The sequence below is a fragment of the Barbus barbus genome, assembly GCF_936440315.1.
Source record: "Barbus barbus genome assembly, chromosome: 15".
In the NCBI taxonomy this organism is placed as follows: domain Eukaryota; kingdom Metazoa; phylum Chordata; class Actinopteri; order Cypriniformes; family Cyprinidae; genus Barbus; species Barbus barbus.
In genome coordinates, this window is record NC_136743.1 from 24,292,704 (window position 1) to 24,532,235 (window position 239,532).

General features: G+C 40.8%; 1 protein-coding gene and 1 pseudogene across 4 annotated transcripts; both read right to left on the reverse strand.

Annotated features, from left to right (window-relative positions):
- Positions 1-1,523: 1,523 nt before the first annotated feature.
- On the reverse strand, positions 1,524-126,294 carry LOC306881635 (fibroblast growth factor 12; the record flags this gene model as incomplete). 3 transcript variants are annotated; one of them, XM_079435811.1, is made up of 6 exons in its annotated part: positions 1,524-1,639; positions 44,592-44,790; positions 62,744-62,847; positions 115,489-115,599; positions 117,467-117,514; positions 118,427-118,622. In XM_079435811.1, 6 exons carry the CDS (start codon positions 118,620-118,622, stop codon positions 1,524-1,526), a joined length of 774 nt encoding a protein of 257 aa, XP_079291937.1. The 3 variants fall into 3 exon arrangements, with proteins under 3 accessions (XP_079291937.1, XP_079291939.1, XP_079291938.1); XM_079435813.1 differs by lacking the exons at positions 117,467-117,514; positions 118,427-118,622 and adding an exon at positions 126,204-126,294; XM_079435812.1 differs by lacking the exon at positions 117,467-117,514.
- A 69,462-nt stretch (positions 126,295-195,756) lies between these two features.
- On the reverse strand, positions 195,757-206,929 carry LOC306881589 (nucleotidyltransferase MB21D2-like; annotated as a pseudogene). Its single transcript has 2 exons — positions 206,731-206,929; positions 195,757-197,007 (listed from the first exon to the last, which is right to left on the reverse strand). The product of its transcript is annotated as a nucleotidyltransferase MB21D2-like (transcript).
- Positions 206,930-239,532: the final 32,603 nt, after the last annotated feature.

A 239,532-nucleotide genomic window follows, 5' to 3' on the forward strand; every position in this document is an offset into this window, starting at 1 on the left:
TTTGATTTCTGTGTAAATGGATTTTAAATGATACCTGTGCTGTATTCAATGCAATTACTGTATATAATAGTAAAATTGCTCATGGGAATACTTGGAAAATAAGATATGCACACAGTGATTAAAGCTTTAAGTATCATACTTTTATTCTTAATCCTAATTTCATTCTGTTTATAATATCAATGGATATTTTATATATTTTATTATTCATAATACATTTATGATTGTATTTCTTTAATGTGAAAACATCTGCAAACATGAAAAATAAAGAGTTTTGTCTGTACAGAGCGAAAGGAAACACTCACATTACAGTGTTTTCTTTTCTGGAAACCCAGTTTATCTGGACAGTCTTTGCATTGCGTGCCTGTTTTTACACTCTTTGTACACATGCTATTCATTTGATCATTCCTCAATTAACTACAAACACACTTTCTGATGACCTATGCATTTAAAGTCTCTTTGTTTTGTTGCACCTCATTGCTGCATACTTGGGCACAGCTCACATGGCATTTTTATTTGGAAGACTTATGAATGCCAGTCTCCACCTAGTCCACAATCCACCCACCCTGTGCAGGCCAACTTCCTGGAAACCCTTTACAGGGGCAACAAAACTGGCCTTCTTTGTGCTTTTGACTAGACAGGGTTGGTGTCAGCATCACACTTTTAGGACTAATCCTGAGTTGTTTGTTAGATTTTGTAAGTTTACTTGAGTGCAAGGGAATTTGTGGATAATTCACAGGGAATCATCTACTTATTATCCAAAGTTTAGCTGTTCATTGTAACAAAGAGTGTCACACTCCAGCTGAAACCAAGATGCAGTTTGGAGGTGTTGAGCATACACACATACAGTGTACTTGTGCTGGACATATGTGCATCAAGGCGGGCAAGATTTTTGAAGAAGTGTTAAAATGGATATTACCTCATACCAAAATGAATAAGCAGTGGAATGCTCTAAGATCCAAAAATCTTCTACAATATCTGAGCATACATTCTAGATTCACCCTCCTGATATTTCAATGATTTGGATTCACAAAGTGCACTTACCTTTACCTCTCAGGTAATACCAAAAAATAAATAAAATAAAATAAGCCAAAACACTTGGTCAAATCTGCATAATATTCACAAACATGAGTAATGACATTGAGCGAAAAGAGAAACATTCCCAATTTGACAGTAAAAGCATAAATAGGTGCTAGAGCATTCACATGAAAATTAAAACATAAAAATGTTTTAAAACTCATTTCTCACAACATGAACCCCAAATAATATTAATATTTTTGAAAATCAAATGACTGTCCATTGAACTTTTTTGCATAAAATGTGAGTTCAGCTCCTTATTGGAACGGTGACATTTATTTCTCTTATTTCTCTTTCCCCCCTCTGTGTTCTTCTAAACGTTTTCAGTTTGTTTCAGGAGTTCAGTTTGCTATTTTATTGTAGCATGTTGTACTATTCCCGTGGTTGTTGACATGAGGGCAAGGGGAAGGGGTTACTCTTTCGCAGTAGCCTCCTGCGTTTGGGCCCTGCTATGTGGAGTCCTGGTTGACCACTTTTCCTCCGTTCATTGTTGGGGTTCCTGAGCTTTTCCTGGACCGTTGCTTCTCTTCAATCTCATGCAGTGAAGGCTCTCTGTACATGCAAACTGCAATATACAAACAAATAAATACATTAATATTCATTACTTTTGACTGCATTCAATGGGCCTCATTAATGAAACATTTGTAAATATAGGTGTGTAATCTGCGCGTAAAACGGTCCTTCCCGAAAACTCTCCTCCGGATTCACAAACGCTTCGTAAACATCTGATTTGATAGATAAACATGCGTATGTTAGTGAATTCCAATTATTCATAAATAGGGCGCTCGTGAACGCTCATACATAATTAGCATAATCCCCACCTATGAATTACAGCTACGCAAATTGCATGGAGTGAAATATTCTGGTCTACTTTCTCAGGTTTGGCTCCAGTATATTGCATAAATGCAAAACAGATTAATAGGCCATATGGCTAACAATAAATATGCAATAATGTGTGTCCACCAAAGCGTTTTAAGTCTCCTGAAAAATGTTAGGTCTTTTGAAAACGGCCAGCTGGCGGCGCTTGAGAACACTTTGGTGGCACAGCGTTTTTTCAGCTTTGGTTGCTATGATAAAGAATATCCACGGCAGTAACATATTACTAGTATTTCATTTTGAAGAATATTACTGAATATAACAATGCAGTAACCAGCAATATTAACTTCTCTATTGTTCTTCAGTTATTGTACAAGTAGTATGATTGGTCAGTGTGGTATTTGTCCCGCCCCTCCTCCATTGATTGGACGGCTGGGTAAAAAGTGACAGTGACAAGCGCTGCGTTCTACCCAAAGCTAAACCGGAGCTAAACAGTTTATCAACTCTCAGCTACAAAAAAAAACAAAAAACAGAGCAAACGAACTTGTAAAATATTATAAAGGCAGTGCATCAAAATTCAGTGTCATCAGTTTGCCAAAAATAACAGAGAACGTTTTATGCACCATTTACATGTGGTAGGGAACAGGTGTACATTTATTTCGTACCAACTAACATTTTGAAAATGTTTGTATTTTCATGAATTTTCATGAAAGTTTACATCAGAACGGCTTTACGAATGATTTACACAAAAAATAATTCTGCTCGTGTTTCATGAATGAGGCCCATTAAGAGTTATGATATTTATGGTGGACCTCTTATACTTGAGTTCTGCGTTTTGGATTTTTTTATTTAAAAAATGAAAAATTTAAAAATGTTAAAGTCAACATGAAATTAAATATCGAACATATTTTCTTTATACACACTCTTGATATTGTGTGCGAATTATCAATGATTATTATTATTATTCCAAAGGAAAAATGTTTGACTTCTTGCATAACTTTTTTTTTTCTTTTTGTCTTACATATAAGCCCTCTTATTATAATTTTTTTTTAAAATCATTGCAGACCACCAAGGCAAAGCATGAAAGATTTGAGCATTACATCACATGGCCAGAGCAACTGCTGATACCCAAAATTTCGATGCAGTGGCGCTAAAAGCTCAGAAGGCTGAATTGAGCACAAGCGTACGAGGCTGAATTGAGCACATGCGTACTATTACGGCACAGTACACTTGACCGGAAATGACTGAGCTAGCTTATCTACAACCAGGACGTAACCGTGCATACGGTCAATTGTACCTGTAATTATTTCAGATGTATTCTTGTAAGCATATTATAGTCCAGGTGATTTGTGCAAAATTTGAGGTGTTATGTTCACTTTTTCATAAAAGCATGAAACTTGGTACAATTGTACAGGTTAGTGCCCTAAACATTTTCAGAAACGAAGCCATCACAAAAACACCTTGTGGTTGCCATGGCAACCATTTTACTTTCCGCCATAACCAAATTATGCATTTTGTGTCATATCTCCTGAACCAAACACGATAACACAGAAAATGTTATGATAATAGAGTATAGTTCCTTTAAGGAAGGTTCTTGTTTATGTTATGCTGCCCCTTTAAGGGGCGTATATGCATTGTGAATGACATCCCCATTATGCATTGTGATGCAAGGAAGAAGGTGAAAGTAATGTTTCTCAGTTCAGTTAACCATTGTCTGGCCTCCATTTATTACAGAAAAGGTGATGTCTACCCCTATATTTTGATGGCCAAGGATTACAATGATACCATATACAGTACATATAACTGTTCAGGTGAAGAGTTGTGGTGAAATCAGCAATGTGAAAAGAAAATAACAGTATCTGAGCAATGAGCATCACAGTATCACAGCGTTTACAAAAGTCCATATTATGGCTATACATTTTTTTTTCTTTCTTTGATAATTAACTAATATTTTATTCAATAGTACAATTAGTGATCAAACTCCATCGCACACCTGCAAGTGATAGGTGCGTAGGACAAAGGACCAACCAGGTGGATCGCCTCAACAGACAAGCAATTCCCGCACACTATCGTAACTTGCAAAAAAGTAATATTTATTAATTAACACAACGTTTCGGTCACACGACCTTCATCAGGAGTATACAAATGTTCAAATTCATCTCTTTTAAGATGAACACATGACCACTTAACAAAGCTCCATCTGTAAACAATTAAGCTCATTAGGAGTATAGATGAACATCACATCGTAAACAGTTACAAATTATGATAGTTACAAAAACCAACAAGGATCCCACTACAAATTCACAAGATCATCTAAAATACATAACACGTTGTCTTCAAAAAGCATCAAATTATTACACCAATCAGTCAAAACTCCATAAACACTCAAACTCATTATAAATTCATAATAGAAACGGCACATCATTCAAAACAATTACACCACTATAACATTACATTAAATGGTGCTTCATCGTTCATACCCATAGGTGATAAAGTTTGAAGGGTATAAATCCAAAACAATTCACGTCTCTGTAGAAGTAATTCAATGTCTCCACCCCTAGGTGGCAAAGTTACTTTCTCAATCCCACAAAAACGTAAAGAGGTAACATCGTGATTCAAATTTAAAAAATGTGCCGCAACTGGATAATTCATATCTTTTCTTCTGATCGAACTCTTATGTTCAATAATTCTTTGTTTCAATTGACGTGACGTTTTTCCCACATAGCCTATACCACAAGGACAACGGATCAAGTACACAACATGAGTGGAAACACAAGTAATCACAGATTTGATGTTATATTTTTTACCAGTTCTAGGATGACAAAAAAATGATGTTTTAAAAGTATTATTACACTGAGCACAATTCCCACACCGATAATTGCCCTTCTGTATAGGACTAAGTAAACTCTGAGATGCACAAGAACTGGCGCTCTGAAAACGAGCATGTACCAAGCTATCTTTTAAATTCCTGGCGCGTTTATATACAATCAAAGGAGGATATCTAAAAATATCCTTCAACTCCGAATCAGAAGACAATAAATGCCAGTGTTTTTTAAAAATTGATTTTATCATGTAAGACTTAGGTGAGTATGTTGTAATACAAGCAAAGGAGTACTTTCTTGTTTTCATTACCTTCTTTTTTAGCAATTCAGACCGTGTCTTTTTAAAAGCTGTATTATATCCATCTTCGACCCAGTCCAAAGGATAACCTCTGTTCAAAAAATTATTTTTCATGATTTTCGATTTCTCAATAAAATCGGAATCAGAATGGCAAATCCTCCTCAATCTATAGAACTGACTCATAGGCAGTCCTTTTCTTAAAAAAGTCGGATGAAAACTGGTAGCAAGTAAAAGTGTGTTACGATCAGTCTCTTTTGTAAACAAAGTTGTAGTCAAATTGCCTTCGTTCTTCTGTACCCACATATCAAGGAAATGTACTCTAGACGAATTAATTTCAGAAGTAAATTCTAAGTCGTCAACCAAGTTATTCAAATATATCACAAATTCTCGAGCCTCATTATGATCACCCAAAAAAATACAAAATATATCGTCAATGTATCTGTACCACTTGATAATCTGTGAATAAAAAGGATTATTTTCTATATTCAATACATAACTCTCCTCAAAGAAACCCATAAATAAATTGGCATAGTTAGGGGCAAAATTCGAGCCCATTGCTGTCCCACTTATCTGAAGAAAAAAATCATTATCAAAACTGAAATAATTATATTTCAAAAGATACGAAGCCATCTCGACGATAAAGTCTGATGGTGGATTAGAATCCTCACGTAACAAAAGATAATGTCTAAGTGCAATAAGTCCTTTTTCATGTGAAATATTGGTATATAAGCTTGTTATGTCCAAAGTTAATAATAAAGAAAAATCCGGTAAATCATACACCTCAGAAATCTTATTGATAAAATCAGTAGAGTCTCGAATATAAGATGGTAACGAATAAACAAAAGATTTTATAAAAGAATCAACATACTGAGATAAAGGTGATAAGAGGGAATTAGTCTGTGCCACGATCGGACGACCTGGAGGGTCAATCAGTCTCTTATGAATTTTAGGAAGAGTATAAAAAACAGGTCTAATCGGATGTTGACAATACAAGAATTCAAACTCTATTCAATAGTACAATAAAAGGTTGTTTTAATTAATTAATTATTAATTCATTACATTTGTATAGCGCTTTTCTGGGTACTCAACGCGATTTACATGGAAGGGGGAATCTCCTCAACCACCACCAATGTGCAGCATCCACCTGGATGATGCGACAGCAGCCATATTGTGCCAGAATGCCCACCACACCAGCTTAACTAATATTTTATTCAATAGTACAATAAAAGATTGTTTTCAAGAATACAATTATTTATTTCAGAGATATAAAAAAATATAATCTTTAGTAAGTGTATTATTCCTTACCTCACAGATAGAGTCAGGTAGGAGGTAGTATGTTTCCAATACATTCTTGTTCTCTCTCAATAATGCTCTAACATCACACGCAAACGGCAACGCAATCTTGCTAAACTGTGTCCTATCTGCACCTCTGTCATTTTCTGTGGGTCTCTGGAATTGTTAGTCAGCTTTCAACAAACTTCATTCTGGTCATTGCTTCTTAGTCTACTCTTAGTATCCTGAGACCTGGATTCATACAGAGGACTCCGCAACCCCTGCTGTTCTCTCTAACAACTTCCCTTTCTCTCACATGCCCCATCAGGTTGGAAGGGCACTGGTCTTCTCATTTATAATAACTGGAAATACTCAACCCACTCTTCCCTATGCAATACAAATTATTTAGAGTTTCATGCTATTATGCTAACAGCTCCTGTTAAACTCCATATTGTAATAATTTATCGCCTTCCTGGTCATATGAGGAGCTGTATGGGCTCCTGTCCTCATTCTCTGTGGATGACAGTCCACTTGTAATCTTTGGTGACATCAAAATCCATCTGGAGAATCCTTACACTGCAGACTTCCACTTCCACTCCTAGCTTCATTCGATCTCAAATGGCTTACCACCACAAGCACTAACAAATCAGGCAACCAGCTTGACTTAATTTACACATGCAGTTGTGTCACAGACAACATTTGGTAAAACCTCTAGACATCTCTGCTCATTTCTTTATTACATTTAACCTATATATTACTATCTGTGTGCCATCAATTCCTCTACCAGTTACTTTTAGGCAAAACCTATGCTCCCTTTCACCCTTCCATCTTTCCTCTGTAGTGTCACCCTCTCTTCCCTTAATTTCTCATCTCTGAATGTAAATACAGCAACTGACACGGTAACACTTTATTTCGATAGTCCACTTTAGACATTCTACTAGCAGTAAGTAACTTTGCAACTACATGTCAACTAGCAGTCATTAGAGTATTAGTAGACTGCCTGCTTAATATCTTCTAACACTTTATTTTGATTGGTCCACAACATACAATATACTGACTATTAGAAACTTTGCAAGTATATGTCAACTTACTCTACTAACCCTAAACCTACCCTATTGAGAGTTAGTAGACATGTAGTTGCAAATTAATGAGAATTAGTTGACATGTAGTTAACATGTAGCTACAAAGTTACTTATAGTTAGTAGAATGTCTAAAGTGGACTATCGAAATAAAGTGTAACCACTGACACTTTATGATCCACTTTAACTTCAACAATATCTGTCTAGACAGGCCAGTGCATACTACTCCTTCTAACCTAAAAAGCTGCCCTATGTATCATCATCTTTACTGTATTTTTGCTGAACAGTCTTTTGGGTGGCTCACCAATGTGTTAATGTCAATGTGTAAATTAATTTCTCTAATACAAAAAATTAGAACTTGACGACAATTTTTGTGGGGAGAAGAATTTATTGAAGATGGTAGTGTAGCAGTTCTTCAATAACGATGTTAGCATGTCTTCTTTCAAACAGTATTAAACCTTGTATGAATCCTAGCTTCTCCCAAAGTTCTGACTGTGGGATATAATTTTATACCTGAACACAAAATGGCTAGAAACAATACTGTTAGGACCTTCCCGCTGGCTTCAGCAGCGGCCATTCAACTGAGACTGCTTTGCTGTCGGTCACTGTAGCCCTGCAAATAGTGAAAGCTGATTCCAAATCATCAGTTCTTATTCTGCTGGATCTATCTGCCACTTTTCACTCTGTGAATCATCAGATTATCCTGTCTACCATCACCGGATCTGCACGCCACTGGTTTGAATCTTATCTCACAGGTAGGTCTTTCCTGGAGAGGAGAGGTATCCAAAGAAAATCATCTGGCCACAGGGTTTCCTCAAGGATCAGTTCTTGGACCCTCCTCTTCACCATATAATCTACATCACTGGGACCCATTATACAAGCACATGGTTTCTCCTACCAAATTCTACCATTGATGACACAGCTCTATCAATCATTTCAACCAGACAATCCAGAAGTAGCTGCATGGATCTCAGGCTGCCTGGCAAACATCTCGGCATGGATGAAGGAACATTACCTGCAACTCAACCTGGCAAAGACTGAGCTTCTCATTTTCCCTGCCACTCCGACTCTATAGCATGATTTCATAATCCTGCTAGGTTCATCAAAAATTATTATTTGGTGACCAGCTGACCTTCAAGGACCATATTGTAAAGACAGCTCAATCATGCAGGTATGCACTGCACAACATCAGGAGGATCAGGCCCTTCCAAACAGAGGATGCTGCACAACTACTTGCCCAGACCCTTGTCATTTCTAGACTGGGCTATTGCAAAGCTCTTCTAGCTGGACTTCCAACATGCGCAATCAAACCTCGACAAATGTTTCAGAATGCAGTGGCACGACTGGTCTACAATGAACCCAAAAGGGCCTACTTCACACCTCTCTTTATCTCCCTGCACTGGCTACTAGTTGCAGCTCGCATATGATATTGCATATTGATGTTTGCGTACAGAATAGCCACAGGCTCAGCACTCTCACACTTACGAATTTACATACCCTACAGAAGCATGATATCTGTAAGTAAGTGATGCCTTGTGGTAACATCACAGAGAGGCATTTTCATTCACCTTTCTTAGCTGGTGAAATGATCTTCCCACAATCGCTGTAATTAACAGAACACCCGACACATTATGTGACAGCAACACTAATTTAATCCCATACCTGACCCATTTGACATAAAAAGGGTGACCTGAACTGCACCTGCATTAAATCTCCTACACGAGGTAGAACAAACTCATTTATTAAAACTTTTATTCAAATTGGGAATAAATTAAATACAGAAAACGAGCAAAGAGTGCCCCCTTTAATATAATCACTACAGCTGTCAATCAGTGGCAGTGCGATTGGCTACATTGCTCAGTGTGTACTGGACTGAGTCAAAATAGTCTTGGTTATTAGACCCTCAACCCGCCCGTGCTTGTCACCGTCTGGCCCGCACCCATACCACACCCTACACATAAATATTATTCCACCCGTTACATCAAATTTTAGCGATTGACCTGCGTGTAGCCACCCGCATGCAGGACTTTGGTTTCCCTCTTGTGGACAACATAATAGACAACTCTGGCCCCAGAGAGTGATTGCAAATTAAGTTTACATGAAATATGTTTCATTCTGCATCTTCTGAGATTTAGTTGTAATCCTTCTCATAAAGTCACTAAATTAATCATTAACTGTTCATCCCATTGCATTGCCATCTGCGTGTAATGTTAGAGTGTTATTGAGAGAACACGAATGTATTGGAAATATACTACCACTCAACTGACTCTGCCTGAGTGGTAAGGAAAAATACACTTACCTGAGATAATTAAAAAAAAAATATCTCTGAAATATATGATAGTATTCTTGAAAACAATCTTTTAATGTATTATTGAATAAAATATTAGTTAATTACCAAAGAAAGAAAAAAATAATAGCCACAATATGGACTTCTGTAAATGTTGTGATACTATGATGCTAATACTGTGATTTCCTTCTCACATTATTTCACCATTAACTCTTCACCTGAACAGTTTATGTTGCTGTATATGGTATAATTGTAATCCTTGACCATCAAAACATAGGGGTATATGTCACCTTTTCTGTGTTATGTTTGGTTCAGGAGACATGACACAAAATACATTATTTGGTTATGGCGGAAAGTAAAATGGTTCCCATGGCAACCACAAGTTGTTGTTTTTTTGCGATGGCTCTATTTCTGAAGATGTTTAGGGCCGCAAACTATACAAGTCTACCAAGTTTTTTTCGAACCAGTCTGAAGAATCTTTTCAGTTTCGCAAAGCGATTACACGGGCCATCCAATAAGATTTGAGCTAGGATCACATACCCGGAGCAGCTGCTGTTGCACAAAATGTTGAGAGTGGTGGCGCTATTTCTTAAACCAGAGTAAACAAACACCGAAGAAGAGTATCCCGGATAAGAGAAGAGAGTGTATGCTGAGTTCTTGTTATCGTTGGAATTTGAGAACAGATTTCTCACATGTTGTTTATACAGAATAACATTTCTATTAATTCTCCACTGAATTATGTGATCTGTAGAGCACTGTTTTCTTCCACTTGTGCAAGTGTTATGAATCAGAACGTGATGCATCATGATTATATGGAATTAATTTGTGCATTTTTTTAAATTATATAAGCAGGCTACTTTTAAAAATAATTACAAATTAATAATAAATCAAAACAATTGTTAAGAATTTACCAACTAGATATAGCATTTAACCAACTAGATATAGCTTCAAAACATACAAGCAAATATAAAATAATAAAGGGGGGGGGCAATTACAATTGATAAACAAAAAGTACTTTCAGTATCTGACAGTGCTTTAAGAATCCAAAAGTTTACAGACAACCATAGTTATGGGTTTTTCTTTTTTCCTCAGCATTATTGCTTTTTGATTATTACTGATGACATCATAGACAGTGGCCAGACAGCCCCAGCCGTGTACCAGCTCCTCATACAGGGAGACTCAAAAACAGAGCTTTGCCTCTCGTGCGCCCCACAGCAGGACCGAGGTCAGCGATGCTCTAAGTCGGGGCCTTCTAAGACAAGGCCCGATCTGAGGGTCGTGCTTCAGTCCAGGAAGTCTTTGACGAAGCGGTCCTGACATCATAAGTCTGGGAATGCTGAGGGCAGCCACCTCTGGGGAAGAACAGCGTACACCGCATTACTCGGTGCCCATCTCTCCTCAGTGCCCTCAGGAGATCGTTCTGCCAACCCTGCCAGTGTTCCAGGACGCAGCGGTCTCCAGTGAGTGTCTCTCGCAGTTTTGTCTGCCCGGGATCGTAGCGGAGCTGAGAGCCTCGCCACCCCTTCGGGAGTCTCTCGAGCAGCTAGTTCGGCCGTCTCCTCCCAGTCCTCCAGGGCATTCGCATACTCAATTCAGAGCAGATGGCGGTTCGACATCAAGATGTCGTTCTCGCTCATATGAAAGAATTGGGGTTAAGACTAAACGCCAAGAAAAGTGTGCTTTCTCCATTACAGAGGACCACTTATCTGGGCGTGGTGTGGGATTCAACCACGATGCAGGCATGTATGTCCCCTGCTCGGATTGAGTCGATCCTCACGTCAGTCAAGAGAGTACAAGAAGGCCGATCACTCACTGTCAAGCAGTTTCAAAAACTGCTGGGTCTGACGGCAGCTGCGTCCAACGTGATACTCGTTTGGCTCTGTTCGAAGGCGGTCGCATTTTTCTACCCTCCCTATCCTGAACTTCCCTGCTTGCTCTCTCGTATTGTCTTGTCCTTCTTAAGAGACTCTCGCTGCACTATTTACAAAACCGAAATTATGGATCTGATCAACTGGTCTCTTAACGCAATTGACACCATCTTCTCGACTAGAAGATCCGGATCTGGAGAACCGGAATGTCCTGCTGGGACGTTTGCTGCTGGCTACACGATGGACGCATGGGAGAGATGGCGGGTCGTGTGTCTGGCGGCTCTCTCCGTGGAGGACATTGAAGACAACTTCTTATTCGGAACCATGATAACTGGGTTTCTGCTGTTTGGATTAGGTGTTGCCCTAAACTATCGGAAAATTAAGGAGACGGATTGGCTATCCAAAACCTCTCAAGGCTGCCCGTCATGATTGAGGCTGTTGGCAGAGCGGTCGGCTCTGAAACAGAGACGATTAACCGCAATATGGATTCGATCACGGCTAAGCTCTCGGCTTTGGAAAGGAAAATTGATGGACAAGGAGATCAGAATGGACAAGGAGAATAGCTGTGAAACCAGAAGACAGCTGTTCGCCCAAAGACAAAACAATCTTATCTCTTTCCGGCTTCCCAAAACAGAACGGCTTGGCAAGGCCGCTCTGGTATCAACTCTCCTGTGAATACTGCAGGGAGACGCTCTTTCTTCCCTCCCCCATCAAACACCTTGTTATTGTCGGGCGCTTGGGCTCTGGCCAAGGTCGTTTCCATGGCAATTGCTATGTCGCACCACAACCTGCGAACTGAGACAACTGGTTTGGAGTACTGGAGCAACGGATTTCAAGGCATACGAACTCACACGAACTTACACATACACACACTCATATGCTCATATATACAGATTGTCATCCACCTCCCTACCCCCATCCCACGCCTTGGTCGCTTCATCCCGTCAGTTGATAACGGGTCTGTGTTCGCACTGTAATGGCTGCAGGCCGGATGGCTGTTTCGTCTGAACTGGATTAATATGCAAGTTATGTTCCTGTGTTGACTGTGCTCTATGCTGAGGTTTTTGTCTGTTCTCACACTGCACTCTCGTTCAGGAGCGTAGTGTGAGGACTATTTTTTTCTCCTCTCTTTCCTCATGTTGTGCTGTATTCTTCTTCTTTATTGCATTTCGTTGCCTTGTACCTACATGTGCAATGACAATAAATTGAATCCAATCCAATACCTTTTGGCCTGCTGTACATGAGACCCCTACAGTGGAGGCTCAAGACCAAGGGGTTCTCCCCGAGGGGAAACCCACTTTGCATGATCAAGGTCACGTGGCGATGCCTACATGCCTTAGACGGACGCATCCCCACCTTACTCATGAGTGGCCACCCTGCCCGCGGTCTGTGGAGTGGTCGCAATCTCATGTGGCACATGAAGTGAAGTGAAGTGACATTCAGCCAGGTACACCCGGAGCAGTGGGCAGCCATTTATGCAGCGGCGCCCGGGGAGCAGTTGGGGGTTTGGTGCCTTGCTCAAGGGCACCTCAGTCGTGGTATTGAGGGAGCGCTGGACATTCACTCCGCCCACCTACAATCCCTGCCGGCCCGAGACTCGAACCCGCAACCTTTGGATTGCGAGTCCGACTCTCTAACCATTAGGCCACAACTTCCACCTGAGAGATCGCCATGTGTTGGTGCGCACCGACAACACAGCAGTGTTCTTTTATATCATTCAAACTGGCTGTTATTAAGCCTTTCATTAAAAAAACACAACTTGACCCCAAAGAATTAATTAATACAGACCGATCTCGAATCTCCCTTTTCTGTCAAAGATATTAGAAAAGGTAGTATCATCACACCTATGTTCCTTCTTAGAGAAAAATTATATGTGAGGATTTCCAGTCAGGTTTTAGACCATATTATAGTACTGAGACTGTTCTTATTAGAGTTACAATCGACCTGATTTTATCATCTGATCGTGGTTGTATCTCTCTATTAGTGCTACTGGATCTTAGCACCGCGTTTGACACTATCAACCACAACATTCTTTTGTATAGACTAGAAAAGTATGTTGGCATTAGAGGAAGTGCACTGGCATGGTTCAAATTGTACTTATCTGATCGCCATCAGTTTGTGGCAGTAAATGAAGAGGTATCATACCAAACACAAGTGCAGTATGGAGTACCTCAAGGCTCAGTACTTGGCCCCTTACTTTTCACGCTTTACATGTTACCCTTGGGAGATATCATTAGGAAACATGGTGTTAGCTTTCACTGTTATGCTGATGATACCCAGCTCTATATTTCTTCGCAACCTGATGAAACTTAGCAATTTGCAAAACTAACGGAATGTATAGTTGATATCAAAAACTGGATGACTAGCAATTTCTTACAGCTAAATTCTGAAAAAAACATTGGTGTTAATTATTGGACCAAAATCTTTTGCATGTAATAACCTAGATCATTGTCTAATACTTGATGGCTGCTCTGTAAATTCTTCGTCATCAGTTAGGAACCTAGGAGTACTTTTTGATAGCAATCTTTCCTTCGAAAAACATGAGGTCCAAGAGCGCCATCTATGGCTCAGCCTTGTTGAGAAGAGCGATGTTGACAAAGTGCGTTTTCTCGATGCTCTCGTCTCCCAGGCTGGACTGTTTGGCGACACTGTCGAGGACTGTGCCCAGCAGTTCTCGGCAGTGCGGAAGCAGACCGAGGCCATCCAACACATTTTGCCCCAGCGTGATGCCCCATTGGCCACCGCTCTGCCGCAGGGCAAGCCCCAGTCTGCTGGTTGCCGTGGGTGCCCTCCTGTGTCCCCCTGAGATGCTCCGCCCCGTGCTGGCGCGTCGAGCCTCTCATGGGAGCGCGGCGCCCCCCATGTTCCAGCTGGCCACGATTATCGTCCAAGGAAGCGATAAAGCGACCCTGACACGGGCAAACAGGAGATGTGGGAAGCTGCTCGATCTCAGGAGATGGCGAGGACAGCACCGCTCCTTCCCCCGAAGGAGGGCAGGGGAGAATCATTTTATTCTGTTCCACCGCTGGCTCAAGGGCAATTTCCCTTTCCTCCGGGTTCTCAGGCTCATGGGCTGACAGAGTGCAAGGCACTGCCTCCTCACTCTCGCCTGTGACTCCCCCTCTTGCCAGCATCCAGAGACTGCAGTTGGGAGACGCGATGCCTCTCCACGCATCTCTGGCCAGTCTCCCCGGGGACCTGGGGAGTTCAGTGTGGATGTGTCAGAACGCGACACCTTCTGTACCATCCAGCTCTGCCCCCCTCTGCTGCACCACCACGGGTATGTCGATTGTCCCTTTGGTGCCACTCGCACAGAGTTTGGGGGCATGGCTTGCGCTGCCCAACCCGTCCTGCTGGCTCATTCACACAATCCGACTCGGCTATGCGATTCAGTTCGCCAGGCGACCTCCCAAGGCGGCGCTCTCAAGACTTCAGTGGCAGTCCGAGACACACTTGTCTTGTGAGAGGAGATTGCTGTCCTCCTGGCAAAGGATGCAATCGAGCCGGTCCCTCCAGCCGAGATGAGGCAGGGGTTTTACAGCCCTTACATCATCATACCTAAGAAAAGTGGTGGCCAATCCTGGATCTGCGAATCTCGAATCGGGCCCTTCTCAAGCTCCCATTCAAGATGTTGACGCAGGAGTTCATCATCAGATGCATTCAACCCCAGGATTGGTTTGCAGCGGTTGACCTGAAGGACGCTTACTTTCATGTCTCGATTTGCCCTCGACGCAGGCCGTTCCTACGGGTTGCGTTCGAGAGTCAGGCATGGCAGTACAGCGTCCTCCCCTACGGCTCTCCCTGTGCCCTCGTGTCTTTACTTAAGTCACAGAAGGAGCCCTTGCCCCGTTACAGAAAGTGGGCATCAGGATCCTCAACTGTCTTGAGCATGGCCCCCGCGCGAGAACAGTTGTGCGATCACAGGGACCTGGTGCTCCGGCACCTCAGCCATTGGGGCTTTGGGTCAACAGGGAAAAGAGCAAGCTCTCCCCCGTACAGAGAAACTCTCTTCTCAGTATGGAGTTAGACTGAGTGTGGTGGCGCGTCTCACCAACAAGCGTGCCTAGTCCATGCTGACCTGCCTGAGTTCCTTCAGAGGCAGGATGGTGGTACCACTGAAACACTTTCAGGGGCTCCTGGAGCATATGGCATCCGCAGCCGCAGTCTCGCCGCTCGGATTGCTTCATATGGGACCACTTCAGCACAAGTTACACTCCCGAGTCCCAAGATGAGCTTGTCGCCGTGGTACAGTTCGCGTGACCATCACACCAATGCGTTGCCGCTCATTCAGCCCTGGACGGACCTTGTCTTTCTACGGGTCGAAGTACCCTTAGAACAAGTGTCTCGGCACGTCGTTGTCACGATGGATGCCTCCAGTGCGGGCTGGTGCACTACATACAATGGGCAGGCAGCCTCGGGGTTCTGGACAGGGCCTCGACTGCTTTGGCACATCAACTGCCTTGAGTTGCTGGCAGTGCTACTAGCCTTTCAGCGGTTCGGCCGCTGCTGCTTGGCTAGCACATGTGGTCCACACGGACAACACTGCGGCTGTCTCGTATATCAACTGGCAGGGTTGTCTACGATCACGTCGCATGTCACAACTCATCCGCCATCTCCTCCTCTGGAGTCAGACGCAACGCAAATTGTTGCGTGCCGTTCACATCCTGGGGGAGCTCAATCGTGCAGCCGATGTGCACTCACGACAGCTCACGTTCCCCGGAGAATGGCAACTCCATCTCGAGATGATCTGGCTGTTCTGAAGTCGATTCAGGGAAGCTCAGGTAAACCAAGTTGCCTCCCACCAGTCCTCCCATGGCCAGTTATGCAAGGTCAGTGAGGATGAGGAACAGGTCCTGCTGATTGCACCATTGGCCCACCCGCACCTGGGTTTCGGAACTCATGCTCCTCACGACAGCCCCTCCTGGTGCATCCCTCTGAGGAAGGACCTCCTTTCTCAGGGGCCCGGCACCATGTGGCACCCGCTTCCAGATCTTGGAACCTCCATGTGTGGCTCCTGGATGAGACGTGGCAGACTTGAATGTTTCAGGTTGTGGAGCTTTCCATGGACCCCTAATGTCGTCACAACATAACTCGTAGTGACCGACAGATAGGGAACATCTCGGTTACGTATGTAACCCTCGTTCCCTGATGGAGGGAACGGAGATGTTATGTCCCAATGCCACAATCTTGAACCATCGCTGGGTGCCAGGGACATGTTCTCGGCTCCTCAGCAGAAAACCTGATGAGTGGATGCACCTGTCGCCTATTTATACCCGTATGCACGAGGAGTGTCTCAGGTATGCAAAATCCACTAGCCAATATTCATTGGCGTTTTCCCTTAAAGTCAGAGATGATTGGGGCTCCCAAGTGAATCCACTAATGTCGTCACAACATAACGTCTCCGTTTCCTCCATCAGGGAACGAGGGTTACATAAGTAACCGAGACATTCTGTCAACACTGCACTGGCTCCCTATTAAACATTGTATACATTTTAAGATCTTGCTAATTACCTATAAAGCCCTGAAATGGTTTGGCACCTCAGTATTTGAGTGAGCTCTTATCGCATTATAGTCCTTCACGTCCTCTGTGATCTCAAAACTCTGCCCATTTGATAATACCTAGAAATATCAAAATCAACTGAGGGTGGGAGATTGTTTTCCTATTTAGCACCCAAACTCTGGAACAATCTACCTAACACTGTTCGGGAAGCAGACACACTCTGTCAGTTTAAATCTAGATTAAAGACCCATCTCTTTAACCTGGCTTACACATAATACACTATCACATTTCTATAATTCAAATCCGTTAAAAGATTATTAGGATGCATTAATTAGGTCAACCGGAACAGGTAACACTTCCCAAAACACCTGATGTACTTTTTACATTGTTAGAAGAATGGCATCTACGATAATATTAGTCTGTTTCTTTCTTATTCCGAGGTCACCTTAGCCACCCAGATCCAGACTGTATCCAGATCAGATGATGGATCAGCACCTAGAGATGACCTCTACAGCCAGGACACCTATATGAGCCCCAGAGACTGATCCCCAGTGAAGACCCTGTCTCCAAGACGGCCATCGGGACAAGACCACAGGAACCAGATGAGTCCTTTGCACAATCTGATTCTGCTTTAGCCTAGACTGCTGATTTTGTCTGGCCAGAGGAGAATGACACTATTTCGACAGACTATTTCCCAGTCTAAATACTGTAAAGCTGATATAAAGCCACCCAGCTTTATATCAAGCTGATGTAATGCTGCTTTGACACAATTTGCATTGTTAAAAGCGCTATACAAATAATATTGACTTGACTCCTCTCGCTTAGAGTGTTTTAGAGGCCTCCGCTCGCCGGAGCATGATGTGCTTATGAGCTTATACCTGTGGTGGATGAGGATGCTTTCAATAGCCTAGAGTCCTCTGCTTTCCCCTCTCTTGGGGACCAAGACTCAATTCTCAGAAGTTGGCCTTCGAGACGGGCCTGAGACGTTTTCCATTCTATGGCACCTTTAATATTTTTTGGAACCTGTGATACTTTTTCTTTGATTCTTTGGTGAATAAAAAGTTAAAAAGAACAGCTTTTATTCAAAATAGAAATATTTTCTAACAATATAAGTCTTTACCACCACTTTGTATCCATTTAGCACATCCTTGATAATAAAGGTATTAATTTCTTAAAAAAATGAATTTCTTAATTAAAAAATGAACTGAACCCAAACTTTTGAGCAGTAGTGTATATTGTAACACAAAATTTATATTTTGAATAAACACTGGTCTTTTTATTTATCAAAGAATCCTGAAAAATTATCACAGGTCCCGAAAAATATTAAGCGGCACAACTGTTTCCAACACTGATTATGAATCAGCATATTAGAATGATTTATGAAGGATCATGTGACACTGCTAAAAATTCAGCTTTGCTTCACAGGAACAAAGTACATTAAAATAGAAAACTTTTGTTTTAAATTCCAATAATATTTAAAATAGATACAGCCTTGATGAGCATATACTTTTTTAAACTGATCCCTTTACTGATCCCAAACCTTTGCGCAGCAGTGTATTATACTGTATACTGTTTTTTCAGACAACCTAAAATGTACATCATTTAGTTGCATCAAGGGTAAAATCAAATATACACACGTGGTCAGAATTGTTGGTACCCTTGGTAAATATGATCAAAGAAGGCTGTGGAAATAAATCTGCATTATTAATCCTTTTGTTCCCTATCAGTCGGTCACTCCGAGTCACGTCGGTGACCGACGAATTGGGATCTCGCTTAGAGAGACCAATCCCCTACGAGAGTATCTAAACAAGCCAATGGATATTGGCATGCGATTATTGCATCCAGCTGCCACTAATCACAATGTGAGTATAAGTAGGCAGCGGGTGCAGCGCATATTCAGCTTTTCGCTTCGGAGCCGAGCGTTCTTCGTTCTGCTCCTGACCAACTCTTCAAAGTGTCTGCAAGTCAGTGTGTTGGTGTGACGGCGCGTCAGCGGTGGTGGTCTCCCTTTGTCGAGTGGGTTGCACACATCGGATTGCACTACCCTCTGATCGTGCTGCAAGCGGCCATCTCCCCTGTGCGCTTCAGCACACTAAAAGAGTGCTTTTCTCTAAAAGAGCATTCACGGGTGGAACGTCTTTTTAAAGACGCGTCTTTTTCAAGATGCCTTTCCACCCGTGCGTTTCTGGATGCGGTCGTTACCTGGCGCCGGGTGATGGTCACGATCGTTGCCTCTCATGTCTGGGCTTTGATCACGCTGAGGCAGCTTTCGTGGATGAGTCATGCTCTCACTGCGGGAGTATGAACATCGCGGAGTTGCGGACCAGGCTCCGTTTCCTGCAAAGGGGCGGAGTGCCCGTGCCCCTGCCTAGATCTAGGGCTCCCCCTGGCGGCAGCCGAGGGACCACTACCTCTGACAGTGGCCGGACTGGTCTTACGGTGACAGTGAGGAATTCCCCTCAGGGGGGGTTCTTTTTGCCACCGGCACTTCGCAGCCTGTGGAGCTGCCAAGGGAGCATGCTGGACCCTCTCATGGAGTACCAGCTGTATCCTTTGGTGCTCCCCTCGACGACCAGATGTCAATCGCTGCATCGGAGGGTGAGTCTGACCACTCTGGGGATGATGATTCGGCACCGTTGCCACCCTCTGGGTGGTCAACGGTTCCGGATTCGGATCCAGAGATGGTGGCTATGCTTGCCCGGGCCGCCGAAAGGGTCGGGCTCGAGTGGAATCCTGCACCGCGTCCCGAACCCTCTAGGTTGGACGATTGGTTTCTCGGGGTGGCTCGCGCTGGTTCTCAGGGCCCCACCTTTCTTCCCGGAGGTGCATAATGAGCTCACTAGATCATGGAAGGCACCTTTCACTGCCCGAAACCGGTCTGGTGGTTCGTCCTCCCTCACCACCCTTGATGGTGGGGTAGCGCGGGGGTATGCGGGCATCCCGTCAGTGGAGCGGTCAGTTGCGATGCAACTGTGTCCAACTACTGCTACCACTTGGCGTGGGGTTCCGTTGCTCCCCTCCCAGGCCTGTAGGCACTCGTCGGCCCTGACCAGCAGTGCGTATACGGCTTGTGGTGAAGCTGCTTCCGCCTTACACGCTATGGCGTTGTTGCAGGTCCATCAGGCTAAGGCACTGAGAGACCTGCACGAGGGTGGTCACGACCCAGAAGTTCTCAGAGAACTTCGTACCGCCACGGACCTCGCGCTACGGGCGACGAAGGTTACGGCGCGGTCTCTGGGCCGTGCGATGTCCACTATGGTGGTCCAGGAGCGCCATCTCTGGCTGTGTCTGGCGGACATGAGGGAGGCAGAAAAGAGACAGTTCTTGAATGCCCCTCTGTCCCAGGCCGGCCTTTTCGGTGACACAGTGGAGAACTTTGCCCAGCAGTTCTCCGCTGCACAGAGACAGACTGAGGCCATCAGGCACATCCTGCCCCGGCGTGCAGCTGCTGCCTCCACCCGGCCGCCGGTGGCAGCGCCTCAGCCTGCTCGTCGCCGAGGGCGGCCGCCTGCCGCCGCCCCCGCTCCCGCGCTGCAAACGCAGCAGCGCCGTGGAGCCGGCCGCAGGGCAGCCGCCCCGCCCGTCCAGGCCCCCGCCAAACCTGGTGGTAAGCGTAAGAGCAAGCGGCCCTGAGACGGGCGACCCGGAGATGGGGGGGGATGCTCTTCGGGAGATGGTGAACGCACCACTCCCTCCCCCGGAGGAGGGCCGGGCGGAGAATCTTTTGTTTCTTTTTTCCCCGCCACTGACCTCTCGGTCAGTGGCACCCAAAAACTCGACAAAAGAGCAGTTTCCTCTATCTCTGGGTCCCCCGAGGGGACGGGAAGTTGTGGACGAGTCAGTCTTGATCCACACTATCCCGCCTCTCTCGCCAGTGAGCAGCTGTGGGCGGTTCGGGAGTGCGGTCAACCGTACTACCCACGCACCCTCTGCCAAAACGCAGGTTGGTGTTCCACACACGCTGACCCTGCTTCGGACCGGCAAAGAGACGCCCGAGCACGGTCCCTGCGTTTCTCCTCGCTGCCCCGCCGCGGGTACGTCAGTGGTCCCGCTGGTGCCACTTGTACGGTTTCTGGGGGCCTGGTTAGGGCTTCCCAGTCTGTCTCGTTGGCTCCGCCAGACCATCAGACTCGGCTATGCGATTCAGTTCGCCCGGCGTCCTCCCAAGTTCAGGGGCGTCCACTTCACGTCAGGGAAAGCGTTAGATGCTCCTGTCTTGCGCGCGGAGATCACAGTCCTACTGGCGAAGGATGCGATAGAGCCGGTCCCTCCAGCCAATATGAGGTCGGGGTTTTACAGCCCCTACTTCATTGTACCCAAGAAAGGCGGTGGGTTGAGACCGATTTTGGATCTGCGTCTCTTGAACCGGGCTCTTCACAAGCTTCCGTTCAAGATGCTCACGCAGAAACGCATCTTCAGGGGCGTCCGTCCCCGAGATTGGTTTGCAGCGATCGACCTGAAGGACGCGTACTTCCATGTGTCGATCCTTCCGCGCCACAGGCCATTCCTGCGGTTTGCGTTCGAAGGACGGGCATATCAGTACAAGGTCCTGCCCTTCGGGCTGTCCCTGTCGCCCCGTGTCTTCACGAAAGTTGCGGAGGCAGCCCTAGTTCCCATGAGAGAACAGGGCGTTCGTATTCTCAACTACCTGGACGACTGGCTCATACTGGCTCAGTCTCAGGACCAGTTGTGCGAACACAGGGATTTGGTGCTCTCACACCTCAGCCAGTTGGGCCTTCGGGTCAACTGGGAAAAGAGCAAACTCTCCCCGACGCAGAGGATCTCTTTTCTCGGTATGGAGTTGGATTCGGTCAGTCAGACAGCACGCCTCACGCAGGAACGTGCTCAGTCGGTGTTGAACTGCTTGAATGCGTTCAAGAGCAGGACAGCGGCCCCACTGAAACAATTTCAGAGGCTCCTGGGGCATATGGCAGCTGCAGCGGCAGTCACGCCGCTGGGGCTGCTTCATATGAGGCCGCTTCAACACTGGCTCCATGGCCGAGTCCCGAGGTGGGCGTGGCAGCGCGGCACTCACCGGGTCCAAGTCACACCGGCCTGCCGCCGAACCCTCACCCCGTGGTCAGACCTTTCGTTTCTGCGGGCAGGAGTGCCCCTGGAACAGGTCTCCAGGCATGCTGTGGTTTTCACGGATGCCTCCACCACCGGCTGGGGTGCCACGTTCGACGGGCTTGCAGTGTCGGGGGTTTGGACGGGCCCCCAACTGCACTGGCACATCAATTGCCTAGAGTTGCTAGCGGTACGTCTGGCCTTGATCCGTCTCAGAAGGCGCTTACGAGGCAAACACGTATTGGTCCGCACGGACAACACTGCGACCGTTGCGTACATCAACCGACAAGGTGGTCTGCGCTCCCGTCGCATGTCGCAACTCGCCCGCCACCTCCTCCTCTGGAGTCAGAAGCATCTGAGGTCGCTTCGTGCCATTCATATTCCGGGCTTGCTCAACCGGGCAGCCGATGAGCTGTCACGAGCTGCGCTCCCCGGAGAGTGGAGACTCCATCCCCAGACGGTCCAGCTGATTTGGAGACGTTTCGGACCCGCTCAGGTAGACCTGTTTGCGTCCCTAGAAACCTCTCATTGCCAGTTGTTTTACTCCCTGACCGACGGAACACTCGGCACGGATGCACTGGCACACAGCTGGCCGCGGGGCCTTCGCAAGTATGCGTTTCCCCCAGTGAGCCTTCTCGCACAAACAATATGCAAGATCAGGGAGGACGAGGAGCAGGTCCTGCTCGTGGCGCCGTACTGGCCCACTCGGACTTGGTTCTCAGAGCTAATGCTCCTCGTGACAGCCCCTCCTTGGCAGATTCCTCTGAGGAAGGATCTACTGACTCAGAGACGGGGCACCTTATGGCACCCGCGTCCAGACCTCTGGAAGCTACATGTCTGGTCCCTGGACGGGACGCGGAGGTTCTAGGTGACCTACCCCAAGGGGTAGTTGACACCATCACTTCGGCTAGAGCGCCGTCCACGAGACAGGCCTACGCCTTGAAATGGAACCTGTTCGTCGAGTGGTGTTCTTCTCACCGAGAAAACCCCCGAAAGTGCCCGATCAGAGTCGTGCTTTCCTTTTTGCAGCAGGGGTTGGAGCGAAGGCTGTCTCCCTCCACCCTTAAAGTCTATGTGGCTGCCATTGCTGCCAACCATGACCCCGTGGAAGGGAAGTCGGTGGGTAAGCATGACTTGGTCATCAGGTTCCTTAGGGGGGCAAGAAGGTTAAATCCTCCACGGCCCCCCTCTATACCCTCTTGGGACCTGTCTCTGGTGCTCAAAGCACTACAGCAGGCCCCATTTGAGCCTTTGCAGTCAGTTGAGCTGCAGTTTCTTTCAATGAAGACTCTGCTCCTGCTTGCATTGGCCTCCATCAAGAGGGTAGGGGACCTGCATGCATTTTCGGTCGACGATTCGTGCCTAGAGTTTGGGCCGGCTGACTCCCAGGTAATCCTGAGGCCCCGGCCTGGCTACGTGCCCAAGGTTCCCACTACTCCCTTCAGGGACCAGGTGGTGAGCCTGCGAGCGCTGCCCTCGGAGGAGGCAGACCCAGCCCTTGCTTTGCTTTGTCCCGTCCGAGCGCTAAGATGCTACATTGACAGGACACAAAGCTTCAGGACCTCAGACCAGCTCTTTGTCTGTCACGGAGGTCGGCAGAAGGGGAAGGCCGTCTCCAAGTAGAGGATGGCCCACTGGATAGTGGACGCCATCACCCTGGCTTATCAGGTACAGGGTGTGCCCTGCCCGTTCAGGTTGAGAGCTCACTCTACTAGAGCTGTTGCATCCTCCTGGGCGTTGGCTCGTGGCGCCTCGCTGGCAGATATTTGTAGAGCTGCGGGCTGGGCGACCCCTAACACGTTCGCTAGGTTCTATAGCCTTCGTTTGGAACCGGTTTCCTCCTGTGTTCTCACCTCAAACGGGTAGAAGCACTGAGAGGTTCCGTTTTCGGGTCGGCTTGCTAAAACTGCTCCAGAGAGTCCGTACTGTAGACCCTGTCGAGTTCCTCCGTCCCCTCGGCAGTCAGATGTGGCGGAGCATCTGACGCCAGGCCCTCACTCGCTGAATCCATGAGAACCGGTAGAGGGCTGGGTTCCATATGAAAGGCCTTTTTGGACCCCATATGTGTATAGTCCACGGTATAGCCTGAGAGCCCGTGTTCCCCGGCAGGTCTTCTGCCAATCTCCATGAGGTACAATTTCCTCTAATTCTCCATATGCGCCTAAGGTTGATCATATGCGTAATTGCTCCGAACCTCCTACGGGAAGGGCGAGCTTCCGTAGCGTCCGGTTCCAACTAGAACGGGTACGTTTTCCCAGTGTTATCCAGTCTTACTGAGTGGGTAGTGCCATGGCAGCAGTAGCTGGTCTTCTGCGGTAGCCCTGACCTGCGCCAAAAAATAGGGGCTCAGGAGGCTTCCACAGGACACTGGAAGGGGCAGTACCCGTGGCCTTTTGGTAGGGATCCCAATTCGTCGGTCACCGACGTGACTCGGAGTGACCGACTGATAGGGAACGTCTCGGTTACGTATGTAACCCTCGTTCCCTGAAGAAGGGAACGGAGACGTCACGTCCCGTCGCCACGGCTGCTGTACCACCGCTGAGCGGCCGGGTCACCGGCTCGGCTCCTCAGCGAAAACCTGAATATGCGCTGCACCCGCTGCCTACTTATACTCACATTGTGATTAGCGGCAGCTGGATGCAATAATCGCATGCCAATATCCATTGGCTTGTTTAGATACTCTCGTAGGGGATTGGTCTCTCTAAGCGAGATCCCAATTCGTTGGTCACCGACGTGACGTCTCCGTTCCCTTCTTCAGGGAACGAGGGTTACATACGTAACCGAGACAATCTATTACTTTAAAAAATCACAAAATAAGATTTTGAAATGTTTTTCTGTAATACACATTGAACACATTTAATGTTACCCTTTTATTCAATACTTTTTGAAACCTCCATTTGCCAAAATAGTAGAGGAGTTTTCTCCAATAATGCCTGATGAGGTTAGAGAACACCTGCCAAGAGATCAGAGACCATTCCTTCATCCAGAATCACTCCAGATCCTTCAGATTCCCAGCTTCATGTTGGTGCTTCTTCTCTTCAGGTCATCCCACTCATTTTCTATAGGGTGCAGGTCAGGGAACTGAAATGGCCATAGCAGAAGCTTGGTTTTGTGCCCAGTGACCCATTTTGTTTTGTTGGTTTTGAGGTTAGGGTCACACTTTATATTAGGTGGCCTTAACTACTATGTACTTACTTTTTGATGTAAGTACAATGTACTTATTGTATTGCAAAACACTTTTGCTGCTATTGAGGTGGGATATGGGTAAGGTTAGGCACAGGTTTGGAGGTATGGGTAGGTTTAAGGGTGGGTTAAGGTGTAAGGGGTGGGTCAACAGTGTAATTATAAATGTAATTACAGAAATTAATTACAGATGTAACTACATATAGGTATTTTTAAAAATATAAGTACAATGTAAATACATGTATGTGCACAATAAGTACATTGTATCAAATTATTAATTTAAATGTAAGTACGTAGTAGTTAAGGCCACCTAATATAAAGTGGGACCGAGGTTAGTTTTTAGATTATTGTCCAGTTGGAAGATCCAAACATGGCCCATTATAAGATTTCTAAAAGAATCATTCACTTTTTGATATTTTATCTGTTGGTATTTGATAGAATCAGTGATGCCATGTGTCTAAACAAGATGTTCAGGACCTCAAGCAGAAATATAGGCCCACAACAAAAATACAGCAGCATACTTCATTGTGCATATGGAGTACTTTTTATCCCTGTGTTCACCAAACCCATCTTGAGTGTTTTCTGCTAAAAAGCTATTTTTTTAGTTACATTTGACCATAGAAGCCAGTCCCATTTGAAGTTCCAGTCGTGTCTGACAACTGCATATGCTGGAGATTGTTTTTTTCCTGAAGCCCTCCCAAACAAGATGTGGTGATGTAGGTGCTTTTTGATATATTTTTTAAAGGTTTTCTGGCCCCGAAACTCAGCCTTTTTCTCCAGCTGAGATCCTTGAAGAGTCTTTGGCCACTCAAACTCTCTTTCTCACCATGCATTAGGACGATATAGACATGTCCTCTTCCAGGCAGATTCATAACATTTTCTGTTGATTGGAACTTCTTAATTATTGCCCTGATGGTGGAAATGGGAATTTTATACTGCTCTAGCTCTTTTCTTAAAGCCACTTTCTAATTTGTAAAGCTCAATTATCTTTTGCTGCACATCAAAAATATATAATTAGTTTTTTCTCATTGTGATGGGTGATTAATTTGGAATTTGGCCTTTGTTTTGTTTTCCTTCCCATTTATATTTTTGTGAAACAGAAAGCCATGGCTGGATAATTTCATGGTCATAATCACACTGGTGTGCTCAAAATTGTGAATATGAATGGGAATATGGGAAGACTTTCTAGGGGTACCAGTAATTGTGTCCAACATGTATTTGAGAAAAAAACATTTATTTCATAATGATACCTCCCCCCCCCCCCCCATTTTAAATTCTTATTCCCCAATGAAAACTTAGATTTTTGTGATTTTTAAAAAATAAAAGATCAAAAGTATTTACAATGCACATTTATTTTCACAGCCTTCTTTGATCATATTTACCAAGGGTGCCAACAATTCTGACCACATGTGTAAATAGCACATTAAAGTTAAAAGTTACACATTTTTTTGTGTGCAGGGTATAAAAGAATGTTTTTGCTCAGGTGGCCAAAATGTCCGCACAATAGAGAAGTTTTGTTCAGCAAGAAAAAAAAATTAGAGGGAACATCGGTGACTACTATACAAATCTCATTATTACAGTTAAATAACTCTTCACACTTCTATAGTAAGTTTTGTCTGTGTGTAAATATGCTTCAGGCAAATGCTATCTTGGTCAGTAGTTTAAGCCCTTAAATTTCATTTTATCAGTGTAACCCAATGTATAGGTTGATTAAATTCATATTTTTGGGTTGAATAATAACATCAAATAAATTGTTACCACATAAGAAATTGTATATATTCAATTAAGACAAACACTTAAAATGACTTCAAGGCTTTACTCAAGTGGAAACGCACATTTGAATGTATCATGGATGTATGCTGGTTTTGTCTCATACCTAAAGGCTGCAACACACCAATTTTTGTTCTGTGCTGAGTTATAGGGCCTATTTATACCTGGTCACTTCATGCATTTTCTCTGATCAGATATCTATCTGATTTGTTAAAACGTTTCCATTTACACTAGGCCACATAAATGTATTTTCACAAAACGGATATAAATCTGGCCTTCGATTCCTGCACTATATAAAAATTTAATGGAGTTCACGTTAACGAAAGGAACATTTAAGAACTGCATTTTAGTCATTATCAGCTCATTTCAAGATCAAAGATCGCAACAGGAGAGAGAGCGGCATCAGCACTGGAAAGATAGGTTGGTCCTAAAAGTTTTAATGGAAATGATTGTGTGTTGAGCTTCTGCAACTTACTTTCAGTTTCATTTGTGGTAGTTTGCATGTCGGCTTGCTGAAGAGATACTCAGTTACAACCCCTGGCAAAAATTATGGAATCACCACACTTAGAAGATGTTCACCCAAAGTTTTGACTTTATATCAAATAAACAAATCACAGATATGACACAAAACTATTTTTGCTTGATAATTCAACACTTTGTTTATGTGAAACATACCTCAAACAAATTAAATTAAAACATTATAATTAATGGTAAATAGTTTTCCATATCAAGTAGAGGAAAAAATTATGGAATCATTCAATGTTGAGGAAAAAATATGGAATCAGATTGTAATTTGCATTTCTGAAATAAATACCGGCAGATATCTAAAATGCTAATTAGTCAGCAGTTAAAAGAGAGTGCTTCCAGACCTTAACAAGCTGTTGGACTTGGCTAATTGAAAGGAAACATGGCCCCAACAAGAGAGCTGTCTGTTGAAACAATGAAAAGGATTATAATCCATCACGGAGTGTGGCAAAAGAAGTTGGATGTTCCCAGTCAGCTGTTTCTAAAATTAGGTGTAAGTATAAACAAAATGGAAAAGTTACAAAAAGAAAACATACAGGCAAACCAAGGAAGACCTCAAAGAATAGAAAACTCAAAGCAATTTGCCTTGAAAATAGCACAACAAAACAAATGAAAAGCAAATGGACTGAAACAGGAGTCAATATGTGTGACAGAACTGTAAGAAACCGGCTGAATGAAATGGGATTCAAATATAGAAAAGCCAAACGAAAACCATTAACACCTAAACAGAAGAAAACAAGGTTACAGTGGGCTAAAGAGAAGCAGTCATTGAGTGTGGATGATTGGATCAAAGTGACATTCAGTGGTGAATCATGAATCTGCATTGGACAAGGAGATTATGCTGGAACTTTTGTCTGGTGCTGTTCAAATGAAATGTATAAAGATGATTGCCTGAAGAAAACAACCAAATTTCCCAACTCATTTATGATATGGGGTTGCATGTGAGGTAAATGACCAGGGGAAATGGCAATCCTTACCTCAACAGTCAATGCACAAGTGTACATTGAAATTCTGGACACTTTTCTCATTCCATCAATAGAAAAGAAGTTGGGTGATAATGATGTAATTTTTCAGGATGATAATGCATCTTGCCACAGAGCAAAGAGTGTGAAAGCTTTTCTTCAAGAAAGGCATATCAACTCAATGGCCTGGCGAGCAAACAGTCCAGATCTCAATCCGATTGAAATTTTATGCTCGAAATTGACAATCTGTGATTCGTTTATTTGTTATGAAGTAAATCATTTGGGTAAACAACATCTAAGTGTGGTGATTCCATAATTTTTGCCAGGGTTTGTACTCATCCATAGCGATGCATGTTGCATTAGTGCTGTCGTATCTGACTATGACATGCCATATAGCCTATAAAACGCTCTCACACGTTTATTATTTTAACACTTTGGGAGGGATAAAATTTGCATACAGTTGTGCTCAAAATTATTCATACTCTTGGTAAATATGATCAAAGAAGGCTGTGAAAATAAGTCTGCATTGTTTATGCACTTGCTCTTTCGTTCAAAAAAAAAAAAGAAAAAAAAGTCTAACCTTTAACTGAAGTAGAAAAAAAAAAGTGAAAGTGCGGGGGAAATCACATTAGGATTTTTTTTTCTCTAGCACACAATGGCCACAATTATTGGTACCCCTAGAAATTAAAATATCTCTAAAGTATATTCCCATTCATATTTGCATATTTTTTTTATTTATTTTTTTTCACACAGGGTGACTAGGAACATGCAATTGTCCAGCATTGGCTTCCTGTTTCACAGGATTGTAAATATGAGGAACACAAAGGCCAAATTCACTTAATCATTGATCACAAGGATTAAAACCAAATAATATATTACTGATGTGCAGCAAAAGATTGTTGAACTTCATAAATTTAGAAAGTGGTTGTAAGAAAAGAGCTAAAGCATTAAACATCCCCATTTCCACCATCAGGGCAATAATTAAGAGGTTCCAATCAACTAAAGATATTACAAATCTGTCAGTAAGATGACATTTGTCTATATCGTCCTAATGCATGGTGAGGAGGAGAGTTTGAGTGGCCAAAGACTGGAGAATTGCAGAGATTAGTTGAGTCTTGGGGTCAGAATGCCTCAAAAAACAAAAATCAAACAGCACCTACATCACATCGGGAGGGTTTAAAGAAAAATTATCCTCGCTCATCCAAAAAGAAAATCCGGCTTTTTAGCAGTAACCCCTCAAGATGGATTTGGTGCACACAGGGATAAAAAAAGTACCCCATGTGTACAATGACATATAGTGCTGTATCTTTAATGTTGTAGGCCTGGTTTTCTGCTGGAGATCCTGGACAGGTAGTTTAGACAGATAGTTTAGATACATGACATCATAGATTCAATTAAATACCAACATATAAAAAAAATTAAAACTGACTGTCCACGCTAGCAATCTTATAATGGGCCATGGTTGGATCTTGGAACAGGACAATGATCCACAAACAAACATCAAAATAAAAATAAAAAATGGGTCACTCTGAACAAAACCAAGCCTCTGCCATGGCCGTCCCTGTCCCCTATAGAAAATGAGTGGGGTGAACAGAAGAGAAGAAGCACCGACATGGAGCTGTGAATCTGAAGGGTCTGGAGTGATTCTGGATGAAGGAATGGTATCTGATCTCTTGTCAGATGTTCTCCAAACATATCAGGCATTATAGGTGAAGATTCAGAGCTGTTATCTTGGCAAAAGGAGGTTGTAAAAAGTATTGAATAAAAGGTTATGATTAATTGTGGCTTATTTGTATTAGAGAAAAACATTTATTTCATAATGAGATTTCTCTCCCATTTTAAATTCTTATTCTCCTATGAAAGGTTCGAGTTTTGTAAATTTTTAAAATAAAAGATCAAACGGATTAATGAGACAGATTTATTTTCACAGCCGCCTTTGATCATATTTACCAAGGGTATGAATAATTTTGAGCACAACGGTATGTGGTTTCAACAACCATTTACACTTGTCCAGTTTCATCTGGAATGCAGCCCTGACCACCTCCTGAAGTGGTTTAAGTGATCGGATTTAAAAGCATCTCGAAAGAGTTTCGGAGGGCATTTACACCTGGTCTTTTCATGATCGGATAGCTATCTGATCAGAAAAAACCCATGAGGCGACCAGGTGTAAACAGGCCCTTACAATCGAATACTTTCATTATTACAGAGTGTATACACAATGCTAATAATATATTAACTGTACAGTGTGAGATACATTAGTCATAACAGAACTTTGTGAGATCGTGATGAACAAAGAGTGACAGGTTTTTAGTGGTTATGAAAGGAGCGCTATTTGCGAGCTTATAGACAAAAATCCATTTAAAATGTAGAACTTTGTTTTCCGGCCACACACACATAGCAAAGTTTCGGGAATTTTCGGGGATCGAAAATTCGGAACCAGATTTGCCACCACGTAGACACGCCCCTTTGAAAGTGCACATGAAGTGTGCCATTTGGGACAGGGCCATCGTAAATACGAGTTTCCTAATCGGAAATTAGATGTGATGCCTTTCATATTGTATTTACTACAGGGAAACTCAGAGATAAAGGTGCATTCACACCATATCGTAATTACTGTAATTACGAGATACCAACTTGAAAAAAGCGTGCACCTCCACGTAGAACTCGTAATCACAACTTGTGAACTGGGAGTTTTCTGAGAGCTACTGCTTGAACCATGTGACAGCTTCACCTCACGTGGAAACGTAGAAAAATGGTGGCCCTTCCAGTACTAAAATGTAATTAAGCAGTTATTTCATAATATTTGTTTTAAAATGTGTAATTGACTTTTGCCAGTGCATATGTAGAATGTAGTATTTTGTGATGATAGTAAAGCATCCGAAAGTTACAGTATTTTGGAACATTTTGTTTAGCTCTTGACTCCCTGAAGGCATTTTATAAACTGTTGTTTTCTGAGCGCCATACACAAAAATAATGACTCATAATTTCAAGTAGTTTGATAGAAATATTTTGGTAACACTTTAGATTACAGCCCGCAATGTACCGTGTAATTAAACAGAATTTACAGCGTACCTATTTGTAACTATAGAGTACCTCCACAGTACCTACTCGTAGGTATAAAGGAACCATATGCAATGTTTGGGGAATAAGGGGGTAATAACCTGCGGAATTATAAAGCATTTATACTGTAAGTATTTTATAACTAAAGGGTACCTATTCTGAAATTACATGTAGGTAGAGTCCAAGATTTTCCGCGTCAGCATAATTTAAAGCTAAACGTACATGTAGGTATATGGAAACAATTGGGGAATAAGGGGGTAATGACTTGGAAAATTAAAATATTTATACTGTTAGTATTTCATTGGCAAGGTATAACTACTCTAGGATTACGTGGTATTTATATCCTACTGTTTGACAACAATATTATGATTTAGAACTATTTGCCTTATTGTAATAACACAAAATATATGATGCAACATATTTTTACACTACGTACTGGCTGTTACGAATCCTGGCCATGCACTTCCGTTTACTCACCACCAGAGGTCACCCGCTCACCACATGGACTTTCACACTACACAGCACATTGGACTCCATTTCCCACCATCCATTGCACTCACTAATCACTCACAGCTGTTCACACTGATCACGCCCACACCTGAGTACCATCTCACAATCACAATCACACACACACACACACACACACACACTATTTAAGCTTGGGACTTCCTCTGGCTCATCGCCGAGTATTGTTTAGCCTTGCTACATTACCAAGCGTTCCTTGTATTCCTAGTTAGATTTCCTGTGTTTTGATTCCCGCCCGTGTTCTTGGATTATTCTCTCTGCCTTGCCCTGTTGGGATACTGTTTGCCGATCGTCGACCCACGCTTGCTCTAGGATTGCTCTTGTGTTTTGCCTTGCAACTGGATCCGCACGTCTCACGTCTCGTCAACCCCGTAACAGAATACTCGGCCCACAAAGGATCCAGCGGCTTTTCTTGTGGATATTGGCCAGGTATGGACATTGCATGGATGCTATTAACCCTCGAGCAGGGCTCACAACCTCTCGAGGTTTATGTACAAGAGTACTTAGACCTCGCCTATTTTTCTGATCTGCCGGATCGTGCACTCCTCCATAAAATGGACTTCTATGGCGCCCCCGAATTTGAACTTCGAAAATGCAGTTTAAATGAAGCTTCAAAGGGCTCTAAACAATCCCAGCCGAGGTAGAAGGGTCTTATTTAGCAAAAAGATCAGTTAAACGCAATAGGGTCTGGCTGCAGACATACTGGGCGAGTGGAGCGCCACTTAAGAGCAGAAATACGTCACCTCCACTCGCGACGCGTCCGCCATGTTGGTCCGGGTAAGACTGCCTTAAAAACAAATGCAGGCAAATGGAGTAGCTGTGTTTTTTTTTCTGGATAAAAACACGATAACGTTTACATTTATTAGCCGATTTCAGTGGTGTGTGATCTACATGGAATTAAAAATAATTCTCTCCATTTATTTAGGCTTGGAAAATAATTCATTTTCGTTAGAAATTGTGAAAGCTTACATTTGTCACACTTGTTGATTTGGCTATTTTTTGGCAATTCTAATATTAATTTACAAACCCGATTCCAAAAAGGTTGGGACACTGTACAAATTGTGAATAAAAACAGAATGCAATGATGTGGAAGTTTCAAATTTCAATATTTTATTCAGAATACAACATAGATGACATATCAAATGTTTAAACTGAGAAAATGTATCATTTTAAGGGAAAAATACGTTTATTTAAAATTTCATGGCATCAACACATCTCAAAAAAGTTGGGACAAGGCCATGTTTACCACTGTGTGGCATCCCTTCTTCTTTTTATAACAGTTTGCAAACGTCTGGGGACTGAGGAGACAAGTTGCTCAAGTTTAGGATTAGGAACGTTGTCCCATTCTTGTCTAATACAGGCTTCTAGTTGCTCAACTGTCTTAGGTCTTCTTTGTCGCATCTTTCTCTTTATGATGCGCCAAATGTTTTCTATGGGTGAAAGATCTGGACTGCAGGCTGGCCATTTCAGTACCCGGATCCTCCTTCTACGCAGCCATGATGTTGTAATTGATGCAGTATGTGGTCTGGCATTGTCATGTTGGAAAATGCAAGGTCTTCCCTGAAAGAGACAACATCTGGATGGGAGCATATGTTGTTCTAGAACTTGGATATACCTTTCAGCATCGATGGTGCCTTTGCAGATGTGTAAGCTGCCCATGCCACACGCACTCATGCAACCCCATACCATCAGAGATGCAGGCTTCTGAACTGAGCGCTGATAACAACTTGGGTTGTCCTTGTCCTCTTTAGTCCGGATGACATGGCGTCCCAATTTTCCAAAAAGAACTTCAAATTTTGATTTGTCTGACCACAGAACACTTTTCCACTTTGCCACAGTCCATTTTAAACAAGCCTTGGCCCAGAGAAAACGCCTGCGCTTCTGGATCATGTTTAGATATGGCTTCTTTTTTGACCTATAGAGTTTTAGCCGGCAACGGCGAATGGCACGGTGGATTGTGTTCACCGACAATGTTTTCTGGAAGTATTCCTGAGCCCATGTTGTGATTTCCATTACAGTAGCATTCCTGTATGTGATGCAGTGCCGTCTAAGGGCCCGAAGATCACGGGCATCCAGTATGGTTTTCCGGCACAGAGATTGTTCCAGATTCTCTGAATCTTTGGATGATATTATGCACTGTAGATGATGATAACTTCAAACTCTTTGCAATTTTTCTCTGAGAAACTCCTTTCTGATATTGCTCCACTATTTTTCGCCGCAGCATTGGGGGAATTGGTGATCCTCTTGCCATCTTGACTTCTGAGCGACACTGCCACTCTGAGAGGTTATTTTTATACCCAATCATGTTGCCAATTGACCTAATAAGTTGCAAATTGGTCCTCCAGCTGTTCCTTATATGTACATTTAACTTTTCCAGCCTCTTATTGCTACCTGTCCCAAATTTTGGAATGTGTAGCTCTCATGAAATCTAAAATGAGCCAATATTTGGCATGACATTTCAAAATGTCTCACTTTCAACATTTGATATGTTATCTATATTCTATTGTGAATAAAATATAAGTTTATGAGATTTGTAAATTATTGCATTCCTTTTTATTCGTAATTTGTACAGTGTCCCAACTTTTTTGGAATCGGGTTTGTAGTATAACTGTGATATATACACATGTAATATAATCTAATGTAAATTAAATTATTTTTTTTCTTTGTGGAAATTGCTTTCTCTGTCTTCAACCCCAACATTTTAGAGTTACTTGTCCCAGGTCAGAACACAGCTCATTCCCATTGAAATACTGTAAACAAATCGAAATAATACATCTTTAAGTAGGCTACTAATGATTGACCATCACTGATAAAATTGAATAAAATCAGTAAATACAAATCAAAAATTGACACACTGGTAGTCTGTTTTCAATATTTTCATAGCAGGAGACAGATATAAACTCCACACCAAACAATAAGAAATGTAACAGATAATCCTTCATGGATAAAGTGTGGTAAAACATTATGCACTGACACAGTGCAGTGTAGTAGAGTAAAAATGTAGTAAAATTGATATGTGGTGTATATGTAGTACAAAATGTACTAGAGTGATAATAAAATAGTGAGTACAATAACATGTAAGTGATATAATAATACATTTATAATAGGTTTAGAACAGGTTTTAGTTGCATTCCCTGAGAATAGTGTGTTTTAGTTGTGATGTCAAAACCTGACTAATACTGTAAAGACTAGTTCTCTGTTGGTTCCCTCAAGGTTTTCCTATGGGGTTTATAATCAGAATCCGAATTAGCTTTATTGCCAGGTACGTTTACACATACGAGGAATTTGTTTTGGTGGCAGAAGGACGATTAAGGATGATTTTGAAGTTTGGGGAAATGAGATGGGAGTTTTTCAACATACCTTAACTGTCATGAACCGGGAAAAAACGGAGTTAACGCAGAGCTAAACAAGAGGAGCGTTTGAGATTAAAAAGCATATTGTATCTTTTTTTAAGAAAATAACAGATCGTTTCACGAGATAAGACCCTTCTTCCTCAGCTGGGATCGTGTAGAGCTCTTTGAGGCTTCATTGAAACTGCATTTTTAATCTTCAAACCACTGGGCTGGCCACCATAAAAGGTCACTGTATGAAGAATAATCCTGGAATGTTTTCCTCAAGAAAACTTTGAGACTGAAGAAAGAAAGACATGAACATCTTGCATGACATACGGGTGAGTAACTTGTCAGGAATTTTTTTCATTTGTGTTTGTCATAAAATTATGAACAAATACATTAAAACAACACCATGGTTTAAAATTTAGAGGGTTTTCAGTCCCTCTTTATATTGAGTGGCCTTAACATTTAAATTAATCATTTGGTACTATGCACATATTGTGTACATAATTTTTTTACATTGTACTTATATTTTTAAAATGCCTGCATGTAATTAATTTATGTAATTGCATTTATAATTACACTGTTGAACCATCCCTTACTCCTTAACCCACCCTTAAACCTACCCACACCACTAAACCTGTCCCTAACCTTACCTGTATCCCACCTCAATACTAGAAAAAGTGATTTGCAATACAATATAAATGCAATAAGTACATTGTACTTATTTTTTGATGCAAGTACATGGTAGTTAAGGCCAGTTAATATAAAGTGGGACCGGGTTTTCTGTACATAGAGACTATTTTTTATAAATGTTCTCTAATGTTTGTGGGTAGGGAACTTTTTTTTTTATTAAAAAATGCTAAAATATGCAACAGGGCTGAAGAGGTTTTAACCACAGGTTTTGTATCAGAATCATGGCTGTTTTGTGGTACCCATGGTTTAACTACAGTAACAATGTTTCTTTTTTTAACTATGGTATACACATAGTTAAAAAAAAAAAAATTGTAAGGTACAGGGTATACCCATGGGTTAAGGTGAATTGTAGCCCATCAGAGTGGAGTTCACTGTTACCTACTGACTGTCGCATTTTCTCAATTTTTTTGTACTATTAAGTTCTTATTTTTATTTTCCAGTTACCTGGGTACTTTTGTAGTCCTTTGTTATTTTATTATTTATTGCTTTACCATATCACAGTGTTGGCAACTCTTACAGATTTTCCTTGAAACATTGCTGTGACACAGAGTCCTCACAGAAGTCCTTATTTTATATTATCTAATTGCTATCACAGGTGAAAACTGCATCAGAGGGGGAGAAATTTCTGCTCCCTCGTATACTGCAGGGACAACTTTGCAAGCATATGCAAAAGATCTCCAGAAATTTGTTGACCCCTGCCCACAGCTCAAAGGAAAAATTGCCAATATGCCTATTAAAAATTAATGTAGAACATGATTTTGTGTGTGTGTGTTTTACAGTTCTTTGTATTTTGTATAAGTGGTTGCAAATTAGTTTTTTTCTGCATTCTGTTCTTGGAAAAGATCTGTTAAAATTGTTAAATAATAAACATATTTCTTTGTTACAGCCCGCAGATGTTACACTTGCACAGTAACTACACGTAACAAGAGGGTAACAAGGCATCACTTTAGATTACAGCCCCCAAATGTTACACTTACACAGTAATTACATGTAACAAGGCTTCACTTTAGATTACAGCCCGCGGATGTTACACTTACACAGTAATTACATGTAACAAGAGGGTAACCAGGCTTCACTTTAGATTACAGCCTGCAGATGTTACACTTGCACAGTAACTACACGTAGCAAGAGGGTAACAAGTCTTCACTTTAGATTACAGCCCACGGATGTTACACTTACACAGTAACTACATGTAGCAAGAGGGTAACAAGGCTTCACTTTAGATTACAGCCCGCGGATGTTACACCTACACAGTAACTACACATGACCAGTGTTGTGCAAGTTACTTCCAAACGTTAATACATTTTAGATTACTTGTTACTGTTATTTAAAAGTAATCCCTTAGCTTACAATATTACTGTCTCAGAACTGTAATGCGTTACATGACTCCTGTATTACTATTACTTTTGAGTTACTTTCACCAAAATAACTACAGAAGTAGAACTTAACATTCTAAAATGACAAAATGTACTAGAGCCCTGCGGGCCTCAAATTTAGGCCCTAGCCCGGCCCGTGTCCGACAGCTTATCAGAATTACACCCCCCCCCCCCTTATCCCAAAAACGGCCGTTTTTTTTCAAATAGTTCGGTTTTGTATATAATGGCAAAGTGTTTATATTTTGTTTCAGTTTTTTATTAAATTCATTTAGAAAAACGTTTGGAATATTTTTTGTTTATTAAATAAATTTTACCTTTCTTATGGTTTTTGCGGAGAAGCTAAACCACAGGACATGGGAGGCACCAGCGCAATCAATTGAAATTTTATTTTCAATGGAAACAACTTACGCCATAATGTTTGGTCATAAAGGTAAGAGTAATACATCATTCGGAACTGTAAAAGGTCTACTTTTATTTGTGTGCACTCACAATATCAACAAAATGTCGTGCTTTTATCTTCAACAGGAGCGCTTCACAAAAGTGAACCGAAATACAGCTAATACATGCCTCACATACATGATAAATATATCTATAGAAAGCTTTAAATGACTACTTAATGAAATAAATAAAAACAAAAACAAAAACTCTTTACTATAATCATTATCCGTGAAGATGCACTTCTCTCTAAAGGCACGTCTAAAGAGGAGATGGCGAATGCTTACTATTTCCCCCAGACACATTCATGGTAATTACTTTTGCTGGGGCTTTACGGCAAGCTTGTATTTGAACACAGAACCCTTCAGCTGTGCTGACGGCTTGCTGCTGCTGCGGGACACTAAACAGCGTCGAGCCGCTCTTGACAGTCGCCAGCGCGGCAATTTTTTTATATCAATAATTGATGGATGTCTAAAATATAAAGATAAGGAGAAGCCTAAAACAGGCCCGAGGACCGGCCCGCGTCTGAACTATGATGTGAATATTGGCCCGAAGCCCGGCCCTAAGGATGTAAAAAAAAAATAATTAAATTATTATTTATTTTATTTTTTTTATTTTGGGCTAAAATTGTGTTGTAACACAAGCATTGCTGAACATGTACCAAGTAAAATATTACTGAAAATTTATTAGTAATTTCTTACACTACTGCATTACAGCAAAAAGTAATCCGTTACTGTAATACTGTCACGAATCCTGGCTTGCACTTCCACTCATTCACCACCAGAGGTCACCCGTTCACCACATGGACTTTTCACACCACACAGCACACTGGACTCAATTTCCCACAATCCATTGCACTGACGACTTGCACAGCTGTTCACTATTTCGCCCACACCTGATCACCATTTCACAATCACCATCACTCTATTTAAGCCTGGGACTTGCTCTTGCTCACCGCCGAGTATTGTTAGCCAGTCTACCTTACAAAGCGTTTCCCTGTTTTCATAGTCAGTTTTCCTGTGTTTGATTCCTGCCCGTGTTCCTGGATTATTCTCTCTGCCTTGCCGTGTCTGGATACTGTACGCTGATCGTTGACCCACGCTGCCCTTCGGATTGTTCTGTGTCTTGCCTCTGCCATACCAGTCTGCTGTTATTTGACCCTGCCTGTCTTGACCATGTTTACTAATAAAGCCTTGCGAATGGATCCGCACGTCTCACGTCTTGTCAGCCCCGTAACAGAATACTCGGCCACACAAGGATCCAGCGGCTTTTCAAGAGGACATTGGCCAGGTATGGACTGTGCACGACTGTTATTAACCCTCGAGCAGGGCTCGCGACCGCTCGAGGATTATATTCAGGAGTACTTAGACCTCGCCTATTTTTCAGATCTGCCGGACTATGCACTTATAGATTTTTTTTGCGAGGGCATTAATCAGCCGCTCCGGTCAAGGTTAATCCGCGAGGGTCCCCGCTCATCTCTCAGTCAATTTATGGACTATGCTTTACTGTGTGTGGGCTCCTCTTTTACTGTGGGTGTCGCGAAGGAACGCGACACCTCACTCACTCACAAAATGGCGGCAGCAACAGCACCCCTTCACGTCGTCGCCGCCAAGCCAGAGTCTGCTCACGTCAAGCCAGAGTCTGCTCACGTCAAGCCAGAGTCTGCTCACGTCAAGCCAGAGTCTGCTCACGTCAAGCCAGAGTCTGCTCACGTCAAGCCAGAGTCTGCTCACGTCAAGCCAGAGTCTGCTCACGTCATGCCTGCCAAGCCAGAGTCACGTCACGCCTCAGCTCCTCAGCCAGAGTCTCTTCACGCCTCAGCTCCTCAGCCAGAGTCTCTTCACGCCTCAGCTCCTCAGCCAGAGTCTCTTCACGCCTCAGCTCCTCAGCCAGAGTCTCTTCACGCCTCAGCTCCTCAGCCAGAGTCTCTTCACGCCTCAGCTCCTCAGCCAGAGTCTCTTCACGCCTCAGCTCCTCAGCCAGAGTCTCTTCACGCCTCAGCTCCTCAGCCAGAGTCTCTTCACGCCTCAGCTCCTCAGCCAGAGTCTCTTCACGCCTCAGCTCCTCAGCCAGAGTCTCTTCACGCCTCAGCTCCTCAGCCAGAGTCTCTTCACGCCTCCGCCGAACTGCCAGAGGCTGTTACCACAGATTCAAGGTCAGTCCTTCGAGTTATGATATCCAGTGTGATGGACCCACCACTGATGTCGGTGCGAGTAGCTGGCATTCCCAGGGCCTCAACCTTGGCTGTTACAGAGACTGTTCCCCTGATCTCAGTGCTTCCCGTTATGGCGGTTGCCATTTTGAGTGTGTGGGCTGCACACTGTGCTCCTGAGGCCTCTCCTGTCCACGAGTGTGCTGCTGAGGCCTCTTCTGTCCACGAGTTTGCTCCAGTGCCTCCAGAGGTGGCGGCTTCCGCTGCAGAACCTCCTGAAGTGGTGGCACCTACTCCTGACCTCATGGTCTGCCCTGTCACGGCCATGGAGGTCGTTCCTGAACTCCCTGTCTGCCCTGTCACGGCCACCGTTTCTGTACTCACTGTCTGCCCTGTCACGGCCAGGAGTGCCGTTCCAGAGTGCCCTCAAGTGTCCGCGCTGCAAGAGCGCCCTCAAGTGTCCGCGCTGCAAGAGCGCCCTCAAGTACCCGCTCCTCCAGAGCGCCCTCAAGTGCCCGCTCCTCCAGAGCGCCCCAAAGAGGCCGCCTGTGAACTCACGCCCTGTCCTGTCACGGCCAAAGAGGCCGTCTGTGAACTCACGCCCTGCCCTGTCACGGCCAAGGAGGCCGTCTGTGAATCCTCGTCCTGGCCAATCACGGCCATGGAGGCCGTCTGTGAACCTTCGACCTGCCCGGTCACGGCTCCTGTGACCATGGGGACTCTCTCTGTGTTGTCTGTCTCTGTTCTCCCTGTGGTGTCTGTCTCTGTTCTCCCCAGATCCCTGATCCTGCCATGGCTTCCTGACCAGTCCGCTTTACCGTGGAGATACTATGCCCAGTCTACGCCACACTGGTGGGCTCCGGCTCCGTCTACTCTGCCGTGGTGGTCAGCTGTCTGGCTCTGGGGGTCTCCTGCTCCGCCCAGGTGGAATCTGGTCCCGTCCTGCCCTGCAACAAGGACTCTCTCAGTGTTGTCTGTCCCTGCTCTCTCGGTGTTGTCTGTCCTTATTCTGCCCAGATCCCAGTATCCGTCACGGGTTCCTGCCCTGTCTGCCTCCCTGTGGTGGTCCTCTGCCCTGCCATGGTGGTCTTCTGCTCGGGTCTGGTGGTCATCTGCTCCGCCCTGGTGGGCTCTGGTCCCGTCTGCTCCGCCCTGGTGGGCTCTGGTCCCGTCTGCTCCGCCCTGGTGGGCTCTGGTCCCGTCTACTTTGCCCTGGTGGGCTCCCGTGCCGTCTGCTCCGCCCTGGTGGGTCTCTGCTCTGTCGGTCCTGACCTGTTCTCTGGCTCCGCCCTGGTTTTCTGCTCTGCCGGTTCTGCCTCTATCCCCGGTCTTCCCACGTCCTCAAGGACCTGGCCCTCCGTCCCTCCCCCTGCTCCGCCTCCGCGCCACCGCCCTCCTGGATTGTTTAGGAGCATCTGGAAGCCGCTCCTTGGGGGGGGGCTATGTCACGAATCCTGGCTTGCACTTCCACTCATTCACCACCAGAGGTCACCCGTTCACCACATGGACTTTTCACACCACACAGCACACTGGACTCAATTTCCCACAATCCATTGCACTGACGACTTGCACAGCTGTTCACTATTTCGCCCACACCTGATCACCATTTCACAATCACCATCACTCTATTTAAGCCTGGGACTTGCTCTTGCTCACCGCCGAGTATTGTTAGCCAGTCTACCTTACAAAGCGTTTCCCTGTTTTCATAGTCAGTTTTCCTGTGTTTGATTCCTGCCCGTGTTCCTGGATTATTCTCTCTGCCTTGCCGTGTCTGGATACTGTACGCTGATCGTTGACCCACGCTGCCCTTCGGATTGTTCTGTGTCTTGCCTCTGCCATACCAGTCTGCTGTTATTTGACCCTGCCTGTCTTGACCATGTTTACTAATAAAGCCTTGCGAATGGATCCGCACGTCTCACGTCTCGTCAGCCCCGTAACAAATACATTACTTTTGTAACGCGTTACTCCCAACACTGCATGTAACAAGAGTGTAACTGTCACGAATCTGGTCCATGCTCTCCTGTTTTACCACCACCAGAGGTCACCCGTTCACCACTATGACTTTTTCACTCACAACACATTGGACTCAATTTCCCATAATCCTTTGCACTGACGACACTCACAGCTGTTTACTATTTCGCCCACACCTGATCACCATTTTCCAATCACCACCACACACCATATAAGCCTGGGACTTGCTCTTGCTCAGGGCCGAGTATTGTTAGCATTTATCACTCCCCAAGCGATAGCAACTTTACAGAGCCATAGCCATTGTCTTAGCCTTAGTCTTGCCTTGTTTTCCTGCCGTGTCTGACCCTGCCCGTGTTTACTGGATTTACCCTTAGCCTCTGCCGTTTGGACTCTGTTCGCTCCCCGTTTGCACTTATTGCTCTCGACTCTGGATTATCTCTCTGCCTTGCCCCTTTGGATATTGTTCGCTGATCGTTGACCCACGCTTCCTCCACGGATTGCTCTGTCTTGCCTCCACCATACCTGTTTGCCGATCTCTGACCCTGCCTGTCTTGACCATGTTGTGTAATAAAGCTTTGCAAATGGATCCGCACGTCTCACGTCTCGTCAGCCCCGTAACAGTAACAAGGCTTCACTTTAGATGTCAGCCCGCGGATGTTAGATTTACACAGTAACTACACGTAACAAGGGTGTATGTTTGCATAGTAGTTAAGAAAAATGTTATAGTACATTTTATTCTACTTGCCTCAAACCACATACACAAGCTCAAGTGCACCAACAGCACTACAGCTATCAAAAAAAACATAAATTCGGTACCATCATGTGTATTATGATGTTATATTTATATGCTATATCTTGGGAGCAGCTGGAAACAGGTAATCTAGTTTTCCACTACTGCACCTCAACGGACATGGTTCGCTGCTGAGATGACCATATGCAATTTATCAGGTAAATTTTCATATCAATTTTTAAACCAAATCATAGCAGAAACTCATTACAAAATTTCCCCATACTTTAGTAATCTCGACTATGGTGGTTTTTAACTTTGCTATAATTACAAAATTATACTACAGTATAGGCCTACTATTTGTGTCAATGTCATGTAAGATATATTTTGTAATAATACAATAAGTACCCCGTATGTAGTGTAAAATATATTGCATCATATATTTTATGCTATTACAATAAGGCAACATGTTCTAAATCATAATATTGTTGCCAAACGCAGTACGTCATGCATACCACATAATCTTAGAATAGTTACGCATTACTTATGAAATACTAACAGTATAAATACTTTTAATTTTCCAAGTCATTACCCCCTTATTCCCCAAACTTTGCACATTGTTTCCAGTTACCTACACTTACGTACAGCTGTAAGTTATGGTCACGTGGAAAATTGCACTTTGTGTGTCATACCACGTAATATCAGAATAGGTACCCTTTAGTTATAAAATACTTACAGTATAAATGCTTTATAATTCCACAGGTTATTACCACCTTATTCCCCAAACGTTGCATATTGTTCCCTTATGCCTATGAGTAGGTACTATGGAGGTACTCTATAGTCACAAATAGGTACGCTGTAAATTCTGTTTAATCACGCGGTACATCGCGTGCTGTAATATAAAGTTTTACCAATATTTCTATATTTTTTAGGGGAAAAAAATCTTTGTAAATGTAAGAAATTTGTGTGGTCAAGGGAAATTTTTCATATTCTTATTTGACATTCAATATCTCACAAAAGAAATAAGGTAGGAGAACAAAACAATTGTTGGTGACATTCCCCAACATGTGTGCTGTATGTGTATTAACTTTTGTGGTGATATTTGTGGTGATGAAGTAATTAAAAGTTACAGCATTTGGAACCAAGGTAGCCTTTCTCTCAGGCCTTGAGAGGTTTGAAATTGTTGTTTTGAATTTGAACTAACGCCTCACTCAACTTTAGTCAAAGCCCCAAACAATTATACTTGTTTTATTCTACTCGATGAGACCTTTCAAATTAAATATGACACATGACTATCTGAGCTGTATGATGTTTCTGACATATTAGAGTACATGGCACAAAAAACATATTTAGTAATTTATGAAAACATTTTTTGTCATTTATCAGCAAATAATTCGGCACTACTTTGGAGTTAAAGTGACTACATGCTACATGCAGTGTAAAAGTGGCAACATGCATTGTAAAGCTCACACTCTTAAGCTTTCAAATGATTTCCATTTTTTTGTTGATCAAAGCAGTGGTTTGAAAAATATGATTAGTAATATTTTCGTGGAAGGGGGGCGTACCGCCCCGGGTACACTTCGATTTAGAGGGACTGCTCAGCGCATTCAGTAAAAAGCTGAGATTTTAAGCTTTAAAATGATATCCTATTTTGTGTAATTCCATTCAGGGGTTGCTTAAGAGGGGTGGTTGGGTTGGGGGTTAAAGGGTTAAATGTGATCAAATGTGTCCTGATCTGACACATGAGGAAAACAACTGAAAGCAAATTATATGTAAATAAATAAATACAATTACCTTCAATGGGTCTTGGTACAAAGTGTGAAGAGGGTTTGGTTTTCTTCACACGGTTGCCTTTCATGACCTGACCCTCCTTGGTGAGGCCCAGGAACCAGGCTCGACCCGATTCCTGTTGACGGTACATGGTGGATGAGTAGATAACGTAATAGTTCTCAAACACGGACTCCTTGAATTTACATTCAGGTGTGAACATCTCCTGAGGATTAAAAAAAATAAAATTAATAAATAAATAAACCCACATGTGAATGAACTCATCCCGTGATAGGTGGGAAAAGGAGAAAGAGAGGTCAAATAGTTATATTAGGGAGTCCCCAGGGAGGCTGCCAGGATTTGTATTTATGGCTTGAAGGACTATGGGAAGTGTGACTTTATATATCTGTGTAGGCTACAAAACAGCCACAGTCACCGATCTGTGGAGGTTAGAGAGAGAGAGAGTCAGCAGGAGTTAGCATCTCTTATCTGTGTCTGGTGACATACACAAAGGTAAATGTGGCTTGGAGGACTCTAGCCAAAATTAGACCTGCACCCAGAGATGACCTCTACAGCCCTGAACGTCAGCGGAGACCAGGACACCGAGATGAGCGCCAGACACAGATCCCCAGTGAGGACCCCGCCACTTAGAAAGCCATCGGGAAAGACCACTGGAACCAGTTGAGCCCTTACAATCTGACTTTGCTGCAGTTGGGATTGAACTGCTGGTTCGTTTGGCCAGAGGAGAACTGGCCCCCGACTGAGCCTGGTTTCTCCCAAGGTTTTTTTCTCCATTCTGTCACCGATGGAGTTTTGGTTCCATGCCACTGTCGCCTCTGGCTTGCTTAGTTGGGGACACTTCATTTCCAGCGATATCGTCGGCCTGATTGCAAAGACACTATTTAAACTGAACTGAGCTGCATGATGACATCACTGAATTCACTGGATGAACCTACCACTATCTATTATGGGCAGACTATCAGTAATTAAAATGACTATACTCCCTAAATTAAACTATTTGTTTACAATGACACTAACACAACCCACCCTTTCATGGTTTAAATCACTAGATTAAATCATTACCAAATTATACTGGAAAAACAAGTCCCCAAGAATTAAATTGACTACCCTACAGAAACTAAGAACACAAGGAGGACTGGAAGCATCACATTTTTACCACTACTTTCTGGCCAATCATACAAATGTATTCACCCTAACCCATCAGAAAGCACATGGCTATATATTGAACAAACAATTTGTATGGACATTAATACTTCAGGTTTACCCTTCTACAATTGGACAATCAAAAAGCATCATTGTTTTAAAATGCCAACAATAGCAGCAGCTCTGACAGCCTGGAGGAAATTTCATCTAATCACAACCTCCCCTCTTGCACCATCTAAATACACCCCGATTTGGAATAACCCAAATTTTACAGCTAACAAGAAACCACTCAATTTACGCACATGGGCAGAAAAGGACATCACACAACTTCAGCATATTTTTCATAATAATAAGATGCCACCATTCTCCTACTTGGTCCAGAAATACGACATTGGAAAATAGTTTTTTGGAATACTCACAAATCAAATCATCAATTCAATCAAAGATTGACACTAAGGGTGGGTTGCACCAACAAGGATTAAATTAAGCAAAGTTTAGAGCTAATCAAGGATTTGTTGATCTGGGTTTTATTTTAAATCGAGTTGTGTTGCACCACTTAATTTTAAATTTAGATTAACGAATCAGGGATTAGAATTCTAACCTGCGATTAAAACCTCCATCTACGATTAATTTTTTCCGCCATGATGGATTCGTCATGTAATTAATCAGCAACAATGTTAACATAACTTATCCTCTGTCTCTGACATCAGTTGCTTTTGTCGATAAAGGAAATATAAACTTGTAAAAGGTCCGTCGTCTTTATAAAACACTATGTAGAGAGACCATTGATCAAACGGCTTATCAAGCAAGTAATAAAACTTTGAGGCAGTGAATATGCGGATTTCATAATCTTGGAAAATATATTTATTGTATCAATTAATGGAGTACAGTTTATGACAAAATAACCGAGATAAGAGAAATAACTGGCATGATTCGTGGAATGAGTACCTCCACTCATGACAGTGACGCCCCCTCCATTTGATTGTCGTCCAGCACACGTGTGGAGTGGCCGAGAGAAACGAGAGTTGCGGCTGCGATCCTGTCTTCTTTTCTTTGTCGTATGTCGAGATGCACCGAGAAACGTGACGGATTCACATCACGGACTCAGCAGATGCGAGTTTACTACAGGCTGCCACGACCTTCACAATCTTCGGGCTCAGTGCGCTTTAATTTTAATTTTAATTTATAATAAACACCTCTATGAGACCTGACGACCCACTGTTTCTGTCTTTGCTCAATCAGCCATATACTGTAACTGTAAATGCACTTTATTGTATTTAAACCTCCTCACCTGTAAATATAAAGTTAATCCTTAATTGTGATTTAAATCTGAGTTTAAAATTCAAGTTAATCTATCTTAAATATAAAATAAATCCAGGATCAAACTGATGGTTTAAATGTAAACCTGCTTATTTTTAAACAAGGTTTAAAGTTTGGTGCAACAGAATTATTAAATAAACCTTGATTTAATCTAGATTTAAGATTAATCCGTGATGGTGCAACCCACTCTAGGACAATTAATCTAGAACCCCCCCCCCCCCCCATATCAGTGCTAATTAATACGGCGCCGAATTTTCACGTTTTTTTGCGCCTTTTGTTGCAATTTGCGGGTCGGCCACAGGGTGGCAGACTCCTGAAAACAGACCGCCTACGGGAGGCGCGTCGAATAGGTTGGGGGTGGCCGTCCACGGGCGGCCTAAACCTCCCACGGAGCGCTTACGGTGCCGGCAGCTCCCCATTGGCCCTCTGGCCATCCAAGGTCCGCCCCCGGGCCCTGCCCACTGACCACGGATGGCCTATTTGTCCCCCTGACCGCCTGTATGGCCACGAACAGCCTATTTTTTCCCCCTGCAATCTAAGCGACGCCCCGGGCCCCGCCCTCCGACCACGAACAGCCTATTCGTCCCCCTGACCGCCTATGTGACCACGAAAGGCCTATTCGTCCCCCTGACCGCCTATGTGACCACGAACTGCCTGTTCGTCCCCCTGACCGCCTATGTGACCACGAACTGCCCGTTAGTCCCCCTGACCGCCTATGTGACCATGAAAGGCCTATTCGTCCCCCTGACCGCCTATGTGACCACGAACTGCCCGTTCGTCCCACTGACATCCTATGTGACCACGAAAGGCCCATTTGTCCCCCTGAACGCCTATGTGACCACGAAAGGCCTATTTGTCCCCCTGACTGCCTCTGTGACCATGAGCGGCCTATTTGTCCCCCTGACCAATTCTATGACCGTGAACTGCTCCTTTGTCCCCCTGACAACCTATGTGACCACGAAAGGCCCATCTGTCTCCCTGACTGCCTATGTGACCAAGAACAGCCTAATATCAAGAAAATATCAAGCTGAAACCTGCGCTATTGTGCTAGTCTGGAAATGCCCTACTCATGGTATGATATTCAAGAAGATTGGAGAAACTTGAAAATTCTTCTCCGAAAAAATTACCCTTTGAGTGACCTCACGAGTAGGGCACGTCCAGACTAGCAGAGGAACGCAAGTTTCAGCTTGATATCGTGTGCAAAAGCTGAGATCTGGACGTCCCACCTACAGATTTTACTGAGTAATACCTGCAGTACAGCACTCAGGAAACACCATCCAGTATTTTCATGTATATCCATGTCAAATAAGTTACAGGTGTCACCTGCTGATGTTGGATTTTGGAGTTGGATTTTGGTGAATTTCACCACTATTGGTGCATGCCCACCCGTAACTTATGTGAAGAGGCCTCCACAGGCTTTCCGTGGACAATGCATTATTAGGTCATATTTTATGAATAAGATGATTTTATTGTGTAATACCAACAGTACAGTGCTCAGGAAACACCGTCCAGCAGTTTCATGTACATTGGAGTTATTAAAATGGCTTAATTTTAAAGTGCTGCACTCAGGAAACACAGTCTGACAAGTTCATGTACATTACAACTCATCAATATTCACATTTACCCTGAAAAAGGTCTATCCACGGAAAGCCTCGTTAGAGCGCCCGCCTCCCACACCGGAGACCGCGGTTCGAATCCCGCTCAGAGCGGGTGGAGTAGGACCGTGACATTTGGTGTCGTGACCCGGACGGGAGTGAGGTTTAGGGGGATGAGTGTAACAGACGTAGGCAAGTAAGTGCTGGTGCGTGTAAACCTCACTCCCCTGATCTCAAAAAGAGGCGCTCTGGCAACTGACGCTAGAGGCCATGGCCTTTAGCCTCCTCGTTAGAGCGCCCGCCTCCCACGACGGAGACCGCGGTCGAATCCCGCTCGGAACGGGTGGAGTACAACCGGTTACACCTCCACAGGCTTTCTGTGGACAATGCATTATTAGGTCATATTTTATTAATAAGATGATTTTATTGCGTAATACCTACAGTAGAGTGCTCCGGAAACACTGTGCAGCAGTTTAATGTACATTGGAGCTATTAAAATGACTTAATTTGCATAAAAATGCTCTGTCCACGGAAAGCCTGTGTAGGCCCCGTCAAAAAGTTGCAACTGTCACTTGACCACCCGTAACTTATTTGACGGGACCTACACAGGCTTTCCGTGGACAAGGCATTAATAAGTCTTAATATAATTTATGATAATTTTATTATGCAAAACGTACAGTGCTACACTCAAGAAATACTGTCTGACAAGTTCATGCATATTATAACTAATAAATATTCATATTTACCCTGAAAATGGTCTATCCCCTGACCACTGACATCTTATACTGACTTACAGGCAAAAACGTAAATCTGCTAAACCTGCAGTAAAGATGGAAAAGAGATGGACTAACGAAACAGATTGACTTCACTGATTGGAGTGTTTTTGAAGTTGCCACCAACGATCTGGACGAGCTCACAGAGACTGTAACTTCATGAATCAGTATCTCTGAGGATATATACATCCCTACTAGGACTCATTTAACATTCAACAATGACAAGCCATGGTTCACAGCAAAACTTAGACATCTTCATCAGGCCAAAGAGGATGCCTACAGGAAGGGGGACAGAGTGTTATACAATCAGGCCAGAAACACACTGAATAAGGAGATTAGAGCGACTAAGTGGAACTACGCTAAAAAGACCCCCTGCAGTTTGCTTATCAAGCAAGCAGGTCTGTGGATGATGCAGTCAACATGGGACTGCACTTCATCCTGCAACATCTGGACAGACCCCTGCAAACATGCCCCTGTGGGGCCCATGCTGGCTTTTTGCGGGCACAGAGGGTTAGGGCAAGCCCACACCAAACCTAAACAGGCCCAGTGCGGGCTTGCCCAGGTGAGGCCCACAGCTTTGGGCTCACCGCAGGCTCTCTGTGAGCAGCCCACATTAATCCAATGATGACAGTGCAGGCCAGCCCGTTCGGGCCCAGAACAACTTTTGTACCTTTGGGCCCATGCAGGTTTTGTGTAGGCAGCCCTGCAATGCTACTAGGAGAATATTAACATTGACGGGTCATTCTGAAGTCACTCAATTGAACTGAAATGGCTCAAACCATAAGAGACCTTTTCAGAACCTGTTGTTTCATATTGGCCAGGGATCCTCAAATCTGGCTCACAAGATCCACTTTCCTGCAGAGTTTAGTTCTAACCTTAATCAAACACACCTGAGCATGCTAATTAGTGTCTTCAGGATCATTAGAAAATCACAGGTGGGTGAGTTTGATCAAAGTTGGAACTAAACTCTGCAGGAAAGTGGATCTCACGAGTCATATTTGAGGTTTAACAGACATGAGCCAGTTAATACAAATTTTGTGGCCAGTTTTCTTCCTTACCACTAGGGGTGCTAGGGTGTTTTAGGTTTCCCTAAGTAAAGCCATGTGGGTTAAGCTGGCTGCACACTAGACGATTTTCAATTCTTAACTGATTTTAAAACCATGGGAGACCACAGACATGAAGACAGTTCAACCTATTTTTAGCCTTATAATCCTCTGAACGTGCACACTAGATGATTCGAGCAGACCGCGAGACCGCACACTTAAAGAGTGTAGGAACGATTTCACAGTGACGTGATCTCACGGAGACTCGTGAGATCAAACGTGACTAAAGAAGAAAAACAAATAGAGGACAATCGACGTTGTCAGCTGGCTCTCCTGGCATTATGTTTTACAGTGAAAAACAAAGTATACAAAAGAATATGGATGATGTTCTCTGCTTTCATGACATGTTTGTGGCTGCCAGGTTTCAATTATAGAAGCACGCAGCATCCGGTGAGTGATGCTTGCTCGCTCTCGTTGGCTATCGCGGGTATCACGTCAGAGGCAGCACGATCAAGAGTCATAAATATCAAACATTTGAGTTCCGTATCAATCGGGAGCAGATAAATAATCGTAATGACACCATGCACGAGAGATTTTTGGACAAAAAAAAAAAAACGCTTACGACAAGCCGCAATTCGGGCCACACCCCCCGATCGTTCAGGGGTGCAATTCGGCCTTAAAATCGGGCTTAAAATCCTCTAGTGTGCAGCCAGCCTTAGCAATATTGGCCTATATATATATATATATATATATATATATATATATATATATTAATGTGTGTGTGTGTGTTTTATTAAAGTCTTATTTTTTTTTATCTGTGTGTTGTTGTTTTCTCTGTGTACTGGAAGATGTGACACTAAAACAAATTCATTGAATGTGCAAACATACTTGGCAATAAAGCTCTTTCTGATTCTGATTCTGAAAAAGGGTCATAAACATGAAATCCACAGAACATAGAAATGCCTGGCAGTAAGAACTGGCAATACTTTGTGGTTGGCTTGTAACACTGCATGGAATAATTGTGCTACAAACAGAAAGTGGAGTAAGTCTACTTAGGCAAGGGTTCCCACTGGAGGTTGGATGAATGAGTTTTTTTTTTTTTTTCTTGGTATTCTCATTATGGGGTGTCCCCTTGGTCTGGGTACTGGATAGGTGGGGTATTATTGGTAGAAGTCATGGATCAAAGATGGATCTAGGATATCGTTGGCTGCTACCCATGTTCTCTCCTCCATATTCTTCCCAGTCCACCACATATTGCTTATGGCTTCCTCCTCTCCTAGAGTCCATGACTTCCTTGACTCTGTAAGCAGATAATCTGTCAACCTCCAAGGGCAGTTAGGGTTTCATTTTCAGATTTGGGGTGGACCGGCTTCAGGAGTGATACATATAATGAAGGAGAAATATGGTAATCAGTAGGAAGCTTCTGAGTCCATAGGTCACTGGATTAATACATCTTAAAATTCAAAAAGGACCTATATACCTCAGACTCAGTTTCCTGCAGTGTAGGCACAGATGAAGATCTTGGGTAGACAGCTGTACTTTCTGGCCAGACTGGTAGTTATGTAGGGATGCACCGGTACCACTTTTTCCAGTACTCGCGAGATACCATACTTTTATTTTTGGTACTTGCCGATACAGAGTACCGATAACGATATTTTCATTGCATTTGTAAATTTTTCATATATTGGGTACAGAAAACAAAAGAGTATGTATAATATTAATTGGTTAACTTAATTTATCAAATAGATACAGTCAAACCAAAATTTATTCATACACCTTTAACATTTCTCACATTATCTCAGTTTATTCGCTATAGTTTATGGTAATAAAATATGACAAGAACTGGAGCACCGTGGAAAAACAAGGTCTGGGTCCAAATGCAGGTGAAACTTTGATTTAATAAACAAAAAGGCAGACAAACAGAACCAAAAATAGATCAGAATGAAATTCCAAAACAGGATCAGGAATGGGATACAATATTAGCAACAAACGTGCTTGCATCCACCAGCATTCAACCAACTACAATTAATAAGCCAGGCAGTGTGGTGAGTGAGAGGAGAATATATAGTCTGTGACAATGGGGAACAGCTGAGGATGTAATGAGTGAGAGGTGAGTGGAGTCTGGAGAATTGAGCCCGGGAGGATGGGAGATTGCGACCTCTGGTGGTGAGAGGGAGAACCGCAGGGCCCGGACTCATGACAGGACCCCCTCTCTAAGGACCGGCTTCCAGTCATTCCCAAGCGAGTGACCAGGGGGATGGCAGAGCGGGGGCGAAGCAGGGGGAGGATGGGGGACCAGGTCTGTGTGCTAGAGGGGGACCTGGGGACTGAGGCAGAACTGGCGGGATAGGGACCCAGGGCAGAACCAGCAGCCCCCACAGCGGTGCGAGTGGAGCTGCAGGTGTATCGGGCTCTGCCACCTTGGAACAAACAGTGGCGGGCAGAAGTGCGTGCTCTGTCTCTCTCTCTCTCTCTCCCCCTCTCTACCATTAAGTAACTTGTGCATTGATTTATTTACTTGTTTTTGACATATCCGACTGAACCACAAACTTTCCAGTGATGTCTGTGAGAAAGGGATATTCACTCGACAAGCTCGCACATCTGAGCTGCCGCACGCTCAATCCACTCAGCGAGCTTTGCTTATCAGCTCGCGCACATCAGCTATACAGGCATTAATACTGAATGTTTAATTATTCACTGCATACATCTGCTTCGTAGACATCCTTAAACTCTAATTCCATTCTGCTGCCTGTTGTTCTGTTGTATTTGTTTCTTTGTCGTAATATGGCACTTATCACATGCTGTGTGGTATCGGCGGTTGGTATCTGGGCATTTTAATGAGTACAAGTACGATTACAGGTGCTCAGTATCGGGCCCAATACCAGTGCATCCCTATAGTTAAGGTTATGTCTCTGACAGCCTGTCTAAATTCTGTGAATTCTTATAGCGTTTTGAAGCCCGACATAAGCACTGTCCCACACCAGTTCACTTCTCCTGATCCAATCATTCACCAGACTAAGGAAACATGGGAGGCTGATATTCAAACACTCATTGGAGTCCTGTGGAGTAATGTGGCTACGTGTTATATGGTTGGATTTATTTATTGAATGTAGTCAAATAAGGCGAGCGCATCCATAATAAAACGTGCCTCATACAGCTCCGGTGGGTGAATAAAGGCCTCCTGTAGTGAATTGATGCGTTTTTGTAAGAAAAAATATCCATATTTAAAATGTTATAAACATTTTTATCTCACTTCCGCTGACTGTCATACGTGCAAGCCGTTGTGGCGGATGACATAGGACATATGTGTCACGCACATACCTGTGAGATAGGCTAGTCTCGTGAGTTTTTTTACAGGAGCAAAGAAAGGAAAGTTTCCTTAGTTTCCTACATTTTTCTTGACAAATCCTTGTTTTGTGCTACTAATTCACGACCAGCATTTTGTTTTGCTGTCTCTCTTCCGTGCTTCAGCGTTTGTCACTTCTCATTGGTGCGTGCACGACATATAAATCCTACATCATCCGCCGGAATGGCTTGCACGTTAAGACAGTCAGCAGAAATGAGAAAAAGTGTTTATAAAGTTTTAAATATGGATATTTTTCTTACAAAAATGCATCGATTCGCTGCAGGAGGCCTTTATTTACCCCCCAGAGCCATGTGAGTCGGCAGCAGTGAGAACTACTCACTCTAAAAAAATGCTGGGTTAAATACAACCCAGTGCTAGGTATATATTGGACAGAACACATGCTGGGTTGTTTTCAACCAACAGTTGGGTTAAAGGCAGGGTATGCGATTTCTGGAAGCCAATGTTGATATTTGAAATCACCAAAACAAACACGCCCCTACCCCAAAAGGGTCTCGTCCCTATTTTGATAGATCCGCCCCACATGTAGCCAACGCAACCCAGGCAACGATTTGTTCTGTGAAACTGCATAATTACCTGGAACAATATGTCCCAGAAACTTTTTTTCCCTCAGACCTGTTGCTGTCTGCGTTTCCATCGCTGTCTAAAGTACCGAGAAGATTAGGCAAATAATCTGGTCACGTAACATTAGGTCTGCGCGCAAGAAGAGAGTCTTCTCGTTTGGCTCTCAGTGAAGGCGGTCGCATTTTTTTTCCCTCCCTACCCTTATCTCCCCTGCTTGCTCTCTCGTCTTGTCCTTGTCTAACACTAAAGAGACACTCTCTGCACTATTCTACAAAACCGAAATTATGGATCTGATCAACTGGTCTCTTAACGCAATTGACATCATCTTCTCGACTAGAAGTTTGGGATCGGGAGAACCCAAGTGTCCTGCTGGGACTTTCGCAGCTGGCTACACGATGGACGCATGGGAGAGGTGGCGGGTCGTGTGTCTGGCGGCTCTTTCCGTGGAGGACATTGAAGACATCTACCTATTCGAACCATGATAACTGGGTTTCTGCTGTTTGGATTAGGCGTTGCCCTGAGTTATCGGAGAATTAAGGAGACGGGAACAGCTGTCCAAAACCTCACAAGGCTGCCCGTCATGATTGAAGCAGTTGTCAGAGCGGTCAGCTCTGAGACAGAGACTATTAACCGCAATATGGATTCGATCACGGCTAAGCTCTCGGCTTTGGAAAGGAAAATTGATGGACAAGGAGATCAGAATGGACAATGAGAATAGCTGTGAAATTAGAAGGCAGCTGTTCGCCCAAAGACCAAACAATCTTATTTCTTTTCGGCTTCCCAAAACAACAGAACAGCTTGGCAAGGTTGCTCTAGAATCTAACTCCCCGGATGAATGCTGCAGGGAGACGCTCTTTCTTCCCTCCCCCCTCAACAAACACCTTGCGATTGTCGAGCGTTTGGGTTCCGGCCAAGGTCGTTTCCATGGCAATTGCTGTGTCGCACCACAATCTGCGGACTGAGACAACTTGTTTGGAGTGCCAGCGCGGCGGATCTCTAGGCATACGAACTTACACATACACACAGTCATACATACAGATATTCATTCACCTCCCACTACCCCCATCCAACGCCTTTGCCGCTTCTTCCCGTCAGTCTGAAAACGGGTCTGTGTTAGCGCTGTAATGGCTGCAGACCGGATGGCTGTTCGTCTGAACTGGATTACTCTCTGCAAATTGTGTGTTCCTGTATTGACTGTGCTCTATGCTGAGGTTTTTTTTGTCTGTTCTCACACTGTACTCCCGTTCAGGAGCATAGTGTGAGGATTATTTTATTCTCCTTTCTTTCCTCATGTTGTGCTGTATTCTTCTTCTCATTGCATTTCGTTGCCTTGTACCTACATGTGCAATGACAATAAATTGAATCCAATCCAATCCAATTTCTCAATACCAAGTACGCAAATTTCGGATTTGTATCCTCGGAAGTTCGGACTTCATGAGTTAGACTCTGGAGTGTGAGCTCCCGCGGACGGAACGACGCAAGTCCAGTAATCAGCTTGGGGAAAATTATAGACAAGGCATCCTTCAGGTGTGTCCAGCAGTTTATTAATCTATTTTCATTATTTTTTTTAATCTATCTATCTATCTATCTATCTATCTATCTATCTATCTATCTATCTATCTATCTATCTATCTATCTATCTATCTATCTATCTATCTATCTATCTATCTATTCATTCATCTGAACCTTCCGCCAGCTTCCTGTCTCCAACCATAACCCTTATATGCACATTGGGCTTACGCTTCACGAGATATGCCCAGGTAAGCTTTTGACAATAAGATGCAATATTCTAAGGAGGACGAAACTCAGTTTTAAATATATCTAAGGATGAACAAGAACCACATTAAAACATAGCCCATAGTGGGGGAGCCCTACAAAATTCAAACCTAACTGTTTTGGCCCTATAAGATATACACCTATCTTTCATACCCCTATGAGTCACATAATAACTAGTATACTTCCATCATCATCATCATCACATCTTTGTAGAATTCATAACACACATGTGATTACTAACAATTACAGACTAATCAAGATAGTGGATTGCTTATGGGAACTAGGCCTATTCAAAGCAAGACAGCACTTATATTTATGTAAACATTGAAACAACATACTGATTTTAACCTGTACATATCAAAATATATAAAATGATATGTCAACATACTAAATTTGAATGCCTTTTAAATGACTAAAAATTCTTACAGACAATATAGGATAGTGGCACATTTTAAAAATGTAAAAAGTGCAGCGTACTTAATAACGTCAGTCAGCTCGCCTTGGCTGCTGCAATCTTCCTCACTGTATTTACAGACAAAATATATCAAACACCTCTGCCTCTTTTCGTTTTCATTTAAACATATTAATAGCCGCAGAAATGTAGTTCAGGGAACGTACATACATTTCAATTAAACAAAATATTATATCAAAAATTGCCTGTTTTAATTTTAATTTTAACATATTAATAGAACAGTAGAATAAAGACCAAAGATTACTTATTAGATTTACGCAAAACAAATTATATCTTATGTTTATCCACAACAGAGACATCAGAGCCAGCGGCAAATGTCAGAAGGACTAGCTGAGGTTATACTCCTCTTGTCGGATACATGAGCACTGAGCGCCCGGTGATCGCGTGGAGCTTACGGCTCCGAAATCGGCGAAGCACATTTTCAAATAGGCACTGTTTTTAATAAATAAATCGCAGATTTGAGTTTTAAACAACTACATTCTTGTCTGAAATACACACATACAGTGTAGGCAGACTTTAGCTGTTGCGTCACGGTGTGTCCGGTGTAGACACGGTGTTACTCACCTATCGAAAAGAAACAAAGCAACCTCGGCGTCCGATCGCAGGCCTTCAGCTCCTTGAGTTCTCTCCAGCACTGGAAAGCTGATCCGATATTTACACGGGTCCTACTTCTTGCCTTATTGCTCCACAGACGTTTTCCTCTTTTGTTTTTTATCCTCCATCTATATCTTTCTGTCGCTCAGCTCGGCTGTTCATTGAACGCTCTCTCCTCCATATCATGAGTAGATACGGCCTTACTGCTGATTGGCTACAAGTTTGTTTTGGTACTCGGCCCCGACTCAGTTTTCTAAAATGTTTTTGAAAAATTACATACCCCACCTTTAAATGTTTACCCCAACCTTCTGGGCAGTAACCCAACCGCTAGGTCTAAACAACCCAATAGTTGGGTTCGTCCATAGTTTACCCAGCACTGGGTTGTATTTAACCCAGGATTTTTTAGAGTGTACCTGAAGAGGATGCAAAATATTTGTACTCATTACAACCGGATTGTTGCGACTGTCCTGTCCCAGGAGCTGGGTTACACAAAAACTAACCAAACACTAAATAAAAATGTTTAAATAAATGTTATAAGGATAAAGATAAAATAACCATGAATTTTTAGAGTACATTTGCATAGCCTACTATAAAAGCAACTGATGCAAGCTGGTAATCACTTAAGTTGGTCCACCAATGTGATTGTGCGAATACTTCATTACCGCTTAACACTGGCCGGATCCGTCACCCCGCTTTATTCCTGGACCTCACAATATACAAATTAAGCACTGATTCAGCCTCATATACCAAGTTCAAGGCAGGTCCATAAAGCCAAGTTCAATTATAATATGTCTGCTTTAACGCATGACGGCAGAAAAAACTCGCTGTGAAATGGGCTGAATGGCGTAATACGGCTCTGTGCATTGAGCTTATCACTTTACTTCAGTTAGGGTTTCAATAATTGTTGTTAGTTTTGTTTCATTATCGTTTTTTATTTCTTTGACATTTCTTTGACATTTTTCTTTCTTTCTTTCTTTCTTTGCCTAAATGCTTTTATTTCCGTTAAATACAGTTCCTATTATTTCCTAACATATTTCGCCATTTAAACATGTATACAATATTTCATTTAAAGTGGTTCAACAAGCATTTTAGAAGTAAAATTAAACATTTAATCGTGGCGAAAAGACCAATGCGGATTTCAGGAAAAAAACAACAGCTTGCGATTAATTAGCTATTTTTTTAAGGCTGCGGCTATTTGCACTAAGTGTAAATAGAGACAGATGCTATTTAAACTCAGTGTAAATAGCAATGAAATGCTATTTATACTAAGTGCAAATAGCATATTTTTTAATATGAGAGAACAGAAAAAAGTGATCGGCGAACACACTGGCCGTCTGGATGCCCTCGAGCAGCAGGTGACCGATTTACAAGACCACAGCAGACACAGTAATCTCCGTCTGCTGGGACTACTTGAAGGCCGAGAAGGATGACCCGATCGGTTTTCTGAAATGGTCGCTACCGATTTGGATCCCATCACTTGCGGGCAGAGATATCGAGATCGAATACACGCATTGATTTTATTTCAGAGCTTCAACAGATCACTCCAAATCGCGAGTGTTTCTCTTCAAACTATTACGCTACAACGACAGGAATTTGATTCTGAATGAAGCAAGACGCCGCGGTCCTGTGAAAGCAAATGACGGTGCGATGTTGTGCTTCTTCCCCGACTTCTCTCCCGCGACGGCAAAGAAGCGGAGTTCCTTCAGTGCAATACGGAAGGAATTGAAAGAGGCAAGTCTGCAGACCTTTCTTCAGTATCCAGCTACGCTGAAGATTGTCATGAAACACGGCGAGACCAAACTAATGCACTCACCGGACGAAGCGCGTCAATTCCTGAGCTCCATTCCCACTCCTCATTCTCCTGGGATGGACGTGGCATACCGAGCATGGGCAGCGCTACGGAGGAGCTAGCAGGTCCTTCAGCACCCCCAAGAAAGACCAAAGCACCCCCATAGCACCCCCACAAATAAAGAAGATAAAATAGCCTAAATCAAATATTAAAAAACATTTGACTCATTACGCATGCATAAGTATTAATATACTTGCGTATTATAGCTGATTCCTTGCTCAAGTGCGCGCATAAAGCTTGCTGCAAAGCACCTGCAAAAGTAATTATTATGTATGCATCTTGTCACATGTCGGTTTTCATTTCAGTTCTGTTTTGCCCTCATTTGGTATCTCCTGTCAGTCATTAGTTAATCATCCTTTATCCTGTCCACCTGTGTTTAATCAATTATCTTGTTTGCTCCTTTGTTTCCGTTTGCTTTAAAAGACCTGAGTTCTCCCGTAGTTTTTGTCTGTTCTTAATGTTATTAAATGGTATAAGTGAGTTGAAGCTTATTAAATGGATTCCTGTTTCATTACTCCTCCTGTGCCTGCTCCACGCCAGCGCTTCTCTGTACCCGCTCTGCCAAAGCAATCCCCAGTGCCCGATTCTCCAGAGCCAGTCTCTTCAGTTGCTGATTCTCCAGGGCCAGTCTCTCCAGTGCCCGATTCTCCAGGCCCAGTCCCTATGCTGACAGAGCGCCCCCAGAAAATAACGCTTCCCGAGCATTCCCAGGAATTAGTGCTGCAAGAGCACCCTCCAGTGCCTGCTCCTTGCAAGTGCCCTCCAGTGCCTGCTCCTCGCCATTGCCCTCCAGTGCCTGCTCCTCGCAAGTACTCACCCGTGTCTCAGCTGGTCCTGTCCAGCCCACCTGAGTTCCCGCTGGTCCCGTCCAGCCCACCTGCGTCTCCGCTGGTCCCGTCCAGCTCTCCTTCGTCTCCGCTGGTTCTATCCAGCTTCGCGCCTCCTGTGCGCCCTCAAGAGTCCGCGCTGCAAGAGCGCCCTCAAGTGTCCGCACTACCAGATCACCCTCCTGTGACTCCGCTGGTCCCGTCCAGCTCTCCTTCGTCTTCGCTGGTCCTGTCCAGCTCCGCGCCTCCCGTGCACCCTCGAATGTCCGCTCTGCAAGAGTGCCCTAAGGTGTCCGTGCTACAAGAGCGCCCTCCTGCGTCTACGCTGGTCCCGTCCAGCTCTCCTTCGTCTCCGCTGGTTCTGTCCAGCTCCACGCCTCCCGTGCGCCCCCAAGAGTCCGCTCCTCTAGAGCGCCCTCCAGTGTCCGCTCCTCCAGAGCACCCTCATGTGCCCGTTCCTCCTGAGCGTTCCCATGAACCTGCTCCTCCAGTATGGCCGCCAGAGGGGAACGTTCCCAAATAAATTTTGGGGCGGGGGCCATATAGCCTCAGTCTGTGTGGCCAGGCCAAAGGCCAAGGCCACAAAGCTCCCCGATCCGCCATGGCCTTCCAAACCTCCAGTCCCGCCATGGCCGCCCAAGGACCCCGATCCGCCATCCCGTGTCTTCTGATCCACCATAGCATGCCGAGTCTCCTGATCCACCATGGCATGCCGAGTCTCCTGATCCACCATGGCCTCCCGAGTCTCCAGTCCCGCCATGGCCTCCCGAGTCTCCAGTCCCGCCATGGTCTCCCGAGTCTCCAGTCCCGCCCTGGAGGCTTCCCTTGTCTCCATGTCCTAACCCTGCTCCAGCCTCCAGGGTGCCCGCCCTGCCTCCCCGATGTTACTGTTACGGTGCGGGACGCACCTACCGGGAGGGGGGTGATATCTGTCACATGTCGGTTTTCATTTCAGTTCTGTTTTGCCTTCATTTGGTATCTCCTGTCAGTCATTAGTTAATCATCCTTTATCCTGTCCACCTCTGTTTAATCAATTATCTTGTTTGCTCCTTTGTTTCCGTTTGCTTTAAAAGACCTGAGTTCTCCCCTAGTTTTTGTCTGTTCTTAATGTTATTAAATGGTATAAGTGAGTTGAAGTTTATTAAATGGATTCCTGTTTCATTACTCCTTTTTTCATCCGCTCGTCCTTTTTCTACAACCACACAGACCGTAACACATCTAGGAAGAAGACATTTTTTATTCTTTACTAGGCCTATTTATTACTAAACTAGTGCTTTCTCAGTGTTGGCTGAATTTGCTATGGGGCCCCCTCATAATCAGTGTGTGTGTGTGTGTGTTTGTTTGGGGGGGGGGGGGGGTAGTGTGAGTAAAATGTCAACGTTTGGGGTGATGGGACATAGGGCCTTCAATTCAATTGGAGTAAATGAATAAATAACACAGAACTAGACTTGAATTAACTAATGATCACAAAGGATGAGGACAGGAAACAAACCGAATATGGGCATGGAAACCCAGGGAGCACGTGGAAACACAAGACACACACAACAGAGGTCTGACAGTGATGAGTCAAATAACCATCTAATAAAATGTTACAAAAGTGGCTTAGTATCCCTTTTCCTGAATATATCTGAGCGTGGTGACTCTTGATGCACTGACTTCAGCTTCAGTTCACTCCTTGTGAAGCTCTCCCAAGTGTTTGAATTGGCTTTGCTTGACAGTATTCTCAAGCATTGCGGTCATCTCTGTTGCTTGTGCACATTTTCCTACCCTATTTCTTCCTTCCAGTCAACTTTGCATTTAATGTACTTTGATACAGCACTCATTGAATAGCCAACCCTTTCAGTAATGACCCTCTGTGACTTACCCTCTTCGTGGAGGGTGTCAATGATCATCTTCTGGATCATTGCCAAGCCAGCAGTCTTCCCCATTATTGTGGTTTCAAAGAACAAGAGATACCCAGAATTTATACTGTATGGATGGCCATTTATTGAAACTCAAATGTAAATATTCTAATATTTGGAGAGACTGATTTTTGAGTTTCATTAGCTGTAAGCTCTTTTACTTTACATGTAATGAATCTAAAATATATGAAAGTTTCACTTTTTGAAATAAGTTACAAGAAAAAAATACAAAGAAAAAACTTGTTCACCATATTGAAATTTTCTGGGATGCACCTGTATTAACTAATCGTTAAAAAATATATCATTGTATTTATGGATTTAAAATTAGTTAGTCATACGCCTCAGCAATTAAAGTCATAACAATTATATATTTGCAAATCATTAGCTAATAATAAATTAAAGCCGTTGGAATGTGAAATAAATGGCTTCGACCCATTGTGATAATTAACACATGAATTTACACTATTACTTAATATAATATGTTATTAGGGAATTAATACAATATGACACAACAATTTATTGATTACCTATGAATTATATAGAATGCAAATTAGTTGCTGATGCAGTAATTATTAATAAATTATTTAGTTCTTCAATAGTTATATATTAACTCATGATTATCTGTGCATTAGTTAAGCATTAATTAATGCATATTAGTGCCACCATATTGTAAAGTGTTACCCCTTCAGGGAACACAGCCTTAAACTGTGCTCTTATACTGTAACCCATGCTATAAGATGCCACTTTTCTGGATTTTACACTGCAAAACTTTAACCACTGAATCAAGATGGCAAAGGTAAGATTTTCTGCAGGAATGCAGTACTTTTCACTTTTTAAGCAAATGAGGCTGAGCTCTCAAAATAAATGAGTTCAAAGAAAACAGCATTATGCCACATATACACACACATACATGCAAACTGAGAAAGGAGAATCTTACTGAGCTGTAGAGGAAGCCCTCCGCATTCATGCCGATGTAGAAACCTGCTTTGACTCCCTGAATGGCCACCACCCGTAAGCCGACGGGGATGAGATTGAAAAGAGCTAGGGAAAACAAAGCGTAAACATTACAAAACAATAAGTTTGGCACTACTTGAACCACACTGGGAAACATTATAAACTTTTAACTAACCTAGCAATTCTGATAGAAACTAAGAACTTATCTTCCAGAATCTGGCAGTAAGTTTTGGGAGCTCATTTTAGTTCATCTCCTATCCGGAAAAGTCTGTCTTGCAGGATTGATTAAAAATGAGCTCCTAAAACTTACTTCCAGATTCTGGAAGATAAATTCTTCAAACAGTGGCACAAGAGGATGTGATGCTGGTCCTTCAAGTGTCACTCTCAACTTATCTGTCTATTAAGCCTATAAAAATCAGTCTTCATGTATTTCACAACACTTCAGTATGTTATTCTTATTAAGTGAGGGTCATTTTAAAGAGTTTTTTGCCCAAGTAATGTCTCTGAGAACCTGACACATTGCACTTGTGGAGACTCCAGGAAGGTTGCAGTTCTGAAAAATGATGGTGCTGGAGACTAAATGGTTCCTGATTGTTTCTCACCTAATTCTTCACATTAATTATTTTGCAGTTAACTTGTCTTTTCTTCTCCACCTATTTTTTCTGACCGTGCTGACCCAATGAGCCTTTCGCTGCCCAATGGTCATGCCTTTATTCTATTATTTATTCTTTATTCTATTCTACTATGCCTTTATTCTGCTAATTCTATTATTGTGTTAGTATTGCATCCTTTTCATAAATCTCTTTTTCAGCTAATTTTATATGTAAAAGAAAACCTGCCTAATAATTCTGCACACCTGAAATAAGGAGTTTTTGACTTTCAGACTTCATGGACAATTATATATCACTTATAAATTATTAAATACAAAATCAATAGTAGTTATTAAGATTGATGTGGTTTGGAATTGGAAAAATGTTCTTGGAACAAAAATATGACCAGAATATCAATTTACCTAATCATTCTGCACACACTCTATAGCTTAAAATCTGCACTTCAATTTCATTTTGTTGGTTTTATTTTAATTATATTCTGGTGGCATACAGAGGCAAAATTATGAAGATTGTGTCAGTGTTCAAATAAACATGGACCTATAGCACTGAAATATGACTTCTACAAAAGCGGTCCAACAAGTTTGGCCAACAAGTAATGTCAAGAGGTAAGATGAACGATTTGCAATTCAAACAAACCATAAACTACCTAGGAAAATGTTTAATATTCATAATATTTAAATGCATTAAAACTTTGTTCAACATTTTTTTTTTTTCACTTGATTGAATCTTGATAGGGGAAAAAAGTTAACAAAATCATGCCAGATTGGACTGGACAAACCAAAATATTATCACGCATTCAGTTTGCCTTTGTGATGAAGCGGTACCGTAGCTTCTTCAACACATAACCTTGTGGAAAAAAAAATAATAATTTTGATCATTGATTATTTTCATTGAATTATGAGTTTGTTTTTGTCTGCACTCTCTAAGATTTTTCATAGAAATTTGGCATTTTGGCAGACCACTGTATGTCAGCAGATAGACACAGGACACAGAGGTAAGTGCAATACAATTAACAGGTTTATTGAGTAGTAGCAGATGGGAATGAGATGAGCAGAATGTCCAGGTAAGCAGGCAGGGAATGGGAATGTCTCTAGGGGCTTATCTAAGTGTGAAGGTCCTTTTTCCTTTTCCTTGGGATCCGGAGGTAACAGTGGAGCATGGAGACGGTGGAGAACAGGGATAGGAACACTGGAGCAACTGGTAAGTAGACAAAGGGTAAGTGGGTCAGGTTAGTTAACATGGAAAGTTTGAGACCAGACAGTGAGTGAACGGGAGGAGTGCAGGGATATAGTGCTGCTGATTAGTGCTGACAGCTGGCGGTGATCAGAAATCAGGGGATTGGGATCTGGTGAGTGTCGTTGGTGGAGACTGCGGTGACTGTGGTGACTCTCTGACACTGTAGTAGCATTTCCAACATTTGGATGCACAACTGGTTGAATCACTGGCACAGCTTAGAAGCCAAGAATCATCTTACACAATTCTGCCGTGCAAAGGCAAAAGGCCGTAACTTCTATTTTGGTCGAAAATGAGTTATTGATATTTTTGGGACATTCCAGATTATCCTTTATCATGTGCATAAGTATCTTGAGTCAGTTTCGTTGTTTTTCCAAGAAAATAATGGGTGGTCTCAACCGTAACTTCGAAAAGCCCCGGAGAAACCAAGGCAGAACACCATATAACACCAGTTACTGCTCTTTCACTTTGTTTGGAATGCTCAAATTGAGTTACGGCATTCTGCATTTGTTTATCTGCGCGTCAAAATGAAGTTACGGTTATGGCTTGGAGTTATACGGCGTTCTGCCTTTGTTTTTTTTACTGTCCAGTAAAGTCTGCCGCATTTAAATTACGGTGTAGACAAACTAATTAGATAGATTGCGATCTACCAAACAGCTCTATATAACAAAGCACTGTAAAGACTAGATACCTTGGCCGCAATATGTAATTGTGAATAATCTTTAAAGATTTTTTTTTTTTTTTTCATTTTTATAATGCAGATTATTCACCAGGCTGTCACTTCTACTTGGACGTGCATGGACTCGAATGCCGTAGCATGTAGCATGATCAATCATAAAATCAGTACCCTAACCGTTCGCAGTTAAATCCATATCCTACCTTTTCTTGTAACCCGATAAAATCAATTAATGGTGATGAATGTCGTCAGAGATGTTTAATCCACAAGCATTCTGAGCATTATTCTGCTTGCCGGCATCCACATAAATCCACAAGTCGTTCTTTTAGGTTAGGCTAATTAATTCAAGTCAATATTAAAGCAATTATGCTATGTCTAGCCTTCTTTTACGTTAACGAGCATAGCAAATAAATTGGTTGCAAAACGGTCACATGTTTTACTTATAGTCTGCTTGTTACGTAAAAAAAACAACAAACAAAACATTAATACAATCACATTACTATTTGCAATAGCCTAGAGGAGATAGCCCATGATCAGTAGATTTTATACAGGTGTTACTGTAACGATTTTGTAAATGGTGATTTTTTCAGAAGACGAAGGAGATTGTTGTTGACTTCAGGAGAGTACACACTCAGCATGCCCCTCTGACCATCAACGGTGCGACTGTGGAGAGAGTGAGCAGCACCAAGTTCCTGGGTGTGCACATCACAGAGGACCTCTCCTGAACTAACAACACTGTAGCACTGGCCAAGAAAGCACAGCTGCGTCTCTACTTCCTCCGCAAACTTAGAAGAGCCAGACCCTCGGCCCCCATCATGTGCACCTTCTACAGAGGCACCATCGAGAGCCATTTTTTTCAGAAGACGAAGGAGATTGTTGTTGACTTCAGGAGAGTACACACTCAGCATGCCCCTCTGACCATCAACGGTGCGACTGTGGAGAGAGTGAGCAGCACCAAGTTCCTGGGTGTGCACATCACAGAGGACCTCTCCTGAACTAACAACACTGTAGCACTGGCCAAGAAAGCACAACAGCGTCTCTACTTCCTCCGCAAACTTAGAAGAGCCAGAGCCCCGGCCCCATCATGTGCACCTTCTACAGAGGCACCATCGAGAGCATCCTAACTAGCTGCATCACTGTGTGGTATGGCGCTTGCAACGCATCCTGCCGCAAGTGACTTCAACGCATAGTGAGAGCAGCTGAGAAGATCGTTGGTGTCTCTCTCCCCTCCCTCCAGGACATCTACAGCACCCGTCTCACCCGCAAAGCCCTCCGCATTGCAGGTGATCCCACCCACCCGACACACAGCTTCTTCAGTCTAGGCGAGGACCAGCAGACTGTAGGACAGCTTCATACATCAGGCTGTCAGGAAGCTGAACTCCCTTCCGTACTTGCCCCCCCTTCCCTCCCCTCTTTTACCCCATGCAACACTGAACTCTGATACTACGACCCCCCCCCCCCCCCCCCCCACCCCCAGCTCCCTACATCCCCAGGACCTTCCACCCCCCCACCCACCCACTTAAAAACTGTGACCAGCACCTGTTACTTGTGCAGCAGTGGACTGATCACTACCTCATCCAGCATTGAGTGCAAACTACCTCTTCGGATAGTCTGATAAAAAGACTGTTCTCTTCTCACTTTAACAGACTGATAAGCTCTTCTTGCACTACACATATATTGCACAGTTTTGTTTTATTTAACTGGTTTGCACTCTATCTATTCTGCCATGTGCCTTATGCCACTTTATTTATCTCTTTTTTTTCTACAATGTCCTCAGACTGATAAGCTCCTCTTGCACTATATATGTATATACACTCTATACATATACACATATATCTGCACAGTTTTGTTTTATTTAACTGGTTTGCACTCTTATCTGCCATGTGCCTTATGCCACTTTATCAATCTCTTTCTTTATTTTTCTACAAACATCCTCATTTGTATATCTGTATAGTTGTATGTACATATGTTTAAACTGTATTTATCTGTATTTGAACGTCTACTGTCAGTGTCTTAAATGTTAACTGTATGTTAACATTTAAGGACACGAGTTAAGGTCTTCTGCCTTTGTAGGGCAGAATTCACCTTCAAGCTACCATTTTGGGAAAAATCATGGATAATCCTTAGACTTTGGTTTACATACTGTAGCTGGTATAGGTATACATAGACATAAAACTCAATTTACTGCTCAAGTAATCTAAGACAAGAAATGTGCATTGTCCTAGACAAAAATGGCAACATACTCCTCCTTCCTCTACATAGTTATCAAGTGAAGGAACGAGCCCAGTCTGCTGATGCTTGGTATAGTGGCTTGAAAAGCTGCCAGCATGCCCTTGTCCACTCAGCTGATCTCACTTGATAAATATCAGTGCCTGCTGCTCTGTGGTGTAAATTTGCCTGAAAAGCCATGGATACAACAATGGGAGGAAAGATGTTTGACTGCCAGCTGAATAAGATTTTTTGGTAACACTTTCTATGAAGCCCATATTTATAATACATTAAGGGTATTCTTACGGCATTATAATGAATGCACAATGCATTATAAAAACACAACAACCTTATAATATGTTATATCGTCGTATAAATAATCATAACATCAATTATAATACACTATAATGCTTACACATTTGTGGTTATAACTTTTTAGATTATTTATAACACAATGAATACCATATTAAATCTACTTTTACATTGATAATGGACTATATATCTTGACATTATTTAAGATCTGCATAGTATTTTACTACAGTACATCTTGTAAGTGGTTAGGTGTGGAGTGTTATTTGAGTGTTCCCTGTGAGGCTAATATTAATTTTGATGAGAGCTACTTAATCAATGTTTTAATGTTAGGTTACATTTTATTTTGATGGTACCCTTTTTTTATTGGCATGTAGGTAGAATGTTGACGTACTTGCAAAGTTAATTATAGTCAGTTTGTCTTTTGGGGAACCATCAAAATAAAGTGTTAGCATATATTTAGCAGACATACTACTAATACTCCAATGACTGCTAGTTAACATGTACCTGTAGTTGCAGAGTTATCAACAGCTGTCTAAAGGGTTCCATCAAAATAATCAAACTGATATTAAAATAAAAAATAGTTCAAAGCAAATGTGTCATATTACACATTCATCTGATCTGATATCTGATCTTATGGCTGTTTGAGATCTTTTTTTTTTTTTAAACGTAATACATTAAAACTGTTCTTATGAATATTCATAAGATTATATAACATATTATTATTATTATTATTTATTTTTTTATAATGCATTATGCATTCATTATGCCTTAAAATAAATACCCTTACAATGTGTTATAAATATGGGCTTCATAGAACAGTTACCGATTTTTATTTATTTTTTTTACAGTTAGTCTACCCACTATTTAACAGTACCTACACTACAAGATACGATTACATAGGAGCTTATTTGAAGTAGTATTAATCTAGTACATAAAAAATGGCAATCTCAAAAGGGATAATGCTATGTTGAGTTTGAAAACAATGTATCATCTACTAAACTCTACCCTAACTGATAGCATTTTGTAACTCAATGTTATGTTTTAAACATAAACTTGTGTGTATTTTAAAGTTTAAGTGCAATAAGACATGAAAGAGAACTTAGTTTAGTACTAACATGCCGTGTGACAGCCGTTTTCTGTGCGTGTGCTTTGGATGTGTGTGCTCAGAAAATCGTATGTCAGAAGTTTCAGCCTGGTTTCATGTTTATACATAGATATTAATACGTAACATTTACAAGCACAAAACGTACGTTTTTATTGATGCTAAAACGTACCATTTAGATGTATTTCAATGTTTAAAACTTACAAATCGGTACGTATTTTTAGCTAAAAACTAATTAAAAATATTCACGTATATTCTATATCATGAAAATATTCGTATCAATGCATTTTTATCATTTTATTAATAAGCTATTTAGATTTTAGACCCCTTAACCTACCGATTTTATAGCAAATATAAAAGGATATAAAATGCAATTGACCGAAATATGCAGGAAAATAACCATTTAAATAACAATATAACATTAAAAATGTTTTTATAGTTGCTAATCCCACTCCTACATCTAAACCTAAACATAGCTATTTCTGTACAGTATATATATAAAAAAAATGACAGACAGATAAATGCAATTACAATCATTTATTTATTGCAAAAATGTCAAAAGCACTACCAAAACTACTCCAAATGACGATGCGTTGCAGCCACACTCCTTTCTGGTGTAATACAGCAGGTTTGTGTGAGGTGCAGAGCAGAATTTATGCTGTTAATCGCTGAAAATATTATCCAGATTATTTGCCTGATCCTCTCAGCTGCTAGTGAACTAGTGTTGCCAGATTGGGCGGGTTGCCGCCCAATTGGGCTTGTTTTGATCGGCTTGGACCGGAGAATAACGCATTGGGCGGGTTGACAAAATTTGGGATTAATTAAAAAATTAAAACCCGCCCAAGCTGCTTTTTTCTTCGCTTTTATCTTTAATCATATTATTTTAATGTTCAAACTCAAAGTATCACAGTAAAATAATGTGTAGCGCAGTCATCAACTCATTTTTCCATAGCCTAACGCAACCCTAATTGGTTCAGTTTAACAAACTTGTCAATCAATTTACCATCTTTTATGTTGGTGAGATGTGATGAATCTTGAGTGACGGGTTTTGGCGCTATAAAGGGAAAGATTTAAATGTGCAGCTATATTCATTCATTCATTTTATTTAAGTGATTGCGATGGCAAAGTGGCCTAAATATACACGATAAAGAGTCTAAGAGTGACTCAAATCTGAATGAATAGAAGACTTCTAAATGTAATTGTAACTGAAATAAGAGAACAGTTGAATGATTTAATAAAAATCAAAACTGAATATGGGACTATACGATGCTGTTCTGCTTCAGAACATCTTTTAAACCGTCCAGACTCTACTCTGGTATGCATTGACAGCTGCTGGACTTGAACAGTTTTGACTGTGCAAAGTTCTGCATTATGTTCTAAAATGTGTACTTCGTGAAATGCGTGCTGTAGTTGAAGCACAAGACAAAGGTAAGCGCATTATTGTTGTTGATTGTTATTATTATTATTATTTATTTTTGCTGTCAGATTATCATACAGTATGTATCAATGAATAACACATTTTTGACTGTCATGGGTGTGTGCATGAACGAGAGTAAATGCCAGCTTTATTGCGTTCTGATCACTTTATTGTGCACTTTTTGCTCAAAATAGATTATTCTTACTGTGCACATTGAAGATAATCCATGTGTTTTTCCGAGGGTTAAAGTCATCGGTTAATTTCTTGATTGCCACTTTGAAAAGATTTTTGGACATTTTAATTTTCTGTCTCCCTTTAACGCATTTGCCCTGTTTTAATCCATATTCCTGTGAAATTGATTTAACCTATCTTTATTTTATTTTGTCATTATTTTATTTTAAGGAGATAAAAATGGTCCTTATCAACCTTTATTGACGTAAAATTAAAACATAAGATAAAATTCTATCACATTATTTTGGCAGTTAAATTTTTGGGCTGGTTTTTGTTGAAGTGGGCGGGTTTTGGTGAGCTTTTGGGCTGGAAATCGTCAACCCGATCTGGCAACACTGCATTGAACTCGTGAAGGCGTGAGTGCTCGAATCAGTGTTGCCAACTTCTTTCAATGGAAAGTAGCTAAACCCCGGCTGAAAAGTCGCTCAATGTAGCTAGATGACGTCAAATGCTAATTAGCATATTCATGACGTCAGTGCGTCGTATTGTCTTGCCTCTCTGTACTCACATACTGCATTATAATACAGCCAAATTCTCAATAAAACTGTTTTTATTGATATATTTGACTGTTTCTGTTGTCAATGGGATGAATATTATAGTGACTGAAACGCAGCTCATTAAGACTACATAACAGGTCTCGAAGATATTAATCTGCACTAAAATCCTAATCACGACATTGTCTAATGAAATCAAATACACATACGATTTAGACAATGGCTGTGCTGTGATTTCGGCTATACTTGCATGTAAAATAGAGTTAGAAGCAATAGAATATCTTTTTTTTTTAAATGAAAGTGCCGCTCCTCTCTGCTGCTCTGAACCGGGTGTGTCTCACTCGTACTGGAATTCTTTGATCGCCTCCTGGTGGCGGCTGCAGTACAGGTCATAAACCCCGCCCTCTCCATGTAAACGAATGGGACTTGAGTCATAACAAAAAAATTAATTACACTTCCAATACAATTTTCCAAAATATGGTTTTGGTCATTTAAGGTAGTTGTTATCACGCTGATATATGTTCAATTGTTTGTTTTTGTGGTAAGCTTGATTGTAGCTAGTAATTTGATGCTATAAAAACGGGTCGTGTCGTTATGGTTGATTGGGTCTGCGGGAGTTTGATTCCGGGGCTCCACCTCACGACTCTACTGCGCAGACTTGGGCTCCAAATAACGTCATTTACTCACGATGGCAGAAGAAGTCGCTAGATTTGTCGCTAGTCGCTTTTTTGGAAATAAGTCGCTAAGGGGGTCTGAAAAGTCGCTAAGTTGGCAACACTGACTCAAATCATTCAAACACACACCTCACCAGAAACACGGCATGTCCCACTCTGTGACTAATGCAGACGAGAGCCAATGAGCATTCGATTATCCTGCCATAAAACCTGTAGTTTGAAGCGGCAACATTTGAATTCGTAACAAGTGCGTCAGACAGTCAGCGTGGGCTTTGCTGTTTACAGTCACTGGACTCGCTGCTCGGGATGGAGATGAAGATCGCCGAATAACGGCTTGGATTTGGGTCTGTTCCTCGCAGTCATATGGATTACAGCGCACAAATAAAATTGTTTCATTTCGTAATTATGTTGCGGTTTTGGGTGTTTTTTATAGTTTTATTGTCAGTCACAGCATGTTGGAGAAAACGCTTTTTGTGGCCCATGGCAAACCAAGTAATCATTACATGATAAGTAAAGGTTAAACGATTTCAAATGTAATTTATTTTAAGGTTTAAATTGAAGTCTTCTTTAACATTATGTTGGCCTATTATTGGAAACCAGCTGGCAGCAGAAATCACACAACAAAATGAGTAAACAATTTAATGATGCAACTGAAAACAAGGTAATTGATATTACAACTAAAAACAACTAATAATAAAATTAATGCAGCGATTTCAAAATTCATAAGGATCATGGGCGGCGCTAGGGAGGGGCTAGCAGGTGCTTCAGCACTCCCAAGAAAGACCAAAGCACCCCCATAGCACCCCCACAAATAAAGAAGATGAAATAGCCTAAATAAAATATTAAAAAACATTTGACTCATTATGCAACATAGACTGCAGCGAGATATTCATTGATCGACCAACATTTCTCAGTGCAAGAGCAATGACCTACTCCAACTATAAATCCCACAACACCATCAAATTCATGGTTGGCATCAGTCCAACAGGGTCAATCACATTCCTTTCAAAGTCTTGGGGTGGGAGAGCCAGTGACAAAACAATCACCAAATCATCTGGTTTAATTGATCTTTTGGAAGAAGGAGACATTGTCATGGCTGACAGAGGGTTTAGTTTCCCTGAGTATTTTGCTGCAAAAGGGGTCCAGCTACTCATACCAGCTTCAACTCGTGGAAAGACACAGCTTTCAGGACAGGAAGTGTCCGTGTCACGTCACATGTCAAGGATGAGGATTCACGTGGAAAGAGCTATTGGCCGCATAAAAAACTACTCTATTTTGCGACAAACACTCCCCATAAACTTGGTCAAGCGAAGACCCAAAGACACGGTGGCAACAGTTGATAAAATATTACTAGTATGTTCTGCGTTGTCTAATTTGGGCAAGTCATTAATTCAGTAGAGAAAAATATATCATATACACTGACAAGTGGTTAGAAAACCTTCATTTTTTTATATAGATTTAATTTATTGTAACTGTGTACAGCATTAATATTAGTAGCAGATTTAGCACATGAAAAGGTGCACTGTATATATGCCATTTGTATATACATTTTTTTTTACTTGTTTGATCTTTGATTTTCTAACTATGTACAATTAAACATTTATTAACTCAAATATTTGCTGTCTTGCAATTGATTAAATGTATTCAAAATTAAATTAACTTTTAACAGATTATTTAGAAGGCTGTGTATGATCTCACGTTTATGTGGCTTATGACAAACACGCTGAACAAAACCATTGGTCACCAGGATGCCTTTTTAAGCCTACACATTTCAGATGAAATGCCTTGTGACAGACAGAGCACTGTGTGACAGATGTTTTAGACATTCTTTTACACAAACAGGAAGCCTCTGCGATCAGAAATTGTTTCTTCAGTTTGTGTGTGCAGATTTCTGTGAGAATGTGCTGTCTGTAGAAGAGATCTAGTTTGGGCCTGATCTGAGTCCAGTATTCTTCAGAGAACTCTACCTTTTGAGTGTGACACTCCTGTGTTGTCCAAATTACAAAGTATGATGTTTTTAGTTCACACACTGCCATCTGCCCCTGAACTTGTGCATAATATGTATGGTCCTTTTTAAGCTCAATTTTTCCCCAGACAGAAACCCTTGCTTTTGATGGCATCGGGTATGGACCTATTTGCATACTTCAAGGGGCATTTTATTTCAAGTGTAGCAGGTGGGCAGCACTTGCAATGGACTATTCCATCTGGGCTGGCTCCTAAATGTGGAAACTTTGGATTTATTAGTAACCCAACTTCTTCCACCCTCAAGCTGTCATGACAGGTCATCTGGTTTAAAGTAAAGGCTTCTCTAGCTAGTTTTTCATTGTTATTTCCCCAAGCTAAGGCTGGTGCATTTCTGCTGGATATGTAACCCATGATTTTAGATGTCAGGCTAGCTTGACTTGTCTTGCATCTTAATACGTCATTAAAGTGACTTGCAGTGATTCGTCCCTGTCTCTGCTCGAACCACTGTTCAGAAGAGGACTGACCGTGTACTCTCTTGGAGGTGCTTACGATTTAGTGCACTGAAGTGTGCAGGGATGGTTTGCATGATTTTATCCAGCTCATTTTGTAGTTTATTTTGTGACAGTAAACTGTACTTCTCATCAAACAAATGTGTAAGGGGCTTTGGCAGGTTTGTTGCATTTACAGTGGTGTCAGTACAAGGTGTTTCACTCTGAATCACTACTCGTGATTCCTTGAGAGGTTCTGCCTCAGCTGCAGTGATATCAACCCTGTCTGTGCTCTCCTGCTCTCCCTCAGATGCAGTGTCTGTGTCACTGCCAGAAGTCATAGTGGTAAACAGTGTGCAGTCTGGGATCTCATTCTGAAATGGGAATCACATTGAAGTCATAATAACATTTATTTGTGAAGCACATATCATTTCCAAAAACGTAGTAACACATTTTATAGTTAATACAGATCTGTACAATGTCAAAATCATAACTACTTCTCTATGACCTACTTTGCCCCCACAAAGTTCCTATTTGAACAACTTGTGTGTTTGACAATGTATGCAAAACATGAAATATGGAAATATGTTCCTGTATTATTTTCAAGGTTATAGTCACATACACTGAAATATTGAAACAAAAGTGCCACTATATCCATGTGCATATCGATGATTGTGGCTATGTCCATAAAAAACGTATATGATAATATTTAATGTGTTTTGCATACATTTTTTCATTTATCTTGTTTCTGAAAATACTTTCCTTACCTTCAAGGACTTAAAAAGCTTGCTTGGTGAGACTGGTGTGACTACAGTGGATGTTTTACACAGAGTGGATGTGATGGGATCCCTACTCTGAATTGCTCAATGTCTGCCACTGGTTTTGGAACAATCTAAAACACAGTGGGATTATACACTGACATACACACTTACCCAGCCATGCAAGTGCAATGCCCACTAATAACCTCCCCGGTCACCTTAGCAACGAACCAAGCAGAGTACGTTTTTGACAACGTTTGACTTGCTCCAACCTCGCCAAACACCAGATAAACGTCGTCCACATTGTATGAGCAAATGCTTCCAACTTTTCCACTAACGAAGTAATTGTAGGCATCCAGACTACGATATGCCTTTACCGCTTCTCTTGTGTAGATGCACTCGGTCTCAACCAGATAATGATACACGTCTGGGTACGTTATTTCAGGTAAAAGTTTAACGTTCTGAGTGAAAAGTTGTCGCCTCAGTGTCTGATTTAAGGGATCCGGTAATTCAATTTTATCGTCTATTCTTAGTTTTTGAAAATATCTTAAAGGTGCCATAGAATGAAAAACTGTCTTTACCCTGGCATATTTAAATAATAACAGTTCTGTACATGGAAATGACATACAGTGAGCCTCAAACACCATAGTTTCCTCCTTCATATGTAAATCTCGTGATTAAAAAAGACCACTGAAAAACAGGCGATTCAGAACATAACACCGACTGTGACGCAACAGTCGTGATCACTACGCCCCCAACATTTGCATAAACCCGTCCTTGTTCTAAGCCGGCCGAACCATCAGAAGCTCTGCAGGTATTGTAAATAAACAAGCGCGGACAACAGCGAAAATAACTAAATAAATGTTATGTTCCAGGCCGTGCAGGGGGTGTGAAGTGCAGGGATGGGTTGATGTCTGTATTCAGAAAGGCACAGAAAGCAAATAACGCGAGCCACTAAAGGGACATGGTTAGCTCCTTGCTAGCGGTAGCCTGTTACAGTACATAAGATTTCACTCTCAGTAAGGAGAGATGAGGATGATGGCGAATGACTTACAGATCCTGAGCACCACTGACAAGCATCTGATCTTGTGAAATGTGTGGTAAGTACTGTTGCTCCATAATGTAAACATAGTTTGTGTGATCGCGTCTCTTCAAAGTGAAACTATAACGTGATCGATGGATCGTTCAAAAGCAGTTTCAATGCCTCGCATATTAATAACGGCTCCCTGATGCCCGCGTTTTATATACAGTATAATTACCCGACGATATAACTGCGAGAGAAAGTATTTAAATATATATTTTCCTCCCTGTGCTTCCTTCTTGCTGATGAGCCGTATTGTGAAACAGCCAATCAGAGCAGAGCTCATTATTATTCATGACCCTGCCAAATAAGCCAATAACAGACCGTTTCATTCTAGGGAGAAATCCTAGGGTTGTAAATGGACATGTAAAATCGTTTCTGGAGATTTTTTGCCCTTACCTAAGCCACATACCTTCTGTGTAGATATCAGAGAACAATTTAAAAATACTGTATCAATGCATTCTATGGCACCTTTAACTGTTCCGTTTTAGCTAGACTTAAAAAGTATGTGCTAGTCATTTTGTTTTGGCAGGTCTGTGATTTAAAAATGGCGCTACCGGAAATGCTTCAGGACCAGACATGCGCAGTAGCGTTCCAACGCCTTTGTTATTGTTTACATTGTTGAACTGGTCTATAAACTATCAAATTTGGAGTTAAAAAAAATAAAAATAAAAAACAACAAACGTGAAGAAACACCAAAATATCTATGAAATTAAAAAAGCATATTCCCCAACATGTAATAACAGTAACATCAGTGCCGATCCTGTGTCGGGGGGGGGGGGGTGAATGGATGAAACGCATTTGTCAGTGTTTCACTCCGTCTCGAATCGCGCTCACGGAAAGCACTCGAGAAACAGTATCTCTTCCACGGCTCGGTAAGCTTTCAACTTGTTTTTTTTTTTGTTGTTTTTTAAGTAAGAGTATAGACTGTAGCTTTTGAATGCAATCAAGATGTTCGATCAGGTTTTAGGCATCGTAACTTTCCCTCCTCCCTTGTTGCAATGAAATGACAAATTACAGATTACAGATGCATGTCTACCATCCACCTCTGGTTCAAAGGGCGTTATCACCTCCAACGCTATCAGAGTCAATCGTCAACTTTCTCATTGAGCTTCAAAGAGATTCTGGGGGGGGGGGGCAATTCCCCCATCCCCACGAGGAGGCCCAGACACACTCAGAAGCTGCAATACACATAGGAAGGGACATTGGCTCCATTTATCCACAATCATACTGTTCCAAAATGTATATAGTGTATGCTTGTTTTGTATGCATGCTCCTAGGTTATAGTAACTTAGTTACAACTCCGTAGTACTATAGTGAAGCTCCAATTACTTGGATCTAGACATATGAATGTATCACTGCTTTAATGTTTTCCAAACCCTTACATATTTGGTATCAAAATGACTGTCTTCTGATTACCAGATTAATGTTGTATATTATGTCACCATAACTTGCACCATACTCTTTGTACCATACTTTGACTTAATATTGGACAAATCCTCCAGACCACCATAAACCATGCAAATAAGGTGTTGAGTGAGACAAAGGAACCTCTCCTTCTCAAAATTCACACCTCTACATTGGTCAATCTGCCAAAGATGGGTGTGATCAGGGACCGTTAAAAGGCCCTAACCCAAACCCATCATTGCTCATTCCCTTTGAGACACACTTTCCAAGACTCATCACCCTTGAGTCGGACCTTCTAGCAGTTTTTATCCTCAAATAACTTTGTCAATTCGCTGTGTACTCTCCAATCTTCAGAAGAACCCGACGAAAGCCTCCAGCTCACTCCTACTGAACTCATCAAGAACCTCTGTTTTCTACCGCATCCGGACTCTTGTTCAACAACAAAGCCATTGCAAGTAACTGTTTCCAACTAGTTAGATGCGGGTCTAAGTTTGGGCCCCTTTGTTAAGATGATTTTTTTATTCTCTGATGATTCTCACTAGGTTGTGGTTAATTGATGCTAAATACTGCCATTCTTTGTTTCTTCTCTCTCGCTCTCTTTCCTTACTTTCCTTCATTCTGTATATATGTGTTTTGCTTAGTCTAGTTGTATGTTAGCTGTAGTTTCATTTATTAAATTCATTATATTCACAATTGATTGCCTCTGTGTGCTGCTCACAATTCGGAGTCACTGAATGTTGATCTTGCTACATGCTAAGTTAATGCTAGTACTGTATGAAGTAAGAAAGTTATTCTTTCTTGGCCAGGAAAATAATCTTTCCTAGAATTGATAAATGATTATACTGTCGGTGGACAAACAGATTAAATCATTGTAATATTGATTCTGCTACAGTTAATTCTAAAATCTGATCTGAATATTCATGATTAATTATAACCTGTTATTATTAATTATAAATATTTCCCTTTTGAGCTAATTTGCTACAAGACTGTACGACATTCACTTTACAAGCTTTTGGCTGATTTTTACATAGAGAGCGTGACAGCGCACCGCATTCAAATAAATTATCATTCATGTTTTCATAACCGATGGCCAAAATCAAAAACGAAACTAAAATTTAAACATCTTTGAGAGCAAGGGGGCCCCCTCGTGTTTCGGGGGGCCCTACGCAGCTTGTGTATTCTGCATATAGGGAGGATCGGCTCTGAGTAACATAATAAATACATTTCTGCCAACAAGTTAAATTACAATGGTGCTGAATTGACAAGCCTATTAGCGTTTTCCAATATACCTCATTGTCGTGACTGTTTTCAGCCAGCATCACTAACCTTTCTCATATCACACGACTGTATAACAATTCTGTCACATCTGAATGGATCAAGGGACTTGCGCTGTTTATCTCTTAGCCTATAAATAGTGGCAGAAGCGCTGCGCACGTTTGTCAGCGCTGTGCGGGAGACTGATCCCGCTCTTTGATGCATGCCTGGCGGCTGCATTGGGGAGCGCTGCTTCGCGCTTTTGGAGTATTTGCTTTATGCGGTTTCACATGTGCTGTAATTTAAAAACAGCGCCTAATATAGGGGAGGTCTCCTTCGTTTCGACGTTCGGCCCACTATTTGAATGGAATGTCCCCGGTGTTCCCGATGGCCAGTAGGCGATCGTGGGCCCCACAGACCTCTGGGCCCTATGTACTCTGTCACCCTTTTCCCCCCACTAGCGACGCCCCTGCATGCAATTAATAGAGAAATGCACCTTTTCATACAGACTTGCCTATAATTAGCGAATATTTGTTTTTACTTGAATTGGTTCGTATAATAGTATAGCCTACATTTCAAGCTTTCTAGCCCTAGATTTATTTCTTATGTCTGTGGGCCGGTTCATTATTGTGACGCGCAGATTTTCATGGCGACTGCATGAGAAGGCAGAAAACACATCCAAAAATGACAGACCGGCTATGTAGGCTATTTTAAGTTCTTTCCGCAGGAAAAAGAAAAAAGCAAGGGATTGTGCAGACACCTCACCTCGATAATACTCCCACACTCATAAACAGTTGACATATACATCCGAGTGAGCGGCCAAAAAAACAAAAGTGATGAGTCAATTAACCATGTAATAAAATGTTAGAAATTCGACTGGGTGATTTTATTATTCATATGAAAAATAATAACCTGTTTTGGTAATATTTACTATTAATTGCCCAGCTCCTCCTGTCAATGATCTATCACCCCCTCAGCACCTGCATTCAAAATTCTCTGGTGCTGCCCCTGATAAGGATTCATTTTTACATGTCATCAATACATCAGTTTTGTACATTTAAATGCTGAAAATACGTAAGCATTTGTACGTTTAGATGCTGAAAATACGTCAGTATTGTACGTTTAGTGCCTGTAAAAATCTTAAGTATATGCACGTTTTATAGAACCACATTTTACGTAAAATACATATGAATTATCATGAGATCATATTGGAAGTTTAAACTAATATGGTTTTAAATGCATGATTTCAGCGCAATAGACATTATAATCAAACCCAAACAGATTTTTTAGCAGAGTATCAGAGGCACAAACTCTAAAGGCACAGCCATATTCTGGAAAAAAAGCAGCTCATTTGCATTTAAATAGACTTGTACGAAAACAGTGTGTTTCTGCTTTCACTCAAAATAGGCATTTTCACAATGATATAATCAATGATCAAGGCAGAGGCAGACTGGCAATCTGGAGCACCAAGAGTTTTCCCGGTGGGCCACTGTACAATGTGGGCTGGCCCATTATGTAAATGTATAAAGAATGAATTATAGTAAATGTGCATAGCCTATATCCCTCCATCAGCCCAGATGAATGGCCCATGCGGTCCAGTTGAGTCAAAAAATTCTAATTAATTTAGTGTGCTCTAGTTCAGTGCAACTTTTCAAAAGTGCTCATCAATGTCAAAATGTAATTTAAATGCTTTGTTTTTTATTGTGAACTGTTTCAATTATTGCTACCAAACTACTACTTGTAACGTGGGAGTCATGACAACGGAGTTGGGGATCCAAATGCAAGGCTTTATTCACAAACTTGGTCAAAACAGGCAGGTTCGAGCACCACCAAACAGTATAATCCAAGGCAGAGGTAAAAAAGTAATCCAATATACAGTACAGGCTATGGTCAAGGCAGACATAAATCAATAAAAAAAACAGGGAAACTGTACAAAGATCAAAAACACAGGTAAACTGAACACGGAAAGGATAAACACGGAAACTAGGAACAAGGAAACGGCTATTCAATAATCAGTGCTCCTAGAGTGTGTGTGAGCATCTTTTATACTAGACAAGGTGAAAACATGACAAAATCAACCAATGAGAACAAGACACATGAAACCAGGGAACCAATCAGAACATGACACATGCAAGCAAGGAACCAATCAGAACATAACACACATACTGTGTATTTGCTATCACAAAGCTTTATTTGTTTCCACCAGATGGCGCTTGTGTACTTAGACACTTGCTTATCATAGTATGTTTTCATTAGTTTAATTTTTATAACTTTATATTTTGGTAATTTTACAATATTTATTGTGATTTCTATACTGAATTATTGTTTAATTGAGCAAGATTGCAAGATGGAAAAAGAGTTTTTGGTTGTTTTATTTTATTCCCATCTTGCCTTTGTATATAACTTCCTGTTTTGTCACCTGCGCGAAGAGATGGAACGATGTTATCGTTAAAAGGTTTAAGGTTTCTCTGTATGATTACAAGTCATCCGTCCAAGAAACTTCAAGATATAACCCACTCTCTTAGCTTACAAGCAGGCAAAAGTGGTATGTTGATATATTTTATGTTCATTTAAGAGTTTAAAGTCCTATGCGTGTTTTCTGTGTAACTGAATGTGTGACTGATGTTTGTTATATTCGTCCTGTTTATTTAGTTATATGGTGTTGTGTTGGCATTGGTGTTGATGTCCATGTCCATAAGTGCATTAAACATCTGTAAAAGGAAGGCATAAGGGAGGACTAAGGGAGGCATATACTGTACAAGGGTAACACATGGCAAGTTCACATGAGGGGCAAGGAACACATGGGAAATTGAGTCCAGGTAGAGGTACATCTCAAAAAATTTGAATATCATGAAAGTTAATTTCCCTTCCAGGAACTTCGAGCTGCGTCGAAAACGCATATGGGAACGCCTTCAGCGTGACCAGGCTCTGAATATGATGTGTAATCAGTCAAACAAGGGCGAGGCGTCACGGGCGGGGTGACGTCACGACCAGGAAGCATATAAGCACGTGCGGCGGAGCCGGCTTCAGCTTTTTTTCATTCAGCGAAGCGCTCTGTGTGTGTCAGTCTTATTTACTGTTGTTTGTCCTAGTTTTAAGTGGAAAGCATTCAGTATCATGCCAAAGTCAAGGGCAAGCTCAGGGGTGAAGCTTTCAGACCATGTTTTGAGTCGTGTGTGCATCCTTGCCCTCGCTATATCATGAGCGAGGACACACACGATTTGCGCGTGGTCTGCCTGTGTGCGGAGCACGCAAAATCGGTCTCCGCACCCGGAGGGCTCTCTTCGGGAAGGGAGCCTTCGCGAGCTCCCCACGCGGTGCCGGTCCCGCTGCTGCCGAGGCAGAGCGGCGGCTGCACTCGTGGGGCTCGCAGGCTGATCTGGCTGGCGAGTGTGAGACGGGCATGTCCCTATCTCCTCCCGTATCAGCCAGATCTGGCGCCCCGTCTCTCGGTGTGGAAGCTGTCTCTTCCCCGAGACGAGGGCTCAATGCTTCGTCTCTCTTCCTCTGAGGAGGTTGATGTGACAAGCGTTCACGAGGTTTCGCCGCCTCTGTCACCCCAATATGATATAACTATGAAAGCTTTGTAAGCTGCAGTGTTTGCACAAGCATAAAATGAATAAAGCCGGTCCCGCTTCTGCCTTTAAATCAGAAAAAAAGGCAGAGCGGCGGCTGCGCTCGCGGGGCTTGCGGAGAGAAAAAAAAAAGAGAAAAAGGCTGATCTGGCTGGCGAGAGTCAGACGGGCATGTCCCTATCTCCTCCCGCGCCTGATCTGGCGCCCCGTCTCTCGGTTCGGAAGCGGTCTCTTCCCCCGAGACGAGGGCTTGACGCTGCGTCCTCCGAGGAGGTTGATGTGACGAGCGTTGACGAGGTTTCGCCGCCTCTCTCGCCCCAGAGAGCTACTTCTACACAGGAGCCTTCCGTTTTCCCCGATCTCCTCACCGAGGTGTCGAGATCGCGGGTGAAATTTTTTCGTCCCGGCCAGTCGTTCCCGCGGGAACTGAATGAGCGCGGGTATGCGGCGATGATGCCGCGGGTTGAACAGACGCTTGCGAGCTATCTGTCTCCCTCCACGGCATCGCCTTTGAAGGCTCCTGCTCTGCTTACAACATCTTTGGTGGGCAGAGGGTATGCACGCTCTCTAAACTCAGGTGGCTGCTGGGCGGGCGCAGCCTCCTCCGCATACCAGCTCCTCGCGCAAAAGGTCCTGACGGGCGAGCCCCAGGACCGCGGAGGGCGACCCCTACTGGGGTGGAGTGGCTTGCACCGCCGCACTCGGTGACCACTTCACCTCGGTGCCCTCCAGGGACTTGTCTGCTGACCCTGCCGCTGTTCCAGGGCACGGCCGGTCCCAGCGAGTATATTTCTCAGGTTTGTCCGCCCGGCAGCGCGGAGCCGAGAAACTCGCCTCAGCCGCCAGATTACGCGTCTCATTCCGGTGCGCCGCATCGAGACAGCGGTCTGGCCGCTTCTCTGAACCCAGAGGTCAGTCTCGAGAGACTGATTCCCTTAGAAGATCATTGGGCAGCGAGCTGCCGAATGTGTCTCTTTGGGTCCTGCCTTGCAGGGTCTGGTTCATTCAGAGGTCCTGACGGGTGAGCCCCAGGACTATGGAGGACGACCCCTACCGGGGTGGAGCGGCTTTCACCGCGGCACACGGTGACCGTCTCCCCTCGGTGCCCTCCAGGGACTTGTCTGCTGACCCTGCCGCTGTTCCAGGGCACAGCCGGTCCCAGCGAGTATATTTCTCAGGTTTGTCCGCCCGGCAGCGCGGAGCCGAGAAACTCGCCTCAGCCGCCAGATTACGCGTCTCCTGCCAGTGCGCCGCTTCAAGACAGCGGTCTGGCTGCACCAGAGGTCAGTCTCGAGAGACTGATTCCCTTAGTAGAGCATTTGACAGCCTGGCAGCGGCTGCCGAATGTGTCTCCTTGGGTCCTGCAGACCGTAGCGAAAGGCTATCGTATTCAGTTCGGCGGGCCACCCCCGCCGTTCTGCGGGGTTGTTATGACTGCGGTCCGCCCCGGGCAGGCTCTGGTTGTGGAACAGGAAGTTGGTACTCTGCTGAGGAAGGAAGCCATCGAGTTGGTTCCTCCTCACGAGACCCAGTCCGGTTTCTACAGCCGGTACTTCATTGTTCCGAAGAAGGATGGAGGGCTGAGGCCCATACTGGATCTGCGTCTACTGAACCGCTCAGTCAGAAAGCTGAAGTTCAGGATGCTTACTATCAAGCAGGTCGTGACTCAAATCAGGTCCGAGGACTGGTTTGTCACGATAGATCTCAAAGACGCATATTTCCATGTTTCCATCCTTCCTTCTCACAGGAAGTTCCTGAGGTTCGCCTTTGGGGGCAAAGCGCACCAATATCGGGTTCTTCCCTTCGGCCTAGCACTTTCACCCCACACTTTCACCAAGTGTGTGGATGCGGCACTGGCCCCCGTGGCGGCTTCAGGGCATCCGCATACTCAATTATATCGACGATTGGTTGATCCTCGCTCAATCAGAGCGGTTGGCGGTTCGGCATCGAAATGTCGTTCTCGCCCACATGAAAGAACTGGGGTTGAGACTGAACGCCAAGAATAGTGTGCTTTCTCCGGTTCTGAGAATCACTTATCTAGGCGTGGTGTGGGATTCGACCACGATGCAGGCACGATTGTCCCCTGCTCGGATCGAGTCGATCCTTACTACAGTCAGGAGAGTGCGAGAAGGCCGGTCACTCACTGTCAAGCAGTGTCAGAGACTGCTGGGGCTCATGGCAGCTGCGTCCAGCGTGATACCTTCTGGCCTGCTGTACATGAGACTCCTACAGTGGTGGCTCAAGACCAAGGGGGTCTCCCTGAGGGGAAACTCACTCCGCGCTGTCAAAGTGTCACACCGTTGTGTCCGTGCCTTCGACATGTGGAGGAATCCTTGGTTCTTGTCCCAGGGCCCGGTGTTGGGAGCTCCTTGTCGCCGTGTCTCGCTAGCGACGGACGCTTCCCTCACCGGTTGGGGTGCGGTCATGAGTGGCCACCCTGCCCGCGGTCTGTGGAGAGGTTGCCACCTGACGTGGCATATCAATCGGCTAGAGATGTTAGCGGTGTTCCGTGCACTCAAGCACTTCCTCCCAGACCTGAGAGATCACCACGTGCTGGTGCGCACCGACAGCACGGCAGTGGTCTCTTACATCAACCACCAAGGAGGTCTGCGGTCGCGCCCCTTGTACAAGCTGGCACACCAGATCCTTGTGTGGTCCCAGGGCAAGCTCTTATCTCTGAGAGCTATGCACATACCTGGGCATCTCAATGTGGGAGCAGACATCCTGTCGAGGCAGGGGCTGAGGCCCGGGGAATGGAGGCTTCACCCCGAGGTGGTGAAGCAGATTTGGGGTATTTTCGGCCAGGCCCAGGTGGACCTCTTTGCGACTCAAGAGTCAGCACAATGTCCTCTCTGGTTCTCGCTGACCCCTCCAGCTCCTCTGGGACTGGACGCTATGGTACAGACGTGGCCGAGGCTCCGTCTGTACGCCTTCCCCCCGATCGCTCTGCTCCCTGGAGTTCTGGCGAGAGTGCGCCGGGACGAGGTCAGTCTACTGTTAGTAGCACCGTTCTGGCCGGGACGAGTATGGTTCTCGGACCTGATATCTCTCCTCGACGGCACTCCGTGGGAAGTGCCCGTCAGGAGGGACCTCCTCTCACAGGCCGGGGGCACCGAGGTGCACCCTCGCCCGGAGGGATGGAAGCTGTTGGTGTGACCCCTGAGGGGGCACAGCTCATAGCTTCCGGTCTGTCAACCGAGGTTGTCGAGACCATCCTCCAATCCAGAGCTCCCTCTACGAGGAAACTGTACGCCTTGAAGTGGAGGCTCTTCACTTCTTGGTGCGGGGACCGCCAGCTCGACCCAGTCAACTGCCCCGTTGGTGCAGTACTGGAGTTCCTGCAGGCCCGTTTCTCCGCAGGGGTAACCCATTACACTGTTAAGGTCTACGTGGCAGCTATTTCGTCATACCACGCCCTTACCGGTGGCCAGTCAGTGGGTAGACACCCCCTGGTTACACGTTTCCTCCGCGGTGCGCTGAGGCTGAGGCCTCCGGTACGATCTCGTCCCTACGTGGGATCTGGCTGTGGTTCTGGAGGCTCTGTGCAATGCACCTTTCGAGACCATTCAGGAGATAACTGAGAGACTCCTCACTATCAAGACCGTTTTCTTATTGGCTATCACCTCTCTGAGGAGGGTGAGTGACCTTCAGGCCCTGACTACGGCCTCTATTCACTTTGCGCCCGGTTCGGCAAAAGTATTCCTCTACCCCCGCGTGGGGTATGTTCCGAAGGTCCCATCGGTCGTTCCACAGCCGGTCGTACTGCAGGCCTTCTGTCCTCCTCCCTTCGGGGAGCCAGACCAGGAGAAGCACAACCGTATGTGTCCAGTGCGAGCACTAGACGCATACATCCACAGGTCCTCCCTGTGGAGAAAGCGGACCAGCTGCCCGTGTGCTATGGTCCGCCTAAGAGGGGTCTTCCTGCTACGAAGCCCTCCTCTTAGTAGGTGGATTGTGGGTGCCATGGCTTTGGCATACGAGGCCTCTGAGCTCCCCCCGCCGGTGGGAGTCAGAGCGCACTCAACCCGAGGTGTGGCGGCCTCCAAGGCCTTCTGGGCAGGTGTTCCATGCAGGACATCTGCAACACAGCTGGGTGGTCCACGCCCCTGACTTTCGTTAGGTTCTATGACCTCGACATCCGAGCCCCTCCCGGCTCCTCTGTCCTTTCGTCCTGACACCAGGCAGGGACTTGTCAGTCTGGCGGCGTTGGTATCTCGTTCCCATATGCGTTTTCGACGCAGCTCGAAGTTCCTGGAAGGGAACGTCTCAGGTTACGTATGTAACCATGGTTCCCTGAAGGGAACGAGACGCTGCGTCGCGTTGCCACACTTCCGGCATCCCTGCCAGCGCTTGCTTCATGACGTGAAGCTGAAGCCGGCTCCGCCGCACGTGCTTATATGCTTCCTGGTCGTGACGTCACCCCGCCCGTGACGCCTCGCCCTTGTTTGACTGATTACACATCATATTCAGAGCCTGGTCACGCTGAAGGCGTTCCCATATGCGTTTTCGACGCAGTGTCTCGTTCCCTTCAGGGAACCATGGTTACATATGTAACCTGAGACGTTTTTCTTGTAACTTATTTCAAAAAGTGAAACTTTCATATATTTTAGATTCATTACATGTAAAGTAAAACATTTCAAAAGTTTTTTTTTTTTTTTTTTTTTTTTTGATGATTGGAGCTTACAGCTCATGAAACTCAAAAATCAGTATCTCAAAATATTAGAATATTTACACTTGAGTTTCAATTAATGGCCATCCCTACAGTATAAATTCAGAGTATCTCTTGTTCTTTGAAACCACAATAATGGGGAAGACTGCTGACTTGGCAGTTATCCAGAAGATGAACATTGAGGCCCTCCACAAAGAGGGTAAGTCACAGAGGGTCATTACTGAAAGGTGTGGCTGTTTACAGAGTGCTGTATCAAAGCATATTAAATGCAAAGTTGAAGTTGACTGGAAGGAAGAATTTGGGTAGGAAAAGGTGCACAAGCAACAGGGATGATCGCAAGCTTGAGAATACTGTCAAGCAAAGCTGATTCAAACACTTGGGAGGGCTTCACAAGGAGTGGACTGAAGCTAGAGTCAATACATAAAGAGTCACCACGCTCAGACGTCTTCAGGAAAAGAACTGGACTGTTGCTCAGTGGTCCAAAGTCCTCATTTCAGTTTAAATTAAATTTTGCATTTCATTTGGAAATCAAGGTCCCAGAGTCTGGAGGAAGAGTGGAGAGGCAGATAATCCATGTTGCTTGAAGTCCAGTGTGAAGTTTCCACAGTCATTGATGTTTGGGCTGCCATGTCATCTACTGGTGTTGGTCCACTGTGTTTTCTGAAGTCCACAGTCAACGCAGCCATCTACCAGGAAATGTTAGAGCACTTCATGCTTCCTTCTGCTGACAAGCTTCGTTCGTCTTCGGAATACAATTTAAGATATTTTGGATGAAAACCAGGAGGCTTGTGACTGTCCCATTGACTGCCAAGTAACTTTCACTGTCAAGGCACAGAAAAGTATGAAAAGCATCGTCAGGATAGTTCATCTGCCATCAGTGGTTCAATCTGACTGTTATGAAGCAATGAGTTCAAATCAAAGCGTTGTAACATTTGGACCAATCAGACACACAAATATTTGTTATATTTAACAAATAATCTCTTATGCCCCCTCACCTAACCAAAAGGCCAACTATGTGGACCCTTCCCCCCGAAATGCATCTAACCCCTAAGAAGGCAGAACAGGTCTCTGGTTCCATGGCAACCCATCTGATAACACTGGTTTTATTGCTCAAAGGAATGTGGGAACTCACTTCTTTGCCCTTTAGAAAAGAGAAATGGAATCTTCTCTAATTAATTCATAGAAAAACCTTTCTTTGAATGAACGCACATATCTTCAGATCATTGTGTATATTATTACTGTTCTTGTATATGTTTTTGTGTATTGTGCACCATTTTATGCATGCTTATGATAGACCACTAGTTCACTAGTTAATATCACTCTTGCTGTATCATGTTTAGTCTCTATCAATTCGTCTTCGGATGATCTAATTGAGAGTGAATATTACATGTTGATACCTATGTAACATATAAGTGGGGTGGTGATGGCGCAGTGGATAAGACACATGCCTTTGGTGTGAGAGACCCGGGTTCGAATCCACTGTGAGACACCAATGTGTCCCTGAGCAAGACACTTAACCCCCTAGTTGCTCCAGAGGCGTGCGACCTCTGACATATATAGCAATTGTAAGTCGCTTTGGATAAAAGCGTCAGCTAAATGAATAAATGTAAATGTAAATGTAAATGTAAGTGTCTTAACCCTCTAAGCGCCAAAGTTGCAAAATTGCGACAAGACATCATACTTCATGAAATGGGCTGTAGTTCCTAATCTGGTGTAATTTGTATTCCCTTCCACTAGATGGCAGACATGTAGTACTTCAATTCTAGACCAAAATTGTTCGAGGAAATAGCAGAGTAAGTGAGCTATCGTGTCATTGATGCGGAAGCAATTCAGTTCATAGCGTCTGAGTAAATTGTGAGATTTGTGAGAGAAAATCGCCAAACGGCTAATAAAAAGTTGTACTGTGAGGATGTGTTGCAAATGTCATTCGCCGATTCTGACTCTGAAGGGGAATATTTGCCTTTTGGAAATGACGACCGGCCGTCTAATGATCGCGCTTCTCCCGGTACATCTATTTCGTGCAATGGTGCGGCTGCGCAAGGCGCGATCGTTCACAAAGCACAAACAAGTGATCATTTCAACACTTTGCCCAGCGGGGATGAGGGTGGCAGGGGTGGACGTGGTCTTAGTGTCCATAGGAGAGCTGTTGCTCTCTGATGATCTGCCAGATTGCGCTGTTTGTTCTGAGCGCGCGCGCTCCAAGGGCCGCCGGCAGACAGTACAGGTGCAGTCAGTTTGGGGTAGATCTGTGTGCTGTGCCATGCAATGAGAGGTACCATACTCTCAAGAACTATAAACTGTCACCTAGATACCTGATTGGGCAGATAGCTGGTGTAAGACATTAATCCTACAAAAATATCTTTATTTATTTTATTATTTAGCTTTTAGGGAATCACTCTTAAGAGTTGATCTTCATATGATTAATTGTTATTAATCAGAGTGTACAACTTATGCCTTGTTAACGACTTGTCCAGCAAGCATTAATAACAGCAGTTATCTTTTAACACGTTGTTTATTTCATTCGTGGCCAACGATTAAAATAAATCAAATAGTTAAATTGAGTTAGCTAAGTTAGCTCAATGAGCGTATAGGTCAAACGCGATCTTTTTGGCAAATAGTTACGACATGTTAAATCACATAACACAGACAAAAGAGTTCTTAATAAAGTCAAGGTTTTATTCACTATTCTAACACAACATTAACAGACAATTTAACATACACACAAATGGGAGCGAGTTGTTTGTATCTGAAGAGAGAGACTTAGGTTTTAATGCTAGCTTTTCGACCTGAGGAAACTCATAGACAAAGAAGTATTTTATCTTTACCCTCAGCGGAGAGATATCCCGGTTTCAGTCAATAAAGAGATTTGCCTTACTTGGTCTTTCAGTTGTTTTGATCGAGCTCAGTTCAGACTTTCTCCGGTTCAAAGATGAAGTCCGTCCCTTTTGTTCAGGTTGAGACGGATCGCGTGCGGACTGGCTGCTTGGGAGGTCGTGTGACTAGCGCACTCTTCAGTGGTTGGTTGTCTCTTTCTGACGTGGTGAACCTTTCTTAGAAGTTTACTGTTAAAGTTCTTCGGTCGTTTGCAGTACTCAGCCGTGGTGTTAAGAGGCGAGAAGCAAAGCGTGAGCAGAACGAGAGACTCGCTGGCGTGCGTGTCCTCCTGTTGTTTTCAAACTCCAACTCCTTCAGGTTGGGTATCCGTTTTTTAACGGGCCGATTTGAGGTCCGCCCTTTTTTGGCGCGTGGCCCAATCGAAAGAGTCTCTGTGGGCAGAGCCCCGCCCTGCGTAGCTGCGTGTTTTGCATACATTATCTGGTCAGTTATTCATCACATAAAACAAATTATTGCAAGCAAGTTTCTATCCGTTATTTTAACCACGGGTTGATAAAGCGGATCATTTTCATTCAACCCTAATATTCTTCATAAGGTTAGCTTTCTAAAGAAACCAAACACTTATATTTTGATATGCACCAAAAATACACGTGACCACGAAGGATATAACTAGGTTAAATACATTGATAAACAGATCCTCAAATTTTAAACGACACAAATAGCAGGCGAGCTAAACATCTAGTAATCAGGTAACTTATACATTCTGGATTTACCATGGATTAAAAATAATGCAACATCTTATAAATGTCACAAACAAAAACACCCTTTAATGTATAAACTATATTGTCTATAGTGTTTTGTTTCAGGGTATAATTTGTTTAACTTTGTTCTTTAAAACAAAATCCTTCAGGGTGTGGCTCTCTTTGTTTGTTTCACTAGCAACATGGTCCAGTTGAATTCCTTTGTCTGTTTAGGGAGCGCAACAGAGAAAAGGCGCGCGTTTTCTTGGAATGTGCGTGATAGCCGGGTCATAAGTTCTCTGGTTCGAAGAGTCTGGAAATTGTCTTTAGTTCGAATCGCTCGTAAACACGTCATCCTTTGCGATATCGTCCTTGGATTTACGGCGACTTAATGTTCAGCTGGCAGTTAGGGAGGATATCCCAGCCGACGCCAGGTTGTCTGGAAATTGTGTGTGCGTATAAGCAGAGTTCTTCCTACATATCCCCCTTCGCTCGGTGAGGTTCCCGTTGTGGACGTTAGCGGGCGCTGGAACAAGAAGGGAGAACAGGCACACACAAGGCACAACAACATCTCCATCACTGACTGAATCCTGGTGCAGGGTAATTTTGGAATGTACAGGTTAGAAACTTGAGAAGACAACTGGATTACTGGAAGTGGGGTTATTTTGATTGGTTTAGTTGTCCGGGGTTCGACGAGGCGGTACAGGCGTGATCTCAATCAGGTTAAGTGAGTTCTCCGGTTCGGGTTCTTGGTCAGTTTTATCACGTCGGGAAATGCGCGGGACGCCTGACGTGCATTTGTTGCAAGACTCTTGAACGGCGTTCACTCGTTTGTGTAGGAGGAAGGCCAGGGTCAAAGTCACAACATATCCTACAATAGTAGAGATGCAGAGCGCTGTGTCAGCGGCAGACCAAGACCGAATAATTGGCGCGCCAGTGGGCGGAAGGCGAGCGATAGCTTCTAAAGCTGTATCAACGGGGGTTAAATCAATCAGCTGTGTTCCTTCCTCCCTGATCCTTTCTTCCAATTCTGGATCAAGGGTGAAGGAGTGCTGTTTGAAGAAAGATGAGATTTCGATTTCAGCCTGATACTCGTCGTCGGTAAGGTGGTACAACGCCAACTCGTCAATATGGAGGATCGAGCCCTTAGGGACAGTGATCCATAGAGTTTGGTTAGGTAGGATAATGCATGTGGCGGTGTCGTGTTGATCGTATGTGAGGGTAGCCGTTCGCGCTGGGGTGTTGACCAGCCATCGGTTTCCGATAATTTCGGCTTGCGTTACCTCAACTTGAGAACGTGGTGTCGCTTCGGCGGGGCAGCTAGTGTCGGGCCTTATGGATTCTAGGCCGCAGATGCCCTCAGTATTATCGCGGATAAAAGGCTTACTCGGGCAAAGGAAGTGAATGTCCTTCGTGAGCGTACACATCTTTAGGTTTGGGGCCAGATACAACTGTTCGTTGTTATCGTGATACGCAACGATTTCAGGAGTGTGGATTTTGACATAGGTGTTCCCTTGCCAAAATCCCACATTCACCACATCTTTGAGCCGGTAAATGTTATTAGCGTCGATAATGGTTAAACTGAGGAGAATGGCCCGGTCACCTGGATCGGTTGACCACGGTTCTCGCAACGAGTTACAACGACTTATTAAAGGGAGTCAATCTCAATTTCGGGACCTGGATTTAAGGCATTTGTAAAGGGAGTTTCCTGATGAGGGGACTAGAGGAGAAGGGAAATTGGATTGAGAAAAGGAAAAATGGGAAAAACATAAAAGAGACACAACAAACAAAAGATATACACAAAGAGACACAAGGACACCGAATGAGGTGAGGCTGCAAACGAGTGTCACATGTGTAGAGTAACTCCTCTCTACTAGAGGTTGGCCCTAGTAGTGCAGCTGAGGAGAGAGTGTATGTGTTATGTTTAAGCGAGGTCGCTATATGTTTCCTAGGCAACAGAAATTATGTTAGTGTGATGTAGAGCGTATGGGTGTCGGTCTGTGTCAGTGGGCTTGATCTTCCCCCTTTGCCAGTCGGCTGGAGCTCTGGTGCCTCTTTATCTGGTTTCGATGGACCCATCGAAGTATTGGCTCGCTGCACCCTTGGCTGATTTTGATTCGGTAGGCGACAGGTGAGAGCTTGTCTAATATCTCATGGGGTCCCGTCCAGCGAGGTAAGAACTTCTTTGCCAGGCGATGGGAAGTGTTCTGCTTTGGTTGGGCAAAGCGGTAGTACCACACTTTGTCTCCGACACTGAGCTCATGGTGAGAGGCCTTTTTGTCGTAGTAGGCTTTACGACCTTCTGCGCTTCGCTGCAGTTGCTGTTGCGCGAAGGCGAAAGTCGCTCTCAGGTGTTGATGCAACTCTTCCAGGTACTGGTGAGTGGTGTAGGCAGTGACAAGGTTCAGGTCACCGGGTTGGTACAGCAGATGCAGTGGTAGCGTCATGTTTCTCCCTGTCATCAATGTGAACGGGGGTACTCCGGTGGACCGGTGAGGGGTGGCTCGAGCGGCCATCAATACCAGTGGAAGTTTGATATCCCAATCCTTTTGATTAGCGGACACATACTTCTTTAACATGCTGACCACTGTTCGGTTACCACGTTCGACTTGCCCTGAGGACATTGGTTGGAAACTTATGTGGAGCTTGGCCTGTATGCCCAGGAGTTTCCACACTTCCTGCATGATTGCAGCGGTGAAGTGGGTTCCACGGTCAGAGTTGACCCTTAAAGGCAGTCCAAATCTTGAGAAGATGTGGTTCATTAACAGGCAGGCTGTTGTTTCTGCTGTATCGTTGGGAGCTGGGAGACATTCTATCCACTTTGTGAATTCGCAGACCACGGTGAGGAAGTATTTGTTACCCCGTGTTGACCGTGGTAGGGGTCCTACCCAGTCTATTTGGAGGTCCGACCATGGGAAGGTCATTCCCTTTCTTTGCAGTGGGGCTCGGTGGTTTGGGTTTGCCGGTTGGAACTGGCAACACACCAGGCATCCTTTTACGTATTCCGCTACGTCCTGCTGCATGCCGGGCCAGTATGCTACTTGCTTGAGGGTTTCGTATGTGGCCTTGGCACCGTGGTGTCCAGCGCATGGTGCATCGTGTGCGTGTGTCAGCAAAATCCCCCTTTGGCCGTGAGGCACTACGAGCTTTGGCGCAGTGAGAGGCTCAGGGACATATGTGAGAACACCGTCTCTCAGATGCAGCATGTGCTTGATTGAGTGGAGCGTGCGGAGCTCAGAGGAAGCAGTTAGGTCGGAAGTGGAAATAGGATGAGATAATGGATCGGCTATGTGAGCCGCAATAGTTCGCAGAGTGGGATCCGCTGTTTGGAGGGTGAGCAGATCGTCAGTAGCGAACTGAGGTGATAGGGTAACGAGGGAGGAGGCGGGGGTATGAACGCCAGTGGCGTGCTGGCGGAGGGTAATGGCTGCCACCGTTGGGTTGGGTGGGAGGGATTGAAATGTCCAGGACTCTCCGTGTAATGCTCCTGCTTTGGCGAGGGCATCGGCTTGGTCATTGAAGTCTTTGTCTTGTCCTGGTTGACGTGAATGACCTCGAACCTTTTTCCAATAAACGATAATGTCGTGTTCAGTGACAATGGCATCGCTTGCTTGGAAGAGTTCCTGGTGCTTGACAGATTTGTTGCTAGCTGTCTTGAATCCATTCTGTTTCCATCCAGCTAAATGGCAGGTGAAGCTGAGACGGGCGTAGTTTGAATCGGTACAGATGAGGAATTCTTTGATGTTGTGGGATGCGGCCATTTGCAGTGTAATGAGGATGGCTGCTATTTCAGCATATTGTGATGAGTGAGGGCCTAAGTTGAATTGTTGCGGTGGGCAAGGGTCGTTTTTGAGCCAGACCACTCCCGCTCCAGCTTGTAAGTTGCCCTTGTGGTTGTAGGAGCAGCCATCGACATATGCTGTGGGCATTCCTTCACACACATTCTCCTCGAAGTACCTGTGATTCGTCATTTGAGGTTGTGGTGGTTCTTTGGGATCCGCTGGTGTGTGCAGCGTGTCCGTTGAACAGTTTTGGCAGGCTGCTAGCCCGTTGCCCAATGATGATTTGTAGTTTTGGGCGTATCGTGCCTCAACGTCCCGTCCTTGGAGTGTCATTAGCCAGGTAGCTATGCGTGCGTTGGTCACCACGCCATCTCTGATGCGTTGACTGTTGAGGAAGGTGACAGGTTGGTGACAAGTCTCGATGATGACTTTCTGTGCACCGATGTAATTGGAGAAACGCTGGATAGCCCACACAGTGCAAAGTAAAGCTTTTTCGCAGTCTGAGTACTTGCATTCTGGGGAAAGCAGCGTTTTGCTGGCATAAGCGACCACTCGCTTGTCTTTGTCATGGAGCTGGTATAGGCCTGCGCTGAGGCAATGATTGGAGAATCCAGCATCCAGGTAAAATTCTTTTCCGGGGTCTGGGTAAGCTAGACACGGGGCAGAGCACAGGCGCTGTTTGAGCTGGCTCATCGCGGTGTCCTGGGCTTCCGTCCAGACGAAGGTTTCATCCTTTTTCAGGAGGGAGGTTAGTGGTCGGGCAATGTCAGCGTAGTCTTCGATGAACTGTCGCGAGTAATTGCACACTCCCAGAAAGCTCCGCAGTTCAGAGATGTTAGTCGGCGCTTTTATGCTCTGGATGGCTTGAGTGCGGTTAGACTGTGGCTCGATGCCGTTTCTTCCGACAAGCAGTCCGACATAGTTCACCTTGGTTTTGCACCACTGTCCTTTGTGAAGAGCGATTTTGGCTCCTGCCGTTGTCAGCTGGTTTAGGACGTGATCAATTTCCTTGAAGTGGTCTTCCACACTTGAGCTTTGCATCAAAACATCTTCGTAAACGAGGTTGCCTCTAGCTCTGGCGTCAGGGCATGCTTTGTTTAGAAAGATGTTGAATTCAGCTGGTGAGTTGGCATAGCCGAAGGGGCACCGTGTGAAGGTGTACTGTCGATTGCCAAAGGTGAATGCTAACTTGTGTTGGTCATCGGGGTGGACAGGGATTGTCCAGAACCCGGAGGCGACGTCCAGTGTTGACAGGATCGTCGAGCCTTTGATCTTTGGGATTTCTTGATCCAACTGGGTCATAGGCCATCGTGACAGTGGTACTTGTTGATTCAACTTGCGATAGTCGATGGTGGGCCGCCATTTGCCGTTAGGTTTTAGGACTGGCCATATCGGGGCAGAGTATGTGCTGTTGCAGGGCCGGATGACCCCCTTTTCCAGCATGGAGTCAACAATTTCTTGCACTGGCTCATATGACGCTATTGGAATCTTGTATTGTCGCACAAATGTGGGTGGCGCATTCGGGTTTGTCGGGATGCGCACCGTGTGGATGTTGGTCAGTCCACAATCCAGAGAATCCTTTGCGAAAGAGTCTCGGTATTTGTGCAGAATGTCTTTGAGTCCTTGGCGATCCACTTCGTTGTGAAGGGCATCCGCCTCACTCAGGATCTGCTGAATTTGTGCGTTGAACCCGGTGTAGGGTTCTTCTGCAGTTAAGTCATTTGAGGGGCGTTGGACCCCGGGGTTCACCTGTGGAGGTGATTCCGTTGCAGGCTGTGTTGAGACAGCATAGACAGCGAGATGAGTGTCATCTGTTAGTTCTGATCGACAGACGCTTTCTCTGGACACCGGCAGAATGGAAGTGATGGCAATGATTCCATGAGGTTTTGTGAACATTACGGTGTCGTCGTATTCGTGTTCGTCTGGCATTAGATGTGCTGGTATAGGGCCTATGACCGGTACCATCAGTTCAAAGTCGTGGAATGTCTGGCTGATGAGCCATCCCAGGTGATTGGCTTTGGGAACGTGGATGTCTTGGGCCGTACAGTTGTTGAATAACACATACACAGCACGAGATGACACTTCGATGAGAGGTGTGGCTTCCAGGGTCAGTCCTAGTTTCAGGCAGGTCCTGGAAGGTTGGAAGAAGCTTAGCTTACTGTTGAGAGTTTGGCCAGGTCGCATGTTGAGGCGGACGCTGACACTCTTGCTGTAGGCAGGTATTATGGCTTCTTGCTCCGTGATCATAGCGCACGCATCGGGCATGGTTTGACCAGATTGGAGGTTCTTGAGGTTGACTGCAGTTGTCAGTTGGTGTGACAGAGGAGTCCATATGACATCGTTCACAGTGTCAATGTAAGCATTGAGCCGGACCATGATATCCGCTCCAATATAGATGTCGTGCGGTAGATCTGGAATGACGAGGAAGTAGTGACTCAGCTGTCTGTTGTTCCATCGTATGTCCAGAGCGCAGATGATCTTGGAGGTGGCCATGGTTGTTGCCCAGGGGCTGAGAGGGAAGCGGCTGTGCTTAGCAACATGTGGTAGGCTCTGATGTCTTTGCTTCACTGTGCTGAATAGCTTCAGGCTGATGGCTGAGTTCTCTGCCCACAGGGCTAGTGCTGCGTCGGACACTGATGTGCCTTGAATGTCTATTGCAGTCATGACTCGATGGGGGCCTGTGTTTGATTCAGGCTCTTGCAGTGAGCATAGGAGTGGGTCCTGGTCTTTGTTGCTTGTGCTTGATCCAGGTACAGGCTTTGCTACTGCATTATCAGTCGCTGGATTGAGGGTGGTGTCTGTGACTTGACACTGCGACTCGTTGGAGTCTAATGACTGTCAGGGCAGAGGCTCGCGGACTTGTGTCCACATCTTTAGGTGCTTGAAGTCTATCAGCGGTTCGAAGTGATTAAGCAGATCTTTCCCAATGAGAAGTGGATACGTCTTGAGTGGTGAGACGTATACTGGATGGACGAGATCCATTGATCCAACCGTTAGGTGGATTGGGGCCACATGTTTCAGTTGGAGGCCCGTGTGGGAATATGCTTGGAGGTCCAGCTCACATCTGTGGAGTCTGAGAGTCCTGTTAGTCCCCTTTGTTCTTTCTTGGACCTTTTCGAGGAGCTCGGTGGACATTAGAGTGATGTCGGCTCCCGTGTCAAGAAGGGCTTCGACTCTGATGTGTCGTTCGATGATGATGGAGAGGTAAAACTTTTTCGCTATACCTTTCTCAATGAGATCGCCTAGGAGTTGAGGGACTGGATTTTGGGAGGAAACGGTTAGGATATCAGGGCTGATGTGGTGTTCTTCGGAGGAGTGGCAGACGACCAAGACAGCACTTTCAGGAACTTGAGTGGTTTCATCAGCAGGTGTTTGCTGGACGCTGCTGTGATCTAGAGGTTTGAGTGTTGAGTTAGTGTCTAACTCTGTTGCTGGGTTTTCAGATGGGGTTTTGTGTCCATCTGAAGTTATTGTGATTGCAGTTATCTGAGAGTGAGATGAAGGAGTGCTGTTCTCCATGGCTGGTTGGGCCAGCTGGTCGCTGCCTTCTCGTCCGGCCGCTAGTCAGGCTGAATCTGGTTTCTCTTTCTTTTCCCATCTCCGATCTTCCTCTTTCCGTTGGAAGAATTCTTTCATCATCATTTCCATCAGTTTTTGTGAGTCGAAACACGGTGGTGACTTTTGTTCTTGCGTGGATTCAGTTTGAGCTCGGTCAGCTTGGAATCGTTGTGAATTCTTTCGTCGATTCCTTGGGCTAGTCGCTCCAGGGTGACTTTGTCGTTTTCCCTTGGCGTTTCCGTTGGATTCCCATGAGTTTTTTCCTCTTGAGTTTCCAAACGAGCTTGGCTGGTTCCACGATCTTTCCCATTGACTCTCATGAGGCCTTGGCTGGTCCCATGTCTTTTCCCAATGCCGTCCAGGTGAGCGTTGACGTCCACGCGGTCCATCCCAGCGTTCATATCTCTGTTTAGATCTGGTACCGGCGTGGGAGTCTCGTTCTTTGTTGGACGAGGGTGCATTCCATTCTCTGGGTGGCGGCTTGGCACTGTCTTGGCGTTGGGCGCCCTCTAGAGCCAGGCCTTGACTGTTAGTGTTGAAGTCAAGAACTGCTGGGCTTTTGCTGCTCTTTTCCGAGGCCATTTTCTGTTTGCCGTAGGCTTTCTGCGCCAAGTCTCGCAACTGTTGAGCAGTCATTGTTCGTGGACATGCGAGAACGCCAAGATGGTGGCTTACGCCGGGGTGAAGGTTCCTTAGGAAGAGAGTTTTGAAGTTTAGTTCGTCTTCCATGTCAGGTTCGTTACGAGTTCCAAAGTATGCTCGTCTGAGTCGGCTGTAGTAGGCTTGAGGAGGTTCGTGACGTCCTTGTCTTGTCTCCAGGGCAGCCACTAGGCCTTGATCGGACTCAGGGTCGGAGAACTCTTTAATGAGGGCTTCTCGGAGCAGTTGGTAATCAGTCTTTGTGTAAGCAGGCTGCCTGTCCAGGAAGCTGCGAACTTCAGAGCTGGATGTTGTTCGGAGCAAATAGAGTCTATCTTTGTCCGTAACGTTAGGTCGCATTTCCAGATGGAAATCGATGTCTTGGAGATACGCTTGGACATTTTGGCTGTTTGGCACACTCGGAGTGAATTTGCCAATGTTCCTGGCGAGCTTGTCGAGGTCCTTTAGGTCCAAGCCGTGCGATGATCTGTGGTTGGCTGCCGCAGATTCCTTTGGCTGAGGTAGAGTGAGGTAAAGTTCTCTAGAGGCAGGTGGTGAAGGTTTCCGTTCCACGCCCTCCATCCTTTCCTCACGTGTCAGTCCAGGAACAGGTGACCCAGTCCTGCTTGGCAGGGGTGAGGTCGGTGCGTCTCGTGTCCTTGGTGGCTCACGGCGCAGTTCATAAGCATGCTTGAGTTCCTCTTGGAAACTATCAGCTTCTTCTTTGACATAGTCTAGCTGATAGGTTAGACGGCTAACCTCGTTTCTTGACTCATACAGGTGAGCTTCAAGGGCTTTGATTCTGCCGTTCTTGTCCCTGAAGTCGGCCTTTGCTTTCGCCAGCAGCTGTTCCGCGTACTGTAGCTTTTCGGACCGATCAGCGTAGTCTGCCTTGACTTGTTGCATTTCTTTGTTAGTAGCTGCTAGGGTTTCTTTTAGCCTTTCGATTTCCTCCTCAGCGCCTTGGTTCACCTCATCGGGTTTTTCCCGTCGTTCCTGAGCTTCCAGTTGTAGCTGCTCGATGCGCCGTTGTGCGCGTGTCAACTCCTGCTGGAGCTGTGCAGCGTTCTTGTCGCTCAACTTGAGGGTCGCGATGAGTGTGTGACTTAAGGAGCCGGTAATCTTGGCTAATTCTTTGTGACTGTAGCTTTGACTTGGGTCTTGTGCCATGAGACTTGTGATGTTTTCATCTAGCTGGTCTTGTGTCTGGTGTTTCAGTGTTTCAGCGGCTTTAGGCAGGAGGCTGTCGGTTGCAGCACTTAGCCATGTTTCCAGATCCTCCCAGTGACCGACATGTTCCGTTGCGCGAGACATGCTCTGACGGGTGAGGGAAGTTTTCCAACCGCAACTGACACAGACCTTGAAGAGAAAAACAAAACAAACCAAAACAAAAGAAACCAAACAAAACAAATCACAAACAAAGGAGTGTAGATATGCACTGTTGAGTGTATACTAGTGTTGAGTGTGTACTAGTGTTGAGTGTGTACTAGTGTGGTTCTCTGTGACTGTGATCCTCTGGGGGGGTGTGTGTGCTTCTAATTCGTTGCCTCTGTGGGAGAAATTGAATACACACACACACAGGTAGAACAGCTAGAGAACAGATAAAGAAAATGAAAAATCCCGACAGAGCGAGGAACAGGGTGATAATCGAATGCTGCACCGTTTTCTGTAAAAGAAAGCCCTTCTCTTTTTTTTTTTTTTTTCAAGGGCGAAGGTTAAGCTAAGCCAAAATGAGGGAGAGGGACTCAAAATATATCTTTCTGATATTAGATTTTCCTTTTTTTTTTGTAAGTCTGTGATTGCTAATATTTTTCTCCGGGGTGAAGGAAAATAATAACAGTCACAGCCCTGGTCCCGTAATGGCAAGATTGACACCGCAACGCCTGTTAGCGTGTTCCTCGTGTGTGTTGGAAATCTCGCTGACGCCTACCTTTTCGTTGACCTGCTTCAGCCTAGTGGGGTAGGATTTCACAAAGAGGAAGGTAAAAATGAAAACAATTTGAAATGCCGTTCTCAAGTTTCCAAATACCTGCTTGATAGCTTTATAGTTCTGTCTATGATTTCCCTCAGGCAAAATCCCAGCAACTAGTAGCAGTAGTCAAATCAGAAGATAGTGACAGAGAGAAAAGAGAAAAATGAGCTTTAGAATTTACTCCCAATATCAAGATTAATAACAAGTATGGCCACACGGTGGTGCTGTTGAGTCGATACACCTAAGGGTTTGGCTAATTAGAAGTCTAAGTTCTTATTTGATCTAAGCAAAAGTATATTTAAATTAACTCCCGTGTTAATTAAGTAACTAAAGGATTGAGAATAAGGTAGACAGAACAAACTTAATTGCCATTTGAATTTAGAATTTCAAATTATAAATAGGGATTCCTAATTAAATTTTTCATGATGTCATCATTAAAATTGATAGGATCGATTCAGATTAATTTTTCAGAGGGATATATATTTGATTATAATATTAAAATATTATAATAGTCTTCCTAGTTGCAGTTAAGTATCAAGATCTTAATGAGGTTTGTCATTAAAATTACAAGCACAATTGCAACTGAAACCAATATGAAACAGGAACTGTAATTAATTAAATTAATTAGAATTTTCCAATTCGTAATTAATTATGAAATTAATTTACAACTTCCACATCCCTAAATTTGACAGGTTACTAATTCCTTGTGTCATCAGAACCTTCAAAACAAATTAATCTCAATTTATAAAAGGAAATTAAAAATTTTCAGGGCCTGAAAATCAAACACATTGATAGTTAATAACTACGATCTTAATGTTATTGTTAAATTATCAGAGCACACATAATTATCTCAATCAGTCTATATGGAATCCGGAGCTGAAATTATTTTCAAATGAGTTTAATTTCAAATCTGGGATGAAATCAAATTATCAGTTTCAAATATTTCATAGCGATTCACCCACTGATATCCTAAAATCATGAGCGCACTTACAATTGAATTAATTATCCTTTTATCAAGGTGAATGAAGTTAAGGTCTGATATTAACTGTGTCTAACTCAAAGGGAGGAACAATCCTAACCAAATGCCTCTATTCCTATAGAATTAACTGCTTTGGAATATAACTATTCCTATAGAATTAACAATAGTTTATCGACATCTGTATTTGTTAAAATCTTTTCAAAAGGGAGGAGAGATAGCATGAATGATGCACAAGAGAGAGAGGAATGACGTGAACATTCAAAGTGAACACGTGACGTAAGTTAGAGTTCAGCAGTGAAAGAGTTAACCGTTTACACACACACACTGCATAGCACACTGCATTCAAACCCACAAAATGCTATGTGCTAATCGCTAGCCTTCAATGCTACCAGCTCGGCTAAGCTTTAATGCTATGCTATTTGTTTACAATAGCTTCAAAATGGCGCTCGCGGCTGCGCGTGCGCACTAGAACATTTCCGGGCAAGTCTTCTGACACCTCCGGTTCAGGCCGTTACCATGACACACCTAGGCTGTGTTCAGGTTTCAACAGCCACACAGCACTGTTTTAGATTAGTTTCTTTCTAGTACTGCAATCTCAATTTATTTAGACCGAATCAAATTAACCCACAGATTAATTATCAATCTAATAGTTTGACCACGGCGGGCCGATTCTCTGTGTCACTTCACGTGACTTCACAGGAAAAACACAGTGGATTATTTTATCACACTATAAAATCAGATCCAATAAAATGCTCCCTCACAGACGCGATCTGGCCCCTCCTTCTGAGTGGCGCGCGCTGACTTCACTTCCTTAGTGAATTACAAGTGGCAGAAAATAATAAGTAGCTACGTTAATGTTTAATGCCAAGGGAGATTTATCTTAACCATAGGTGGGATAGAAAGTGGGTAACGCACTTTAACTATGACAACACTATGAAGGCCTTATGAGGGAGAATAAAAGGAACACGCTTAGATTCTCTCCTTTCCTTTTCTGCGCTATGAGCGACTTACATGTCTCACGGACATCTTTTAATCTTACTGCAGTTTTAAGCTATATCTTTAAACAACACAAATACACATTGCACTTTCATTCCACAAACACATTGCCACAAGTAAGTACAGAATAGTGAAACCAACTTTGACTCTCTGTGTCTCTATTTCTTTCCGGTTAAAAATAGAAAAACACACCTTTTTTTTTAATATGTTATGAATTTTTCAAATCAAACTAATGCCCGCATTCTCCACCATACTGTAAGACATTAATCCTACAAAAATATCTTTATTTATTTTATTATTTAGCTTTTAGGGAATCACTCTTAAGAGTTGATCTTCATATGATTAATTGTTATTAATCAGAGTGTACAACTTATGCCTTGTTAACGACTTGTCCAGCAAGCATTAATAACAGCAGTTATCTTTTAACACGTTGTTTATTTCATTCGTGGCCAACGATTAAAATAAATCAAATAGTTAAATTGAGTTAGCTAAGTTAGCTCAATGAGCGTATAGGTCAAACGCGATCTTTTTGGCAAATAGTTACGACATGTTAAATCACATAACACAGACAAAAGAGTTCTTAATAAAGTCAAGGTTTTATTCACTATTCTAACACAACATTAACAGACAATTTAACATACACACAAATGGGAGCGAGTTGTTTGTATCTGAAGAGAGAGACTTAGGTTTTAATGCTAGCTTTTCGACCTGAGGAAACTCATAGACAAAGAAGTATGTTATCTTTACCCTCAGCGGAGAGATATCCCGGTTTCAGTCAATAAAGAGATTTGCCTTACTTGGTCTTTCAGTTGTTTTGATCGAGCTCAGTTCAGGCTTTCTCCGGTTCAAAGATGAAGTCCGTCCCTTTTGTTCAGGTTGAGACGGATCGCGTGCGGACTGGCTGCTTGGGAGGTCGTGTGACTAGCGCACTCTTCAGTGGTTGGTTGTCTCTTTCTGACGTGGTGAACCTTTCTTAGAAGTTTACTGTTAAAGTTCTTCGGTCGTTTGCAGTACTCAGCCGTGGTGTTAAGAGGCGAGAAGCAAAGCGTGAGCAGAACGAGAGACTCGCTGGCGTGCGTGTCCTCCTGTTGTTTTCAAACTCCAACTCCTTCAGGTTGGGTATCCGTTTTTTAACGGGCCGATTTGAGGTCCGCCCTTTTTTGGCGCGTGGCCCAATCGAAAGAGTCTCTGTGGGCAGAGCCCCGCCCTGCGTAGCTGCGTGTTTTGCATACATTATCTGGTCAGTTATTCATCACATAAAACAAATTATTGCAAGCAAGTTTCTATCCGTTATTTTAACCACGGGTTGATAAAGCGGATCATTTTCATTCAACCCTAATATTCTTCATAAGGTTAGCTTTCTAAAGAAACCAAACACTTATATTTTGATATGCACCAAAAATACACGTGACCACGGAGGATATAACTAGGTTAAATACATTGATAAACAGATCCTCAAATTTTAAACGACACAAATAGCAGGCGAGCTAAACATCTAGTAATCAGGTAACTTATACATTCTGGATTTACCATGGATTAAAAATAATGCAACAGCTTATAAATGTCACAAACAAAAACACCCTTTAATGTATAAACTATATTGTCTATAGTGTTTTGTTTCAGGGTATAATTTGTTTAACTTTGTTCTTTAAAACAAAATCCTTCAGGGTGTGGCTCTCTTTGTTTGTTTCACTAGCAACATGGTCCAGTTGAATTCCTTTGTCTGTTTAGGGAGCGCAACAGAGAAAAGGCGCGCGTTTTCTTGGAATGTGCGTGATAGCCGGGTCATAAGGTCTCTGGTTCGAAGAGTCTGGAAATTGTCTTTAGTTCGAATCGCTCGTAAACACGTCATCCTTTGCGATATCGTCCTTGGATTTACGGCGACTTAATGTTCAGCTGGCAGTTAGGGAGGATATCCCAGCCGACGCCAGGTTGTCTGGAAATTGTGTGTGCGTATAAGCAGAGTTCTTCCTACACTGGTCAAAAAATAGGCACATGTATTTTACTATGGCACAGTAATATAGTAATAATTTACTACTTTCTCCTGTTTTACTGTTGATTTCCTCTTTTCCTGATCATTTGGAATGAGGATAAAAAGACAAAAAAACAACAACAACATGCAAATAAGTTCAAACATCCATTCAATATCTATTATTTCCTGAATATTACTGATGAACTGATCAAAAAGTAGGCTACTGTTCACATGCATTTTACTACTATATAGTATAGTAATATAGTAATAATTTAGTACTTTCTCCTGTTTTATTGTTGGTTTCCTCTTTTCTGATTATTTGGAATGAGGAGAAAAAGACAAAAAAAACAAACAAAAAAATCAAACATCAATTCAATATCTACTATTTCCTAAATATTATGAAATTCAAGAGGGCCGCCCCTGATGACGTCATAATATGCAAATTAGATGAGTATATTTACACCCCACATAAACTTTCGGTCATTCCCAACATTTTTCTAATTTACAGTAGATCTCTATCTTTAAGCCATTTCAAGCCACAAGCTTTTGAAATCTTGATGTCAAAATCCAGCATTTTTTCCAAAAAACCCTGGCGCCTAAAGGGTTAAGAATCTTTAGAAGTTTGTGCATTAAACCAGCTGAATTACCTATGCAAATCATCGTGTCCAGAGACAAAGGATCGTAAAACTTTCCCTCCGAAAATTCAGGACTCCATTGGGTATTTGACACCCCAGAGGTGTGACCTCTATAGCAGATAAAGCTCCCACTTCACAGATGCCCGGGAGTCTGCGGTTCTGTTAAATCCTAAGAGGATGAGGTAGATGTGAGCTAAAACCCTTCTGAACACCTTAAGTTTTGTGCCAGGCCTTGCGGCCTTGTATTTCCATTCAACCAAGCTCCTTGGACCTCAGCAGATCTCTTTCTTAGCTTTGTTTCCACTCACTACTTGGAAGAACATTTCTACCTCAGAACATCTTTGGAATTCATCACTCTTCAGCCTGGAAGAACGTGATCGGGAGTCCAAAACTTTGAAACCATTAAGACTTTCATCTGAGACGGCATTCCGGACACTCGACCCGACCAAAAGCAGTGCAAATATAACATTTAACTAAACGAAACAGAGGTTTAGTATAAGTTATAGACCCCATTATAAATGGTGCTGATGGTTTTACTCAGGTGGTTAAACTACTTTCTCCATAACTTCATTCTCTGGTTTTCCTGATGGCTTCATCCATCAACTCTCATTTGCCCTTTCCCCATGTATGAGTGATTGTACGTATGTATGTTTGTTAGACTAGTTTGCGTTAGTGTTTAGTTAATAAAAGTTGTGTGCACAAATTACATGAGTTTCTGGTTCTGCCTTGCAAATTAATGTCCCTTTACGATTTTGACCCTTACTACATGCTCTAATGTATTAATACTTAAGAAGGTGTTTTCTGTGGCCAAGAAGGTGTTTTCTGTGGCCTTTCTTAGAGTTGATATGAACTTGCACTCAATGTTCGCTGGACGGACAGATCAGTTGATGGCAATTTAATTTTACTACAGTTATTACTGTGAGCCGATATAAATAATTGTAATTAATCATAATTAATTGTAATTATTTATATACATTTCCCTTTTGAGCTTATAAATTGTTACAGCGTAAATAACATAGAATAGCGCATCCTTGTGTTACGGCTGATACAGAAGAGCATATGGAATTTGCGTCCAGTGGATAATCTCTACAATGGTGCTACGCTGACGTGGAGAGACAGAGAGGAGACAAAATTTTTGAAAAAAAGTTGTTATTTTTATTTTCTTTGCATACAAAAAGTATTCTCATTGCTTCATAACAGTCAGGTTGAACCACTGATGGCAGATGGACTATCCTGACGATGCTTTTCGTACTTTTCTGTACCTTGACAGTGAGAGTTACTTGGCAGTCAATGGGACAGTCACAAGCCTCCTGGTTTTCATCCAAAATATCTTAAATTGTGTTCCGGAGACGAACAAAGCTTTTACGGGTTTGGAACGACATGAGGGTAAGTGATTGATGACAAAATTTTCATTTTGGGGTGGAGTAACCCTTTAAATTATATGCTAAAGTAATATCTCGTCGTCTAGAGAAATTTATGAATAGGCTAGTTAATCATGACCAAACAGGATTTATTAAATCTTGCTAAGCTTCGGATCATTTACGCAGGTTATATCATATTATTAATTCAACAAATAGTTCGTCCTCCCCTTGTGCAATATTATCTCTACAAGCGATGAAAGCTTTCGACCAGCTTGAATGGAACTATTTATGGGTGGTTCTATAACATCTGGGTCTAGGATCGAGTTTCATAAATATGATAAACGTTCTGTATGCCAATCCAGCAGCCACTGTTCTCACAGGTGTTGTTTGCTCTAACCCATTCTTTATACATTGAGGTACTCGTCAGGGTTTCTCCTTTGTTATTTGCCCTATACTTGGAACCCTTAGCTCAAGCGGTCCGACAATCTGAAACTATTTCTCACATAAATATACAGAACACTCCTCATCATATTTCTTTGTTTGCTGATGATATCTTATTGTTTTTGGAGAAGCCGTCACATTCTATTCCTCATGTGTTGAATTTATTTCTCTCTGGGTTTAAAATCAATTGGAATAAGTCATGTTTATTTCCCCTCAATTCTAAAATTGATTTCATGTCCATGTCCATTTCTATATCTATTCCATTGGTTCAAAACTTTAAGTAATTGGGGATAGATGTTTTTTTCTTCCCTACAGGAAATGTCCTGTCCTGTCTCAAAAAAACTATAATAGTATTCTAGCCAAAGTATCCTCAGATTTAGAAAATTGGTCTTGTCTTCCTACTTCTTTTCAGGCTCGCAAATAGGTGATTAAAATGAATCTTCTCCAACGTATTAATTTATTTTCTTCCATGATTCCTCACGCTCCACCGGTTGGCTACTGGAACAAACTAGATGCATGTGTTTCATGGTATATATGGGATGGGAAACGTCCTCGTATTAAACTGACTACCTTACAACGATGTATATTACATGGAGATCTTTCTTTCCCTAATTTTAGACTGTATGTTCAAGCCTTTTCCCTCCACCTTTTATCAGTTTGGTTTGATCCTGACGCCTCTGTGTCTTGGAGAGCAATTGAGGAATCTAGTGTTTATCCGTATAAATTAAAGCATCTTGTTTTTTTCAGGGTTCCGCTTAGGCAGTGTAAATCTCGGTTTGGTCCCATTGTAACCCATCTCCTCTCCACATGGAGGGAAGTTGAAAGACGTTCACAACTAGTTACAATATGGCATAGGCATTCACCTATTTTCCACAATAATAATCTTTTGTCAGGCAGTACCCCCATTTCATTGTCCGCAATGGACTCATAATAAAGTAAACACTCTGGGAGATATCTAGGATGATAGTGGTTTAAAAACCGTCCAGAATCTCCAAACTCAATATAATCTGCCAGGAACCTCCTTTTTTTATATATTTGTGCATTAGATCGGCCCTACGGGCATATGGGGTGCCTTGGAACTCTCAACTGCCTGTTCACCCTTTACGCAAACTAATCCTTCAGAGGAATCTCCCTCCTCTGCTTCAGACATCTATCTCTTTCTTCTTGAGCATTCATACAAACCTTTATCTATTACAACTGTTTGGGCTAAGGATTTTAATGAGGATGTGCATGTTTTATTTTCGGATGAGCTATGGGGTATGTTTAAATTGTCTTCTAAAAACCCTAATCACCAAATGATTCATTGGAAATTGCTGCATAGGGTTTACTTGACTCAGGTGAAACATTCTTATATTAATCTGTCGTCTTCTCCTAAATGTAATCTCTATTCCCAAGGAGTTTTAGGCATGTTTTTGCATTTTTTGGGGGAGTGCCCCGCTCTCTCACATTTTTGGACTCACCTTGTCCATCCAACAAAGATGTTTACTCTCACAGCAGCAAAAAAATTGCTAGTCAACCGTTGGAATCCTCCTCACACAATAGAAAGACGAACCTGGACTGTGTATATGTTGGACATTTTCTCGATGGAACTCTCAAATTCTCGTATACATGGATCTAATGTGAAAACTGTAAATTCATGGCATTCAGCTTTTAATGTTGTGCCATGTTTTATAAAATCTTTGTAAACAAATATTTTATTGTTATTTATCTATTATTATTCATTAATTTATTATTATTTTTATTTATTTTATTTTATTTTATTTATTTATTTATTTATTTTTAAGTCTACCAGGGGGTGGGATGGGGTCTAAATTTGTAAAGCTGCTTTTTGTTTTGTACTACTGTTCTCAGAATAAAATTCAATAAACAGTTGTAAAAAAAAAAAAAAAAAAAACTACAAATTGTGCATAAGGTGTAATTTCTTCTTCAAGTTTTAGATGTTGTAGGCCCAAACATTGTTAGTATTATTAATAGTAGCCTAGTAAATGGTATAGTTCCATCTTGCCTAAAATATGCTATAATACAACCTCTTCTGAAAAAGCCTAGGCTGGATCCTTTGGTTTTAAATATCTATCACCCCATTTATAAGCTCCCTATTTTATCCAAAATATTAGAGAAGGCTGTTTATCATCAGGTCATCTAGTTCTTAAATACAAATTCAGTTTTGGATAAATTTCAGTCTGGTTTTTGGTCAAAATATAGTACAGAGACTGCCCTTTTAAAAGTACACAATGACTTAATGCTCGCTGCCAATTCAGGAAAGGGTGCCATTCTGATTCTTCATTTGACACAATTGATCATGACATCCTTTTAAATCAATTAAGTCAATGGGTAGGCATACGGGGAAATGCTCTCACATGGTTTTGCTCTCAAATGGTTGGGTAATTACTTTTCTGATTATGCAGCTTCTTTTTGTGGGGTTCCCCAGGGATCAATTTTGGGGCCCATTTTATTTTCTTTATATATGCTTCTGCTTGGTTTTATTTGCCGGAAATGCAATGTTGCATACCATTTTTATCTTCCACTGAATGCAGGTGATCATGGTGAGTTAGGTGATCTGATGACTTGCTACCATGAGATTAAGTTATGGGTGCCACAGAACTTTTTAAAATTAAATGAGGCTAAAACAGAATGCCTAATATTTGGCTCTATTATTCCGTCCTCACATATGCTACTGCCTCAAATCTGCATAAACAAGTAAGAAACCTGGGGGTGGTTTTCGACTGGAGCTTAAATTTGATAAGCAAGTGAACTCTGAGGTAAAGGCGGGATATTTTTAGTTAAGAAATATCGAGAAAAAAAAAATTGACGTTTGACGATTTGAAGTCTGTTATACATGCTCTTATTATGTCAACATTTGGCGCATTCGTTGTATTTGGGCATTGCAGCTGTTCTGTTGAATCATCTTCAACTATTACAAAATGCAGCAACCAGACTTCTGACTGGGACCAAGAAACAGGTCAGTGTTTCCCCAGTGCTAGCTTCGTTGCATTGGCTGACGGTTAATTTTAGAGTTCAATTTAAGGTTTCACTGTATGATTTTAAAGCCTTGCATGGTTTAGCACCTGAATATATTTCGGATATGATCCAGTTTTATTCAATGTCACGCCCATTGAGGTCATCTTAAAAAATGTATTAAAGGTCCCTAAATCTCACTTAAAGTCCAAAGGATACCGTGCCTTTTCGGTTGCGGCACCTCGACTCTGGAATGACCTGCCAGATGTTCTACATCACTAGGTCATTTTAAAACACTTCTAAAAGGGCACTTACTTGCCCGGGCATTTGGTGTGAGCTAGTTGGTGTATATCTGATGTTTTTTTGTTTGTTTATGTCATATTATTTCTATGTCCTTGCTGTTTTAGTTTTGGTTATTTTGTTTTATATGTTGTTTTATTGGAAAGCACCGTGGTCAACATGAGTTTTAAAGTTGTCTAAATTAAGTCCTTGGTATTGCATATTACTAATCAAAAATTAAGTTTTGATATATTTACGGTAGGAAAATGATAGGGAATTTACAAAATATCTTCATGGAACATGATCTTTACATAATATCCTAATTTTTTTTTTTTTGCCATAAAATAAAATTCTATCATTTTGACCCATACAATGTATTGTTTGCTATTGCTACAAATATACCCATGAAACATATAACTGGATTTGTGGTCCAGGGTCACGTATATGTTTGCAGAGAGTGAAGAATGGCTGTGCAGCAGAAGTTCTGAATAGAGCCCTTTCATGGAGATTATGTGGGCGTGTATTATGGTAAATGCTAATTGCAGGCATGCCCTTTCATGTAGTATAATCTGGACTCAGTAATGTTACAACAAAGATAAGAAAGCTGCTTTAGATCTAACCCCAGCCATCAATGAATGACTATTGCGAAAACATGTTTGTGCACATAAGCAATAAAGTCGTGGCCCATTGGTTAACCTTTGGTTAATCCAAAGGTTGCGGGTTCGAGTCTCGGTCCAGCAGGGATTGTAGGTGGGGGGAGTGAATGTCCAGCGCTCTCTCCACCCTCAATACCACGACTGAGGTGCCCTTGAGCAAGGCACCGAACCCCCAACTGCTCCCCGGCGCCGCAGCATAAATTGCTGCCCACTGCTCCGGGTGTGTGTGTGTTCACTGCTGTGTGTGTGCACGTTGGATGGGTTAAATGCAGAGCACGAATTCCAAGTATGGGTCACCATACTTGGCAGTCACTTCACTTCACAATAACAATAATAATAATACTAATAATAATAACAACAATACAATTACTGTAGTGGTGGATCAGATCAGAATATTAGTGGATACATCTACAGTGAAAATCCTTACCAACAAAAGCCATTTAGAGGATTCTGGGAAGCCCTTATGTTTTGCGCCAAAGTCTGTTTTAGACACAGATGTTGTTGGGGACAAGATGGGATAGGGATGACCTGCAGGGCCCTGGAAAGAACTGTTCATTAGTTCTGAACCTGGTGCCTCACAGGGGATTGTTTGTCTATTCTAAAATGTTGATGTAGAAGTTTAATACCCACAACTGACTGTTTCTCAAAAGAACCAACTATAATTAACAAGCAATAATAATACTTTAGCACGACTCCATAGAGATCAACTAAGCCAGTGGTCTCCAACATGGTTTCAGTAAATTTGTATTGAATCACAACACAAAATAAACAGAAAACATCAAATGGATTTCACGGGGGCATAAATTAAAAGGTAGCTTACTCTGTGGAGTTTAATTGTGATCAAAGCTTTATTTATATTAAAGCTGTATTTTCATGCATTATTTACATTCAGGTCCTTCAGGTTTATCACATTTTCTTCCCCATTAATGGTAAATGAATATTGTGATAAATATCAGTATCATATGATAGTAAAAGTAGCCTATTTCTATCCATTTTTCTGAAACATTTTCCAGGATTGATTGTGGGATATAAAAAATAAAATCAAATAAAATGCTTGTGAGAAATCATTAACATTTATTAAGCCAAGATATCAATAGGTCATTATATTTGACATATTATGATGTTTGAAAGTAAAGTGCAAAATATGCCACATATGATTAATCTAATTTTATACAAAGTAAGTAACCCTCTAGACTATTTTATCCCTTCAGGGATAAAATTACAAAAAGGTTGGAGACCCCATGCTCTGGGCAATAGGTTCTTCCACAGGAGACAGCACAAACTGTAAAAGGAAATACATACGGTTTACACATTTAACCACTCTCTTTATAGGTCATGAGCTTGTTCGCTTGTTAGAACAGAAACAGGTGACTCATAAAAAGAGTGCTGGTAACAGAGATGTGCTGGGAACGTTTAAATTAATCTCACTCAACTCATCTTCCACTGAATAATAATTTGCAATTAAAACATTATAAACAAATTTAAATAACATTGCCCTTACATTATTAGAGCAGTAATTTATTATCAGAGGAAAATAGTTTTCTCTATAACAATAAGGCAACAATTTCCACTTTTCCTTGGAAGAAATGTTCAATACTTGAAAGAGTTAGTTCACCCAAAAAGGAAAATTCTATCATTAATTACTCACCCTCATGCTGTTCCAAACCCGTAAGACCTTCGCTCATCGTCAGAACACAAATTAAGCTATTTTTAATGAAATCCGAGATCTCTCTGACCCTCCATAGACAGCAACACAACTGAAATGTTCCCAGGTCCAGATACGTAGCATGCACATGCTTCTCTTCATATAAACAACTGGCTGCTGCTTACGTTGAACATGCACATGTGTCAGCACGCGCAAGCGTCGTTTACATGAAGAGAAAGTGTACTGTCCTCCAATTGATGTTCTTAACCAATATTAGACAGCCAGCCAAACTCCCTTCATGAATAACGTAAGAGTCAGGATATAGCTTTTTAGCTCCGTTTAATAGAGACTGCATGTAGACATGAACAAAGGAGTGAAACTGAAAATAAACACAAAAAATACATAAAGATGAAATTGTAGCTTGTACAATAATAACATAACTAAATAGCTTATGTGATGGCAATCCATTCTATTTGTGATTTCTTTTGCTTCTCCTTCGTGTGAGCGTGTATTGAACTCGAATAACTTCAAAAAGTCCAGTAATTTCCTTTTCTACAAGATTTATTAACAAAAATTAACTGGATAAGTTACACGGTCAAAAAACTGTGTCGCTCCATTCTTGCATGAAACAAATTCTAACGGTCCTTGCCGGAAATGACATCATCATTTTCAATCTTTATATGAAACATATTAAATTATTTAAATGCAATTATTTAACAGTTACTTAATCCAAACAATAACTTATTTCACATCTATAAAAATAAACAAACACTTAAATGGCTCTTACATATCCGGCCCCTAATTGGTTGGGCAAATGACAAACCAATTATCATCTATATATTCACATATTAAGAGCCGTTAACATTTTAAATGAGAAATGGTAACTTTTTTCTTTTACATTTTCTTTGTCTTTCATTTTTAGTTATCTGGCATTCCTAAATTGCCTCCTGAATTAAGCACAATTTGTTTACAGGTCTCTCTAATATTTTTGTCTTAGTTTGTAGTTTCACCCGGCGTAGAGCTCCACTGGAGTCTGGCAAGGTTTCTATTACTCTTCCCATCATCCATGAATTGCGTGGGGAAGAACTGTCCACCACCAACACCACATCGCCTGACTCAAAGTTCCTTTTAGGTCTTACCCATTTACTGCGCTCTTGTAGAATGGGTAGGTACTCGTGAGTCCATCTGCTCCAAAACAAATCAGCAAAATATTGGACCTGTTTCCAGCGTTTTCTTGCATACTGATCCTCTTGTTTGAAGAGACCTGGCGGTAGGTCGGTTTGAGTTTTCAACAACAGTAAATGGTTAGGCGTCAGAGGCTCAAGGTCATTCGGATTGTCTGATGCACTAGTTATTGGTCTGTTGTTAATTATGCTTTCCACCTCGCACATGATGGTGTGAAGACTGTCATCGTTGATTGACTGTTCTTTTAAGAGAGCACCCAGTATCCTTCTTACTGTACAGATTTGACGCTCCCACACTCCACCCTGATGGGAAGCAGCTGGACTGTTGAAGATCCATTTAATGCCTTTCTGCATCATGGCATTTTCAATTTTACTGTGGTTCACTTTGCTCAGTGCTTCTCGCAACTCTCTTTCAGCACCAACAAAATTTGTGCCATTGTCTGAGCGCATAACTGACACCTGTCCTCTTCTACTTATAAAGCGCCTTAAAGCGTTTATGCATGAGTCAGTGTCCAAACTATCAGCTACCTCAATGTGCACTGCTCTAATTGTTAGGCAGTGAACAACACTCCATACCTTTTCACAGTACTCCGACCCCGTTTAACATCAAAGGGTCCGAAGTAATCGACACCCACGTTTGTAAATGGGGGTTTATCCAGTAGCAAGCGGTCTTCTGGCAGGCTTGCCATTTTTTGCTCTCCAACTCTTCCATTGAGTCCAACTCTTCCATTGACTTACAAATGAGGACAATTTAAATATATATGTATTATGTGTGTGTGTGTGTGTGTGTTTTGTTTTTTTGCAAATATGATATTCATTTCAGTCATTGAGTCATTCATTCAAACGATTCGTTCAAACGGCAGATTCATCAGATGTGAATGCATGGGCTAATGAAACTTTGACTCAACCGATTCATTCAAAACACTGAATCATTCAGCAATGAATCGGATAGTTGATTTGAGATGCGCTGTGGTTCTGCCAAAAATGTAAGTGACCTAATATTGTATTTGCTCATTGAACTGTTTATAGAACTATTATGGTGAAAACGTTGAGTGATGTTGCCTAACTAACTGTATTTTAAATATAAAAACTTTCCATTCCATACCTCAGTATGCTGTGTTTCTTAGTGTTGCATGTTTTGATTTCTCCTGGAGAGGCCGTGTGAACTTCGCCTCAGCAGCACAACCTTATACTGGCAATAGATGCATTATATACAATAGCTATATCCACTATTCGCCACTTAATCTAAATGTAATAAAATCAGAATAATTCTTGCGATGCAGTGTTTACATAGTTATTTTTGGTTAGTGATGTTTTAATCATGTTACTTGTCTGGCATTAATGAAGCGTTAATGTCGAGCCCTGGAGTCTATGTGCCGGGGCTCAGCCCCGGATGGCCCCGGCCCAATTTAAACCCTGGTTGTGCGTCACTTTCTCCAAATGGCGGTGCACTGCAGCAGACAGGATGGGGAGGAGAAGAATTGTTGAATAAAGTCATTATTTTAGTTTTCTTTGTGCACAAAAAAGTTTTTTCATAGCTTCTTAAAATTACAGTTGAACCCCTGATGTAACATGGACTATTTTACCATTGTCATTGCTATGTTTCTGGACCTGGGAATATTTCAGTTGTGTTGCTGTCTATGGAGGGTCAGAGAGCTCTTGGATTTCATCAAAAATTGTGTTCCAAAGATGAACAAAGGTCTTACGGGTTTGGACTGACATGAGGGTGAGTAATTAATGACAGCATTTTCATTTTTGGGTGAACTATCCTTTTAAGGATTGTGCTGAAGGATTGTACAGAAACAGACTTTCATAAATAAACCAACCCTGAAGATTGTTTGCTGAGGTAAAAAGTGTGGCACTAAGCGGCATATGTCTCCCTATATGCAATTAGTGTGGTACAATGAACTCTGCTTTGCATGCACATTTGTTCCAATCACTCACTGTAGTCGCTGTTCTCATCCTTGATGCCATCGATGGTTCCATCTGGCTGCATCTGCAGGTAAAAACCCTGCTGGCTGAACAGTCGTGTCACTATGCCTTTCAGCTGCGGGTCTGGAAAATAAACACACAGCCCCACCCCAACCCACATTTTTATCAGAATTCACCCCAACAATTTTTTTTTCAGCATGTGAACAAAAGGTTGATAAGAAGAAATAAATTATTTTAAATACATTCTTGACTTCTTATCCAGTGATGGCAGTGAATGTACTTGTGAATGGCTATATTGATAAAGCTCTGCATATTTGCTCTCTGCGACCTCATTAATCAATTTCGCTATGGACACCTGGAGTTTAGAAGACCAGCTGTAGTTATAACAGGTGTTTTCTGATGGAGTGGTGACCTGTACAAGTAGGTACAATAAATGTTTAAAGGCAGGCCTGAGAGGTGAGGAGTGAAGAGGCCACATGGATGACCTGGCATGCAGAAAAGTCCCACAGCTTTCAATACCAGAGCTCAGAAGAGTTGTGAATGTCCATGATGGTCATGATCAGCTATTCATCTAGGGCCCCATCTATCCATTGCAGACCCAATATCTCTGACAGGCTGGAAGGGCCATCAATCACACAAACGAGCCTGTCTACATCCATTAGGAAGAACATTACTAAATCACATACAGAATCCACACCTCTATAAATAAAAACTGGCATAGGGGACCCCATAGGAAATGACTCTAACCTGGGAAGAAAGTTTTGGGTTTAATACGTGTGTGTGGGTCAGTGTGTGCTGAATCTCTTGAAAACATGTCCAGGTCATACTTCCCCTGAAGCAAAAACAAAAACTAACAAACAAACAAACAATAAATAAATAAAGCATAACAAATGGAGACTGTTGAAGGACTATTAAGATTTTTTTTTCCACTGTAACATTGTTCATGTTGATTACGTTTTTGTGTGTGTGTGAGTGTGTGTGTGTGTGTGTGTGTGTGTGTATGTGTGTATGTGTTTTGGCTGTCATTACTAATTCTTATTCCTAATACATCTAGATACTTTTATTTTATTGTAAATCCTTTTTTTAATGTAAATCCAAACATTAGATCTGTAATAAAGTATTTTTTTCCCAAAAAAGTACAACAAATATTAAAGATGTACATCATTATAATATAATAATTGATTATAGTAGATTATATAGTATGATATAGTAGATTACAGTAATGAGGACACTTTTTACTGTATCTTTTCACTTTTTACTGTACATGTATTTTACTGTATGTGAAATTAATGTAACCATGTAAAAAAAAATGATTTTTGGGGTGAAATATGACTCATTTGTTTGTGAGCTTGTGAGATTAATGTACATGCATGTCTCTACTCATATAGGAATGTATGCACTCACATTTGAGCATGTGTTCACCTGGCTGTATGCATGAGCTAATGCATGTCATATTTGCATCAACACTTTGCATACTTTCCACTTGCAAATATAATTCAGTTGAACCATGCATGTTCCATATTGCCCCATTTCATAAACAAAAACAGTTACAATTGGATGTGTGGATAAATGATGGCATGATCATGAAATGGTGATTGGTATCCTCGACTAATTAAGTCACCACAACTGACGGAAGAAACATGACACATCAGCAGCACAAGAGCATACACGAGCCTCACTGCACGGAAACAGACAAAGAGGACAGAGCACACATAATAATGGGGACAGATACATAATAAGTAGAGACCAAAAAAGGGGATCAGAGGGGAGTAAAGAAGGTACAAAAGAAAAAAGGTGGAAGAGACAGAGAGGAGAAGACATACTGTAGATAAAAATAACAAAGACAGAGCGATAGAACAATAGTCAGAAGCATACTACAAGGACAAGGCAGACTTTGGCGACTGCCGTTAGACAGGAGCTAGTCCCCCATGAGCACGAAATGGGGTGGATAACTGGAAGACAGCACAAGGATGGAGGCTGATCTACTGACCTAGCCTGACGCCCTTACGGGACACCTGTGGAGGTTTCGAGGGTGCATCTTACGGGGGAGAAGGAAAAACAACATTTTTACAGACAAATCCTACAGCAACAGCCGTCAAATAACTGATCATATGTTGGGAAGAGGGGATGTTCATGTTCTACATCATGAGGTGTTTTGAAGGAGGAAGAGAGGACAGCTTTGTATTTATTTTTGTTGTTGTTGTTGTTGTTTTACGTTTCACATGTTTTGTGCCATTTTATGTGAGCTGAAAAAGGACAATAGCGTGGCTCATTGGGCAGTGAGACCATGTCCTTCAATAAAACAAGTGTACAATCCCTCCCTATACTGCAGTAAAGCAGTCCCTATATTGGAAAATCCAGCTTAAGCTGGTAGCTGTGGTTTGGTGGTCTAAAATGAGTATTAACTGGTGTAAACACCAGCTTGAACAGCTTAAGCTGGTATGACCTGTTGGTCACTTGTTTGTTGCTGGTTCAAGATCGTTCTGTCACATTTCAAAACAGCTTCCAGTTTAAACTGGATCTTCCATCAGGCAAACATGTACCATTAAACATTTCATCTAAGAATGTCCTGGTGCACTGCAGTGACACTGGATTCTGGCTATTACTAAATTGCCAGGTTAAGGTTTTTTTCTTCTTCTTTTAACAATCACACAGCCTCTGATCAAAATGTCAGACACTGAATTCAGTTATAACAGTAATAATAACATTAATAAAACATATCAGATATCAACATAAAACGAGAATGCAGTCAGATTGCTAGGATGGCAAATCGGTTGGTGAATAGCAATAGACAGCACGTGAGCTGTGAAACAGGTGGTATTTTTTGGGGGGAGGCATACACAAATAAATAATATAAAATACAGTGGAGGATATATGTTCCTCCAGCGGAGCTGTAGACTGCAGCAGAGGCTTCGGGTGGGGGCTTCTTAAAAAAGCATCCAGCACTGACCTGGTCGCCGGCGAACAGGTCTTTTCTTGCCACTGCAGAAGCGGACTTTACTGAAGACCCCCAGGAAATGTCGATCGCAGAGAGAGCGGGGGTCTTTGCTGGGACTGGGGCGGCGTTTGGTGGCAGATACCCGATCGCTGTTGGATTCCCGCGCCTGGCGTTTTTGTCGGATCAGAGAACTGGCGATCGCGGCCATCTCGAGTAGCCTATTCAGTTAAACGAGCTGTTCGACGGTTGCAGCTGTTAACGCAATAACTGGGAATAATAAATAAACAAGACTGTATCGTCTGCGCAAAATTATCCAGATCTCATTCCAATTCCTTGCGAAAAATCCAGAGGATCCTGTGAATTAGGACTGAAATCCCATCCCCTTCTCAGACGATCTACCCAGACGGCTGTGAGTTTCACACACGATTACATAAAGCATATTTTCTGTTCTTCGTCTTAGAAGCAAAAAAAAAAAAAAGCAATAATAATAACAATTAAATTAAAAAAGAACAATTAAAAAAACGTCCTATGAACATGGGTAACCTGTCACGCAGGTATTCCAGGTGCCGAAGACAGCAGACGCGTAATTCCTCTTTCAAGCGACTGCTACATGATCCACATGTCTAGTTCATTCCAGATATCTTTGCATGAATCCTCATAAATAAATGGAGCCCATGACACAAGAACGCGCGTTCTCAGGCTCTATATGAGTGGTGCGCACACAACTTCACGGAACATCTGGGCTCTCCAAATTATTTTACAGATCTTCATAGTTCTTCTATTAGAGTTCAGTGCATTGCTCTTCACGTCAAAATTTCTTATTTTGTTCAAAACTAGTTGCAATTTAAATGTCACGTGTCTAGCACAGCGAGAACACTGCGAATCCTGGCGAAGCTGTTTAAGGGTATGTTGTAAAATCGAGACTAGTGCTGTCTCTTTCACACTTACACTGAGCCAGTGAATGGGGTGTGATATGCGCTCTCTCTCTCTCTCTCTCTCTCTCTCGCTCTCCCTCTCTCTCCCTTTCTCTCTCTCTCTACGCAATCATACGTGATTGAGGTTTGGATGAGGAACTCACAGGAGTAAACGGGAGCGAGCAAGTGAAGGAGTTAGAAAAAAAATAGAGAGAGAGAGAGAGAGAGAGGAGGATTGTTCAGCAGACATGGTCACCTCTGGCTCATTATTTATGTGTGAATGTGGCACATACAGTAACAGAGAATGATCTCAGTTCAGATTCTGCTTGTTATTGCATCTCATTGTCATCTATGGGGTTAATTTATTAATTTTCTGCCCATCTGTTTGCTACTCTGATTAAAACACACCATAATTATACAGATTGTCTTCTGTTTGTCACTGTATTGTTCAGTGTATTTAGTGCAAATGTGGCAGCCCATAATATTAAGGTCTGTCTGACACAATCCATTAATCGCCCACTCTGCAATTACTTTTTTTTTGAGATGTATTGTTCTACTTTAGTAATTAATGGATTAACACAACACCTCCCCTTTAGAGATACAGATCTAACTATCACAGAACACAGCAATGCTGCATTTATGTCATGCACTGTGCCTTACTAAACTAAGCTCTTCAGCACTGGGTTTCAGAGGATATTCTTGGTGGGGCAAGCAGAGACGGAAGGGTTGGGGGGTTGTGTACTTATGTGGGGTACACACTGGTTTCCGACACTGCAGTGGGTGGATCACGTGGCTCTGACACAAAAACACTCTTGCCTTGTGCAAAATAGCAGCATTAAAAATTCAGTTTGGGAATGTGCTCTTTCATCCTTTTACAAACTTAATGTGGGGCTAGGAATTGACTTCCAGCCATCTCTTTGCATCAACATGGACTTGGTACAATGCTTTTAAGAATAGCGGCACTTTGATGCTCTTCTTAAAAGGTACTTCGTCTGGATTAACAATCTTCCAAATACTATGGAGAATCTGGTAACAAAATTAGGAGATGGGATAGCTAAGTCATTTGTAATATAAATTATCATAAATTATAGAAACTGTTAAATGTTATGGAAGTAAGGCAAGGATGAGAAGATTTACAATGGTATTATCATATTGGATACAAGTACCTCTATTTCAGAGGACTGAACGAATGACACAAAGCATTTTGTTTTCATTAATCTCTGACAAAAAAGCAGATCTTGAATCTGTACACAGTGACAATCACAGCACACCATTTGCCAAGCAATAACTGTCACACCCCCAGTGATTTCGGCCACTGCGCCTCAAAATGAATGTGCATGTCCTTTATAGCAAGTGCCTTTGCAAAAAACATTTCATTTCTAATTGGCAGTATTTCTGTTTCATGACAAACGCAGTAATGTTATATTAGCACAAAGTTCAGGCCAAAACCAAGATCCAGTGGACACTAGTATTATAAAAATGTTTTAAATTTATTCCAGCTAAACATAGTGAATGACATTTCAAGAAATGTAATAAACTTGAGATATGAATTTACCATGTGAAAAGTATACAAAGTCTGAATTTAAAATAGAATTGAAGTACACCAACTACAGAGACTGAACGTGAGATATAACGGACCACAACATTGAATAAACAGAGTTCATTATGAATTACTTATGTAATTATAGACATAAAGTTCAATACAGGTATCGAAAGACTTGCATCACCAAAACTATTCCACATTCAAACCAAGAGAGATAAAGCATCAGGAGCATCAAATCCCAGAACGTATTAAGACATCTTTCAAAGAAATATTGCCTCCTAGTGTTTACAGTATGGAAATGCACAAAAGCCCCTCTCATCAACCTATCAGCTTTTTTCTTTCTTTCTTTTTCTTTTTTTTTTTTTTGTGATGAGAGTGTGTTGCATTATGCACCTCCATAAGCTGAACCAGCACTAGGGGTTTTCACTATGAAATCATGTTAATGCTAATGTTTTTATGCCTGCTGCATGATGCAAAGGGCATAGATCAAGCATTTTACTATGGTCAAATGTTTAATTAAACCGCATTAATCAAGTATTTACTTGTATTGCATGTTCATAATAATGTCCTATGCAATAGTTCCATCATTTGCAAGATATGGTACATTTATGTTGAATTCTCCCATGACACTTTGGCAAATTCAACCGAGAAGTGACAGCTCATTACATACAGATACATCTCAAAAAATTAGTATCTGCCATACAGGTAAATCTAAAAAAATTAGAATATTGTGAAAAACTGGATTTTTTTTTTTTACTTATTTCAAAAAGTGAAACTTTCATATATATTAAGGGGAAGTCGTGGCCTAATGGTTAGAGAGTCGGACTCGTAATCCAAAGGTTCGAGTCTCAGGCCGGCAGGGATTGTAGGTGGGGGGAGTGAATGCCCAGCGCTCTCTCCACCCTCAATACCACGACTTGGTGGTATTGAGGGTGCCCTTGAGCAAGGCACCGAACCCCCAACTGGTCCCCGGGCGCCGCAGCATAAATGGCTGCCCACTGCTCCGGGTGTGTGTTCACGGCTTGTGTGTTCACTGCTGTGTGTGTGCACGATGGATGGGTTAAATGCAGAGCACGAATTCCGAGTATGGGTCACCATACTTGGCTGAATGTCACTTCACTTTCACTTTTTTTCTTTCACTTTATATTTTACATTCATAACATGTAAAGTAAGACATTTCAAAAGTTTTTTTAGTTTTAATTTTGATGATTAGAGTTTACAACTCACGAAAGTCAAAATCCAGTATCTCAATATATTAGAATATTTATATTTGAGCTTCATTAAACGACCATCTCTACAGTATAAATTCAGGGTATCTCTTGATCTTTGAAACCACAATAATGGGGAATATTGCTGACTTGGCAATGGTCCAGAAGACAATCATTGACACCCAACGAGGGTAAGTCACAGAAGGTCATTACTGAAAGGAGTGGATGTTCACAGAGTGTTGTATCAAAACATATTAAATGCAAAGTTGACTGGAAGGAAGAAATTGGGTAGGAAAAGGTGCACAAGCAACAGGGATGACCGCAAGCTTAAGACGACTGTCAAGCAAAGCTGATTCAAACACTTGGGAGAGTTTCACAAGGAGTGGATTGAAGCTGGAGTCAGTGCATCAAGAGTCACCAAGCTCAGATGTCTTCAGGAAAAGGGCTACCAAGCCACTTCGGAAACAGAAACAACGTCAGAAGCATCTTACCTGGGCTAAGGAGAAAAAGAACTGGACTGTTGCTCAGTGGTCCAAAGTCCTCTTTTCAGATAAATTTGAATTTTGCATTTCATTTGGAAATCAAGGTCTGAAGTCTGGTGGAAGACTGGAGAGGAACAGAACCCAAGCTGCTTGAAGTCCAGTTTGAAGTTTCCACAGTCAGTGATGATTTAGGGTGCCATGACGTCTGCTGGTGTTGGTCCATTGTGTTTTATCAAGTCCAAAGTCAATGCAGCCATCTACCAGGAGATTTTGGAGCACTTTATGCTTCCATCTGCTGACAAGATTTATGGAGATGCTGATTTGCTTTTCCAGCAGGACTTTAGCACCTGCCCACAGTGCCAAAAACAGTTCCAAGTGCTTTGCTGATCATGATGTTACTGTGCTTGATTGGCCAGCCAACATGCCTGACCTGAACCCCATATGGAATCTATGGGATATTTTCAAGAGAAAGATGAGAAACAGATCCAACAATACAGACGAGCTGAAGGCTCAATAGTGCCTCAGCAGAGCCACAGGCTGATCGTTTCCATGCTAATCCTCACTGATGCTGGAATTTGTGCTAAAGGAGCCCTGACAAAGTATTGAGTTCATAAAGGAACATACTTTAAAGAACTTGAACTTTTCTGCTTTGAAAATCCTTTTTTTGATTTATCTTAGGAAATATTCTAATATTTTTAGATACTAGATTTTTGACATTCATGAGCTGTAAGCTCTAATCATCAAAATTAAAACAAAAAACTTTTGAAATGTCTTACTTTACATGTAATGAATCTAAAATATATATGAAAGTTTCACTCTTTGAAATAAGTTACAAAAAAAATCCAGTTTTTCACAATATTCTAATTTTTTTAGATTTACCTGTATGGCAGATATGGTGGTTTGTGCGTGATCTCTCTTGAGCATACTCCTGAGAACTCCTGTCCTGGTTTCAAAACCCAATTTAGTCATGGGGCCATATCCAATCAAAACCTGAGGAGTGAAGCATTCCTGTGATAGAGCACAAAGTGATTCATCAGCACATTTTGCTCATGCCACTGGTTTACTTGATCTTTATGTTTTTTTATTTTAAGTAGCAAATGAGAATCTCTAATATTTTTAGACAAAAGTCTTTATGATTTTCAGTTTTGTTTAACATAATTAAATCAACAGTTTTTAAATAACAAAAGAAAATGTATGGTATTTGGGGTAAAAAGCATCCCTGCTGTTGGGGCTAAAGGCGCACAGTAATTAACATGATAATTAAAAGATCGCTGGCTTTTCCATTTGTTGACATAACATGGTTAGATTCAGATGGTAGGCTAAATATGTTCATATTAGAGATAATCACCATGTTTAGAATGAAACCATTATATTTAAAAAATATGATATTAATCATATAAAATAATAAAATAGTATTTGTTGTTACTACTGTAAATATATATTCAATTATTATTATTGGATCTCCTTCAATACTTTCAGAATCTTTACTTATTAAACTTATTCTGTTTCTGTATTTTAAAATATTTTTTTATATTAACATATTTTAATGACAGTATATTTATTGAACAAAGATTATTTTATAAAATAAAGTACAAAATTTGCTAAAATGATTGTTTTGAACAAGTATTAACTTATTTAAAAAAACAACAACAACATTATTTTAGCTGAAGTATTTGTATCAATACCGTGTGCCTTTTACCCCATACCCCCCTTGCCACCTCATAAATTTATAAGATTTTTAAACAAAATAAACAACTTGAATGATTTATTTTCACACAAAATCTGTTGCTCCATTAATGTTCAATACAACGTATATATATTTTTCTGCAATTATACATTTTAGGTGCAGTAAATAGCAATTTTTTTTCTTGAGGTGGGTCTTTAGCCCCGTTGTACCCTATGTCTCACAGCAAGTAAGTACATTATCTGTATTTTACTTGAATATTATTGTTTCTAGAAACTTGTGTGTGACCCTGGACCAAACAAAAACAGTCTTAAGTGTCAATTTTTCAAAATTGAGATTTAAACATCAAATGAAAGCTGAATAAATAAGCTTTCCATTGATATATCGTTTGTTAGGGCAATATTTGGCTGAGATACAACAATTTGGAAATCTGGAATCTGAGGTTGCAAAAAAAGTTGTCCAAATGAAGTTCTTAGCAATACATATTACTAATCAAAAATTAAGGTTTACTATATTTACGGTAGGACATTTACAAAATATATTCATGGAACATTATCTTTACTCAATATCCAAATGATTTTTGGCATAAAAGAAAAAATGTATAATTTTGACCCAAACAATGTATTTTTGGCTATTGCTACAAATATACCCTAGCGATATAAGACTGGTTTTGTGGTCCAGGGTCACAAATATCGTAATCTTCACTCCACTACATTTCTATCAAGGCCCTTGAAGTAGAACGTTGTTACTATGTAGCAGCATTGAAAGTCAATGGGTGTTTTTTTTCTTCTCTAAAATGTGACATTCTTTTTTTTTTTCAGACATTCTATCAGTAATTACTCTTGTAGGGTTACATGAAGTGATTTTCCAGCATTTTTTGAGCAATAACCAGTTGCAAATGTTATATTTATTTATAACAACTCAATAATAAGAAGTTGATATTGTGGTATATATTAGACACAATATTGTCTGATTTTGCTAAATTGTGTAAACAAAAATATTACCTATAAAGCCACAGAAGAACTGTTGTGCATCTACTAACAAAGCACAATGGGTGTTTGACTTGAAGACATCAAAGTACAACGAGAGTGATTAGACAGCATTTTTGAATGTTTGTTTTGATGTCAAATAAATCTTGCTGATTTGCTTTTTTGTTAAAGCATTGTTTCTGTTGTAAAGTTGCACAGCTACAGTTGTGTAGCTGGGTTTTAAAGCAGGTTTGATTTTCTTTTCTTTTTTTCTTATCAGTCTGTCAATTTCACTGTCCAGTGAGTTCAAATGTGGATGACTGGCTACACATAGATGTGTGCACACACTGCCAGAGCTGTATGAGATCACTACCATGCTGCTTTTGTGGGGCTGGGCAGGGGTGTTATATATACATACATATATATATATATAAGCACAAGCTACTCTGAAGGAGGCGAGTGTAAGTTGTAGCAGAGTTGGGAGCGATGCGGAATTGAGTTGCTGTCCAGGGTGCTGAATGACGTGCAGAAGTTCCCTGTCCTGGAGGACACTCCTGCTCTTTTGCCGGAGCCTGTTTTAGAAAGCTCATCTCACCTCAACTGAGCTCGGGACGTGTATGTCTGCCGTAGCTTCGCAGACCGCATTTGCTGCATATTCATCAATAGTGTCCTACATTCGCCCTGCATTCTTTGTTCCCGGTAGCAAAAAGAAATGTCCTTGACACGGTTTTCGGCAATAAACTGCTGGGACTGCAGCAGCGGTCGTGCTCATGACTATGATGGAGATGTATTTCGTGTCATAAGATGTGAGATGGAATGACATGAGTGGTCGCAAGAAGTCGCATGAGCCCTCACAAACAAGTTAGAACAAATGCGTTGGAGTGGGAGCGCATAGCACCGCAGACACGGAAGATGTGCTCACCAGCGCCAGCGGCCAATGAGAGCGTTTTTCATCGCTCAGCGGAGAGCATGCACAGCTAAATGTCTCACCGCTGGTGGTTGTAGTCGGCTCCGATCGTTGTCCACAGAGACACTGCAGCATATGCGCTCCTTTCTTCAGTAAAAGCCTCAGAATCCTCATTGATTTGAGTTGGTGTGGATCCCTCGTCAATCCACGCAAACGAGCACAGGATCACAACAGAGGGTGACTGTAGTGTGAGCCCCTCGAGTAGCTATACAGTGCAGCTTCTGTGTTCGGAGCATCAAAAATAGCAAAGGGCAAAGGAAGAGAGCCTCGAGTGAGGCATCTCGAGTGCATCTTGCTACTTGTTTTCCAGTAGCAGACTAGTTAGTACTCGCCTTAGTTATCTCCAGATGCAGGCTGCGCAAGGACGTTAGATTAATTTGCGAATGCCTCGGTCTTTACTAGCAGGCGTGTAATGAGTGCCCCATGCACGCTAAAGTTAAAGGAATGAATGACAAGACGGCCTCTGATTTTGGCGACACGGGGTAAAAGGCGGCATAAATAGTTAAAACGCCAATTGTTTCGTGTTCATAGGGAGGCAAAAACAGGCGTAGAGCCTACGTCAGATGCAGCCTACATTTAAAGACTAAAGATTTTATTTATTTTTTTATTTTTTTAGCGCACGTTCAAGAAGTTTCGCACCTGCCTTGAGCTAATCCAAACGCTGGAGGACGCTGCAGGCCAACACTTTCACTTGCCAGACGGTGATGTAACGGAGTAGTTTAGTTTAATTATCAAAGCAAGGAGAACTGTTCATCAAATATTCACCATGGCAATTTTGCAAATTCATAACACAGTCCCTTGCAGATAGGCCTAACCCGTACAGTTTTAAAATTAGTTCTTCAGTCTTGAAACTGGAATCTTGCAGAAGATGGTCAGTTTGTAGCCTACTTTTTGCAGATAGGCCTAACCCGTACAGTTTTAAAATTAGTTCTTCAGTCTTGAAACTGGAATCTTGCCGAAGATGGTCAGTTTGTAACCTACTTTTTTACAACGTAATAAATGATAACGATAAATAGCATTTTGACCTATTTTTGGTTGTTTATTGTTAAACACGCACAGTGAGGTTGTTTCTCTTATGTGTCATTAAATTTTAATGTACCAACCAATCTAAACAATTAAAACATGTTTGTTATTGTAAAATGTACTGGCAACACAAACACAAAACACCATATGGATAACACATTAAAATTATGTGATAAACCACGGATTTGCAGAGAGCTCATCAGGGGCAGGGGCTCAAATGTAAAAAGGTGCAATATGAGGGAAAAAAATTATAGGTCAAAAGATTGATACATTACTATTTTATATTTTTGCAAGAAGTCACTTATAGTCATCAAGCCTGCATTTATTTTATTAATATTTTAATATACTTTATTAATTTACTTTATTTACTTAATGCATTTTATGCAATGCAGATTTATTAGCAATGTTGAAAACCTGTGATACCTTTTTAAGGATTCTTTGATGAATAAAATGTTAAATAAGAACAGCATTTATTTAAAATATAACTTTTGTAACAATATAGCCTACACTACCGTTCAAAAGCTTGACGTCAGAATTTTTATTTATTTTTTAATAGAAATTAGTTTTTAATTCAGCAAGGATTTGTTAAATTGATAGAAACGGTGAAGATTGATATTGTTAGAAAACATCTCTGTATTTTGAATAAATGCTGTTCTTCTTAACTTTTTATTTATCAATGAACCCCAAAAAAGTATCACAGGTTCCAATAAATAAATAAGCAGAACAACTGTTTCCAACATTGATAATAAATCAGCATATTACAATGATTTCTGAAGGACCATGCATTGAAGAATGGAGTAATGAAGCTGGAAAATTCAGCTTTGAATCACATAAATACATTCTATTTGATTAAAATAGTATAAATGTATATTAAAATAGAAAAACATTCTTTTAAATTGTAATAATATTTCACAATATTAGGCTACAGTTTTTTTCTGTATTTTTGATCAAATAAATGCAGGCTTGACGAGACCTCCGTGAAGTTGGCCCCCCACCCAAAGCAAAACGTCGCAAAAATAGTCTCATTCGTTTGTGCTCCGTTTGTGCTGTAAAAAATTTTGTTTGTGCTGCTTTGGTTTGTTAGATATAAAACATTTATTTAAAGGTCATTCTGAGGTCACTCAGCCCCCCCACATGCTCTAAATTCACCCCAAATAGCCTCGTTTGTTTGTGCTTCGTTTGTGCTGGTTTGTGCCGCTGAAAGTTTCGTTTGTGCTGCTTTGGTTTTTTAAATATTAGACATTATATTATAGGCGATGACGTCATCAGCCCCCCTACACGCTCCAAATTCACCCAAAATACGCTCAAACGTTAGTGCTTCGTTTGTGCTGGTTTGTGCCGTAACAATTTTTGTTTGTGCTGCTTTGGTTTTTAAAATATTAGATACTGAATTTTTGGGTCGATGACGTCACCAGCCCCCCAACACGCTCCAAATTCACCCAAAATACTCGTGTTTGTTTGTGCTCCGTTTGTGCTGATTTGTGCCGTAAAAAAAATTAGTTTGTGTTGCTTCGGTTTTTTAGATATTAAAATAATATTTAATGGTCATTCTGAGGTCACTCAGCCCCCCCACATGCTCCAAATTCACCCCAAATAACCTCGTTTGTTTGTGCTTCGTTTGTGCTGGTTTGTGCCGCTGAAAGTTTCGTTCGTGCTGCTTTGGTTTGTTAAATATTAGACATTATATTATAGGCGATGACGTCATCAGCCCCCCTACACGCTCCAAATTCACCCAAAATAGGCTCAAACATTAGTGCTTCGTTTGTGCTGATAGAAGTTTTGTTTGTGCTGCTTTGTTTTTTTTTAACAATACACTTGAAGTAAGACCCGATAGACTGTGTGTTTCCAACGGCTGACCAGATGTGTGGAATGTAACACCAACTCCAAGGTAAATGTTTTTACTTGTTACTGTATGTCTTTATGTGAATAACAATAGTATGTCATAAATACACACAGCATAATATGTCTGCTCAGCAGACTCTGCTGTATCTCGGTGCTTATACAAGCTACTTGTGTGCAGTGGCGCCTGCAGGTGTATGGCTGTACTGTGAGCGCTCAGACTGACCTGAGATCTGCCCCGCAAACATTTCAGCAGTAAATTATAGGCCGTGCGTCCCGTATTCTGTCGACTTACCTTTATGAGCAAAAATTACGTCGTATTTGAAGTTCTGTCAGGTCCATTAAGTCAAGAACACACAGACAATAAAAATAATTTAAGAATTTTTATTGAATAGATTGCAAACAGGTTGATGTTCCTGAATTGAAATTTGGCGGTATGGCTCTGTTCAGGGAGTCCTCTGACCTTTCATGAGCACCAGCATGACATGACAGCAGCAGCATTAGGGAACGTTCACACAGTTTAGGACTGTGAGAGCTAAAATATCCCCCCTGTGAACAGAGCAGGCAATATGATATAAAGCAAAATGGCACGTTATGCATAAGGAGGAGCTGGGGAGGTGGCGGGCAGCAGTAGCAAGCAGCAAGCATGTATGAGCAAACTGAATGTGCTTTAAATAGGGCGCCTTGTTTGAGCTTGGCCATTGAGCAGCGAGGGGAGTTACCCAGCTAATGCAGCTCAGCTGGAGCAGATCACCTGGCGGGACAGTGTTGAAGCAATAGCATTAGCAGCGTCTTGACTACCTGGCCTGCCAGAACTGACGCTGACGCTCGATTTGTTTCCACTATCAAGAAAAAAATGCAAGTGGCCACTCTGGCGCCTCCATGTCCTGCAAAGTGCGCTTCAGCTTCCACACTTCTCACAAATGATTAGATATGCACCTAGCGCACATTTATATAGTCAAAATATTGAAACTAACATTGTGATATGCTTGAACTGTTTATATCTATAGATTTTATTTTAGGCAAGTCATGATGATTTGAGAAGGCTAAATTGATCAAACATAGGCTATGATCAGCTCATTGTCTGCTGCTGGCCGCTTGGTCAAAATACATTTAACGAACAAAAAGTGCTCCAAACGTTTTTATAAATGCACAAAAAATTGTGCATACTCTCGGAAACAATTCTGCAGGCGCCCCTATTATTATATGTATTATATGCATGCATGTATGTGGAAACACATGACTCAATGAATTAAGCCAAAATGATTTTACTTGTGAAACTGAAAACCTTTAAAAACTTAAACTTAAAAACACTTATTACTGACAAGCCATGTCTGTCTTGGAACCAAAAGTGCCACACAGAATAATAGACTTAAGAGCAAACTCCATCAAGCCTGACTTCCAGAAGACCAGAAACAACTTCCCGAAACCGGAGTGGGAAAACATGGATGTGTGGTATACTAAAAAAATACTTGTGAGGTTAAATTTTAACAGTGCAATCAATCTTTTGTGTATAACACTGCATGTGGGCATATTTTGTGTTTTTCTGACACTCCTGTCACTCCACTTCTCAGGTCGTCATACATCTCCCAGACACATGGAGACCTCCTGCAGTAGGCCACATAATGTCCAAGAGCATCCTGGGTTAAGCCTCCTTTGAAAGCGATGATTGCCCTTAAAGTAAATCTCTCTCCTTGGAGCATCAGATTGGAGGGAAATTCACTCAAAGTAAATTCTGTGGAGTTGCTTCCCATGTCAGTGTCAATCCACAGAAGTTCTCCCAGACTGTAACTGTGAGAAACTTTCCCTGCACAGAGCTCTTTTCCTGATGTAGAGTCTGTCTTGAATGCAGAGGGACACTGTGATGGACTTTGGATTGGCCTGAGGCAGGGGGACTCCGGAAGGTTAAGGCCTTCTTCCACTGCAGTCTGAAGATGAGCGATGCCAGAAGCCTGCAGTACAGCAACAGAAGTACAAACAAATGGTATTTCCCTTGTGACTTGTGTGCTGAGACTGCAATACTGTGAGGAGCACTGTTTTGTGAAGTACACACATGCATGTTTTGACATTGATTTTTCAATGATAGTGGAGATGTGGCACTGTGCATCTATTTGGAGAGCACCAGACTTCAGTTGGACAGGTTTGAATATTTCATTCAGCAGCTCTGCCCTCTGTATGTAGGCCTGTGCATTCAGACCCTTTGTGCTGATGGTTTTCACTAGCTGGAGGAGGTTGTTGGAGTCCTCACCACAAACACAAACTGTGACACTATCACAGAAAGCACAACATAAGCATTGACAAAAAGCATCAAATGCACATGTGTTCATCACAGAGATTCTTGATTTCCTGAGTTTAACAGGCTGTTGATTATTTCCATTTTTCAACAGTTCCACTTTCAGTCTTTTCCCCCTCACAGATGGATCTGCATGGAGCCATTCAGGACAAGGAGAGAGGTAGGAATTCCTCTTTCTCTTTTTGGGTGGAAGAGCTAGGCCTCTCCAGTTTTCAACAGGGTCTTCCTCTGTTGGATGGATGTTTGTGACAAAGTCAGACTTCCCAGAACAGGAAGCATCCATTTCTGGTTTTACATCTACACTGCAAGTTATAGGTGGTAGTGGATTGGTTTCTTTGACGATCACTGTTGCAACATCTGCATCTTCTTCACCTTTTTTTCTTTACTTTTTTGTTTTGCAGAACAAATGCGCATGTTGCCTTCAACGAAAGACAGATGTCGAGCAATGAATCGATCCACTCGAATTGGCAAGTTTTCATGCTTGAAAAGGCCACGTTTAATGTTTTTGAACTCGGCTTCAACATTGGCTGAACTTGCGATGGTGTTGGTGCTTCGGAAGTGAGGGATCATTACCCCTGTCCAGAGTGGTAAGTAGCTTGCAAGCCAGATTATATTGGGAATGATCTCAGGGAGGAAGTGCATATTATCATGATCTCCATTAGCCACGGCAAGAGACCTGCTTTCCTCACATATTTCTGTCACCCACTGCCGTAGGTCTGTCTGTGTTTGGTCACCCACCCACTGCGTTTGATCCGCTTTTTCCAGGTCCTCACCTTCTACATCTGGAATGACGACATTCTCTTCTGCAATTCGGGCTTTCAGGTATTTTTTGCACCTTTCTGATATGAGGGGGACTCCCGAGCTGTCATGGCCCTCTGCTTCACTGAGAGCCACAATAGTAATGCTCCGTAGTAGCTCTTTAGCATCGTCCATGGATTGTGACTTAAGAAGCTGTGCCATTGACCTCACAAAGAAATCTTTAATGCGATATGTTTTTTTCTTCAAGCAGTCCCACTGGCAGATCATCTTGATGCAGTGTGCAACATCAACCCGGACAAAACAAGGTGGCACTTTTGCAGACTGTTTACCAAGTAAGACGCCACAACACACATTGATGTAGGTCTTCAAATCAGGATGCGGAGTAAAAGCCTTGACCAAAGCTCCGAGCAAAGCCAGTGAAAAGTCACTTACAACCTCTTTTGAAGTTGGTGCACCTGCACGTATCCATTCTTTCAGCCAATGTGTTATTGCATTAAGATCATGTCTCTCTGACAGCATTTGCACGACTGGAACACTTGAGCTCTCATCACCTGCCAGAACACCCTGATATAAGAAGACATGGCCAGACATGCCGTTTGGTCTCTGTAGTTTCCTCACTACTGAGCCAGTTGCATCAAAACTCACAGTGGGGTTAGTAGATGTCTTTGATAATGACTTGTACATATACATTTGTGTTTGACTCCAATAGTGACAGAAAAACTTGTCCAGTCCAATGTCTTTAATTCTACCACTGTGAGGTGCACTGTATTTTAACATCTGCAGTGACAAAATAGGATCCTTGTCACCTAGTTCTAAGGTATTTCTCTCTTGCTTTGCTTTGCGCAGGGTGGCCAAATTAGGCAGATGGCTTGGCTCAGGATCTCCAAAATCCATCAGCTTTGTTGCCTCCGATGCCCTCCATACATGGGATTCCATTCTACCCTCACACAGTTCCTTGGATATCTGCACACGCAAGTTACCAGACATTGGACGCTTGGAACAGCCAGTGTGCAGGGAGTCATCTGTGTTTTTAATGAAACACTTTAGCACCATTGGGCTGTTCATTTCAGGCTCTCTGTCACATTTTATGTGAATGTGGCCATGACACTCCTTACACGTGCCTCTGATTTCTATGTATTTCTCTGTGGCTGATGGATAGACCTTGGCTCTTTTAAAGGCAAATGTGCAGGGACTCTTCACCTCTTGCCAGATATGATGATATATCACATGCGTCCAGATGCCAGGCTTCAAAATTGTGTATTCCCTTTTTTGTGTTTTAGAGATCTTGTTTTTGTATTGAACTGTTTCAGGCATAAATGCAATCCATTTCTGAAATGGAACTTCAAGATCAAAAGTCCAGCAATCTTTTGGTCTGGGGGATGTTTGGTCATCACTGCTGCCACTTGTTTCATTAACACTTTCATGAGTAAACCCTAAAGCAGTCCAGATGTTGTGTCTGTTTAATTTAACAAAAGTGTATAGAGCCTTTGCGGTGATCTTGTTCTCTAGCTGCTTACTAAGCTCTGTCCAGATGCTCTGATTAGGAGTAGCTATGTTGCCATTTGTGACTATGGCCTCTTTTGATGAACACAGAACTGTGAAAATGGAATCCCTGTCGACTGCTGGTTTCTTGGGCATCTGGCATAAGCAAAACATAACCCACTTAAATAATCCTGACTCCAAAAATGTAATGTGTAGTATAAACCTGTATTACTGTATTGTCCTGAATATAAGGATAACATAGTAATAATATACTGTATAAGGATGTTATATCTTATATTACAATTTTACTACAAATACCATGGTTAAACTATGGTTAGCAAAAATCATGGTTAATTTATGGTTACCATGATGTAATTAAAGTAGCCATGGTTTTATCTGTACTAACACCATGCTTAATTTTTGTAAGGGTAACTAATAACATTGTGAACTGACATTTAAACATACTTACATTGGCCAGAAATTTGAGTTTGTAACTGTATCAACTTTTCCTCCACTAACTCTACTAACTAATTTTCCATAAGAGCATCTTGAACAGAAGTGTGACCTCATGGTGGGAGTGAAGTGTATGAGATGATACTCCTTGTAAATAAGGTCAAAAAGGTGAGAACAAAAGCGCTGAAGTTACATAAAGCTACGACTTGATGGCGCTCGCCCGCGCACAAAACCATTTTAAGTGAGAGAAATTGATGGTAAAAGAGTCCGACAACAGATGAATATTGAGCTGCTTTTAATAAACACAACGACTACAAAAAAGATAAAGAGTTGCTGTTGTATTAAAACATAACTAGAATATTATAATTTGGCAAGAAAGTGAATAAGTGAGGAACCCAAAATAAAATGCTAAATAAAAGCCAAAAAAAAAATACAAAGCAGCACAAACGAAACTTCTATCAGCACAAACGAAGCACTAACGTTTGAGCCTATTTTGGGTGAATTTGGAGCGTGTAGGGGGCTGATGATGTCATCGCCTATAATATAATGTCTAATATTTAACAAACCAAAGCAGCACGAACGAAACTTTCAGCGGCACAAACGAAGCACAAACAAACGAGGTTATTTGGGGTGAATTTGGAGCATGTGGGGGGGCTGAGTGACCTCAGAATGACCATTAAATATTATTTTAATATCTAAAAAACCGAAGCAACACAAACAATTTTTTTTACGGCACAAATCAGCACAAACGGAGCACAAACAAACACGAATATTTTGGGTGAATTTGGAGCGTGTTGGGGGGGGCTGGTGATGTCATCGACCCAAAAATTCAGTATCTAATATTTTAAAAACCGAAGCAGCACAAACAAAAATTGTTACGGCACAAACCAGCACAAATGAAGCACTAATGTTTGAGCCTATTTTGGGTGAATTTGGAGCGTGTAGGGGGGCTGATGACGTCATCGCCTATAATATAATGTCTAATATTTAAAAAACCAAAGCAGCACAAACAAAACTTTCAGCGGCACAAACCGGCACAAATGAAGCACAAACCAACGAGGCTATTTGGGGTGAATTTGGAGCATGTGGGGGGGCTGAGTGACCTCAGAATGACCTTTAAATAAATGTTTTATATCTAACAAACCAAAGCAGCACAAACAAAATCTTTTACAGCACAAACCAGCACAAATGGAGCACAAACGAATGAGACTATTTTTGCGACGTTTTGCTTTGGGTGGGGGGCCAACTTCACAGAGGTCTTGAAGAGCATAAGACACTTTCATAATGCTGCATAATTATCAAAAAGGGTAATATAATAAAGTCCTATCATGTCACCATTTCGCCAGCCTACACTTCACACAACAGGCCTGTAGGTGGCACTTGGGCTTCATTAACTATGATAGTTTCATCAAATAGTAAACGGTGTATATCGTACATGAATATAAGTGAATTGAATTGCCTACTGATTACCATATTATTGCGACTTTTGGCGCTGCACTGTTTTGTGCAGTGCTTTTGTAGTCATTTTCACAGCGATGTAATTTGATTTATAAAACGAGACAAACCGCAGAACCAGATCGCTCCACAAAGATCTGTCCCATGTCATTTTCAACCGATTTATAAGAACGGAAAATAACTGCTCCACTTCACATATTGTCCAATGAAATTTTAACTTCTTGTGCCAGATCATGATTGGTTGGTGTAGCCTATTATAGCTACATGACTAATGGGCATTTATTAATTATGTAATATTCTAAAATATATAACATGTGAATTTTTTCCTTTTTCCTTTTTCCTTTTTTTTTGTGGCCATGGGATACCATTAAAATGAATATTAGTTCAATAATGTACAGTTTTCACCTGATATTATAACAGTTATTAAGTTATTAGCAGTTATTAAGAATTAAAATTACTCATTGAAGGAAGTACGCACGCTGATGTCTTTTTGGCGGGAGCTGTTGCCATGGTGAATCGTAATTTCGGGGCTCGGCTGATCATGACTTTTCATAGTCATGGTGCACGCGCTTAACTCAGAGTCAACCTGCTTAGAGTTGAGTAAACTAACTCAGTTCAGCTGCTCTGTAACCAAATACTCAGAGTTTCCCATCTCAGAGTAAGTCAACTCTGAGTTCAAGTTTAAACTCAGAGTTGGCTGAAGCTCCTTATTGAAACGGGCCCCTGGAGTACCCCCAGCCCTGCACATTTTGTATGTCTCCCTCATCTATCACACCTGTTTCAACTCATCAGCTCATTAGTGGAGACTGCAAGACCTGAAGTGGGTGTGTCAGATAGGGATGGGTAGATCGACACACGTCTCAAGTTTTCAACACACTAGTGCTTCGAAACAGTGTTCCAGAGCATTGTTTGAATTGAGGCTGTCACGTGACCTGTGTAAATGAAGCTTCAGGCGCCTTCAACTTTAAGCGGCGCTGCGCAAAATGGTCAGTGTATGACATCAAAGTACTGTGAGAGCGATAAGAGAGCAGACAGATACATTGACCATTCTGCGCAGTGGCGCTTAAAGTCGAACGCGCCTTTCGTTACCTCACTGACACGTCACACTGGGCTCAAACACAAAGCGCCTCGATTACGCTGTCCTATAGCCGCGATCCATTTATATTAATATAATAATTATATCCATCATGTCATGCCTATATGTATGTAGTTTTTTTATTTATTTTATTTTTACGAGGTGTATTATTGTTAATAAAAGTTAATAAAAATACACAAGTTTGATGTGAGTACATGAAGAACGGAAAGTCTTTATTGTCATGTATAGAGCAAAAAACAATAATATTAGTAAACTATATTACTGCACACACACGCGCCAACATCTTGCTAATGACATGTGTTTATTAATATACAAATAAACCTTACAATGACATCCCAACGAACAAATCATCTGAATGACACAGTTGGTATAGGAAGATGGCGCAGTAGAGCACTGTGTCAAAAGCTTCGAAGCATCAACACAGTTTGTTGTAAAAGCCTCACTGCTTCAGAAGCTTCGTTCGGCACATCCCTAGTGTCAGATATAGGGAGATATAGGCTGAGTCCCGATGTGCATGTAAATGACCATTAAATCTCCCAATCATTGAAGTGGGTCTTCACCTTTACTCCCAGGCATAGAGGGCGGTGTTGCCATGGAATAGTCAAGAAAGGACTTTATTATTAACTCAAGCCAAATGTTACTAAATAACTATTTATATGCTTTGGTTGACTGGTGATTTTCGCAGTGCTTATAGTGTGGACGTATTCCTATTTGTTTTACAAGAGTGTTTGCATTCCTTGCCACGCGCTTTTATTTTGATATCTGGTAAAGGATGTGCAGCGGTGCTGTGTTTATGTTGGCACACTTTTTCGTACGTGAAGCGTCATTCTCATCAATGTTACCAGAGAAAAAAGATTAACTTTTGGGTACACCTGTACAAGTATAAGGGATGTGCTGAACGAAGCTTTTACAACAAACTGTGTTGATGCTTCGAAGCTTTTGACACAGTGCTCTGCTGCGCCATCTGGTGGTCAATAAAAAGTCCTACATCATTCAGATGATTTGTTCGTTGGGATCATTGTAAGGTTTATTTGTATATTAATAAACATATGTCATTAGCAAGATGGTGGCGCGTGTGTGTGCAGTGAGTTTCCTAATATTATTGTTTTTTGCTCTATACATGACAAAGACTTTCTGTTCTTCATATTCAACTCGCATCAAACTTGTGTATTTTTATTAACTTTTATTAACCATAATACACCTCATAAAAATAAAATAAATACATCTACATGCATATAGGCATGACATGATGGATATAAATATTATTTTAATATAAATGGATCGCGGGTATAGGACAGCGCAATCGACGTGCTTTGTGTTTGAGCTCGCGTGACTTATCAGTGAGGTAACAATAGGTGCGTTCGACTTGAAGCAAGGCTACAGACGGTGGTCAACGAGAGTAGCCGCTTGCAGTCAGGGGCGGAGTTGAAAACGGTGTCGTCAAGTCGGACACTTCGGGGCTCTCGTAGTTTGCTGCATCTACCTCAGTCATGGCAGATCACGTGGCGTTTGCTTGCTTTATTGCAGACGAACTGGAAGCTATAGAAATGCTGTTATTGTTGTATGAAATTGAGCACAATGAGCAACGAAAGTGAGTAAAGGTTCAATGTAATACGTATTGTTTTTATATATCCAAAGGCACATGGGACCATACCCAACACCAGTGTGACTTGTTATTTCTAATACTAACCAATCAATGCAATTACACTTAACAATTTTCATTAGAAGTGATTCTTTTTTTATTACTATGTTGGTTTATGTTTTAATAAACCTTTAAGATGTATGTAATATTTTGAAAGGGTGTCATCACGACAGAAACAAGTTTTAAGTAAATAAACAGAACATATTGAAAATTTGACTTGTGCAGTATGATTCATTATGTGTGTTTTTGCTACTGCAACTTAATAAAAATAATCTATGAAGATAATAATTGTATGTACTAAATGTGGTTTTCATTACAGATAAAAGAATTAGGATGTTACATATTTGTTTACTTATTTTACTATTTCTCCAGTTAGGTAAGCACATTTTAGTAAGACAAAACACCATGAACATTCATACGTAAACACCATGAACAGGCCTACGGATAAACCCAATTTATTTGCCTTTCTATTATGATTTATACAAGCTTATGAAAGTGATCTGAATGTTGTATTAAGTTGACATCCAGCCAGAGTTGTTGGCAGTAATCACATGCAAGTGAAGATGGATGAACCCAGCAACTAGACAATTAGTAGCCTATCAATCAGAATACATGATGACCACATTATATTAAAAGTCTGTAAGATTGACATTTGATTTATTCCATAAAAAAATGATTATCTAAATAGGTTATGCAGCTTAATACTGTAAAGGGTCTGTATGAAAAAGGTCCAAAATAAACCTATGCACAAAACCTATATAAACAAATTAACAAAAAAGTGATTGCAGTAAAAATAATTGTAATCTTTTAATAAACATGATTTACGAGATGAAGATGACATGAAAAGTTAATTTATTTTTATTTTTATTTTTTTGAAAGTCCATATATGAGCATTAGTGGGACTGAAGTTGTCAGAATAAACCCGACATACACATCGTTGTTGTCATGTGGTGAATTTGGCCAATCGTGAAACAGCTGTGTCGTCATCAGCGCTCCCGCAGTTGCTCTGGAGAAATTGCGCCGGCTGAGTCAGCCGTCTGCTCTCGAAACGCTATCGCGGTACTTTGATGCCACACGTGACAGTGACGTGTGGTCGGCGCCGGTTCAAGTCGGACTAAATTTCTAACCGGCATGCACTGCTTCAAGTCAGCCGCCGATCGGTCTGCTAAGTGCTGCATGAAGTCGAACGCACCTGAAGCTTCAGTTACGAAAACTCGAGACGTGTGTCGATCTATCCCTAAGTATAAGTTTAAAATGTTTCTTCCTATCTCTTAGCTACTGGCTGAGGAAGGGCACAAGGTACCGTTTTAATTTCATGGTATGTGGTAAACTTTGAAAGTCTTTGAAGTGTTTATTTTAGCGATCTCCTCTGAAGCTATTAACTAACGTTTAGCGGGTCGTTAGCTTATATGAACGTTTCGAATACAGTGATGACCATTTCATAATGTTGTTATTCAGAGAGTGTGTGATTCATTGTTACTTTCTTAAGCAGAACACAGTGTACTATTGCTAGTGATGGGTCGTTCTTGAACGATTCGTTCATTTTGAACGAATCTTTAATGTGACTCGGGAAGAACGAGTCGTCTCGGGGAGTGATTCGTTCAGTCGCGCATGCGCATTGCACAGCATTCTCAGGTTTGAGTCGTTCGTTCATCACGCGACAGCCCCATACGCTTAACCAATGCAGCCTGAGCCGGAAAGAGAATTGATTAGTTCATCTATGTCGAGTCTCGGGTTTGAGTCGTTCGTTCATCACGTGACAGCCCCATACGCTTAACCAATGCAGCCTGAGCCGGAAAGAGAATTGATTAGTTCATCTATGTCGAGTCTCGGGTTTGAGTCGTTCGTTCATCACGCGACAGCCCCATACGCTTAACCAATGCAGCCTGAGCTGGAAAGAGAATTGATTAGTTCATCTATGTCGAGTCTCGGGTTTGAGTCGTTCGTTCATCACGTGACAGCCCCATACGCTTAACCAATGCAGCCTGAGCTGGAAAGAGAATTGATTAGTTCATCTATGTCGAGTCTCGGGTTTGAGTCGTTCGTTCATCACGTGACAGCCCCATACGCTTAACCAATGCAGCCTGAGCTGGAAAGAGAATTGATTAGTTCATCTATGTCGAGTCTCGGGTTTGAGTCGTTCGTTCATCACGTGACAGCCCCATACGCTTAACCAATGCAGCCTGAGCCGGAAAGAGAATTGATTAGTTCGTCTATATCGAGTCTCGGGTTTGAGTCGTTCGTTCTTTTGTCACGTGACGTGACAGTTTTGGACAGAGAAATTACTTCATTTACAACCTTCCTTACAAACGGGTGCATAGTCATTATTATTATTATTAGTATTATTATTTACTCTTACAGTTATGTGATGCTTTTCTGGTCTCAAATTATTGCTTTTAATTTCTGTCACATGGTTCTTTTCCATAACACCATGTGGTAAAAAAAGATAATAACGAGTTGGTTAACCTCTTCTTGCACTACACATATACCTGCACATTTAGTTTTGTTTTATTTAACTGGTTTGCACTCTATCTATTCTGCCATGTGCCTTATGCCACTTTATCTCTTTTTTTATTTTTCTACAAACGTCCTCATTTGTATATCTGTATAGTTATATGTACATATGTTTAAACTGTATTTATCTGTATTTGAACGTCTACTGTCAGTGTCTTAAATGTTAAGTGTATGTACCAAGGGTCTGAGAGTAATGCAATTTCAGTTCTCTGTATGTATGTGCTGTACATGTGGAAGAATTGACAATAAAGCAGACTTGACTTGTTATGCTTTGTTTTTATTTATTTTTTTTAGTCTAATCTTCATAAAATAGAATACCTTGTTGTATTTATGTCTTTTGAGTTAACCCTTTAGATTGGACTATAGTGTTACTTACTATACTTTTGTAACATATGACACTTTAGACATTAACACTCTGTACACACTCCTGAATTGTTTTTTATTGTTTATGTTTGTGCCAGAAAAAGCTATAGCAAAGAGGATAACTATTCCAAAATGAATTTAAACTATTTAAATAAAAAATACAAGAAAATTAAAATATACTAAAGCCACAGAGCCTTAAAAAACTAAAACAAAATACTGCACAACAAGCTAGGCTTTTTTAATAATAAATAAAATAAATAAGCTTTAAAATAAATAACTCTTTTGTGCCAAAAAAAGCTTTCTAGCTAAGAGAATAACTAATCCCAAATGAATTTAAACAATGAAAAAAAAAATTGTATATATATATATATATATATATATATATATATATATTAGCACAACAAGCTAGGCCTTTTTTAAATAAATAAGCTTTAAAATAACACTGTGGCTATATTTTAGAACATGCTTTAAGGCATGTTTGCATTCAAAAAAATGAACAGACCATTTTTATTTCTAGGAAAATGCTTATTACACATATTTTGATAATTTTATGATAATTCTTAAATATGATCCAACATACAAAAAATACAGTTTTACTTTATGGTAGCCTATTTGATATGTACTGATCCGGCAAGTGGTCACGTGACAAAAGAACGAACGACTCAAACCCGAGACTCGATCGAAGAACTAATCAATTCTCTTTCCGGCTCAGGCTGCATTGGTTAAGCGTATGGGGCTGTCACGTGATGAACGAACGACTCAAACCCGAGACTCGATATAGACGAACTAATCAATTCTCTTTCCGGCTCAGGCTGCATTGGTTAAGCGTATGGGGCTGTCACGTGATGAACGAACGACTCAAACCCGAGACTCGATATAGACGAACTAATCAATTCTCTTTCCGGCTCAGGCTGCATTGGTTAAGCGTATGGGGCTGTCACGTGATGAACGAACAACTCAAACCCGAACACTTGTCAGATAAGAGGTGGTGCGCTAATCATAGACTAAAGACCCAGGTAAACAATTAAGTAATACTTTCTGTTTCTTATAGCATAGTTTTGTATTGTTTGTAGTGTGATAAACGTTTGCATAAGTAGTAGATGTGTTTGGAAAGTAACACATAACATTTGAATTATATTTTGCTAAAATGAACGAAATGACTCGAAAAAAGATTCGTTCATTTTGCTGAACGAGACTCAAAGGTCCGAGTCGGTAAAATGATCCGAACTTCCCATCACTAACTATTGCTCGTCAATGTTATAGTTTATCTTGGTTTGCACTCCAGATAGATTGTTTACAGTAAGTCAGGTCTTTATTTGGTTATTTTATGTTTTATGATTTTCTCTCTAAATTGACATCATCAATTGTTCCAAAATTAATTAATAGTTAACTCAGATATTTCATTTAGTTCTCATTGCATTCTAAAAGGAGATTGTTGTAATTTATAAAATCAAATTGGTCATACAGGCAGTACTTTGAAAGAAGTCAATTGTCAAAAAACTCATTTTTGATACGTGCTTTATCTGCATTAAATATTGTTACTGTAAGTGTTAAAATAATTCATATTATTCAGGCTTACTACATTATAGTAAGGCAAGGTTATTAAATTAGCCTGTATACTAAAATGTGATTTTTTTTTGTGTGGGCCAATTAGATTACAAATCTGTATTCATTAATTTATAGGCTTGTTATGGGCATTTATATACAATTTGCAGGCAGATGTTTAATGTTTGTTTGTTTGTTTACTTGCTTTTATTCAGCTCTTAAGGTGTTTTTTGAAGATTAAATCCTTTATAAACATCAGTTCCTGAGAGTAAAGTGCATCTGTTCAGCTGGGAATGCTACAGTGCATACTATCCATCCTAAATTCTATGTGATATTAGTAATTTTCAATACTATTTAGGGCAGATAGGGTGGATAGTACACATTGGGACGCAGGGATACAAGATGCGCTGTGCTTAGGGTAAAACCACTGCTTTAGAGTAATAGAGGTTTTTAAAAATGCTTAGACAGGGTACTTGACTTGAGTATTTGTGGTAAAATCATTCACCAGTGAAACCATTCACTCGTATTCCTAATCTTTAGATCAAGTCTGCAAAACTACAAGCGCATATGTGCTTTAAACTCAGTTTGCTTGTTTTTTAATACATACAAAACTTTAAACACAGTTTTCTACATTACACACATCATTCAAAACTAACAGCTCTAGTTTCATTTTGACCTACACGTAGGCTCTTGTTTCATTTTGACATACAGTAACCAGGTTTCCATCCAAGGATTTTTTTTCGAAAAATTATTTAGCACTTTAAAATATTTACGATATAGCTGATGGAAATGCCAGTTATCGATTAAATTTCTCGTGTCGACAAAATCTTTTTCCGTTTAACTTTAGCGCATAAATTCTAGGGGTGTAACGATATCACAAACCGAACCGAAAGATCGCGATACACCACCCACGATACGTACTGCGGTACTCTCACGCCCCCTGCTTCCCATTGTTGAGGTTAATGGCACTTATTTGGGGTCGACCGATATGTGTTTTTCAGGGCCGATGCCGATACCGATTATTACAGACAAAGTAGACCGATAACCAATATATTGAACCGATATATATGTCTGGTGTAAAAAATGAAAATGAATGTCAAAATTAAGAATAACAAGGTTCTGACAAAAATGGCCTTCCCTAGTGTTGGTTGCACTTCTTACTCTTGTCTTCCCCCATGCATCCATCTACAATAAGGGTAATATATAAAGAGAGAGTTAAAAGTGGGGCCACTGTATGCTTCATGATTAAGCCTATGAATACTAAATACTACAGCTAAACAGCTTGGGGAAATGTAAGTATTTGGCTTCAATAATTTACATGTTAGAAATGTATGTGTAATAGCATAACCTCTCATAATTCTTCATTAATTATTTTCGGGTGACTAAATCATAACCTACAAGAGGGGACTATTCAATTCATCATCTAATGCACATCAATTGATTAATTTAAAAAGCGCAATGTATATAATAAGTGTAAATAATTTAATTGTCTTCATAGCTCCATTGTAGACGTTGCGAAGAAGACCGCAACTATTTTAATGAAACTATAACACTAATAGCCTGTTATAGGCTCACTTGATTCAATAGCCTATTGAAATGTCCCAATTTCCGTCATCATAATCTTGGCCTATGTGACAGTATCTTAAAGGATTAGTTCACTTTTAAAAAAACTTTTGCTGATAATTTACTCACCCCCATGTCATCCAAAATGTCCATGTCTTTCTTTCTTCAGTCGAAAATAAATTAAGGTTTTTGATGAAAACATTTCTCCATAAAATGGACTTCATTGGGACCCAAACGGTTCAAGGTCCAAATGACAGTTTCAGTGCAGCTTCAAAGGGCTTTAAACGATACCAGACGATGAATAAGGGTCTTATCTAGCGAAACGATTGGCCATTTCAAAAATAAATAATAAAGTTTAAGTTTTATAAGCACAAATGCTCGCCTTGCTCTGTTCTGTGATGTGCGTTCGTGACGTCACGTAATACGCAATTACGTGGAAAAGGTCACGGTTGAGGTAGACGGAAGTACCGAGTCAGTAGGCTTTTTAATATTAAAACACCCAGGATACGCACACGAAATGGGCATTTTAAACGATAAACTGACACAAAGACATTTGAATATGTGTATATGGTCCTCCTTCCGCACATTTGTAAACTTCCGCCTAAGTCAACCGTGACTTTTTCAACGTCATTGCGTATTATGTGACGTCATGAACGCGCATCACAGAACAGAGCAAGGTGAGCATTTGTGCTTATAAAACTTTTTTATTTATTTTTGAACTGACCGATCGTTTCGCTAGATAAGACCCTTATTCATCGCCTGGCATCGTTTAAAGCCCTTTGAAGCTGCACAGAAACTGTCATTTGGACCTTGAACGTTTGGGTCCCAATGAAGTCCATTTTATGGAGAAATGTTTTCATCAAAAACCTTAATTTCTTTTCGACTGAAGAAAGAAAGACATGGACATCTTGGATGACATGGGGGTGAGTAAATTATCAGCAAAAGTTTTTTTAAAAGTGAACTAATCCTTTAATCTTGGCCTATGTGACAGTAATTTCCATTAGTTTTCATTTACAGTGAAGTGCAAATGAAGGCATAAAACATGAATTTAATTTATCTTTTAATCAAATGAGAGTTAAACTCAAATTTGACAAACAAATGGGCTTACTATTAAAATTAAAACATGGAAGAAATAGCGTATTGTGTGATTGTTCTTTTAATTAAACAAAAGTTGTAATAATTGTAGTAGTATTAGTAAATAAACCGAACCTTTATTTTGACGGGTTGCCATGAGGACCTCTTAAGTTTCTGTAGCCTATTTATGATATGACGATCGTTTTACTCAAACGAAACCGTCAAATGCTCATGAAGTAACTCTCAGAGCAGTTCTGGGGATGATGTTCATATATTTATGTCCTCATTTAGTGACATGGCAGATGTGGAAAACACCGCGAGCGTTGCGCACTCCAGTGTATGTGTGTGTGTGTCAAAACCGGGCAATTTGTAATTTGGGTTGTAATTTATTGCAACTTGAGCAACGTCTGCTTCTGCCTTTGAGAGATAACTGATGCATGATGAAGCAGCACCAGTTAGCAAGCGCTTTCGGTGTGAGAGTGCCTTTAGTCTTCCCCGTTGATTGGTCGGACTCCTGACTCTCAACAAATCAGATGCGCGGTGGGCGGAGACTGCTCTAGGCCACAGAGTGGTGAGTTCCGACAGGCTGCATCAGAGCCAAATAGCCCATTTCAAAATTAAATAATTTTATCGGCACATTGGTTTTGAAAATGACCGATACCGATTATCATAAAAATGCTTAATATCAGTGCCAATAATCGGCCAAACCGATAATCGGTCGACCCCTAGCACTTATCTCTAACTAACTATTAATTTAAAAAAAAAATTATTTGCTTACATTTGATTAAATTGTATAAGTAACGACTAATAAGAGCTTTTAAAATTTTGTTCTAAATATTCTATTCTTTTTTTTATCATAGAATTTTTATTGTTGCAAATTGCATTTTTACATTTTATATCACCCCACCCACCGTACATAATCTTACCCAGCCCTAACAAAACAATCCCCAATTAGTACACAATAACAACTAGAAAAAAAAAAACACATGCATATACACTTATACGTACACATACATGGCATAATTAAGAAAAACATAATGATACAATAAGGGGTATACATATATCTCCACTCAATCCACGTCTAAGATTTGTAAATCATTAAAGAATGTGATAAATTGTTGCCATTTTTCAAAAAAAGATTCCCCCCTACCTCTGATATTGTACTTAATTTTTTCAAGTTTTAGAAAGAACACCAAATCTTTGAGCCAAACTGAAATAAAGGGGGGTTGAGGGGAGGTCCAAACAACAGAATTCTGCACCTAGCAAGAAGAGATGCAAAAGCTATGATGTCAGCCTGTCTCCGGCTTAACGGCTGACACCGAGAAGGAACACCAAAGATTGCAATCAAAGGGCAAACAATTAATTCGACCCCTAGGACATCAGAAAGTATTTTAAGAAGGAATTCCAAAAGTTTTGCAACTTGGAACAAAATGCAAACATATGACTAAGGTTACATGGTGAAAGTTTACATTTATCACACAAGTCTGAAACATTGGGATATATTTTAGAAAGTTTTGCCTTCGAAAGATGAGCTCTGTGAATCGTTTTAAATTGTATAAAGCTAAGTCTAGCACATGAGGTGGTGGTACGTACATTGTCTAATACTCTACTCCAGTAGTCATCCTCAAACTTGAGGTCAAGTTCCTGTTCCCAAGCCTGGTTATTTTAATGTTGTGATAATTATCCTTTGACAAGACAACTGCATATATCTTAGAGATAATCCCACCCATATGAAGATTCAGTTTAAATGCCTCCTCCCATGGAGACTTTGTAGGCAGGGAGGGAAACCAGAGAACAGAGAGTAGGCACAGTGCCTAATTTAAAAGTATCGAAATAGGTGAGAGGAAGGTAAATTAAATTATAACGATAATTCAGAAAAACTTGCAAACACATTATTAATGAAAAGATCTTCAAAGCATTTCAGACCTTTCTTTTCCCAGAGAGAGAATACGGAATCTGAGAAGGGGGAAGAAAGAGATTATTTTAAGAATATTTTAAGAGAAGAGCATACTATTGGATTATCCGTATAATGTGAAGGGGACATGGGGAGAGAAGAGAACACCATAGCAGGGAGAGATGATGAAATACAAGACTTAGCTTCTAAGTTGCACCATGGTACAGAGGAGTCCTGTACCCAGAACACCAACTTCTGAATATTTGCTGCCCAATAATAATACATAAAATTGGGCAGGGAAAGCCCTCCACTTAGTCGATTTTTTTTTAAGCAAAATTTTGGAAACTCTAGGAGTTTTACCTGCCCATATAAAAGAGGAGATTAATTTATCTATATTCTTGAAGAAAGATTTGGGTAGAAACAAAGAAATAGCTTGAAAGAGGTTAAATATTCTATTCTAAAGTTACTGTTTTCCAAGTGCATGTCATTTCACGTGACTTGGGAGTGAGCGTCACACTCGGTTGCTAGTATATACAGGATGGCTGCTCCACCTAGTACTGAAATTGCAGATCCCCCGTACACATTTAAGTCTCCTGTGTGGGAACACTTTGGTTTTCCAGTGGAGTACAGGAATGGAATTCGTGTCGTAGACAAAGCGCACACAATCGGTCGTAACTGTTTCACAAAACTCTCTTAGGGCACGTTCACATATCGCGTCTTTTGCCTGCTCAAGTTCGTTATTTCAAATGTAGACGCGCGGTATGCGCGCTCATGATGAAAGCGACGCGGTTGCGGTGCGTTTTATCTTTTATCCAGATAAAAACATCTCAACTTTTCAGAATGCCGCAAGCGCACCGCAGGTCATGTGACAAGAACCAACCAATCAGCTTCCTCACCTTTTCCGTTACTTTGAAACCTCAGCAGAAAAATGGAGGAGCAGCTCATCATTGCTGTCCAGGGATTTCCTGAACTTTATGACTTAAGCCCTCATTATTTTGACTCAAATAAGAGGAACAATGCATGGAGACGCATAGGCTTGGAGCTTGGAATAACTGGTAAGCAGCTGATGGTTGCTTAGTAACGACAGACGCCTCCGGAGCGCAACCGCCAGAGCGCTTTGGAAAACGTTTTTAGGCGCGATATTTGAACGACAGGAAACACCGCGAATGAAGCGTTAAGCGCGAGTGGTTTACATGTTAAGTCAATGCAAAGACGCGAATAGTCATCCTGTGGCGCGAATGAGGCGACCGCATTTCAGTCAGAATGTGCTGCATGATGGTGTTTTTGAAAAAGAACTTAAAACTTAATTGAACTTCCAAATGTTTCTTAGAGTGGACAAGCCAGTGTTTATTTTTGACTAGAGTACATTGGAGTTTATTTCATTTTAGTTTACTTCAGGTAAGCTGACTTCACTAAAGAGACAAATGTTTATTTCTGACTACCTACATTGGAGTTATCTCATTAGGTTGGCTTGAGAAAGCCAACCTACTGATCTTCTACTTAAGCTTATTATTATTCTTCTTAGCCAAATTTCTGAACGCATCTCCTCCTAGAGCTTTCAAGCTAGAACCACCAAACTCAGCCCAGCTCTTCAGACTGGTCTCACTTAGTGTGCTATATCTTTTCTAACTGATCTGACTTATAGTTTTCATAAAAATGAATATTAAAAATCATAAAAATCCCATAGACTTACATTCATGGAATGTTCAGATGAGCCAAGACTATTCAAACTCCAACTGTCAAAATTCAAACTGAAGCCCATTAGACTCAATCAGACTTCCCTTCTATGTACTATTTCTAATCCATATTCAAACTCCAACTGTCAAAATTCAAACGTAAACAAACTGAAGCCCATTAGACTCAATCAGACTTCCCTTCTATATACTATTTCTAATCCATTCAAACTCATTCAAACTCATCTATCTAATATTTCTAATTAATCTATCTATCCTAGCGACATGCTAATCATGCTAGAAACATACTAACAATATGCTAGAAGCTTGCAAATCATGCTAGCAACATGTTAATCATGCTAGCAACCTGCTAGTCACTTGCTAATCATGCTAGAAACATGCTAGTGACATGCTAGTAACTTGCTAATCATGCTAGAAACATGCTAGTGACTTGCTAATCATGCTAGAAACATGCCAGCGACATGCTAGTCACTTGCTAGTCATGATAGTCACTTGTTAATCATGCTAGAAACATGCTAGCAACATGCTAGTCACTTGCTAATCATGCTACCAACCTGCATATGCATATAACATGCTTATTTCTAATCTATCTATCTATCTATCCTAGCGACATGCTAATCATGCAAGAAACATACTAACAATATGCTAGCAACATGCTAATCATGCTAGCAACCTGCTAGTCACTTGCTAATCATGCTAGAAACATGCTAGCAACATGCTAGTAACTTGCTAATCATGCTAGAAACATGCTAGTGACATGCTAGTAACTGGCTAATCATGCTAGAAACATGCTAGCAACATGCTAGTGACTTGCTAATCATGCTAGAAACATGCTAGTGACTTGCTAATCATGGTAGAAACATGCTAGCAACATGCTAGTGACTTGCTAATCATGCTAGAAACATGCTAGTGACTTGCTAATCATGTTAGAAAAATGCCAGCAACATGCTAGTCACTTGCTAGTCATGCTAACAACATGCTAGTCACTTGCTAATCATGCTACCAACCTGCATATGCATATAACATGCTTATTTCTAATTAATCTATCTGTCTATCCTAGCGACATGCTAATCATGCTAGAAACATACTAACAATATGCTAGAAGCTTGCAAATCATGCTAGCAACATGCTAATAGTGCTAGCAACCTGCTAGTCACTTGCTAATCATGCTAGAAACATGCTAGTGACATGCTAGTAACTTGCTAATCATGCTAGAAACATGCTAGCAACATGCTAGTGACTTGCTAATCATGCTAGAAACATGCTAGTGACTTGCTAATCATGCTAGAAACATGCCAGCGACATGCTAGTCACTTGCTAGTCATGCTAACAACATGCTAGTCACTTGTTAATCATGCTCGAAACATGCTAGCAACATGCTAGTCACTTGCTAATCATGCTACCAACCTGCATATGCATATAACATGCTTATTTCTAATTAATCTATCTATCTATCTATCTATCTATCCTAGCGACATCCTAATCATGCTAGAAACATGCTAGCAACATGCTAGTCACTTGCTAGTCATGCTAACAACATGTTAGTCACTTGTTTATCATGCTAGCAAAATGCTAATCATGCTAGTGACATGCTAGTATCTTGCTAGTGACTTGCTAATCATGCTAAAAACATGCTAGCAACAATATCTATGTAATCCATCCATCTACATTTTCAAACTTCAAGCTTTTACAACTGCTTTTAAACTTTTAAACTTTAAGGCTAGGCTTTCTCAAGCCAACCTAAAGTTTGTCTTGACAAACTTTTTTATCTAGTTTTAGTTTACTCTGTTAAGCTGGCTGCACTAAAGAGATAAATGTTTTATTCTAACTAGTCTACATTGGAGGTATTTATTTCATTTTTGTTTACTCTGGTATGCTGACTGCACTAAAAATGTGAAGCCAAAGTTAATAAAGAAAAAGTTAAGTCAAGTTATTGTTATTATTGAGTTAAGTGAATCTATTGTTCCTTAGCATTGCTGGTAAGATGACATGAACCCTACCCCCACAGCAAACCGAACCGGACTGGACCGTGGCTCCAAAACCGTGAACCGAACCTAACTGTGCCACTGGTGTATCCTTACACCCCTAATAAATTCCATATCGATACTTCAAATGTCGCAAAAATTTGTTTGGAAACACTTTTTGTCAAGAAAAGGGGCTTTAACGCAAATAAATGTGGTGTCACGTGACAGAATTAGCCTATAGGCAGCTTCAGTGTTCATGGTGTTGCTCACGTTAAAGCATCATTTCCCTGTAGCTCAAAAGCACATTAAATCATATTCATATTATTAAATTGTATCAAAAATTATTTTATACATGGTAAGAAAAAGACGAGTTACCTCTCAAACATACTTATCTTAATTTGGTGTTAGTAGGCTAGCCTACGTTTACATGATTATTATTAATCTTTTTTCAGTGCACTCTTCAGTTTAAATAGCCTGTAGTCCGTGCCTTTCAGCTTGACCACCATAACCCCGTGATATTTTGCCAAGCACATTTTGTTTTACATATTGTAACGTGAAGTACAAATATTTAAATTAATTAGTTTTGGCTTCTTAGCTTCTTATATTTTTATTCTTGTTTTGTTCTGAGTTCTTTCTACGTTAAATTTAAATGATTTGTTGTGGAGTGAGGGGAAATCAAATATTTGTTTCATGTTTCTTCAATATTTTTGGCTGACAGTATTTTATTATGACATGAACAGGCTATGCTTAACTGCGCGTGAGGCGCCAGCAAGATCCCTTGTGTGTTTTTTTGTTTGTTTTGTTCCCTTGTAAAAGTGGAAACAACTTGCACTAACCTACTCCTTCATTTGTGGTCATATAAGAGTAATACATTATTCAAAACTATTCAAAATATTTATTTTATTTGTGTACATTCACAATAAAAAAAAAAAAACGTACTTTTGTGAAATAAAGGAAAACTGTCACTTTTTCTTTTTAATTGTTGCAGGGTTTTTTTTTTTTCGTTTTGTTAATTCATTAATTATTTAGAAAATATATTTTGCATATGGGCCTGTTTCTTTTATATATAATAGCTTATGTTTTTCTCCGTTCGCTGCAGGTGCGTGAATCCTCACCTTCATGTTGTTTATGCTGCTTTTTGCGTGTATAAAATGAGTACCTGGAAAACAAATTTAGGTATTTGTAATGGGTCAAGCCACCTATCAATTAAAATTTTATTCAATTGTAATTTAACATAATCTTGTCGGTTAACGGTTAATATGACGGTCGGTTAGGAGAAATAAAATAACCGGAATGAAAATTCATATTTCCTATAAACGTTAATCAGAAAAAAATGATAATAATACAATTGCAACTGTTTATGATCATTGCTTGATTATCAACAGTGGCCTATCTATCTAGTCTATAACAAAGTACACACAAAAAAAAAACGTGACACTTAATAAAAATGATTTTATGTTGGCCATTACAATTTAATATAGGCTTTTTTTTGTTTGTTTGTTTGTTTCAAATGGATGAAGAACAGCTAGCCTAGCCTATAATTTACTCAATAGGATAAATTATGTATGGAAACAGCTCAAAGGCAACATTTTTTTTGCGATACACCAAAGGCAACATTTTTTTGCGATACACCAAAACTTATGCAACAATTAGTTTTTAGGGATGACATCATGACGCACACCATTTTATCGGTAAAAACCACACATAAAATCGGTACAGCCAGTTGGATGGAAACAGGCTGTAGACAGCAAATTTCGCAAAGTTTTTTTTAACGCATATCTCTTTGTCGATAACAAAACAGCGCAAAATCGGGATGGAAACTTGATTAGTGATCATGTGTGAAAACACTTACGGTGTGTTTCCACTGAATGAAATGCAAATAGGGTGTAAACATTGTTTTTAGAGTCGTGCAAATTTGACACGCCCCAAAGTTGCACTGAGCGCAGATTTGACGCTGTAGAGGAAATGCACCGTGACGCATCATTTGTTCAAAACATTTTTTTTTTTAAGAAAGATTTTTACCCCCTTGCAGTTCTGTTTACATTGTATCTATATTGTATAAAGCACTTTATAAATAAAGTTGACTTTCTAACTTGGCTTATGCATATAAAGTGTGTGTGTAATGCACACACTGGGTGGGTGTAATGCATTCAAAGTGTTTTATACAATATTGATTGTTTCACAGCAGCTTCACAATAGTATCAAATTCAAATTCTGCTGTAAAGCAGCTCTAACAAGTCAATAGTGTAATTCTAAAGCTCAAGTCAGTTCAGTATTGATTCAGTTCAGTTGCTTAACTGTAGTAGGCTATACAGTGCTTAAAGTGGGCCGGTAAGCAGTTCTATATTTTAGCCTTTAGAGTACCTGCACTTTTTTGTGCGTAGCTACTGGCTCTTCTGGCATGTTGCTGGTACTCAGAGTAAAATTGTCAGGGTCAGTGATTAGGCTATATGATCGCATATATGATTAGAAATTATATAGAAGCTATGTAAATCACACTACTCAGACGGGATCACCTCTCATCTCGACCAATCACGTGAATGAACGCAAGCAGAGTCTGTCTACCTCATTGTGTGGTGCGTGAGAACATGTCAGGGGAAGCGCGCGGCGTAGTAGAATAATAATTAATTATTGATTACTAATTGGATTCAGTACTTTACAACGAAAATCATATCTTAAAATGAAAAGAAGCAGGCTTTTGTAATCACATCATTTTAAACCGTAAACTCCTGGAAAGTCCAAGGATCCAGTGAACGAATTCAAACAGTAAACTCAAAACAACGCTAATGCAGAGAAAACACAGCCGATTTCATCAGCGATTACGGAGAGAATAGTGACTTACCTCCAGATGTCAGTAAAATTATTCTTTTCAGCGTGTATTTGGCTTAAAAGCAAGAGTGTTTTATAATGAACGCTGATTATGCGGTGGTCAGAGATTTACCGATTCTGAATGGGGCACCGGCACTTCTTTTTTTCCACTTCAAGCACTGGTTGTACATACATACTGTATATGCAGTGTATATGTGCATGCATGTACGTGCGAGTGTTATGAAAAACTCCACTGCACTCTGAACAACCAAAAGACACATCAGAGTAGTGTTTTACATTTTTCACATCTGTGTGCAGTTTGGCTTGCATGTGGCTAATTATTTTATGTTCGTGTGTAGAATTACTACGCAAAAACACCAAGATGTTTGTGATGTTTTGTATGTTGTTTTGAGAAATGGAGCTATGGTTTCAAAAACTGTTGTGTAAGCATTTTGAAAAAAACTGTAATATAAGGGAAAGTATACAAAGCATGAAAGAATATGCAAATAATAATAAAAAATAAAAAGGGGGGCAAAGAAAGAGGTGTAAGTCTATAAGGTGGTGGAGTGGGTAGAGAAAGGGGTGTAATGAGAGAGAAGAAGAAGAGTGGAACAGATAGAAAGAGATGAGCAGAGAGGAGGATGTAAGAAAAGAGGAGAGGAGAAGGAAAGAGAGAAGAGATGAATAGAGAGGAGGACACTGGTCACTGTAAAAAAATGAATCATGGGTCTTGTAAGGTGATTAAAATTGGTGTGTAGGGATGTAACGGTATAAAAAAATTTTATTACGATTATACTGACCAAAATTATCACGGTATTGTTAAAATGTGCTGGAAATGTTCAAAAAGTAAAGCAAATTTTATATTTAAGAATCAACAAACAACAAATAAAATGACTTTTTGTTTGCATAATCACTAAAACAATAAAATTACCAATGATGTTCAGATTTTAAATGACAACTTGACTGACAACAGTTTAATAGCATGTTCAAATACCTAATGTAAATGTTCAAATAAAGCTTTGAAAAAGCTTCATAAAAAGCTAAACCTCACGTTTCAGCCTTTAAATAAGGAAAAGGGTTAAGTCAAAATAATAATTGATTAATAAATGATTATATGTATTTTATCTGCTCCGTAAATAATTCTAGATGGCTTGATGGTTTAAGTGTGTAGAATCCACATAAGCTTGTTTTTTATCAACCAACCAAAATTTACAGCATGGCATGCAAATTCGGTCCGTTTTTGGCCAGACAGAAACTGCATACAGGCTGAAGCTAAATATAAGTGTCTGTAAATCCACTCACAGACACTAGGTGGCGCTTTTGGAAAAGCTGAATTACAAACTCCGTGGACAAAGCAGTATTGCTATTAAGAACACTTCCTTTAGGAATGAACTACATGGAGTGAAGATGAAAACAAAATGCCATTGAATCGTTTCTGAAGACAGTCAGAACCTTCAGAGGTGCATTCGTATAGTTAATTCATTCATATATTAATTTGTATAATTCCCTTCACACTCTTAAAACCTTGTAGCTTTTCCGCCCTGTTTTCACTCAAAACGAAACTACTCTGCGTGCTGTGACTGTTACTTAAAACTCTGCTTTATGCTGGACAGTATTTATTTATCTTGAGTTGTTCAAATCGCGGTAATCAAATACGGTTTTAATGATAATTAAAATAGGAAACGGTAATACAAACCGTGGGGAATTTTATCATGATTAACCGTCAAACGGTTCCAGTAATAGGAATCGTTAAATCCCTATTAGTGTGTATATTTCATTGAAGAAATTGTGGTTCAGTGTTGTATTGAAAATATATTGAAGACCTTTTACTATAAAACCAAGAGATGTGTTTTCCTCATTTTTTATCCTGTAGTATTTTCCTGCTTGAGCTGTTTGGCTTTATACAGTCTTTTAAATGTAAAAAAATAACTCGAAGTCAAATACAAACAGGCCTCACTCAAAATCGCAGACTTTTGAGAATCATCTTAAAATAAATGAGCTAATTTCACTAAGTATATTAAATTCATTGTGTCATAGATTAATTAATTTAGGAGATTTGACATGATTTATTCAGGTAGATTCCATTAAAAAAATTAAGCCTTAAAAACTACTCAAAAATATTATGTGTAATATTGTTACCAAGTAGATAGCTCGTTCCATTTTTTACAGTGGGTGGAAAGATCAAGAGGGGAAACTGTATGAAGACATGGACATAGAGAAAGAGGACAACAGGGTGGAAGGAGAGATAGAAGGTGCAGATGAATTTCAAATGAAATCAGAGTTAACCTAACTGACCATGTAAAAAATCATGGCCTCTCCTTTAGAGAAGCTGGGAAACAGATAAAAGAAGAATGGGCAGAGTGGGCCAAAACTCTACAACAACGCTGTATGAGACTGATCTCAATTTATCAGAGGCATTGTTTTGCAGATTTTTTTGCTAAAGGCGGCACAACCAGATTTTAATTCTTTATTTTATAATTGTATAGTATATAAGCCACAGCCATATCACCCTGCAGCCCAAGACTGCTTGCCCACTGAAGCTAAACAGTGTTGAGCCTTGTAAGTACCTGGATGGGAGACCTCCTGGGAAAAGTAGATTGCTGCTGGAAGAGGTGTTGGTGAGACCAGCAGGGGGGTACTCACCCTGTAGTCTGTGTGGGTCCTAACGGCCCAGTATACTGACAGGGACACTAATACCCCTTTTCCACCAAGGCAGTTCCAGTGCTGGTTCGGAGCCAGAGCCTAGTTTCAACCCGGTTCTTTGTTTTCGACATCCAAAGCACCAGCTCCGAACCAGGAAAAGCGGTTCGTAAGTAGCACCAAAACATTGCTGGGCTAGAAGGAAGAACTGCTTGCGTCAGGGGCTGGGGGCGGGGTTACCGTGACCAACAAGACGAACAGAAACTTGGACCGCCATATTTGAAATAGCACCTAAACGCTAACACGTTTGATTCGCCGTGTTTGGATGCCGATGTAGGTTCGCAAAGCCATGAACATCAATAGCAACGCAACGTCCCCCATTGCTGATAGTTTGTTTAGGCTTGTTCGGGATGGATCGGCGCTCTGCGGACCATTCGGTGCGAGGCATATCGGGGTGCTGCGGGAGCGACTGGAAAGCAGACGGCTCTTTATGCTTTTGGTCGCTCTCGCGGTGCTTTAGTGTGTTGTGTGCCGATCGATCGATCTGCGTGGCGCTGATGCTTTGTACAGATGCCTGTTGTGCCACGCTAGTGATCCGAAACATGAAACGTATTCAGTGACGTAAGACCTGGCTCTGTATTGGCTCTCTAGCTTGTGGAAAAGCAACCAGTTCTTAAAGGGCTCGCCAGTCGAACCAACTAAGAACCGGCTATAGCACTGGCTCTGAACTAGCACCTGGAACTGCTTTGGTGGAAAAGGGGTATGAAAGCACCGTCCTTAAGGTGAGATGTTAAACCGTCGCATAATCCAGTTGGATGCTGCACACTGGTGGTGGTTGAAGAGAGATCCCCATATGATTGTAAAGTGCTTTGGGTGTACAGCAATACACAATGAAAGCACTATATAAATGCCTCATTCATTCATTATATGATTTTATAGTTTTACTGTACACACAACTGCAACACAGCTGTCATCTGTTACACACAATAATTAAAAATTGTTCACTCTTGTTTCTAAATAACTGTCTGGTTCAGCTCAGCTACCAAATCTGAACTCAGAAGACTACAGAGGGTAGTCCGGACTGCTGAGCAAATCATTGGTACAAACCTCCCTACTGTCAAAGAACTGTACTTATCTAGAGTGAGCAAAAGGGTTGGCAAAATCACTGGACCCCTCACATCCAGCACACTCCCTCTTTGAACTGTTGCCGTCTGGTCGACGCTACAGAGCTCTGAGCACCAGAACGGCCAGGCACAGAAACAGTTTCTTCCCCCAGGCAATCCATCTCATGAACACTTGACAATAATTGTGGAACACACACTATTTATACACTTATACACTTATTTCTTATTTATCTAACACACATACTTAGTCTACATTTCATTTGCACATAATATACCTGTACATACAAAACTGTCTATTGTAATATACCTGTATATAGCAATTGTCAATTCATATATTGTTATTCCCTATTTACTTGATCTATTTTTATTCTTCTTTTATTATCTGTGTTTTTGTTCTGTCTCTGTTATTCTGTTGCAGTGTGGAAGCTTCTGTCTCGAAAACAAATTCCTTGTATGTGTAAACATACCTGTTAATAAAGCTCATTCTGAATCTGATTCTAAATATGTGAATATACAAAATATAAGCCAGTAAAAAAACAAAACACAAAACAGATGGCACGTGTGCATCCATCAAGATCTGAGAGATAGAGGAAGAGTGCGTATAAGAGGTGGAGGAAGAGCAAGACCAGTGTTTCCCACAGGTTTGAAGGCAATGTGTGGTGGTCAGCCCGGGGGGGGGGGGGGGGGGGGGGTTGCAGATGAAAAGAACGATTGGATCCCCTAAAGGACAACATTCGGTGTAAGAGTAAAGAAACGACATAATTTATAATACGTTTATTTGATTCACAGCTGCTACATATAGTGTTTTGACCTCGACGACCCAACTAGGCTAGCCTACATTTTACCGCAAACTTGCGACTAGTTAACTTTCTACAGAAGGCGCAATCGCGTTTGCTAAGGGTCGGGACTTACAGTAACATCAACACACTGAAACTATTGTATTCAGAATATAAAATATTTTATAGCACTTTTTAATCTGTGATTGTGTGTTAAAAGTGTTCACGAGATACCAACCTTTCGCCAGCCGTCTTCTCTCCACAGATGATCCAGACAGATGTGGTGTGCACGGAGGGGAGGGGCTGAGTGCGTGTGTGAGGGAGAGACGCGTGAGTGACAGAGAGATGAAGAGAGAGCAGGGAAAGGAAATGCAGTTGAACGAATTCGCTGCGTGTTTTAAATAGCGTACAAAAGAATAACGAAACGCAATATGTGATGGTTTTTTTGGTCGGTGACGGTGTTGAATCTGTGGCGGTCGGAATTTAATCTGTGGCGCACCGCCACAGATTCTATGTGTGGGAAACACTGAAGACCAAGAACAGTCTAAAATTAGAGCTACTGTGATAAACCATGTTCTTGTGCATGGAATGACCGACGCAGAACAAAGAGTTCAACCTAATGTGTGTGTGTGTGTGTGTGTGTGTGTGTATATATATATATATATATATATATATATATATATATATATATATGTATGTATGTATATACCACACATCTTGCAAAAGCTTTTTAACTCTTCTAGAAATAGTATTTTTGCATACCTCTACACACAAACATAAATAATTAGCCACATACACGCCAAACTACAAACAGATGTGAAAAAATATATATAACACTACTCTCATGTGTTTTTCAAAGTACAGTGGAGTGCACAGGCGTTGTCATAGCACTCGCACATACATGCATATTCACATATACACTGAATATACAGTATGTATATACAACTGATGAATGTTACAACGTTATGCAACTTAACTGAATCAATACTGAACTGACATGAGCTGTAGAATGACATATATATAAACACAGTTTTGATTTCTAAGTTAACAAATTATGTAAAAATATTTTCACACATTACTGGCTTTAGGTCTTCAGTAAATGAGTGTGGCATTTAAATGGCAGTGTTTCCCAAATGAAGCAAAAGAGTTGTTAGTTTCAAATAATGTGTGTAATAACTGTGTTAAGAGTTTTGCAAAAAGTTTGTTTTACAATAGCAAACTGAGTTTAACCCTTTAAGCCCTGAAGGCATTTTTGCCTCACTGAAGGTGTTGTTTTTTTTCTGAGTGACATACACAAAAATAATGAGGCACTAGAGGGCATTCCTGTGTCTTGTGTTCCTGCCTGTTGTTCTGGTCATGGACTCCATTTTCCATCATGCTGTGTTTTTATTAGTGTCCAGCTGCCTAGGTCAGGCACTGCAGTTGCTCAAAATTGGCTGCAAAAGCCCTGATGACGACACACTTTATTCTGATTGGTCAAATTCTGTGATGACAAGCATGACGTGTGTTGCGTGTTTTTTCTAACAATTCAATTCCGATAATGCTCACAAATCTGTGTTTTTATAACAGTAAAGCTTTTTTAGTGTAGTCGCAATGTTATATTGAGTCACATTTATCAAAAAACTACGGTGGCCGAGACAGCTCAACGCGCTGCAAATATAAAAAAACACCTGCAAATTAAGAAAACAACTTCATCAATTTGACAACACACACGCTCAGAGGTTTAATATACTTGAGTAATTTTACTTGATTACTTAAGTATTATTTTGGGGAATTTGTACTTTATTCAAGCACAATTTTAACTGGTTACTTGTACTTTTACTTGATTACATTTCTGGAGAAAAAAACTGTAATTCCTCTTCAGGAACTCGAGCTGCGTCGACGACGCTTTGGGGAACGCCAACAGCGTAACCGGCTCTGAATACCAATCAAATCTGTCCAGAAATGGGAAGGGACGTCACGGGCGAGGTGATGTAATGACCAGCTGGTATAAAAGCACGTGCGGGGAAACCGGCATCAGCTTTCTGTCATTCAGCTAAGCGCTCTGTGTCTTGTGAGTCATATTTACCGTTGTCTGTCTGTGAATGATGTCCAAACGTGGTTGCAAAACCAAGTATGGGAGAGAGAGTGAGGCGCAATACAGGCTGTGTGTTCCTCCGTGCAAACGCTATTTGTGTGCGGAGGGTTTTCCTCTACGTGTGCTTCGCTCCCGAAAGGCTCTTTTCTCTGGAGAAGGGTCTTTCATTAGCGCTCCCCGCGGCGCTGGCCCCGCTTCCGCTGAGGCGGAGCGTAGGCGGCGTTCATGGGGTTCGCAACGGGATCTGGCAGAGGGATCGGAGACGAGCGAGTCTCTTTCTCCGTCCTCGCCTGCCGGATCCCGCGACCGCTCGCCGAGTTCGGAAGCACGCCTGGCGGTTTCTTCCCCTCGGGCAGCGGCCGCGGCGCTTCTCTTGTCTTCCTCTGAGGAGGTTGACATGGGAGGCGCCGAACATGTCGCACCCCCTCTTTCACCCCAGTATGTGGAGCTTGTGGAGGTGATCACTCGTGCTGTAGCCAAGCTCTGTATTGACTGGCCGGCCGAGCGTTCGGTTGAACCGCAGAGAGGCAAACTAGAGGAGCGTTTCCTGCGGTTCCAGATCTCACCTCCACACCGGAGCCTGCCGTTTTTCCCGACCTCCACACTGAGGTGTCGAGGTCGTGGGGAAAACCCTTCTTGGCCCGCCTCTTCGCCCCCTCACCTGGTTATTGTGGCAGTGTGATGGGGACGAGGGAGCGTGGCTACGGGGCCATGCCGCGTGTGGAGCAGACGCTTGCGAGCTATCTGTCTCCTGACGCAGCATCGTCCCTGAAGGCTCCGACCTTGCCCACCAAGCCGCTGCGTACATCATCGGCGCTGGTGGGCAAGGGGTACGTGGCAGCAGGTCTGGCTGGTTCTTGCCTGCACACCATGGCGGTGTTGCAGGCAAACCTGGCGGACCTGCTCAAAGATCTGGACGAGGGCGAGGGAATTTCTGTGGAGGACGTTCGCGAACTCCGCAGAACCGCTGATTTGTCTCTCCGCGCCACCAAGGAGACCGCCCGTGCCATTGGGCGGTCTATGGCAGCCTTGGTGGCGGCGGAGAGGCACTTGTGGTTGACCCTGTCCGACATTAAAGAACGTGACAGGGTCTTCCTCTTGGACGCCCCGCTGTCGCCTGCTGGCCTATTTGGTGATGCTGTTGACTCGGTTGTCAGCAGACACCAGGAGGCCAGGAGGCAGGCGGCGGCGTTCCAGCGGTTTCTCCCTCGCCGCGCTCCGGTTCTCGGGGCTGCTGGGCGAGAGCAGCCCCTGCCGCGTGCTGGCTCCTCACATAGGGAGGCGCAGAAGGAGAGCGTGGCCACCCGTGCGCCTCCTCATAAGCGGGGGTAGAAAGAAGGGTGCGCGGCCGGGGACCTCTCAGCTTAAGCAGGATCTGAGGACCATGCTTCAGGTGAGGAGGTCTTCGGCCAAGAGGCCCTGATGGTGGTGTGCCAGGGCCTATGAGGGTAGCCCCCGCTGGGGCAGAGCAACGGTCGCTGCAATACACAGCGATCGCCGCCCTCCAGCGCCCTCAGGAGATCGTTCTGCCAACCCTGTCACCTACGGTGCTTCAGGGCGCAGCAGTCTCCAGCGAGCACATGTCTCAGTTTCTTCCGCCCGGGACCGTAGCGGAGCTGAGGTGCTCGCCACCCCTTCCTTCGGGGGTCTCTGGAGCCGCTAGTTCGGTTGTTCCCTGCCGGTTCGCCGCTTCAGGGCACCGAACTAGCCGCTCTGATTACACCAGAGGCCAGTCTCGAGAGACTGGTTCCCTTAGTAGACTATTTCGCAGCGTGGAAACTTCTGCCAAATGTGTCTCGATGGGTCCTGCACACTGTAGAAAGAGGCTACAGAATCCAGTTTGGGTCTCGTCCGCCTCAATTTCACGGGGTGATTTCCACGTTAGTGGGCCCCGAGCAGGCTCTGGTAATGGAACAGGAGGTACATACTCTCTTAAGGAAGGAGGCCATCGAGGTGGTTCCTCCTCTCTCTCGAGAGAGTCCGGGTTCTACAGCTGATACTTCATAGTTCCAAAGAAGGATGGAGGGTTGCGTCCCATTTTAGATCTGAGGCACCTGAACCGCTCAGTCAGCAGACTGAAGTTCAAGATGCTCACGCTCAGGCAGGTCGCGTCTCAAATCAAGTCTGAGGACTGGTTTGTCGCGATCGATCTGAAGGACGCATACTTCCACGTCTCCATTCTTCCCTCTCACAGGAGGTTCCTGAGGTTCAGCATCGAGGTGCTGTTCTCGCCCACATGAAAGTGTTGGGGTTGAGACTAAACGCCAAGAAAAGTGTTCTTTCTCCAGTACAGAGAACCACTTATCTGGGGGTGGTGTGGGATTCGACCACGATGCAGGCACATATGTCCCCTGCTCGGATCGAGTCGATCCTCACAGAAGTCGAGAGAGTGAGAGAAGGCCAGTCACTCACTGTAAAGCAGTTTCAGAGACTGCTGGGTCTGATGGCGGCTGCGTCCAACGTTTTACCTATTGGCCTGCTGTACATGAGACCCCTACAGTGGTGGCTCAAGACCAAGGGGTTCTCCCCGAGGGGAAACCCGCTTCGCATGATCAAGGTCACGCGGCGATGCCTACGTGCCTTGGACATGTGGAGACAACCTTGGTTCTTGTCCCAGGGCCTGGTGTTGGGAGCTCCTTGTCGCCGCGTAACGCTAGCGACGGACGCATCCCTTACCGGTTGGGGAGCGGTCATGAGTGGCCACCCTGCCCACGGTCGGTGGAGAGGTCGTCATCTCGCCTGGCACATCAACAGGCTCGAGTTGTTGGCCGTGTTTCAGGCTTTGAACACTTTCTCCTAGACCTGAGAGGTCACCATGTGTTAGTTCGCACCGACAACACATCAGTGGTCTCCTACATCAACCACCAAGGAGGTCTGCGGTCGCGCCCCCCTTACAGGTTGGCACACCAGATCCTTGTGTGGGCCCAGGACAAACTCCTCTCATTGAGAGCTGTTTACATCCCTGGGCATCTCAATGTGGGAGCAGACACCCTGTCGAGGCAGGGGCTGTTATCCGGGGAATGGATGCTTCACACCGAGGTGGTGGAGCAGATCTGGAGAGTATTTGGCCAGGCTCAGGTGGACCTCTTCGCTACTGACAGCGCAATGTCCCCTCTGGTACTCTCTACGTCGTCCAGCTCCCCTGGGGCTGGATGCCATGGTACAGACGTGGCCGAGGTTGCGTCTGTACACCTTTCCCCCGATCGCTCTGCTCCCTGGAGTTCTGGAGAGAGTGCGCCGGGACGGACACCGGCTACTATTGGTAGCCCCGTTCTGGCCGGGCCGAGTATGGTTCTCGGACCTGATTTTCCTCCTCGACGGCTCCCCTTGGGAGATTTCAGTCAGGAGGGATCTCCTCTCACAGGCAGGAGGCACCCTTGTGCACCCCTGCCCGGAGTTGTGGAAGCTGTGGGTGTGGCCCCTGAGGGGGCACAGCTGATAGCTTCCGGTCTCTCAACCGAGGTTGTGGAGACCATTCTCCAGTCCAGAGCTCCCTCTACGAGGAAACTGTACGCCCTGAAGTGGAGACTCTTCACTTCATGGTGCGGAGATCGCCAGCTCGACCCAGTTAACTGCCCAGTAGGTACAGTGCTGGAGTTCCTGCAGGCTCGACTCTCCGCAGGGTTAGCCCACTCCACCTTGAAGGTCTCTGTGGTGGCAATTTCTGCTTACCACACCTCTCTTGGTGGATCGACAGTAAGCGCACAACCCCTAGTTACACGTTTCCTCCGTGGTGCACTGAGGCTAAGGCCTCCGGTACGGTCCCGGATCCCACCTTTGGACTTGGCTGTCACACCACAGCCTGTCGTACTGCATGCCCTTAGTCCTCCTCCCTTTCGGGAGCCTGACCAGCTGAAGCTAAACCGTATGTGTCCAGTGCAAGCACTAGTGCGAGCACTGGACACGTACGTCCACAGAACTGCCATGTGGAGAAGGACGGACCAGTTGCTAGTGTGCTACGGTCCTCCTAAGAGGGGTCTGCCTGCTTCCAAGCAGACCCTCAGTCGGTGGATTGTGGATGCCATTCACATGGCTTATGAGTCCTCTGACCTCCCCTCGCCGATGGGAGTCAGGGCTCATTCCACTAGGAGTGTGGTGGCCTCCAAGGCCTTTCTCGCAGGTGTCCCTATCCAGGACATCTGCAACGCTGCGGGTTGGTCCACGCCTCTGACCTTCGTCAGGTTCTATGGCCTGGACATGCGAGCCACTCCAGGTTCTTCCGTTCTCTTGCCCTAGCTGTGCGCCTTTTTTTGGACACACAGGGCAGGGGTGCGGAAGTCTGGAGCCGTTGGTATCTCGTTCCCCAAAGCGTCGTCGACGCAGCTCGAGTTCCTGAAGAGGAACGTCTTAGGTTACTTGTGTAACCCTAGTTCCTCGAGGGAACGAGACGCTGCGTCACGGAGCCACACTTCCGGCATCCCTGCCAGCGCTTGCTTCATTCTAGAAGCTGATGCCGGTTTCCCCGCATGTGCTTTTATACCAGCTGGTCATTACGTCACCTCGCCCGTGACGTCCCTTCCCATTTCTGGACAGATTTGATTGGTATTCAGAGCCGGTTACGCTGTTGGCGTTCCCCAAAGCATCGTCGACGCAGCGTCTCGTTCCCTCGAGGAACTAGGGTTACACAAGTAACCTAAGACGTTTTTACTCCTTACAATTTTTCATCTTGAAAAGTACATTACAATTTGATTTTATCTTATGCACAATAAATATGGTAAAGGGAAGTTCAAATGTGCATGCTTTACGTGAGAACCAATGATCATTGTTTTCATGCATCAAGCACACACATTTCTACTTCAGTTGTGATTTTCATCAGATAAATGTCAGGCTTCAAACGTTCACCATCAAATCTGAGGAAGCATGTTGAGGTAGCAAAGTTGCCCCCCCCCCCCCCCCCCCCCCCACACAAATAAAGTTTATTCATTATTCTTTCTGTTTTGAAAGAGCCATTAGCTGTGTAATATATTGGCTAAATGCACAAGATTGAACGCAAAATAAATCAGTGATGAGAATTTTAATACAATTTTGTTTTATAATTATTATTAAATGTTACACATATCCAAAAAAAGATAATAAATAAATTGTAATTTGTTTAGTGATGTTCTTACCATGTCATTATATGACACATTGAGTAGCAATTAGGAATGTCAATGAATAATTTTTAATCTTAATTACATGGTTTGCTCATTAATTAATCTAATTAGTCACAAATAATCATTTATCAATATTTGCTGAGAAAAAAACTCTAAATGCCCCAAATAAACAATTACAAGTTTAATTATCATTTCAGACCAGGGGTAGGGAATGTTGATACTAGAGGACCACTGTCCTGCAGAGTTTAGCCCAACTGAATTATAAAACAATAGAGTCTGGGAATGTGTCGTCACAGCGGCAATGCATTCTGGGAATTTAGGTAACGGGAGCTACCACGGAGACTGGATAATATAGTGAATATAGACATTGATATAATTTAATGTTTCTATTATTCTACTTAAGATCGCGTTGGAGTGGTTAAGGCTCACTTTACATCATTTGCCATAGCCCTTAGCACAGCCGGTGTGAAAAACGTGCTTTTTTTCAGCCTTAGAAGAGGTATTTCCTGCAGACATGAATAGATGCCACAAGTTAGCCCTTATCAGTGTCTGCATGAAATACCTCTGCTTTTGATTAACGCTGTTGATACAGTAAGCATTAACCATTCAACGCGATCTTAAGTTGAATCACATAAGCATAAAATAATAGCCTTTATAATGTCTACATTCACTACGGAACTCGGATGAAAGTTAAACTGAAACTCGGTAACAACTGAAATAAGATATGGCTTAATAATTGATCTCTGTAGATTTAATATACAGTGATTTGCATTAAACTGTTCGCCCTCACACTACAAATAAAAGAAAATCATATATGGAAATTTTATCTGTGGCAGCTCTTTGATCCCAGGACACTTGTTTGTAAGGATTAAGTTTCATTCATTCATTTATTTGATCGTTTATCATTGTTCGGCATCTCTAATAATAAGGAATCTTCAACTTCATTATTTATTTGCACAGCATCCACAATAAACATCGTTTCAAAGCAGCTTATAGTAAGTTCTGTTACCTCTATAATGGCTTAATTCTTTACACTGAGCAGATTTACGGGCAATATTGTGATATATAACAATGCTAAACGATGCATTGTTTAAGATTTAAAAATAGGAATGGTTTTGCTGCTCTAATCAAAGTGTTTTAGCAGTTAGCCTCTATCAGTACCACTGTAGTGAAGGAGACTGAATAATGAATATATGCAGCCTCTCAGACAAACCACAGAGCGATTTTTTTTTTTATTTGAAGAGATTTACTTACCCTGATAGCACACGTACATCTCCAAGACGTCTATTTGATGTCTGCATTTACATCTGCAAGACTTATTATTTAGGGTGTTTGCTCATCTGCAATACGTCTATAGGACGTTTCCTTTTAGATGTCAAATAGATGTCTATTAGATGTCTTTTAAAATGTTTATGATTTAGAATGTATGTAAAACTGACATCTGAAAGATGTCTGCCAGACGTTTGTAGACAGCAGATGCTTTCCAGATCAAGAGATCTTTAACAGACATCTTGTAGACGTACGTGTGTTATCTGGGATATTAGTCCATTTTATTCTAAGTGTATGTAAGATGGTTTTCAAAAAATATTAATAGTAAACGGTCTGCTTTTTTCTGTGGTGATTTGCATGCGTTTACACTGTGTGCTCCTGAGCGTGACATAAAACATGGTGGAATCTGACGCAGTGTGACATAGTTTGCCAAGCTCTATTAGGCTATCAATCTAGCCTACCAAAAGTTCATTATCAGCAGAAGTGAAATCTTATTGTAACCTTCAAATCTGGGTAGTGTAACAGAACTGTTTGTTTAGTTTCCTTTTTGTCCTTATTTGGTTCTTCCTGTTTTAGTTTGTGTCCTAGTTTTGTTAATTAATGATCGTCATCACCTGTGTTTAATTAATTACCTTGTTTCCTCGTTTGTTCCAGCCCCTTTATAAGTCCTCAGTTCTGCCTTTGTGTTTGTCTGATCTTAAGTTAACATATTGTTGTAAGTGTGTTGAAGCTGTTTATTAAAAGATTCCTTTTTGTTTATACTTTCGTCGTGCGCCTTTCATCCACAACCACAGACCGTTACAGAAGATCAGACCAACACAGAAGATGGGCGAGCTCGCGCAATTTTTTGAGCTGGCTCACGCCATCCAGGACCCAGCCAGCTATGTGATGGCATTTGCGCGTCTCGCCCTCGCCAGCTCTCTTGAAGGAGGAACCCTCAAGATGCTGCTCCGGCTCGGGCTCACCTACCACCAACAGCGAGAGCTCCCAGACACCTCCGACCTCGATTGGAGAGAAGCCATCATCCGGTGTCTGGAGAGCCTCCGACCCCGAGTCGGAGCCCTACCCACGGCGATGAATGTTCCGCCGGCGGCGAGGAGGATACCGCCGCAACAGGCGATGAACGTTACGCCGTTTACGGCGATGATGGTCCCGTCCAGCCCACCTGAGTTCCCGCTGGTTCCGTCCAGCCCACCTGAGTTCCCGTCCAGCCCACCTGAGTTCCCGCTGGTCCCGTCCAGCCCCGCGCCTCCCGTGCGCCCTCTAAAGTCCGCGCTGCAAGAGCGCCCTCTAATGTCCGCGCGGCAAGCGCGCCCTCTAATGTCCGCGCTGCAAGAGCGCCCTCTGAAGTCCGCGCTGCAAGAGCGCCCTCTAGTGTCCGCGCTGCAAGAGCGCCCTCTAATGTCCGCGCTGCAAGCGCGCCCTCTAATGTCCGCGCTACAAGAGCGCCCTCTAATGTCCGCGCTACAAGAGCGCCCCTTTGAATCCGCGCTGCAAGAGTGCCCCCAAGTGTCCACACTGCCAGAGCGGCCCCAAGTGTCCGCGCTGCAAGAGCGCCCTCCTGCGTCTCCGCTGGTCCCGTCCAGCTCTCCTTCGTCTCCGCTGGTTCTATCCAGCTTCGCGCCTCCCGTGCGCCCTCAAATGTCTGCGCTGCAAGAGCGCCCTCAAGTGTCTGCGCCGCAAGAGCGCCCTCACGAGTCTGCGCTGCAAAAGCGCCCTCCTGCATCTACGCTGGTCCCGTCCAGCTCTCCTTCGTCTCCGCTGGTCCCGTCCAGCTCCGCTCCTCCAGAGCGCCCTCAAGAGTCCGCCCCTCCAGAGCGCCCCCAAGCGCCCGCTCCTCCAGAGCGCCCCCAAGCGCCCGCTCCTCCAGAGCGCCCTCCAGAGCGGCCCCAAGAACCCGCTCCTCCAATGTGGCCCCCAGAGGGGAACTTTCCCAAATAAATTTTGGGGGGGGGGCCATATAGCCACAGTTTGTGTGGCCAGGCCAAAGGCCAAGGCCACAAAGGACCCAGATCCATCATGGCCTCCCGAGGACCCCGATCCACCATGGCCGTCCGAGGATCCAGACCCGCCATGGTCGCCCGAGGACCCTGATCCGCCAAGGCCGCCCGAGGACCCTGACCCACCAAGGCCGCCCGAGGACCCCGACCCGCCATGGCCGCCCGAGGATCCAGATCCGCCATGGTCGCCCGAGGACCCTGATCCGCCATGGTCGTCCAAGGACCCAGGTCCATCTTGGCCTTCCAAGGCCCCAGATCCACCATGGTCTCCCGAATCTCCAGTCCTGCCATGGCCTCCTAAGGCTCCGGATCCACCAGGGATTCCCAAGTCTCCAGTTCCGCCATGGCCTCCCGAATCTCCAGTCCTGACATGGTTTCCCAAGGCTCCTGATCCGTCCTGCCCGCCCCCCCTCCCCGATGTTACTGTTACGGTGCGGGACGCACCTTCCGGGAGGGGGGCGATATCTGTAACAGAACTGTTTGTTTAGTTTCCTTTTTGTCCTTATTTGGTTCTTCCTGTTTTAGTTTGTGTCCTAGTTTTGTTAATTAATGATCGTCATCACCTGTGTTTAATTAATTACCTTGTTTCCTCGTTTGTTCCAGCCCCTTTATAAGTCCTCAGTTCTGCCTTTGTGTTTGTCTGATCTTAAGTTAACATATTGTCGTAAGTGTGTTGAAGCTGTTTATTAAAAGATTCCTTTTTGTTTATACTTTCGTTGTGCGCCTTTCATCCACAACCACAGACCGTTACAGGTAGGCTACTGTCTTACATTTTAAAATCACTTACAGAAGAAGTTTGTTCCCATCAGGCTAACGACTCATGCCGCTGTAAGCTTTTCTTTTTCTTTTGTTTTCACTCGCGATCTTCTAACATTATTACAACACACATTACATTACGTATTTCTTGGCACACTCGTTTTATGCGTATTTGGCGCCACCTATTGTTGTGGGTGTATTATTGATATTATTGTCAAAGTCTAGACCCTGACTATAAGACGACCACGTTTTTTCAGATGTAGTTCCAAGAGAAAAACATTGTCTTATATTCGGGTCAATACGGTATAAACCAAAAACACGGATCCTTTTGTCAAAATCGCATTTGTTGAACTACTGTAGAGTAAACTGTTGAATCGCTTAAGATTCGTATATTTGCAATATTAAAACACGTTTTATTATGTATTGCGAACATGGGGAGCTCCAGTAAGCACATGTACGTCACCAGAGTGGATTTACATAAACCATATACATCTTTAAGACGATTACTAAATGTCTATTTTTGATTTGTGACAGGAAAATGTTCTAAAAGAAATGCATATGAGCACATCTAATAGACATGAAATAGACATCTGAGTGAGTGATGTATTTCTGCTTTCATATAGAATTCACTGTTGTCAACACTGCTTTACATTAATGTAAGCAATGTAAATACTGTATAAACACATCTACATGAAGTTACTAAACGTAAGTTATCTCTTTTGTTTGTCTATTAGTCTGTTGATAAACTGAGTTAACACAGTGATTTAACACATCAGTAACTACCTCAACATGTAAATGTGGTACTGAGCACATAAATCACAGAGGTGACTGAATGTTACAGGGACAGATGAGTTCACACGTATTTTTATCCAGTACAGAGTAACTGATGACGGAATGCTGCCATCAAAGGCTCTCAGTATACTACTGAAATTAATTAAATATCTTTTAAATTTTGAGTTGTATTTTATTTTAATTATTGTAATTTCAGCGTTATTACAGCACTTTTCTGATTCTTGATTCCTGTGCATTTGCTGCAGATCTTCTGTGGTAGAGCAGGACCTGCAAGGAAAGGTGATGGCAGCATTTGAGAAAAAGGGGGAAAACCTGAAACTAATATATAAAGTAAGATCATTTTGTTACTTCTAATAAAGAAATCAAATAACATTATGCTATTAAAATTACTGCTTTTTTATTATATTTGTGCATTTCTGCAGGATCTGAAATGTCCACAGCAGGATGGAGAGTCCACAGCAGCATCCTGAAAATGGTCCAGTACCATCACTCTACCTGCCCTTGTTGCTTCATCTGGGCCGGATGTTGCTGTGGTTTCTTCATCCTCAGTGAGCCCAGAGCCAGTGAAAGCATCTAGAGAAAGACTAAAAGACATGGAGGATGTAAGTTTGGTCGTTTGTCCTGCTGGTTTCTGTTCATACAACATCAGTCAATGGAGCCCGATTTTCAGAAGCTTCAAAGTTTCAAGTTTTACTCTGTTAAAATGTTTTACATGTAGTCGTGCTCGTGGAGAGCAGGCACACAAATGTTTGTAGCAGGCTATCCTGCCTCAAGATTGTGTGGCTCAGGGGGCATCATCATGATCTTCCTCATCCTCTCTGTGCACTCAGGCAAGGACAGCCTCAATGTCCCTTTCCCATCCATGATCAGATTCCAGTCTCACAGCAGCAATGAGGGAGGTGATGATGGACAGCAAAGACAGGTGAAGGTGGGCATGATGGTCAGTTGCAGAATTGGCACAGCTGTGTTGAGATGGCAGTAGGATGTGTGTTCACCTCCTGTAAATACATAATTGTTAGAACAATAAATTTGAATTAAGCTTTTTTTATGTGTTGTTGACTTGTATATGTATGTGTTTATTGTGACTGTAACTTTTATTCACTCTTTTACTCATTTATTCATGTTTCCTGTTGTTGTCGGTAAATAAAATATAATTATTTAATTAACTTATGCATTAATTCATTGCTTGAATAAAAATTGAGATGTATTTACTTTGGCTGCATTTGTCTTGTGTATATTCATTTATACCTATGGCATATGACAAAAATTAAATTTTGCTTGTTTTACTAAAACATAATTTTTGTAAAATAAATTGCATTAATATAATTAATTATTGGTTAGCATTATTATTGTAGTGTTGGTAATAGCTAGTAATGCATTCTGGGGTAATCACCTTTTTTAAGTAGTAATACTTACATTTTTCCAGTATAGCATATAGAGTCTTCTCCAAAGGAAAGATCTTCGAGCAGCTGCACTACATCTCCTTTATGCAGACATTGCAAACATTGCAAAGGCTGAGGAAAACAGTACTAGGTTTGTCGTGTTACTGATGCTATGAGGTGTTAGTGCACCTCTCCCTTTTATCTTTTTTAAAAAATATATATATTTTTATTGCACAACTTATAATTGCATACAAGATCAAGGAAAGATGGTTGTATCTTTAACAATAAGCAATCGTAATGGCAAAAAAAAGAAAGAAAAGAAAAACATTAATAGGTTTGCATCAAAGTATGAGATTACATACACAGGGAAAAAAGCACAATGACAAGGTTAAATGGCTTTATATAAAAGGTTATATAAGGTTAAATGGCTTTTTTTATATATGGAATAATTATAATATTCATACAGTCATGGTCAGAATTATTGGTACCCTTGGTAAATATGATCAACGAAGGATGTGAAAATAATCTGCATTGTTAATCCTTTTGAACTTTTATTTGAAAAAATCACAAAAATTTAACCTTTCATTGGAGAATAAGAATTTAAAATGGGAGGAAATATCATTATGAAAGAAATGTTTATCTCTAATACACATTGGCCACAATTAATGGCACCCTTTTATTCAATACTTTTTGAAACCTCCATTTGCCAGTTTAACAGCTCTAAATTTTCTCCTATAATGCCTGATGAGGTTAGAGAACACCTGACAAGCGATCAGAGACCATTCCTTCATCCAGAATCACTCCAGATCCTTCAGATTCACAGCTCCATGACGGTGCATCTTCTCTTCAGTTCACCTTACTCATTTTGTACAGGGTTCAGGTCAGAGGACTGGAATGGCCATTGCAGAAGCTTAGTTTTGTGCCCAGTGACCCATTTTTGTGTTGTTTTTGAGGTTTGTGTTTGGATTATTGTCCGGTTGAAAGATCCAAACATGGCCCATTATAAGATTTCTAACAAAGTCAGTCACTTGTTGATTTTTTATCTTTTGGTGTTTGATAGAATCCATGATGCCATGTGTCTAAACAAGATTTCCAAGACCTCCAGCAGAAATATAGGCCCACAACATTGAAAATACAGCAGTATATTTAATTGTACACATGGGGTACTTTTTTATCCCTGTGTGCACCAAATCCATCTTGAGTGTTTGCTGCTAAAAAGCTATTTTTTTAGTTTAATCTGACCATAGAAGCTAGTCCCATTTTAAGTTCCAGATGTGTCTGACAACTGAATAAGCTGGAGATTGTTTTAGGATGAGTGAGGAGAATTTTTCTTGAAACCCTCCCGGAAAACATGTGCTGATGTAGGGGCTGTTTGACCATTTTTTTAAAGGTTTTCTGACCAGTTTTCTGAGGTTTTCTTTACAGTTCTCCAGCTGTGGTCCTTGAAGAGTCTTTGGCCACTCAAATTCTCCTCACCTTAGCATTAGGACGATATAGACACGTCCTCTTCCAGGCAGATTCATAACATTTTCTGTTGATTGGAAATTCTAATCAACTTCTTAAATCAAATTCATAAAATCATTAAAAGCCACTTCACTAATTTGTGAAGCTCAATTATCTTTTGCTGCACATCAGAAATATATTATTTGGTTTTTCTCATTGTGATGGATGATTAAGGGAATTTGGATTTTGTTTTCCTTCCTATTTATATTTCTGTGAAACAGGAAGACATGGCTGGATAATTTCATGTTCATAATACCCCCAGAGTGCTCAAAATTGTAAATATGAATGGGAATATACTTCAGAGATATTTTACTCATAAGAATTTGTAGGGGTACCAATAATTGTGTCCAACATGTATTTTAGAAAAACATATATTTCATAATGAGATTTTCTCCCATTTTCAATTGTTTTAGGTCAATGAGAGGGTAGATTCTTGGGATTTTTTAAATAAAAGATCAAAAGGATTAATAATGCAGGTTTATTTTCAGAGCCTTCTTTCGTCATATTTACCAAGGGTGCAAATAATTCTGACCACAACTATATATGATCATAATGCATCAAAAATGTGATTTTTGTTGTTGTCGTTTTTGTTATTTATAAGCCTGAGGGATGAAACGAAACTTAAATTCAACAAGAAACATCAAAATATTTACAGATTTAAACCTGATTTAAACCTGAATTAAACCTGTCGCTCGTATCTTTTAAGTTGTTGCGCTTGTTATAACGTCATAGGGACACTGGTATGGTAAATGGGATATAGAACACAGTTTTGGAAATTATTATAAGGGGAGGAGGGAGAAGAGAGATGGAAAGTCTCCCTTCTACATATAGTGTATCTCTGTCTATAGCTCCAGTTCACACTCCAGTACAGTAGGTGGCGGTAATGCACCACTGAAGTTGGATGCCAACCGCCGTTAAACATCAAGAAAGAAGAAGAAGAAGATAATGTCATAGGTCACATGATAACGTCAACATGGCAGATGATGTCCAGATTGCATTCATATTTAACGAGATTTGGCTGTTGAGTACGTACTCTTTTAGCGCACATTAAGTACGTACTTATTGAAATTAAGTACCTACTCAAGTAGTATGCGGTTTCAAACGCAGCCGGAGTCCATTACCAGAACAACAGGCAGGAACATAAGACACAGCAACGCCCTCTAGTGCAGGCAACTGGGCGTGACAGTAGGTATCTTTGATAGAAATCTTTCTATAATTGTTTTTTTTGGGGAGTGTGTGTGTGTGGGGGGGGGGGGGGGGGGGGGGTCTTTACATTTGCATATTTGTCATGTTTAGAAATAATAATAATAATAATTCATTACATTTATATAGCGCTTTTCTGCTTTTCTAAGCACTCAAAGCGCTCTACATAGTGAGGGGTGGTGTCTCCTCGTCCACCACCAGTGTGCAGCATCCACCTGGATGATGCGACGGCAGCCATAGTGTGCCAGAACACCCACCACACACCAGCTTACTGGTGGAGAGGAGACAGAGTGATAAAGCCAATCAGTGTAAGGGGACGATTAGGAGGCCATGATGGTCAGAGACCAATGGGAAATTTGGCCAGGATGCCTGGGATTTTTAATGACCACAGAGAGTCAGGACCTCGGTTTAACGTCTCATCCGAAAGACGAAAATAGGTTATAAAATGTAAGAAAAATTAATGTGATCAAGGGAAATTTTACATATAATTCTTATTTGACATTCAATATCTCAGGAAAGAAAGAAGGTAGGTGAAAAAAATATTTTGATGATGTTCCCCAACATGTCTGCTGTATGTAAATTAAATCTTGTGGTGATGGCATGACGTAATCAAAAGTTACAGCATTTGGAACCAAGGTAGCCTTTTTCTTAGCCCTTGACAGTTTTGAAATAGTTTTGCATTTGAAATAATGCCTCACTCAAGTTTAGTCAAAGCCCCAACAATTATGCTTGTTTCTATTATTCTACTCTGTGACACCTTTCAATTGACATATGACACATGACTATCTGAGCTGTATGATGTTTCTGACATATTAAAGTACATTGCACATAAAAACATTTAATAAATTATGAAAACATTTTTTTTCTATTTATCAGCAAATAACTCAGCACTACTTATGAGTTTAGGTATTATTTACACACTAAAGACACAATGGATTGTTCTCAGTTTGGACTCATTTCAATCGGGAGAATCTGTTGTAAATAATGATATGAAATTTTCCACAATCAGAGCATGTTTCATGAAATGACAAGCGTATAAACCATGTGTTCCCAGTTCTGCCTTTCCCGTTCCGCCACAAAGTTCTAGCATAGGCCGTTGGGGTTGTATGTGTTATAACTAAAGCACAAAGTAACGTGGGGTTAGTTGCAACACACATGTATGAATATTTCCACACATGTTGGCATAACAAAATGTACAATATTTACTAGTTACCATATCAACATTATACAGAGAAAAGGGGAAAGATATTGCTGAACATTTATTTTACTATAGTAAAATTAATTTTGGGGGGTTTTTTTCATCTCAGTTTTTATTATTCATTTTAAAAAAAAAATAATCTAAATACTTAAACTCAGTTTTTGAAACTATAGCTCCATTTCTTCAAACTCTACACACAAAACCACAAAATACACACACAGCAAGCAAAATGTCACACACATCTTGCAAAAGCAAACACTTCTTTGAAAACTATTTGAACTCTTCTAAAAATTGTATTTTTGTGTAGTAACTACACACAAACATAAAAATAATTAGTCACATACACGCCAAACTACACACAAATGTGACAAATGTAAAACACTACTCTTGTGTGTCTTTGCTTGTTCAGAGAGCAGTGGAGCACAGGACTTATGCATATGCATTTGCACATATATACGATACAGTATGTATGACTGATGGATTTTACACAGTTATGCAGCTGAACTGGATCAATACTGAACTGACTTGAGCTGTAGAATGACACTATTGACTTGTTAGAGCTGCTTTACAGCAGAAGGTGAATTTGATACTATTGTGAAGCTGCTGTGAAACAATCTATAAAGCACATTAGAAATATTTTTTTTTCCAACTGCTTACACAAAATCTTTTCATGTCACACAATTTTTGAAACCTCTCACTCAAAGTGCAAAATTACACTCCAAATCCCCAAAACCATAAGCTATTTCTCAGCCTTTTTCAATTGCATAAAACACTTTTTTCAAAACACTACACACAATTCTCGACCTAAAACACAAAAATCTAACAGGAAGTGACTTGCTTTCCTTTTCCTAACACAACCAATCAAAATGCTACACTTATTCACCAGGTCACACACACGCACTCCTCACATGTGCAAACACTAATTGCTTAACTGATCACTAACCAATCACTGCTTTACTGTAGTATAGGCCTATAAATAGGTCAAAGGTCAGAATACCTGTTTTGAACAATGGATGCCTGCAATGGACAGAGAGCAAGAGGTAGAGGAAGAAGAGGACGAGGACAAAGAAGAGAAGGAAGGAGAGCCATCTCTGATGAGATTAGGAGGGCAACACTTGTTGATCATGTGATCAACCACGGTTTGACCATGAGAGATTTGAGTTCGACCAACTTGAGTCGATTTACAGTGGCGTCCATAATTCGAACCTGAATGAGAAATGAGAACAGGTATGCAACTATCTAATGACTATTTTAGCATTACAGTAATGTACAGTAAAATACGTATGACTGCATAGTATTGCATAAACATTTGTAACTCTAAGCCATCCATTTACTGCACTGCACTGAATGAATGAGGTTGGTTATCATGCTGTACTACATTTTTTTGTAAATTGTTACAGTTCCTATGGTGAACACATACTGTGTTTCAATTCTGTACAGAGTGGAAAGGCAAAGACATCATGGAGGACGAGGACGCTTGTTTACAGATGTACAAGAGACTGCAATTATAAATATGATTTTGGCCAACAATGCAATTAGGATTCGAGAGATAAGAGAGCATATCTTGAATAATGACACCATATTTAACAACATAAAAGCTGTAAGCCTGTCGACCATACAACGCATCCTCCAATGGCACCAAGTGACGATGAAACAACTTTACAAGGTGCCATTTGAGAGAAACTCTGACAGAGTCAAGAATCGGCGACATGAATTTGTAGAGGTATGTATGCAACACTACTTCCAGTACTTCAGACATACCATATTTACTCATCTGTATATCCTTTTGTCTGTTACAGAGAGTATTGGAGATGGGTGCCCATGTAATGCGCCATGAATTTATTTATGTGGATGACGTTGGCGCCGTGGAAGAAATGTAATAGGACAGAGGGCAATTACCAATGTCCCTGGACAGCGTGGGGGTAATATAACTATGTGTGCTGCCATCACTCATAACGGGGTCCTCCATCACAATGCGAACAGCACCGGCCATATGCTCACTTTTCTGGATGCAATTTACACAATGCTTGTTCCTTGTGGTTACATGGGACAATGTTAGTTTTCACCGGGCTGTTCTGGTCCAAAACTGGTTTGCCACCCATCCACAATTTGTAGTTTTGTACCTACCCCCATATTCACCTTTTCTAAATCCCATAGAGGAATTCTTCTCAGCCTGGCGCTGGAAAGAGTATGATCGCCAACCCTATGCCCGCATGGCGCTTCTCCAGGCAATGGAGGACGCATGTGGGGACATAGAGGTTGCCTTTGTCCAAGGTTGGAAACGCCATGCTAGGACATACTTCCCTCGATGTTTGGCAAGAGAAAACGTATCTTGTGATGTGGATGAAGTATGGTGGCCAGACCCAGCCCAGAGAAGAGATGAAGCGTAGCTTGGCACTGGTGACTGCCCACGGTGTGATCTGCTGCTGTAGCCCATCTACTTCAGGGTTCAATGTGTTGTGCGTTCAGAGATGGTATTCTGCATACCTTGGTTGTAATGAATGGTTATTTGAGTTACTGTTGCTTTTCTATCATCTCTAACCAGTCTAACCATCAACAAGGCATTTTCGTACACACAACTGCCACTCACTGGAAATTTTCTCTTTTTCTGACCATTCTCTGTAAACCCTAGAGATGGTTGTGTGTGAAAATCCCAGTAGATCAGCAGTTTGACAACTGCTGATCTACTGGGACAACAACCGGGACAACAACAATGGACAACAACCATTCCACGTTCAAAGTTACTTAAATCCCCTTTCTTCCCCATTCTGATGCTCGGTTTGAACTTCAGCAAGTCGTCTTCACCACATCTAGATGCCTAAATGCATTGAGTTGCTGCCATGTGATTGGCTGATTAGCAATTTGTGTTACCAAGCAATTGAACAGGTGTACCTAATAAAGTGGCCGGTGAGTGTGTGTATATATATATATATATATATATATACACTCACCATATATTCCATGATCCGTCTGAATACTGGATTCTGATTGGCTAGCAGGCACGCAGTAAAACCGTTTAATGCCCAGGTAGTTCCAAGTCTAATCACCGTTCTATATTAATGCGCTGCTTTAATTGATGCACACAAACCAACACGCATCACTCGCTCGCACACACACGGAGAGAGAGAGATCACAGATTGTGCACACGCACATAAACTTCCAACGCTTCCCCGAGATTTTTATTAATAAAATAAAAGATAAATACTAGATCGCTACATTTATATTCCCCAGCAACGAGGTGATAAATCGTTGTTTTTGAAGTAATTTTTTTGTAGAGACCCAGACAGCAAGCAGTGTTGGCCCAGATCCGGCCCACATCTGGCCCGTGTGAAATCCATGCGGGTCGGATCTGGGCCAACACTATGTTGCTGTCTGGGGAAGTCTATACTTGGCAAATGAGTCAAATGGAATAAGCGGGATAATCAACGGGATAATGCACTTCCGCTTCACGTCAGGCGGTTCTTTGCCTCCACATCGTGCATTAAAATCCTTTAATGCACGGCTAGCCGTTGATTATCCCTTATATAAATACTGGAAAACGTTATATTTTGGGATGGGTGTCATGACGCGTCTCAACCAATGAGAGCATTTGGGGTGGGCCTAAAGACTGCAGCAGCGCTCACATGAATGCTCCTGATTAAATAATTTAGGCTAAGCATCAACATTCACAAACCTCTGTTCACTATTATTTTTAACAGAAAAGAATGCAACGTGCTCATAATCATGACTCCGTAGTGGGAAATAGGAAGTTTCCGATTGCACGTCAAGGCAGCAGAGAAGCGCTCTCGCTCAGCACAGTGGAGTGCATTGTTTTGTTAACTTTGTGGTTTATTATTTTGATTAACACACGGCCCTCTCACAATATATTGCACAATATATTGCTTTACAGATCTATCACTTTTGCCACTCAGAAATGTTCATGCAAACGTGCTGCAGGTATCAGAAGTTCTGCGCTACGGCGTTGTTAGCACTCGCACTACATGCATACCGCGCCCAAGCCCAACTGAACCGTGCTCTGGCCCACCTCTTCCAACTAAGCCAGGGACGGCTAAACAAACCGGAGCGATTAAACTACTCAAACAAACCGGGCTTTTGGGGTCAAACATGCTCAGGCACCATTCAAAATGCCTAGTGTGATGCCTAGTACACCCTTATTCTCCCGCATCCCACACACGAGTCATTATTGAATTTTGTGCACAACAATGTGATTAATCACAATTAATCGCAGAAAAATAATATATATGTATATTATAAATATATATATATATCAGGGGTGAAACGGTACACGTATTCGTACTGAACCGTTTCGGTATGGGTCTTTCAGTTTAGTACGCATGTGTACCGAACGAGTACAGTATTTAAATTTTTTTTTCCAGGAAATTCAATTAATAAATGGCAGTCTTTGAGTTTTGACAGTCTTTGATGTGGCATGACAGATCGCTGTATAAACGCCTCCGAGAGGCGCTTCTGGGATGGTTCAGAAACATGCTGGTATAAACCCTACACAAGCATTGACTCAAGCGGCCGCGATCAGCTCCGGTTCTCGTGTCTGAGCCGTGACGTGCCGCAGACTTGTGCAGAGCGGAGCGCGAGTGAATGCGATCGTTCCTACCTCTGTAATACTAGTTTTAACATGACTAAACATCTCATGCCTCATGTAACTGCTCAATCAGTGTTTCAACTGCGGAAAGACATCAACAAAACAGCATGGAAATAAAATGTCACGTAGCATTTCATTTACCTCAGCAAGTCATCAGTGTCCACAGCTTATTAGTTCACTAGACTCGAGAAATGAAGTCAAGAGAGGAGCATTTCGCGAAATATTACACCATATACTCATTTTATTTTACTAAACCTGTTAGTCTTAATTATTTAATGTATGTTTAAATTAATCTGTTATGAAACATGCTAGCCAGTGTGTAATTGAATATATTTTAACAAATAGCCTAGAAATTGTATAATTTAAATAATTAAAAAACTGCATTATGTGCAATTTACATGTTTGCATACAGTTTTTTTTTTTAAGTTGAGTGTTGATCATCAATTTAAAAATAAATAGTAATTAAATTTAAGTTTGGGTTAAGTTGTTAGGCCTAATTGTAATCTTATAATGTAAAAGGGCTCCCTATAGTTTTAAGCATAAACTGAGGTAGATTTTTTATCACTAAGAAAATTTAATCTATAACAGAATGTATTTAAAGAAAGAGCAACTTGTTCAGTAAACCACTGTCAATTAAAAAAAAAAAAGATTTTAGTTTTACCCCTGAAATCATACCGAACCGTGACGTTAAAACCGAGGTACGTACCGAACTGTCATATTTGTGTACCATTACACCCCTACCACTAATATATATATATATATATATATATATATACACTCAAAGAGGAAAACACCGTGGCAGGTTTAAAAATATGCACTTTCCTACCTTAGGCTATTTGTAAATGAAATTCATCTCCAATCCTTCTTCTATATTTTCAGGTTTGTCCATAGTTATCCGAATGCAAGAAAACAGCTGATTTTCCAAGTAAAAACCGCCAAATAACGTTTACACGTATGATACGTAATTTTCAGAGCACGTGGAGATGGGGGATTCCCCCGGTCTATACGTCTCTGCATCAACTGAATTATTTTTTTAAATAATTTTTTTATTCCCAGTGAATAGGAGTTAAAACTCCCACCCGGGTGACAATAACAGACCATGCAAAATACCAAAAAAATAAAATAATAAATAAAACAAAAAATAATAATAATATCTTAAAAATATTTTTACGCTTGGGCGAGCGCTTCGCGGACAGCTTACCTCGCGCATGAATTCAGCCGCATACCAGCAAACCACTGAGAACGCGCTACAATCCTGACGAGTCATAGCAACAGAGCGGAGGCGCCAAAGCTGTGGAGAATCCGCTTACCTGGAAGCTTCCGTACTGACGTTTTCTAATGATCTTGAAGACTCTGATTAGCATGCTCAGGTGTGTTTTATTAGGGTTAGAGCTAAACTCCAGATTTGAGGATCCCTGATATAGATACTGTCACGAGCCCGGTCCATGGACTTCTATTCACTCACCACCAGAGGTCATCCATCACCACTATGACTCTTTTCATGAACTGCTACACCTTTCCCCGGACTGCATTTCCCGGAACCCATTGTACTATACTGATTACAGACTCTCCTGCAACACACACACACACTATAAAAATATGTTTCAAACCACCATTCAACGCTGAGTATTGTTAGCGTTTATCTCTCCCTAGCGATAGCTACTGTACGGAGCCAAGTCTGGTCGTGTTTTTTGATCTCTTGCCTGCCTTTGGATTATTCTCTTGCACTGCCCTGTTCGGACTTTGTTTGCCCTCGCCTGTTTCGGATTACCCCTTTGGATTACCCTGGACATTGCTAGCCGGAGATCGCCCACACTGTCTACTGGACTACTCTTTTGTCTTGCCCCTATATACCTGTCTGCCATTGTCTGACCCTTGCCTGGTTATGACCACGTATTTCAATAAAAGCCTTGGAGATGGATCTGCACGCCTGTCATCTCGCTCACTCAGTAACAGATACAGTGTAAACAGAAATGCAACGGGGTAAAAAATTATTTCTTTCTAAAAAAATTATTTTGATTACTAAGTAAACTAATTATGTATAAGTGTTTTCACACATGAGCACTGTGTGTAGGTTATCAGTGTGATGAGTGTGGCATTAAAATGGCAGTGTTTCCGAAATTAAACAAAAGAGCTGTTAGTTTCGAATGCTGTGCGTAATGTAGAGAACTGTGTTTAGAGTTTGCAAAAAGTTTGTTATACAATATCAAACAGAGTTTAAACATGTAATGTACTTGTAGTTTTGCAGACTTGGTCTAAAGATTAGGTATATGAGTCAAAGATTCCACTAAGTTGGCCTCAAGTATCAATTTTAGTGTCTAAGCAATTAAAAAAAAAAAAAAAAAACTGTAAAATGACACGTTACAATATGTTACAATGTGCCTCGCCATTATTAAACTATGCTATTCTATGACATTAGCGATGTAATTTACACTATTTACTTAGTATTTGCTAATATTAATTTCTATTTTTTTTTTACAATATTTTAGTTTGTCTTTTTTTTTTGTTACTGTTTTCATGAGATCAGATAACATGAGATCAGTTGTTACAAAGTACCCCACCCAAGGGGCATGTTGTCACATTTCACTTCCATTTTTGAGGGTAAATAAAGAAAAAAATACAGTATATTGGTAATTTAATGACTTACTGGCAACGTAACTGCAACGTTGCATGAACGTAATTTAATTACCATCAAATTACCAACTCACAACGTTGTCAGTACGTCCTCCTAACATCATAATATTACCGATCAAGTCCCAGATACGTCCTCTATTGGTAATATATTGGTAACTTAATGACTTACTGGCAACGTAACTGCAACGTCACATATGCACATAATTTCATGACCATCATTTACACATTAATCTTTATATGTTCTTATTACCAGAATTTAAGTAAACGTCAGACACAAGATTGAAAGTTCCCTTAAGATGTTCTTTTCACCAAGTCAGAATATGGACGATTGCTGTAGTGAAAATAATAGATTGAATTTCTATGCAATAATGTAGATTTGTTAAAGTTTCTCCTCGAAAATGATTTTAGAATTTTATTTAAAACGAAGAGTGCCTTAAAACTGTAATTTAATTTGTGTTATAATTTGCTTTTAGTATTATTTATTATGTATTATTTTGTCTTATGCTGCTTGGATTTATTGTTAATGTGTTTAACAATGGAAAGATGACAATGCCTGTTTGTTATTTGAAGGTTTAATAAACTGATATATAAAATAAAAATTAAAAAAAGCTTAATATAGTGACGTGACAAACGCGCGTACCTCCACAACGGACTCTGCGCGCGCAGGATGTTTAAAAGAAAGGAAAATACACTTTTCTGCGTTGTGAAACTTTTTATTTCTTAACGAGTTATGAAGATAAAGTTGAAATAATGACAGACCAGGTGTCAGGATCCTGGACTGTTTTGTTGTGTTTTTGCTCCTCATGTGTTCCCTGTGACCCAGTTTCTCCCCAGTCTGATTGTTTTAATTTGCTCCAGGTGTGTCTCATCGTCTTCCCCTATTACCCAGTGTTTATAAGCCCCAGTCCTTTCAGTTAGTGTTTGTCGGATCTTGAACGTCATTCCTCGTGTTTCCTGTGCCTCCCATGCTCCCAGTTGATGATTAAAAGACTCGTTTGTGAATTCCTCGTCTCCTTGTTCCGTGCTTCCTGTGAAGTGTGACAGAAGATCCGACCAAAACCGTTACCTCCGTTTGTACCCTCCGTTTTGTTTTCTGTTTTCCCTCAGTGTTTTTCTTTCCGTTGTATTTCCCTTATGGATCCCTTCGTCTGGCCCGAATTCCTCCTCCTCCTGCTGGAGCAGGGGGACAGATCTCTCGAGGGCCATACAAGACTGTTCCTGATGTTAGCTAACACCACCAGCTACTCGGACGACGCACTCTGCTCTTTCTATAATGGAAGCCTAAACACCGCGTGCAGAGCGCTGTCATCCGAAGATGGTCCTCGAGAGGATTTCGCCGCCTTCGTAGACCCAGAGCCCAGCCCACCATCTCCCCGCGGTGCAGAGCACCAGCCGGAGACCACCGATGACAGAGAGCCATTTCCCGCCGCGGTCTGCGAGCCAGCGCCTAGCCGAGCGACTGAGCGGATAATCGCCCCGGAAGTTGAGCCCAACCCGTCAGACCAGGTGCGAGAGCCGGCAACAGCGCCCATCACGAGGGAGCAAGCCGTGGACGGTGTGAGCGCGGAGTGGAGCTCCGCCCCCTGTACCGCGGCTGAGGGGGAGCTGAGGATAGATCTGGGACTGTTGGACAGAGAGGGGGCGTCCAATCCTCCAGTGCCTGCTCCTCGAATGTGCCCCCCAGTGCCCGCTCCTCGAAAATGCCCTCCTGTGCCCGCTCCTCGAAAATGCCCATCCTCCCACCCGCTCCTGCCTCCTCCACCGCTGTCGTCTGGCAGCCCCTCCGCTAGCCCTCAGCCCCCTATCTGTACGGTGCGAGCCCCGTGGGTCTGCCATCCTCCAGCGTCGCCGTGGCTGGAGTATCCCTCACCTCCGCCTCCAGCCTCCGAGGCCCGGACTCCGCCTCCGCCTCGATCCACCATCTCCACCAGGCTCCCTCGTTCCACCGGCTCCGCCTTGGTCGGGCGTCAACCCGCCATCGCCTCAGGGCTCCTCTCCTCTGGCTGCGCCTCGTCGCTCCGTCCCACCGGCTCCGTTGGGCTCCTTCCTCCCTTCAGCTCCACCTGGGTCCTCAGTCGTTCCGGATCCGCCGGACTCGTTGTCTCTCCGTCTCCGCCTCGGGTTCCTCCACCACCTGCTCCGCTGCTATTGGTCGGCCCCCTGGAGTCGGCGGCCATCCCTCCTCCATGGGTCCTCCCTCCGTCGGCTCCACCGTGGGCCATCTTCCCGGCTGTGGCCTGGGTCCAGCTGTGCGCCTCCTGCTCCGGGTCCCTCCTGTCTCTTGCCTGGCTCCTCCCTCCTTCGTCGCCTCCTTGGTCTCTGTCTGCCGGCCCCCTCCCGGGTGTCCGTCCTCCTCCTGAGCCCCCTCCCCTTTGGACGTTCCAACGGTGTGAGGACGCACCTTCCGGGAGGGTGGCGATATGTCAGGATCCTGGACTGTTTTGTGTTTTTGCTCCTCATGTGTTCCCTGAGACCCAGTTTCTCCCCAGTCTGATTGTTTTAATTTGCTCCAGGTGTGTCTCATCGTCTTACACCCTATTACCCAGTGTTTATAAGCCCCAGTCCTTTCAGTTAGTGTTTGTCGGATCTTGAACGTCATTCCTCGTGTTTCCTGTGCCTCCCATGCTCCCAGGTGATGATTAAAAGACTTGTTTGTGAATTCCTCATCTCCTTGTTCCGTGTTTCCTGAGAGTTGTGACACCAGGCTACACCATCTCATCTGCTGCAGATACTGATTCAGGACAGCGCATTTTTCTGAGGCACTTTTTAGTTACTTCAACTGTGTCTGACAAAAGAGTTTGTTTTTCTGAGGTGAGTCTTACAATTTAAAACAAATAAATAGGTTTGTAAATGTATAAAATAAAGTACTTGAACTCTGGAAAAACGCTAAAACCCTTTTATTATTATTATTATTATTGTTATGTATATACATAGTACTGGTGGCGGTTGAGAGTTACCATGGCATCCGCGGACACATCAGCTGCTGGAGAGGAGAGGACGCGTCTGACGTTTCTCTCCGTTTCTCGTCAGTTATACCAAAAAAGTATTACAACTGCGTCAGATTAGTTAAGTAACATTATCCACAGTCTACTTTAAGTACTTTTGTTAATATTTATACCTCTGCGATTATGGTATATTTCCTCAATTATCTGAAATGTCTGCTAGCAAATGTTACTCTAGCATATAACATATAAACACATCTGTTTATATTGATGCTGAGCACTGAAAGTCCTGAATGCTTTCATTCATATTTCTGTATATATGTGTATTTTACTGTTCATACTTGTGTGTTTTTCAAAATAAATGAACTGAATTCATTTTTAGTCAGTATTCATCATTCACAGCTGTTGGAACATCCTTTACATTAGTTTGGGCATATGAGGACATAAATTAGGTTTAACTACTGCATGTCCGCCCATAGAAAATAAATAATTATAAAAAATTACCAGCACAACTACCCTGATAGCACACATACATATCGGAGACGTCTATTTGACATCTGCATTTACATCTGCAAGAAGTATTTTTTTAGGGTGTTTGCTCATCTGCAAATTCTAGGACTTTTCCTTTTAGATGTCAAATAGATGTCTATTAGATGACTTTAAGATGTTTATTATTTAGAATGTATGTAAAACTGACATCTGTCAGACGTTTGTAGACAGCAGATGCTTTCCAGATCAAGAGCTCTTTAACAGACATCTTGCAGATAGATGTACGTGTGCTATCTGGGTATTGATTCACGATGTCGCAGTTACTTACTGGCAACGTCACAAAGTTACATTGTGGCGACGTATACGCACCTTTCACTTTTGCCACGACGTAACTTTGGTCACCAGATTATGTTGCAGTTATGTAACAGTTACTTAATTATAATTTTCTTCATTCAAACTAAGAGCTTGCACGAAAACAAGAGGCAGGATTTATTGCAAGAACCAATCACACCCAATCATAACCGATCATATCCAATGATTTTCCCCCATTCATTTCAATGAGACTCCAGAAAAGTCACGGCACGCTAAGGGATCTCTAGAAAGTCAATGGACGGAAGGGAGGCAAGCCTCCGCTGTAACTTTACCTCCGGGTGTCGCTGTTGGACAGTGTAACTTTATAAAAACGAGTGACTTTTAGACTTTTAATATCACATTTAGTCATATTTGCCCTGTTTTATTTTTGTAATATCGATCATTTTCTCATCCGATTTTAAGGAGATGAGACACTGCCTCTGCGTCGGAGGAAACGCCCCTGATATATATATACATATATACAGGGGTTAAATTGGGATTTGCTATGTGGGAGGGGGGCTCTATGTATCGAGCTTATATATATATATATATATATATATTTACATTTAGTAATTTAGCAGACACTTTTATCCAAAGAGACTTACAAATGAGGACAATTGAAATATATATGTATTATGTGTGTGTGTGTGTGTGTTTTGTTTTTTTGCAAATATGATATATTCTAATGCAATATTCTCATCGGTTTTCTATCAGCTGTGACATAGGCTATAAATCTGCATGTTTTTTATATTTTATCCAAGGTTTTTTGTTTGTTTGTTTTTTTACTTTTATAGAGGGCATTTCCCCACTAATCTTATTAACTTTCATTTCAAATTCTTACATTTCATCTATAAATTAAATTATAATAATCTGATTATTATTATCTATACGTTATTAAATTACATCATTTACACTGAAAAATACATCTACATTCAATTATGAGATTCTTTAAAAAATAAATAAATAAATAAATATACAAACAATAAATGATGGTCGAAATTATTTTTTCAACGAAATTAAAACGCCAGTATGAGCCAGTAGTGAGCGTTTAATGAGTGAGTCATTGAGTCGTTCATTCAAACGATTCGTTCAAACGGCAGATTCATCAGATGTGAATGCATGGGCTAATGAAACTTTGACTCAACCGATTCATTCAAAACACTGAATCATTCAGCAATGAATCGGATAGTTGCTTTGAGATGCGCTGTGGTTCCGCCAAAAAATGTAAGTGACCTAATATTATTGTATTTGCTCATTGAACTGTTTATAGAACTATTATGGTGAAAACGTTGAGTGATGTTGCCTAACTAACTGTATTTTAAATATAAAAACTTTCCATTCCATACCTCAGTATGCTGTGTTTCTTAGTGTTGAATGTTTTGATTTCTTAGTGTTGAATGTTTTGATTTCTCCTGGAGAGGCCGCGTGAACGTCGCCTCAGCAGCGCAACCTTATACTGGCAATAGATGCATTATATACAATAGCTATATCCACTATTCGCCACTTAATATAAATATAATAAAATCAGAATAATTATTGCGTTGTAGTGTTTACATAGTTGTTTTTGGTTAGTGATGTTTAAATCATGTTACTTGTCTGGCATTAATGAAGCGTTAATGTCGAGCCCTGGAGTCTACGGCCCAGGCCCAATTTAAACCCTGCATATATATATATATATATATATATATATATATATATATATATATATATATATATATATATATATATATATATATATATATATATATATCAGCTTACATCAGTTTGGTGTTTGCAGGATTTTTACTTGCTCAGCATCTGCACAGGAGGAGCAAAGAGTCGCTGCCTCTATCTTGGCACACACTTTTATGCTAATGTTCACCTTTTATATGATCCCCTCACTCAACACCAACTATATAACATTAACAATGATCCCGTCCTAACAGAATGTCCAAATGTACAGGAGCTTTCGCAGTTCGCCAAGCTTTTTAATTCCGGATACTGCATTGAGCATCATATCAAGCTCCGTATACTCCGTATAACCAGATCCGCAGTCCACTGTTCCTGAAACAGCTCTAAAGCGCATTCACTCTCTCCCAGCATAATAATAAACACTTCCACGGTTTCTTACCTTTATCTCCTTTATCCATGTCGTGCTGTGTTTTGGAGGAACCTCTTGATATCTTGTGTTTGCCGTTGCGGGATGCGTCTATGCTTCTGGGAAAGGGCAGAGACAGAGTGCTGAACCTCGCTGTAAGCAGAGAGCAGTAGTTACACAGCGTACAGCGCTGTTGATGAATGAGTATGAGAGAGTTTGTATCCGGACACACGGGAGAGAGAGAAAGAGAGAGTATTAAATTGCTTTCGACAGATAAGTTTACTTATTGTGGTGTTGAAGAGTCTTTGCTTCTGAATAATCACTGCACATGCTACAGCACAATCAATACTTCTGGTAATATTTCCCTTGTATAACTGGATTTAACCTAGCATAAGAATAAGTAAGATATTCAAACTCTTAATATCTAAACTCTGGATAAGGATGATATTCAGAGTTAAGAATTCATGAATTGGCAATTCATGCTTTGGTTGTTGAGTTGGCATTTGTATTCAGCTCAATCACAACTAAATTTTGGCCACAAAATTTGTTTCCTGTAAATTTGACTAATGCTTATTTATACTGAAAAAATAATACAACTGATATCAATAGATAACTACCTCAAATACCCTGGCATAAATAAATATTGACAACTGAATCCATTCCTTCCATTTTTACTTCCTTACATTCAAATTACAACTCTACATCCTATTTTCAACTTCAGAAATGTAATTTTAAAGACTTTCTCAGATCAATTCAGAGTGGCACACAAACCTGCACAATACTGTAATGGCGTCATTGATCAAAAAAATGAAGAATTGCAGCATCAGCAGTGTACAGGGACGGGAATAACAGCTTATGTTACATCTGCTGTTAAAAAAAGAACTAGATGCTGCTTTTCAGTTCAATGTTCTGTTCTGATATGAGAGGTGCAGATTCATTTCAAATACAAAGGTCAATTTTAATGACCTCTCAAAGATTTGTTTTAGGATCTCTGGGTACATAATACTTTAATAGTACATGTCAGCATTAAATAACATGAAAACGGGTTACAGTGGATGTGTCTATTTTTGTAGTAGATGAACTCATTTAATATCAGGAACTGGGGTGTTGTGGTTATGTGGAAAGGTGCAGGCTAGGATATTATGTCACAGAATACGCTGACTCAGCGTGTATATCTGCGAACAGCAGAATGAAACGAGCACAGTACAGTGCAAAGAATGTAGCAGTATCCTGTGGTGATAAATGCGAGGCAAAACTGTCATTAATTTTTAAGTCAGTCTGGTTTTTGGAGGTCTTTGTCTTTGCACCCTGAATTCATCTGCGGTGCATTTAGTGCCAAGTTCAGTGGAAAATAGACAAGTAATAAGGCAGAAACTCTCTAGTTATGTGGTAAAGTCACTGTTCCTGAAACAGTTAAACTTACAGTTTTGCTATTAGTAGAGATGCTGAGATTGAACACAGTCGCACAGACTCAACTAGTTTTACAAGCTTCGCAAAGCTATAGTTAATCTCTCTCTCCAATAACTGAATTAGATTCTACACAGGAAAAATTGCGTTTTTTCAGAGTTAATATTTTTTTTCCTCAAAAATAGTTGTTTTTGAGTGTACAGAGTAAAATGTGTCAGTAGAGTGGAAGCAAAATTACAGAATAATGGTGACTCCTCCCCAAACTGTTCTCCTCCCAGTTTCGTTGATCCACCATTACTGTTAATCACGGCCATCGACCGCTGCTGCTTGTGGATTTAGAAGAGAAGATACGCTTCTGCTGGATGCTAAAGTAAGTAAAGTTTAAAAGTCTTAATAATATTCGTATATAATATAATAATAATATTCGCCTCTGTTTTATGCTCAAATCACTTTGCCATGTTTTTTTAACATTACAGAGATCGCTTCTCATGTTAGCTTGAGAACTAAGATAGGCAAAGTTATCTTGAACGCAAATAGGTAACATATACATTATGGACATTATGAACGTTAACTGACACCAGTGAAATTAGCTATCTCTCTGCCTATCAATGTCTGTCCACTAAACTACTGTGACGAGTGGCTCGAGTTGTCCACCACATGTATTTGACTTGGTAAAGAGTTAAGTTAAGGTTAGCCTTAATTGGGTTGTTGGAGCCCATTTCGATGTGTATTAGCTCTATTTCGGACGGTATGTTAACTGTTTCTCATGGGAACACAAGGTATTTTTAACATTTGGGGCTAGTCTGTGATTTTATTGCATAATATCTGGGTTTCAATTCAAATTTCACCGTTTGAATCCTTTGACCACTGCGGACCACCATACGATAACTTTTGCGCTTCACTGTAATTTGCATGCATTTTTAATGTACACTTTTATTACTAAAATGCTGGGAAGTAAGCTATTTACAAGAACAATATTTCATCAGCTCTCCTCCTCAGTGAGAGGAGAAAGAGGGAAAAAACAGATAAACATTTGAAATGGGCCGTACAGCAATACAATGTTAATAATATACATTAAAGGGAAGTCGTGGCCTAATGGTTAGAGAGTTGGACTTGTAATCCAAAGGTTGTGGGTTGGAGTCTCGGGCTTGTAGGGATTGTAGGTGGGGGGAGTGAATGCCCAGCGCTTTCTCCACCCTCAATACCACGACTGAGGTGCCCTTGAGCAAGGCACCGAACCCCCAACTGCTCCCCGGGCGCCGCAGCATAAATGGCTGCCCACTGCTCCAGGTGTGTGTTTACGGTGTGTGTGTGTTCACTGCTGTGTGTGTGCACGTTGGATGGGTTAAATGCAGAGCACGAATTACGAGTATGGGTCATCATACTTGACAGTATGTCACTTCACTTCACTTAAAGCTATAAACCAAGAAATGTATGTTTACCTCATGTTAAATATAAGGCTGAATTAACTTACTTTTATTATTAAATTTTAAAATTACATCCATCACTTTGAGATAAAAAAAAAAAAACCTTTCAATTGCATGTCTGTCTTCCTATTTTTAAAACAGGAGATTTAAATAATCACATAATAAAAATTATATTATAATATTTTCTTATTGTTAAATTAAATCTGAAATTATTCATATTTTTCCAAGCATAGCCTACTGTATTTATGGCAGACAATCATGCAACCACATGAGCAGCGCGTTTCCAGGTTTGTAGGATCACAAAACTCGCTTCTCCATTAATAAATCGGCATCTGAATACATGGGTTTCATCACTGAAGTACCATGCAGATTTATTTTTATAGACATCTACATGAGAAACCATTACCGTCCAAATAGAGCTATTGAGCACCATGTTTTAACAGAACTATTGGACAGAAATTACAAATGAAAAACACATTAGTGAACAAAGATAACTCATGTTGTGTAGTGCACTAATGAATGTTCTTTTCATGTGAGTGTTATTCTTTTCATTCTTTTCATGTGATTGTTATCCATTCATTTCACTGTGAGTGTTATCGCCTTGTTTAACTTTGTCTTTTTGATTCCTTCAGGATGCAAACCAACAACATTGTCAGAATGAAGTTCAAGGAAATATATTTTCTTCAAAACCTTTTACATTTGAAATGTTTTTTGGAATGTGGTAAGAAATAAACTTTAACATTGTTAATATCATTAATTATTTTCCCTCTGATTTTTTCAAATAGTAATATAATTAGTGTATGATTGTGTCTTATGTTGAATAAAAATAACTCTCTTACTTCCTTTGGCATTGCTGGCCTTTGTCAGTTTGCCAATGGTTTGTCTTCCAGCGCAGTTCATCCTACAATGGATGTTAAAGTCTTTGATGAGTCAAAGAAAGAGGTTGATGAGGAAGCATTCGACTACCTCCTGACATGACAGGACCTTGGTGTCCCAGGCACAGCAAGTCTCAACGGTAAATTGTTTGACGTGCTTATCAACTTTTGTTTTTATTCTTAGCAATATTCCCCAATCCACTGATTTGCATTGGCTAAAGTGTCTATTGAATTAATTCTCAATAGTTGTATAGCATGCTATCAAAGTAGTATGAACAGATAATCAGATGGTTTATATTGAAGATTCTTTAAGCTCAAACTCATTATCACGTCAGAGTCTGATGACCCAGCAATGCTGATTAGAAGTCCTCCTGAAAAACGTTGAGGAACGTTGTCTTGCCCAAATAAGAATTACCAGTCTTGCCTCTGAATTACATGTATATAGAATGACTTAAATATTAAATATATGTGGAGCTATATACACTTGTCAATTGCTAATTTCTCATCTCTGCTCAATATTACATTAGTCCTCCCTCTAGATGTTTGAAGATATCTTAAAGAGTAGCCCTCATGTCCGCACATTTGACAAATGAACATGGATAGGTTGTTCATAAAGTACTTTGTAAATTGATGTTATGGGCTGTAATTGGTTTATGTTTGTGTGTGTAGAACAAGTCCATCCCGAAGTTTAAAAGAAGAATGTGCAATGGGAATCATCTCTCTATTCCCATACTTGGTTGACCCCAGGAGCAAGTTTGGTTATGTAAGTAGATGTCGCCTCTCAATCTTTATTGATTTATTTTCAAACATTTCTACCCTGATCTTTTCGCAAGCGCCTAGTACAGGAGTTGCTGATTTAGTTAGAAATTGTTTTCATTTGGGACTCTGAATAACAAAATCATTTTGTTGATAAAGTTTAACTGTATAACTTAATTTCAATACTTGTAGAGGTTTCAGCTCAATTCATCCTCACATCTGTAGTCATCAACACTTGGTCATGAATGTGCGGTTATATAATACTGAATCTGTGTGCAGCATAAACTAAAGTACTGGAGTGGTTAATGTATTTGTATTGGCAGATCTTCCAATGAAGTCAAGTTAAAATGAGCAGGAGGATATGTTCAACTCCTAACTTAAAACCTAAAAACAAAATTGTTTATTTTGTTTTCCCTGTCTCCAGGGCCCCATTTCAGGAAGGAGGTTAAGTGAAAACTCTGAGTATGTTAACCCTGAAATGAGGGAAACTCTGGGTTTTCTTTTTCAAAATGTTAGGTTTGTCAAACCCGGGAAAGCAGGGTAAGTCAAGCCCGTTTCTGAAAGAGAAGTAACTTATACTCAGAGTCAGTTACCGTGGTAACTTACTCTGTGAACCTAACCTGGTCGGGAGCAGGTTTTCTTCAGTATACCCAGAGTTTCTTTCGGTCTCCTCCCCCTTTTATAGTGTTAGCGAAGTTTAAATACCTTATTCATTCATTCATGCTGCAAAATTGCTTTTCTTACTGAGTATTTTTGTCTTATTTCAAGTACAAATATTAAAATAATTCTTGGTTAAGAAGTTACAAAGCATTTTTTATAGATGAAAAATTATCCAGATATTTAGTCTTGTTAAAATATAAAATTGTTCTCCATAGGGTAAGAAACATAATCTTAATGAAAACGGAAACAAGAATAAGCTATTTTTAATTTATTAGCCCATTACCAGGATATTTTGCAAAATAAAATAAAAAAATCACTTAGTTTTTTTTTTCCTTCATGGGAACAAGACTAAATACCTTATATTATTTATTTTATTATAATTTTTTTACACCATATTCATATTTTAAATTCTTCAAAACATCGGAGATGCAGAGCACATTATGTCCTGTTTGCAGATTTTAAGGAAAGTGTGCATCGCTCTCACGCTCTTTCTGAGAATTACAAATCCTCAAAGAGGAGCATCACAGGACTGTAGGTCAGTGGTGTAGAAATCGGTTTAAATGAGGCTAATCTGATAAATGACGTTCACTTGATAACATCTTTCTGTGACCCCTGGAAGTAACCCAATAATCAGAATTTCCTTCAGGATTTCCACGGTGGTTGGATGCATTGATGACAAGCATATCCCCACCATCGCACCTTTTGAAAATGGAACTGATTACTGTATGGAATGGAAGGATGTCAGATGGAGTAGTACGAGCCGTAACCACCACTACAACACAAATTATTCACCATTTGTTTTGGTCATCTTTATTTCCTAATACAAAAGCAAAAGTTTTTCTTTTTACTTTTGGATTTTAGAATTCTTCCAATACTTGACCATCTCCTCTTGATCTGTCAGTGGTGCTGGTGCACTGGTTCTCCCTCTGCCTTCTTGCTGTCGACAAGTCAGTAGTTAATTTTATTACTCTAATTAAGAAATGTAACAGGTTGGATTAAAGAATATTTAATTATGTGAAAAGAGTGTTAGACTATGTAGAAAAAGCTGCAGCACATTGAAATAGACATTGAATGAAATTTAATGTCAAATGTTTATAAAGTCATTTAGCCCACACCCATGAACCTTTCATGTTTAAAGCTTTACCTGGATTGAATTGTGTTTTTATACTTAATTTTTAGCCGCTGCCACGTTCTTTTTTTTTTTTTTTTTGTGGCCATGGGATACCATTAATATTAATATTAGTTCAATAATTTACAGTTTTCGCCTCTAATATTATAACAGTTATTGACAGTTATTAAGAATTAAAGTTACGCATTGACAGAAGTACGCACGCTGACGTCTTTTTGGCGGGAGCTGTTGCCATGGTGAATCGTAATTTCGGCGCTCCGCTGATCATGACTTTTCATAGTTGTGGTGCACGCGCTTAACTCAGGGTCAACCTACTCAGAGTTGAGTAAACTAACTCAGTTCAGCTGTTCTGTAACCAAAAACTCTGAGTTTCCCATCTCAGAGTAAGTCAACTCTTATTTCAAGTTTAAACTCAGAGTTGGTTGAACCTCTTTATTGAAACGGGCCAGCGACATGTCTTCCATTCTGGTGTTGGTTCACCTTTTGCCACCCTCAAGTCAACGCCGCAAAAGACAGCTAGACAAGCATGTGATCATGTGAAATTCATCAAGGTAAAGCTACTGATGAAGCAGATTGAATGACACTAGTTCATAATGTTGTATTAATGTGTGACATTGAACTTGCTTATCTCTCAGAAAGGTTTTGTTCACACAAAAATGAAAATTCTGTCATTAATTACTCACCCTCATGTTGTTTCAAACCCAGAAAACCTTAATTTTTCATCTTCGGCGCACAAATTAAGATATATTTTAAAGAAATCAGAGAGCTCTCTGACCCTCCATAGACAGCAAGGGTCCTACCACAAGGCCCAGAAAAGGCCCAGTACATTGTAAAAATAGTCCATGTGGCAACAGTGTTTCAACCATAATTTACGATGCTACGAGAATACTTTTTGTACACAAAGAAAACTAAAATAACGATTATTCAACAATTCTTCTCCTTGAAGTCAGCATCCTCAGCCATTATTGAGAGTACCGAGATGCATGCGTGTGAAGCTGCTGACATCGAGCATGCATGTGCTGCGCCCTTGTTTACAAGCAGAGGAAAGCATGCGCATGCGTCCTGACACTCTCATTAATGGTGGAGGACAGTGACTTGGGGGAGAAGAAATTGTTAAAGTCGTTATATTTGTTTTCTTAGCGCACAACAATGCCAGATCATGGATCACTGGATCCGAGCGTAGTAGCGCTAGCTTACGAGCGTGAAACATAGCAGTCTTATTACACAGGTGCTTCAACGTGTTACACTGTGGGATGAAATAGTTAGGGCAGGTCTTGTTGACAAGGCAGTGCTGTAGGTCATCTATGAGACCTAGAAGGAAATGCGCAACATAGTCTTCCTGTGACAAATAGCTTGCAGGTAGTCGGTCACAGGCCCACAACATAATGCTACGCAAGTAATAGGGACTGATAGATGTAGGTTGGGCTAGTAGCTTAATAACTATTGCCTTACATGCCTGGTAAGCTTGCATGAGGCCTGGTGAGATACACATTTTTAAATGAACCTCGCTGCGGGCAAAAGAGAGACGCCACTCGTTCTTTCTGCAACCAGAGGCTGAGCAGGCAGGCAGCAGATAGAAGCCGCTGATAACCTCCTCCTCTGTGATTTTGCCATCCCAGAAGTGGTTCTCCATCAACCAGCTCTGAGCAACTGCTGGCCAGCCTTTAAAAGACACCACAGGAACAATGTCATAAAGCATGTGGCTGCTGCCCACACCTAAAACTATAGTGAGCAGCGTGATGTGATGCTCAACTCGCTCCACTCGCTCTTTGTGGCTTGCGCTGTAACTCTGCCAGTACTAGTCCAACAGCTTCTTGGAACCAGTCGGCTACCAGTGTAGGTGAGAATTAGTAGTTGGTGGTGCCATTCAGATGATCAGTAAGCGTGCAGCAGTCCCGCCAACGGTTAATGGTACCCTTGTCAAAAAGTCGCAAGCTGAGCCAAGAGTGACCAAGTGCTGAGTGGCGCATGTCCAGCGTGACAGGCTGGTTCCGGTCGTGCAATTTAAGTGCAGGAACCAACAGGGTGAAGGCCATGTCATAGTTTGAGCCACGGTTGTAGATGCCAAGCTCATTGAGATCCATGTCCACCACACCTTCTCGCACACCACCAGACAACAACAGGTACTCATTTGCGACAGGCAATTTTTGGTCCAGCTTTTGCACCATGCCTAAAACAGAGACAAAACAGAGTCTAGTTAAGTAACCTTTATTTATATAGCATTTTATACAATACAGATTATGTCTAAGCAGCTTAACAGTGTTAAACAGGAAAATAGTGTCAATAGTGGAAACAAAATTCTGCTGTAGAGCAGCTCTAAAACTCTTTTTCAGTTAAGGGAAAGGGAAGTGGTGTGTGGCCAAGTATGGTGACCCATACTCGGAATTTGTGCTCTGCATTTAACTCATCCAAGTGTACACACAGTAGTGAACATACACCTGTATCAGTGGGCAGCCATTGCTGCGGCGCCCGGGGAGCAGTTGGGGGTTCGGTGCCTTGCTCAAGGGTCTCACCTCAGTCGTGGTATTGATGGTGGAGAGAGTGTTGGTTATTCACTCCCCCCACCTACAAACCCTGCCGGACCTGAGACTCAAACCCACGACCTTCGGGTTACAAGTCCAACTCTCTATCCATTAGGCCACAACTGCCCCAAGTCAGTTTATCATTGATTCAGTGACATCATAGTCCAGCTCAGTTTAGTTCTCTTCAAATAGTGTATGTGGAATAAAGTTGACAATATTGCCTCTGGTCAGATGAACCAACATGATGTGGTTTAATTCCTAGCATCAACAAAAGTCAGACTGTGCAAAGCAGTTGTCTGGTGCACTGAAACAGCTGATAATTGTATAAACATTTTAATATTTATTTTCAATTAATTTTAACTTTGACCAATAATATATATGTGTGTGTGTGTGTACACACATATGAAATGCATTAACTAATGTTTTCTCTACTGTAAATTATCAGTTTGCTCGTTGTTTGCATATATTGCACATTGTTTGTTGTTTACACATTTTTTAAACTGAATAAAATTGCATTACGATTCTAACTGAATCATTCTAAATTTGCTAAAAGTCTAACCAAACATTATAAAATAATGCTGCCCTACCAAGTTTTCGAACCACTGTGCTACTGCACACTTCCTGTCATGTGACCAAAGGTCTTCCACTTAACTGCAGACAGCAGAGCACTCTCCTTTGGCGTCTATTTCCAGTGGATCAATAAGAGGACCTGAAAGTCAACACCAGCACTTGAAAAAAGAGGCAGATCAATAACGGAGGAATGTGACTTTCTTTAGAGTTGTTTACATTCTATTGTGTGTCTATGCTGGTTTTTAGAGCATAGAGGGAGACATACAATCAGTTACTGAGTATAGATGCAGCTGGCAGTTTAAAGGTGCAATAGGTGATTGTCTTCAGAAACATTTTTTGTTATGCTGGTTGAAAGTCTCTTCACATCCCGATAGCAATCATTAGGTTAAGTGGTCTAAATGTATTTATATGTATTTATATATTCTGTGGAAGGCATAGGACCAATAAATTTTCGTCCAATGAAAATGCTCGGTCCGAGCATTTTAATTGTCTTTCCTACCTGCCTGTCAATGAATGTATTTGCATATCTCTGCACTCCCTGTTCGGCAGACAGGATATGTAATAAGCGCGTTCACGTAAGCTATTGCAGACAGAGCGAGAATGGCAGACAAACATCAATAACCCGATCTTCTTTCCTGGTATTGTAGCACTTATACTAACTGTACTATAAAGTTTTCTCACCGGTGAATGACACATGATGTAGCCCAGCAGTTCCCAATTCCAGTCCTCGCGCCCCAACGCCCGCCCGCATATTTTGCATGTCTCACTTAGTTAACACACACCTGAATCAGATAACCAGCTCGTTAGAAGAGAGCTACCTGCATGAACTGTGTTCCAATTGACATGCTCCCTACACAGTGTTCTTTGCTCCCAATTCCCTGAGCAGGGGAAATCCGTTGAAGTTTAGCAAGGACTGGAATTGGGAACCGCTGATGTAGTAATGAGCTTATGCATTCAGGGCGCTTGGCTTTGGACGGCGATTGCAGGGAGGGTGGGACCTTCGCTTTCAGTGCTATCAGGCTTAAGTTAGCATGTCCTACTGCACCTTTAATGTTCTCATGCATGTGAAATTGTTCTTCAGCATCCAGGCCCACTTTAAGCTGAGATTTATCTGTCTCCTTTGAGGAATGGGATCCACTCAAATATAGCTCTTCCCTATGGAAGCGGATTGGTCTCAATAATAATTCACGCAAAAAACACGATGCACACATACAACCAAATTCACATGCATGAAAACCAATTTACGTGCACAAAAAAAAAAATTACTCACAAAAACCAATTCACGTGCACAAAATAAGAATATATATTCATAAAATACGTTTCACAAATGCAAAACAATTCACAGATGTACAAAATTGTGTACAAAAATTTTGAATGTTTAAAATTTACAAGTGTATCATGGACTGTGAATGATCACCTTGGATTTGTGTGAGTAGCATCTGCCTGCAAAACCGGAGGCTGCATTTTCAGGAACGCAGTCCTAGGACCGCATTTCTAGGATCCTGGGTTTTTAGTGACAACGCCACCTACCGAATTAGAGGACCAGCGAAGATGGATGACAATCAGAGTGTGAGTATCAAATGTGAATCAATTTTTATTTGTTTAACATTAAAATCAATTGTGATGCATTTCATTGGAAAGTTAACGTAGCTCAGCGTTTCTCAAACTGTGGGGCGCGCCCCACTGGTGGGGAATAGAGATGTGACAGGTGGGGAGCGCCAAACTGGAGGAAATTTTCCTTTTTATGCCTTATATGGTAACGTGAGATCAAATCTTCCGGAATCTGGAGCAAGACCACGCACTAGACTAGAGAGTGACTGCGCGGTGTCAACACGTCATTTCAGTTTCATTTTTGTATTCATAGTTACAAATGAAATGTTTAACCTTTTGAGCGGTATCCGGTTTGGTCCCATATATGGGATTTTTATTTCTGTGCTCCTGAGAGTACGGTCCCAGATATGGAATTTAGAATGTTCAGTGACGTGACATAACTGCCAGATTCAAATTGTGCTTTCGCGCGTTGGCTGGTGCTGAACCAGAGAGGGACGCGCTCAGCGCTGTCATATATCACAACTATGCATTGTTTTCAACCTAATAATGTTTATTTTAGGTTTCAGACATTTAAATACACATAAGCACTAGTAAAACAATACATTTGGAGTTTGTAAAATACACACTGATGTCTGTGGAAGCAGCAATAACAATCTATTCAAATATAATTTGACGACGTGTGTTATTCACATCAGACAAACATAGTGGAAGCAACTATAAAGTTTACTCTATTCTTCTCGGAGTTCACCAGACACTTTCTTGCATGTACTTCGGGAGAAACTGATGACAGACAGGACTCTCTGAACTGAGTCGCAATGAAACATGGTGGCGCCCATCTCACGTGATCAAGATTATTTATAAAGGTTTTTAAACGACCAAACACACTAACTTACACATTTTTGAGAATCGGAATATAAGATAGTTGATGACATGGTAAGCAACTTTGTGAATATTTTGAAATAAAAAAGGAAAAAGGAAATTAAGGCGATCTGATCATACAGTGTTATTGTGGCTGCGGTGTGTCACGTGACAAATATGACGCATCGCCATGGAAACATTAAGCGGGAATGTTATAAAATAACAGTCACCTTGAAAAAAACAATTGCAGCCACTAATGCAGGGATAACCTGCCGAATGGATTTCTCTTCTTTTCTTTTTACAGATTGCAAAGTGGCACTTTTATATCTTTTCTATTTTTGAAATTAGTAAAAATTTTGACAGCTGCACTTTTATTTTCTCTATTTTTTTAATTTCATGCAAGTTATGATGACACAGCTGCACTTTTATTTTCTTTATTTTTGAACTTTCTGTTATTTTATGTATATAGTTTGTATTTTAGATACAACTTGTTACTCTGATACTACTTGTTAGTTCAATAAATTGGAACATGTTAAGCTTGTTGCGCATTTCATTAGCATTGTGTTGGGGCGATGGGGGCAGGTGGGGCTTTAAAATTCCCCCTTGTCTAAAGTGGGGAATGACCAAAAAAGTTTGAGAACCACTGTCGTAGCTGAAGTGATCGTGATTTGCTAAATAGTCTTGAATGCATAGCCATCATATATTAGCCTCTAATGCTGTAAAATGAATTGTTAGCACATTAATTTAACGAAACTGTTGCATGATAAGTCTGTGTTGACTTATTGACAGCACAATAAACTGTAGCACGTTCGTTGTGAAAGCTTAATTACTCATTGTTTTTCCATTTTAATTAAATTAAAATAATCTTAATATTTTAACTGTCACATGCTCACAGTCAGCCTGTTTAACGTTACCCCACAATACATGTTATGAGTACGTCTCTTCATTTTGACATTGTTTTATTATGTTGGTTGAGACATATGACATTTTAATAGTCAGACATAACAGAGAGGCCATCATAATAATTGACTGTTAAAACACCACGTGTTAGATTGTGTCATTTACTGTGTACTGTACTCTATGAAGTGCATAACAATATAATGTATTGAGCATGTTTCTGCCCTTTCGAACACTAGTGTATATTCTAGCTTATGCTATATTTCAATTAACAATTTTCTTTTGATAGGCCATCATATATGGCTTGGCTGGGCTGCAGAATTTGTCTCTGCGGGATGCTGAGCGGGCCTTCCTCTCTGGTCTTGACTATCATCACAGGTAAGAATGGAAAATGGAATTGTTTTTATACAATGTCCATTGTATCCTTTTTTTTTTAGCGTTAACAGTATTTCTGTTAACCTAGCAGTGATTATGTTCTCAATTTACTATTTCAGTGAAGTGGAAGAATTTAATAGGGTGATAGAGACACAATTGAGAAAAGAGGGGAGAGCATCCAGGTGGTAGGTAGTACTGCTGCATACATCACAATGTGTTCTTTAAACATTTAAAGGTCAGGAAAAGTCATGCCAATAATATGATTTCTTGCATCTCTCTCTCTATTATTATTTTCTCAGTTCAGATGGGCTTTATTGACATGAATGTTTCAAGAACCTTTGTTCCCACAACATCAAAATATTTATTTTCCAAGTCTTTGAACAGTATGCAGCAATATTATTATGAACATTAACTGGTATGAAAATGTATATAATTATTTTTGTATTGTATATGTGTGTGCGCTCTGTGGTAACTAAGATCTTTTAAATATAAAATTTTAAATTAGAGAGTAGAACATGTTCAACTAAATGTTCCTTATTTCATTCACTTCTCTCTCTTTCTCTCTCTTAGGAGTCAGTGAAGACGTTGTCCATGAAGTCCTTTCTATGTGGTTCACATCATGAACAATTTTTTTTTTGTGTGTGTTCAAGTTCTCTTGGTTGTAGCTCAAGTTTTAAGTAATATGATAAATCAACATTCCATCAAGGGTATTGCAATTCATGAATGCCAAATTAAAATATCGCAACTTGCTGATGACACAACAATTTTTCTTGGTGATAGTTCTGAGGTTCCTCTGGCTTTAAATATTATTAATGATTTTTAAAAATTCTCTGGATTGAACTTAAATTTGTCTAAATATGAGATCCTACAGCTTAAAAATAACCTATCCACTGTGTGTAATATTCCTGTTAAAAACTATTTGGGAATCAAAATCTCTAAAAATACTGATACAATGGTCAACTTAAATTTTATACCTGTTATCGAAAACATGAGAAAGAGGTATAATTCATGGTTGATGAGAAATCTTTCTATTCAAGGAAGAATTTTATCTGATGGTGGGTTAAATGTTCTTAATTTTTACGATTTTCAACCAAATTTTAAAAATTAATTGGCTTAAAAGCTTTTTAAAAAATCTAACAAGTATTTTAAATATTGTCCCATATCATTTATTTAAAAAACTTGGGGGGTTCAATTTTTTGTTGCAGTGTCCTTATATAACTGGCAAACTTCCTATTGCTTTGGCCAATTATCACAAACAAGCATTACTTTAATGGTCACTTTTGTACAAAGACAATTTGTCTCCTAGCAGGTGTTTTATATGGAACAATGGTAATATCATTTATAATAACAGGTCATTGTATATGGAGAATTGGCTTCAGCATAACATATTAATCGTAAACCAGCTTATTGACAAGAATGGGCAATTATACACTTACCCTAATTTTATTACAAAATATGGCTTTTTTGTAAACGAAAAAGAATATAACAAAGTAATTAAGGCTATTCCCAGTGGTATAATAATTTTAACCAAATTCTCAGGTGTAAATATCAATGATATAAACCTACAAAATCCCCAACATTTTGTAAATGGTCTTTCCTTTTTTGATAATAACAACTTTATAAGAAACTCCTTTAATGTTGGATCCAATCCTCCATTTAAATCAAAATGGTTTAAACCTCATTGTATATCTTGGCATAGCATTTGGATCTTACCATATAAATATGTAATTTCTAATAAAGTAAAAGAAGTACTTTACAAAATTATTCACAGATGTTATCCTGTAAATGCAACTGTTAGCAGATATATTCATAGTGTTTGTGATAAATGTACCTTTTGTCAAATACATGTTGAAGATACTGAACATTTATTTTTCTTTTGCCCTTTTTCTATTTCATTTTGGGTTGACTTTAAAGTAGACATAACAAAAAAAGTAAACAAAGCCCTTAATTTAGAACCTCATTCTATAAAGTATTTTACTTTGTTTTCAAAACCCATCTTTTTCTGATAAACAAATTTACATGATCAATCTGTTAATTATCTTAGCAAAGTTTTATATTCATAAGTCAAAAGTAATTCAAAAGAAACCATCATATATTACATTTTGTAACACTGATCTTAAAATATACTTTGAAACCCTTTCTAATATGAGATCACCAAATAAGAAGCTTATAAAAAATAATACAAATTCTAAAGCTTTTCAAATTGATGTAACTGCCCTAATGTATGTATAACTTTTGTTTTTATTTTTTTATCCTCTTTTTTATCTTATTGTTTAATTTAAATGTTTGTATTCATTTTTGTTGTTGTTGTTCTGTTTTGAATGCTTTTGAAATGTCCAACATTCCTCTATGTTTGCCTTGTGCTATTATGTAATGAAACTGAATTAATTAAAAAAAAAAGTTCAACTTGTATTATATTGTTTTATAAAATATACACAATCTTAAATCTACCCCCAGAGTCATCCTTGTGTCTTCCCTCTGTACTTGAAAATGTGCTTGATCTAGTGACTGAAAAGACTATACCATGATTCCTTGTTGATTTTACTTGAGTTATTATATTATGCTACTTAGACGCAATAATTACTCAACATTCCTAAGAACCATGCAGGTTTAATTGCAATAAAGAAAGTAGTATTTGGGCGTAATAAAACTTAAAAAAAAAACTCTAAAACTGTAATGAAGTTAAAACTGGGTGGAAATACTGCCTCGATGGCTCTTTTTTCGGTCCTCCAAAACTAGGGTCCTGGAAATGCGTTCCTGGGACTGCGGTCCTGAACGTGTGGCCTCCTATACTGCAGACGGATAATATTGATTTGTGTGTGTATTTTTGAGACTTTCCTGGCAGCGAACTCCTCCCACGCAGGACACTCGTACTCTTTAGCCAATCAGATTTGAGCCTGTCAGTCGACCAATCATAACTCGCTGTGGGCGTGCCCACCTGGATGTTATGTAATCAGCGCGAGACCACAGTTCGAGTTACGGTTCAGCAGAGGTATGTTTCATTTCAGTTAACTAGCCAAGTAAAGGTGTATTGTTTTATTTTTGCATGCTTACCGAAGTTTAAGCCGTTGTTTAGACACACTTCAACGTGACCAATGAGTTACAATCCTCTTTGTCTTTTATGTACTTTACCTTTATGTATTAATTTCTTAATATAATCAATATTCATTTACTTATATTTTATTACTGCGATTAACTATTGTTAATATTTAATCTTATGTTGAGTTTTGATGTACAAATCTTCGAGATACAATACACAAAATGATGTTGGGAAGCAGCAATTTTATTTGCTTGGTAACAGTTGTGGAATTTATGCTGGTCAGACAAAGACAGAATGATCATAAAAAGGAATGTAGCAAAGATTATTCAGTAAGCTTTATTCAGTTAATTTATCACTTTATCTCCTGCTCTTTCTGTATCTGCATCTCTTGTAAAAGTATAAGAGTTAACACGCCAAGGTGTTAACTGCTTTGAATGACATTATATTCCCAAAGTATTCAGAAAACTTTAACAAAATTTTAACTTTAATAAATTAAGTATTATACATCAACTGTAACTTGTGACTTGTTTTGAATGTTTTAATTCTGACATAAAACCAAAACAAAAACATTTATCAATGCAAAACAAAGCTTTACGCCTTAACGTTGGGTACTATTCTAAAATAAATGTAGTAATAATGCATGACTTGAAAAAATCTGTTGAAACTGTCAACATGGATAGGTTGCAACATGACTGTTTTGGATGAAACTTCTATATTCACATCAACTCATAACTTGTGGTAGGGATAGTGACGTAGAAATAGCAGGGTCATGGGTTGTCTCGGCAGCTACTTGTACATCATCAGTATCACAATTCTGAAATAAATAGTATCTGCAGCACAAACAAACTTAAATTAAATGTGCATGGTTTCCAATGTGTGTATCCTCAATAAACAAAAACACAAAGACTGCTTGAAAAATAAAAAATAAAATGTATTTTCATAATCTTCTATTTAAGACATGTCCCATCAGTCAAAACCTTGCTTTATTCTTTACACTGAGTCTATGAATCAAATAACTTAATGTGGTATATGGCATCCACGTGAATAATGATTCTTTATTAAATAAAAATAAGAATTGATCAATATTAAATCATACCACACTCTGGACTAATCAAGCAGCTGCTGGCTTACGTTGGTCACGTTGACGAGTGTGTCTAAACAACGGCTTTAACTTCGGTAAACATGCAAAAATAAAACAATACACCTTTACTTGGCAAGCTAACTGAAATGAAACGATCAACTGCACATACCTCTGCTGAGGCCCTGCCCCAAATGGCACCCTAGACTCACGCTTTTTTTTTTTCTTAACAAACAAATTACATGTATATAACAAACATTATACATGATGTAAACAATTATACACTAGAGGGGCTGTTTACTAATACAGATTTATACAAAAATATTAAAGCGTTTACAAACTTTCTACGTTTTAATTGCCTTTTGTTTCATAGAAAAACGTATAGTATCAGTATAATGCTCAATTTCCTTCCTTTTTTGCAGGAGAACTTACATTTGTGAATATGAAACTTTGCATATAAAAGAATAAGATTTATCATGCAAACGTGATGGTGCTATTCTCTGCTACTCTCTAAGATACCAAATAATACATATTTCCAAAACAAAATAACTGTCAATGTTTTGTACAATAAAATAGACATTTTGCCAAAATGTTTTTACAAAGGGGCAATGCCAAAACAAATGTGCCACAGTTTCATGGCAACTGACACAAAAAGAGCAACTAAAATCAATATCAGATTTCCCTAGACTCAAGCTTTATTTTTTTTTATTATGCAATAACAAAACAACAATTACAAAGACAAAGAGAGAACAATAAAACAAACAATAATCCAAAGCATACTAAGTTATCTTATAAGACTTACACCATAAGAGAGTCTTACATGCAATAGAATTATTAGAGTTACTCAACGAGTTTACATACATATCAAAATCTTTCCTAAAAATAAAAAAATAAGGAGTTTTCTTTGAAAATTTACATTTATGAATGTAAAATTTAGCAAGAAATATCAATAGATTAATAATAAATTTGCAGTGAGAAGGGTCTAAATTTAAAGAATAACCAAAAAACACAATTTTGGGGGTTATTCCCTAGACTCACGCTCTTCCTCTGAGTCCGCACTTTCGCGACGTAATGCCGCTTTGACTGTAGGGGTAGAAGCTCTGCTGTGGAGCTCGGCAAAAGTGCGGATCGAGGGCGCAAATGGGGCGCTCACGAGCACCCTTTTGAATGCTAAAATTATGAATGGGGACACCCTATGGTCTCGTGGACTTAACGGACAGGCGCACGCGGCGGCCATTGTAAGTCCGCAAGATCGAAAGTGCACACTAAGTGTTCCATTTGGGACAGGGCCTGAATGTAACTCGAATTGAGGAGGTGCCAAGATGGCGGCTTGAGTAGACGCACATGTTATAGCGCTTAAAATAACCTTGGGTATATCTTACAAAAGTTGATGTAAGAAATATGTCACACGTATTATTGGATTTTTAGAAAGTACTACAGTTAGTGAACTGTTTTTACTCGAATAGAACTGTCTGTAAGTTATCATGGACATGTCAGCCCCTGAAGAGATGGATATACTGAACTCCAAAGAGCGACAGAAAAAGACTTATTAGTGAAACTCACTCCTACAGTTGTCAACGGAAAAAGGGAGGAGATTGTGATTCGACTCCAAATACACCATCCAAAGCACCTCCGTCGAAAAAACATGCAAAAGGTGATGCAACGGATGACTTAACGTTAAGTCAGGTGCAGCAAAGCATCATTCAGATAATCAGACAGTCATCCGAAGAAATAAAAGACATGGTAAAAGAAAACTCGAACAGCATCAACCTGTTAAAGGAAGCGCTGGAAGTGGTGCATTCAGAAATATTCGACATTCGTAAGGAGAACGAAGATTTGAAAAGCAAAAATGAAGCAAACCAGAATCGCATCTCTGAATTGGAGGACAGACTAAACGACCAGGATCGGTACTGTCGGAGATGGAATCTACGATTGGAGGGGCTGACCGAATGTGCAGAGGATAACGTCAAGACTCGGGTGATGGACATTTGCAAAGAGGTGGTTGTCGAGGAAGATCGCAACTTTGTGACCAGCAATGTGGACATTGCTCATCGAGTTGGAAGACCCAACGCAGACAGTGGCAAGGGAAAGAAATCACGGCCGGTGATAATAAGATTCACTTCCAGGACAGCGCGGGACCTCACATGGAAAGGAGCAAAAGGAAATGATTTTCTCAAGAAGAACAAGTTGTACTTCAAAGAAGACCTCACGGTCAAAGACGATTCTACGCGGAATCTCCTTTGGCCATCCATCGATAAAGCACGGAAAGAAGGCAAAAGAGCCTTCTTTGTTGGAATCAAGGCAATAGTTGATGGTAAAGAAATTAAGATTTAAATCATTGCTCTCTTTAATAGGGGTTTTGAATCTTATACTACTGTAATACGTAAACTCTGTTTGCTTTACTATAATTCTTTTAAAATGTGAAAAAAAATTGTTGTTTTTAGTTTTTATCATCATCTTAATACTAATAGGCTATTCAATTGTAATGGGATCTTAAGCCTACAAGACTTTGTAATTTTATTTTATTGCTCAAATGGAAGCAAACAGGATCTTAGGACTTAGCTGTGACCGATCTTTGAAAAGATGGGAGTAAGAGTACCCTCTATACACTCTCAACACTTTCAACCTTAATTCACTTACTGTTCACCAATCTGTTCTATTAAGGTTTGTTCTCTCTTGTTCCAGTTTATGTCAATAACAATATTTTCTGTTAATGCCAGGGGTATACGAGACATGCTAAAAAGAAAAGCTCTGTTTCTGTTTTGTAAAGGTAAAGAAGCTGATTTTTGTTTCATTCAAGGAACTCATGCCTGCAAAGAAGATGTATTATTTTGGAAACGTCAGTGGGGTTCTGACATGTGGTTTTCTTTTGGTGTTTCAAAGAGAACAGCAGGTGTCGCTATTTTTAAAGGATACGTTTTCAGGGAAGGTAATAAGTCACAAGACAGATGATCAAGGTCGTTGGATCATTATTCTTGTTGAAATAAATCAGGTTAAATTTATCATCATAAACATTTATGCCACCAACAATAAAAAAGTGAATGGATTAATCTTTCAAGATATTGAGGGACATATTAATCGTTTACACTCAAAATTCCCTTCTGCTGAAGTAGTTTGGGGTGGTGATTTCAACACCGTTTTTGATGGAAGACAGGATAGATGGCCCCCTAAAGTTCACAGTAGTATAAATGTATTAAGTAATGTATGTTTAAGGTTAAATATATTTGATATTTGGAGGTGTAAGAATCCAACTTCTCTCACGTATACATGGAGTAATAAGGACAGATCTCTGCAATCACGTATTGATTTTTGGCTTATTTCGGATCATATAAAAGATAAGGTAGAATTTGTGACTATTGAACCATCTGTTTTAACTGATCACAAAGGCATATCAATTAAAGTAGTCAGTCAAATAGGGTTAAGAGAGGATATTGGAAATTAAATAATAGTTTGTTGAAACATAATGATTTTTGTGCTCAAATTAAGACCTTAATTAGTAATTATTGGCAACAGGCATCTACAACGCAGATTTATGGAAAATACTGGGTACAAACAAAATTTGAAATAAGAAAATTGGCAATATCCTATGGAAAATCTATTACAAGAAAGAAAAAAGAAAATGAGAACAAGATAATTAATGAAATTATTTCCATTACATGCAGAAATTACCAACATCTGTCAAGCAATGATTTGTTAAAACTTGCAACATTGCAGAATGATTTAGATAATATTTATGAATAGAAAGCTAGAGGTGCATTAGGTCAAGAAGAAAATGGATGGAAGCAGGAGAAAAAAATACGAAATATTTTATCAGTTTAGAAAAAAGAAATCGAGAAATAACCTCTGTAAATAAATTAGTAATAAACGGTGCTACTAATGAGAACCCTAAGGATGTATCCAATTTTGTATCTCAATTCTATAGTAAATTGTATAGTTCTCTTAATCAACCCACTAATACAGATTTATTTCTTAGCAAATTATCTTACAATGTTAATAAGATCACTATAGATATCAGAAATTTTTGTGATAAAGAATTAAATATTGAAGAGGTTATAGATTGCATAAACAGACTTAAAGAAAATAACTCTCCTGGAAGCGACGGGTTGACAGGGGAGTTTTATAAAACTTTTTGTAATATTCTTGCACCTTTTTTACTTACTGTTTTTAAAGAATCAGTTGATTTTGGAGAACTTCCTTCTTCACTAAAACAAGGAGTAATTACACTTATACCAAAACCTAACAAAGATAAGTTCTATTTAGAAAATTGGAGACCAATTAGTTTATTAAACAACGACACCAAAATTTATTCACATATATTTGCAAAAAGACTTAAAAAATGTCTAAAAATGATAATTGATGAAGAACAATCAGGTTTTTTGAAAGGACACTATTGGAAATAATATTAAATTAATTCTTGATTTAATTGATTACAGACATTTTATATGTTCATTTATATGTTTATTATTGAAATGTTGTTATATGCATGTGTCAATTTGATTTAATTTCTTTATTTTCTTATATATGTGGGTATATAGTATTCATAGAGTTGTAACTTTTAGTTTTAGTTACTTTTTCTTATTTTTAAGTCGCTTTGGACAAACGCGTCTGCTAAATGACAAAAGTAAAAAGTATAGAGTGTAAAGACCATCAACTCTACCGTGCGACTCCACCGGGCAGGGACACCGGCAAGGGATAGAAGTATCGCTTTTTATTTTAGTTTTTTCATTTATATGTTTATTATTGAAATGTTGTTATATTATGGGATGATATTAGACTCAAAATGATTAATAGATGCACGCACAATTCTCCATGTACTGCATACATTTTATGCATGTATCTTACTAACCACAAACAAATGTCTTTCAATTTGAGTTGGTGGAATTCGGGATTAAATGTTTATGCAGTGATTTTAACAAATACACATGTTTGTGTATAAAAATGTTGTGATCTGCATTAATATATCATAAATTGCTCATGCAAAAAGGAATCCGTGCATTTGTGGATCAGGTGACACACATGCATTTATTGACATCTTGTTTGCATTAATCTTGTTCGGTTCATTTGGATTTTGAGACTTCATTTTCGCAGTTTGCAGCATTTCCCGACGCCCACACACACAACTACCAATGAACAAAGCCCAGTGCAATTCATTAGCGTGTACACGATTTGAAAAATTCGCAAATGTGCATCACTACACTGAAACAAATGTTTTTCAGCCAGTGTCTGCAGAGTTAAGAGTTACATCAATGTGCAGCATTTTGTACAAATAGAGACTTATTTTTTAATACAAATGTTATAGTGTGTATTAAACTATCATAATTTGTGCATGCAGCGATTAAATGTGCATTTGTGGATCAGGCAACGCACGTGCATTCATTCACATCTCTTCTGAGTCGATTCTATTTGAATTTTGAGACTTTCGTTCCGCCCGTTTAGCCTTGCCCAATCCACACACACACAGCTCGCAATCCACACGCAGCTGAGCCTAAGAAAATCAGCGACCACAGCGACCACAAACAAGATGTCAATAAATGCACGTGTGTCACCTGATCCACAAATGCACGGATTCCTTTTTGCATGAGCAATTTATGATATATTAATGCAGATCACAACATTTTTATACTCAAACGTGTCTTTATTTGTTAAAATCGCTGCACAATCATTTAATCCTGAATTCCACAGACTCAAATTGAAAGACATTTGTTCGTGGTTAGTAAGATACATGCATAAAATGTATGCAGTACATGGATAATTGTGCATGCATCTATTAATCATTTTGAGTCTAATATCATCCCATAAGATCGCCTCTCAATCAAGGTCTTTGCGAACGGTCAATTCTCGCGTGTTTTCATGACAAAACGTGGTTTAGTGACCGAATCCAGTAGTTGGGTGACAGAGTTGTTGTCAGCTGGTGTAGTGTGTAACCCCTGGTTGCGGATAATTTACATAGAGTCATGTAGTGTGAACACCACAACGACTAAAAGACAGACAATCAAGTCATGTAGTCTGAACGGCACAACGATCTGCCGACGTGTAGTGTGAACTTGGCTTTAGAGGGACATGGATTGCTTTAACCTGCAGTTACAAATGCATAATGTTTGATATTTTAAACATGAAATGTTGAATACTTTTTAAATAGAGCGAAATAGAGCAAAAACAGCCAATATGGTATCTAAAACGTAAGTATCTTGACATTAACCTATTATTTATTGAACTTAAAAATTATAAAATCAATATCACATTTGTAACCATGCTGATTTTTTCTCTTCATGGGATATTAACAATATGAAATTATAAATATATACATTTTTTGCCCCCTTATCTTGAATTATGTGATCGTTCATATTAATAGACTGAATCATGCAGTGAAAGAACGCACTCTAGCGTTAAATGCACACGCACACTAAGTTAGTCAAACCAGACTTCATCATGTAGTTGTAGCCTACAGAGTGTATATACTGTAGGTGTTTTTATTAGGTTTTTGAAATATACTCAATAATGTCACGATGTCTCATGAGTTCAGTATTTGCGCTAAATATGCACAGATTTGGCTTGCATGAACTTCCCCAAGACATTGAGTGAACGTAATTTTCAAAAAGTAACCCACCAAACTGGCTAGTGATTTGACAGTGATATACCCGCCTCAGCTGATTTTTACCCGCATTTTGAGATGTTTTGACATGCCCTGATATTTGTGTTTATTTAGAGGCTACAATTTGCACGAGCTCACCAAAATTGGACGGTTGAAGACTGGCAAAATGTTGCCTGGTCTGATGAGTCTCAATTTCTGTTGAGACATTCAGATGGTAGAGTCAGAATTTGGCGTAAACAGAATGAGAACATGGATCCATCATGCCTTGTTACCACTGTGCAGGCTGGTGGTGGTGGTGTAATGGTGTGGGGGATGTTTTCTTGGCACACTTTGGGCCCCTTAGTGCCAATTGGGCATCGTTTAAATGCCACGGCCTACCTGAGCATTGTTTCTGACCATGTCCATCCCTTTATGACCACCATGTACCCATCCTCTAATGGCTACTTCCAGCAGGATAATGCACCATGTCACAAAGCTTGAATCATTTCAAATTGGTTTCTTGAACATGACAATGAGTTCACTGTACTAAAATGGCCCCCACAGTCACCAGATCTCAACCCAATAGAGCATCTTTGGGATGTGGTGGAACGGGAGCTTCGTGCCCTGGATGTGCATCCCACAAATCTCCATCAACTGCAAGATGCTATCCTATCAATATGGGCCAACATTTCTAAAGAATCTTTCAGCACCTTGTTGAATCAATGCCACGTAGAATTAAGGCAGTTCTGAAGGCGAAAGGGGGTCAAACACAGTATTAGTATGGTGTTCCTAATAATCCTTTAGGTGAGTGTAGATGCCTAAATGCATTGAGTTGCTGGCATGTGTTTTGTGTTATCAAGTAATTAAAGTGGCCGGTGAGTGTATATATACGTATATGTATGCGTGTGTGTATATGTGTATATATATGTATATATATGTCTGATCGGCCACAGCTGAAGCCTATTTGCCTGCGGCCAGATAAGCCGTACGAGGCTGGCTAGAAGTGAGTCTGAACTCCCTTATGCTGAGAACTAACGTACCTTCTCCTCTTGATTTCCAGAAGCCAGTGTGTGACCGATCAGCACTGCCACGAGCATGGAATCACCATTCACAGGAAACCCTCACGGTGAGCACGTACCGACCTCAGAAACCCACTCTGCACTTCACCACCTTTATTGTGAATAAATCCACCCTCTGGGGTATTTAATTTGAGCTCTCCTTGTCGTGTGATTCTTCCACCCCGTCACAGTGGTGGAGAATGCGAGCATGAGTAGTGGAAGTTTTCACCGACAAGCAATCTACGTTTATTCACCCGCCCCTCTCTTCGTTTTCCCCGACAGGCGGCTGCTCCTCCCCACGAGATGGACGAACTCCTCCAGCGATTAGCGGAGGTCAGCCTTCTTCAGTCTTCCCACGGCTCTAGCGGAATTATATGATGACGTCAAAAGGGAAATCCTAGCCCGAGTAGGGCTATCACCAGTGTGCGCAGCCCAGTGCTTTCATGAGTGGGTATATCAACCTCGTCTGCCAGTGCAGGCCCAGGCCGCTGAACTTTCACGTCTCGCGCAACACTGGCTCATGGATGGGGCACCCACAGCCGCCCAGGTAACGGAACGCGTCGTTATCGACCGCCTCCTCCGGGCCCTGCCTCGAACCCACTGTCAAGCAGTCGGTATGCGGAATCCCACGACGACGCTGGAGTTAGTGGAGGCGGTCGAGCTGGCTGAGGCGGCCCACCGACGCAAGGCTGGAGAGCGAGCGCCGTCTTTCCCTCGGAGGGTGGTCCCAGAGCAACGCGTGCCGGAGGGGATCTCGCTGGCAATAGGCAGGACTGCGGCCCCCAACCCGCCGGATGAGTCAATGCCCACAGCGCCGTCTTCTCCTCAGACCCGGACCTGGCTGGCAGGCTGTATTTTGCATCAGGACCTGCCCACTGGTGCTCCAGAAGCAGTGATAACGATTAACGGCCGGCCGTTTAAAGCCCTGTTGGCAGCGCTGTCAGCCTCGTACACGCAAGTGTCCTTCCTCCCCGCAGCGAGACCAAGTCTGTGCTAACTTGTGTGCATGGTGATACCCGGCAGGTGCCTGCCTGCCGTGTGACCATTTCAGCGTCCCCAGGGTCCTGGCCCATGGAGATCGGTATTGTGAAAGATCTACCCCTGGCCGTTTTGCTGGGACGAGACTGGCCGGGCTTTGAGCCCCTGCTCACCGCAGCTACACAGCCTGCCAGCCCAAGGGGGAAGGGGGGGCCGCCGAGGGTGGCGCACAGCCAAGAAACCTCGTCGCCGCCCCGTTCTCCTGGCCTCCGACAGTGGGAGAGATGGTGAGTCCCCTTCCCAGAATCCTAGCGTGTTTTATGATGTTTTCCAACAGGTCACGGGAGGGGGCTCGTTTGGCCGAGCCCAGCGGGAGGACGACCGCCTGAAACACTGCTGGTCACAAGTGTGTGCAGTGGAGGGCAAAGATATGCGGCCAAAACCCCATCCTCTCCCAAATTTCATTGTTGAGAACGGCCTGCTCTATTGTGTCGCCCAGCGTAGGGGGGGAGGAAAAGAGGCTACTGGTGGTGCCCCTCTCCAAAACGGAAACCATCCTGCAGTTAGCCCATGCCCACCCGCTGGCGGGACATCTCGGTGTGGCCAACACCACCCAGCGCATCCGCGACCGTTTCCACTGGCCCGGCCTGGAGGCTGAAGTGAAACGGTTTTGCCAGGCGTGCCCCGTGTGTCAAAAGACCTCGCCCAAGCCGCCTCCCCCCATGCCGCTCATTCCGATGCCCATCATAGAGGTGCCCTTCGAGCGCATGGGGATGGATCTGGTGGGGCCGTTGCCAAAGTCAGCCCGGGGACACGAGCACATCCTGGTGATCGTCGACTATGTCACCCGGTACCCAGAAGCAGTGCCCCTCCGAAAAGCTACGGCCAAAAACATCGCCCACGAGCTGTTCCTGTTCTTCAGCCGAGTCGGCATCCCAGCAGAGATTCTGACCGATCAGGGAACACCGTTTATGTCCCGGCTAATGGCTGACCTCTGCCGGCTGCTCCGGGTAAAGCAGCTACGGACGACCGTCTACCACCCCCAAACGGACGGACTCGTTGAACGGTTTAACCAAACGCTCAAACAGATGTTGCGACGGGTGGCAGCGGAGGGTAAGCGAGACTGGGACCAAATGCTACCCTATGTCCTGTTTGGGATTCGGGAGGTCCCCCAGGCGTCCACCGGCTTTACTCTGTTTGAGCTCCTTTTTGGCCGACAACCGCAAGGGCTACTCGACGTAGCGAAAGAGGCTTGGGAACAACAGCAGCCCGCCCCACAGCGAACCCTCGTCGAGCATGTCGCTGAAATGAGGCAGAGGATAGATCGCGTCATGCCATTAGTCCGGGAACACCTGGCGAAGGCTCAGCAGGCCCAACAGCGCCACTATGACCGAGCGGCACAGTCACGGGAGTTCCAAACGGGCGACCGAGTGATGGTACTGGTCCCCACTGCAGCCTGCAAGTGCCTGGCCACCTAGCAGGGCCCCTACACAGTAATAGAAAAAATCGGTCCAGTGACGTACCGGGTGTGACAGCCGGGGAGACGGAGCCCGGAACAGTTATATCATATAAATTTGCTAAAGAAGTGGGTCGGGACTAGGGACCAGGCCACGGCACTCACTGCCCTGGGGCCCGTACTGGTGGATACTAACCCCGACCTGTCCGCCGGACAAAAAGTTGAGCTACAACACCTGATCGGTCAGTTTTCTGATGTGTTGTCCACGGTCCCCGGGCAAACTCACCTTCTCCAACATAACATCAAAACGCCACCAGGAGTCGTTGTTAAGCAACGAATACTGAAATTCAACAAATACTGAAGTTAGGGGTGATCGAACCATCACGCAGCCCGTGGTCCAGCCCAATTGTCCTGGTCCCCAAGCCTGATGGCACCCTCCGCTTCTGCAATGACTTTCGTCGCCTCAACGAATTCTCGGAATTCGACGGGTACCCAATGCCTCGAGTGGATTAGCTCCTGGATTGCCTGGAAAGGGCCCGGTGCATTTCCACACTCGACCTCACCAAGGGCTACTGGCAAGTACCACTCTCTGAAGAGGCCAAAACCAAGACAGCATTCTCGAACTCCTAGTGGCCACTGGCAGTACCGGACCCTTCCCTTCGGGCTACACGGGGCTCCGGCCACATTCCATTGTCTGATGGACATTCTCCTACGACCACACTAGCAGTACGCTGCCGCCTACCTCGATGATGTGGTTATCCACTCGGAGCGTTGGGAGGACCACCTGGATCGGCTGCGGAGGGTGCTGATGGAACTTCGCCAACCCTCGTAAATGTCATCTGGCGCTCTTTGAGGCAAAGTACCTGGGTTTTCAGGTGGGACGGGGCCTTATCAAGCCCCAGGAGAAAAAAGTAGAAGCCGTTCGTGCCGCCCAGAGACCTGGCACGAAAACTCAGGTACGAGTGTTCTTAGGGTTGGCGGGATATTATCGCTGCTTCATCCCTAACTTCTCCTTCTTTAGCCGCCCCCCTGACAGATTCAGGTCAAAATTCTAACCTATCATTGAAGTAAAACAAAGAGTAAATTATCTCTGAAGTATATTCCCATTCATATTTACATTTTTTAGCTCACCACCAAATTCCCTTAATCATCCATCACAAGGAGTAAAATCTAAGAATACAGTTCTAATGTGCAAAACATGATTGTTGAGCATCACAAAGTAGAAAGTGGCTGTAAGAAAAGAGTTAAAGCATTGAAAATCCCCATTTTCACCATCAGGGTAATAATTAAGAGGTTCCAATCAACTAAAGATGTTAAAAATTTGCCTGGAAGAGGACGTGTCTATATATACAGTGTATATATACGTATATGTATATATACGTATATATGTATATGTATATATACAGTTGTGGTCAGAATGAACTGAACTGAACTGAGCTGTACGATGACAATTGAATTCAATTATGAAATGCCTTTAACTGAAAATTGAGTGTTTAATCTTGTCATTTTACATTATTGACACTATTTTCCTATTTTGATATTGGAACGTTGCTTTGACACAATCTGTATTGTTAAAAGCTCTATATAAATAAAGGTGACTTGACTTGGCATAATAACACTGTGAATTCGATCTGAATGATTTTACCCATTCTGTCCATAGGTTTTATTCATCTGGTGTAATAAGAAATATGGCTGTGTGAATATGTCCGCTGAGGCTAAGTGAAGTTCCAAACATAGGTTCGGGAGGAGCCTAATCATTCAGTCCTATCAGTCATCATTGCGAGCCTATATAAGCAGCACTCATTGCACCGTCCCAGCATCAGTTCTCCACCTACCCATCTCCTCTGTTTCTATTATTCCCCTCTAAGTAGTACCGCAACGGGGGGTTGAACTCTGCACTCAAGCCGAGCCTCAGGTTTGAGCCGCCATTAAAGACAGTAAGCAAGTTTTATTTATCATTAACCATCAGAACTGGATGGGCAAGCGAACTCGTGAACTGGAGCAGCAGAAGGAGAGAGAGTCTAGAAGTTTTAATGAAGAACAGAGAGCCACTAACTTGATGTATATAAGAAACAGCATTAGCTCAGAATGTTATTCTCTGTGCTATCACTGCTTCTTTATATTTAGTTTAGAATTTTTAAGTTCTTTATATTTTTCACACTAAGAAAAAAATTGCTCTTATAAGAAATTTTGGATGAAAGGTTTGTCAGTATTTATCAATAAAAATTAATCTAAATTATAAAAACTGACCCAAGATAAATGAAAACCATAATAGACACTAAATTATTGGTTAACCACGTCAATGCCCCTAGTGGTTTAAAACATATTGAAACATCATGTAACAAAAAATGTCTTGTTTGCTGTAATCATGTCTGTTTGATGCATATTCTAAAGCACTGATTTGAAACAAAAATGTATAAGTGTTTTGAAGGTTCAACACCCATCACTAGTATGAGCCATAGATATTTAATTTCAGTCATTACAAAGGCTACTATATTGTACGGAACAGGATTAGGGCCAAGCAATAATAAAAAAAATAAAAGCATCTCGAGATTAAAGTCATTAAATTTCGAGAAAAAAACTCTTTAAATTTGAAGAAAAAAATAAAAAATTGAAATAAAATGTTGAGAATAAACTAATTAAATAATGAGGAAAAAAGTTGTTAAATTTCTAAAAAAAAGTTGAGAATAAACACATTAGTGTCATGTTCATTTCATCTCATTGGACAGTTTTATTCAGCATCAGCAGTGGGGAGGGTTGGAGAGTAATGCACTGTCTGGGGAGTAGCGTATGATACGATTGACTGGGTCTGCCTTTTGCCAAGCTCGCTTTTCTTCCTTTTCTCATCACATATCACATCGGAAAAGTGGAAATCAATTGCTTAAATATAGCTGCGAGCAGCGATGACGGGCCCAAGCCGTCAACATACGCCACCCCCGGTGGCATCGATAAAACGGTGCCCAGCGAGCACAAGCATCACAGTAACCCTCTGGCAGTTTGGTTTTAAGGGATACGGCAATTAAAGGGTTAATCCAAACCATCAACTCTGTGAAACACACACACACAGAACAACATATAAAACTTTAAATTCTATGAAAATATATTTTTCATTGGTAGTTGATGTTAGTTAATGCATTTACTAATGCTAACAAATGAGAAATTATTATAGTTACCAAAGGTTTTAATGATTTATAAGCATTTTTTAATGATTTATTTTTCCATTAACTAAAATGAATAATTTTTTCTAACACAAATGAATAAAGTAAAAAATATATTGTTAATATTTAATGTTATTTGTGAATTAACCAATGTTAAAAAACAACATTATTTAACTGTTGTTAATTTACATCATTAATAAATATATACCATTTAATGTTGAAATCAATGTTTTAATGTTTAAAATCAATTCCAAAATGTGTTAATATATTAAATTTTAAAGTTTTATCTTTTGAACATGACTATTTTTCTAATATTAAAAATATTTTGTTCATTGTTAGTTCATTGTAAGTTCATACTATCAATGAAGAATTAACATGCTTTAAAAAATATATTTTTCATTGTTAGTTCATGTTAATTAATGCATTCCCTACTGTTAACAAATGAGACTTAATTATAAAGTGTTATCAAAACCTTTAATGCTTTAAGCATTTTTTAAGGATTTTATTGAGAAGTTTAAACAGACTCTCTCTCTCTCTCTCTCTCTCTCTCTCTCTCTCTCTCTCTCTCTCTCTCTCTCTCTCTCTCTCTCTCTCTCTCTCTCCCCCTCCACACTCACTGAACTCACACAGTCAGTCACTCACCCAGTCACCTACCGCACACATTAGAAGCACAGTGACAGGATATCTCTGATAAGTTTTAAAATTTTCTTCTCGCCATAGTGTACTGTAAATTCATGGAATTAATCACATATCCTCAGACTGTCTTGTTCTGTGTTTGGTGTGAATTTGTGGTTTCTGCTTGGAGGTGTATGAATTTGTTTACAGCCCGTTTTGAAAAAAAAAAAACACATAAAAAAAAAAAAAGCCGACTTCCTGTTGGTCGTAGCTAATGTCTGTAAATTAGAAAGTTGTCCGGCTTAATGTGAACAATTTATGTACCAAGTTTGGTGTCTGTAGCTATCATTATATATATATATATAATCATTAATAATTATATTCCATTTAATGTTGATCAATATTAATTCCAAAATGTGTTAATATATTATTAAATTTTAAAGTTTCTCTTTTGAACATGACTATTTTTCTAACATTAAAAATATTTTGTTCATTGTTAGTTCATTGTAAGTTCATACTATCAATGAAGAATTAACATGCTGTAAAAAATTATATTTTTCATTGTTAGTTCATGTTAATTAATGCATTCCCTACTGTTAACAAATGAGACTTAATTATAAAGTGTTATGAAAACCTTTAATGCTTTATAAGCATTTTTTAAAGATTTAAAAAAAACAGACCCTCTCTCTCTTTCTCTCTCTCACCCAGCTCCTCAATCCACACAGTCACTCACACCCCACCCCACCCCCACCCCCTCACTCAGCTGCAGGCTGACAGGGAACTCTCACTCATAGAAGCATTGTAACAACTGTCTGATAGTTTTTAAATTTTCTCCTCTGCATAGTGTATTGTAAATTCATGAAATTAATCACATATCGTCAGACTGTATTGTTCTGTGTATGTAATTTTTTATGAAGTGTTTGGAAGCTGCTCTTAAAAGATAAAAAAATAAAAAAAATCTCTTTTTTACTGTAACTTTAATAAATTGCCATTAAATCATCGTTCAAGATATCCTAAATCCGTCCGCAATTTAGCATCTTCAGTATTTTGGCATCATGAGAAAAAATGTTTGGTGTGATTTACGTGTTTCTGCTTTGAGGAGTATGAATTTGTTTACAGCCCGTTTTAAAAAAAACCCCACATTAAAATAAATATAGCCGACGTCCTGTTGGTCGTAGCTAATGACTGTAAATTAGAAAGTTGTCCGGATTAATAAGAACAATTTATGTACCGAGTTTGGTGTCTGTAGCTAAAACTAACCCCCCCATTTTTGACAAAAGGTGGCGCTATAGAGTGCCTCTTCCACGCCCGTTTATGAGGTTTTTCCAGTGTCTAACTATCATTAAAATGGATATGTGTGTTGAGTTTCATGACATTCTAAACATGTTATCTGCCTCAAAATCACCAGAAACGAATTTTCAACTTTGACACGTTGCCATGGCAACATAATTTTAGATATCAATATTCCCTTCACAGTTTTACATCGGCTGTGTTTTGACATTATTCTAGTGAAGTTTGAAGCAAATCGAGTAAAAATAAGATGCTGAATTCAAATCATTTTGAAAACGACACACTTCCTGCAGCCAGTTGGTGGCGCTATAACTTTCAGTCATAATAGTCACATCTATCCGATCGGCATCATACAACGAACAAACCACTGGAGTTTGATCTACATCATACAATGTATGTGGACGTTATTAGGCATTTCCTGGGTCTCATTTTTCGCCATAACTTCATCGCCTCGCCACGGGCAAACCGTTCGACATATCAAAAATATCTTCGCAATTTAGCGTCCCCAATGTCTTGAGATCATGTTCACCGAGTTTGGTGGCAATCGTATGGAAATCCTCAGAGGAGTATATCAAATTCCAGAGCATGCGCTTTTTAAACAGCCCTGAATAGCCGACTTCCTGTTGGGCGGACCCTAAGACATGCAGTGTGAAAGTTGTTCAGCTCAATGAGTTCTATATGTGTACCGAGTTTCATATGAATACGTGCAAGTATGTGTGAGCTATACATCAAGCTTTCTGACAATTTTCCAGGGGGCGCCGTAGAGCCCCTGTGCCACGCCCGGGTCCCAGCCTCAGCGGCGTCCTAATGGCCGCAGGTTCCAATGTGCGTGCCAATTTTCGAGAGTTTTCGGGCACGTTAAGGCCCCCAAAAGTGCCCGGATGATTGAAATAAAAATAAAAAAATAAAACAAAAAAAAAAAAATATATAGCTGCGAGCAGCGATGACGGGCCCAAGCCGTCAGCATACGCCACCCCGGTGGCATCGATAAAACGGTGCCCAGCGAGCACAAGCATCACAGTAACCCTCTGGCAGTTTGGTTTTAAGGGATACGGCAATTAAAGGGTTAATCCAAACCATCAACTCTGTGAAACACACACACACACAGAACATATAAAACTTTAAATTCTGTGAAAATTTATTTTTCATTGGTAGTTGATGTTAGTTAATGCATTTACTAATGCTAACAAATGAGAAATTATTATAGTTACCAAAGCTTTTAATGATTTATAAGCATTTTTTAATGATTTATTTTTCCATTAACTAACATGAATAATTTTTTCAAACAGAAATTAATAAAGTAAAAAATATATTGTTAATATTTAATGTTATTTGTGAATTAACCAATGTTAAAAAACAACATTATTTAACTGTTGTTAATTTACATCATTAATAAATATATACCATTTAATGTTGATCAAACTCAATTCCAAAATGTGTTAATATATTATTAAATTTTAAAGTTTTATCTTTTGAACATGACTATTTTTCTAATATAAAAAATATTTTGTTCATTGTTAGTTCATTGTAAGTTCATACTATCAATGAAGAATTAACATACTGTAAAATATATATTTCATTGTTAGTTCATGTTAATTAATGCATTCCCTACTGTTAACAAATGAGACTTAATTATAAAGTGTTATCAAAACCTTTAATGCTTTATAAGCATTTTTTAAGGATTTTATTGAGATGTTTAAACAGACCCTCTCTCTCCCTCTCTCTCTCCCCCTCCACACTCACTGAACTCACACAGTCAGTCACCCACCCAGTCACCTACCGCAAACATTAGAAGCACAGAGACAGGAGAACTCTGATAGTTTTTAAATTTTCTCCTCCGCATAGTGTATTGTAAATTCATGAAATTAATCACATATCCTCAGACTGTATTGTTCTGTGTATGTAATTTTTTATGAAGTGTTTGGAAGCTGCTCTTAAAAGAAAAAAAGAAAAGAAAAGTTTTCTCTTTTTTTCTGTAACTTTAATAAATTGCCATTAAATCATCGTTCAAGATATCCTAAATCCGTCCGCAATTTAGCATCTTCAGTATTTTGGCATCATAAGAAAAAATGTTTGGTGTGATTTACGTGTTTCTGTTTGGAGGAGTATGAATTTGTTTACAGCCTGTTTAAAAACAAAACCCACATTAAAATAAATATAGCCGACTTCCTGTTGGTCGTAGCTAATGACTGTAAATTAGAAAGTTGTCCGGATTAATAAGAACAATTTATGTACCGAGTTTGGTGTCTGTAGCTATCATTATATATATATAAACATTAATAATTATATACCATTTAATGTTGATCAATATTAATTCCAAAATGTGTTAATATATTATTACATTTTAAAGTTTATCTTTTGAACATGACTATTTTTCTAACATTAAAAAGATTAATAAATGCTTTAAAAAAATTGTTCTTTGTTAGTTCATACTATCATGGAAGAATTAACATGCTGTAAAAATATATTTTTCATTGTTAGTTCACGTTAATTAATGCATTTCCTAATGTTAAGAATTGAGACCTTATTTAATGATTTATAAGCATTTTTTAAAGATTTTAAAAAACAGACCCTCTCTCTCTTTCTCTCTCTCACCCAGCTCCTCAATCCACACGGTCACTCACACAGTCACTCACACCCCACCCCACCCCCACCCCTCACTCAGCTGCAGGCTGACAGGGAGCTCTCACTCAGATGCAGGCTGGCAGGGAGCTCTCACTCAGCAGTCTAAGAGCTCTCTGATAGTTTTTAAATTTTCTCCTAAGCATAGTGTATTGTAAATTCATGAAATTAATCACATATCCTCAGACTGTATTGTTCTGTGTATGTAATTTTTTATGAAGTGTTTGGAAGCTGCTCTTAAAAGATAAAAAAAAAAAAAATTATCTTTTTTACTGTAACTTTAATAAATTGCCATTAAATCATCGTTCAAGATATCCTAAATCCGTCCGCAATTTAGCATCTTCAGTATTTTGGCATCATGATAAAAAATGTTTGGTGTGATTTCCGTGTTTCTGCTTGGAGGAGTATTAATTTGTTTACAGCCCGTTTTTAAAAAAAACCCACATTAAAATAAATATAGCCGACTTCCTGTTGGTCGTAGCTAATGACTGTAAATTAGAAAGTTGTCCGGATTAATTAGAACAATTTATGTACCGAGTTTGGTGTCTGTAGCTAAAACTAACCCCCTCATTTTTGACAAAAGGTGGCGCTATAGAGTGCCTCTTCCACGCCCGTTTATGAGCTTTTTCCAGTGTCTAACTATCATTAATACTGATATGTGTGTTGAGTTTCATGACATTCTAAACATGTTATCTGCCTCAAAATCACCAGAAACGAATTTTCAACTTTGACACGTTGCCATGGCAACATAATTTTAGATATCAATATTCCCTTCACAGTTTTACATCGGCCGTGTTTTGACATTATTCTGGTGAAGTTTGAAGCAAATCGAGGTAAAAGAAGATGCTGAATTCAAAGCATTTTGAAAACGACACACTTCCTGCAGCCAGTTGGTGGCGCTATAACTTTCAGTCATAATAGTCACATCTATCCGATCGGCATCATACAACGAACAAATCACTGAAGTTTGATCTACATCATACAATGTATGTGGACGTTATTAGGCATTTCCTGGGTCTCATTTTTCGCCATAACTTCATCGCCTCGCCACGGGCAAACCGTTCGACATATCAAAAATATCTTCGCAATTTAGCGTCCCCAATGTCTTGAGATCATGTTCACCTAGTTTGGTGGCAATCGTATGGAAATCCTCAGAGGAGTATATCAAATTCCAGAGCATGCGCTTTTTAAACAGCCCTGAATAGCCGACTTCCTGTTGGGCGGAGCCTAAGACATGCAGCGTGAAAGTTGTTCAGCTCAATGAGTTCTATATGTGTACCGAGTTTCATATGAATACGTGCAAGTATGTGTGAGCTATACATCAAGTTTTCTGACAATTTTCCAGGGGGCGCCGTAGAGCCCCTGTGCCACGCCCGGGTCCCAGCCTCAGCGGCGTCCTAATGGCCGCAGGTTCCAATGTGCGTGCCAATTTTCGAGAGTTTTCGGGCACGTTAAGGCCCCCAAAAGTGCCCGGATGATTGAAAAAAAAAAAAAAAAAAAAAAAAAAATATATAGCTGCGAGCAGCGATGACGGGCCCAAGCCGTCAGCATACGCCACCCCCGGTGGCATCGATAAAACGGTGCCCAGCGAGCACAAGCATTACAGTAACCCTCTGGCAGTTTGGTTTTAAGGGATACGGCAATTAAAGGGTTAATCCAAACCATCAACTCTGTGAAACAGACACACACACAGAACAACATATAAAACTTTAAATTCTGTGAAAATATATTTTTCATTGGTAGTTGATGTTAGTTAATGCATTTACTAATGCTAACAAATGAGAAATTATTATAGTTACCAAAGGTTTTAATGATTTATAAGCATTTTTTAATGATTTATTTTTCCATTAACTAACATGAATAATTTTTTCTAACACAAATGAATAAAGTAAAAAATATATTGTTAATATTTAATGTTATTTGTGAATTAACCAATGTTAAAAAACAACATTATTTAACTGTTGTTAATTTACATCATTAATAAATATATACCATTTAATGTTGATCAAAATCAATTCCAAAATGTGTTAATATATTATTACATTTTAATGTTTTATCTTTTGAACATGACTATTTTTCTAATATTACAAATATTTTGTTCATTGTTAGTTCATTGTAAGTTCATACTATCAATGAAGAATTAACATGCTGTAAAAAATATATTTTTCATTGTTAGTTCATGTTAATTAATGCATTCCCTACTGTTAACAAATGAGACTTAATTATAAAGTGTTATCAAAACCTTTAATGCTTTATAAGCATTTTTTAAGGATTTTATTGAGATGTTTAAACAGACCCTCTCTCTCTCTCTCTCTCTCCCCCTCCACACTCACTGAACTCACACAGTCAGTCACCCACCCAGTCACCCACCGCAAACATTAGAAGCACAGAGACAGGACATCTCTGATAGTTTTTAAATTTTCTCCTCCGCATAGTGTATTGTAAATTCATGAAATTAATCACATATCCTCAGACTGTATTGTTCTGTGTATGTAATTTTTTATGAAGTGTTTGGAAGCTGCTCTTAAAAGAAAAAAAAAAAGAAAAGTTTTCTCTTTTTTACTGTAACTTTAATAAATTGCCATTAAATCATCGTTCAAGATATCCTAAATCCGTCCGCAATTTAGCATCTTCAGTATTTTGGCATCATAAGAAAAAATGTTTGGTGTGATTTACGTGTTTCTGTTTGGAGGAGCATGAATTTGTTTACAGCCCGTTTAAAAACAAAACCCACATTAAAATAAATATAGCCGACTTCCTGTTGGTCGTAGCTAATGACTGTAAATTAGAAAGTTGTCCGGATTAATAAGAACAATTTATGTACCGAGTTTGGGGTCTGTAGCTATCATTATATATATATATATATAAACATTAATAATTATATACCATTTAATGTTGATCAATATTAATTCCAAAATGTGTTAATATATTATTACATTTTAAAGTTTATCTTTTGAACATGACTATTTTTCTAACATTAAAAAGATTAATAAATGCTTTAAAAAAATTGTTCTTTGTTAGTTCATACTATCATGGAAGAATTAACATGCTGTAAAAATATATTTTTCATTGTTAGTTCACGTTAATTAATGCATTTCCTAATGTTAAGAATTGAGACCTTATTTAATGATTTATAAGCATTTTTTAAAGATTTTAAAAAACAGACCCTCTCTCTCTCTTTCTCTCTCTCACCCAGCTCCTCAATCCACACAGTCACTCACACCCCACCCCACCCCCACCCCTCACTCAGCAGCAGTGACAGGGAGCTCTCACTCAGAGGCAGGCTGGCAGGGAGCTCTCACTCAAAAGCAGCTCTGATAGTTTTTAAATTTTCTCCTAAGCATAGTGTATTGTAAATTCATGAAATTAATCACATATTCTCAGACTGTATTGTTCTGTGTATGTAATTTTTTATGAAGTGTTTGGAAGCTTCTCTTAAAAGATACAAAAAAAATATATATATCTTTTTTACTGTAACTTTAATAAATTGCCATTAAATCATCGTTCAAGATATCCTAAATACGTCCGCAATTTAGCATCTTCAGTATTTTGGCATCATGATAAAAAATGTTTGGTGTGATTTCCGTGTTTCTGCTTGGAGGAGTATTAATTTGTTTACAGCCCGTTTTTAAAAAAAACCCACATTAAAATAAATATAGCCGACTTCCTGTTGGTCGTAGCTAATGACTGTAAATTAGAAAGTTGTCCGGATTAATTAGAACAATTTATGTACCGAGTTTGGGGTCTGTAGCTAAAACTAACCCCCCAATTTTTGACAAAAGGTGGCGCTATAGAGTGCCTCTTCCACGCCCGTTTATGAGCTTTTTCCAGTGTCTAACTATCATTAATACTCATATGTGTGTTGAGTTTCATGACATTCTAAACATGTTATCTGCCTCAAAATCACCAGAAACGAATTTTCAACTTTGACACGTTGCCATGGCAACATAATTTTAGATATCAATATTCCCTTCACAGTTTTACATCGGCCGTGTTTTGACATTATTCTGGTGAAGTTTGAAGCAAATCGAGTAAAAAGAAGATGCTGAATTCAAAGGATTTTGAAAACGACACACTTCCTGCAGCCAGTTGGTGGCGCTATAACTTTCAGTCATAATAGTCACATCTATCCGATCGGCATCATACAACGAACAAATCACTGAAGTTTGATCTACATCATACAATGTATGTGGACGTTATTAGGCATTTCCTGGGTCTCATTTTTCGCCATAACTTCATCGCCTCGCCACGGGCAAACCGTTCGACATATCAAAAATATCTTCGCAATTTAGCGTCCCCAATGTCTTGAGATCATGTTCACTGAGTTTGGTGGCAATCGTATGGAAATCCTCAGAGGAGTATATCAAATTCCAGAGCATGCGCTTTTTAAACAGCCCTGAATAGCCGACTTCCTGTTGGGCGGAGCCTAAGACATGCTGTGCGGAAGTTGTTCGGCTCAATGAGTTCTATATGTGTACCGAGTTTCATATGAATACGTGCAAGTATGTGTGAGCTATACATCGTGTTTTCTGACAATTTTCCAGGGGGCGCCGTAGAGCCCCTGTGCCACGCCCGGGTCCCAGCCTCAGCGGCGTCCTAATGGCCGCAGGTTCCAATGTGCGTGCCAATTTTCGAGAGTTTTCGGGCACGTTAAGGCCCCCAAAAGTGCCCGGATGATTGAAATAAAAAAAAAAAAAAATAATAAAAAAAAAAAAAAAATAAATAAATATAGCTGCGAGCAGCGATGACGGGCCCAAGCCGTCAGCATACGCCACCCCGGTGGCATCGATAAAACGGTGCCCAGCGAGCACAAGCATCACAGTAACCCTCTGGCAGTTTGGTTTTAAGGGATACGGCAATTAAAGGGTTAATCCAAACCATCAACTCAGTGAAACACACACACACACAGAACAACATATAAAACTTTAAATTCTGTGAAAATATATTTTTCATTGGTAGTTGATGTTAGTTAATGCATTTACTAATGCTAACAAATGAGAAATTATTATAGTTACCAAAGGTTTTAATGATTTATAAGCTTTTTTTAATGATTTATTTTTCCATTAACTAACATGAATAATTTTTTCTAACACAAATTAATAAAGTAAAAAATATATTGTTAATATTTAATGTTATTTGTGAATTAACCAATGTTAAAAAACAACATTATTTAACTGTTGTTAATTTACATCATTAATAAATATATACCATTTAATGTTTATCAAAATCAATTCCAAAATGTGTTAATATATTATTACATTTTAAAGTTTTATTTTTTGAACATGACTATTTTTCTAATATTAAAAATATTTTGTTCATTGTTAGTTCATTGTAAGTTCATACTATCAATGAAGAATTAACATGTTGTAAAAAATACATTTTTCATTGTTAGTTCATGTTAATTAATGCATTCCCTACTGTTAACAAATGAGACTTAATTATAAAGTGTTATCAAAACCTTTAATGCTTTATAAGCATTTTTTAAGGATTTTATTGAGAAGTTTAAACAGACCCTCTCTCTCTCTCTCTCTCTCTCTCTCTCTCTCTCCCTCCACACTCACTGAACTCACACAGTCAGTCACTCACCCAGTCACCTACCGCACACATTAGAAGCACAGAGACAGGAGAACTCTGATAAGTTTGAAAATGTTCTCCTCTGCATAGTGTATTGTAAATTCATGGAATTAATAACATATCCTCAGACTGTATTGTTCTGTGTATGTAATTTTTTATGAAGTGTTTTGAAGCTGCTCTTAAAAGATAAAAAAAAAGAAAAGTGTTATTTTTTACTGTGACTTTAATAAATTGCCATTAAATCACCGTTCAAGATATCCTAAATCCGTCCGCAATGTAGTATCTTCAGTATCTTGGAAGCATGTGAAAAAATGTTTGGTGTGAATTGTTGGTTTCTGCTTGGGAGGAGTATGAATTTGTTTACAGCCCGTTTAAAAAAAAAAAAAACACATAAAAAAAAAAAATAGCCGATTTCCTGTTGGTCGTAGCTAATGACTGTAAATTAGAAAGTTGTCCGGATTAATAAGAACAATTTATGTACCGAGTTTGGTGTCTGTAGCTATCATTATATATATATAATCATTAATAATTATATACCATTTAATGTTGATGAATATTAATTCCAAAATGTGTTTAAATATTATTACATTTTAAAGTTAATCTTTTGAACATGATTATTTTTCTAACATTAAAAAGATTAATAAATGCTTTAAAAAAAAAGTTCTTTGTTAGTTCATACTATCATGGAAGAATTAACATGCTGTAAAAATATATTTTTCATTGTTAGTTCACGTTAATTAATGCATTTCCTAATGTTAAGAATTGAGACCTTATTATAAAGTGTTATCAAAATCTTTAATGATTTATAAGCATTTTTTAAAGATTTTAAAAAAACAGACCCTCTCTCTCTCTTTCTCTCTCTCACCCACTGCCTCAATCCACACAGTCACTCACACAGTCACTCACAGCCCACCCCCACCCCTCACTCAGCTGCAGGCTGACAGGACCTCTCACCCAGAAGCATTATATCAACTCTCTGATAGTTTTTAAATTTTCTCCTAAGCATAGTGTATTGTAAATTCATGAAATTAATCACATATTCTCAGACTGTATTGTTCTGTGTATGTAATTTTTTATGAAGTGTTTGGAAGCTGCTCTTAAAAGATAAAAAAAAAAAAAAAATTATCTTTTTTACTGTAACTTTAATAAATTGCCATTAAATCATCGTTCAAGATATCCTAAATCCGTCCGCAATTTAGCATCTTCAGTATTTTGGCATCATGATAAAAAATGTTTCGTGTGATTTCCGTGTTTCTGCTTGGAGGAGTATTAATTTGTTTACAGCCCGTTTTTAAAAAAAACCCACATTAAAATAAATATAGCCGACTTCCTGTTGGTCGTAGCTAATGACTGTGAATTAGAAAGTTGTCCGGATTAATAAGAACAATTTATGTACCAAGTTTGGTGTCTGTAGCTAAAACTAACCCCCCCATTTTTGACAAAAGGTGGCGCTATAGAGTGCCTCTTCCACGCCCGTTTATGAGCTTTTTCCAGTGTCTAACTATCATTAATACTGATATGTGTGTTGAGTTTCATGACATTCTAAACATGTTATCTGCCTCAAAATCACCAGAAACGAATTTTCAACTTTGACACGTTGCCATGGCAACATAATTTTAGATATCAATCTTCCCTTCACAGTTTTACATCGGCCGTGTTTTGACATTATTCTGGTGAAGTTTGAAGCAAATCGAGTAAAAATAAGATGCTGAATTCAAAGCATTTTGAAAACGACACACTTCCTGCAGCCAGTTGGTGGCGCTATAACTTTCAGTCATTATAGTCACATCTATCCGATCGGCATCATACAACGAACAAATCACTGAAGTTTGATCAACATCATACAATGTATGTGGACGTTATTAGGCATTTCCTGGGTCTCATTTTTCGCCATAACTTCATCGCCTCGCCACGGGCAAACCGTTCGACATATCAAAAATATCTTCGCAATTTAGCGTCCCCAATGTCTTGAGATCATGTTCACCGAGTTTGGTGGCAATCGTATGGAAATCCTCAGAGGAGTATATCAAATTCCAGAGCATGCGCTTTTTAAACAGCCCTGAATAGCCGACTTCCTGTTGGGCGGAGCCTATGACATGCTGCGCGGAAGTTGTTCGGCTCAATGAGTTCTATATGTGTACCGAGTTTCATATGAATACGTGCAAGTATGTGTGAGCTATACATCAAGCTTTCTGACAATTTTGCAGGGGGCGCCGTAGAGCCCCTGTGCCACGCCCGGGTCCCAGCCTCAGCGGCGTCCTAATGGCCGCAGGTTCCAATGTGCGTGCCAATTTTCGAGAGTTTTCGGGCACGTTAAGGCCCCCAAAAGTGCCCGGATGATTGAAATAAAAAAAAAAAAAAAAAAAATAAAAAAAAATAATAAAAATAATAATCCTTAGAAGAACAATAGGGCCCTGCGCCTTACTGGCTTGGGCCCTAAATATAGCTGCGAGCAGCGATGACGGGCCCAAGCCGTCAGCATATGCCACCCCGGTGGCATCGATAAAACGGTGCCCAGCGAGCACAAGCATCACAGTAACCCTCTGGCAGTTTGGTTTTAAGGGATACGGCAATTAAAGGGTTAATCCAAACCATCAACTCTGTGAAACACACACACACAGAACATATAAAACTTTAAGTTCTGTGAAAATATATTTTTCATTGGTAGTTGATGTTAGTTAATGCATTTACTAATGCTAACAAATGAGAAATTATTATAGTTACCAAAGCTTTTAATGATTTATAAGCATTTTTTAATGATTTATTTTTCCATTAACTAACATGAATAATTTTTTCTAACACAAATTAATAAAGTAAAAAATATATTGTTAATATTTAATGTTATTTGTGAATTAACCAATGTTAAAAAACAACATTATTTAACTGTTGTTAATTTACATCATTAATAAATATATACCATTTAATGTTGATCAAAATCAATTCCAAAATGTGTTAATATATTATTACATTTTAAAGTTTTATCTTTTGAACATGACTATTTTTCTAATATAAAAAATATTTTGTTCATTGTTAGTTCATTGTAAGTTCATACTATCAATGAAGAATTAACATGCTGTAAAAAATATATTTCATTGTTAGTTCATGTTAATTAATGCATTCCCTACTGTTAACAAATGAGACTTAATTATAAAGTGTTATCAAAACCTTTAATGCTTTATAAGCATTTTTTAAGGATTTTATTGAGATGTTTAAACAGACCCTCTCTCTCTCTCCCTCTCTCTCTCCCCCTCCACACTCACTGAACTCACACAGTCAGTCACCCACCCAGTCACCTACCGCAAACATTAGAAGCACAGAGACAGGAGAACTCTGATAGTTTTTAAATTTTCTCCTCCGCATAGTGTATTGTAAATTCATGAAATTAATCACATATCCTCAGACTGTATTGTTCTGTGTATGTAATTTTTTATGAAGTGTTTGGAAGCTGCTCTTAAAAGAAAAAAAGAAAAGAAAAGTTTTCTCTTTTTTACTGTAACTTTAATAAATTGCCATTAAATCATCGTTCAAGATATCCTAAATCCGTCCGCAATTTAGCATCTTCAGTATTTTGGCATCATAAGAAAAAATGTTTGGTGTGATTTCCGTGTTTCTGTTTGGAGGAGCATGAATTTGTTTACAGCCTGTTTAAAAACAAAACCCACATTAAAATAAATATAGCCGACTTCCTGTTGGTCGTAGCTAATGACTGTAAATTAGAAAGTTGTCCGGATTAATAAGAACAATTTATGTACCGAGTTTGGTGTCTGTAGCTATCATTATATATATATAAACATTAATAATTATATACCATTTAATGTTGATCAATATTAATTCCAAAATGTGTTAATATATTATTACATTTGAAAGTTTATCTTTTGAACATGACTATTTTTCTAACATTAAAAAGATTAATAAATGCTTTAAAAAAATTGTTCTTTGTTAGTTCATACTATCATGGAAGAATTAACATGATGTAAAAATATATTTTTCATTGTTAGTTCACGTTAATTAATGCATTTCCTAATGTTAAGAATTGAGACCTTATTTAATGATTTATAAGCATTTTTTAAAGATTTTAAAAAACAGACCCTCTCTCTCTTTCTCTCTCTCACCCAGCTCCTCAATCCACACAGTCACTCACACAGTCACTCACACCCCACCCCACCCCACCCCTCACTCAGCTGCAGGCTGACAGGGATCTCTCACTCAGAAGCAGTCTAAGAGCTCTCTGATAGTTTTTAAATTTTCTCCTAAGCATAGTGTATTGTAAATTCATGAAATTAATCACATATCCTCAGACTGTATTGTTCTGTGTATGTAATTTTTTATGAAGTGTTTGGAAGCTGCTCTTAAAAGATAAAAAAAAAAAAAAATTATCTTTTTTACTGTAACTTTAATAAATTGCCATTAAATCATCGTTCAAGATATCCTAAATCCGTCCGCAATTTAGCATCTTCAGTATTTTGGCATCATGATAAAAAATGTTTGGTGTGATTTCCGTGTTTCTGCTTGGAGGAGTATTAATTTGTTTACAGCCCGTTTTTAAAAAAAACCCACATTAAAATAAATATAGCCGACTTCCTGTTGGTCGTAGCTAATGACTGTAAATTAGAAAATTGTCCAGATTAATAAGAACAATTTATGTACCGAGTTTGGTGTCTGTAGCTAAAACTAACCCCCTCATTTTTGACAAAAGGTGGCGCTATAGAGTGTCTCTTCCACGCCCGTTTATGAGCTTTTTCCAGTGTCTAACTATCATTAATACTGATATGTGTGTTGAGTTTCATGACATTCTAAACATGTTATCTGCCTCAAAATCACCAGAAACGAATTTTCAACTTTGACACGTTGCCATGGCAACATAATTTTAGATATCAATATTCCCTTCACAGTTTTACATCGGCCGTGTTTTGACATTATTCTGGTGAAGTTTGAAGCAAATCGAGGTAAAAGAAGATGCTGAATTCAAAGCATTTTGAAAACGACACACTTCCTGCAGCCAGTTGGTGGCGCTATAACTTTCAGTCATAATAGTCACATCTATCCGATCGGCATCATACAACGAACAAATCACTGAAGTTTGATATACATCATACAATGTATGTGGACGTTATTAGGCATTTCCTGGGTCTCATTTTTCGCCATAACTTCATCGCCTCGCCACGGGCAAACCGTTCGACATATCAAAAATATCTTCGCAATTTAGCGTCCCCAATGTCTTGAGATCATGTTCACCTAGTTTGGTGGCAATCGTATGGAAATCCTCAGAGGAGTATATCAAATTCCAGAGCATGCGCTTTTTAAACAGCCCTGAATAGCCGACTTCCTGTTGGGCGGAGCCTATGACATGCTGCGCGGAAGTTGTTCGGCTCAATGAGTTCTATATGTGTACCGAGTTTCATATGAATACGTGCAAGTATGTGTGAGCTATAGATCAAGCTTTCTGACAATTTTCCAGGGGGCGCCGTAGAGCCCCTGTGCCACGCCCGGGTCCCAGCCTCAGCGGCGTCCTAATGGCCGCAGGTTCCAACGTGCGTGCCAATTTTCGAGAGTTTTCGGGCACGTTAAGGCCCCCAAAAGTGCCCGGATGATTGAAATAAAAAAAAAAAAAAAAAAAAAAAAAAAAAAAAAAAAAAATAAAAATAATAATCCTTAGAAGAACAATAGGGCCCTGCGCCTTACTGGCTTGGGCCCTAATAATCCTTAGAAGAACAATAGGGCCCTGCGCCTTACTGGCTTGGGCCCTAAAAAAAATAAATAATAATAATCCTTAGAAGAACAATAGGGCCCTGCGCCTTACTGGCTTGGGCCCTAATTAGTGTTTAATAATAATGTATTAATTAGGTAGGTTTAGTGTTACTATTGACAAAGAGTTTTATTGATCAAAATATGAATTGTTCAAGTAGAATCAAAGTGAATATAACCATTTATGTATGAAGATATTCTACTAATATAATCTTGTATATGCCTGTGTGTAGAGGCCTGCATGAATGGAACATGCGGACATATGGTGAGGCTGCATGTTCTGTTTTGACATTCCACAAAATATATGAGGGGCCCTTACTTTCACGGAACATAAAATTAAGGTCTCCTGTCTGCATCTTGGTAGCAGGCTAGAAACAGCCAAAAAAGGTAAAACGCATGTATGAAATGTATTAACACGCCTAGAGGAAAAACTATTTAAAGAGGATAAAAACAGATATTCGGGAGATCTCTCTGCAGAGTTTTCTCGGCCTTATTGTCTAATGAAAATAAAGTCTCTCTTCTGGCATCAAAACCTCAAGACTTCAAGAGTGATTCTTCATAGAAAACGCAGAAGCCACCACACTGGAGTAAATCCATTGTGAATATTAATTTGTCGATTGAAAAATATTGCATTGTTATAACACAGTGCATCTCCTGTTTTCCGCGCTAAAGAAATGACAGCGCATATGAGCTATCAAATTGTTGTTATGTTTTACTGATACATCGGGCCTGAAATTGTACACCTGGCCTAAATTTGTGTAAAAATAATGCTGTCACGTTGTGTTGACATTTTGAAACTGCATGATTTGTAAGTTATGATTGGCTGGCCACATACTGTATAATAGCTTACATTTCAATAGACAAGCTGCAGGCTGTTTGAAATTCATCCATGGGCCGTATTTGGCCCACAGCCTGACTTTGGACACCCCTGTCATAGATGCTATTTACAGTGAAAATAGTTATATGTACTTTACACTAAGTGACAACAGTAGCATTTTAGATATGTGCTAATTATGTTATGTAAAAGTAGCAGATCTTTGCAGTAAGTGTAAATAGTAACTAATTACATGCTATTAATGCTTATAAAAAGTGTCTGATACTATTTGCACCTCAGTATTGTTGTACATTAACAGGATGCAATAATAACATAGATTTTTAATAACAATGATTTTATTTATTGAAATTATTAAATAGATGCTGCCTTATTGGAACAACAAAGCCCTCCCTATAGCCTGCCTACCCCTAATTAATACATTATTATTAAACACTCGTTAAGCAATTGATTTCCACTTTTCTGATGTGATATATGATGAGAAAAGGAAGAAAAGCGAGTTTGGCAAAAGTCAAAACCAAACACAGTCGATCGTATCATTGATATGTTTATTATTGAAATGTTGTTGTTATATGCATGTGTTAATTTTATTTAATTTCTTTATTTTCTTAAATATGTGGGTAGATAGTATTTATAGAGTTGTAACTTTTTAGTTTTAGTTACTTTTTCTTATTTGTAAGTCGCTTTGGACAAAAGCGTCTGCTAAATGACAAAAGTAAAAAAGTAAAGAGTGTAAAGACCATCGACTCTACCGTGCGACTCCACCGGGCAGGGACACCGGCAAGGGATAGTAGTAGCTTTTTATTTAATTTTTTCATTGATATGTTTATTATTGAAATGTTGTTGTTATATGCATGTGTTAATTTTATTTAATTTCTTTATTTTCTTAAATATGTGGGTAGATAGTATTTATAGAGTTGTAACTTTTTAGTTTTAGTTACTTTTTCTTATTTGTAAGTCGCTTTGGACAAAAGCGTCTGCTAAATGACAAAAGTAAAAAAGTAAAGAGTGTAAAGACCATCGACTCTACCGTGCGACTCCACCGGGCAGGGACACCGGCAAGGGATAGTAGTAGCTTTTTATTTAATTTTTTCATTGATATGTTTATTATTGAAATGTTGTTGTTATATGCATGTGTTAATTTTATTTAATTTCTTTATTTTCTTAAATATGTGGGTAGATAGTATTTATAGAGTTGTAACTTTTTAGTTTTAGTTACTTTTTCTTATTTGTAAGTCGCTTTGGACAAAAGCGTCTGCTAAATGACAAAAGTAAAGTAAGTAAGTAAAGTATCACACGCTACTCCCCAGTGCTTTACTCTCCAACCCACCCCACTGCAGAACACAAGATCCAGGGGGCGAGGTTGTATCCAGATCCATCTCCTCCCACCTTACATATAGCTAAACCTACCCGTGTCCACCCCCTGATTCCTAAACCCACCCATCTCCAACCCTAAACCTACCATATCCACCCCCTAGATGTGGATCCAACCCCGCCCCCTGGATCTTTGTTCTGCAGTGAGGGGCTACTGCTGCAGACGCTGAATAACACTGTCCAATGAGATTAAATGAGTATGACACGAGTGTTTATTCTCTACTTTTTTCTCGAAACATAATGACGTTTTTCTTTTTTTAATTTATTTCGACATTTTTTTCTCTCGAAGTTTAACATGTTTTTCTTTAAACATAACAACTTTATTCTCAAAATTTAATGAGTTTAATCTCAACATTTTATCTCTACTTTTTTCTTGAAATTTAAAAAATAAATTCTCGAAATTTAACAACTTTAATCTCGAGATAGGTTAATTTTTTTTATTATTGCTTGGCCCTAATCCTCTTCTGTAATATTGAGTTATGATAACACTCTTAAAATATCTGTAAAAATAGAGCACAATATACTGTATAATTTGAAGGAATTTTTCCAAATTTAGTTTTTTTACAGGTGTATCGGTATTTTGAATTTTACACTTAATTGCATTGCGCTTTTGAGTTAACAGAAATGTCCGTAAAATTAATGGATAATGTTATGTGTAATGAGCTGCCAGTACTTTTTCTGTTATTTTATAGATTATTTTTTTACAGTGTAATCTCTGATATGCAGATACTGGGGGGTAATTTTTTTTTTATTATTTGCTGCTGAAAAAAAACTTGTTGTTGATACAATACAGTACTTACTTTAATTGTAAGTACTGTACAGTAAACCTGTACACCCCAACAAAGTTACATGCAATCCTCATTTTAATCAATCCAGAAAAAGCCTTGTGATGTCACTAACTTGCTGTATATAAAAAACAGTCTCTGTATATAGAATGTCCCCATTTATATAGCAAAGTAATCATGTGTGTTGCCCAATTGCCCCTCAAAACAATAGCTCAGAAAGCTATTCTCTGTGCTATTAGTGCTTAAAAGAAAGTTTTTAGATTATTATATAAGACAATAAACATTTATGGAAATTACCAGAGTGCTCATATACACATGACTCTAATATAGCACCGGCTAATACTAATAGCCTTTCATGAGGACATAAGTATACTAACATAAGATGAAAAGTTTATATGACAGAAAAAAAAACTGAAACTTATCTTTCAATAGATATTAAAGGGGAGGTTGATTGCGATTTCACTTTTTTAATTTTAAATAGTGTGTAATGTTGCTGTTGGTGCATGAACAGTATCTGCAAAGTTGCTGCGCTGAAAGTTCAACGTAAGCAGAGATATCATATTTAAAAAATCAGGAAGTTTAATGCCTACAAAAACGACTCAAATGGGACTACAATATGGGACGTAATGTTTTAGTTTTAGTTTTGGAAATTCATTTTCCATGTATACTTTATGACGTAATTTTTCATGATATTACTCAGTCATGTATTCAGTTATATTAAATGTTTAATCAGGAGAAAACAGTATCTCAAAAGCTAACAAACAGCAGTAGCATTTTCAAGTAACAGCGTATTGAAATTATTTGAGAGAATAATAATAATAAAAAAAATGTACCATTCAGAAACGTTTTGTAAGAGCCATGTTTGCGGAGGTTCTGCTTGACTCTCTTCATTACCGCTTTCTGGGTCTGATTCTGGCTCAAACTGATTTATTGGCTCAAACCATTATTTACATTTGACCGGAGCACATGCAACTGTCGCCCGTAAAAAAAAAGGCAGTAAACCACCCATTTAAGTTTGATAGTGAGAAATGATGGGTAGGAAATGAGAGTGATAGAGAGAGAAACTCTGAAGTCATCTGCTTATTGAGGGAGTTCGGACTTTGAGCTCTGATGATGTTAATCAACCATGAACTGGCAAGCCATAAAGCCATAAAGTAATAGCTCTTGAAAACAGGTCACAGTGAAACCAAAGAATAAGACATCATTTATTGTGTGTTAGCAAAACCATCTGGAAAGCAGTCCATAAGACAATATTTTTCAATTTTGTCTATATTATCTGGACGGATGTGGCATCTGTTTGATTGGATTATATAGCTCTCCCATCCATTGTGTTCTCTCAGTTTCATGAGTCATTGGCAAGGAAATATCAGTTTCTCTTGTGAACTTTAATCAGTTTTTATCAATTATAATGTAATACAGTAGAGTTGACACTAATATTACACTAATTTGAGATTTATCTGAAAAACATTTACAGATTTATATTAAACACATAGGGAAGTCGTGGCCTAATGGTTAGAGAGTCGGACTCGTAATCCAAAGGTTGCGGGTTCGAGTCTCGGGCCGGCAGGGATTGTAGGTGGGGGGAGTGAATGTCCAGCGCTCTCTCCACCCTCAATACCACGACTGAGGTGATGAGGTGACGACTTGAGCAAGGCACCGAACCCCCAACTGCTCCCTGGGCGCCGCAGCATAAATGGCTGCCCACTGCTCCGGGTGTGTGTTCACGGTGTGTGTGTGTGTTCACTGCTGTGTGTGTGCACGTTGGATGGGTTAAATGCAGAG